The sequence below is a fragment of the Phalacrocorax aristotelis genome, chromosome 1 (assembly GCF_949628215.1).
Source record: "Phalacrocorax aristotelis chromosome 1, bGulAri2.1, whole genome shotgun sequence".
NCBI classification, from domain to species: domain Eukaryota; kingdom Metazoa; phylum Chordata; class Aves; order Suliformes; family Phalacrocoracidae; genus Phalacrocorax; species Phalacrocorax aristotelis.
In genome coordinates, this window is record NC_134276.1 from 132,347,199 (window position 1) to 132,623,001 (window position 275,803).

At 49.0% G+C, this 275,803-nt stretch overlaps 17 protein-coding genes, 1 long non-coding RNA gene and 2 other non-coding genes across 62 annotated transcripts; 8 read left to right on the forward strand and 12 right to left on the reverse strand.

Moving 5' to 3' along the window:
* Positions 1-1,321: 1,321 nt before the first annotated feature.
* On the forward strand, positions 1,322-12,396 carry SCNN1A (sodium channel epithelial 1 subunit alpha). Of its 4 annotated transcripts, XM_075108133.1 has the most exons (14): positions 1,757-1,872; positions 2,185-2,558; positions 2,958-3,213; positions 4,099-4,286; positions 5,094-5,194; positions 5,888-6,051; positions 6,389-6,487; positions 6,658-6,775; positions 7,028-7,106; positions 7,237-7,276; positions 7,424-7,481; positions 7,609-7,664; positions 8,215-8,290; positions 8,518-12,396. In XM_075108133.1, exons 1-13 carry the CDS (start codon positions 1,855-1,857, stop codon positions 8,245-8,247), a joined length of 1,584 nt encoding a protein of 527 aa, XP_074964234.1. In that variant the 5' UTR covers positions 1,757-1,854; the 3' UTR covers positions 8,248-8,290; positions 8,518-12,396. The 4 variants fall into 4 exon arrangements, with proteins under 4 accessions (XP_074964217.1, XP_074964223.1, XP_074964242.1 ...); XM_075108116.1 differs by lacking the exons at positions 1,757-1,872; positions 7,237-7,276 and adding an exon at positions 1,322-1,558; XM_075108122.1 differs by lacking the exons at positions 1,757-1,872; positions 7,237-7,276 and adding an exon at positions 1,547-1,701.
* Positions 12,397-14,606: 2,210 nt separating this feature from the next.
* VAMP1 (vesicle associated membrane protein 1) lies at positions 14,607-19,380 on the reverse strand. Its single transcript, XM_075108462.1, has 4 exons — positions 19,324-19,380; positions 18,516-18,645; positions 17,558-17,716; positions 14,607-17,318 (listed from the first exon to the last, which is right to left on the reverse strand). Coding segments are annotated over exons 1-4 (375 nt in total). The 5' UTR covers positions 19,326-19,380; the 3' UTR covers positions 14,607-17,234.
* Positions 19,381-21,781: 2,401 nt separating this feature from the next.
* Positions 21,782-22,601, reverse strand: MRPL51 (mitochondrial ribosomal protein L51). The gene is made up of 2 exons (XM_075108511.1): positions 22,223-22,601; positions 21,782-22,053 (listed from the first exon to the last, which is right to left on the reverse strand). Exons 1-2 carry the CDS (start codon positions 22,479-22,481, stop codon positions 21,857-21,859), a joined length of 456 nt encoding a protein of 151 aa, XP_074964612.1. The 5' UTR covers positions 22,482-22,601; the 3' UTR covers positions 21,782-21,856.
* Positions 22,602-22,739: 138 nt separating this feature from the next.
* NCAPD2 (non-SMC condensin I complex subunit D2) lies at positions 22,740-46,843 on the forward strand. The gene is made up of 31 exons (XM_075107905.1): positions 22,740-22,940; positions 23,052-23,127; positions 23,285-23,343; positions 23,796-23,977; positions 24,442-24,581; positions 24,920-25,047; positions 25,128-25,251; positions 25,333-25,480; positions 26,033-26,230; positions 26,735-26,869; positions 27,430-27,514; positions 28,114-28,288; positions 28,561-28,682; positions 29,654-29,863; positions 31,771-31,945; positions 33,646-33,730; positions 33,883-34,016; positions 35,381-35,513; positions 37,065-37,149; positions 37,253-37,414; positions 37,558-37,775; positions 38,941-39,064; positions 39,377-39,500; positions 40,282-40,437; positions 40,657-40,834; positions 41,881-41,975; positions 43,551-43,631; positions 45,669-45,855; positions 46,074-46,197; positions 46,368-46,526; positions 46,708-46,843. The coding sequence occupies exons 1-31, from the start codon at positions 22,817-22,819 to the stop codon at positions 46,788-46,790; spliced, it is 4,209 nt and encodes a 1,402-aa protein (XP_074964006.1). The 5' UTR covers positions 22,740-22,816; the 3' UTR covers positions 46,791-46,843.
* On the forward strand, positions 23,404-23,721 carry LOC142052209 (small nucleolar RNA U85). Its single transcript, XR_012658778.1, has one exon. It is a non-coding gene; the product is annotated as a small nucleolar RNA U85 (small nucleolar RNA).
* A 6,434-nt stretch (positions 46,844-53,277) lies between the features above and the next one.
* LOC142063991 (C-type natriuretic peptide 2-like) lies at positions 53,278-55,499 on the forward strand. Its single transcript, XM_075108471.1, has 3 exons — positions 53,278-53,376; positions 54,857-55,147; positions 55,412-55,499. Exons 1-2 carry the CDS (start codon positions 53,278-53,280, stop codon positions 55,127-55,129), a joined length of 372 nt encoding a protein of 123 aa, XP_074964572.1. The 3' UTR covers positions 55,130-55,147; positions 55,412-55,499.
* A 1,010-nt stretch (positions 55,500-56,509) lies between these two features.
* LOC142054205 (uncharacterized) lies at positions 56,510-57,719 on the forward strand. The gene is given in 6 exon segments (XM_075086482.1): positions 56,510-56,545; positions 56,647-57,047; positions 57,049-57,118; positions 57,120-57,276; positions 57,279-57,476; positions 57,583-57,719. Coding segments are annotated over 6 exon segments (999 nt in total).
* Positions 57,097-61,449, forward strand: GAPDH (glyceraldehyde-3-phosphate dehydrogenase). The gene is made up of 12 exons (XM_075108381.1): positions 57,097-57,476; positions 57,923-57,966; positions 58,609-58,708; positions 58,958-59,064; positions 59,150-59,240; positions 59,420-59,535; positions 59,653-59,734; positions 59,868-60,019; positions 60,153-60,231; positions 60,475-60,558; positions 60,704-60,801; positions 61,146-61,449. Exons 2-12 carry the CDS (start codon positions 57,944-57,946, stop codon positions 61,213-61,215), a joined length of 1,002 nt encoding a protein of 333 aa, XP_074964482.1. The 5' UTR covers positions 57,097-57,476; positions 57,923-57,943; the 3' UTR covers positions 61,216-61,449.
* Positions 61,450-72,694: 11,245 nt separating this feature from the next.
* Positions 72,695-83,694, reverse strand: IFFO1 (intermediate filament family orphan 1). Of its 4 annotated transcripts, none has more exons than XM_075108179.1 (9): positions 82,881-83,694; positions 77,752-77,812; positions 77,571-77,666; positions 77,182-77,322; positions 75,809-75,969; positions 75,201-75,321; positions 74,406-74,495; positions 74,081-74,211; positions 72,695-73,464 (listed from the first exon to the last, which is right to left on the reverse strand). In XM_075108179.1, the coding sequence occupies exons 1-9, from the start codon at positions 83,588-83,590 to the stop codon at positions 73,362-73,364; spliced, it is 1,614 nt and encodes a 537-aa protein (XP_074964280.1). In that variant the 5' UTR covers positions 83,591-83,694; the 3' UTR covers positions 72,695-73,361. The 4 variants fall into 4 exon arrangements, with proteins under 4 accessions (XP_074964280.1, XP_074964261.1, XP_074964271.1 ...); XM_075108160.1 differs by having other exon boundaries at positions 75,809-75,993; XM_075108170.1 differs by having other exon boundaries at positions 74,406-74,498; positions 82,881-83,693.
* Positions 83,695-91,778: 8,084 nt separating this feature from the next.
* Positions 91,779-97,540, reverse strand: NOP2 (NOP2 nucleolar protein). 2 transcript variants are annotated; one of them, XM_075107936.1, is made up of 16 exons: positions 97,355-97,540; positions 97,215-97,260; positions 97,033-97,136; positions 96,138-96,406; positions 95,802-95,845; positions 95,465-95,649; positions 94,473-94,672; positions 94,281-94,370; positions 94,114-94,201; positions 93,880-94,020; positions 93,548-93,687; positions 93,181-93,270; positions 92,753-92,875; positions 92,575-92,672; positions 92,347-92,477; positions 91,779-92,238 (listed from the first exon to the last, which is right to left on the reverse strand). In XM_075107936.1, exons 1-16 carry the CDS (start codon positions 97,458-97,460, stop codon positions 91,985-91,987), a joined length of 2,109 nt encoding a protein of 702 aa, XP_074964037.1. In that variant the 5' UTR covers positions 97,461-97,540; the 3' UTR covers positions 91,779-91,984. The 2 variants fall into 2 exon arrangements, with proteins under 2 accessions (XP_074964037.1, XP_074964027.1); XM_075107926.1 differs by having other exon boundaries at positions 96,138-96,409.
* A 468-nt stretch (positions 97,541-98,008) lies between these two features.
* Positions 98,009-119,587, reverse strand: CHD4 (chromodomain helicase DNA binding protein 4). 11 transcript variants are annotated; one of them, XM_075107890.1, is made up of 40 exons: positions 119,484-119,587; positions 118,302-118,463; positions 116,203-116,330; positions 115,829-116,020; positions 115,326-115,444; positions 114,680-114,921; positions 114,466-114,593; positions 114,200-114,335; positions 113,578-113,759; positions 113,216-113,455; positions 112,094-112,297; positions 111,805-112,010; positions 111,438-111,569; positions 111,062-111,158; positions 110,494-110,685; positions 110,206-110,406; positions 109,107-109,244; positions 106,929-107,050; positions 106,653-106,826; positions 106,186-106,327; positions 105,585-105,716; positions 105,355-105,472; positions 105,021-105,145; positions 104,492-104,729; positions 104,150-104,322; positions 103,815-103,995; positions 103,628-103,714; positions 103,369-103,454; positions 103,153-103,286; positions 102,554-102,698; positions 102,198-102,363; positions 101,715-101,824; positions 101,343-101,475; positions 101,018-101,095; positions 100,765-100,902; positions 100,568-100,676; positions 100,111-100,243; positions 98,963-99,158; positions 98,675-98,850; positions 98,009-98,558 (listed from the first exon to the last, which is right to left on the reverse strand). In XM_075107890.1, exons 2-40 carry the CDS (start codon positions 118,396-118,398, stop codon positions 98,541-98,543), a joined length of 5,748 nt encoding a protein of 1,915 aa, XP_074963991.1. In that variant the 5' UTR covers positions 118,399-118,463; positions 119,484-119,587; the 3' UTR covers positions 98,009-98,540. The 11 variants fall into 11 exon arrangements, with proteins under 11 accessions (XP_074963991.1, XP_074963974.1, XP_074963981.1 ...); XM_075107873.1 differs by having other exon boundaries at positions 101,343-101,478; XM_075107880.1 differs by having other exon boundaries at positions 103,369-103,457.
* Positions 102,030-102,170, reverse strand: LOC142052205 (small Cajal body-specific RNA 11). Its single transcript, XR_012658774.1, has one exon.
* Positions 119,588-120,822: 1,235 nt separating the features above from the next.
* On the reverse strand, positions 120,823-126,238 carry LOC142064011 (uncharacterized). Its single transcript, XR_012662955.1, has 3 exons — positions 126,090-126,238; positions 123,591-123,757; positions 120,823-121,954 (listed from the first exon to the last, which is right to left on the reverse strand). It is a non-coding gene; the product is annotated as an uncharacterized LOC142064011 (long non-coding RNA).
* Positions 126,239-142,700: 16,462 nt separating this feature from the next.
* Positions 142,701-151,949, reverse strand: LPAR5 (lysophosphatidic acid receptor 5). 8 transcript variants are annotated; one of them, XM_075108343.1, is made up of 5 exons: positions 151,802-151,948; positions 150,302-150,596; positions 145,075-145,208; positions 144,026-144,315; positions 142,701-143,905 (listed from the first exon to the last, which is right to left on the reverse strand). In XM_075108343.1, the coding sequence occupies exon 5, from the start codon at positions 143,898-143,900 to the stop codon at positions 142,884-142,886; it is 1,017 nt and encodes a 338-aa protein (XP_074964444.1). In that variant the 5' UTR covers positions 143,901-143,905; positions 144,026-144,315; positions 145,075-145,208; positions 150,302-150,596; positions 151,802-151,948; the 3' UTR covers positions 142,701-142,883. The 8 variants fall into 8 exon arrangements, with proteins under 8 accessions (XP_074964444.1, XP_074964410.1, XP_074964436.1 ...); XM_075108309.1 differs by having other exon boundaries at positions 142,701-144,315; positions 151,862-151,949; XM_075108335.1 differs by lacking the exon at positions 145,075-145,208.
* Positions 151,950-152,688: 739 nt separating this feature from the next.
* On the forward strand, positions 152,689-156,978 carry LOC142063937 (protein Wnt-4-like). The gene is made up of 5 exons (XM_075108367.1): positions 152,689-153,391; positions 153,735-153,973; positions 154,863-154,994; positions 155,160-155,302; positions 156,180-156,978. The coding sequence occupies exons 1-5, from the start codon at positions 153,327-153,329 to the stop codon at positions 156,645-156,647; spliced, it is 1,047 nt and encodes a 348-aa protein (XP_074964468.1). The 5' UTR covers positions 152,689-153,326; the 3' UTR covers positions 156,648-156,978.
* Positions 156,979-157,660: 682 nt separating this feature from the next.
* ACRBP (acrosin binding protein) lies at positions 157,661-172,431 on the reverse strand. Its single transcript, XM_075108254.1, has 10 exons — positions 172,407-172,431; positions 171,141-171,353; positions 167,604-167,698; positions 167,376-167,484; positions 166,824-167,235; positions 159,167-159,299; positions 158,767-158,946; positions 158,496-158,663; positions 158,337-158,423; positions 157,661-157,774 (listed from the first exon to the last, which is right to left on the reverse strand). Exons 1-10 carry the CDS (start codon positions 172,429-172,431, stop codon positions 157,661-157,663), a joined length of 1,536 nt encoding a protein of 511 aa, XP_074964355.1.
* A 10,195-nt stretch (positions 172,432-182,626) lies between these two features.
* ING4 (inhibitor of growth family member 4) lies at positions 182,627-198,173 on the reverse strand. Of its 3 annotated transcripts, XM_075108409.1 has the most exons (10): positions 188,130-188,515; positions 187,348-187,456; positions 186,445-186,581; positions 185,758-185,829; positions 185,391-185,557; positions 185,081-185,195; positions 184,650-184,758; positions 184,172-184,319; positions 183,701-183,762; positions 182,627-183,492 (listed from the first exon to the last, which is right to left on the reverse strand). In XM_075108409.1, exons 4-10 carry the CDS (start codon positions 185,783-185,785, stop codon positions 183,453-183,455), a joined length of 669 nt encoding a protein of 222 aa, XP_074964510.1. In that variant the 5' UTR covers positions 185,786-185,829; positions 186,445-186,581; positions 187,348-187,456; positions 188,130-188,515; the 3' UTR covers positions 182,627-183,452. The 3 variants fall into 3 exon arrangements, with proteins under 3 accessions (XP_074964510.1, XP_074964526.1, XP_074964519.1); XM_075108425.1 differs by lacking the exons at positions 186,445-186,581; positions 187,348-187,456; positions 188,130-188,515 and adding exons at position 190,768; positions 192,009-192,062; XM_075108418.1 differs by lacking the exons at positions 186,445-186,581; positions 187,348-187,456; positions 188,130-188,515 and adding an exon at positions 198,034-198,173.
* An 8,522-nt stretch (positions 198,174-206,695) lies between these two features.
* On the reverse strand, positions 206,696-228,986 carry ZNF384 (zinc finger protein 384). Of its 16 annotated transcripts, none has more exons than XM_075108102.1 (12): positions 228,876-228,986; positions 228,032-228,080; positions 226,916-227,063; positions 224,144-224,210; positions 223,751-223,991; positions 223,106-223,418; positions 218,161-218,241; positions 210,818-211,042; positions 209,994-210,176; positions 209,089-209,167; positions 208,048-208,206; positions 206,696-207,885 (listed from the first exon to the last, which is right to left on the reverse strand). In XM_075108102.1, the coding sequence occupies exons 3-12, from the start codon at positions 226,966-226,968 to the stop codon at positions 207,610-207,612; spliced, it is 1,677 nt and encodes a 558-aa protein (XP_074964203.1). In that variant the 5' UTR covers positions 226,969-227,063; positions 228,032-228,080; positions 228,876-228,986; the 3' UTR covers positions 206,696-207,609. The 16 variants fall into 16 exon arrangements, with proteins under 16 accessions (XP_074964203.1, XP_074964107.1, XP_074964060.1 ...); XM_075108006.1 differs by lacking the exon at positions 218,161-218,241 and adding an exon at positions 228,641-228,741 and having other exon boundaries at positions 228,876-228,953; XM_075107959.1 differs by lacking the exon at positions 218,161-218,241 and having other exon boundaries at positions 228,876-228,983.
* Positions 228,987-248,695: 19,709 nt separating this feature from the next.
* On the reverse strand, positions 248,696-261,634 carry PIANP (PILR alpha associated neural protein). Of its 2 annotated transcripts, XM_075108540.1 has the most exons (7): positions 261,451-261,634; positions 260,999-261,145; positions 254,500-254,568; positions 253,794-254,359; positions 253,558-253,639; positions 253,065-253,292; positions 248,696-252,911 (listed from the first exon to the last, which is right to left on the reverse strand). In XM_075108540.1, exons 3-7 carry the CDS (start codon positions 254,514-254,516, stop codon positions 252,890-252,892), a joined length of 915 nt encoding a protein of 304 aa, XP_074964641.1. In that variant the 5' UTR covers positions 254,517-254,568; positions 260,999-261,145; positions 261,451-261,634; the 3' UTR covers positions 248,696-252,889. The 2 variants fall into 2 exon arrangements, with proteins under 2 accessions (XP_074964641.1, XP_074964632.1); XM_075108531.1 differs by lacking the exon at positions 261,451-261,634 and having other exon boundaries at positions 260,999-261,404.
* An 8,012-nt stretch (positions 261,635-269,646) lies between these two features.
* COPS7A (COP9 signalosome subunit 7A) lies at positions 269,647-273,216 on the forward strand. Its single transcript, XM_075108552.1, has 7 exons — positions 269,647-269,980; positions 270,121-270,196; positions 270,727-270,815; positions 270,891-271,093; positions 271,574-271,679; positions 272,087-272,238; positions 272,595-273,216. Exons 1-7 carry the CDS (start codon positions 269,819-269,821, stop codon positions 272,632-272,634), a joined length of 828 nt encoding a protein of 275 aa, XP_074964653.1. The 5' UTR covers positions 269,647-269,818; the 3' UTR covers positions 272,635-273,216.
* The last annotated feature ends 2,587 nt before the right edge of the window (positions 273,217-275,803 follow it).

The following is a 275,803-nucleotide window of genomic DNA, read 5'->3' on the forward strand; positions in this document are numbered from 1 at the left end:
TGACTGGATTATAGCTCCATAGGTTACACCGGTAATTGTAACCGCTGATGCCACATAATTGTTAGTACCTCTGTGTATGCTCACACAGTTTAAGGCATAGGCTACAAGGCTGGTTCAAAAGGCTGATGTGCATCTTCAGGGATTCTCCAGGTCTATCTGAGTGCATAAAACACACAAATGGCACAAATAAGAGTGAGTTCTTTAGCTCACATCCCTCCACTAAATGGCATCTCCTATGGCACTGCCCCAGACAGGATACGGAGCTGCATGGACCATCGGTCAGACCCAGAAAGGGCATTTCTAATGCTCTGCAGAAGCTGCTTTGTAATAGGCGTTTGATACAATATTAGTTGGTTCCCCCCATCCCTCCCACTTCTTGCAACTTACCTTTGATGAAAGTTCAAAATAAATTACATGAGATATAATTAGGTTTAGGACTGCAGAAGAAACAATGCTTTTGCTTTGCATTGTTTTTTGTCACGGGACAGAGCTAGAGAAAAGCTCTAAGTTGTGTCTGTAGGTTCATAGCCAGCAGCTGTCACAAGGATGTTCCTGGCACACCGTCACTTAACTGCCAGCCTCAAAAGCATACTGCTTGCCGTTTTCAAGCATGGTATTTTGCAATATGAAGAGGTAAAAGTGGTTGTGTATTTTGAGTCACTAACCAAACCACTGCTAACGCCAATAAGGATTGCAATTCAGTGACAGATGACTGAACAAGGACTGACGTGAAGGAGGTACTCATAAAGGAAAGAAAGAAGTGAAAACCTCAGACAGAGGTAGTTTAGAAAAATTGTTTAGAAAAATTGTTAGAAAAAATTTAGAAAAAATTGTTTAGAGAAAGGGTTGGGAAGGAGGTTCCACTCTTATAATGGCAGGGGGGTGTGAGGGACTCCTGGTCACGTTTGGGTACGGTGTTCATTTCTGTGGTCTGAGGAAACGCTGCAGGGCTTTGGGTAATGACAGGAGGCTTTAATTTCCCAGACACAGATCAGTGAAACATGTTCCCATGCCAGGTAGCTCTGGATACTAAAGATTTCTTTAGTTAATGAACCAGCAAAGGCGATGCTACCTCATGCGTATCACTGAGTCGCCACCAGCCTTCTCTGCCCCAGCCCCATCCCTCTTGCAAAACTCACGCCAAACTCACCCAAAACTCTCCAGCTACCTCGGCTTTGCCCTCAAAAAGCAAAATTTGGCGATTAAAGGCACATACGAGCCCTCACCACCCGGGCGTGCGCACCCCATGGGCGGGCAGGGCAGGGTCCTGCCGCCCCCGACGGGTGGCGGGGTTGGGGTTCGGATGGGGTGGGGTGGGGTGGGGGGGTCCCGGCCGGCCGGCGCTGCCTCCCGCTGCCCTTGGGCACTTCCCTCTGCATCGCCTCAGCTCGCTGGGACGCCGCGTCCCCGCCGGGAGGGCGGGTGGGAGGAGGAGGGACAGTCCGTTCCGCAGCCGTACCTGGCCGGGGCAGGGCTCCCTTCGGGGAGGACCGCGGTGTGTTGGGGGGGCGGGCTGCTGCTCGCCGGCCGCGCCTTGACCCCCGCCGGCGCCGCCAAGGTCAGCGCCCCGGCGCGTCCCCGGTCCCTCGGCCGGCTTTGCCCGGCCGCGGACACTTGAGAGTTTAAAGAAGCTTTTCTTCTTCGGGAGCGGCGGGCCGGGGGGAAGGGGCAGGAGAAGGAAGGAGGGGCGAGCGGGGAGAGGTTGGCGGGGCTGGAGGAGCCGGGCGGGGTGCTGGCTCGAACTGGAAAGGAACCGGTCCCAGCCCAGACGGGGAGGCTGCGGGAGAGCCAGCAGCGCCCGGGGAGAGCGCACCGGCCCCGGCCCCGGCCCGGCCCGAGCAGCCGCCGCCCGCCATGGGCACGGCGCCTCCCGTCAGTCCCGCGGCCCCGGCGGAGGGGACCGGACCGGGCCGGGCCGGGGGCGCAGCTGTGGGGGGGCAGCGGGAGGGACGCGGGGTAACCCCCCGCCTCGTCACCTGTGGGAGGGAGGCCTGGAGGGGTGGGGGGGCGTGGGCATGGGCGGCTGGGGACCTGCAGCTTGGAATGGGGGTCAGTCAGGGAGGAGGGGGTGAAAGCACCAAGGTTTTGGGAAGGCAGTGATGCGGGGCCAGTTTTTGCACCGCGAGCGCTTCCCAGAGCCACAGTCTTGCAGGGCTACCCCCTAATTCTGAGTTTGTGCTGTAGGGTGGGTCTGTGAAGACAGGGAAGATGCCAGAAGGGGAGAAAATGAGGCAATGTAAGCAAGAAGAGGAGCAGCAGCAGAAAGAGGAGGAGCAGGAGGGTCTCATCGAATTCTACGGTTCCTACCAGGAGCTATTCCAGTTTTTCTGCAGCAACACAACCATCCACGGGGCTATCCGCCTGGTGTGCTCCAAAAAGAATAAGATGAAGACAGCCTTCTGGTCCGTTCTCTTCTTTCTCACCTTCGGCTTAATGTACTGGCAGTTTGGGATCCTCTACAGGGAGTACTTCAGCTACCCTGTCAACCTCAACCTCAACCTTAACTCCGACAGGCTGACTTTCCCAGCCGTGACGCTGTGCACCCTCAATCCATACAGGTAAGAAATAGGCTCACAGAACTGTTCACTGCCTTGACTTTTGTGAGCGTAGGATAAAAGCATGTACTCTTGTTCTCCTTACGGTCCCTGACTGTCCCCTTCAATAGGAGTGCCGGTGGGGAAAGCACGCTTTTCACAGGCCTTTGGTGCTGCAGGGCATTCACAGTAATAGCATTAGTTTGGGCAGCTCTACTTGGTGTCGTATTTTAGCAGGCTGCACTGTAAACTGCCAAAGGGCAAAAGTAGATGCATTTACTTCTCTCCTACAAGGTTGGTAGCCTCCAGCAAGGGGTTGGATTTGCAGCTGGTGGCAAGAATGTCCTGAATCACCCCAGCAAACTTTGCCGCATGTCCGTCCAGCCCTAAACCTGCAGGCTCCTCTCTCTTGCCCCTGTATAGATACAGCGCCATCCGCAGCAAGCTGGATGAGCTGGACCAAATCACGCATCAGACGCTGCTAGAGCTCTATGACTACAACATGTCTCTGGCACGAAGAGACTGGTCCACCCTGTCCACGCAAAAGCGTAGCTCAAGAAGCCTGCTCCATCATGTCCAGCGCCATCCACTGCGAAGGCAGAAGCGGGATAACTTAGTCAACTTGCCGGAGAACAGTCCCTCAGTGGACAAAAATGACTGGAAAATTGGCTTTGTTCTGGTGAGATCCCTAAATATCCTGTGTCCTACCCACTCTGGCCTCTGCCTAGCTACTCCTGTCTTCTTAGAGCCTTGGCTGTGCCCTTCCCAATGTAGAAGTCTGATTAAGCTGTGCTGGCTTTTGCTAATGGCAAATAAAGGTAGAGCTGAATCTTTGCCCAATGCAGTCCTGCTCCCCAAGTCCTGTCCCTGTCCACGTGGACCCCAGGAGACTTGCCCACATCAGTGCCCATCTTTTCTAGGTAGGGCAGGGAAACCTTGTCCTTCCTGAAGACTACATCAGCCTTACAGTTGCCTTTGGAGATCCATTTATTAACATCAACCACAGGGCTGGCCAATAATAGCAAAGAGGAAGGTACTGGATGGCTGTGGGCCACCTGAAATGTGGTCACGGTCACATTTGCTCCTAGGTAGCAGCTTTTTTGCCCTAGGGTATCTGTGTTTGCATTCAAAAAGGCACTGAAAGACTGAAGTTAATCGCTTGCTAGTTAACTGGATTTCCCACAGGATCAGAAACATTTTTCTGGACACACCCTGAAGGAAGGGCTCCCTACACAAGAACTTAAAGCTTCTGGTTTTATACCACATAGAATTTATGTGCTGTAGATCACCCTGCACACCTCACTGTGACTTGCTGCATCCTGGGTTTTACTCAGCTGTGCTCATTCACCTGGTGTTTCCCTTCCACCGAGGAGCTGCCCTAGTTTTGCTTTTCCCCATCCTCCTGATTCCCTTTTGGCCGAGCACGAGCCTGGCGAATCTCTTCCACTCCCTCAGCTTCATCTTCTGCCCATGCTGAGGGAGCACAGCTAATCCACAGCCACAGCCTTGCCTCCTGGACAAGACTTCTCTGACATGGCTGGTTTTCTCCTTCTCTTCTTAACAGTGCAGTGAAAACAACAAGGACTGTTTCCATCAGGCGTACTCTTCAGGGGTGGATGCCGTGCGGGAATGGTACAGCTTTCACTATATCAATATCCTGGCGCAGATGCCTGATGTGAAAGCCCTGGATGAGTCTGACTTTGAGAATTTCATCTATGCTTGCCGCTTCAATGAAGCAACATGTGACAAGGCGTAAGTGGTGGAAACATCCCACCAAGTCTTCCTGGAAACACCCGTATTTTGTGTCTGCATCCGAGCGGAATCAAGAAACCCACATTAGAGAACCACTTTCCCAAGGTGGGATCGTTCCTTGTTCAGTTCCCATTGTCTCAAATGACATTTCTTGAGTTTTTCCTGTGGGTTGAGCTCACCAGGGTCACATTTTCTGTGACATGAAATTCTACACCTCAGAGAATAGTTTCTCCTTTTCCTGGGTTTCACACAAATGAAATATAGTTATTCTGGTACAAACCCCAAGGTGGGTACAGATGTACACCGTAGAAGTCTTTATTCTACTCTCTACAGTGGTAAAGTGGTACATATCAGCCCACACACAAGAGGAGGAGAAGAGAGAGTTGTTACAAAAAGACAGTAAAATAATATCCTACTTCTCTCCTGCCATTATTGGTCAAAAAGTCCTGAAGAGGCAGTGGAATGAAACCCATTAGCAAGGGAGGAAAAGGAGTAGGAAGAGCTAAGAGTTTTGTCCATATTAGGAATATAATACAGCATACTAGTACTGCTAAAACCCATTTGGGCTCTCAGGAGTTAGCAGTATGAAAAACCTGGTATAAAAAACCTGTCCAGCTCCAGGACATTTTTTACAGCACATTTTAATTGCTTTTCCCCATTGGGGTGAGTTTACATAACAAATACTGCCCATCTGCTCTAAGCCCCTCTCCCTGCAGGTGGAAAACAGAGTGGTTCCTTTCAGAAAGCCCTTCCCCTTGGTCTCGCAACCCTTCTCACCCCATGTGAATGTTTCTGTTCCCCTCTCAGGAATTATACCCACTTCCACCATCCCTTGTATGGGAAATGCTATACCTTTAACGACAACAGCAGCAGCCTGTGGACATCCTCGCTGCCTGGGATCAATAATGGTGAGTGAGAGGCAGTCTTTGGTGAGTAAGGAGAACAGCTCAGCTCCGTTTTCACCAGGAGACACAGGCATCCTCCTGTGCTTAACGCTGGTGGTGACAGATCGCAGCCCTGCTCTGTCTTGCCCAAGCTCCGTTTTTACCCCTGTGGAGATGGCTGTCCCACGGACACGGCTGTCCCTCACTGCTGCCCCACTGACCTTTCCTGTCAGTGCCTGATCCTGATGTTCGTTGCTCCCTCTGGACCAGTGCTGGCCCTTCCTGAAGTCCCCTGTTGAGCTGTAGTGCTGTGTTCCTGAGAGCCTCGTCTTTACCTCCTCCTTCCCTGTTTTCCTGTTTCCAGGAACTGACCTGTTTGTGTTCCCAAATCCCCTGAAACCTGTCTAGGCCAAATCATTAGGTTTTCCTTCCATCTGGCTGGCTCCAAGCGTCTCCATGAAACCTCTCTCAATTCCTAGTTCTGCTTTTTCTAAGGCACGGTGAAGAAATACGGTTTTCTCTGGCCTCTCCTGGAGCCTCCAGCTTAGTCTCTGGCGTCCCTCCAGCCATCCTCCATTGCTGCCCAGCTTTGGTGCAGCCCTGGTTGATGTTTCTCTTCCTTTATCTCTTATGGACTTACTTCTAACTGTTCTGCTCTCTCTCCTCTCCCACACGATGACCAGCCATGACCTCCCTGGCTCTCTGACGTTCCCTCAGGTCTCTCTCTGGTAGTGCGCACCGAACAGAACGATTTCATCCCTCTGTTGTCCACGGTGACAGGAGCCAGGGTCATGGTCCATGATCAGAATGAGCCAGCCTTTATGGATGATGGAGGTTTCAATGTGCGTCCAGGTATTGAGACCTCCATCAGCATGAGAAAGGTGAGGAAGCAGTAGGAGTAAGAGCTGTGGGTGTGAGGTTATGGGGGAGGTTTAACTTGGTGGATAGATACAGATGGGTTGTCATGAACCCAGTGTGTGTTTAAGGGAGGGGATTAATCACATGGGTTGAACGGACAGGAAGAAGAGCAGCTTACTGGACTAGAAGCATTTGGCTGAAATTTATCAGTGAGCAATGAAATGGAGGAAAGCAGGGGGAGCTGGCATCCCGAGGAAGACATGAAGAGCAGATGCTGATGGACAAGCAGTGTGTGGCATGGAAGTGTAGGAAGAGAACAGCAAAGTGCCAGCTGTTCTGTGTAATTGTTTGATATTCTAGGAGATGACTGTGCGTCTTGGGGGCAGTTACAGTGATTGCACAGAGGACGGCAGTGATGTGCCAGTGCAAAATCTGTACTCATCCCGCTACACCGAACAGGTAACTCATCATCACTGGTCCTGTGCCAGCTTGTTTCCCTGTTTTCCTGAAATGCTTCAGTCCCCTAACAGCCATGCTTGTCCATGGGGTCTGTTAATAGTATGGTGTGATAGAGGCTGCAGTGGGGTTGGTTCCCTTGTTCAGTTTTTTCCACCTCATACACCCCCTAGGTCTGCATTCGCTCCTGCTTTCAGCTCAACATGGTAGAGCGCTGTGGCTGTGCATATTACTTCTACCCCTTACCTGCTGGAGCAGAGTACTGTGACTACACAAAGCATGTAGCCTGGGGTAAGTGGATAGGAGGAATAACAACGCTCATGCTCACCTGAACCTATTTGGTCCACCTCATGTCCCAGTACATCTCCTCATTGTCTTCAGTGAGCTTCCTGGTGTGGGACATCCAAAAGACACTCCTGTCTTTGGATGGTTAGTCGCTCTCAGCTTGTTGAAGGAAACCTCTGGATTCCCGTCGCTGTCACACATCACCTTTTGTATACAGATACTGTGAGCTTACCTGGATTTACTTTCTCTGCTGCTCAGGCTACTGCTATTACAAACTCCTGGCTGAATTCAAAGCTGATGTGTTGGGCTGTTTCCACAAATGTCGGAAACCTTGCAAGTAAGTTTGTTTGTTGGTCATGTAGACTGGGAACTCTCTATTCCTAGAGTGTTGGAAAGCATGCACTGACCAGGGAAAAAGCTTGAGTCAATAGCTGAGCTGCAACCTAAAATGGTATTTCTCCCATTAGGAAGCTGAAATGGCTGAGGAGCATCGATGTCAGCTTGGGGGTGAGCTCCTGAGGACTCTGTGGGAGCTTGGTGGGAAGTGGGCAGAACTTCAGCATTGTGGGGAGTTTCCAGTTGTACCAGGGATTGAGAGGCCTGGCCTTGTGGCTCCTAGACCTTCTAAAGCTAACATAGCCTCTTGTCTTTCAGAATGACAGAATACCAGCTGTCAGCTGGATATTCCCGCTGGCCTTCTGCTGTCTCAGAGGTAAGGAGAGGGTTTCCTGGCTCCCCAGCACTGTTCTGACCTCCCATTTATTGCTTCCTCAACTGGTACTAAACCTACAGGAGGTGACTGTGATCATATAACACAATTTATTGCACTTCCATTTCAGGACTGGGTTTTTTACATGCTTTCACAACAGAACAAATACAATATCACATCCAAGAGGTGAGAGCCCCTAAACAGAGGTTACATCCAAACCAGAAACCATCCCAGTGGAGCATGTGTGTCGGGGGGGTCAGAGTTAAGATTAAATCACTGATGGGAAGATATTATGCATGGAATCTGTGGACAAGGCCAGTGGATTTGAGTCAGAGTAGAGATAAACTGAGACTTCAACAAGGACTGGGAACCCAAGAGTCTGAAATGGGTCAGCTGCTAGTATGAAAATAGTAAGCCCCACACAGCGGCTCTGTGGCCTGGAGGCACAGTAAGGGCTAGTGGAAGAGTGGTAAGCAGTGTCATGAGAAGCTTGTACTTAGCCAAGGTAGGATGCCACAAACATTGGGTTTCACAGTGTAGTCTCAGAATTGCACTGTAAGTACCAAAGACTGTATTTTGTGCAGAATGAGGGAATTGCAGAGATAGGGAAAAGCCTTTGGGTGGTGTATGTGTGAGGAGGATAGGGGGCAGAGGGGGATAGAGAAGACAATTAACCATGGCGAAGAAATGCAGGGGTTGTGGATTTGGGTTACTGAGCCCCATCTTTCATTTACAGGAATGGAGTGGCCAAAGTGAATATCTTTTTTGAGGAGTGGAACTACAAGACTAATGGGGAGTCTCCAGCCTTCACGGTACACACTTTACTGCCGTGTCCTCTCTAGCCACCCATTCCCCCATGATGTCCCTCCATATTGACAGGCATTTATTCCAGCAACACGGCTGGCTATTGAGTCTCTTTTCCTGTGGCAGGGTGGGAGGAACCCCCCAGCGCCACAGGGACACTGCTAGTGGGAGCATGCAGGGAGGCAAAAGGTTTGAATGAGGGCTGTCCTCACTGCCCTTTCTCTGTCTCTTGCAGGTAGTGACTCTGCTGTCCCAGCTTGGGAACCAGTGGAGTCTCTGGTTTGGATCCTCTGTCCTGTCAGTGATGGAGCTTGCAGAGCTGATTCTGGATTTCATCGCCATCACCTTTATCTTGGCCTTACGCTGGTTCCGGTCCCGGCAGCAGCTCTCTCCACCGGGACCCCCTCCAAACAGTCACGATAACACCGTGTTCCAAGACGAGGCACCAGGTCTCAGTGCTCCACACCGCTTCACTGTTGAGGCTGTAGTGACCATGCTGCCATCCTACAACAGCCTGGAACCACGTGGGCCAAGCAGGGATGGTGAGGTGGGACATGAGTGAGGCAGTGGCTTACTCCACGGTTCATATGGGTGGCAACTGGAGCAGAGGCTGCACACTTTCTCTGTAGGACATGCGTTTCCTTCTTTCTGGGGTGCTCTACTTGGACCATAGCAGAAGACAGCACTGTGGTTGGCCTGGGTTCATTGCTTTCACTGTTGTAGGAGAATCCTTCAGTCTCATAAAATATTATTGTTCTGGGAATCACCAGGGATGAGAGTTGATCTAGTGTATGTATGGGGAAAATGTCCACTTGGTTTCCTTACACTCCTTGCATGTGCACACCTACACGTACATGCATGCTTTCTTTTCCCTGCAACAAGGATGCTACCACAGTTCTGGTCTGTCATTAATTAAAGAGGTTTGGCAGGCGTTACCGGCCTCCTCTGTGGTATGACAAGGGACAGGAATGGAGCCTCAGCTAGGGTACAAGTGTCTTAACAGACTGAGCTTTGTTAAGCTTTCATCAATGTTGGAAACTGCTTGGTTTTTTCCTAATGTCCAGATCTGATTCCAAGACCAAGGCACCCACCCTCTCCTCCCCCCAAGGAGAGTCTACTTGTATAGCCCTGAGAGATAACAGCCACTGTCATAATCTCAGTCTATATTATGCACGGTACTCTGGAGAGGTGGTTGACACCTGCTGTCACTCTCAGGTCAGGACAAAACATCCATGGCAGAATAAGGTCTCCCTTTTTAAGCTGCCTATGTAGCACCAGCAGATCTTAGCTGAATAGCAGTCTCCTTCCTCGTGATATACCCCACACATGCTTGTTCAGCCATTTGACCATTTGCCAGGGCATTTGGAATAAATTGATCTCTATATAGGAGCTATGGAAACAAAGTGGCTATGCACACCCTCAGAACCATCCCAAACAGTACCTCTGCTGACATGAGATCCTGCAAAAGAGGATCAGAATAGCGCAGGTCATGCAGTGCCTGCTCTGCTCCACTCATCCCTTCTCTGGTTCACCCGCAGAGGCTCTGCTGAGGAGGATTGTGAAGCACAGAAGTGCTGCAGGCTTTAATCTAAGATCCTTTCAGGGAAAGCTTTAGCCTATTGGAATGGACCACATAGACAATCAAGGCCAGGACAAATATGGTCCTCTTCCCAGGAACTAATTTGGGGATCTTTGCATAGGAGCACACATCTTATTTCTTGCAGTAAGCTTGCCCTACTATTTTTCACAAAGACTCAGGTTTTTGCTGCAATGGTGTTTACACAGCACTTTATGTGGTATCAAGAGAGCAAAGGTGATGCCCTTAAACAGAATTATCCACCTGATGGACACAAACAGATACCTGAATTTAAGCATATAGTTTAGGCTAAGAACTGTGGTGTCATGTACCCAATCACACTGCAAACAGCCTCTTTTGAATTTAAAAACTAGTTAATCATAAGAAAAGAAAAACTGCAGATATTTAAAAAATTAAGGCAGAGGCACCGCCCGGGGAAGCTGGAGGATTTTACTGCAGTATATACACTGTTGCCTAATTCTTCCCTTTGAGACGTCGAACACATGCCTGTTGTACTCGTCTTGATTACCTAATTGCACTTTTCATTCCCCAGCAGCGTGATTTTCTTTCTCCTCACAGACATGAACACTATATTCTTTTATTACACAAATATGTATGGTTTTCAAACTTTATCCCAATGCTCAGCTGATGCCCCTTGTTTGAAAAAGGAGCTGATGTCTCTCTGCTGGAAATAGAAGTGAGCGATTCAGGGGGTGTCCTTCAGCAAGGGGAGCAGCCCAGCAGGAGGAAGAGCCCTGAAACCATGGGCACTTAGATATGTGGGAACATGTATTGCCCGTGGGAGGACCCCATGGAAAAAAAAATTTAGGACTTCTACAAACATGAAAAAAAATCCACTTTCTGTGTTTATGGGAGATTTTAAATGAAGTAAAAACCTGACACTGAACACAAAGCTATTTGTTTCACAAAACCCCACCTCCAAGTCAAGAAAGGAGAAAGAGCAGGTGCAACATGTGAGGCAGCCTCTATCATAAACATACAGTGATTCATATGTTGAACATTATCTTTCTGGAATATCTGAAGAGTAAGGAATGATTCTTTGCATTATGCAGTACCTTGTGATAACCATAAAATCGATGTGACCCACTGCATCACACATAGTTAAGTGGGTAATTAAAGGAAGATTAACCAGAGACATAACTACTTGAAACATTGTCTTCAACATCATAAAGAAATACAGCTGCAGAAGGTGATGTATTCCCTAGGGAAAGCTTGCACCACATTATCTCTCTCTCCTGTAAAATTGTTAAAATACCAAAAAATGGGCTTTGACTAACGAACTCAAAGTAACGGCCCCATTTTGGGTAGCTGTAGATCCACATTTAAAAGTTGTACAAACATGAAACTGTTAGACAGGCCAGTAACTAGATTAGCCCTCCCTGTCCCAAGGATCAGTACAAAAATTGACATCTTGGGAGAAATCAGGTCATCCTTCCGGGAACATCCCTACTCTTCTTGTAGGCTGACAAGACTACAAATTATCAGCTCAACAGATATATAGTGAGCTCAGTCTGGCTGAAAACAAGAGGCAAGTCCACTGGTGCTGGTCCAAGTGCAGAAAATTGGCTGTTTCACTGTGAATGTGAAATACTACGGAAAAGGGAAGAAAGTATGCATTTAGAGGGATTCATCAGACAGCAAAAGGCAAATTAAAGGTCTGAGCTCAGGTGAATTCACACAAGAGGAGAAAGTTGAGTGGATGTAAATGCTCAGTAGTCATAAGCATGTTAGAAGCATAGTGCAGTTATTTGGAGGATGTAAAAAACGTCCAAGGAGCTCCTGTAGGTCATAGGACACCGAAGAAGTTGTGTCTTTTGGGGCTGGGAGCATCAGTCATGCAGGAGGTGGCAGAGAAGTAGGAATAAAAGTGCTTGAAGGGGGGAGGGAAGTACAGGAGAAGATCGATCATGCACAGGACAGTTGAGAAAGCAGGGAACACAAGGACGGAGTGCCATGGGCAAGCACACCCTGCTATTTCCTGAAAACTTGTTCCTTAAATTGTGACAGTCACAATTTGACAGATACCAAAACTATTGTTTTCCGTAAGGATTAAGGTAATAGAGGACATGCATGGGAGTACAGCCGAAGTGTCCAGAGAAGATAGAAAACAAGAAATACCACTTCAGAAAATAAGCAGTACATTTAGAAGAACTAAACTCTGCTTGTTGGAATACTTGGAGAAGGTGGACAGATAGGTGAAACGTTTGTCTGCACAGATTGAGATAAAACTTAGAAGGAATTTGAAGAAAGGATTACTAGGCTTTTGGGACAGGTTCAAAAAAACATAAGGGGTGGAGATGTGCTACATCCAGAAATGAAAAGGGCAGCAGTACTGCTGGTAAAAAGACAGAAGGGAACCACAGAGATCAGGAATACACCAGGGGGATGGCTGTGTTCAGTGTTTCAGTTCTTTATACTTACCAATGTACAATATTTAAAGGGGTCTTGTGAGCGCACAAGAGGAAAGTGCCTTCTGCTTCCAAGTACATGCTTAAAGGCAATAAACTAGAAAAGCTCAATATCTGGAGATTATGGCAAATTTATTTTAAAAATAGTACAAGGGCTTTTGGAAAAGAAGCCTGGCAGGAGAGAACGTGAAGAGTAATTTTGGCCTCTGCAAGAATCATTTACTGTGTCTATGCACTGAAGGAAAGGATGTTATGGGGCTGTTCATATTGGAAATCTAGGAAGCAAATAAGGGTGTTCTGAATAACTGGCAAAAAATAGGTCAAAGATTATCAGAAGTATGGAGGCTGAAGTGCAACTTTATTTTGGCCTGTAAACTGGAAGTTTTGTGAAGGGACCCAGTTACTTCTTCTAAGAGGAAGCATTGTAGGTAACCTAGAAGAAACACTGGGTTGAACTCCAGTATCCAACAGACAGAGCAGAGCTGCCTATTTTGTAAAACCTATATCCTTACCTGTTATATCTCTCAGAGTAATTATTTGCTTAGTGATCAGAACAAAGATAAAACCTCTGTAATTCCCCATTATTGCCCCTCTTCACCAAGTTAAGGCTTGCAGCCCCAGTGGATGTGTCAGAGCAGGGACCTCCATCACTTATTTGTTATGCTGCATTCCTACTCTGAAGGAAAATCTTTTGTCTTCCCAGCCATCATCAGGTTACTCTCCAGCCAAGACAAGAAAACAATCCCCACACACATTGATAAGGGCACACAGCCTACTTGGAAACCTCAGGAAAAGCCAGAGCAAGGCCTAGGACATCTAGAAATACAAAGTTTTAAGATATATCCATTTAAGAGCAGTACAGTTGAGGCTTTTCCCCCACCAAATCTGAAGGCGTCAGGATGAAGCAGTTGATAAGGGAGCTGCATGCTTAAAGGTAGAGCTTGAATTTCTAGTTAGGCTTATCAAGAACTACTCTGCCAAAGCCTTGGCCTTACTTTTAGTGCACATTTAGAACCACATTTTGTCCAGGATAACAGACTCTGCAGGAGCAGCAGAGGTGCTGATGCTTTGAAGGATGGCACCTCAGAAGGTGAGTTCCCAGTAGCATATGGTACTTTAAACACCTACTGGAGGATTTATGGTTAGACATGCAACTCTTTTTGCAAACTTGCATGACTCACGAGTTGGGCACAACCCTGGGGCAACTTTCAGCAGCATGTTCAGCCCCAGCTCTGTGCTACCAGAGCAGCTGGCCAGCTTTGGAGCATGAGCACTCAAGTCCCTAGATTTGGCTAGGGACTTAAAGACACTGTGTTTCCAGACTGTTGACTACACAACTGTTCTAAGGAAAAGTGTTTCCTACCGCCTGCATGAATGAGGCTGATAACCAATAGGAAGACAACACACAACTTGGCAGGAATTGTAGCACGACTAGTTCATTCAGGTTGTGCCAGCCTGATCTCTGCTGAAGTTTAGACTGTACATGCTCCTTTAATCCACCAGCCAGTCCAGACACCCTCCTTTCCCCAGGAAGGCTTTAAGCTTTGGAATAATTAGCCCAGCTGCACTGCTCCAAATTCCATTGACCACACATTTCTCTGGTATGATTTTGGTGATGTTTAAGACTGGACAAAGATCAGTTGTAAGGGAACCACAAGCCACAGGGAGTACTTTTACAGCCTGAAGTTTGTGCCCTTATATCTGCCCCTGCTGTTACAAGTACCTCATTTCAAAGTAAGTCTGCACTGAACAAAGCTCCATCATTTCTTTTTAATGAGTTTCAAGTATACAGTGAAGCAAAACAAGGAGGGCACTTACCTTTATTCCAGCCATGCTCCAAGATATGCTGTGAACAGCATCCTACTCTTGGATGTCATTTGGAGCATGAACACATGTCCCAACACCAATGCAGAATTGTTTTCTGGGTTTAAGGACCTGAGGATAGGTTATTGACACCCAAAGACAGCACAGCCCAAGGAACTAGAGCTACCAGCAACACACCCTCCCCATTCAAGGGACTACCTCCCCACGTATTACACAGTGGCTGGATATTTGGTGGGTAAAAATAAAGTTAGATTGGGCAGCCTCTTCCTCTGGAGCTGCTGGTCCAATCGCCTTGTTACAGACTTAGCACAGAATCAGTCCAGCACATAGTCCCAGTGCAACTGGGACTACCATCACTGCAATGGAAGACCACCCACTGCTTTGAAGGCCAGAACTTCAGGTGTGTGCATAGTATGGAAGTGATAAAAAGAGAGTTCCAAAGAGTTTGGTATCCCAATCCCTCCCCATCCACTGACAGACCAGACAGACTCAGTAAGGTGGTGAATTGTGTTTCTTAGAGACCATTTAAAGTACATGAGCTGATTACTATAACATGCCAGAGGAGATTACAGTTGTGTTTATAGAGGAAGGAAATAAACTGCACATGCGTGAGTGGCTGTAATGCTGTGGACAGCAGAGTCCCTTGCTTTTACTCTGAGGGCCTTGGTGATTTTTTTTTCCCCATGCATAGAGACAAAGGAGGAAAAAAGGAACAGAAGAGGCAACACACAACATCTAAGAGAAAGAAATGGAAGAGACAGTCTAGGGGGACCACAGCCCCCAGAAGAACAGGAAGAATGGGTACGAAAGGCTTGTTTAGAAGAGTTCAAGAGAATTGCTGGTCTGGGGGCCTTAAGCTTGTATGCCCACACCCTAAAATGATAGCAGTAAGTAGTACAAGCAGGCCCTGGCTCCTCTTCAGTAGATGCACTTCTGACCGTCCATCACATCTCAGTTCCACAGGGAATTAGGGAAGTGCTTAGGGGACGAGGGCTGCTTCACTCCAGATCTTCATCTCTGCCCTCACCCAAGGTGGAGAGGGATGAAATTGCAGGGAGATGAACTCAGCGCAAATGAAATGCTAGGGCATGGAAGTGAGCATGCAAAACCTAGCCCCTTCCCAGATGCCCTGTGAGGAAGAAAGGGGCTTCCCCAGCACAGCCAGTGAAACAAAAAATATCTGCTCCTCCCATCTTTTGTACTTCACTCCCATCTGGTAACTCCAGTGATGTTCCCCCCCAACTCCTGGCATCATAAGCCAGATCCCAGTATGTTCTAGAACTGAGACAGAGCTTTCTAAATTAAAGGAATGCCCCCTTTCCAGTCTAGATTACAGGCTACAGCTCAGCTTATTAAAAAAAAGACAAGATACACATTCCTCAGAAGACTCTGCAGAAACTGAGGAACAGGGCAGCTCATTTAACCCCAGGTTTGACAACACGTTCAAGCAGTTCAGGGCTCTTGTTATTTTTGAAGGAGGAGAACATGGAGATTGCTTACAGAAATCCCCAGCTTTCCATGCTGCAAGTTTACTTCCAGCAGAGACCATCTTTGGTCTAAACTCAAGAGAACCCCCAGCAAGTAGGAGGATTTCAGTTTGATAGGCAAGATCTATGGAGATCTAAGCTGCCAAATCAGGATATCTGTTGTCACTTTGCAATACCCATGCCGAGAGCAGCATTTCCCTAGCTAACCATTCCAAGTATTTTCTAACTCCTGCTGAAAGTTGGGGTTTTGCGGTAGCAGAAACAGAGCAGGTGTTCATAATCAGAAAGCTGTATTGCTCATTCAGTCCCATCTGGAATACATCCACTTCCACTCCATCTGCTACGCATTGGATTTCCTTTGACATTCAACCCAGTAACACAAAACACTCACTCACACTCTGCCACTACCCCAAAGTCTTCCAGAAAGCTACAAGACAGTAGAAAGCCACAGCATCCTGGCTTGTGTCTGCATAGATGAAAGGAATATTTGACACCCCCACCAGACTCCTTACGGTTGTTCTTTTGTTACTTCTGGGTGGAGATTTTACTCCTACACATGCCTTTTAGATAGTAAAAAAACTCCTTTCACTTAACTGTGTTTAGTCTGTTGCACTTAACTGAGGTAATCATGTAAGCTCTCCTTTATAATAACTGAAATAGCCACATTCGGACAGCAGGTCATCTGCAAATAAGGGCAGGCAAAATAATTTCTTTAAGTGCTTATCTCTCCATGGCTAGAGAAATCTAGATGACTACATCCAGCTCAGTCAGATGGCTCACAGTCAGTGACCAACACAAGCAAGCCTTTATTTCAGAAGCTCAATGAAAAGCTTAAGCCATGCTGCTGCTCTTTTTAGGCAGAATGCTAAAGAATCTCACATGCTGAAGTCCTTCATCCCCAAAGGCACTATATTAAGGCTTCTTATTTTGCTAGAGTCCACACAGGCACTATTTGACAAGTTCATAACCAGAAATAAACCACAAAAATTCCCTGCAGAAGAGGAGCAATAGCTACCCACTCCTCTACTTCCTTTTCCTCTAAACTCAGATGACTCTCCCTAAAGCTGCAGCAGCTGTTGAAGAGTCTAGCCATGTTCAGTAGAGCACTTCAGAGTCTTAGACAGAAGATAAATTAAAACCAATAAAGAAATCAATGAAGAAGCTAGGTGGAAAGGAAGGGAAGGAAAGATTCAGGGGCAAGAAGAGACAGGCAAGGTGACAGGGGACAGTAGGTTGCAGACCAAAGGAGCTACATTCAAGTAAAAAAGTAGACTGGAGACAAAGCAATAGGAAAAAAAAGGAAAGAACAAAAGGGCAAGTTACACCAAAGGTCCCCCGAGACCTACAAATCCCCCACCAGGGAAGGGACTTGCCACCCACCCACTCCAGGGTAAATGCCCTGCATACTTACAGATTTTACCTGACCTGCCAGACAGAATTTCCCATTTGTACAAAGATGGCCACCCCCAGCTCCTTCCATTACTATGTAAAGCACACCATCTTCACAATAAGCAAGGGAATTCCAGCACCTCCACCTCCCTTCCCCAAGAACTGAAGTTAACGCTTATGCAACCAAGACCCTCCAGATCTCAAACCAAAAAGGAAGAGTTTAAAGTACTCTAGAGTTGGTGCTTCTTCACCTTTGATCCTGGGCTTTTCGGTACTTACTTACAATCACCACCACCACAATGGCACAAATCACTCCCATCATGATCATCATCTGGAGAGAGAGATTGTCAAAGAGTAATACTCAGAACAGATTGACAAATTCACATCTTCCCTGACAGCCAGGGAACATAAGCCAGACCCTGAAGGTAGGAGAGCCAAGGCCTCAGAGTCCTTCCACAATTGAATCCTAAGCTTTTGAACTAGTTACTCAACTACCCTCTCAAAGCCCTGCAGGAAAAGACTAGCCCAATTTCCTCCTAATGAAGGAGATCATGGCACTAGAAAACTCACCTTGCAGTTCTTCCACCAGTACTTCCTTTTGAGTTTCGCTGCACTACTTTCAAATTGTGAGGCACCAATCTGAAGTGCATCTGCCCGGTCATCTAGCTCTGACAGTTTCTGGTCTCGTTCCAGCACCTTGTCTACATTTACACGGAATATATCAACCACCTGCAGAAGGAAGAATGCAGCAGATGTATTGGTAAAGAGAGTTGAAAAAGTAAGACCAGTAACTCAGCCAATAACTAACACTAAGCCACTAACAAGTGAAAGGCCTAAATAAAGAAAAAAGGTCAGGATATGAAACAGCTTTCAAGTCATTGCCTGCTTTGACATGGGGGGAAAAAAATCCTAGACCCCCTGTTAAAGTATCAGTTCGAGTACACTTAAACTAGGTCCTCAGCCGGTTTTGAAAGCTCTCAAATCCAGCAAGCCTAAGCCACCCCGCTCATGAGAGCAATTATAAGCTCTCTCCCCGGTAACTGCAAAGATAATTTAGAGCTACATGTTGCTGCCCCGGTGAGGCATAAAGGCATTACTGCATGTCAGCAGCCGCGCTACAAGCACTGACCCTGGAAAGTCAGGCAAGGTTCCCCACACATCGCACACTCAGCCTGCACACGCACTGTTCCCTTGAAGCAGCAGGCAGGGATTAAGACGTGTTCTAGATGCTGCATAGCTTTATTTCCATAACAGATGCACAATACAAGATACCAAAAATCTAACACGCCTGCTCCTTAGAAGTCACATCTGCACTTAAGCAGTTTTTAAACATAAAGCAATTTAATCTCTCCACCAACCTCTTTATGGATCTACCATCCTACCTGAAATATTAATTATTAATGCATTTCTGGTATTGGCATGACAAGAGCATCCACCCCCTCAGCAACAGACGCTGGTCAGGAACGTTGCTGCTGCAAAGCATCACAAAAGCCCAGGGGCAGCCAGCACGGCTGACAGAACTACTAACCTCCTCCACTTGGGCCTGCGTGTGCTGCAGCCGAAGGTTACTGCTCAGATTGGGGGCTGGCCCGGGGGGGCCCCCACCAGGGGCTGCCCCTTCTGGGGCCCCTGGAGCAGGCTGCTGAGCTGGGTCAGACCTAAGGAAACGCTCGCAGAGACCAAGAGAAAACCCAGTCAGCCGCTGAAGAGAGAGGACCCTCCCCAACCGCCCACCCCAAAAATCCACCCAAACCCCGCGACCCCGGCTGGGGCAGAGCCAGCAGCATCCCCGAGAACCCGCGTCCTCCCAGGACCCCCCGGACCGGGAGCAGGCGAGCTCGGGGGAGAGCCCGGAGCAAGGCCGGGCACAGGGGAGCAGCGGAGAGGGCCAGCCCCGGGTCGGGGGGCTTGCGGGCACGGCAGCCTCCCAGGGACGGGGCAGAGGGGCGGCAGCCGCGCGGAGGTGACCGGGAAGCGGCCCGCAGCAGCATGCCACAAGCACCGCGGGGATGGAGTAAGTGGAACAGGGCCGTCCCGACGGGGCGGCGGCGGCGCCCCGGCACGGGGAGAGAAGGAGACGGTAGCTCCCGGGGTTCCGCGCACCACTGGTGGGGCATGGAACGGCTCGGCTCACGCACGCACACCCACCCACGCCCCCCCCACGGCAGGCCCGCCCGAGGCGCGAGGGGGCGGTGCGGGCAGCCCTGCCGGCGGCTGCTGCAATGCGCCACTCGGCCCCGCCGCCGCGGCCGCGACCCGGGCCCCGCGCTGACCCCTTCCCACCCACCCCCACGCCGCGCCCGCCGCAGCCCGCCTGCAGTCGGGCGGACACTCACATCGCCGAACCGAAGCAGAAAATGAACCCCCCCCAAACAGCCAGACGCGCACCAACAGCCGCCCACGGCCACTGCCGGGACCCCCAACTTATAGGCGACGAGACCCCGCCCCTCCTAGAGTCAACATCCAATCAGAAGTGTTTTCAAACCACTTTGTTCTTCCGCAGCCAATCAGTGCTCCCCGGCCGTGCCAGAGCGAGGCGCCCAGTGAAGACAGAGATTTAGCCGAGCTCCGCCCCCCCTCCCCCGCTCCGGTCTACCATGGGGACAAGCCCCGCCCCGCCGTGTCTCGCTCTCCAATGGGAGCAGAGCCCCGCCCCTGCCGCTCGGCGTGCGCGAGGCGGGCGGTGCCCCGTCCCTGCGGGGGGAGCGACGAGCAGGGGGGCGGGGGGCGCTTCCCGCCGTCCACCCTAGGCTCGGGGTCGCCCCGCTCCTCTCCCCACCGGCCCCGAGCAAGGCGCTGCCGCCGCGCTCCGTTTGGGTCACGCAGGGCCCAAGGGCGGTCACCGGCCCGGCCCGGTTGTCCCCTCCGAGGGCGGCCCGCACTGGCGCTGTTGCAGGCGGGGGCAGTGGAGCGTCCCCACAAGCTCCCATCCCCGTAGTGCGGGTTTTGTTGGCTACGGTTACGCCGCCGTCATTGCAATTAAGATATGGCATTGCTGGCACACTTCCACTGCAGAGCAGGGAGCCCGACCGAGCCCCCGGAGCGGCTGTGCTCGAGGGCCCACTGCACCCTGCAGGGAACCAGGCTCCAGCAGCAGCCCCAGGAACAGCTGCATGTTCGGGGATTTTTTCCCCCCTCTAAAGATTTTTGAGAAGCCTGCCGGATCAGAAGGGAGGACTGTTCAATTGGGAACGAAAAAGGAGGCAGAAGCGTACCGGAGTGAGAAGTCCCTCCGCACAGCATGTGGCACGGTGAGTAGGGCAGCAGTGGCTGGTTCACCCCTACACTGAATTTCAGTTTCCTTTCATGAGGTGTTGCAGGCCGTTCATAATAGCTTTTAGTGTCAGACCTGATAGGTGAGTAGATATGCAAGATACATTCTAAATTACAACTTGAGAGCCAAAACACTGTGGCTGCAAGGAAGGTGAAGACTAAATACAGTGTCCTGACTAAAGCCGGATGATTCGCAGATAGGACTACTGAGGGTTAAGGAGCATCCTAGCATTAGATTCAGCAGAACTGAAGGTTTTTAAGCTGTGCCTTCAGACAAGCTGTGAAGGGATAAGTCTTGAAAGAAGGTTCTGTAGCTTGGCAACCTTCCTGCTGCAGTTTGAGGACTGTTCCAATAACCATTGCAGTAACAAGATGGAGCTTGTGGAACTACTGGCCCACAGAGCCCTTGCCAAGTTAGTGCTTAGGGACCAAGAGCTGACAAAAGGTGCAAGATACTTCTCTCTGATGCTTTTCCAGTTTCTGACATACTTTCAGCCAAGTATTTGCTACACCTGTGGTTTACGTATATAATAACCCCCCGCTGCTCTCCTCCAGGTGCTTGCTGAGTCTCCACTTGAATCTGTGCATGTTTCCTGATTCTACAACACCTTTTGGCAAGAGGTGTTTGCCACCCTGCTCCTGAGAACATGGACTTCAGCTGCTTTAACAGAGACTTTGGCTTCACCTTTCTAAGGATTAGACCTAAAGGAAGTTGTTTTCATTCCCTGCCACTTCCAACCAAGTGCTTTTAAAGACAGAGTAGCCTTGCTCTGTAACAGGATACACAAAGTCAGCTGAATTAACAACTAAGGGAGAAGAGATAGGTACATGCCTGCTCACTGTACAGATTTTTCTGAAATATGTAATGGTCTCTGTGATGCTAGACTAGAGGGATGCCAGCTTTGACTCACCATAACTTCTCCCCTAAAGGAACCAGTAACAGTTATGGAAAACTGGAAAGTGGAGCTTTTTTAAAACAGCCAAGTGCTTGAACTACTTTTGCAAAATCTGACTAAATTGCGAACCAAAGGCTGCTTGGTCAATAAGTGTCACTAGGATGGGGTTAAGTCATCATCAATGTGAAACACAGACAAATCCTGTTCTACAGGTTTCAATGCATTTCAGCTAACATTTGGATCATTCACACTTAATATTAATCACAGATAAATGGAGGGCAAGGGGGCAAGCAGTGAGAGGTATTGGCAGGCACTTTTACCACTAACTTTGAAAATTTGGATACAAGGAAAAACCTCAGATGGAGTGTACTGAAATTGTCAAGTAGGATTTGAGAACCTGGGGCTCACAGAGCCCGAAAGGATGCTAGAAGCCTAGCCAAAAAGTAGAGGACTCTCAGGCCAAGTTCAAGGGTGCAGGCGGGAACTGACGTCTTTGAGAAGTACGTCAGAAGTAACTGAGGGAGCAGAACTGTCACAGAGAAGCTCAGGCCTGCAGCAGCAGTGGGACCCTGGGTCTCAGCCAGAAGTCCACAGCAAAGATGGCAGAAAGCACTGGGAACCCAACTGTGTGAAAGCCAGCTTTATTCTGACAGCAATGCCATAAAACCACGCTCCACGCGCCAAACCCACACCGTGGCTCCTAGCGGTGCTTCCCAGTACGATTGAAGCGCCTGTACAAGTACCGGATCCTCTTGTTGAGTTTGTGGTAGTCCTCTACAAACATCCGATCTCCTACCATCCGCTTCTTGCGGATGCACCTCTGCAGCTCGTTCCCCCGCCAGCCTCGCAGCCACTTGGGCCCCATGATGAGGTTCTTCGGGTGGATCTGGAAGCCACCTGGAAACAGGAGGGCAGAGAGGATGAAGCCAGGTCCTGGAGGAGGCTGTTCCCAGGGCGGCCGTCCCCAATCCCACGCCCCTACACCCTCTGGCTGCTGGAGGGGCCGCTCGCCCGCAGGTAGGTCCACTCTCCCACCCTGGGGCGGCGGGGGGGGGGGGGGCCTTACCCAGGATCCCCACGTTGTCGTAGACCCCGAACAAGGCCCGTTTTTCCGTCCACCGATCCACCTGCTTGGGCTTCGGGGGCTCCTTGATGCGGATGGGCCGGGTGAGCCCTGCCAGGGGCGAGGAGAGGGGCACGGGGAGGCCGGGCCGCACGGGCGCCATGCGCCATCCGCCTCCTCCGGTAATGCTCCGCTCGGCCCGGAGCAGGGGCACGGCCCGGTCCAGCAGGGCTCGCCCCGCCGCCCACACCAGCGCTGCCATTGGGGTGACCCTGCGGGCTCTGTCGCCGCCGCCGCCGCCACCACCACCACCGGCGGAGGAGGAGCGGTTCCGTCCTGCCGCCCGCCCCGTGGCCCCGGCCCGCCCCTTCCGGTCGCTGTAGCCGTCGGGAAGCGGAAGGATGAGGGGGGTGACGTCGCGCTAACGGTCGAAGAGAAAAGGGGAGCCGGTGATTGGGGAAGGTGCTAGCACGTGGCTGCGCTGCTGGGCACTGATAGGCCGGGGGAGGGGGCGGGGGCGGGGCGAGCGGGGCCCGCGCGCGCTGTTTTGAGTGCCTGGGCCTGAGGCGGTGGCTGTTGGTGTCCCTGGGCCGGGCCATGGCGGCGATCTGGGAGTTCCACCTGCCCCTCGCTCCCGCCGACCTGCTGCGGGACAGCGGCTCCGGGTCCTACGTCGTTCAGAAAGTGCTGCCGGTCCGCGAGATTCCGCCTGCCCTCGCAGGTAAGGCCCCCCACCCCACCCCCCAGCCTGGTCCGCTCCCACCGCTGGCTCACGGCCGTGATCCCCCTTGTGTGTCCCCACGCCCCCGCCACTCTCCGTATTTCCCCGCAGCCTTCCGGACCGCTTTCCGGGCGCGGGGCGCGCTGGCAGTGCTGCAGCACTTCGACACCCTCTACAGCTTGCTCCAGTGAGTACAGAGGGACGAGCACCTGGCCGGGGATCCCGGGGACGCCGGGAGCGGAGCGGGTGGAGCAGGGATGTGGAGAGGCCGGTGTACCTGGGCGTTCGTGCCTCTTTCTGGTGGTGTTTACTCCGTGTTCTCATGCTCTGTGCTTGCCTTGCAGCCACTTCCAAGCTGTGGGTACCGCTGTCAAGGAGGATGCCCTGGAGCTGATGATGCACGGTGGGTATTGGCTGTTTCCAGCTGAAGCAGGAGTAATGGAGAGGTTGCTCTCCTTCAGCAGCTCAATGATGATGTAAAGGCTAATGTGACTCGACCAGCTGGGTTGCACCCTCAGTCCATTCCAGTAATACGGGCCTGTAATCTTGGTGGACAGTGCAGAGCTGTGCGTGTTCGCTGTAAGGGCAGGCCGACAGAAAATCCCCTTCCCCACATCTTTGGAAGATACATCTTTGGGATGCATCAGCTCTGAGTGAGTGTTTCCATGAGTTGAGAGGGGCCTGCGGGGATAGGATAGTAAGCCCAAGGTTTGGGTTGCAGGAGGTAGCCCATGTTACAGCTGGTGAGATGTGAGCACATGTCTTTGGTAATCTGATGACTGCTCTAAGTCTCCAAAAGAAAGGATGGCTGAGGGGTCCGGTGCAGGGTGCTCACGACTTTCTGTCTTTCTTCAGTGGTGTCCCATCATTCCGGTGAACTTCCTGCCATCTTGGGTGGCTCTGGGCTGAGCCATGCAGACCGCACTGATCACCAAAATGCTCTCAAGATGAACTGCTATTTGCTAACTGGCCTGGTGGATGCCTTTGAAATGGAAAGCTACAAGAGTGGTTTGTCAGAGGTGGATCCTGGTGGGAAGGTGGGTGAGAAGACTAGGAGGAAAACAAGATGATAAAAGTAGAAAACGTGTAAGCTTGCTCAAGTCTGTGGTATCTATCAGGTGTTATAGCTGGATTTATTTAAACATGATGCCAGCAAGAGCAGTGCATAATGTGGAGTACAGTTTCTGTGAAACTGTACGTGGAAAATAGCTAAAGGGACAATATCTTTCTAAACATCAGCCAGGACTCGGATGCCCAGGCCTCTCTGTTTCGTTCTTCAGTGTCTGGCTGGTACTTAGTGTGCTGGTACCTCTGTGGTCAACGGAGACAGCAACGGTCATTTGATGTGGGCATATAAGCCTCTTGTCCATCTCTTAATATATCGTCTCTTAATGCTGTAGAATTTAACAGTAATTTTCTTTTTTGAGGGATGCAGGGTGGTGATGGTGTGTTTTCTGTTGTCAAGCTGCTGTTGTATCACGTTGTGTAATCTCCCTTCTAGAACAAGAAGAACCGTACCAAGGTTTCTGGATCTTTGTGGGAAGAGGAGAGGGAGCCTCTCTTACGGCTGCTCACACAGCTGCTGCAGCTGGATCTCTGTCAGCTTTGGGGAGGTTTGGTGGTGGAAGAAGAGTTTGTCAGGTATGGGATGGAGTGGATGTAGAGGTGGAGTGGGTGACAGTGGTTTTCTGGAAGGGAAGGGTCAATATTAAATCTGCCAGTGAGGTGGTATTACAGCCCTCAGCGGTGTGCGGGTCACTGGGAAACTGAGGAAACCGTCTTGAGGCAAAAGCGATGTGTTTAGGAGCTTCTTCCTTTTCTCACGTAGGCCTCTAAACTTCAGATATTGTTTGCTCAGTTTTTTAAGGACACTGGAGAATCTCTCTGGTTTGAGAGAAGTGTTTGTGTAGTGCAGTGTGCTAGAAGGACGTTGGTGCAAGCTGTGATAGTGAGGTTTACTGTCTCTTCTGTGGATTTAGCTTAGTGACAGGAAGCTGCTACCGTATCCTGGAGAATCCAAGTATTGGTCTTCAGAAGTACCGGGCTACACAGGAGGCTGTGACACATCTGCTTGCTGCAGCTCTGACTCGCTACGATCACACGTTCAGTGAGTTCCTGCTCTTCTGCCTTCTTCCTGAAGCCATTCCCAGTTAGTTACCCTGACCTCTTCTTCTTCATATGGGAAAGGTGCCACTCTGAAGATCACGCAGATGCTGCAGCACTTTGAACACATAGCCCCAGTGTTTGCACAGGCTGTGAGCTTCTGGGCTACAGAGTATGGTCTGAAAAACCTGGTGGGTGAATTGCTAAGGTGAGAAAAATACCCTGAGGCTTGTCCTTCCATCCCTAGCAACTTGAGGCTCCCTACTCCTTGTTTCATCTTTCTGTGCAGGGAAATTGGACAGAAATGTCTGCAGGATCTGGCCCGTGATTCTTCTGGAATCAAGGGTTATGCTACCTTTATAACTGAACTGGCTGAACAGATTCCAGCTCTGGTGCTATCCAACATGAGCGTTCTCCTGCATCACTTGGATGGGGAGGTACGTTTCCGCAATGTTACCTGTCTGGAGAAGTCAAGTGGTGGAGGTGCTGCTATCTGGTTTTTCTGTCTGAAAACAGAACCTCTTTCACAGAGATCAAGTAGCCAAAACCTGCCCTTTGGAGTAGGTTCTGCCCTTACTTAAAAGATGGAAAGGAAACAGAAACCATGACATTTACTGTCTGTCACTCCCAGATACCCAAGAACAGGAGACTGCTTACTGGTCTGAGATCCCAGCTGTTCTCCTTCATTTTTCAGTACTTAATGAGTTTGTCATTGTGTTATCTTTTCTTAAACCACCCTTAAAAGCCTTAAGCGTTTCTCATACCAATTCTTGGCTTCTCTGGTCCTAGCTGGATAGCAGGATTGGCTTACTGTGTCTTGCAGGCACGGCCATGTTCACCCAAGGTTAAGATAAAGCCCATAATACAGAAATTCACTTAAGGCTGAAGCCTGGGACTTGGATGGTACAAACCCTGGGCCATTCTTCCCCTTGGCATATCAAGTCATGTCTTTTTGTCTCTTCCTGGTTCAAGAACTCTTCGTTTTGCAGAGTTACATGATGCGAAATGCCATTCTGGCAGCTATGGCAGAAATGCTGGTGCAGGTGCTGAATGGTGACCAGCTGGAAGAAGCTGCCCGTGGTACTCGGGACCAGTTCCTGAATATGCTGCAGGCCCATGTCTGTGACATCAATAGCTTTGTGCGCAGCCGCGTGCTGCAGCTTTTCACTCGAATTGTTCGGTGCAAGGTAAGTCTGTGCTGAGGAAATGGCATTGCCTCAGTCATCCCTTCCCTTGTTGTGTTTCCTAAGGGATTCTCTGTCACCCTGCTCTGTGTTCGCAGAGACTGAAGTTTAACAGAGAAATGTATTGTCCCATTGTACTGTGGTGTCTGCAATTCATTTTTCCCAAGAGACCAAAGATCCTAAGGGCAAGGTGGCCAGGGAACAGAAATTAAATGCTGCTCTTTATTGCTGGGACACACTAGAGGAGAGAACACAGTATGCAAGCTCTTTTTGGACATTGGTATGGGAAAACATCAACCTCACTAGATATACTAAGACTCAACTCAACAGGGCTCTGGATAACCTAATCTATGTTCTTGCTTTCAAGACCAGATGATGTCCAGAGGTCCCTTAGACCTAGACTTTTCTATAAATCTATGCCTTTTAGTACATTAATATATCTGCAGTAAAATAACTTCTCATGAGTCTAGGCTTTCTTGATAACTTTGTGCTCTCATTGTGTGCTAGGCTCTGCCTTTGACTCAGTTTCAATCTGTGGTATCGCTGGCTGTTGGGCGTCTCAAAGACAAATCTGTGGTAGTAGTTAAAAATGCGATCCAGCTCCTGGCTGCATTTTTGTCCAACAATCCCTTCTCCTGTAAGGTAATTCTGACTTGCTTGGTGGATATGCTAAATGTCTGTTTGCAGGCTGAATATCTGGAGTGTGCTATAGTCAGGGCAGCAGCTTTTGGGTGGTCTTGTGGGAGGGACGATGTAGGCTTTCACTCTGCGAATGGGAGTTTTACAGTTTTCCCAGGTTCAGTTCACGCTTTCTCTGGTTCTTCCCTCACTTGGTGTAAATGGTAGGTATGCTGAAGGCCAGGAGGAATGTGTTTGATTGTGGAGAAACCTGCAGAAGTTTGATTTGAATCCTCTGTGGGGGTTTCTTTCCTTAGGATCAGAATTAGTATTTTAGAACATTCTGTATGGAGCTGCAGCTTTTTGTGTTTAGCTGCACCTTATCCTGAGCCTCATACTGGCAATTTACAGCAGTTCCCGTTCTAGGATGATGGCCAGAGTCTTACTATTCCGGTTTCCAAAAACAGGGTTATCTGAGGGGACTGACAACTTAAAGCAGGGAGTGGAAGAGAAGGGAGAATTCCAGCATTTCAGAAAAAGGAAGATAAGTAACATATTTCTTCTTCTCTTTCTGGCATCTTCAGTTGAGCTGTACTGACTTGGCCGAGCCACTGAAAAAAGAGACACAGAAGCTGCAAGAAATGAGGGACCGTAGCAGATCTGCAGCACGTAATTTCCCTTTTCCCAGGGTTTATTCTTCCTCATCTTAAATTTGCTCCTAGGTTGTGGTGGCTTTTGTCTCACATATTATTTGTGTGAGATGGTGAGGCCAGATAACTGGGATTAAACTCACAACAGTGTTTCATACAGTGGTGTTACATGGACATTCGTATTGTCCTTTTATCTAGATCAACACTCCATTTAGCTAAATGTCCTATTTTCAGGGTAAGAACTCAAAATACCTATGAGCGCCCTCCCACATTTCCATTTTCAACCATTCAAGGACTGCTTGGGCCATAATTTTGGTCAGATATTAATTTAAATTTGATTAGCCTTGGACCTGGTGCTGCCTACAAAACAAATAGCAAATGATGGTTCTTTCTTACCTGTCTCTTCTTTTTTTACCCTCAGTGGTTTCTTTTTATGCAAAAGAGTTCTTGTCTATTCTTAGTGCAGTCTGTGGGATCAGCAATGGAATAGTACCTGCCTGGGGCGGGGGGAGGGAAGTAGAATTCCAGATTTCTCCAGATTGAGTTTCTCTCCCCATTTAGGGTCTCATCTGAGTCTCTCTATTCTTCATTCCCTCTATTTATTTATTTTTTAAATAGCTCCAGATGTCACCCCAGAGGAAGAGTGGGAAGCAATGCTGCCAGAAGTCAGGGCTGCTACACAGCAGCTCTTTCAAACACTGCAGGAAGAGGAAGAGGAGGTGCTGGAAGTTGGGAAAACAGCAGAAAGTACATCAGAGCAAATCACTGGGCTGCTGAGGAAGCTGAATTACAAGTAAGAAGGCTCTGTAGTTTGAGAGAGTATTTTTCCCAAGGGATGTGTTGGTCTCTTTCTGCTCAAGAAAGGTTTGAGCTGCAGGGTAGAGGGATGATTTCCAGTAATGTTACTCTGCAGAAGAGAATGACATGGGCACCCAGCACAAGGTGCTGGCAGGAGCTGCTTTCCCAGGTGTTCAGGGCAAAGTTGGATGGTTTCCCTTGTGGCTTGTTGGATGGTTTCCCTAATGGGTTGCTGATGTTCTTCTCTTGGGCAATGTCGTTGTCCAGGAGTGCAGCCCGCCTTACGCAGAAGGCCCTGAGTCGCTTCCAGGGGAAGGAGCCCTTCAGTGGCCCCACAGAGGAAAATGAGGAGGCAACAATCCTGGGCATTCTGAAGAGGCTTTACACAGGTAACTACTTCAAATCACTCTGTTCCCTAAGTCCAAGCTAATGCCAGAGCTAGACCAAAACCCTCTGGAATGGCCTGTCCCTCCTTCTGATCCGCGGGGCTCAATCTCTGTATACTTGACAGCTCATAGAGCTGCACCATCATTTGCTCATCCAGGGGCCTGGCATTTTCAGTGGATCACATTAGTCCTGTTATTTCATTTCTGGCCGGAACAGTTCCATGTTCCCATGAGAAGAGCATGTCTGATGCTTTAACTCACATAATATCTGCTGAGGGGAGTGAAGCCAGTGTTATCCACTCACACCCTCCTGTCCTGTCTGAATTTTTCAAGAGTTCTGCCTCCTGAACAGGTGGTGGCACATAATGCTTACCCTTGGCGGCCTCGACCAAGTACCTGATTCAAGCAGCCTTGCTTATCCTGGGGCTCAAGCCTCTCAGCATGTTTTTAGACTTCACATGCTTTGTCTTTGGTGCTCATTTCAGAATAAGGTTTCCTAGCCAATCCCCTTGAACTGATTTCTATCAAAATGCTACTATCTAAATAGTTTAATCATCTTAACTTTGTCAATTCTCCACACTTGCAGAAACTTTGCTAGGGAGTAGTAGTGTTTGCCCTCTCACTACTCTGCCCTGATTCCCTTTAGGATCTCATCCATCTTTGGGATGCCAAGTTCAGTTTAACCCCTTCATCATTTTAATGGAGTTTACCCCAACTGGACCATGCCTTTCTCAACCCCTGTATTAAGCTGGCATTTCTCTGGCGCATCACATTGTAGTACTGGAACTTTCTCTACAGCGTGCTGAGATTTTTGTCTTTGTAGCTAAGTCTGATGGCAGAATTTGGATTTTTGTCTCCTGGCTCTTGGAAGGTGTCACTGTGGGGTGGAGAGAGCAGGGTTAAAATACCCTGAACTGTGCCTGTTTCTGTTGTACCTTCAGTACTGCTCACAGACAAGTGTTCGTGCTGTGCAGGTTCATGCCCAGGTGAGAACAGTGAGGATCCTCCATGTGGCAACGGTTGTCTTGAGACTGAAGAAGTGGTACCAGAAGAGCAGCCTCAAACAGAGCTGATCAAACAGGAGATGTTGGTGCAATACTTACAAGATGCTTACAACTTCTCAGTGAAAATCACAGAAGCCCTGAGCCTGATCAGCAAGATGATGTATGAAAACTGTGTCTCAGGTGTGTGAAATGGCCATGGGGCCCTTTCTCCCCCATTCAGAGTTTTCAGATTTTTCCCCTTTGCTGAAGATGAGACGGTGGGGAGTGAAGCTCCAGGGGAAGGGGAAAAGGTTGGAGGAGCTGTTCTTCACTGAGCAGATGTCACAGGCACTTCCAGGATATCAGAAAAGCAAGCACCATCTAAATGGGTGTCGTGAAGAGGTCGCATTAAGGCATGAATGGGCTTTTTAGAAATCCATTTTTAAAATATAAAGGTTGAAAATGTTTTTTTAAAGCCAGGTGACCAAAATGACTTAATTTATGGAGGCTCCCCCACTCCTGTGAGAGGGGATGTATGTTCATCATCTCAGCTGAGGTTCTCCCAAAGTCAGCATGGCCAATGAAGCTGGGTTCTGCTACCTGCTCAGCACCCTGATGCAGCTTCAGGTGTTATGCTGGCCACGAAAGGGAAACTGAGCAGCTTGTCTCATCTGCCTCACCTTTCCTTAAACTTTATTCTGTAGCTGAAAGTGTTCCTGATCAACGGGTTCTACGGCCTGGTCCTTTTCAGTGCTGTAGTGAGAGTTGGTGATGAGTAGGCCTTTGAGGTAATTCAGCTATTCATATTTAATATTAGAGCTACTGTAACCAGTTAGACTTTTTTTTTTTTAAAGTGTTCATCATGAATCAGCAACCCTGAGGGGCAGCTCCCTCCTCTCCCATCCTCCCTGGCACATCCACTTGCCAACCACTCACATAGTTCTGGGGTATAGATGGGTCTAGGCACTAAAGCACCCTAGCTTCATGCAAACACTTCTGAGGCTTCATCTCTGTTGTGAATTCATGTTACCTATAACAAGCATGTGGGCTTCCCCAGCAAGGTTTGGATGTCATTAGCTGTTTGCACACACAAAAACAAACTTCTGAGCTCAGTGTCTTTACGGGTCATTTGAAGCTCAAAGCTGAGAGGATGCCCCTCACCTGATACTTAAACACCTAAGTTTTTGTTTATTTTTTTATGGTTGTGCAGATTTTTACTAACTTTCCAACTCCCAGTTGTCCTGTGCTGTAGTGTAAGGAAGGCAAGTTGGGTGTCTGGACAGCCAAGACATTTTGAGATGCTGTCTCCATTTGGAGACAGTGTGCTGCTGGGTGAGGAATGTCTGTGCTCAGATTCAGGTTTTTTAATTAAAGATTTAAGATTTTAAGATTTAATTCTGTTTTTTTCTGTTGCAAATGTGTATCTTTTGGTGTGACTGGGGGCAGAGGAAGCATACCAGCTTGTCTAGGTACAAACACATGTCTGATGGGGATCTTTATTCAGATTTATAAGTTGAGGCTTATACTGGTGTAAGGTCCCACTTAACCAGAGGTCAGACTCTATGAATTGTTCATTGTACAGTCCCTCTAATCGTTACTGTGGCTCTCTTGTGAGTGTTCTCCAGCTTAATGTTTTTGGTTTTTTTCCTTATATGCAGAAGGCTGAGCAGTATACTTCAGGAGTAGTCAAGCTGGACTCAAATGTGTTATTCCTTACCCCATTTATACATCAAATAGCTTAGTTCTTTGGGTTACAGCATCACACTGGTTCAGCTGCTTTGATATGCTGCGACCATGAGATCTTTTTTCCAAAGTTTCCCAGAAGAGATTATTGTTCTTTCTCAGACATGGTCTTCGTGCTCTTCTCCTAAACATATCATGTTACATTTAGCTGTAATATTGTTAACCTGTGCCTGTTTCCTCCAGTACATCTACATCTTTGTACTAGTGACCCCATTATGACTTGAGCCCTCCACAGACAGTAGCAGTGACCGTAGATGCTTATAGGGCTTGCTGTGAGAGCAGTACACCTACGAATTTGTTTTAATGGCTTCTCTAATGGGAATTAGGAAAGAACTGCACTAACACAACTGTTCTTCTCTTTGCAGTGGTGCAGGAAGCCATTGAGTTCTTTGTGACAGTCTCGCAGTTTGGTGTGCCCCAGGCACTGCTTGGAGTCCACAGAATGCTCCCCCTCATATGGTCAAAAGAGCCTGGTATTAAGGAGGCTGTGCTGAGCGCTTTCAGGCGGCTCTATCTGAGTCCCCGCGGGGATTTGGAGAGGTATGGCTCTTCCTCATCAGAAGGTTTTTGTTTTGGTTTGGTTTTTTTCCTCCCCTGTTTCTTCTTTTGGGAAGATGTTGGGAACGGGGTACGGATAGGAGGAGAAGTCAAAGTTGCCATGCTTCATGCTGAGCTGAAATGTAAGGTTTGTGTCCACTAGTAAAGATGCTTTCATTTTAAGCTCTTACCAACACTTGTGCAGTTCCAGGAGGTTTTTATACATCTGAGTATCCCAGTCTTCCTGTAGGACCTACTGCTGAGCTTCTGCTTTTGGTTTGCCATAGTGTTCAGGTGTAGGAAGTTCAAGCAGCAAAACTCCATGTGAGAGTTTATGGAAGGAGAAATTCAGGATTATTTTAAATGAAACTGTTATCAGGCATTCATGCTTAATGTTCTAATAAATTTCACTCTCGTACAAAGCACCGCACCAAGCTACAAACACCTAGATGCTCTGGGTAGGGTCCCTATGTGAACAAGGCGTGTCAGTTATGAATGTTCATGTCAGCTGGGTTCTTGACTGGCAACGATGAGCTGATTTTTTGGACAGCTGTTTCAACCCCTTTGGGAGTCAACTGTTGTTTTGGAATCATCCTGTGTCTAAGTGTCTTGTGTACTTCACCCTCTGCGGGCAAAGTTGTCGCCTGATGTCTGTTCCCTCAGTTTAGGTTTCTTATGGCTGCAGTCGCTCATCCTGTTGGGATAAGAGGAATGGTATACACCTTGGTCTAAAGTTAGAGCTGTCTTTCTGTTATTAGGGCTCGGGTTTTTTGCCAACAAGTCATGCGTGCTGTGACCTTATCTGAGTGTAGGCATTCTGCTTCTGATATAAACAACACATTCCTCAGTTTCCTGGTTTTCTTACTGTCGGTTGTGTCCTTGATTTTTCAATATACACTGTTTCATTATCCCTCATACTATAAAGGTTAGTTGTTATTATTGTTTGGGTGGTTTCATGTACATTTCTATTTATATTTCATTCAGTCTGGTCTTAAATAATTTTGTAATGAACCTCTATATGTGGCAGATGAGAGGATGTTAATGGGGTCTGTTGCTGATCTTTATTGAGGATTTGGGGGTGAAAGCTGGGTATGCTTGTTTCTTCCACACTAGAGAGGAGCTGTGTCTCCTCTCTGCTGTGGCATTTGCTCTTTTTCCTTAGCACTTGCCCACGTGTAAATTCTATTGGATACACATTGACTAAGATAAGTGTGAACCCTGGTGAGATGCACCATACCTCACCCTCATTTGTACTGTCAGGGCAATAAAAAGCACTTGCTGCTGCTTATTTCTTCTTGATAATGTTCCCTGGAGACAACTTTCCTGCAGTTTGAGCTTTGGACTGTTTTGTTCATAGAGAATTTTTCAGTTTCTTATGCTCTAGGGAATAGTGCTTTGACCTGTGGTTGAGAGCAAACTGGGAAGTGGCTAGTGAGTGTCTCTTGTCAGGCCTTTGAGCACCAGGAGGAGCAGCAGTGCACAAGGCAGTGGACTTCTAAGCCTATGTCATGCTCATTGGCACTTGAGCTGGGTGACTTGAACTCCAGCTTGTGGAGAGGGAACTCTTCCTGTCCCCAGGGACCAGCTCTGTTATCTAACAGATGTCCTCAGCTCTCTGAATAGGATAGTAATTGTGACAGTTGCTTTTAATTTACATTTAATTTTTTTATTATTATTTCATTTTATTTTTCCCCCCTTCAAAGGGCCAGGGCCCAAAGCCTGGTGAATTCTCTCTCTCTCATCATGGTGGATGCATCGCTAGGAACAATACAGTGCTTAGAACAAATAGTGAGTACTTGCCTTACCTGGGTTTGGATTGTATTTGTGATGTTAGATGTCTGTTATATTAAAATGGTAGTCATTGCAGTTAATGTCTTTGCTGGTTTGAAGTCTATCCTCCTCTACCTCTCCCTACTTGTTTTATTGCATTTCTTTTCCAGATCGCAGAGTTTGTGCAGAAAGATGAAATAAAGCCTGCTGTGATCCAGCTGCTTTGGGAGCGATTCACAGAAAAATCTCAGTGCTCATCACTAGAACGACGTGCTGCTGTGATGCTGCTGGGGATGATGGCACGGTGAGCCCAGGGCCCGGTTTAATCCTGTGAGTGGGAAGATGTACAGGGAGTTGATTTCTTTTTGTTGTTTTAAATCAAAGAACTGTGGGTGCTGCCTCAGCTAGCCCTTTGTTCTGCAGCTTCAAAATCAGTAACTAGGTCATGGGGTAACGAAGCCTGGAATTAAACGTAGTTTTGCTGTGTCCCACCAACAAAGTCTCTGAATGAATATGATGACATTATTTTGTGTTCTGAATGTCCATTCCTTCTCAGGGTTTACCATGTCACAGCTCTGCAGCTTTGTCTGTGTTTGGATAAGAACAGTGAGAAGCTGCTGAGTAGAGATGTCTGGAGCCTTTACCATGGAGGGAAATTAATCAGCTTCCCTTTCTGGGGGTAAAAAGAATGTAATTGCACTATCAGGTTTTCATTTCCTCAGTTTCCCAGCCCAGTAAGCCTTTAGCATTTAGCGTACCTACTGATTTCTTCTTGCTCTTCCTACTTTAGTCCTTCATCAATCAAAAATAGGCCTGCATAATGATGATCTTCAAGTTCTTGGCTCTAGATTTGGAGCCATTTCTGGAGCTTACAGCCAGTATTAGATATTCCTTCCAAGGTATTTCTAACATTCTATCCCATGTGCTTGCAGCAGAATTGTCGATGTCATCTCAAAATTAATATCCTTCCCTAAGATCATGGGATTTAAAGAAAACTGTAGGTTTCCAGGGTATCCCATGCGATCCTGTGTCAAGGGGTGGGTATGTGTGTGAAATAAGAACAGCATTGCCTTCTTTACAAATCTGCTAAGGGAGGTGACTTTGCTTTAGATTCTCAAATACATTAAACTTTTTTCTTGCTGCCTTCACCCAGTTAATTGTATATTCCTCAGAACAGGCCTGCATAATTCTACCTTTCAGAGGTAGAAAGGGAGGTGTGGGGGTGTGTCTTGGGGGTGGTGGTGGTGTTGCTTTGGAGTTTTTTCCCCACAGTAGGGGAAAGAAGTGTCACACATCACCAGTCCTGAGCTGCTGGACTCTCTTCTGTTTTGCAACGTTTTGATTTGTCTTAGCCTTTTAAGTGTTGCTCCTTTCTGATAAGAAAGAAGAGTCAAGAGTTTTCTTTCTCTACAAAGACACAGTATGCCCAGTGTTGTTCACTTTGGAGAACCTCCTTGTAGTGGAGTATGGATTATACTGGTTTCTGTGGTATATTGCTTGCTGCTCCTAAACCTGTATCTTGAGTCATTGGGTGGACTTTTTTTCCTCCCCCTCTTACTCAAAGCACTGCCTTCCACAAGGCACAAGGAGTACTTCTATTGGTTATGCTTACTTCTGTAAACTTTAATCAACAAATCATGTAATACCCCCATCCCTTCCATTCCACAGAGGGAAGCCAGAGATCATAGGCAGCAACCTGGATGTCTTGGTGTCAGTAGGGCTGTCTGAGAAGGTATGTGAAGACTATCGTCTGGCTCAAGAAGTATGCAATGTGATCTCCAAACTTGCCAGTAACCCTAAGGTAAGACTCTTAGCTTGTTCTTGAAGTTGTCCAGAAACAGGGTTGTCCAGAAACAGGGAAGGGGGAAATGGTTTATATTGAGAAGAGGGAAAAGTGATTAAGTTTTTACTGATTTTGAAATGAAGTAGGTTGAGACCATTCAGCAGCACTGTCTGGAGAGCTTAGCACACATCAGTGAACATGTAATAAAAGAATTTTCATTAGGCCACAGGCTGAATTCAATTAATAAAGAGTTCAGTGCACAAGAAAATCTGTTTTTTCTTTCAATTCTTTTCCTCAGACTCCCAGTTCTAAGTTGATTTGTGTTTCCTCAACCATGAAGCCCTTTCCTCTACTGATGTTTTCTGGTGTTGTGATTCTTTTGCCCTCCCTATTAATTGATATTTGGGACTTGTCAGCTGTACAGCTGAATATAAAACATGAAAGGTTTTCAAACCTCTCCATGTTGTACTTACAACAACATGATGGTTGATGGCTTCTTTGTCTGCGGAACAATTTATACTTTTTTTTAATGCACTAAAAAAAAGTTTGTTCTTTGACTGAAGCATTTGGGGTGTTTTGGTTCAGGAGTTCCAGAATAAAAGCAACCCTCCTTCACAGCCCCATCATTCTGCATTTCCCCCTTCCACTGGGGATGTTACTGCAGGACCTTCATGAGTTAATGTGTATTGCAACATTTTTGAATGTTCTGAAGATGGTTGTAATTCAATTTTAGGTTGACTTAACTCTGCAGTTAAGTTTATGTATGAGAAGGGACTGAACTGCAGATACTTGAATGACTGTGGTAGCTCTTCTTTCCCTTCCCTGCCCCCAATCAGAAATTCAGTACAGAGAGTAGGATTCTAGTGAATTGAGAAATCTTGTTTCCAGCTACTGACAGCTGATAAATCCTCAAACAGTAGGTTGTTTTGGTCAAGTATATCTTGATCAGGCAGCCACAGATGTGCTGGGATATCTCAGGCATTGTCATACTCAGTTCAGTAGTTCTCTGGGTCATCTTATTCCCAATTTAAAATGTGGTGGGACTGATACAGAGCATCTGCAACAGCCTAAGTGTGAGGTGGTGTTGGATCCAGAGCTGTCCTCTGTTATTTCTACTGGTGATATTTTGCTTTTAAACAAAACCTCATGTTTCTGGAGTACCCCTAGGCAAGGGCATCTAGTTGACTTACTGTTGATAACTCTAAGGATGCTCTACAGGTTTCCCTCGTTGTTCATTGAGGAGAATGAGTAAGTAATATCAGATTTTAAAAGAGTAATTTTGAGATTTCAAATGAGTTATTTTGATTTAGGGTGAAATAGTGTAACTGTCTGGGTTTGGCCTGGGATCAAGGTTTGGCCAAGCTTTAAATCCATCCAGTGCTGCCACCATGCCTTCAAAAGTGACAGCAATGTTCCTGCTGTGTGTTTAGTTCCAGGGCAGTACTGGATGTCCCTGTCATGGGCCTACCATAGGTTTGATTAGCATTGTCCACATAGCAAGGTTAAGTACTGCGCCGGGTGGGGGGGATCTCTTATGTGGTAACAGTAACTAACCTGTTCTCTCTGCAGCCAGCACCGGGGAAGAACAGTGCCCCTTTTCGACTGCCACAGAACCACATGCTCTTTGGGTGCCTGAGTGACACTGTGAGTAAAGGTGAGCTCAAGTCAGCAGTAGGTTTGGAGGATATAGAGTTGGGCTGTGAGACAGCCTGTGTTGTTGCTGGTACATGTGGTACATGGCTCCCTCTTCTCATCAGGCTTTGGCCAGCCAAGTGGTCACTGGATCCCCTTCATGGAGGCAGCGGTAACACTCATCTACGAGCTAGCAGAAGGGGCAGAGGAGATATGTGCTCGCATCCTGCAGGTGTGCAGTCAGCAAGCTCTGGAGAAGCTGCAGGAGGCTGATGGGCAGGAAGGTGGTGAGGAAAAAAGCTGGTGAAGGAAATCTGTACCCGTGAAGGAGTCTGGAGCATGGAGACGGGTTACACAGGGAAACTTGGGAGTAACTGATGGGGGAAGAGTTCTAGATGAACACTGAACTGTCCTAATTTTTCTCCGCTAGATACAGGGGCCTCTCCCAGCAGAGTCTCTGATGGTGCTAGCAGTCTCCCCACATTCCTGCTGATGCACCTGGTGTCCCTTGTGGGACAGGTGGCACTGCAGCAGGTAGCATATTTGGAAGTGTCAGTGACATCAGAGCTACGCAGACGTCGCATGCTTAGAGAGGAGGAGAAGTCCAAGAAGCATTCTGACAGCAGCACGAAGAAGCAGAGACGCCAGGTGAGAACTGAGGGGGACTTTTCCTTTGGGCAGCTCTTCTAGTGTCACAGCTACTGCCACAGCAAACTTCTGGAGAATGTGCTCCTGAGGATGCATGAGGTCCAGGGTAATGCATGCTTTGGGAATAGAAATGGATATGTGTTGGTGGTCAGGACTGACAGGGAGAGCTGAGACCCCTAAATGACCCTGTTTAATAAAACTCTCACGCTGTTCTTGTGTTTTGAACAGGCAGAGGGGAGGGAATGAATGGTGGTGTCATGGCCATGCTTATCTTCCTGCTTCAGGCAAACATTTCCTCTCTACTCATCACTTCCTTTCTTACCAGTGCAATCTTCAGCAATTGCTCCTAGTGGTGAAGAACACCCATTTGTGCCCTGAGTTTTGGAAAAGGGCTTCTGGAACCTTGGTCCATAGGGCTTTTGAGGGTCCTGTCCTCTCTCAGGCAGTAATGATGAAAGTTTAATAGTAGCCTTCTTAATAGGATCTGTGTGATAGAAATACCTGGTTTGATTAGGTCTACCTCAGAACACTTTCCAGACTGTAGTGAGGCTGACTTTCTTGGATAAGAATTGAGAAAAAAGTTGTGCCCCATGGTATCCAGTCTCTATTAGATGCCTACACTGCTATGTCCAGAGAAGTTTGTAGTTCCTCATCCACTTTCCTTATCAGTGTCACTACCATTTCCCACACAGGAGGAGGTTACTATGAGATTTTCCAAGAAGCAGCAGTTGGATGCAGATTTTGTCTCCATGCAACACCCATGTCTCTCTTCTTGTCTTGTGTTGCTTTTGCCTTGCTGTAAGGTTTCTCATATTCTTGCTCACAAGACCAGCAATTCAAAGGCTGCTTTGAACTGCTTGCTTTTAGGACTTGCATGTTCCTTAAGTTGCGCTGGACTCAGGCATTGACAGCAGTGTGTCCTATGTCTGTCTCCATAGTTTCATTACCTTCAGCTTCCTTTTCATTGGTGTTCTGTAGACTGGCAAATCCTGGACTACCCTTCACAGCTTCATTCGGTTGTCAGGGAAAAGTGGGTTATAAAACTCCATCAGTCCGCTGTTCTCAACTCTAGTCATGCTGCTGGTAACATTCATGCACCTCTCACCCAAGAGAAGAGTACTTCATGAAGGAAGGGGTTATTTTTACCTGTCATCTTTCTCTACAGTCTTCTGCACAGAGCACAAAAAATGAGACCACTATAGAGGAGGAGCTGGGCCTTGTGGGAGCCTCAGCTGATGACACCGAGGCTGAGCTCATCCATAGTATTTGTGAGACTGAACTTCTAGATGGTAAGTGTGGCTGCCACCAAGGAGCACTGGCTCCGTCTGCCTCTGTGAAAGAAAAGGTATGGTAGGTAACTGATCCAGAAGGAGGAAGGCTGTTTCCTTCAGAAGGAAACACTGTCATTTTTGTCTGGTGTCAGTTTCTATGTAGGCTGTCTGTTTCTTTGCTCTGCCTCTCTGGAGGTGGTTTTTCAATAGTGAAAGTGAGTCAACCAGTTTCTATAGTCTGCAGGAGTCCTGGGATAAATTAATTAATTGTTCTTAAAGGGCTGCACAAACAGTGCTCTCATACTTGTGGTCTTTATCCTCACTCTCTAGGGAAACACCTGTTCTCTGCCTTTGTTCCACTGGTGCTCAAGATCTGCAACAACCCTGGGGTCTATAGTGATTCAGCACTCTCGGCTGCTGCAGCCCTGACTCTTGGCAAAATGTGCATGATCAGGTAATGCCTAGCTGTGCCGCTGTTCTCTTCCCAGCATTCATAGTACTAAAGCACAAGCAAACATTGCAACTCCTTTCCTGTGGAGAGAGCAAACAGAAAGAGTGTTGTGGTTTAGTCCCAGCCAGCAACCAAGCACCACACAGCTACTCACTCACTCCCCTCCCCAATGGGATGGGGGAGAGAATCGGAAGAGTAAAAGTGAGAAAACTCGGGTGTTGAGACGAAGGCAGTTTAATAGGCAAAGCAAAAGCCACACCTGCAAGCAAAGCAAAACAAGGAATTCAATCACTACCTCCCGTGGGCAGGCAGGTGCTCAGCCATCTCCAGGAAAGCAGGTCTCCATCGCATGTAACACTTATTTGGGAAGACAAATGCCATCACTGTGAACGTCGCCCCCTTCTTCTTCCCCCAGCTTTATATGCTGAGCATGATATCCTATGGTGTGGGATATCTCTTTGGTCAGTTGGGGTCAGCTGTCACTGCTGTGTCCCCTCCCATCTTCTTGTGCACCCAGCAGAGCATGGGAAGCTGAAAAAGTCCTTGACTACTGTAAGCACTACTTAGCAACAGCTAAAGCACCTCCGCATTATCAACACTGTTTTCAGCACAAATCCAAAACATAGCCCATACTAGCTACCATGAAGAAAATTAACTCTATCCCCACCAAAACAAGGACAGTGTTTGTAGATTTTGGGTTGGTTTGGGGTTTTTTTGTCTCACTGCTTTACAAGAGATGGAATTTTGGTATCTATGCCTTCTTTTCTGTACCCTATCTTGACAGCTCCGAGTTCTGTGACTCCCACTTGCGTCTGCTGTTCACTATGATGGAGAAGTCCACTCTGGCTGGTGTGAGATCTAACCTCATTATTGCAGCAGGAGATTTGGCCATCCGTTTCCCCAACCTGTTGGAGCCTTGGACATCACATCTCTATGCCAGGTAATGCTACACTCACTGCTGGGAGAGGACAGGTGATGAGAGTTCTGTGGAAGGGTGATACTGGACCTCCAGAAGGTGAGAATGACCCAGGAAACCAAATTTGAAGGTGTCAGTGCAGGGAGACAACAGACCTGGGCTGTGGAGTAGGCTGTCATAGGTATCAGTAACTTAGAGATATTCACTCAGATGCTTTCTGCAGTAACTATATGCTTCTATCAGGTTGCGGGACCCCTGCCCAAGCGTGAGGCAGACGGCAGGACAGGTGATGACTCACCTCATCCTCAAAGACATGGTAAAAGTGAAGGGCCAAGTGAGTCAAATGGCAGCTCTGCTTGTAGACCCAGAGGAGGCAATCGCAGGAGTGGCTCAGAACTTTTTCAGTGAACTCTCCAACAAGGCAAGTGGATGTTCAGTGACCTTAATTCACAAGAGTGGGGAAGGGCTGGTGGAGGCTGGGTCAATGACACAAAAGTTGAGTCCTGGAGAAGTTGTGTCAGTGATGTAGAGGTCTGTCCCTCTTCACCTAAATGAGGGTAGGTAAAGGACATTTTGCAACAATGAGTTTTGTTTCAGCCCTGCTGTTGCTGAATTTTACCTCATCCATTCCCATTGGAAGGCAGGCTCCAAACCCTTTGCTTTCTTGTGTACAGCTAGCACAGGGTTGGGAACAGTTTTCTGCAGTTTGCCTTTAGGCCTTACAACAGAGCTCCCTAAGCTTAAGGCTCAGGGAGTGCATCATTTCTGAAACCCTTCAAAGCTGTTATTGGCTGTGTGACATTGAGATACTTAAGTTGAAGCAATAACAGCCCAAGTGGTTAAGAAGAGTAACGACGTTACCCCTGTACACTGTTCATTCAACATGAAGGCTGCTGCAGGCCCTTCAGAGTTTGAGATTTACTGCCTGAGAAGCTGTAATGATACTGGGTCTTTACTATCTTAGCTTGCTCTGTTACAAGCAGAGCCAGGCACCTGACTGCACTGACTTTCTATCTCTGCAGTGTCTGTGACAAAACCATGAAAAAGCAGTGGCAGAAGGAACATGGATTGGGCCTTTTTAGGCAAGATGGGAGGCAGTTCCTTAAGCTGAAATGCTGTGTAAGCTTCCTTTATCAGGAAGCTGTTTTGTTCGGTTGTGATAAGGTTGGAAAGCAAAGAAACTGCATCCAAGTTTGCCAAAGAGCAGAGCTGTTGCAAATCATGGTTCGCAGTTGTTGTTAGCTTGTTGGGTGTTTTGTTTGTTTGTTTCTTCCCCCCTTAGCTTCAGCCAAGTAGTCCTGGATAGGTTGGCTGGCTGTGTACAGCTCATTTCAAAAAGTTGATGTTCTCAGTCAGTAGATTCGGGGTGGGGAGAAAGGAGGTAATTTTAGTGGACAGCTTATTTGGCTTGACTCAAGTTGTCCTTCATAATTCTGTATCTTATGTAGAATCTTGTATCCTGCACAGGGTAATGCCATCTATAACCTGCTTCCAGACATAATCAGTCATCTCTCAGATCCTAACGGCGGTGTAGAGGAGGAATCCTTCCACACTATTATGAGGTATTCTGGGGTTAAAGAAATCTCTTTTGACCAGGACTCTGTTCATGCAAAGTGGGTGCCAGATCCAGGGAAGAGAAACTACAGTGACATATACAAAATGCTTTTTTCAGTTGTTCTTGATCTGATTTTTTTCAACCTGCATCTGAAATGGAGTCATGCTGAGGGGAATTGATTCTAAAGCCAAATAACTGGGGGTGAAGAGAGACTCTACAAAGAGTTTCCACCATCTCATTCAAAATTACTTTCCCTCTAGAAAAGGAGAACAGTTGGGTTTATGCATGGATATGTGGATATGCACCATTAGGAGAACTCAACAGATTTTAAAGACACTGCCACCTTTGTCATTTTGGTGGTCTACTGGATTTTTGTGGGCAGTTTTAGTAAAACTGTAGTTAATGTAACAGGTTTGGGGGGGCTTTTTTTATTTCAAGAAAGCCTTGCTTACATTGTGGAGAGGTTCCGGTTTAACTCAGAAATGGCAGTGGCAAATCAAGTTATTTCTGTTTATGTGTAGGGAAGTGTTGGTAGTGCTGGTGAGACCTTGCCTGGAATACCACCACGGTTCTGGTCACTTAGTTAAAGAAAGATGAACTAATGCTAGAAAAAATGCAAAGGCAGGACTATTGAGGATACGTTCTCTGCTCTGTATCTTAGAAAAGAAGTTGTGTGGTGGTTGTAGACATAACAAAGACTCAACAAGGATGTGCTTAGAGCAGTTATATCGAGGCCAGTGGCAACCTGACTGAGCTTAACTTAGCAGAAAAGTTGGTACAACAAAAAAGGAGGTTGGCAGGACCTTCTTAATAAACAGAAGTTACTCAGTGATTTCTATGAGGACATCACGCAAAATGCACAAGCACTTAATTGTGTTAAAGTCCATGTCTCTCTCCCTCAAAAAGCTAAGAAAGATGTGGGCTCAGGGTAGCATTTAAGTTCTGTTAGGCTTTGTTCCCACTTTAGTGCAAAGTAATGCTCACTTTCACACTGATCCAAAATACGGAACACACCTTCAGCAAACTAATAACGAAAAAGTCACAGGAGCAGTTTTGAGTGGGGAAAAAAAGTATTGCGAGTCACCCTGCTCCCCTCAATGTCTGCTTGTCAGGCATACTAGCCTTCCAGCACAGCTTGTGAAGTGAGGAGATTGTCTGGAGGTGTCGTTCTTAAAACTGGATGGAAGGAGCTGATCAAAAGTCGACACTGCAGCCTGTTCAGCATCCCTCCTACCTCAGACCCCACACAGACATTAGCAATTCTCACTCCAGACCTGCAAGGGTCTTTGCTTTAGCTGGATTTCTTAGTTTCATCCTAGGCAGGTGATATTAAGCAAACATGCAGTTTTAATGACATGTTATGTTCCCCAACAGGGACTGTGATTACTATTTGGAATATATATATGTATATGCATATAGCTTCTCCTGAACAAAGTCTGAGGCATGCAGAGCTCTCTTGTCTTCTTTTGAAGGACCACCCAGCTGATCACTGGATAGGATAGCTGCAAGCATCCTATGGTGTAGGCAGAAATGGGGTTTCCTCTCTGGGCTTTCAACCTTGCCATTTTCTTTTCCTTTGCAGACATCTGTTTTCATATATTACAAAAGACAAACAGACAGAGAGCTTGGTGGAGAAGCTTTGTCAGCGATTCCGGACTGCCAGGTGGGTTGTACTCCTAATTTTCGTGACAAGCAAGTCTGCTTCTTGGGAATTGTTTCAAGAAACTAGCTTGTATACAGTGGTTGTAACAGGTTCCCATTGTATCCTTCAAGTGGCAAAGTGACAAATGCTGACCTAAGCTGGATTAGGTCCCCTTTTCTTTTTTCTGTCTTCGTCCAAAAAAGACATGAATAAATATGTATAAATTAAGGCTTTGGATCTTATTACACTGTGATTGGCCCCTCTTCCTCTCCTCCTTTCTTAGAGAAAAGGTTTTGTGATAATTTAGATCTGCGTTACAGCTGAGCAAGGAGACACCCCACGCGTGGGTTATGCACGTCTCTGGCCCTCCTCCACAGGCATCTCAGCTAAGAAATCGATGTGTTCAACTGAGAGGTTGGGATCTCCCCAGCAGTCCTGCCTGGGGTGATCTCGACTATGTTGCTGATATAGTCCTGCCCTTGTTCTGAGTGCACGGGCTGCTGCGTACAAACTCTATGCCTGGGACTCTGTTTTCATATTCAAGGGCTTGTGTTACTACATATATATGCCTTTGCTGTGCTCTGTCTGCAAGATGTGTATGCCTTGCTTATGGTACTGATTACAGAGTACATGGTGCAGGACCCATCCTATGAATCTAGGATATTATTTTGCTTCCTGGGTTTTAGGGTTGTTTGCACCTTTTCCAAGCCACAACTTCACTGACACAGACGTACACTCTGCGCCCCCACAATAAGATAGTAGAAATTTATCTACCTCTGTTGTGTGATTTCAGTGGTATCTTCATTTTACCTTCCACTGGATTTGGTGCACCCTGCCTTCCTCCATTCCTTTGGTTTTCCTTTGTGGCTTTGCCCTTGAGGTTTAAGCTGTGTCTGCTTATCTTGGCCGTTTGTACGCAGTGCCTGGGCATGTGACCTGCTCAGCTGCCTCAGGGAGTTGCATATTCCCCAGAAACACTTAAATTGTTTCCTGAGCTGCCATGGAGTGGCCCCTCTCTGCAAAATTGCCTCCCATGAACACTGGTGAGCTCTTCACGCCACATTTGTAAAGAACCTTCTGCGTGTAAGCCATGTGTAGCCTTTACTAAAATGCCCTAATATTTCTGTACCACAAGATCATCAGTTTCATGCACACTAGCAGTAATGCTAGAGCAAGACTCTCGCTCCAGGCTAAAATAGGAGCTTGTCAGAAAAGATTTTGCAGCCGCCTCCTCAGCATTTCTGGAACTCTAAACATAGCAACATGCCAAGTATAATTCAGACTTTAAATGTGGAAACACCTGGATGCTACAGCTTTGTTCTCCATCTGTCTGCATTTGGACAGTGCATTCTGGAAGGGTATATGCAAGACACACTTCTGGACCTCTGCTTTGTATATATTAATAATAGGGGCTTTGGCTTAGGTTTTTTTCTTCCCATTCCATCACAGTGAGCTACATTAAAGATGTTATTTTATTATTTTTCCTTTTTTTTCCCTCCCCCTTTTTTTCCCAGTAACTTTTGCTGGAATTTGAATGTCAACTTCCTTTGAAACAGCGGTTATTTGTTCACTTTATATATTAGTGAAAATGGCTTTCTTTATGTCACTGGCCAGGAGAGAGAGAACATCACATAAAGCTTCTGCTTGAGACTATCTCAAACATGCAAAAATGAGCAGACAGCTTTCTGTTGTTATACAGCTGAAATAACGCCCTTCAAGAGGAGTCCTCACCTCACTGGGTGTATTTTTTCCTCCTAGCTGGCAATAACTTCTGACACTTTTAAACAAGTGACTCTTTAACAGTGAAGCCTTCATGTTTTTCTGACAGATACTAAGTCAGTGTCTTTGGAATACAGACATGGTTGTGAAGTGGTTAGTATGGTATGGCATGGTACTCTGTAACTGGCGTGTAATAGAACAAGCTCAATCTCGTGTTCTGCAGGGCAGAAGCATCTGCAGGAAATGCTTCATCCCTGTATGCTGTAGTTCTAGGTAGGATGTGCTCATCCTTACACACCCCTTTTTATAACAGCTAAAGGCAATCTTTGTCTTTCCCAGAACTGAGCGCCAATACCGGGATCTGTCCCACTGCCTTACTCTGCTTTCCCTCTCGGAACGCGGCATTCACAAGCTGCAGGACAACTTTGACTGCTTTGCAGACAAGCTCCAAGACCCAGTTGTCTACAGTTGTTTCCAAACTGTGCTGGCTCGATTCCGCAGAGCAGGTGGCAAATCTGAGACAAAAGTAAGGATGGGGGGCAAGTGTCCAGGGCAGGAAAACCATTGCTTTTTGCACACAATGATTGGAAAGCCCTGCAGTTCTCCATATTAAGCAGGCTAGTCCTTGCCCCCAACAATTTATCAGAGAACCAAATGGCAATTCTGATGTGGATGTAACACTTCTCTCCCCACACACTCTTTTTCTTCACTTTTCTTCTTCCCCCCCACCCCCATCTTCATAAGGTTCTGGTTGACGAGCTGGAGCAGAAGCTGTCTGCCACCCATAACCGAGGGCTGGATTCAGCAGAGACATGCCAGGAAGGTAGTGGAACTCCAATGCCACAGCCAGCCAAGCGGAAAACAAAAAGTATGTTCCATTTGTGAGACTTCTGCCTTCCCCCTGATCCTGCAGTCCAGCAGAGACACCTAGGGACTTTTTCTCACCCTTACAGACGGAATGGCTTCAATGCATACTTTTTTTCCTTTTTTAATTTTTTCTTTTTTTCTTTTTTCTTTTTTATTTTTGTTTCTTGGCAGGTTCATACCGCCAGCCCCTGAGCACAGCCAACAGGGATGAAGATTTTGTCACACCCCCGCCTCGCACCCTCCGAAACCATAAGCGTACCCAAAAGCGTCCTCCACCCAAAAAAGCTATTATCACCTTCTCCAGTGATGAGGAGAGCAGCTCTGAGGATGGTAAGGCATTGTACATGTTTGCTCAAATGGTGAAAGTAAGACTATAGATTTGGCCCATCAGGATATTCCTTTGGTAATGGGCAGAAGGGGTGTAGGGCTTCAGAGCACTGCTTAGGTTGCCTGTAGCTCTCTCTGCTCAAGGCAATGGAGTGCTGGTTATTGATACGTTTTACTCTCTTAGAGCTATCGGCAGAATTAATAGACGAAGAAACCCCCACCAAAACAACTCCCATCACCAGATCTTCAGCCCGCCGGCTGCGCTGAGGGAACCATCTGCTACTGTCTTTAACTAAAAATAAAACTCATTTTATGCAGCAGTCGTCTTCTCTTGTCTGAACTACTCCATAATATGACAGTGCTTTAAATAAAGAAGTTATACACCAGGCTAAAGTGACTCTAAGGCTGTCTTTTGGTATCTCCACAAAGAAAGGCAGTGAGGAGCATAGCTGCCACTTGGACTGTTTTTGCTCTGGCTTTGCAGATGAAAGTAAGCTGTTCTGATTTAAAAAAAAGAAAAAGTCTGGAAGAAAGTCTAAGAAGAGCCAAACTAACCACAGAGTTCAAAATGCCTATTCTCTTCCCCTTTTGTACATGGTTGTAAGTCTACCTTCCAGCACAGGATGATCACTGATATGATTTTGTTGGGCTTAGGCCCTTTTATGTTTGATCCTTTTTGAAGCTCTTGCCCTGCAAATCCCAGCAGGGCTTCAAGGGGAAGTTACCTGCATCTTTTTCTTGTACAGATCTTTGCAAAGATGACTTGAGGGATTTGGTGGGGAGGGGGGAGAAAGGCTATTAAACTATAGCTAGAGTGCTTCAACAGAGCTTACACAAAGTGAGTAGGAAAAAAATACAACTTCGAAAAGTTTTGGGGGTTTTTTTTGGGTTTTTTTTTTTTGTTTGTTTGTTTTTTTTCAAAAAAGGAAACAAACAAGCCCAAAAAACTTTAAAATTATCTTTGCCTAACTGATTTTCTCAAGTTACCAAGTATACTGGAGGTACTGGTTGTCTTGCTGCACTTTTTGGAATATTTGCAGTGAATCCAGCGAGGACTGGCACTTAGGTCTTTACTTCCAGGAATGCCACATCACTGTTCACGTCAGTCCTGGCACTCCTTGGACAGCCATGTGAACATGAAGTGCCCTAAGTCTGAATTTGTGTTAATCCCATAAACAACCTTTAACCCCCTGTCTCACAGGGAAACTGGCATTTGTCCCAGAGCTATTAGTACAGAATTATTTCCTCCTACCCGTCAGTTGCCTAGAAAGCAGACTAGTGACTGACTGGCTGGGCAGGAATCAGAAGGGTCCTCCGATCAGCAGGTTCCTGCAGATGTTCCGCATTCTCTGACTCTGAGGATCTACCACGTTCCTACAGTTGTTGTGGTCACCCTTGGTTTGTGAGCAAGTAGAGCCTGCTGCTTGGTTCTCTGGCCTGGCTGCATAAGTAGTGATAAAAGACTACTGTAGCTTATTTTGATCACTATTCTAAAAAAAGAAAGTAGAAATTGCATAGCTTTACAGTGGCTATGTTTTTTAATATGCTTAATATTTAATATTTAAAAGCCTATGTAAATGTTTTTTTTAATGCCAATACCTGAACAGATATAAAAACAGTAGCTGCTTGTAGAAGCAAGTAGACAAGGGAATGATGGGATGATAGGTGTATTTACTGGGGTGGGACATGTGAACCACCCTCAAGTCCCATGGCTCATTTGAAAGATCTGCCCCCTTTGCTGCCATTAGTATAATAGCCAGATACCAATATAACCCCCACCAAATCCAGAGCGCCCCAGTAAGAACAGGACAATCATGTGAAATACAAAGATCAGAAAGCTACAGCAATATTGTCCCTCTTGCCCATCTTCCATGATAAAATATTCCATGAAGGCTACAAGAGACAGGCAGCAGCTATGGCATTAACAGTAAATAAGACACATGGTCACGCATGCTGTACATGATTCCCCCAGCACCACCCACAGGGTAAGTCACTCACAAATAGGAACAAAAGAAAAAGAACAGCATATATGGATTTCTACCCAGGCTCAATGCTTTACAAGTCTCTGCAGTGAATCGGAGGTGGGAGGCTGCTGTATGGACTCCTATATGACAAGTCACAGAAACTGCTGAAGCAGGTGAATTGAGCCAGTTTGCAGAAGTAAAGGCCATCCAGCTGGCCTTAGACATTGCTGAATGAGAAAAGTGGCCAGTGCTCTGTCTCTATACTGACTCATGGATGGCAGCAAATGCCCTGTGGGGCTGGTTACAGAAGTGGAAGCAGAGCAACTGGCAGCGCAGAGGCAAACCCATCTGGGCTTCCACATGATATTGCTGCCCAGGTAGAGAACCTTGTTGTGAAAGTACCTCATGTGGATGCTCACATCCCCAAGAGTTGGGCCACTGAAGAACATCAAAACAACCAGCAGATGGGTCTGGCTGCTAAGACTGGAGTGGCTCAGGTGGATCTGTACTGGCAACATAAGGGTGAACTAGCTTGGTGGGCCTTCAGGCCCTCAAGGGAGAGATGCAACATACAGACGGGCTCTTGATCGAGGGGTGGACTTGACTATGGACACTGTTGTGCAGGTCATCCATGAATGTGAAATGTGTGCTGCAGTCAAGCAAGCCAAGCGAGTAAGGCCTTTGTGGTATGGGGGACAATGACTAAAATATAAATATGGGGAGACCTGGCAGATTGACTATATCACACTCCCTCAGACCCGCCAAGGCAAGCACCATGTGCTGACAACAGTGGAAGCAGCCACCGGCTGGCTGGAAACATATCCTGTGCCCTATGCCAATGCCCGGAACTCTATCCTGGGCCTGGAAAAACAAGTCTTATGGTGACATGGCACCCCAGAGAAAACTGAGTCAGACAATGGGACTGATTTCCAAAACACCCTCACAGACACCTGGGCCAAAGAGCATAGCAAGGAGTGGGTGTGTCACATCCCCTATCATGCACCAGCCTCCAGGAAAATCTAATGATACAATGGACTGTTAAAGACTACACTAAGAGCAATGGCAGGTAGGACATTTAAATACTGGGATATATGTTTAGCAAAAGCTACCTGGTTAGTCAACACTAGGGGGTCTGCCAATCGAGCTGGCCCCGCCCAATCAGCTGTGGAAGGGCTAAAGTCCCTGTAGTGCACGTAAAAAAAATACGCTGGGGAAAACAGTCTGGGTTATTCCTGTCTTGGGCAAAGGCAAACCCACTCATGGAATTGGTTTTGCTCGAGGACCTGGGTGCACATGTTGACAATAGTGCAGTGAGGGAGATATGGAGGGAGGGAAGGAACAAGGTGGCCATAAAATGGTCTAAGCATTGGCTTACCTTCAGGCCATGCTTTTTCCACTACTAGTGGTTAAACTTTTTCCTTCAGGAGAGCCATCCAGCTGCCTTTCTGAGATGGAAGGTGGGTTTGGCAATAACTGGACTGACACAGTGGCTCCTTCACTGCTTTGCAGTCCATCTTTTGCTCTTTCCTGGACATAGCACTGCCTGGTCAAGTGAGAGTGGAAGGGCAGTGAGCTCCTGTTGGTTCCCTTTCTGCAGGCTGTTCAGGTGGAGCATCCCCCTCTCCTCACTGGCCTCTCCTGTCATTGGAGGAATTAGCTATCTTGTGTCATGAATGAAGGAAGTGCTGCAGAAAGATGAAGCAAAAACAAAAGGGGTTTGATCAGCTACACATTGGCTGCTCCCTTAAGCAGCCAGTTACTGCCTTTCTGTTCCTCGCAAGCAGCTATTTCGGTGGCTGCCATGATGACCAGGAATTACTACTAAAGGAGTAATCCCAGTCCTTTGCTTCTGAGGCAGTGGAATTAGTCAGTGCCAAGTTTCCATTCTCTGAAGGACTCCTGACCACAGTAGGCTCCAGACTCCTACACGAGGTACCAGTGGAGTAACATGAATATCATCCTTGCTTCTAGAGCCTGCAGCAACCATCAGCCCTTTCCATGGTCAGGGGCTGTTCCCCCAGGGTACTTTATGCACTTCCTAGTCCTCCCACTCTCCAGTTGCCCTGCTCCTTTCCTTTATAAGCAACTGTTTGTAAAAGACTGATTGTAATTCAGCAGGAGACCACTTTTCTGGTGGTCTTGCAAGCTCTAGAATCAATGTCCCAGCATCAGAGGGGGAAGGGCTTTTACAGAGGAAACTTGTTAGCACCAGACAGTAAAGAAGGACAATAACCTATTTGAGTCTGAGAAAACTGGGGCAATCGTCTGCCAAAGCCTTTCCACTTCACAGTCATTGCCAGGACATGTCAGAGCAACTATTCAGTTCTACTGCAGTCCCAGCAAAGATTTGGGACATAGAACAGCTGCAACCTGATGGCACCTGAATCATTAAGCACCTACAATTTATCCAGGCTTTGCTGCATTTGCAATATCTACAAGAATTTGCACGAAAAATTACAAATTTTCTACAGTCCCTGAAGTTTTTTGCTTGGTATGGCACAGTGATGACTCCTTCCCTCCTGCAAACCTCAGCTTTTGCTAGACTCAAGAAGGGGACCCATCACTTGAGAGCTCAGAGCCTGTCCATCCCTGCAGGGCTCAGTCTGCATGCAATTGGTCTGGAATTCAGAGAAGTTGCAAACACATTTCTGGCATTCTTCTTGCAATGTGGAGGCCACCACATTCAAGGGATGCCAGACCAAACCACTGCTATGCCTCATATCAAAAACAAAGCGTTGTTGCTTTTGTACTTAACTTTTTCTCAGGCAAGAGCTGAGTCATGGAACCAGTGCATTCAACCTAAGATGCATCTGCCTGCAGCTGTCTTGCAGGGAGCACAAATACTCTAGCAGACTGACTCAGCTGCTTCTGGATGGTCGAATGTGACTAGGAAGTACAGAACAGCATCTTCTGAGACATCTTGCATGTGGGATGAACACATGCTCACTTTCCATCCTCCTTCCTCTCTTTCCCACCTCTCTGAAATTTCCACACCGCAAAGCTCCACCCCCTACCGCATCCAGCACACGGAGGGGCCAGCTGTGTGCACACATCCCGCACTCCATTGGTGCACAGAGACCCCGTCTGAATGCCCATGTGAACAGCACATGCCATGACTCTCCAGCAGTCACCTGTGATTTGTGGTTTAAAAGGCTGGTACAAAACTAATCCTCTTCCCCATGAAATGTGTTGGTCGAGGCCATTAGCCAGGGACCCAGGGAGCCCCTCCATTTGCTGACATGCCCCGGTTAGCTGGCCTAGGCAAGGGTGTGACAGGGGACTGCCAGACAGGATCACCAGAGGTTTGCTCTGGAACCAGCACCACCCACAAGTTGCTGGTATTAGGTGGATCTAATATACTTGGATGCCCCCATCCAGACTGTGTAAATTCTCCTGCTTCTAGTGACAGTGCTCCAGACTGAAGCCCCACACTCACTTTTCACAAACTGGATGCAAAATGATTCATAGAACATTCTGGCTCCTTGGGCAGGGACAAAAGGGACACACAAATCTGCATCTGCAAGTGCAAAATGCTGGGAATGAAGGGAGGGGAGGAGGGCAAGAAAGACATGGCAAGTATCTGAATTGTGACTTTTGTTATCTCTGCTAAATACTTTTTTCTCCTAATTTTCTTCTTTCCTTTTAAAAAAAAAAAAAGAAGCAAAAGCAGGCATTAGAACACTGCCTGTCAAGTTTTGACACAATTGCTTTGTGCAACAATACTGAAGAAAGGGAAGTTTAGTGTGTTATTAAACTCACCCAACACACCCACTACTAATCCTGTATGGGGGTACAGTCCCCCCGTTCCTCTCCCCTGACAAACTTTCCTGATTAGTTTCTGCCTTCACACCCAGGCTGACTTCTGCACCCTGGTCTCCAAACAGTGACCTCATTGCCTTGTTCAGCTGGTGAGAAACTACAGTAAAATGGGAGAGGTAAACAAAGCAGGGGGAACTAATGGCCAGAAGATTTAGGAGGTAGGAATCTGCTCCTCACCATCCCGCTTCCATTGTGCGCCTGAGCTTGAGAAAGTGCAAGCTGAGCCTCAGTGAGCTCTTTTCTATGCTGGTTCCTGTGGAAACTCAGCCCAGCCCTCCAGATGGTGTATGTTGAGTGGCTCAGGACAACCAGCCTGCAAGTTATATGCCCACTAGTACTAGACCCACACTCCTGTCACCGCTACAAATCTCATAGAGTGAGTGCTGGAATTCACACACCTTCTGCAGCAAGAGTTCTTAATTCCCAGGCCAACCTGCTCGCCAAGATATAAATATTAAAAATGAGAGCCTGTATCGTCACAGAGCTGAATTTCTGTCAGCTCTGCGCAGCCAGCAGTGCAACCACTGCTAGTTCACGCTCACGCTGGTTAGAGAAATAGCATTAACAGCACTCTGCCTACAAGGAGTATGTTCAGTATCGCTATACAATGCAGCCTTCAAGATCCTCCTTCAGGACATGTTTCAAAGTGTCACCCTTTTCCTGACCCTGACAGATACCTCCAGGTCCTGGCCAGCAGCAGCTCAACTCACATTTGTCTTCCCAGACACTCAGTAAACACCTTTGTGTCCTTTTTCTTTAGGGGAAGGGGTCTTGCTGAGCTCACCCTGAAATATATCACCCTGGACAAAAGGGCTGAAAGGTTAAGGAGCTCTGGGGGGTAGTTCAGCATGAGCTGGGGGCCAGGCGCCTGCCAGAACCAAAGCTATAAAGGCAAAGAGGGGTTAGTGACTGTATCTGACAGATGCTGCAGGTCCTGCCTCGCCTCCCACAAGCCCTGGGATAAGAAGATGATGGTGGGGCTCCAGTCGTGGCCTTTCTCGCTTTTTCTCCTCTTAGTTCTGCTCTCTGCCAGCGTTCAGACTGTGTCCTTACCAGAACAGAGGCTACAGGTAGGAGGGACTGGGAGAGAGCTGAGGGAGGTTTCAGGACTAGCAGGGGCAATTCGGGGAGGTTGTGTTTGAACCTGGAATATGTGGGGGCCCAAATTCCAGCTACAGGAGGCTGCTGTCTATTCTCACTGCTCCTTCCTTTCAGTCCAGCAGCCTCAGCTCTAGGGTGACTGTGTATAACCCAACTCCTAACGAGCACCAGCACTACAAGGGAGCAGACAGACAAAAGCTTTTTAGTGCTCCCTGGTCTGGGGCAGGCTGCTTGTGCGACTCCCCATGTTGCCTGCAGAGGCTTTTAACAGTAAAGAGACTGTCTAACTCTGCCTTGTGTCAACAGCCACCCGAAATTACAGTCCTGTCCCTCACCGTGTTCAGTGTCCAGGTTCTGATGTTTCAGAGGGAAGGCTCATCATGTTCAGGCAGGATTGTCACTCCTAAGCTCAGTGCTACCCCCCCAATAGCCCCTCTTTAAGGCCAAGAGCCCCTGTCTGGATCCCAGCTAAGGACTTCTTCACTTGGGCAAATCTTTTACTGTCAGCAATTACAGCAATAATATTTTGGCTTCCAAATCTACCCAGCTCCCTCTTACCCAAACCCTAACCTGAGCTCCAACACCTTGCCTTCACATCACCCTGGGAAAGCTACAGGGAAGTAGTTAGGACATGAACTAAAGTCACAAGGCTGATCCTGCTATGACTCACCGCTTTCACTCCTCATTGAAGATGCCCATGTCCACTTCAATTAACTCACTACCGAAAAGTGTTGTACAAAGGCATCTTCAGCCTTAGCTCGGCACCCATGTGAGGGACAGATGTGGAATGGCTGTCACAGGCTGCTTCCCTGGGCAGCCATGCCATGCCTCTGCAGCCCCCAATGCACCTCCCAACCCTTGTCTCTCTACAGCAGGAGGCTGCCAGCAGTACCGGGGGGTGTACAGTCAGCATGTGCCTGCTTGCACAGTTAACCTAGAGGATTTCCAGCAGATGGGGACCCCCCTTCCTTACACCTGCTGTGCTCCTGCCACTCCCTCATCTTTAGCAGCAGGTATTTGGGGCAGGTCCATCCTCCCCACCAGCCCTCTGGAAAAAAATAAATGCCACATAGTAGCCTGAGCACACAGAGCTGCTCAGCCTCACCAAAAGGACCAAGGACTAAAGCCTCAGTTACCTTCCAAGTACTGGGGGGGACAACATTTTGACAAGAGCAGGGCAATCTGCACTCAGGCAGAGGGCTCATAGCAGCTGCCTGCTTGTTCTTTTGGACAGCAGAATCATTTCAGCCTGCAGGAGCTGTTGATCTATCCCTTCCCTGTGTCTGGATGCAATGTCACAGGCACCTTGCCTGTGTGCTGGCACCATTTTATGTCCTGCCTGAGCCCCAGGGGAGGTGTGGGCAGTAGGGTACAAGGGGGTACAAGGCTTATCGTGAGAAGCACAGGCAACTCAGCTCTCACCCCACCTTGCTTCTCTGTTTATCCCAGATGCTCCTTTCCCAGTTGCTGCCACTGGAGCCCGAGTCCACACCAGCTGAAGAAGACACAAAGGAAGGGTCCAGCTTTGGCCCTCAGTTGCTCTCCTCCACCCTCCCTTTCCTCCCGTCTGGGGTTAGAGCTGCGCGTCCCTCTCTCTGGCGCAAGACCCTCGCCAGTCGCAAGTGGGCACTGCCTGGAGATTGGGCCTGGAAGGCCATGACCAGGGGCTGCTTTGGGCTGAAACTGGACCGGATTGGGACCCTCAGTGGTTTGGGGTGTTAGCCTTGGAGGGGTGCCAAGGTGAGAGGGCCAGCAGTGAGGGCTCAAACAAGCAGACCAGGGAGAATTAAGGCGACACTTGAGAGCACAGACAGTGGGGAGGACCAGGAGCGAGGGGACGGGGCAGTGGGGCAGGAAGTGGGACCACCACCTGCCTGCAGCCCGGGCAAAGGCTGGGACGCTGGACCACCTGTGCTACCAGGGTTGTGCTGGGGGCCCGGCGAGGGAGTGAGAGCGGGCAGGCTGCACGCCACTGGGTGGCTCACCAGCCCTGCTTCTCCACAGCCAGAGAAGACGCAGGCGCTCACGGCACTGGCTTGGGAAACAGTACGGCATGCCGGCGACCTAATCTGTGAAGCCCCTGCCCTGAAGGAGAGCGGCAGCAGCGGGGAAGCAGCACGGCGGTACTAGGAGGAGCTGCCCGGCTCCACGGCTGCCCCTCTGCCACAGGACCCCTGCTCCGCTGGCAGCCTCCCTCCCTCCTCTCTGTGCTTCAGGACTCGCTTGCTAATTAAACAGAGCTGTACTAATCGCCGCGTCTCAGCTCGGCAGCAGCATCTCCAGGAGAGGCCATAGCTGCCCCCAGGTTGGGGGACCGTGCAGGGGCGAGGGGCTGGCAGCGGAGGCAGGCCATGAGATGGCAGCACAGCCCGCCACCCCCCAGCCCCCACACGTGGGGCCATGTTGGGTGCACGCCGCCATTCCGGGTGGGCCGGGCGGCACGCACAGTTGCAGCACAGTGCTGCCGGGACCGCAGCGGTGGCGGAGCGAGATATCGACCGCCGGCTGGGCGCAGGGGCAGAGGGCCCACGTTGGCTCATCTCAGTCGCACTCTGCCCCCCGGTGCAGGGCGCCTGGTGCTGCCGTGTTTGCCGAGCAAACACAGGGGCCTCCTGTTCATGCAGAAGCTGCCCCGAGAGCCCCCCTTCGCCCCTCAGTGGGCTGCAGCCGGGGTGCCACAAACCCCAGCATAGGCTTGCACCCCTCCAGCCCCACTGCTGTACCACGCGAGCCATCATCCCCTGGCCTTTAAGAAAAGGTCGTAACCTCAGCTGGGGCTAAACTTAGCTGCCAGCCCCTCAGCAGCACCGGGAATAGCAGCAGTAATAAGGAGAGTTGGGTTACGTTTGAGCTGTGTGACCCCTTTCTGCCCCCCACCCCAGTACCTGCATCTCTCCTCATCCTCATCCTCATCGCCCAGCTCAGCTGAGCAGCCAGAGGGGCAGGCCTGCTCCCAACACCCCCTGCCAGCTCAGATCTGCATCCCCACACCTTCCTCGGGGACCCCCTCCTCAAGGGATGGAGGCTTTCCAGCATGCGCTGCGCCTTGCACTTAACATGGGTTTCTCCCACAGCACCTGGGCTGTGCACCAAGCCGGGGGGATGCAGCCTGGCATGGGGGCGGCAAGCCGGGCAGTGGTGACTGCCATGCCGGGAGCACTCCTTCCTCACAGGCGGCCGGCAAAGGCGGGCCGAGGCAGCGGACAGGCAGGATTTCCGCCCTCACGTCCCGCGGGTAGCAGCTGTGCCGCAGTGCCTCATTAAGATGGTGCTCATGCTGCGGCGCGTGGCCTGCTGGGCCAGCAGCCTCATCCACAGCACGCCTGACTGAACCCACCAGGAGCCAAAGACAGGCAGGGGGCCCCCAGCATGGGTGCGAGAGAGCTCCCAGTCAGCACCCGCTGTCCTCCCAGCGCTGGGGGGAATGGGAGACACTTGGGGACCGGCTGGTCCCTCGGGGTGCCCCCAGCATCTCTGCTGCCCCTTTGATCCTGCTGCTCTGCTGGGGGCTGGGAGAAGGGCACAGGCTGCAGCTGGGGGCGGGGGTCTCTCCTTTGTTACCACGTGAAAGCAGCCCACGCCGTTCCCCAGGGCGCTGGCGGCAGCGAGCCCCGGGAAGGCAGCCCCTCTCTGGCCATCACCGGGACCCCTTCCCGCCTCCTCGGGCAGGGGCCCAGCCGCCCTTCCCCGCCCTGGGGCCACCTCCCCGCCGTAGGGCGAGGACCTGGCTTCCTCCGGGGCCGGGGCATCTTTTACTACCACCACCCCCACTCCCCCCAAGGGGTGCCTGGGGGGAAGGTGCAGCGCCACCCCACCCCCGCCCCGTGGGGACCGTTGCGGACCCCCCACCCCTGCCGGCGCGGGGCCCGTAGCGGCGGGGGCGGGGGGGGGTGCCTGGGCAGCCGCACCCGCAGCGCGGGCGCACGTAGCCCGGCCCGGCCCCCGTGCTCCCATTCGGCGCCGGCCCGGCGGGGCGGGCCCCAGTCCTTTGCCTCTGCGGCTATAAAGGGCGGCGGAGCGGCGCTGCGCCACCTTCTCACTGAGCGCCGGGGCGGCTTAGAGGCAGCAGGTAACGGGCGGGGAGGGGGAGGAGAAGATGATGCGCGGGGGAAGAGAGAGGGGGTGGGGGGGACCCCCACATCACCACCCACTCGGGGGCCGGCGTCGCGGGGGAGGACTCGGGGGGGCGGCGGCGGCGGGCGGCAGCTCCTGGGCGGAGTGGGGCCGCGTGGCGGCGGGGCCGGAGGGCACAAAGGCGGTGCGGTGTGGCGTGCGCCGCAAGATGGAGGCGGTGGGAGCAGGGGAAGAATGAGGGGGGGGCGGCAGATAGCGTGAGGAGGGGGCGGGCGGGTTCGGAACGCGTGCATCTCCCCCTAGTGGTGGGTGAGGCGTTAACGGTGCCTGCGGCGGGTAGGCGAGGCGCGGTTGCCGGGAACAGTGACCAGTCCCGTCCCCGGCCCCCCGCCCTTCCCGAATCCAGTCCGCGGGTTCCTGACTGGAGGTTTATCCCCACAGGAACATCCCGAAGAGGCAAAGATGGTGAAAGTCGGAATCAACGGGTGAGTGGCGGGGCCGGGCTGCGGCACCGGGAGGCGCCCGGCGGGGTGGGGTGGGGTCGGGGGATGTGTGTGAGGGAAGGGAGGTGGCAAGGTCGCCTCAAGGGCGCGGGGGGTGGATTGAGGGGGGACGGGGGCACGACGACAATATGCCCCCCGCCAGTCCTGCTCCACCGTTTCCCCTCGCGCCGGGCTGAGGGGCTGGGGCAGGCGGGCTGCTGAGTCACTTCCCCCTGCAGATTCGGGGTGACTCACCCCGGAAGCACCGCCGCTGCCCGCCTGCCCCAGCCCTCCCCCCTCTGCCCCGAGGGTCCCTGCACCCGCCGGCAGGCTGCAGCCCCCTGCCAAAAGGTCGCCCGGTGGATCGTGTGTCGGTGGTGGCACGGGGGATGTGACCTTCTCCCACCGCGCCGAGGAGTAACCGGATCCCCCGGGTCCTCAGTAAATTTAGCGCTTGACCTTTCCGGTGTGGGGGGTCGCTCTTAATCTTTAACTGAGGTGCCTCGGCCTTTGGACGTTGCTGCTGGGCTCCCTCCTGCCCCGCCAAGCAGTGAGTGGTGGATGGTCCCAAGGGAAGGCAGTGAGCCATGCCCAGCCTGGCAGGTTACCTGTTTCTCCTCCTCACCCGTGTCTGTCTCTCTTCAGATTTGGCCGCATCGGCCGCCTGGTCACCCGGGCTGCCGTCCTCTCTGGCAAAGTCCAAGTGGTGGCCATCAATGATCCCTTCATTGATTTGAACTACATGGTGAGTTGCCTTGCAGTGCCCCCTGTGGGCCTTTTTGAGTATTGCTCCTCTGGCTCTGTTCTAGCAGCTTCCCAGGAAAACTGGGTGTGAGGCGGAGGCACGGGGTTGGGAGGTTTGGGAGAGCCAAGTACAGTGCAACAGTTGGACAAGGTCACTGAGGAGGTGGGGAGCTGAGGCTGTGGCATAAGCAGAGCAAGGGTTAGGGAGATGGCAGCCAGGGTTCCTGACCTTCCCGTCTCTCCATGCTAGGTTTACATGTTCAAGTATGATTCTACTCATGGTCACTTCCGGGGCACTGTCAAAGCTGAGAATGGGAAACTTGTGATTAATGGGAATGCTATCACCATCTTCCAGGAGTAAGTATTTCTCTCCCTCTTCCCCCTCTGGAGGATGAAAGCAGGTGTCTCATGAAGCAGCTCTTACAATTTTGTCCCTCTTCAGGCGTGACCCCAGCAACATCAAGTGGGGAGATGCTGGTGCTGATTATGTTGTGGAGTCCACCGGTGTCTTTACCACCATGGAGAAGGCTGGGGTGAGTATGCCACAGTGGCACATTGGAGAACGGATACTGCTGCTTCTGCTTGTGGGGCACGTCACCGCGTGCAGTTGCTCAAGGTGGGGAAGAGATGGGGCTGGGGGGGAAAGAGGTTGTCTGAAGAAGTGAGTTGTTGGAGGGATTCTGGGTTATCTAATCTCCGTATCTTCTTCCAGGCTCACCTGAAGGGTGGCGCTAAGCGTGTTATCATCTCTGCCCCCTCAGCTGATGCTCCCATGTTTGTGATGGGTGTCAACCATGACAAGTATGACAAGTCTCTGAAAATTGTGAGGTAAGGAGAGAGGAAGATGCTCTCTGGCCTGGAGCGCTCACCAGCTGCATGGAGTCTCATGTTACCGCTGTAGGTGTGTTGCCTCTGGTGATGAGCCTTCCTTTCTCTTTTCTTCAGCAATGCCTCTTGCACTACTAACTGCCTGGCGCCCTTGGCCAAGGTCATCCATGACAACTTTGGCATCGTGGAGGGTCTTATGGTAGGTCTGGAGCTTGCTGCTCAGGAGGGTGCCCTATTCCCAGGTCCCCTCATGTGAGAGGAAAATGATCTGTGCTCCTGTGTCCCCTGGGATGCTTTTTCTGGAGAGACTCATCTGTGTTCTCTTCCCCCAGACAACTGTCCATGCCATCACAGCCACACAGAAGACAGTGGATGGGCCCTCTGGGAAGCTGTGGAGGGATGGCAGAGGTGCTGCCCAGAACATTATCCCAGCATCTACTGGGGCTGCTAAGGCTGTGGGAAAAGTCATCCCTGAGCTCAATGGGTGAGTGTTGTCCCTCCTTGGGTGTTGGGAGGTGGCAGCTGGTGCCTGGCCAGCTCTGGTCTGTCCCTAGCAGAATGGAGGGCTGGCAGAGGGGTGCTGGGTGCTGTTCCCTACTGACTCACACCTGTCACAGGAAACTTACTGGAATGGCTTTCCGTGTGCCAACCCCCAATGTCTCTGTTGTGGACCTGACCTGCCGTCTGGAAAAACCGGTAAGTGTTGTAGGCAAGGCCCTAACAACCTCCAGACCTGCCACTGACTTCTCTAAACTCCTTTTACCTGGAATTGCCCTCTGTGTTCATCTCTTCCCTAAGAAGATTTGATCTTGGTGAAAATAGCACCTGCTGTGCATGACTGCTGCCATGGTGCTCCTGTGTGTCTTGTCTCTCCTCCCCTCCCCCCGGCGGACATTTTGTGTGAGTTGCCATCTGACCATCTTAAATGTCTCTTCTCAGGCCAAGTATGATGACATTAAGAGGGTAGTGAAGGCGGCTGCTGATGGGCCCCTGAAGGGCATCCTGGCATACACAGAGGACCAGGTAAGTAACTCCTGGTCTCCTGGCCTGTGGTTATAGGCACTCATCTCCTTTTTCTGACGGGAGCAGCCTTGTGGAATCCTGATCTGGGCACTTCTGATCCAGGCTGTGGGTAACTGTATGTGTTAAAATTCCCTCTCTGTTGCAGGTTGTCTCCTGTGATTTCAATGGTGACAGCCATTCCTCCACCTTTGATGCGGGTGCTGGCATTGCACTGAACGACCATTTTGTCAAGCTGGTTTCCTGGTAGGTGCAGCCTGGGGGGTGGTGGGGTAGACAAGGTACAGACCTTTGTCCTGTTTATCACCACCAGGTTGGTGATGCAGGGTGATGTATAGAGCCCTACCAAATAGGGTGACTCTGACATGTTAAAAGACTCTGTGGAGTGAGATTGCTTCTTATCTGAAATGACTAGCCTTCTCCTTCCCTTATTTGGTGGGTGTATGGGATGCTTCCTGTTTTCTTTACTGGAAGTGGATGGGAAGCTGCCTGGTTCCATTCTGTGTGGTGGTGCAGAGGAACAGCAACAGTGGAGGAGGGGGATGCAAGAAGCGGGTCAGTCCTGATGGCACTTCTGTTTCTGTCCCCAGGTATGATAACGAGTATGGATACAGCAACCGTGTTGTGGACTTGATGGTCCACATGGCATCCAAGGAGTGAGCCGAGCACGTAGCCCCCCCCTGCTGCCTAGGGAAGCAGGACTCTCCTTTGTTGGAGCCCCTGCCCTTACTCACCACCGCTTAGTTCTGCATCCTGCAGTGAGAGGCCAGTTCTGTTCCCTTGTCTCCCCCACTCCTCCAACTTCTCCCCGAGCCTGGGGGAGATGGAGAGGCTGATAGAAACTGATCTGTTTGTGTACCACCTTACATCAATAAAAGTTATCACCATCTGAAATGCCTTTTTTGTCATTGGGAAATGGGAGAAAGTGGGGGGGTAATGAGCAAACGTGGGTGCCGGCTTTTAAGATGGGGCCCTGCCAGCCTGGCTGCAGCTGCTGGGACAGCTCTTCTAAGTGGTGCTACATGGCTGCTGTGTTGATATCGGCTGTGAGCCCCAGGCAGTAGAGTCATGGAAAGTGCCAGAAGAGCTGTTCCGAAAGGCAGTCCTGGAATACCTGACTTGCAAAGAATGGCAAGTGCCCATCCCTGCTGTGGGGCTGCAGTGAGCAGAGCTGTGGCATGCAGGCTGGTGAGCTGCCTGTGCTGGAGGTAAGACTCATGCCTGTGAGCCAAAATAGGGTGTGGTGCAGGGCTGTGCTGGCAGGACTGCTGCTCCATCCACCTTCTAGCTCTGGATTTGCTTGTCTGGTGGGTGTATGCAGAATAAAGTGCTGAGCAGATTTTTTTTTTTTGGCATTTGGTTTGGCAAAGCAGCACAAGAAACAGGAATTCTTTCTTCTTCTCCCTGCCTTAGAAATGTTAGGATTTTTCTTTCTACCTTGATTCAACTTGCCCTAGAGGAAATGGCTGCCTAGGGACGTGTCAGAAACCAGTGTTACCATGGTGGTAGCTGGTCTTAATTCTGGCTTAATTCTATGCGGAAGGAGGGGCAGTTGCAGTTAAGCTCTTGAGCAGCAAATCTCTGCAAGGTGAGTATCAGCCCTCTGCCAGGGACTGCGTTACCTCCTCTTGGAAGCACAAATGCTGCCAGACAGGCCAAGGCTTCTGTGACCACTGGGGTAGAGAAACGATGCACTGCACAAAAACGTGTGGCGCTCCATTTTTAGCAGCTCAATTTACTGTCTCAGTAATGTGTGATGTGTTGCTGTCTTTCTGGCAGGCAGGGTTGGAGCTGTTGTCTGGACCTCACTGCTTTAGACCCTGATACGGAGCAAGGATTAAGCTCCCAGGATCAAGGTATGTTGGACAGTGTCCTGGAGCTGCTTATCTCCAGTGGTTGGGCTGTGTAAAAATTAAATGTTTACTGGACTCGAGGGCGATGACTCCAAGTCATTTTAGAAAGAGAAAAAGGTTAAATGACCTGCCTCTGGATAGGAGCTGGGACTCTGAGCAGCTTGTTAGCCCTGGGACAGCAGCAACACCTGGCTTACCCCACAGTTGGCCCTATGGGAGCTTTAGGTAACTCTGGAGTTAAATGGGAGCTGCCTGATCCTGGGGCTAAGTGGAGGCAGACCTCCTGTGGAGCTGGATTTCTGCTGGGAAGAGGTGTAGCCTGCAGGCCTGTTAGGCTTACAAATGAGCCTTGGGTTGGTCCCATCGTGTCCTCGATTGCTGCATTTGGGTGCTTTGAATGGCTGTCCTGTGTGCTGCTGCCTGCACATTTGTCTGCAGGCCAGCAAGTGCCTTGTGTGATTATCTGGAAATGCAGAGAGGCTGATGAAACACCTTGTTGAGGGGGTGCCTGTTTTCCCATGTAAAACAAAGATATTTTGAACTGGCTTTAAAGTAGGAGTGTTTCAACCAGTTGCTTATTTCCTCTAAAAAGTATTATGTTCCCTGAGCCAGATAAGGCTGCCTGAAAATTCAACTAGAGCAGAGAACTTGTTATTTAAGAGTGAGTCCTATCCGACTTGAAATCAAATTGCTGTGGGAATGAGCAAATTCATACAACCTGGGGGGTGGGGTGGAGGAAGAATATGTGCTCTCAGATCAAAAATTGCTGGGAATGTCTCAGATAAAGGCTCACTGTGTTTTAAAATACTATTTCAACTGGTTTACGTTCTTGCTGAAATTCTTGGAAAAATTATATGGTACCTAGGTGAGGCAAGCCAGGAATCACAGAACTTAAAACACAGTTGCTCTTGTATGAAAAATGGAGAGAGCAACTGTGGCAAACAAGTCGTGCAGCTTTTGGACTGCCTGAAGGGTTTTGTTTCCTCTCTCGCATAAGCTCCCGGAAAAAGCACGGCTTTTCTCCTAAATCCTCATTTTGCATCCAGACACTGTGCCTGCAGATGGCACCACAGCAAGGCCCCTCCGGACAGATGGAAAAACTAGCTCAGTGTCTGACTTGTCCAAGAACTGCAACCCCATCCTAAAAATATATTTTTTTCCCGGTTGAAAAATTGACATATATGACTGTGGATGGCATTGTGATAAAGATGGGAGATCTGCTCTGGCAGCTGCTTCTCTCTCTAGAGAAGGGGTTTCTCCGAAGTAGGGGAGCTCTAGGTTTGCTCTTAAAGCACTTCTAGGGAAAACTGGTAGAACTGCTTGGGCAGGGCAGGCAGGTGTTCTGACATAAAGAGGATCTTGTTCAGCAAAGGAGCTAAAAGTGATTGTGCCACTCTTCTGGGACAAACTGTCTCTAAGAACAGCTGTGATAAGCCAGAATCCATCCTGGTTTACCAGCACCTTGCAAGGGGAAGGTATAGAAAGACACCAATCCTGGCCAAAGGCTTGACTCTGCCTTCCTCGACTGGCCAGGCACCAGTGCTTGCTGTGCTGGGCCATCGTGGAAGGCAGATACACCTGAGATACGGGTTCACTCCTTTGCAGGTCTATGCTGACACAAAACTCTCCAGCTGACCTAAGGGACAACTCTGTTGGGCAGCCAACCATTTCTAGGGGTGGTAAACTGCACCTTTTGTTTTTTGGTTTTTTTTTTTTTGAGAGAGGAAATTCAAGTGATGCTGCAATATGGTAAATAGCAGTTGTTACAGAAAAATTCCCTTTTATGGCAACTTTGAATGTTTAGAGAAATTATTTTATGCTTCATTGGCATTTGCACACACTACCACGCATGCATTTCTCCCCCAGGAAATGGCTAGTTGTCCTCAGACCACTTTGTTGTCAGCATGAGACTTCAGCATTGAGGAAAATGTCATTTAGTGAGAATCACCTTGAGCAGATGTGGAAACTAATTGCTTGAGAAATCATACCAAAATGTAGCAATATGGTGACTCAGTAAGCACAGTAAAAAAAGTGTTGGATATTTAAAACATACTCTGTCCACTTCTGAAGTAAATATGTCTTTGAGCAAAGCAATTGACAGTATCTGTGCAAGGAAGAGGAGATACAGATCTCTGACAGGAAAGACTATGATGCAAGGCCATATATTGGTCAGTCATATAAGACAACCATCTTAAATGATAATGTATCAAACTCATTTGTAACGGGTGCCATTCATAAAACGCAGGTTCATGACTTAAACTCAGGGTATGCTAATACCCCTGTGGGCACTGGCATTAGTCTCAGACAGTGGGAATTTCATCAAAAATGAGATGCTTACCTTTGGGCAATTGTACTGCATACATGCTGCAAAAGCAAATAATTTGTTACTTAATCTTCTGACCTGAATGTAATTTCTTACTACAGGACAGCTAACTTACCACCATATATTATCTTACTGTGGAATGTCATCTTCTTGAGGGAGTTATTCTCAATTAAATGTTCCTAGAAGGAACAGTAGTACTGGGTTGTACTTTACTGCATAAGATTTGAAAAGGCAGCCATCAAAAGCTGAAGATGTAGTCAAATGAAAATAGAAGAAAAACTTATAAAGACTAGCAAATTAAACTTAAGAGCCTAAAAAAAAAAGGCAGCTTTTTAGGAAGCTATGTGACAAGCAGAAAAGGTAGTATGAAAACCCTTTTTAAATGCATCTTGGGGATAAGAAAGCTGCAATAAGGTGGTAAGATGGTGTGGGAGTGATTAGGGAAGCTAAGGCCATGGCAGAAAAGTAAAACTGATGTTTTGCCATCAGAGGAGTGTTGGGCTATTCCCAGAGAAGAGATTTTCCTCAGCAGCGATGAGACAAAGCCACCATTGCAGACCAAAATGTCAGGACTTGAGAACATGCCCATGATATGAAGGACAGCAAACCCTCAGTACCAGGTGCCAGACTCATCTCCAGCATGAAATGGATGAACAGGTAACCGTCCTGCACATAATTCACTACTCACATCAGCCATCCCTGCTGCATGATGAAAAGGAACTGGATTTAGGAAAAACCAGACTGGCAAAACCTTTCAAAGAACCTGGACTGCCCAATGACAGGGAAGGCCACCCTCTCCAGGCTGAAATCTAGTAGCAAGGCTGGTGGTGACTATGGGAGCATGTGCAAGCGGCCAGTGTCTGATGACATCTGCCCCAGGGTCATTTCCATTCAACACCTTCAGAACCATTTTGAGCATGGGGTGCCAAGGTTTGTTGATTATGCAAAATGATACAGGACATTCAACACTGAATCAGACTGTGGAAAGGTGCAGAAGGACATTGTGACCAAGCGGGTGGGTTATTAAAATGGTGGCTGAACTTCAAGGTTGCTAAATGAGAAGTAATAGATGTAGTGGGGGAGGGAAACATCTCTGTCATTGCAGATCTCAAAGCCCTTCTGTAACATTGCCCAGCTCTCCACCAAACAAGTGAGCAACCTTTGTTGGCCTTCCTCTGAGTCCTGGGATAGGAAAGAAAAAAAGAAAACCCCAAAAACCCAAAAGGTGGTTTATAATCTCTGTAATCTACAGCTTTTTAGTTACCGAATTGGGTACTGATTTAGGTGCTGAACTCCAAGCAGACACTGAAATCTCACTGAATGCACATAGCATCCAGCTGCCCCATCGCCTCAGACTCTTAGCATGCCTTTCTCAGCCTGACTAAACTGCCATCTAAATCATCATCATAATGAAGTGACTTTAGGCACCAAGCAAAAATGATCACTTGCCTTTTCTTTTTTCTTTTTTTTTTTTTTTAATTAAAGGAGCAAAATAACTAAACTTTTCACTCGAAACATTTTCTCTAGCCTGGAATCATGGTTAGGAGTCTTTGTTCTGTCTACTCCAACTTGTGACGCAAAGCAGACAAAGCACACCAGTGTCACGTGGAGGTAAAAGATGTTTAAATAAGCCATCAGCTTCAGCATCTCCTGAGAACTCCCATGAGATTGCTTGTAAACCCTACTCCTAAGTCTTTCCAGCCTTCTTGTTGTTGCAGGGATGGTTAGTCATTAGTATTTCTTGCTCTTAGATGTGTCTATGCATAGCTTAAATATTGGCTGTATATATATGGCCTACAGAACCTATGTTTTGATGCTATTTAAAAATATTTTTAATGCCTCTTGGCATTTTTGCCTGAGCTATTTACTCCTTTTTTAGAGTCTATGCCATTTCTACATATCAAAAAATGGGATCAGTTTTTGTCTGTCAGTTCCTTGTCCCTCCACAAACCTGTGCAGATTTTTTTCCATTCTGTCTTGATTGCTACCCTCCTCCCCTCTCCACTGGTTTCTCATTGGTTTTCATAAGTGGCCTGTCAGACTAATCACTGACGTCATTTGTTCACCCATCCACCCAGTCTCTCTTAAATGTCTTCCCCAATGTATTTAAAAATTGACATCAAAACCCACAGATTTCAGCAGCCAACCCTTTTTCATCACAACTGCGAGTAGAGTGCTTTGCAAAACACTGTTTGCAGGAATGCAGAGACAGCACTGTGTGTTGGGTGGTTTTTTTTTTCCCCCTCTCCCTATCATCACTTACTCCAGCTCCCCAAGCAGCCTCAGGCCTTGTGCAGTGGCTTGGTCACCATTACAGCACCCTGTACACATCTCCACATTAGTGTGCTCTAGGTCATTTGTGCCTGGAAATGTAGAAGTGTTTATTCTGAGAAGATCCTGTCAAGGATCTTCCTTAATTGCTAATACCCTGGAAAGTGCTTCATCATTCTCCTCTGACTGCACTCTGCTCTTCCCCAATACAGAACAGCTATGTCTGGTGAGTACTTCTGGGTTTTTTGCCTCATTTTGAATTTTTCTTTTTCCAATTTCAGCCAAGAAAAAAAGGTTTCTATTACTGTTAGGACTGATTTTTTTTCTTTAAATATAACTAGAACAACTTGTTAGTGCCCTTAGAAGTCCAGCTGTTGTTACATTTTCTTGAGGTGATGGGTAGCTGAAGACCTTTATTATGCAGCTGAATTGTTTTGTTGTCCGTCTATTCCTTTTCCCCCACCCACAGTTGCTGTAGTTAAAAGATTTATTTTTATTAATTAAGGCCGGGTTTTATTATTATTTTTATTAGTTATTCTTATTTCTAAATACTCTTGTCACACGGCCACTTATTTAAGGAATAAGTTTACTGAAAGCTGCCTTCTCACACACACTAAATCACAGCTTTTTGGATAACTGAAAAAACTCTCTTCTTTCCAAAAGTCTCCCACTTAATCATATTTTTAAAAATACTTCCCCTAAACAATTTCACTGCAAGAAAAGTCTGCATAACTCCATGCGGTTCTCTGTTATGACACTTTTGTCCTGGGTGATTTCTCAGTTGATCCCTTGTCTTTAGGCACCCATCAATCCCAGCCCAGTCTTCATCTATTGTAAGGACATCTAAAATCATTGCCTTATTTAGGCATGCCGTCATTTGTAAGTTGATGAGAAATTCTCCACGGCACAGGATATTCTTCGGTGTCCCCAGCCACTGTCTCCCATGACAACATAATTTTCCTTTTCACGCAAAGCAGAGGGGTACTTATGAAATAAATCACCATGTTTTGTTTGGGGATTCAAGAGTATATAAAAGACCTTCAATACCTTGATGAAATTTTGTGCCAGAGCATGTTATTTGGCTGTTAGCTCTAGAGTGAATGTGATTTTTAGCACAGCTTGCAACCCCAGTTCACAGTTGCTCTTGCCTATTCTGCTGTTACCCAACGGTTTAAACTGATGAGCTAACAGTTCTACGATGTGGCCATGAACATTAAAAATATCAATTGGCCATGTTTCTTCCTACCCTGAGAATTTGTATTTTCTCTTGCATCTTGCCCAGCTGCAGTCTGCTGCCAAAGCAGAAAATGCTGCCTCTTCCCATCTGTTGAGATATTGGTTCAGCTTCGTCATGATGCCTTTTGGTGGCTGCTTGAGCTCCTTTTCCATAGTGTTGCCTTAGTACCTTCCCAGCTCTTACAGCTGCTCTCCAAGCTACGAAATCTATACACCCCTCTGCCAGAGGACCTACAGCAACCTTGCCTTGCTCCCATTTAGAAAATGCACATCTAAACCACATCTCTCAGTCTCATACATCCACTGGAAGATTTTCAGTGGTGAGTGGGCTTCCTTAAACCGATCTGTAGCCCATCTAGTTCTCCATGCTATCTTACTATCCCTTCCAGCATTAATCACCATGTGTAAGGGCTTGACAGATGTTTTCAGGAGCCTGTCCATGCATCATCCAGCTGCATCTTCAAGGAGACAGCAGTTCACGCTGTTCTGTGTTAATTTTGACCTCTCCTCTCAAAAGGAGGTTTCGTATGTGTAACCCCAGAGTATTTGACATACTTGAGCTGACATGTGCAGGTTCTGGGACACTCACGCCACTGGTAGCTGAGAAAAACAGCCATAAACATATAAAGAGTATGGCCTTCTCGAGAACAAACAAAGCTTTTGTAGCAGAGGTACAAGACTTAGGAAAGCCAATCTTCCAGCGCAAATCTAGAAACAAGAACAACTTTCTATGCAGCTTTGCTCTCTCCTACCTCTTGGCTAAGAAACAAACAGCATAACAAACAGGCTACCAGGGAGTCAAAGTTGCCCCAGCAAAGACTGTCAGCATCACATTTAGGTCCAAATAAGGAACCCTGAAATGGGGAAAAGCTGTGTCACACAAAGCTGAGTCATGTGCAACAGGTGACAAACCACCTTCAGCAGAAGGGTGCTGGGTGGAAACACAGGACCTCAACTGAACAGACAGACAAGTCAGACTCCTTCAATTCTGACATACGATCTAAAATAGATGGGTTCCAGAAATGAGTAAAGGGAAGAAGCAAGTGGCCTTGCTTAACACAGGGAAGATGATCTAGGCTACTTAGTGGTTAGGTTGACTGAACCCTCTCCAGAACCAGTATGAGCATCCCACTTCCATGTTATGAGATGCAAGGAGGGCGATGCCCCCCACCCTCTCTGTGGGAAAATCTGGTACCCTCCACTAAGAAACTCAGTGGACCTGGTCCCAGAGCTACCTTGCCAGACAGGGTCTCTGAGGATGAGAACTCACTAGGGAAGGGGCTGGGGAGGCCACTTTGCATGCCATAGAACCAGAAACACTTTTAGCAGGGAACCAGGACTCACTTCTACAAGATGCCTGGCACCATCTGTTGAAGTCCCTTGCCCAGAGACTGATCTCAGCACAGGGAGCATGGAGCACAGTGGCCATGGCAGAAAATAGCATCTCACCCCAGCTCAAAGGCTGATCACGTCCCTCAGCACCTCTTGGAGGCAGGATGCTCGCAAGTGGATCTGCCTCAAGGGAGAGTTTTTGTGCCACTCCCACTGCTGATATAAAAGTTGTGCCTATCCTCACCTAGACACAACAGTCCAGATGTTGGGGAGGGAAAAGCCAGAGCAATCACTAGCATTTTCCAGACTGCCTGAGTATGCCTCTGCCAACATGGACTTCTATAGGGTGGGAAAGCTGACCCAGCCTGCCCAAATAGTCAATAGGAAGAACTCACTGACAATCCAGAGATACAATCCTAAAAAGATGGTCTTGGACAAAGGTTTGTGAAGGTCACCAGGCCACAGCCAGGGTCCCAAGATAGATGCTGACAGAGGGACTACACGGATGCATCCTGCCATGGAACCCTTTCAGTAAAACACATCATGCTTGGACTGTACTTGGGCACTAAACATTCACATTAATGCATGGACACCAAGTGAGACAGGACTTTGTCCCCTGCATGCCAATGTCTGCTCTGGTACACCAAGGACCATACTAGAATCAGCTGCAACATGCCCACAGGTAAGCATGGTCAGCTGGAAAGAGTAACGGACCTGCTCCACCAAAGCTAATTTCATCAATTCATCATCTTGGTCAATAATAGGAAAAGGCCTGCTCCATCCACGGCCAAGCTGCCCCAGCAACCAAGTTTTTCAGAAAGTTTAGGCCAAAGATTTTTGAATGGGCTGGGGTCTAATGGTAAATGAGATACATTTACTCCCTGTGAGATGAATACAAACCAGCAAGCATTCGGAAAGATCAAGCAGCCAAGACTTGGGTCTTCAGCAGACAATTTCTTCTGATACTGTTTCCTGAGCAGGCGCTGCTGAGAGATGGCCTGAAAAAGGGATGAGGTTAGGGATGCAAGAAGCAACAGGGCTCTGAGCGCTTCCTAGACAACACAGTTCCCAGCAGGGCTCGTGGTAGAGAAAAGCAGGCTAGATACTCCCCAAAGAACAGAGAGGAGCCGACAGAGAAGAGTTAAATAGATGGAAGGTTCACATCTCCTCATATCCAGCATCAAAGACATGGGGTCACCACTGAAGGACAGGTAGCTGTAGGGCAGATGGTCTGGCTAACAGGGGAGGCCTTAGGCTGTGCTTCACATGCTGAGAAACTGCTGAAGCAAAGTATCAGTGTTGCATGTCCTGCCAGTGAGATCTCAGGGGCTGTCACACTGGTGGGGGAATGGAGCCTATTGCTGGCAATACCAGAGGACAGCGTCTTGCACACATGGGTGGGCGAGATCTCAGTTTCACTGCAAATGAAGTTCTAACAAGCAGTGTGGGACTGGAAGTCCCATGTGTCCTGGTACATGGGCATCTGGGACCACCAGCTGTTCCTCTGGGCAATGACTGCTCAAGGCAGAGATATTGGTCCTTCTGTGCATCATGCTTGAAATCTCTTGGGGTACGTGCTCTACAGTCCTGTGGGTTTCTTAAGCAGTACTGAGAGGCCAAGGTACACATGTCATGGACTATGCATGGGGGAAGCCAGACTTAGACAGCTGCTTACAGATAAATTTGCAGCAGGGAAAGAGCAGAGAAGACTGCAAAGGCACGTACAGGAAAGGGGATTTGCATGAACCAGAGGAGCCTTGAGAGCCTCCAGGCAGGATAGAAAGTGATCCCTGATCTACTCCATGAAGCATCATCACTCAAAAGAAAAAGCTAAGATTAAAGTATTTCCTTGGCTTATGTCTTTTAGGAAGAAAAAGGGAAGGAAAGAAACTGAAACAGTCCGGCAAGGCAGTGTAGAGGTGAGGCCCATGGCGAAGGCCCTGGTCTCAGGGCCAGTGCTGAGGCACACACCTCCCATGTGCCTGCATAGCCACAGGCAGCCAAGGCAGCAGGGGGGTAGGGGGGGAGCGGACACACCTCTGCTGCTATCCAGCACCCTGTTGCTCCCGTGAAATGCTCCCCCAGCTTCCCGGTGAGACTGCACTTGCAAGTCTGAGCCCAGCCACAGCAGACCATCAGCTGAGGAACTGCCATTTCCCAGCACCAGCAGCAGTGCTGCTGCAGCAGTTTCCTTGGCTGCTAACTTCTCCTGCCATCTGCAGGGCTCTAACCAGCCAGCTTAGCCCACACTGAAACGCCAACACATGCCTTAACACGTCTTGCAGGCAGAGGCAGAGGACCTTACCCTGCCCAAACGCTGACCCTCTGCACTGCAGCACGCAGATGTACTGGTGCTCACAGCTCAAGCGCACAGCAGCATTAGCTACCCAAGCCAAACCTATGGAGATAAGCTGTTGCATTGCTCAGCCCCCATTTTATCTACCTTACCTAATCTTAGAGGTGATCCAAAAACCCTACTGCCACCTATTTTCTCTTCCCTTCAGGACCTTTTGTGAGAAGTATTTTTCTCTGGAGCTTCACCTGTCTTGGCTGTGCATCCTGGGTCCACTGCTCAGCAGACAGCCCTGCAAAACAGTCTCTCAGCAGGCTGCTCATCCCCTCCTGCCACCCTGCCAGGCCCCATCCTCCTGCCACCAGAGAAGCACGTGCAACAGCCAGCCAGGCAAATGCTACAAGAGATGGTGGGACAGGGGAACCCCACTGCAGCTACGCTGAGGGTGGATGTGGGCTGAGGGCAGGCAAGAAGGTGCTCTGGGATGCCATGGCGTGGCAGAGAAGATCAGGCACTGGGAGAGGAAGGTCCACAACTCACGAGCCATGTTCAGCTTAGTTTCCAATCCCTCAGCCCCAGCATTGATGATGCTCCAGGTTAAGAACAAGGCAGCCCCTGCAGCACCGGTGCTACACACAGCCTGTCAAGTGCCAGTGGCTCCCAGAACCGGGATCTTGCCACTGTCCCATCTGCCAGTCCCATCTGGCATGCCCAAGGGATGGGAGTGTCCCATGGGAGGCCGCCACTGATGTGGGCTTGGGGGTCCAGTGGAGGACACCCCCTACCTCAAGCCACACAGCAACACAGACAGACCCCACACCCAGCGAAGTGTAGAAAAGGAAACTGTCCTGTTTAATGACCCCTCACCCCAGTAACACAGACGTGAGCACACTGCCGACGTGTGGCAAAGCAAAGTGCATGGTGAGCGGGACTTGGCCCCGACCCGGGAAGAGGTGGGGGGTACTCAGGGTGCCCAGCGCAGCACAGGGACCGGCCGGGCACCTGGCCAGCAGCAAGGACAGAGAGAGCCCCAGGCTCAGTCCAGTTGGCACCAGTGTCAGGTCCAGTTTGCAGGGAGGTACAGCTCTCATTCGGCTCCATGTGACGCAGGGATGGCAGGGGGCAGGTCAAGTGCACCAGGACGGAGGCCAGAGGAGATGGGTCTGGGGGGGCTTGGGGGGAGGTCCTGGAGAATGCCACCATGGCAGGTTTGGAGCCTCCCTGCCAAAACTGTGGTTTAACCAAAGCCAGGGAAGGGAATAGAGATGGGGCTGGAGGCTGAGCAGCCTGGGCGAGGGCCCTCAGGTCTACCTAGCTATTCCCATTTGCAAGACATCCAGTCGCGGGGGTGTGCGGGATCTGCCAAGCACCCCAAACAGTACTGAGCCTGGATGACAGACATTTACCAGCGGCACTACGTCCCTGACAGTCTCTCCCAGGTGCGGCTCAGGCACCCCCATGCCAGGAAAGGGGTCCAAGGGAGCAGGCCCTCCCCTCATTATCTGATGGAAGCGTCACTGGGGGGGTCGCGGTCAGATTCCTCGCTCTCCTCGTTTGGGGCTGACTCACTGTTGGAGGCCGGCGTGAAGGCAGGAGACTTTCTGTGGAGAAGAGTAAAGGGCAGCGGTCACAGCACCACACAGGGCGAGGGAAAAGACCTAGTTTGGTGTGGGCAGGGGGCACCAGAGCAAGGAGGAGAGAAGCTGAAGTGCCTCTCTCACTCCCCTGGGGCACGTGTGGGTCTGTGAGAATCCTTGGGTGCTGGGGAGGGTGTGCCAGAGGTCCAAAGCATGAAGCAGGGCTGGGGGAAATGTCAGAGGAGCCTGCCCAGAGCAGGACCCTGCCAAAGCATGTGAGGCTAGAGGTCAGTGAAAGCCCACCACAGAGGTCCCCAGCCTGGAGCCACCCTAGTTTCTCACGCCTATGGGGACCTATACAATGTCCCTGCACAACGGCAGCTCCTCTCTCCATCGGGGTGTCCAGCTTCACCTGTCAAAACTGACTCCTCTGTGAAGCCCACCTTCCACAGAGGTGGCACCATGACCTGTGTGGAGGCTGGTCACCAGGAGTCCAACAGTCTCTGGGAACTGCCCTCTCTCCATGCCACACCAGGGCAGGGCAGGAGTGCTACCCTGTGCTTCAGCTCCCACTCACCACCACCCTGGCTCGAGTCCTTACCCAGAGCAGGGGTATCCTGGTGCTCCCACTGATGCTCACCTGTCCCCAGACTGGGTGATGAGCCGCCGGCAAGTCTCCATCTGCACGTCCAAGCCTCGCTTCATGCTGCACATTTCCATGTACTCATGCAGGTGCCGGTTCATGTCGTTCTTGGCTGTGGCCAGCTCCAGCTGTGCAAGGGAAAAAGTGCAGAGATGAGCCCAGGGCATGGTGCAGTGGAGGGCAGGGGGCATGGCCAGACCCGCAGCTGCCACCCCCCTTTACCAACTACCTGCTCCAGCATGGCGCCTCCCTCCCTCAGGGACTCACTCACCCATTTCACCCCCTTCTATGCCATGTCCTCCCCTCTTCCTCCTCCTCCCACCTCTATTTGGTCGATGGTTTCCTGGTACTCCTTCTCACGGCTCTTGAACAGCGACTCTGTGTCCTTGATCACCTTCTCCAGGCTGTCATCCTGCTGTTGCAGAGAGCAGATGGCACATTTAGAGGCAGGGAGGCATCCAACATGAGAAACCAAAGGCAAGAGAGAGAAATCAGAGAAAGAACTGGCAGCATTGGGAAAAGAGGAAGAAACATTAAGCAGTGCGGTATAAGGCACAAGTCAGTCCCGCCAACATAGGGTAGAGAGACCCAGGATTTGCCACACTGGGCGCTAAGCATGTCAGCCCAGAACAAGCCCAGCAATGCACAGAAGCTTTGGAGAGCACAGTCTGTCCCCAAGCATGACATCTCCCCAGAAGACTGCTGAGGGCCAAAGATGGAGGATGGCAAGGGCTTTGGCCAGACACCAAGGCCTCTGTTTGGGCAGCATTTCTGCACAGCAGGCAGGTAGTCTGGAAATCCTGAGCAACGGAGACCAGCCAGGCCAGAGAAGGTAATTTCTGGGAGGCCTGTGGCTCTCCCCACATGTATGGACCATGCCCCCAGCATATCTTTTGGGGTATAGATCCCCGATCTGCCTAAGAAGGAGACCTTCACAAGGATGCAGTAACATATTCACGTAAAGAAGATGTGATCTAGAGGGGAAGCATCTATACAGGCCTGTAAGGGATGGAGGGGCTGAAGCCTGGTCTTTGAGGGAGCATCTTCCCAGCCTCAGGCAGGACTGAATGTCCCGACCCAGGGCTGGATCCCCAAGGGGACCTGACTCCACCATTACCTCCCCCTGCACCTCTGCAGCTGCAATGGCATATCCAGAGAAGTCCTCCCAGAGAAGCAGCGTTTCTTCTGTCTCCTCCCACGTGAGGCTGTCACAGTCATCCTCAAAGTCATATTCCCTCCTGGATGCAAGGGAACAGCACATCAGTATCCAGGCAGGAAAACCCCAGGAGGCAGGGGGCCACGTTGGTGCAGAAAGCCTTGCCCCCACTCATAGGCAGGGCTACAGCTTTTGGAAGTCTGGCCAAGGTGAGCTTAAATGATGTGCCCAAACCCAACAGTTGATGGGGAAGGGGCTGGCCTTATGATCAGAAGCCCTGGCAAATTCAGGCAGGGACTCCCAAAAGGCAGGAAGGGGTCAAGAAGAGGGGACCTGGATCAACTCCCACCCATGGAATGGGTGGGTTCAGGTCTCCCTGGGGAGTCAGCCCCAGTGCGCTGCAGAGCACAGGGTGTATGTACCCCATGGCAGTACCTCCCATCTTGCCCTCCTCCAGGAAGGGGAGCTGCATCCCACCCCTGCCCTCCCCATCCCGGGCGCTGGTGGGGAGCCTGCTGCCAGAGCCTCGCTCGATGCTGGTGGCAGAGGTGCGGAGCAGCCGCACTCACAGCTGGTTCAGCATCCTCTGCATTTCCTCATTGATACTTATGGCCGTGCTCTCGTCCTCCTCTTCCTCTTCAGGTTTTCGGGAGGCATCGCTCTCTGACAGAGAGGTGTCTTCATCGCTGACCTGCTTGCGCTCCCGCTTCCGCCCCACCGAGGCTGGGACCTTAACGGGAGACAAGTGCAGAGACTACAGAAACGAGGCCGGGTCCAAGGTCAGGAACAGGTAGTTGGGAGGAGATGAAGGGGAGAGGAATGGTGGAGGGACAGAAAGGCAGGGAAAGAGAGAAAGAGAGAGAGAGAGAGAAAGAAAGAAAGAGAGAAAGAAAGAGAGAAAGAAAGAGAGAAAGAAAGAGAGAAAGAAAGAGAGAGAGAGAGAAAGAAAGAGAGAGAGAGAGAGAGAAAGAAAGAAAGAGAAAGAAAGAGAGAAAGAGAGAAAGAAAGAAAGAAAGAAAGAAAGAAAGAAAGAAAGAAAGAAAGAAAGAAAGAAAGAAAGAAAGAGAGAAAGAGAGAAAGAAAGAAAGAAAGAAAGAGAGAAAGAAAGAAAGAAAGAAAGAAAGAAAGAAAGAGAAAAAGAAAGAAAGAGAAAAGGAAGGAAGGAAGAAAAGCAAGAGAGAGAGACGGGCTCATTATGATCAGGTTAAAGATGGTGCAATGGATAAAACATGGTTTTAGCATTTTCTAAAATTAAAACTAAGCAACTAAAGATGGAATCTATGAATCTGATGAGAAAAAAACAACGTGGTTTTACTGCAGAAAAACTCAAATAGCCCACCACCCCAGTCCAGAGACAAGGAAACACAGCGACAGAAACAGGAAAAAAGAGACAGTCTGAAAAAGGTGAAATATGTGAGTATTTACAGTCCGACCTTATAGAAAGTTTAAAATTTGTACACTTTCCCAACTAAATGGAACTAACCAGTTGCTTCTGTAGGGACAAAGAGAGCAAGACAGAAAGGCAGCGACATCCAGAAAGAGAAGAGACAGAGATAGAGAAGAAAGACAGAGAGAAGATGACGGAGAGGGGAAAGGGAAGGAGAGAGATGGAGTTAGAGACAGACACTCAAGCAACTCGTCTCCCTCCTGCAGCTGCTCCCCTACCACTGCGGGGTCCCCGGGCCCAACACAACAGGTCAGCGAGAGGTTGAGGGGGACTCTTGATGCCCAAAGCAACATCTGGAGTTTTCCACCTCCTCTCTGTGCCCTTTTTCCTGGTCCTCCCGAGAGAGACAGAGAGCAAGGGACCACAAGGAGCAAGGGTGAGGGTGACCAAGCGTCTCCCCTAGCAGGGGACTGGTGTCGTCTCTTCTACCTCCTTCAGGAACTCTCCTCCCCAGAGCCAGCAGCTGAGCCTGCAGCAGCAGCAGGCGCTTCTCACCTGAAACATCTTGATCATGTCCTCGCAGTTCCGCTGCTGCGCCACGTCGCACAGCTTGGCAGTGATGTCAATGCGTCGGCAGATGTCCATGTCCACCTTCATGGCCTTCTCCTGGATCTTGGTGTCCAGTTCCGTGATGTTCTGAAACCACGGTGCCGCAGGAGGGTGACAAAAGAGGAAGATTAGACACGGCAGACAGCAGTCAGAGCCCCCCATCCCCCCGTGCTGCAGGACTGCATCTGCATCCCCACTTTGCTCACTGCACCCTGGACCAACCCTGCCAGACCACCACTGTGCTGGACGTGCTCCGCCAAGGAACACTGCTTTTCTACAGCCCCACCACTTGGGTAGGACACTGCTGCCGAGTTGGAGAGAGATTAGGGACTCACATTGCTCATCAGTCCCTTGAAGACAACAAGCTCTGCCTTGAGCTGCTCCACCTTCATGGCCAGCTCCTCCTGGCAGGCTTCGGCCTCCTGGGCTTCCTGCCCCAGGCAGAGGGAGATGTGCAAATCAGTGTCGGTGCAGGGCAGCTGGGGTGCAGGGGAAGGGAGGGACAGTGATGCTCACCTCCTGCAGCTCAGTCACCCGGTCCTGAAGCTGGACACGCACCGTGTACTCCTCTTCCCATCTAGGGAGACAAATGCACTGGTCAGATCCCACTGGCCTCGCCTCGCCGGCTGCCAGAGAGAAAGGAGCAGCAGCTGCTCACCCCAAAGCTATCTGAGAGGAGGTGATGACGGCACCGGGGCAGGAAGGAGAATGTGCCCGGGAATGCATTGCCGCTTGTTTCCAGGCGACAGCAGCTGCCGAACGCCTGTCAGCCCCCCAGCCACGAACGCTGCCCCACCACTCTTTGCACCATCCTCGCTGTGGGCTGGCCAACGGCTGCCTGCTCCGTGATGGGGGGAGCTGGGGACACCAACCACAGGCTCTGGGTGGCAGCTGCAACGCATGTCCTGCTGTGCTGGGGCTGGCCTGACACAGCCCACCGGCCTCTCCATCTGCCCCCAAGCCCCTTGGTCTTGGGTCACGTTAGGTTCAGCTCCAACACTCAGTAACAGGAGGCTTGCAGATATTGCAGAGCTGTCCCCACGTGCATCATATTTGTTTACTGCGCTTTGTGTGTCTGCAGTGTTGCAGTTCAGGCTGTCCAGAAGCATGAAACTCAACTGAATACCAAACCACGTTAGAGCATGAGTGGCCATGATGCGTGTCAACATGAAGGGCTGCTCTTCAGCCTGCACCAATACAGAGGGCTGCCCTGCGCCAGGGCATGCTACCTGGGCAAGGGCACAATTCTCCTTGGCTGTACCGCCGCATAACAGGTTGGATTAAAGAACATTGTTTCATCCTACAAGGAAGCTGGATGGATTGTCCCAGCTTATGCCAGATTGGCCGGTGGGTACTGTATTAGGCTCTGCAGCTTTGCAAAAGGCTGAGCTGCAAGGTGCCCAGCTTTGCTATACAAAGACACATTGCCTAGCAGTTATATTTCACTGCATGAGATCATCATCTTGGGCCACGCTGTGGTGTTGGCCCAGTCCACAGTTTTTTGGGAGGCAACTAGGCTGTACTGCTCTTTGCTAAATGACTATCTCATGGAGCAGATGGGTTGGCACATGCTGCTGTGCGGCACGGGGTAGGGCTGATGCATTCTTATCCAACTCCTGACTCTTCTGGGAGAGCCAGATTTCTCTGAGAAAGCGGAATTTCTCTGGGAAAGCAACCAGAGCTGGGCCTGCCTGATGCTGTGATCTCTGGTTTCTATTTAATGCTTGCAAGCACCAACACAGGCACAGCGACCCTGCACGAGGATGTGAAAAATCTCTCCTCTTGCTTATTCACACCAAGTTTGAAAAATAAACCCTAAGGTCTAGAAGACCAGAAACCATATGAAAAGCCCTCACACATGTTGTCTCAGGGCATCAGGACAATATGACGACATGAGGGAGTCCTAGCTTAAAAATTTCTAAGCTCTTAAGGCCAGCAACACTGCTCCTTACTTAAACAAGGGCAAAGCGTGCAGTTGTCGTGTTGGTGTTGGCTCCACACCACAGCTACAGAAGGGAAGTCAAAGCAGGGTCCCATCCCTTTGGGGAAAGAGGGAAGGAGAAAGTTAAAAGGTGGAATTGCCCTTTTATGGGAACTGTTCAAACAAGGCCTCCCTCCCCGGGGAGAAAAATGCCTTCCACCATACGAAAAAATATTCAGCATCCTTCTCGGTGTGGCACTTCCTCTCTTTTTTGGTCCCCGCCTCCCTCCAGGTCTCTATATAGCCCAGACTTACTGGGGAATTAAAGCATAGCTGCAAATCCCTGGAAGAATTAATTTCACACCAGTGCTATGGAAGATGAGTGCAGATCAGATAAACGTCGATTTAAAGGCAGGAGGCAACAGCGATTTGCCCCACAAGTGAAAAATCTGCACACCCATCTGATATGAACCTCTCTCCTCCTTGCCTCCTGCTTGGCTCCTTCTTCCCCGCTCCCTCCTGCAATGCACCACTCCTAATAATAACCTGCCTGCAGCACTGCACTTGCAGCCCAGCAAGGCCAGCGGCTGCTTCCCGGTTGTTGCCAGCTGGAAGCAAGGCTGCCCCACACAACCCCACAGCCACCAGTGTACGCCAAGGGGAGACACACATCCTTCCTGCAAGGCAGCAACCTGCCCAAAGGCTGAAATACAGAAGGCAGAGAGCAAGGGCAGGAGGGTCCCAGCAGCAGTCAGACCTAGCCATCTCCTTGCCAGCCACAGGCCAGCCCTCTCAAAGCTGTGGACATGACAAAATGCAGTGCTTTCCCTACAGCCCCCCAGCCAGGCACATCCCCTCAAGAAGTTCACTTCGCAAAATAAACATGCACCCCCCCATCTTTAAAAATCCTGTTCACTGCAAAAGGCGCTGGGGTGCCTTACCCTATGCTGCATGGTCAGTGCACGCCGGTGCTGCGGGGCACCCTTTGGTCTGCTTGGGTCTTGAAGCTGCGCGTTTTCCTCTCTTGCCATGTTTGAACTTTCCCTTAATGGTGAATGCCCTGCACCATGGCACACCTCCTTGGAGGGCAATTACAACAGCAAAAGACCTTCTTATAAGCCCCCTTTATACATTGAAGGGACACAGGAAAGATGGAGAGAGACTTTTTATGGGGGCCTATAGTGACAGGACAAGGGGCAACAGTTTTAAACTGAAAGAGGGTAGACTGAGATTGGACATAAGGAAGATATTTTTTTACCATGAGGGTCGTGAAACACTGGAACAGGTTGCCCAGAGAAGCTGCGGATGCCCCATCCCTGGAACTGTTCAAGGTCAGGTTGGATGGGGCTTTGAGCAACCTAATCTAGTGAAAGATGTCCCTGCCCATAGCAGGGTGTTGGACTAGACAATCTTTAAAGGTTCCTTCCAGCCCAAACCATTCTGTCATCCTAACACACTGTGCCAAAACACTACTCACCCCATATCTCCAGCATGTGCTTGCAGCATCCAAGATAAAAGCTACTTGGGAATACAGATGCAATGGACAGCACAAACCTGATGAGACACTCAGATCCCCAGTGCTTGGTGGCTCCGTATGATACTCACAGGCACCCTTTGCTCCTCTTCTAGACCACCTAGCCTCAGTCTGCCCTTCCCAAGTGTAGCTCCTGTAAGCCTCGCTCCTGCTGCTGCTCCATCTCTTCTCATCCCTTCCTATTGCCCCTGCACCCCTCCTAGATCCCAGACTGGAATTTCAGGCCCTGCATATCCAGGAAGAAGCTCCTCCTGCTGCACTGCTCTGAGTGCCGTGAGGTGCACGGTGGCAACGCTGCCCTGAAGAAAGCACAAGCTCAAGCACCAGAGCCATGGGTCAGAGAACCATGAAATCCTCCATTAATGCTATCTCTTTCCTCTGCCCCAAGAGAGGTGGCAAATGGACCATACCGGCTGTGCTGTCCCCACGACAGATCAGAGCCTGCCATGGCAGAGAGGTCTCACCTCCTGGGGGATGTCAGTGTCAGCCCTCAGCATGGGGAAGGGTGTGGAAATAGGATCCTCCTGTCCCATTCCCTTGTTTGGGACCTGGCTGCACCCGTCAGAAGGTTCCCGGTACCAGTAAGGGTCTGGGGGTGGGGTCTGCTTTCCCCCAGCTCCTGGTAACACAGTCTAAAAATAGATCCCAACAACAACATTAGCCCATGACAGCTCATGGTGCCCCCCTGCCAGCCCCCAGCATCCCCGCTCCCTCCAGGATGCCCCACCCAGTCTTCCCCAAAGCCTGCTTGCCAGAGCAGGACAATGCCAGAAAGCTCTCCTTTCTCCCAAAGTTTCAGCAGCACCGACAAACTCAACTCAGTCCCCTCCAGCTGAACAGCTTTGAGGAGGTGAGGCTCGAGCCCTCCAGGCTAAAAAAGGTGGCTCCAGCTCCCCGCTATCTGACCTGCAAACACAATGCAAGGAGAGCTGCCCACCCCTGGAGAAGGAGCCCGAGCCCTGGCTTAATAGCAAAAGGCTTTAGGTACATGCAAGCAATCAGCAGGAAGGAAGAGATACCAACTCTTCCTTTCCATGTGCCTCGCTCAATGCCTTTGGAGCATCCGACAGGCAAGTCTGCTCAGCCAAAGCCTTATAAAGCCAAAAACATAAGGTGTCATCTTAGATCACCAGCCCTGATCTTGGCACCAGAGCCCATGGCTGTAAAGCACAGGTCAGCAGCACGGCTCCCATGGGTAGAGCGCGCTGTTTCGCTCCTTTAGGTACACAATCAGTTCCTTTCTAATTGCTTCCAAGGAATCATAAAGTGACATTTCTTCTGAGAAAAAAAAAAAAAAATCAGCAGCTTGGGTGGTGTCAGTCACCAGTGATGGTCTCGCCTGGCCTGCGCTCTGCCCCGCGCCCTGACCCAGCGACGCCAGCCCGCTGCCTGATCTCATCCTACGTGTGGATCTGGGAGCAGCCTCAGAAACTGGCTTGAAACAAAAGCACCACCAGCGCGATATGAGAGCGGCGGCTGCCCTGCACGGGAAAGAAGAACCAGCCAAAAGATTAGCTCTGCATTCTGCTTCGCCCTTCTCTGAGGCACATGCCAAGCCACAGCTATTTTGGGTCAGGAAGAAAGCCCCAGAGGAGCGGGGTGCTCCTGAACTGCTGCTGAGGCGCCGACTGGGAAAGCACTGCGGAGGGAAAGGGCCTTGTGGAGCCAGTCGCCTTGCCGAGGGGCTTCTTGGCACCTTCCAAGGTATCCAGAGAGCCCTCCTCCTCCCAGCAGCCTTTTCCAACCCAAACCCGCTCACTGCCACACATTCACCTTCCTCACCTACTTTCCGGCTGCTCCTCCTTCCCGAGTATTTCTAGATCCCCTCCCCTTTAAAACGCCAGCTCCTGGAGTCACGTTATTTCTTCCCCGCTTAGAAAGGCATTTCTAGTCACTCATACTGGGTTGGCAAGACAGAAAAAGGCTCAGCGAACATCCCAAGAGGGTTCAAACACCAGGAGGCAAGCGAGGAGACCCAGGCGTAGATGAATGCTTTCAGGGGTCCATATTTTTTGCCTTACAATCCCACCTCATGCTGCCTGGAGCCCACGCTCCCGGGAAGTCAGGCCAGGGCTTCCTGCTTCTCCCACACTGGCGCCCACCAGGTAGGGCCCCGCAGCCTCCGCGGGGGTGGGTTCGGTCCCTCGGGGGATGCAGCTCGGGCCCCTTGCTCCTGCCGCCCCTTCTCACCTGCGCTTGTACTCGTCGCGCTCCCTCTTCACCTTGGCCAGCACGTTGTAGAGGGCCCTGATCTCCGGGGTGATGGTGTCGATCTGCACGCCCACCCCGTCCGGGTGGACCCAGGAGACCCCCGGTCCCTGCACCAGGGTGGTCTCTGGCCCCGGGCCCAGCCGTCGGGCTTGCGAGAAGGACCAGATGGTGCCGGGCATGAAGCGGGAGGCCGCCGGGAAGGGAGGAGGCGGCTGGGCGGGGGCGCCGGGGCGGCAACCGGGGGAACCCAGCGCCCGGGCCGGTCCCAGTCCCAGCCCCAGCCCCAGCCCCAGGGTGCGGATGGGGCCGACGAAGCCGGTCTGCACCGCCTGGTCGCGGCGTGGGGGTCCGCGGCCCCGGCTCCCCCCGCCGCCGCCCCCCTCCTCCAGCGCCTGCTGCAGCTGCTTCTCCAGCTGCCGGTTGCGCCGCTCCAGTTCGTGGACCTTGGCCAGGAAGCACCGGAACCGCAGGTTCAGCGTCTTCAGGACGCTGATGTTGGAGCCCAGGTCGTTGCGGAGGGCCATGGCGGCGGGCGGCGCGGGGAAGGGGCCGGCGGGCGGCGGGGCGGCCAGCTCCCCCCCGAGGGGCTCTGCGGGGCGCGGGGCGGGCGGCGGCGGCAGCTCGGGGCCCGGCAGCCCCTGCTGCTCCTGCGGCAGGAGGAAGAGGTTGGGGCCGAAGAGCGGGTTCATGGCGGCAGCGGCGGGACGGGGCGCGGGGGGGAGCCGAGGCCTCCGGCGTCAATCAGGGACCCGGCGGGGGCGGGATGCGCCGGGGGGCTGCGCCCGGCCGGCCCCGGCAGCGGCGGGAAGGGGGGGGGTGCGGCTTCCGCTGCGGCGGGGATGCGGCGGCGGGGCCGGAGAGCCGCTCCCCCGCCCGGCCCCGCGCCCCGGCGGCCGGCCGGCCTCGGGCGGAGCGAGCAGAGGAGGGGACAAGGCAGAAACCTCCCTTTCCTCTCCCGGCCCGGCCCCTCGCCCCCGGGGGCGTGGGGGTGGCTCGGCCCCCCCCGCTCCGCTCCGGCGGGTTTCGGCGCTCCCCAGGGCACGGGCGGTTAGCGCGGCCAGGTGCAGCGGGACCCCAGCTGCAGCCCCCGGCGGGCACGTCCTCGGCGCCGGCAGCCTCGGGGAGGGGCCCCGCTCCAGCACCTCCAGCTGTGAAGTCCCTCCGGACACCCATTCCTGTCGCCAGCCCAGCACCAACCCTCTGTGCCTCTGCTTTATCTTTTTTTTAATAATTACTATTTGCATAGCCTTAAATGCTTTCCCCAGTGCTGCCCCCCTTAAAAATGGCATCGCTTCCCCTCTGCACCCCTGATCGCTCCCCCGTTATCCTCACTTGAGGCCCCCTCCCAAGGCAGCTGTGCCCCTGCTCCATCAGCAGCCCGCCTACGAAGAGCTGCCACCAGACAATGGCGAGCCAGAGGGCAGAGGGGGTTGTGTGGCCTCTCAAATACCATGCTTGGCTTGCCACTGGCTTTCTCCTTCCTTATTCACAAAGTGGTCTCGGGTCTGGTTTCCTACCCCCTTATTTTAGTTCTCTTTAGGTCTTTTCCTACAGTCTCTCCCCCCCAACCTTGACCTCAACCCCAGGGTAATGCTGCCAAAAGCACTGGCACGGTCCCTTACCCCAGTTATCTGGTGGGAGGAGACTGCGCACAAATCAATCGATACAGAAACGTTTATGGATGTGGGCACCTGTGTTACCTCATGCCTCGTTCCCCCAGGACCTCCACTGCGCAGCTGAGCATGGCACTTGCGCAAACTGGCCTCTGAGATCTCGGCTGAGCCATCAGCAAGGGTTGAGCGAGCAATGGGGTTGAATTAAAGGAGAGGCCCAGCACTGCACTACATTGAACTCTGTGGCAGAAGGCCGGCAGGCTCCAGTTGGGTGATGTGCTGCATACCTTCCCTTGGGATCTGGGGTATGGCTCAGTCCACACTTCCAGATACTTTGCAGAGCCGCTGAGGATGGCCAGCTTCACTAGTCTTGACTGGGAGTGTGCCTATTGCATCTCCCCTGCTGCTGCTCCTCCATCCTTCTGTTACTCTTCTGTCTTCCTGGCCTGGAACGACTCAATCCAATTTGTTCCCCTCTGCTGACTTGCTGCGTCCAGCATCAGTTTTGTCCTGTGACCTGCCTGTCTCCCCTGTCCAGCCCCTGACTCTGGGCTCCCCACAGCAGCCCCCATTTGAATTTATAATACCACCTCTGCCATCAGCAACCTGGCTGCATCCTCCCTGGCACACCCATGACTACTAGAAGTCATAGCTGGAATTCAGTCCCCTCCGTACGGGATTAGTGAGCTTTCCTTCTCCTTCTGTCACTTCCTTTTTAATATTTTCCCTCTTCTGAAGTGGCTGTACCTTTGCTCTGCCTCTGACCAGAGAGGCTGAGCCACAGCAAGCAGTGCTGTTGTCAAGGGTGAGGAAGACAGGAAGGCTTTCCTCAAGTGCATGGTAGATCCCTGTCTTCCAAAAACCCTTACTGCAACAGCAGGAGCAGCTGGCAGGGAGCTGCGTGCCCAGCAGCAATACTACCAAATAAACAGCCAGGGAAAAAGGAAGGACAGACAGACAAGGGGTTCTGATCAAGAAGTTTGTTTAGAAGCAGCAGTGGCAGCTTCTGCTTGGAGACCTCCCAGCATGTGCCCTGGAAACCGTCGCTGACTCAGAGATCTCAGCTGAGCCTGCTGCCACGTCCCTTCACTGGTCTCCCGCTGCTGCAGCCTGCCTGCACGCACAGCAACCCGTGTTTTCTGCCAGCTTCCTCCCCCCTCACATATCCCTGATTTTACCTCCTGCCCCATACCTGCCAGCCTGTTTGCAATCCCCTCCTGTCGCACCCAGGTGAGCAGGGTCAGGCAGCAGGGTGACCCGCTGCTGTATGCAGCCAATGGGGAACGTAGGTAAGAACAACACCACAAGACGTGGAGCAAGCACTTTCCTAAGCTCCACTTGGCCCACTTCTGTCCTGCTGGGGAAACCTGGCAAGCTGAGCTGATTAATGAAATGCCAGTGGAAGAAGGCATTACCACCCATCAGGAAATCTTTTTCACCAGGAGGCCAGCACAGCACTGGATCAGATGATGGGATCTCCATCCTTGGTGGTTCTCAGGGCTCAACTACATGAAGCCACAGCGATGTCACCTAGTGCTGGGACAGTCGTGCTTACAGTGGGGGGCTGGGGTACACACCTCCAGTGCCTCTTCCCACCAACACCCCTGCTGTCTCCTGGAAGGGACAGGGCAGTGCAGAGCCTCTTTTTTTTCCTAGCTTCCCTTGATCAGGATCTTTGGATGAAGGATTCCTCCTGACACAGAAGATGGCTGGGACAAAGGGCCAACCTCTTCTAGTTACTCCTGAGGAAGCCCAGAGCCTGGAGCTAATCCTGCTACCCAAGGGACCACAATGCTCCTTCCTTGACCTCGACCTCACCCTGGCACAACAGCTCCTCCTCCTCATCTTCCCTCCTTGGTTCGCCAAAAACCCTGGCACTTCTCCAGACCCTCCAACAGCTCCTGCCCTAGTTTATTAGCTCAGATTCAGCAGTGGCACTGCTGGACCCCACCTGCTGACATGCAGAGCTGCTAACTGCAGCTCTTAAAATTGTACCTGTAGCCAGTGTAAAAATAGACACTTCTTCATAAACATGCTCATCTTTATCTTACTTCCACAGATTTCAAGGCCGAGAAAGAAGAGTGCATTTTCTGACCCTGTGCAAAACACACGCTGTAGATTTCTGTAGCCCAAGTCAGGTACTCATGTGGGACGGTATCTCTAGTTGCTGACAGCACAGTAAAAAGATATTGAGCCTCTACCATTATCCTTCATAGGCAAATCAAGGTAGGTTCCCCAGGTGGCCAACCACCTATTAAAATCACATGCTTCACCTTGCTTCTCATTTGAATTTGCCTAGCTTTAACATCCATTGCCAGTTTGAGATGCTCCCCCTCTCCCAGATCACAGAACCTCTTACTAGCTAATGCATCCTCCTTGCAAAGGTGCTTCATAGGTGAAACCCGTTCAAATTAGCTCCACAGCTTTCCTCAAGGCTCATTTTTTTAAGGCATAGCTCACATTAGTGTGTGTATACCCCATCTCCCTGCCCTCCTTCCCTCTGAGTACTCCAGTGCTACCTGTCCCCTTGCACCACACCACTGGAACCTTTCAGTGGAAACTCTCCAAGTCTTCCAACTTCCAGGATGCTTCACTAAAACTGTCCTGTAAAATTGCTTCTATCCACAACCAGAGGCAGGTGCTGCAGTGAACACCCAACTTTTGGGCACCCTGCTGCCTAGCAAAGCTGGCAGCCCAGAGTTAGCTGCCTAGATTTGGGTGCGAATGGGGAGAAACTGCCACAGAGCAGCAGCTGCCAACAGAAGCAGTGTGATCACCACACTGCCAACACACAGAAATGTCCCCATCTAAGAGCAAAGGAGGGAATGGATATTCCTTTAAAAAACTCCACGCACCAGTCCAGGAGGGGGTTTTGTAGCCAGGCCTTGCACATGAAGGCAGTTCTAACTACTACGTCCAAGAGCCAGGGACCTAACTGACCTTACTCTTCTCAGCAATTCCCCGTTGACTACATCAGGCAGGTAGGACTTGCAGAGATCCTCTTCAGGGGATCTCCACATCCTCCCTAGCGTTAGATGGACAGCTTGGGGGGGCAAAACCTACTGATGCGAGCTTGGTCATTTGTGGATTCAGCCCCTACAAAAGTGCAGTAGCGCAGCACCCTACCTCTCCCTCCACGCCTGCAGGGGTGAGCTCGCAGCACTCCAGAGCCTGGCAGGCAGGAGCTGCCAGCTGTCTGACTTAATTGTACCTTGATAAGGCTTCTCTGATAGACTCATTCCTCTCTGTTTGGGGAGAAGGGTTTGAAGAATCCCCACCGAATTCAAGATCTTACAACATGCATGATATTTCTCCCACTGCGCTGGCAGTCATTAACACAGAAATTCATCTCTCCCATGCACCAGGTTTGTTTTGCATGCTTCTGGCCTTGTTTAGTCTAAATAACTTTACAGCACATGGCAACTCTATTACAGAGCTGCTTATCCATTTTTTTTCCCTCCGAGTCATTAAATGCCACTCCAGCAACATTTGTGCACAGCACAGTGGAACAGATATCACAACATATTACACTGACTTTTCTCAACCTGTTTTTAATTTATGATGGTGTGTTTACTCCTCAGATCTGCTTTCAACCCTTGCTTTGCCTCAGTTGCTGCTTTGCTGTGTCTCAGGTCTCACAAGCCACGTTATCAGCAGCTTTCAAATATTCAAACACATTAAATGTAGGTACTAAAAGATGATCCAGTAGTCTCGTTTTCCCAAAAACTCAGCTTTCAGGTAACAAAAGATTCACAGACTAAGAAGGCAGCTGCAAACAGAAGTCTAGCGTGACCAGCAGCCTCATACCAGAATGCAGAGGGAAGCCACCAACCTTCGTTCCCAGCTGCTACATCCCCAGTACCGCCTCCGAAGATCAGTGGCAACATTTCAATGTCACGCTCAGCGTTATCTCTCTGAGCAGTGATAACTGCAATGGCTGAAATAAAAAGCAGAAGGGGGGAGAACCACCAAAGAGAGCCAAAAGTTTCCTCTGTCTCTCCCCAGCTGTAACAAAAGGCTTGCATGCAAGCAAAGCGAGTGGAACAATGCTCAGTAAGAGAAAGTTTTATTGACGTGGTTAAAGCAGCATCTATTCCCACCTTTCAGAGTGGACTGACATAATTTGGAGATCCATGAGAAACCGGACAGTTACACTGGGATCCCAACCAAGAACTTTCTATCCCTGCCACTGGGATTATCAAGATAAACTGGTTATCAAGCTGAGACTATATGCTAGCATAGGAACCTCAATAGGTAGCAGCAAAGTGGGACATGTTAGCATTGCTCCCAAAAGGACAGGCTCACAGCTTGCCAGAGGCAAAAGCCCTTCTAGATACAACTCACCCTACAGCTGGAAGATTTCTGTATGCTCCAGTTTTGAGTTGTATGCTAAAATCCTGTATTTCATCACTCCTGGGGAAATCTACTATAATGGAGAAGAAATAAGGCTGAAGGAGCAGAGGCAGGGCTCAGCCTACCTGAAAGCTGCTGTTGCCCCAAGCAACACAAACCTTGTGCAGCAAGGACCCAGCTGAGGGAAATGAGAAGGTAGGCAGAGCTCAGGACTCACCTTGGGAGCACTAACGGGCAGACGCAGCAGTGGGACCCCCTCCCAGAGATGCAAGAGCTGCTAAGATGGGTCAGAGCAATGGTCTATCCAAGCCCAGGAAACAGTTTCCAGCACAGGATGAGGACAGAGGGGTTTGTGACCAGGGCAAGTGAGCCGCAATCCCTCCTCACGACGCTCTCCCAGCCTCTAGCAGTTCACAGCTTGTGGATTTTCTGAGCCAGTTGTGTATACCAGCCCTTACAAAAAACATTTTTGCCCCTTGTGCATACACTTGTGTAAGCTTCTAGCATCCACCGTACCCTGCAGAAAGGAGTTGCACAGTCACCTATACCTTTGGTGCATTTGATGGGTCTGAGGGTTTTTTGTTTATTGGAAAAGAGCAAGCAGTTGTTCCCCGTTCATCTTCTCCATGCCACTAACAATTTTCCACACTGTTATATTACTTCTTTCCCCATGGTCTCTTTTCCAAGCTTAAAAAGGCCTAGACTCCAGCTGTTCCTCTTACAGAAACCATTCCACAACTCGGGATATAGCTGTCCTCCCTGAACATTGAACATTTCCCAGTTTTACAATCCTTACTCAGATGGCGGGCACTAGAAATGCAGTATTAAAGTGCAGGTACAGGGAGGTGATTTTATACAGGGAGGCAATAATTTTCTCCATTTTACTATCTAATAATTCCTTTCCTGATAGCACATAGTATTTATTTAATTTTTCTGAAAGACCTGGGAAACTTCCCTCGGGTCCCGTATGTCAGGCGATCCAGGTTACTTCACCACGCAAGCCTGGAGTGAGACGGTTGCATTCAGAGGCACTTCCCTGCCCTGATTCACTGGGAAGCACAGAGAAAAAGTAATTTTCAACTATAAGGATATTTGGTTAATGGCTATTCAACACAAAAAGACAAAGTCAAACCCCCCCAAAACAGAGTGGCAATAAATCAAACACACAGATACATAAGCCCTAAAAAGCAGAAGATAACATGGGGTGTAACAAAGACCAGGGCTCTTGAGACAGCGACAGACTGAACCCTTACAGGAACCACTCAAATGCAACCTTGAAGAGCTTCAGCCAGAAACTTCGCAACTGATAAGAAAGCAAAATTATTGTGGGCTTCATGGGAAAGAGCAAATTTATTATTAGATGTTTGAGGGGAACTGTGGGACCGTGTAAAGTTTATCATGTGATGTTTTTAAGGAAGATTATGGGAGCAAAACTCATTATGAGATGTTCAGGGCAAGGATTGAAGGAGGGGAAAGGGAAGCATCAAGCTAGATGAGGGAGATGCAAGCATGGGAAATGGAGAGGATAAATAGAAGGGGCGAGTCGCACAGAAACTGGCTGCTGGTCAGCGAGCTTGTCTGGCTGAGCCCTGCGCCCGATTACCACCATCTGTCCTGGCCTTGTATTAAACTAATCCTAGCTGTTTCCTCTGCATGCTTGCATATTTGTGATCTGCTAGCAAACTGCAAGCTGGACTAGCCCTTAAGTAGGATAAGAGGTCTGAGAGCCAGATACCAGGCACGCCACAAGTCTGAGGACCAGCTACCAGCGATCCATGGAAGTGCGTGCACACAATCCACTCGGATGCTCTAGGTTTGATGGGCCAGGGAGTAAGAACAAGATTAGGCCTTTTTTGCCATTCATGTTTTGCGAGTGCTGTTTGTCTTTTCCAGGGCACCCGCCCACCACAGCACTTTTGTTTGGTTTCTGCTAACCGGTCTGTGTCTGGTTGCATCTACAGTGGGGATATGTATCTCTGAGGGAATTTCTGGAGTTCACACTCAGCCTTGCCACTTCCTGAACCTGGTAATGTGAGAAAGCAGCAGCCTCACACATGTAGCAGACCAGGACAGAAAGGATTCCCTAGATCCTACAGTCCACTGCATTTAGCTGTCCTTAACACCAACACTGGAATAGCACGTCAAGGTCTTCCATGAACCCCAAGCTTGGCGAGGGAAACAAATCAAGGCAAAGCCTCACGTGAGCTGAGCTAGCAAAATAATTACAGACACAAGAGTTATGCCTCAGGCCTGATGCACACCCAACTCCACGCACACCGTGGTGGAACAGAAGCTGGAGAGCACACATGGTAGAAAGCTTATTAATGAATTGTCTCTAGAAAAAGATCTATTCCCTGGAGAGCAGAACCAAAGAAGATGATACCGACTCACACTGACAAGGGAAAGGGACCTGGGCTGACATGTCAATAGAAACAGCCCAGATCACTGCTGGTTACGTCTCAAGGAGAAGCAACTGCATCTAAGTGAACAAAAAGGCAAAGAGAATGTGATTGCACAGTTCCAGGACCAGCAGCAATCCCTGCTGCAGTCTGGAAGGCCAAGAACCAAAAGACTGATGGAGACCAGCCCAAGGGTGAAACAGGGACAAATCACAATGAACTGGACCAGCACACAGTGACGACAGGAACTGCTGGCCTAGGACCTCCAGCCCTGCCCTGACAAAGCACTCTGCTGACAGGCACCGCATGATACAACCTTCATCCAGGCAGCTAGGATTTCAGCTCCCACTACTTCCTCACAAACATCCATGTTGCAGAGCTTAAGAACAGACACCAGAAGTGCCAAAGCATCAGATGGGAGCGGAAGGGGCTGCAACTCCTGTTGCAGAGGAGTAAGGGGACACGACAGAATTCTGTATTCTCAGATCAAGGGAAAAGGACGAGACTTGAGCAAGAGTATAAAACTTTTAATGGGTTACTGCATCAGTCCTTGATGCAGAAGGAAAGGAGCAAATGGGGCTACAGCTGTCCCAGGCTCTCAGTGCTGCAAAGATTATCTGCACAGGGCAGGAAAGACAAGGTGGTACACATGCAGCTGCAGCAGCCCCCGGCCTTTGCTCTCCAGGGAGGGGACCAATATCTGGAAAAGCAGTTCCTCTCACTGTCTGTTTGGTTTCACTCTATGCTTCTTTTTGGTAGGGACTTGAGGACGCATTGTTTTGGGAGAAGGCCGGCCAGCCTTCAGTGGTCTCCTCTGTGCCTGCAATGAATGTCTCTTCTTCAAAGCAGGCTGTGGCAGCTTCTGGTTTTTGTCAACTTTTGATCCCTCGAGTTTCTTCTTTTTTGGCTGAGGCTCCATGACGGTATCAGGGACAGCGGATGGAGCTGCTGCTTCTACAGCAGGTTCTTCATCTGAAACGAGAGAAAGGTGCTGTAAGAAGAATTCACATGGCTTCTGCAGGGGAAGCAGCCTGTGAAAGCAGGCCCAGGTAGCTCAGATGAGCTCCAGCACTAGGTTACCTTTTTGTGCCTGGGGGATAGCATTAGAGAATTTCTTGAACTTAGCAATGAAGAACCCGTCCATATTGTGTGTGTGGGGATAGAAACGCCTCGTAGACTTGAGGGAGGGGTGGAAGCGACGGTCCTTGAACCTGGAGGAGGAAGTGGGGTGAGAAGTGATAGAATACCTCTACTCAAACCTGGCCACCAAGGAACAGTCACCTGTGCAGCTTGTGACCTGGCACGCACCTGGTGAAGCCTTCCTTGCCAAAGTCCAGGCCTGTGGCCACCAAACGAACATTGCGTTTCTTCAGGGCATAATCTACAACCCACTCATTCTCCTCCACCTGCCAGAGACTAAGCATTAGAATCCAAAGCTCACCAGTCCCCTGAGCAGAAGAGGACCACAGCAGACCATGGGACTTACCATGATGGAGCAAGTGCAGTAGACAATGTAGCCCCCTGTCTCTGAGGCAGCATTGACTGAATCTATAGCGCTAAGAATCAGTTCCTTCTGCAGGTGAGCACAGCGCAGGATGTCTTTCTCATCCTGAAAGAGAAAGATAGGTTAGGATGTCAGAGGCACAGGGAAGCACCCCAGGCCTCTGTTGTGTATGGAGGAATGACAGGAGAGCAAAGCACATATGATATAGAAGATTCTGAAGTCTTCTGCAGAACTGACCTCAAAAAAACTAGCTCTAGTACAACATGCAGAATAGGAAAGAGAAGGGGGGGGGAAAGAAAATCAGTGTCCTGATTGCAGGCATCTCTCAAGAACAAAGCTGCCCCAAAGTCCTTCCTCTCTGCAACTCATACTTGAGTCCCCATCTTGAAGTGTCCCTACCGGTCACTCACCTTGTTGGTTTTGACAGCAGGATCCTTGGAAATGACGCCTGTTCCACTACAAGGAGCGTCAAGCAAGACACGGTCAAACCCTCCAAGTACCTACAGGCAGATATACATTTGGAATGACGCTCGTAGGTGGGGACTCAGAACAAGACCAAGACTAGAAGGGGAACCAGAAGACTGGGAAGGCAGGGAAGATCCCTCTCTCCTCCCTGTCCACCCTCCTGCCTCCATATCAAATAACAAACACACTCCACAGCAGCTCTGTGCATCCTTCTGTGACAAGTGGCCTTGTGGAACACAGCTTTACTAAAGGAACAGCACAGCAGCTCTAGGTAAGCATGGTAAGAACACCCCAAAGCCAGCAGGAACATACCTTGGGGAACTGGCGTCCATCACAGTTACTCACTACAGCATTGGTGACCCCCAGCCGATGCAAGTTCCCTACCACACTACGTAGCCGCTCTGCATTGCTGTCATTGGCCAAGATCACACCTGTGTTCTTCATAAGCTGAGCTGCCAGAGGGCAAAACACATCAGCAAGGGGCTCAAAACCTCCTGTGCTTTTGCCCATAAAGGCAGCAACCCCACTCCTTTCCCCGAGTTCAGTTCCCCCCTCCGTTCCCCTTTTCTGTATAGACCAGTAGAAGCTCATCGCTTCACAGAGCGTCCCTCCCAAGCCTTCTCCCCAAGGCTCCAGGCTGGTACCTATGTAGGTGGTCTTGCCTCCTGGGGCACAGCACATATCCAGAATACGTTCATTTTCCTGCGGAGCCAGAGCCATGACAGGGAGGAGACTAGAGGCTCCTTGAAGCATATAGTGCCCAGCCAGGTACTCAGGTGTGGCACCTGGGCAGGGAAGACAAAACAGAAGATGACACATGAAAGAAAGGGAGCCAAGAGCAGGTCAGCCCAGCTCTAGGACAGGAAGGGTGATCTCACCAATAGGCACAGAGGAGTCATAAATAACAAGTCCCGTTTTTGACCACTTCCCCAAGGGGTCGAGATTCACGCCACGGTTGATTAGAGCCTGCAAGACAAGGAGATGGGACTGAGACACTGCCCCATGTGACAGGCAGCGCAGGAGACAACCATCGTTTCATCCTGACCTGCGCCAGGTCTCGTCGCCTCGTCTTGAGTGTGTTGGTGCGGATGGTCACAGGGCGGGGAACCTCATTGGCTTCCAGGAAGTTTATCAACTGGATTAAGGAAAGGACAAAGAATAGAGATAAAAATGAAGACCCGAGGAGGCAGGTAAATCCTCATCAGTCAGCAAGGATATGGGCAGGGCAGGATCCTACCTCAGGGAGTGGGAAGATATCCATGAGCTTCGTGAGCAAGAAGTCACTGTAAGAATAGTAGGCAGCCATATCCCGGCGCAACAACGCAAGGTACTCCTTTCGTGTACGTCCTTCTTCCCGCTTCACCACAAAATCCTGCAGTACCTCCATGTTGCCCTTGATGCGCTGGTGAATGACATGCAGGTCAGGCGGCTCAGCAGGTAGAAAGACCATTAAGGAATCATAAATGGCCAAGAAACTCACACACAGGCTCCTTACAAGCACAACTGCCCACGCAAGACTCCTGCATCACAACAGCACCTGCACCAGAAAAGCCTTGTTGGAATTGGCTTTCATCAGAGCTCAGCAAAGCGGGAATTCAAAGGATGGAACCAGACAAAAGAGTTCACAAGGAAGGAACTACAAGGTATTTAAAAGAATTTGGCTAGTTACTTTAGATAAACAGGAAAAAAAAACCTAGGACAAAGAAGATGAAAAAAAAGTCTTCTAATACTGAAAATATTACCTGTAGCAGAAAGGAGACTAGAAGTTCCCCAAGGGCAACTAAGGGGTACAGAGGAGAATGAAAAGAGGCAGGATTAAATTGTACTATGGGGCAGGAAATTAAAATCACGAAAGCCCAAGAGCAAGCACTTTGCTTGCTGGAATTGCTATCATCAGAAGCTCTAAGATTGGTTTAGACAAATACCTGCCAAGAAAATCAGGGTACAGAGCAACAAGCTACATGGTAAGATATCCACTTGCATTTAGGACTAGAAAGGAAACTGGGACAGGCTCCAAGCTCCATACAGGGCATAACAGATTTCCTAACTGTGATATACAGAAGCACAGTGTTGTATACTATCTATTAGGGCAGCTCATCTAAAAATACTTTGTCACACACAAAACTCTTGCTAAGCAATACTTGTGATAAAGTCCAAAGCAAGTTTTTTTTGTTGTATCCAGGCCCCGTGCTGTTGCACGCTTATGGATGTCACAGATAAAAAGGATATCCTCTCTCTCGATCTGCTCATTAGTTGGCAGTTTAAATTGTTCGTCTATATCCAGGTTGAGCTGCAGATCTGGGCTCTCTTCCTCCTTCTGTCCCATTTTCTGCCTGCTTGCCCCCTTTACTGCCTCCTCTGCCACCTCCTCTTCCTCCTCCTCCTCTTCACTGTCATCTTCACTGAGGCCTCCCCTAAGAACAAAGAACAGGACAGAAGATTTACACAAGAACACAGGTACTTCAGAGCTACCGTTTCTTAGCAGAGAGGACAGAAGAATGAGCAACACAGGCTCCTCATCTAACAGGAAAGACTCTGTGGACGGGCAATGTTCTCAAATACTCACCTGTCAGACTTCTGCTTCAGGGCAGCTTTTTCAATAGGCAGCAACTAGACAGAGACAAAAGATTAATGAAACACTATCCCCATGTACCCCCTTACTTCCCATCATCTGTGAAATTTATCTGCTCTGTTTAAAAAAGACAACAGAGAAATGCACTGAATGTTACACTGATCAGTTACTGAACTTGAAATTGTTTTTGCAAAAGGAAGAAGGGGAAAGCTCTCTGCCACCTCAACATCCACCCCCCAGTAAAGTCACCCTTTTTCCCCAGGCCTGATGGGTCCTTTCAGCCAGTAAAATCAAGGAAGTCTTATGTGATTAAGGACAAAAAGCCCCTACCTCTTCTTCCTCTGATGATGATGAGGCACCATAATCATCCACCATCTCCTCGCTGCTCCCATCCTCATCCTCCTCCATCTCCCAGCTGCCCTCTTCCACCTCACCATCGCTGGATAACATCACGTTGTTTCCTTTAGATGGGATTTTCTTGGCTTTGGCCGGAGCCAGCCATTTAGAATTGCCATCGCTGGAGCCAGACTGGCCACGAGGGGTTTGTTTTGCTGCCTTTATGGCATGTTTTTCCTTCTGTGGGGATTCCTGCTCTTCAACTACTGGCAGAAGAAGTGGTTAAAAGTTAGGCGCTATTCTCAAAAGCAGCTGCCTTATGTTTCTTAGTTGTTATATGAGCAAGGCGCTCATCCTAGCCCTGAGCTGCCTGTCCAAGAGAATAGACTGTTTACTCTCCGCAACAGTTTTCTCAATCATAGACGAGGGCGTATTCTCACCTCTCCCCCAACAAAACTTTGAAAAGGTCTAACTAGAATTACCAAAGAAAAATACAGCTATGAAGTTCTTACACTGTTTACTCTGATGTATTACGGTACCTGCCTTCCCAAATCTTTGTCTATCCTTCCTTCTTCCTCCTGCGACAGCCTCCTAGGCTAGGCAGGACCTAATGCAGCGGGCTTAAAAGCCTACGACAACCTCTCTGTGGGTGGAGAGTAAATCAAAAGTAGCTTTAACACGTGGGAGAGATACTTTTTACTGGTTTGTTCTCCAGACAGCACTGCCACCTGGCACAACAGGGACCAGAAATCAGGAAAAAAATTTTTAAAATAATGAAATTCCCGCACCATAAAAGAGGCCAGTGGCAGACAGTGGCGGGGGGTGCTTTGGGGGGGTGCACTTGGGAGCAGGAGGGCTGCCGGTCCCCCACCCCGCCCCCAGCACTCACCTGCCGGCTCCGGCTCTGGCGCTCGCCCTCCTCCTACTCGTCCTCCCGCAAGCGGCCTCCTCCCCGCCGGGGCGCTGCCCGCGCCCAGCCGCCTCTTCGCAGCCCTAGATCGAGAAGGAGAAGCGGCGTCAGACCCGGCCCACCCCGGCCAGGACGCCCCCGCGCCCTGCCGCCCCCCTCACCTCTTCCGCGCGTGACTGGAGAGCTTCTTCTTCCCGGTCTCCGGTTCTGAGGGGAGAGACGCCGCGGTCAGGCAGCCCGCACCACCGGCACCGAGCGCTGCGAGACGACACTGGGCCAGGCCGGCCCGGGCCGGACTTACCTGGCGGGAGGAAGCGGGCCAGCTCCACCTCGGCCCCGCGCTGCTTGCGGGCCTTGCGCCCGGGGCCGCGCTTCTCCTTCCTGGTGGGGTCCAGCTTCCGCCCCATGGCGCCGTGGGACCCTCCGGCACCACCGGGCTCACCGCCACACGTGCGCGCCTCCCCGCCGCCCCGCCCCGGCGCATGCGCCCGGCCTCGGGCCCGCCCCCGCCCCTGCCCATTGGTTGGTGCCGCCGATCCTGCTCGCTGAGTGGCTCGGCGGGTCACGTCAGACGCCCGGCCCGCTGAGCTCCGGCGTCACGAGAGGCACGGGGGGCCTCGGCGCGGCACTTCCAGCCCCGGCAAAACCGGTCGGCCACTCCCGGCCCCAAACGGCTTCCCCGGGGGAGCCCTGCGTCCATCCACGGGCAGCCCAGAGCGGCGGGAACAGGCGCGGTGGGAGCTTAGTCTGCAGCCTAAGGGAGGGTCTGGGGCAGTAACACCCACCAGCGTTCTGCAGAGACGCGGCTTCATGTATATGCAAAGAGGAAGCAAGAATGCAGAGGAGGCATTCTTGCTAAGACAGAAAATTAGGACTAGGAGAGGTAACAGATCGCTTGTGCCAAGGGAAGTCAGTACTTACCCCACCCCTCCTCTGCTAAATAGCACCAACAAGGTAAAATACAAGGAAACTTTATTTTTCAGTTTTACCAAGGTTTTGCTGTTTTTTTGATTTTGTTTTTCTCTTCAAGCTGCTTATTAGTGGACAAGTCCGGTCAGTTTTTTTGTATTAAAAAGGATCTTGATGGAGGTAGCTTTGTCTCTGTCCTGGCTTTTGCTTGGTCTTGCCTGCGCACTCGTCTCAGTAAACAAACTCAAAATAAAATTAAAAATGAAAACTGGAATTCCAGGCGGAGGCAGCGAGCAACGCAGCCAGGTTCTCCGTGTAACAGACATGGCGCTGTGGCCTCCAGTCACTATATACAGAGTCCATCATACATCCCCCTCTCTCCTAAGCACACTCCTTGCTCCAACGGGCTGGCTGCAGACGAAGGAGTTTCTTCTCCTCCCGGAGACCTGCGCAGCAGCTTCCATGGAGGGAAACAGCACCCAGTCAGGAATGTCAGGCAGAGGGGTAGAGTGTGAAGGGGTGGGGTGGGGGGGGTCACTTCAGCTTGGCCGAAAGGTCAACAGCACTGGGCCACGGACTCACTGCTGCTGGGCCACCTGTAGGGTGAGAGAAGACGATCTGAGGCTCAATGTCAGGTCAACAGGGCCTGGGTCACCCCACAGAGCCCCTGCTCCCCCCCAGGTAACTGTTACTGATCAGAGAGGGTACATACTTGTTGGGGAGGTGGCGGTGGAGGGGGCTCACTACTGCGGTTGGCCAGCCGGCTGAGGATGTTGCGCTCGGACATCTGGAGGCGCACTGCCACAGGTGGGATACGGGCAATGGTGGCGGGCAAGCGAGTCACATCTGCCTTCATGTCACTCAAAAGCTCCTCCAGCTGCTTCAGAACTGGAAGAGAAAGGGACATCTGTTCAGAGGGAAAAGGGATGCCCCACAGGGAAAAGACTAGAGGGGACAGCGATGCCAAATGCCTAATCCCACCCTTAACACACTGCATTACCTTTGTGCAGCACAGCGTTAGCTGGTTTATTCCCGGCCATTGACTCCTTAGATAGGTGCTGGTGGCTCTCAGCCAGGCATTCCACCTCTGCGAAACGTGTGTTCAGAGCCATAGACGGATGAGATGGGTCTTCTGACATGTTCAGATAGGCAGCTCGCCGCAACTGCTCCTCAATCACCAGTGCTTGCTCCAGGAGCTGCAAGATGGGAAAAAGTCTTTCGGCAGCTGCCTGAAAAGCAGCCTGTTTGCACCCCTGATCTCTCCTCATCCAGTTCTCTGCCACCTCATGAGGTGAGATTCTGCAGCGGAACCTCCTTTCACCAGATTCTGTTTAGGTTTTACTCAATATGAAGAGCCCAAAACAAGGGCTCCATCAAGCTAGGCCAGGTACACAAGAAAACCAGGCTACATCTAGTTTAATAGAAGACTACCCTAAATCCTCTAGGATTCTCATTCCTCCTCAGATTCTTTTTAAAGACCAAGTTGTTTGCTATTTTACTCTTTATGGAGCTAAGGGAATGGAGCTTTCTCTTTGAACCCAAGCAAGAAGTATCTCATGCTATTACAGGACAAATCTAAAAACTATTAAGTATGTCAGGGACATTTGGAGAAATCAGTCTGAATCGTGTTAGTGCAGAACTGATCAGCCAGACTACACTGATTTAATGTTTTGCCCCAAGACTGAGAACTACATGGCCGTTATTTGGGGTGGTCTTAAATCACTCCTGCAACCAAGCTATGGTCACTCCCAAATAGGCTGGGAGGCAGAGACTGAAGGCAACCCTTTCACCAGTCCACACAGTGTTTTAAGTTCTGCTTAGGCATACTGAATGGGTTGTGGCACACCAAGTAGAAGCTGTGATAAAACAGCCACTTGAACCTTAAGCCTCCTGCATACCAGTTGTTCAATAAACATTTGGAAAGAGAGCACTGAACTGAGCTCCCCAATAGCATTTCTAGAATAAACGGAGCGCATATCATGGAGCTACTGCATGATCCTGAGAGATATTGCTTATTTTTTCCCCCTAAAAATGAACGGCACTGCAGAAACCTTCACTTTCTTAGCAGAAACTCAGAAGCAGCAAGCTCATGTTCTTATAGGTCCAGCTGGCTGAAAGGCACTGATCACACTCAAGAGAAATCCTTACCTTAAATCTCCTTGCCAAGAACTTATTCTTTATTTCCAGGAAGTTACCCCTGTTCATCTCACCCTTGAAGGGTTCATTGAGGATGGCGTAACGTGGATCATTCTGAATATCCTGCCAACGGGCATAGCCATGACTGAGATGGGATGAGCTCAGGCAAACAAAGGCAGTGAGAACAAGGGAATACACAGCCCAGGCAGATACAGTTCTCAAGAGGGGGTGGGGAAAGGGGGTGCAGAGAGGGGAGGAACAGGAGCCAAGGAAAAGGAATGAGAACTATGTCCTGCTAAGTCTTAACTATGCTGGCAGAAAACTACTCCTCCCACCATCACTTTCACTCTTGTGAAAGAGGATAAAGCCCTCTCTCACTTCATGTACTGCAGCCAGACCCAGGATGGTCACCTTCACCATGATAGTTTATGTACAAGGGAAGAGAACTGGTCCATCAGGGTAAGGATACTTGATAATCCCAGCAAGGAGCCAGTAGTCATGACGCCGATGCCAGATCTCATAGGTCTTCTTTGTGACAGTTGCAGCCCGCTCTTCATTCTGCCACAGGGAGTGTAGTTCTGGAAAGGCAACAGACACCACAACAGTCAAAAGTCATTTCACAAACACAAACGGGCACAAGTTGAAGCATACAAAGATTTCTCATACCAGTGAAGCCACCATCTGCTATGTTGAACATGAAGCGCTGCTTTACTGCCTTCTTGTGCCTTTCATCTACTGACTCTTTCAGCATCTCTCCATTCTGCAGCATCACCACATCTCTCTTATCATCATCTTTTTTCTCATCTGTACACACAGAAAATTATTAGAAAGAACATGGCCGACACCACAGCAAGTTGGACCCACAAGGAATCCTTGCAGGAGAGGGGTTAAGGAAAAGAATGGAATTATCATGACTCACCTTTCTCATCCAGAGTGATTATAGGAGGTTCAGGGGGATTCTCAATAGGTGCTCTGTCTTCCACTTTCTCCACATCACCTGAGAAAAGGGGAACATGAGATGTAGGGGAACATGGCAAGCGCAAGGTTTTGTTCTTCAGCCTGTGAAACCTAACACTGTTCCCTAACTCCCTGTTCGAAGTCCTGGAATAGTCCCACTGATCATCTACGTTTACACCTGTTTCTTTAGTATGACGTCCTGAAGCAAGGATGCAGCTTTAGGAAAACAGTATTAGAGGGGAGGCAGGTTATTGGTTCAAGGTATTAAGCAACATCCCTAGAGATACCTTTGCTTTCTACTTCCATTGGCTCATCTGGTCTTTCCTTCACCTCCAGTTCCTCTACTTTTTTTTCATCTGCTTCTGTGGGGTTCACTGGGGATTTTGCTTCCTGCGGCAGTGTCTCCACAGGCTGGGCACACTGCTGAGGACAGAAATCAATGAGAAGCAAGGTAAAGTAATGCATGGAAAAAGAAGACAGTCACAGCAGTCTGGAAAGCAAAAGATGCACAAAACTGTCACACCAATTCTGAGGACCTGAGAATTATCTTTGAATATCATTCCAAGAACTCACTTCTGTCTCAGCAGCTGAGCAACACAGAAGGAGGGGCAGAAGTAGAGACATTTACAATTGCACGAGGCAAACCACCCAACACTCACCTCCATAGGCACCTCTGTTTCAGTTGCAGAGGCACTGAGCTCTTTCTCTGGTTCAGATGACTCTCCTTGCTCCTTCACACTGGCTCCTTCTTCTACTTTTACTCCTTCTTCTGTATGTTCCCCCCCCCAGAGCAGCACAGCAGACAAAAGAAGAGAAGCCATCAGTAAGGTACTCCCCTCACTGTTAACAAGCACACATCTCCTTTGCTCCCAGAGATTAGGCCCATCATCACTCAAGAGGACCCCCCACCCATCCTGCCCACTAAAAACACTGGGCTTCTCTTTGCAGTGATGCCAGCACATCCAAGGAAAGCTAGTGTCCTCTCTTGCCTTTAAGGGCTTGCACATGTCTTTGGCAGCCCTCCTAACATGAGAGGTAAGTTAATCTGCGTCCACCCCCCAGACCCCATCACCACAGCTCTGGTGAGGGGAGCAGCCAGGATTAGGTCAGGACGCAGGACAGTACAAGAGGGAAGCTCTCACCAGGTGGAGGGACAGGGGCAGGTGTATTTGGCTGTGTATCCCCTGGTGTCGAAGGAGTTGGAGTTTTCGGAGAGGGTGAGCTTGGCTGTGAGAGTTTCTTGTTCTCCTCTATCTCTGCCAGTTCTGGCATACTCCAACGGCCATTCACATGCTCAAATTCCTGCACCTGCATGAGAGGGAGAGAAAGACATATCACTGGAGGAGCCATGCAAAGCTTGTCCTCAAACCAGAAGAGACAGACCACTCAGCACACAACAAAAACAGGTGTGAAAGGAGAAGTAACTCGCTAGCTCAGGACCCCAGTGACTACAAGTTGTATGAAGCGCGAAGGCTACGTTGCTCTGCTAGGCACCTACCTTTTTGCGTATAAGTGACATAACCCCAATGCGAGTAAGGACATGCTGTCGAGAAAGACCTTCCCGTGGGACCCCATCTGCAAAGGTCTCAGCACCATCAGCTCCAGGTTCACATAAATGGCGCATGAACAGCGAGACATAGGCCCTGGAGCAGTTGAGACATGCAGTTAGACTAAAATCCGTGTCAGCTGAAGACATGTGGTATCAGACCCCCTCCAATCACCCCAAGAATCCTAACTCACAGTTACACAAGTTCAGGCACTTTTAAAGGACAATTTCCTGACAGAATTACTACATACATAAAGGACACAGTCCTGAGCCAGAAACAGCCATAAACCTAAAAAAGACTCAGGGAGAGTATTCATTACATGCTTGCATGGCCATACTACTCTCTAAAAGCATTTGCTTTTGGTGACTAATGAGTCAGGTCTAAGGAAGGGAACTAGGAACAACCCCCTAGTCCCTCCCAGCTTATACTTCATTGTCCCACAAAGAATCAACTAATATATTAAGGAAAGGCCAGAAAAAGCCCAATTCTTGTCCTTCCCCAGAAGGACTAGATGTTACCAGTCTTCCATCCCTGCCTAATGCAGACTCACTTGAACTCCTTCTCTGACTTGCCACGGAGGTCCCGAACAAGCCACTGAGTGGTGAAGGCATCCTGAGGTGGCATTCCATAGCGCATGATAGCATTAAGGAAGGCTTTCCGCTGGCGGGCATTGAAACCCAAGACCTAGAATGGAGAAGACATACAGATATGGCAAGAGCCATACAGCTGCAGCAAGGATGCAAACACCTACCCTGGTACTACTTACCTCAATGTTCCCTCCCACACGGGCAAGTAAGGGAGGCAGAGGCTTATCCTTATCATTTCTCAGGCCTTTGCGGCTAGGCCGACGAGCTGCTGAAGAGAGAAATGCAGCTAAGGAGGAGAGACAATGCACAGCATATTGTTGTGTGAATATTTCCCTTGAAGGACAGCACCACAAAGTGCATAAGTCACCCAAATCAAGTCCCACCTGTTCCCACACTCAGAGAAAGTGACCCAGGAGCTCTGGCTTCACCAGAACTTACCTTCAGACCTCTCATCAAAGTCCTCGTCTCCTTCTTCAGAAGCAACTGAATAATCTGACTGATTATCTGACTGGTCATCCTGCCAGTCTGAAAGAAAAACAGCACGTGAGCCTGAGACGCTACTCCGTTACTTCCCAGCAATATATACTTACACCCATTTCTCCTTCAAGTTCCTGCAGATTTGTACCTCTATCCTCCTGCGAGCCATCGTTGTAGTTAACTTGCTTGCGAATACGTTTGCCCTTGCCCAGATTCCTGGCCAGATCCTCTTGCTGTTGTTCATAATGGTGACGCAGCAGCTTCTCCCAGTAATCAGGATCCACTGACTCCTCCTGCTTAATAATCTCCCGTTCAACCTCCTCTTCCTCCTGCCACAGACAGGTAAAAAAATTTAAAGCCTTACACTCCAGATCCCAACTTGTCTGAGCAGGTGAATGCCTTAAAAGCATTAGAGCTCAATTTACTTAATTGATACTACATTGTTCAGCAGAAGATACTAGCTGACATCCACCTCATACTCACCCCCATCTCCTCTTCACGAACCACATACTGGGCCACCTTGAAGGAGCTGAGATACTCATTCATGCCCTGAAGTTCTGTATCTTCTGTTTCATCCTGGTTCCGATCCAACAGCCGCTCAATTGCTTTGTCATCGTAGTGGATGACACTGCTGTCCTCACCTTCTTTGTTATCCCCTGAGGGAAGAGCACAGGCACAGTTGCTGTGTGGATCTCAAGAGACTAGGAGAGGGAAAGCCACCCTAGACTTCTCTATAGAGCTATAATCAGCACTGTGCCTACAGCCGCTTGCTAAATAAGGAGCCAGACCTCCCCACCTCCTTCAGTTCTAATCCCAGGCACTCACCCCCCTCAGTAGCCTCATCCTTGAAGAGCTCTTCAGTGCCAAATTTGAGAATGTCATCAAGTTCCTGTTTGGACATGGAGCCTGTCTTGGAGCCCAACCCTGGTCTCACTACCAGATGAGTTAACATCATTTTCTTCTTGGCCACCTGAGTGATACGCTCCTCCACTGAGGCCCTTGTCACAAAGCGGTATATCATCACTTTCTTGTTCTGTCCAATTCTGTGTGCACGACTGAAGGCCTAGAAAAGAGATGTGCTCAGAACAGTCTAGAGCTATGCAAGTAGTACTCTGATACACCCCGCCTACCTCCACAAATTTCCCAGTTGCCTTCATGTCGGCTCTTAATGTTAGTGAAGGCTGGGTCCTGGAAGAACCCTCCACTATTTCACTTCCCATCTCTACCCATCCTCACTGCTCTAATTTTGCATATTTCTAGAGGGGAAGTCTCACATTCCTTCACTCCTCCTGATGATTTCATTTCCCCTCTTCCTCAGGATTACTCCACAGTGAGTGGTCTCCTTCAGACTCACCTGGATATCATTGTGGGGGTTCCAGTCCGAATCATAAATAATCACAGTATCTGCTGTGGCCAAGTTAATACCAAGACCCCCAGCTCGAGTTGAAAGCAGAAAGCAGAACTGCTGAGCACCAGGAGCTTAGACAAAAGGAGAGAACAAAAAGTAATCAAGGGAGAGTACATTACTCAAACGAGGATTTGACCCACATCACCTGAGGGGGAATCACTACCAATTTAGGATTCCAGGAGGACAATGGAACACCCGGGCCACAACAATCCCATGCTGACTGCTAGGCACATACAAGGCACCAGTTTCAATTTTGCAGAGAAAGGAGAAGAATCCATACCATTGAAGCGATCAATAGCCTCCTGACGCATGTTCCCTGTGATTCCTCCATCAATACGCTCATATTTGTACCCTTCATGTTCCAAGAAGTCTTCTAGGAGGTCCAACATTTTAGTCATCTGCATATCAGAAAAACACCACCACAGAAGAGTGAGGGACAAAGGGATGCCAGATCAACAGGCTCCTTTCTCAGCAAAACCATTCCCAGCCTTAAGGTTTCTCCCTGTATACCTGAGAGAATATGAGCACCCTGTGACCTCCTTCCTTAAGGTTCTTTAACATCTTCTGGAGTAGCAACAGCTTTCCAGAGGCTCGAATAAGAGCACTACCATCATACATGCCATTTGGCATTTTTGGAGCTTCCTGAGAAGAGAGCAAAGAAAGGGAGTAAGGGGAGAGGTGAGGGAAGAAAACAGATATCTTGGTCTTAGTACCTAGCTGTGTTCATCAGACGCTGACTCACATCTGTTCATTTACTGTGGCATAACCACAACCTTAGCACTACTTATATAAAACATGAATGCTACCCTGTGCCTCTTCTCTTGTTATTTGACTCCTAGGTGCCCTCCTCTTTCTAACTGGTTTAGTCCCTACTCTTACTGTCTTCACCATCTTACGTGAGTCAAAAGATAGCTCCCGACCTGTTATAAAAAGACACTGTAAAAGGAAAGGCCTTCCAGCAGGTTGGGTCTATGTGCAGAGAGGATAAAAAAACCCACAGAAGCAGGAAGAGAGGAAGGGGAACCCCTCCATGTTTTGCTAGGGAGCTAACTGGCTCCCTGACAACAGCCAGCAGCGAATTTCCTTATATAGAGCAGGTGACTGGACATACCATAGCAGCCACAGGAAATAGGTAGGGGTGGTTACAGCACTTCTTCAGATCCATAACAACATTGAGCAAGGAGACTTGGTTACCACCACCCCGTGCATTCAGTGCCTCAAAGTTTCTCGTCAAAATGTATTTATAATATTTCCTGAAAAGAAAAAAAATACAACTCAGACACCCTCCCATGAGAATGACTAACATACTCTCTTGCTAAACTCTGCACAGCTCCTGGCATTACCTTCCAACTACCTAAGCCTCTGCCAGTGACATTCACTATCTCTTTATCCCTTGTATCAGAGCACAAGATTAGTCCTCCCTCTGCTATAGTAGCAGCAGGAAATCTTCCTCCTATCTACTCTGTAGAAAGCCCTATAGTGAGGGTGAGGATGAGGCTGTTTCAGCATCCTCTTTGAACTACTGTTGCTCTGTTCTACTGTTTCAACAGCAGGTGCTCTTTTCATCCTCACACTCACTTCTGCATGGGGCTCAACTCCACTCTGACAATAAGTTCCGTCTTAGATGGCATATTCTTGAAAACATCAGCTTTGAGACGCCTCAGCATGTGTGGGCCCAGCATGTCATGCAGCTTCTTGATCTGATCTTCCTTGGCAATATCTGCAAACTCTTCTAGGAAGCCCTCCAAGTTACTGCAGAGAAACAGACACTCAGCAAAAGCCACAAAAGAAAAAAAAAGAGGAAGGGGGTAGAAGTGACAAGACAGGCAGGCTGACTTGCACTGCAAGACATACTGGAATCTCTCTGGCGTCAGGAAGTTCAGCAGGTGAAACAGTTCTTCCAGGTTGTTCTGCAGGGGAGTTCCTGTAAGCAGCAGCTTGTGCTGGAGGGAGTAACCATTCAGCACACGGAAGAACTGGGAAGTAGAGAGCAGGGAAGAAGCGGGGAGGGGGGAATGGAAACCAAAACACAAACATGTCAAAGGCTTATTAAGTCATAGGCCTACCAAAAAAAATTTCTCCTAGAAAAAAAGTTGACACCAAGCTAGGGTTCAGTTTAGATCACATCAGCTGTTTGGACAAGAGCTCCAAGTAGTTCACATTCCAGTCAGGGTCATTAGACTGATCTCATTTGGATAATTGTTCTGTATAACTAAAATGTGACTGCAGCAAATCCTACAAGCCATCAGGTGCTGGTAGGTTTCCTTTCATCTACTAAGTTACAAGCTCTTTCAGACAACCAATCATTTCCAGACTGCTATATGATGTACTTTTCCTTGCTAAATTAGTGCCCCACACTCTTACAACTACTCTACCTTGAGAATTCTAGAAATAGCTAAGTCACTCTTCCTATTCATATCAATCCTGGCAATGTTCCAGAGCTCTGAACAAGCAGAGGAGAAAAAGAGCTAAGGGTTTGCCAATGTGTCTTTAAGGTAATTCGTGCTGGTTTTCACAACAATGGAGTAATTTCAGACAGAGATAGTGAGCAGTTAAAGTACTGAACTGAAAAGCATAAGTGTACCATGTTCATCAGCACAAATTGACAGTAAACCAGTAATTTATTTAGGAGCTTGGCAATTTCTTTGCTTATTTTATACTTAGGATGGTACAAGGTCAAGTTCAATGGAAGTAGCTTGTACTGGATGGCAAACAAAAAAAAGCCCTGCAAACAAGAGAAACCCATCACCATTTATGTTTTGGTTATCACACCAGAACGATCCTTCTAGCGGCCTCCATGAGGATTTGTCTTTCTACGTAGTTATCGTAAAAAAACATTCTCGTTTTGGAATCAAATAGGGAAGTTAATGATTCTATCTGCAAAACTTTGGTAGATAGCCACAATCCATCAAGAAGCGTCTGACCAGTCTTGCAGCCAAATACCTGAAGCTGTCCTTATGGGACAGGAAACTGCTCTAGAAAAAAAAGTAGATTTAATGGTCTTGGTGGATAACCAAGCATAACTGTCAGTCACAGTGTAATCTTGAGCCTTTATATCCTCTTTCTATTAATGAATATTAATAGTAAGCATTCAGTACTACTTCCAATAATTTCAATGCTAAGCAGAGAACGCCATCCTGTCTTAGTGCCTACAATAAAAAAAAGGGCTAGAAACTGGACTGCAAGCACAGCTTGATGTCTCAGAAAGATGCCTCAACACCAAGATCCAAAAAGCTAAAGCCATTTAAGCAAAAAAAAAGGAGATAAATCAAGAGGCAATTTTGTCTTACAGTCACCAAGAACCTATAAAACCAGATTTCCAATAACAATTGTTTTCGGCATACCAAGTGCTAGAACCCAGCTGAAGACAGACAAATCACTACCAGAATTAAGGCACAAGGGCTTAGGAAGGGGCTGGATTAAGAAAGCACAGTCAAGTCCACTGAATTCAAACAAGCTCAGTCAAGGTGTAACCTCATAAAAACAGCTGTATAGCTTTCAGCATCTACCCAGGCATTTTTGAACACCTCTGCCTCTGCCCACCTCTCCCATTTCTGTAACATCTAATTAGTTCTGCTAAAAAGCTAGATGAATGCAGAGAGCAAGCCTACTCTGGAAGCAGGGTAACTGCTCATGCAGCTTGTTTTATGCTCAGTACGGTAAACCTTTCCAGAACAGAGGTGGTACAGATATATGATCTGCTTTCAGAGAAGCCAGTCTGTATTTGAAAGCAACAACGACATCCAGGTTTTTCTGTTTTCCAGTGTACACCAATTGCCTGTTCACACGGAAAAAGCTGTTTTAACCAGTGATATGTATAAAAGTGAATTGTTGCCAATCTCCAATCAATCTCCACATGAAGGCTGTTGATTTTTCTTTTTAACAACACATCAAATTTACTATTGAACAAATGACTAAGAGTTGGCAGACAAGCTTATATGCTTAGGAGCAGCTACCTCCTCTTCTGAACACTCTGCCCATTCCCCCCTGCAATATATGCTGCGCCTATAAACCACCTATACTTTTCTGTACCTTCGACTGATTGTTCTTCAGTCTGTGGGCTTCATCCACAATGAGGCAGGCCCAGTCAATAGAGCCTAGAATGGCCATATCAATTGTGATCAGTTCATAGGAGGTGAGAAGCACATGGAACTTCACAGCAGCCTCCTTCTGCAAAGGAAGAGGATGAACATGGTAATGGGACGGGGAATGCCCCGGGACAAAGTAGATGCAGTGTTTCTCCATCAAGGTATTCTGATAAATCCTTGTCAAACAGTACATCAAAAACATTTCACATCCAGTTTCCTGTCACAAGATTCAATACGCTACCCAAACCATTCTAGTCTTTTAATCCCCCATTACTTTAACACATATAAGTCTCCTCAACCCACTCAGTACTTGCTACTTCTGGACAGTTGCCAACTATTGTAACAGAAGTTTAACAAATAAGCAGCAAATATAGGCATGTTAGGGAAATTAGATTTGGAGAAGAGTGGGTCACCAAAAAGCTAAGACTTAAAAAGATAGGTAGTTTATCACAGAACTTTAAATTACTTAATACAGTTCAATTTCAAGGGGAGCAGAGGAGTCCTATCCATCTCTGCCACTGGAAGAGCTTTACCTCCCATCATGCTTTTACTAGTAAGACTACAGTTCTACAAAAACTAGCCACCTAGATAAGGCTCCTCCTTCCTGTCTGGCCACAGAATGCCATTTCTCAGATGTCTCGGTGTGGCCTCACTGTCAGCCAGTTCCTCAGAAAGATTAAAAAGTTCATACTTTTTGTATGTTTTCTTTCGTAAAACAGCAATTCTGACATTGACGTACACATATAGAAATGATGCACAACTTCACGTATTAAGTAGAAGAGATCAAGGGACTTGCATATGGTCAATATTACCGTAGTCAACTTTTTCAAGTACTGAATTAGTTCAGACCAGTAGGAGTGTTTAAACAGTCTAGAGCAGGAGTCTATGAACACCCACTAGTTAACCTGCAGCTATTTTCCCTTGGAAACTACAAGTATAACCAGTTCCCAGGGACATCAGAGTATCTAAATCTCAGCTCCTGAAAGCTGATCTTGTTCATTTCTTCTTTCAGTTCAGGCTTGCATTACAGCAGAGTTCTGTACCTTCATTCTGGATGCTTTTTTGCCTCCACGTATGGCATTATCCTCAAAAGTGAACTCATTCTCACGGATGATGGCCCGGCTGTCTTTGTCCCCGACATAGGTCACTACATACATATCCGGGGCCCACATCTCAAATTCTCGTTCCCAGTTGATGATTGTGGACAGTGGAGCACTCACCAAGAAGGGACCCTTTGAGTGGCCCTATGAATAAAGTCAGTAAGAGCATCAGATGAATGCAACCACTAACACAGGCAGAATCTTCCTGGGTAGTAACATCCCAGCTCTCACCTCTTTGTATAAGGAATATAGGAACACAGCTGTCTGCACAGTCTTTCCCAGACCCATTTCATCAGCCAAGATTGTATCTGTGCCCTGGGCCCAAGAGAAGCGCAGCCAGTTCAGTCCTTCCAGTTGGTAGGGATGCAAGGTGCCCCCTGTTACATCGAGGTACTCCGGTTGCCGGTCATATTTCACTGTTGGCTACAGTGGACAGAAGGAAGACTTGAGATCCTTCAGCTTAACTAGACAGATATCAAGGCTTCTTTCCCAGTCACCCATATATTCCCTAGTGCAGATGAGACTTCACAGATGACCAGACTAGCACCAGACAAGGTTCCCAAATGGCCAAAGGTACACACCAAAAAGCTTTTTTTGTGGCAAAACCCCTTCAAAAGCCAGCGTCTCACGCAATGGAAGAGGTGAGCCTCTGTCTGAAGGCTCCAACCCATTCATTCTTTGGGCCAGGAAGGAACTCTAAACCACATGGCTCTTCACTCTTCAGCTTCCTATTTACCTGCCCCCCTCCCTCAATAAGCAGCTAGATCAGACAGTTCTTAAGAAATAAAGAGTAACTTACATCTACTGTGGGTGTCTCAGGGGGCCTTTCCAGTTTCCGCATCTTTACTTTCTTTAACTTCTTACCAGGCCTGCCCTCCTCACCTCTCATCAGCTCCCTATGCAGAGACAGTCCAAGAATGCGCAAGTTTAATGGCTTTTGTAAAAGATACAGGGAAAACTATTGCAAAGAATAGGAGGGCAATCATCCAACTCAAATAGGCTCAAGGGAACAGGGCTGGAGCCTTCGTGAACTGGCAGAGGCGTGCAAGGTCCATGCCCAAAGGAATAAGGAGTCGGCTTCTTGGCTATCTCCAACCCAGCCAGTGCTAGGGGCTGACATACTTGAGTGTTTTCTCTTGAAGGAAAGGAACACAACCTCTAGATACTTCTCTTACCTGTGATTCCAATAGGCTTGCTTGTACAGGTCATAATCTTGGATATCCACATCTTCACTTTCCCAAGATGCCTGGTCATAGGGTAGGTCTCTCCATTTAATCAAGTAGTGGACATTCCCCTTCTTATCCACACTGCAGAAGAAACCAGGAAGTCTTAAGCACAGTGAAATGACAGTAGTCACCCAATCCCATCAAATGGGAGAGAAGGAAAGGATCCCTTAATGAAGCAACAGGAAGAGAAGAACAAAGTTTGTCATACCAACAACATCCCACTGTTTCCCCCAGTCATACTGCTGTTTAGCTCATCCACTCTCTCTTAGCCCTGCTTAAGGTCTTAGTTAAAAATCCTCTTTGCTGCCTCCCCTACCTATGATTAAGGATCCTGTGGATCATCATCCACTCAGGTTTGATCCCATATCGATAGAAGCGCTCCTCCATCTCAGCATATTTGGGGTCTTTATTTTTTCTCTTTCGGCTTTTCTCCTCTTCCCCTCCGAAGTCCCCTGAGGGTGGCTCATCCATATCATTTTTGCGTTGGTAGTTACGGAACATGACCTGGCAGTGCAACTCCAGCTGGAGCCGGGACAGAAGTAGTTAGTAGGTGTTTTCCCCTCCAACTATCCGCCCTTATGAAATGGTTAGTGTCCTCTGCTCACCTGCAACTCTGACACCCAAGAGCAGTGCCAGTAGGACATGCCCTGCCATTTGACAAAGAACTGCCTTTCAGGCCGACCCTCCAGAGGCTTAGGGGGAGGAGCATTAGGGTCTGCATCAGGTGGGCGTGGTGGTGGTGGGCCAACTGGGGGCTGACCCCATTTCCAGATCAAGATCTTCTGTACCTTTCCCTTCAAAGCTGGGCACTGAAAAATTAAATAGAGCTTTGTTAGATCAATGTGTACATACTCTAACACACAAGCGCTGAGCAGCGGGAACAGCATCACAGTTCTCTTCCTTACTTATAGCTTTACTACAGAGATAGAATTTGCTTTTTGGACTTGCAAGCTTTCATTCTCTCATCTCCAGCACCTCTTTGAGCTTTCTCCAGTTTCCTTTTTTTTCTAGGACTGACAAACCCCAAACTGAATTCAGCATCTCAATTTAGTTGTCTCCCCAAGGCCACATCAGTTCAGGAACTGCTAGGCTTGACAAGCTCAACAGTCTATCTAACCACAACTCCAATTAAAGTTTGTGCAGAGAATGTTTTGCTGTAGAAATATCAGGACACAGGAATATGTCCTGAAGCAGCTTTTTTGCTCATCTTAAAAGCCCTTATCACCTAAAATGAAAGCACTTAACACCACTTATAATACTTAATTTCAAGAACTTCCTGGAAAAGTGTGACATTTCTCCCAAACGTCTACTAAGAAAGGGCTTGGCATTACAGATCTTGCAGAGCAAAAAACCTGTTTGGCTCAGCATCAGGTTTTTTTAAGCATGGGATTTGCTTGCACTCATTCTCCTCCTTCTACATACATGCAGGATCCAAGAAAATTGAGCCTGGCATCCTGGACTCAAAACTGCCCCAACTGCTCTGCACATGGGCAGAGCTCATGAGACTCGATGGCTGTAACTCTGTCTTTCCTGCTGTGTGGAGAAAGCAGCCAACTGGTAAGGCACAATCCAGCCAAACAAAAAGCCAGGCCGTGACATTTTGTGACACAGTGTGAGAGGAGATAGTCTTCGGAGGACTAAGCATTTCCAGGAAAATATGATGATCCAAAGGGATTAGATCAATTGCCTCTTGTAACAGTAGGAGAATGGTACTAGCAGAAACTCACAGTGCAGCGAGGACACAGCCACTCTCCGTTGGGAATCTCTGGCAACGGAGGATTCAGACAGTGGATATGATAGGATGAAGGACAGGCATCACAGCATAGCAGCTCTCCTCCGTCCTTGCAGACTCTACAGAACTCCATATGGTGGTCATCCTCTTCCTCAGCATCCCCCACAACATCCTCCAGGATTTCCTCACCTTCAGAGTTATCTTCCTTTGCTTCCCACTGAATGCCCTCTTTTTCCTATAGGAAAGGGAAGTTGAAAACCAGAAGTGATTATTTTATTACTGCAGAAGAACAGCCCCAAGTCACCTGACACCCCCCTCCTTGATCTCTTGCGCAATTTGAGGGAATCCAGTACTCACACAGTGTGGGCAGCTCCATTTGCCCTCTGGGGCTTTCTCCATGTCTGGGTCCAGGCAAACCATGTGGTAGGCACGAGGGCAGGTATCACACAGTATAATTTCCCCTCCCTGCTGGCACACCTCACAGTAGTCCTGGTGATCAGTCTCATAGCCATCCACAGCCACTGTGGAGTCCTCCTCACCTGCAGAGGGTGGTGAGGAGTTACAGCAGTTAAGCCACAAGTACAGACTTCCAACAGCAAGGGAGAGTACTCTCCCAGTAACCTACATAGTAATATAAACATCCAAACTCCTTGTTCTAGGCAAGTAAACAAACAGGGCAGGGAGAAAGAGCTGGAGCAGGAATAAAACAAGCCCCTTTGTGCCTCCCTCCACCCATGAAATCAAAGGTGTAGGTTGAGGCCAGGAAAACTCAGCACTGTGTGTGTTCCCCTACCAAGATCAGAAAGAACTCCCAAAAACCTTTTCCTTATTAAAAATAATATTAGGTGGTTCTTTCACAAACAATTCTCCTCCCTCCAAGTATGCTGTTAAACATCTAAATTCTGCACGCACATTCCTCTAATCTTTCTACACACACTTAGCTGCATGTCTGTCTCCAACTGACAGCAAGCATCAATACCTTTCTTTTTCTTTTTCCCAGCTTTAAGTTTTTTGCGACTGCGGCTACTGCGGCTTGTAGATCCATCTGAAACAGAGTAGCTGTTGATGCTGGCATCATCGAAGTCTGACTCCACATCCAGATCATCATCTTCACTCTGAGGTAGTTAAGAAAAAAAGCTATGGTACTCAGACACACATGCTGGGGACAGCAATTAGACATGCATATCAGCATTTCTAGCACATCATCACTCCTCCTCAGAAGGGCAAGGAAGGAGCATCACTTACTGACGATCTTTTACGCTTGGAACCAAATCCTCCCAGTTTGATTTTCAAAGGTGCCACCTTCTTTGTTTTAGGTTTCTTGATATCAGGAATACGAGGACTAGCCTTTGGCTTCCGCCGGGCATTGGGTCCTGGGAATAGAGGAGCCTGTGAGTCAGAAGGACTACTGCCTTGACATCACCCACCCTCTGCCATCCTGCCAGGTTCTTCATCTCACCTTTGCCCTCCTTTGTCTTGGCTTTCCTGAGTGGCACATCTACAGGGGGCTGCGGCAGGACAGCATCCACATTTGTCACCATACTCTCCACTACTGCAACAGCTGCAGCCGCAGCAGCTGCCACAGATGCACCTGAACTTCCCTTGAAGGGGTTGTTTGTGCTAAACTCCCGCCATTTGGCTCCTAGTACCATCATCATCTTCGACACTGCTATTTTAGGGTTCTTGGCGGCAATAAGTGGCCTGCGTACAGTTAAGGAAGAAGAGTTACTAAACCACCCTGAAGTGTAGATCATTATTCCTCCCTGCCACCACCCCTATCAGTACCTCTATCTCAAACTACATTCCTTTCTAATCTCTGATCTCAACAGCCAATGAATCTCTCCACTCCCATCCTTCACTCTGTGTGGAGGATGCAAATGCTCAGGGGCCTGGAAAGTGAAATGGAATTTAGCATACTAGGGAAGAAATGGGACTGGGAGTGAGGAAACAAAGATGTGGATCAATTATTTTACTGTTGCTCCAGTTTTTGCTCTAAGTAGGATGCTAGCATCTCTAATGTGGCTTGACATTCCAAAACCAAGGAACCTAGTCCTTGTCTTATCTCTTCTTGGTCAAGTCCTTCCTAGTGCAGGCTTACAGTTCACCTGACAAACTGGCTGAAAGCTTTGTAGTTGGTGAGAGTGCGGTAATCCTCTTCTGTGAAGACATGGTCAATATCCTCCATGCCCCAATCTTCCAGGAGCTGAGCAGATGACTTCGGCTCCTGTGCAAAAAGCATCACAGCAACTCTGAGAAAAAGCTCTAGTTCTGCTCTAGGAAAGATCAGAGCTTCCACACATCTATCAATGACGCAATGGGTCAGGACCAGGGGATTCTTTTCCCCCATCCACTTATTGCTGCCATAGGACACAGCCTCAGTAGAACATCAGTGGAGGTGGGAAGAGTGTTTGGATTCAATATACTTTCTAGGTGTATTTAAGGCACAAGAGGGGAAGGAATGCAAGATGGGAAAACAGTCAAGTCATACAGGTCTAGTGGAGGAAGAGGAGACTGAACAGCCCCAACTCCATGTGTCATCACAATGATCCCCAATATCAGATACATTGGAACGAGGAGCAAGCAATCAGTCAGCAGGCTAGCATCTCACCTTTGAGTCATCATCTTCTTCCTCTTCTTCCTCCTCCTCCTTACGCTTGGTTTTGTTTTTCTTTTCCTTCTTGGGCCCTAATTTCTTCTTTTTCTTCTTCCCAGGAGTGTAGTCACTGCCCTCACTGTCAGAGCGCAGAACCTCTTCCTCTTCCTCCACAAACTCATTCCCCTCACCAGAGCTGTCCCCCAGCTGGGGAGGGAGGGAGAGAGAAGATCAGGCAGCTGTGAGAAAATACCCTGGATAAGCACTAAACACCACACTCTCCCCAAGCTCTAGAGGGTTTGTACAAAGGATTGCTGCCATAGGCCAGCAACAACAGTAAGAACCCTCACCCTATATATCCAGATTTTAGAGCGTGACCTTTTCCTTACCTCCTTCTTCTGACGCTTGCTGAGCTTGGGCACTTTGGGTTCCTTTAGTTTCTTGGGCTTCTTCTTCTTCTTGATTTTGGGTGTGTCAGCCTCTGACAGAAGCTCTTCTTCTGGCTCTTCTTCAGGCTCTGGAGGGGAGGAGGCAACACGTCTCGTTCAAACCCCATCCACAAATTACAGCATAGCCCACTTCTCACAGAGGTCACCCACTTGTCTACTTCTTGCTACACACTTACAAACACAGAAGTGTTTACAGCTGCTGACTCTGTTACTATTCACAACAGATACTAGGTAACTGTAAGTTACAACTGCATGTGGGTTTTTCTCCCCTTCCCCCCCCCCCCAACACCACCTATTTCCACAGTATTCCTTCTCCAAGCAGAGTTGCACTCAGATCTTGGGAACCAGGAGTTTGCCACAACCCAGTGAGAAGAGGAAAGAGCATAGAATAGATGGCCACATTTGAAGAAGAAAAAACATTGAATACACTTGAGAACCTGAGCATCCTACAGCCACATGCAAAGCACAGGCCAGTAAGCCACTACTTGTCCTCCTCCATAGGAAAGTTGTTACTCAGCAACTCTGTTCCAATCCGGATTTGACACAACCTTCGCCCATCCTCCTCCCTCTGCGCCAACAGCTCGCAAGCTCTCTGCCCAGCCAGAGGAACACATGCCAGCTCCCCCACTGCTGCACGTCCCCATCTGTGCGCTCCCCCCTTCCCTGCCTGTCCCCCGCCCGAGGGCCAGGGGCGGCCAGACAGCCCTTCCCTTTGTGGCAGGCTGCGGGAGCAGCCTGGCCACCCGCCCTCCCCCACCGCCCCGCCCACCGCACACAGCCAGAGTCACTCCTTCTCCCTCCAAGGGAAAATGGCCTCCTGACCACAGGAGCTGGGCAGGATGGAGGAAGCCACAGGTCAGAGGAGCTACCGCAGCCAGGGGTGAAACGGCAAAGGTTGAGCTCTCAGAACCTAGGGTCCCACACCTGGCCCCTGCCATATTCCCAACTGATGGATGTCTCTCTGCTCCCACAGTCCCACAACACCAGGTCCTTCAGGGATCCCACCTCTTCTTCTCCAAGTTCTGATTTAGAGCCTAGAGTCCCATTCTTCCCAATGTATCACCTAAAGCTCTCCAGTCTGCATGGATTTTAACAGTTTTTCTGCACCAAAATTTTCCTTAGAAGGCTTACTGACAGTCCCCTTCTGCCTAAGATTTCAGATGTGCCAGAAAACCCTGGAGCTTAAGAAAAAAATGCCAAACAAAAAAACCCAAAAAGCCCACAGCATTATTTTCCTTTTCCAACGGCATCATTTCTCTTATTGTGACACTACAACACTACATCATGAGTTGGTAGGAAAACTCAAACTTGGCTTACAATCAAGAACATCAGAATTTACATTATTCCTTTTCACAAGGAAGCAGACAATCCAGATGTAGGTCCATGGAGCAAGTCATCAACCACAACAGCAGCAGCAGCAACAACAAAAAAAACCAAAACAGAGAAGTACCCACAGCTCTAACTCAAGTCTCATGTTGATGATGAGGATGCAAACACAAGGGAAAAGGTAAGGTACAAAGACTACAAGAAAAGCAAAGGTGAGCAAACAGCACAGAGCAAGAACCACAAGAAACCTCAATAATTGGGTGTGGTGATGAAGGAAAGTGGGTCATGCAATAGCCGAGGGCAGTTTGCTCTGGACGTCAGCCGGTCCGAGTTCCCAGATGAAAGAAAGCCAAGCACCTTGCCCTTTCACATACTACCCCCCTTCCCACTCCCCATTCATGAAATATGAAACTTGCAGGCATTTTGGTACCCCATCAGAATTGGACGCTCTGCCTCCACCCCTTACACCTCCTCAAAGCACGGGCCCCAACAACCTGCAACAGCTTGGAACAAAGTCAGCTCCACCTGACACAAAGCTGCAAGCCTCACACTTTGAAGTAACCCTAGGACTTGGATATCAAAATAAAAAACATATGCATAAGGAAAAAAAAAGCAAAATCCATTCCTCACCAAGCACATGATGTATTTCACATATTCAGCTCGAGACCAGCATTAACCCCATTTCACCTGCATGTCGTGCAGATTCTCCATACCTGGGTGCTGGGGGATAGCATTGTTCAACAGGATCTCCATCTCATCATCATCACTGCCCCCTGAGCACGGTGACGGAGATCCAATGCCCGATGCCATGTCCTCCGAACCAGGGGAGGCTTGGGCTTATACAGGGCGTCGTCTTCTTGCCAGTCAAGCCAGTACTTCATCGGAAAGAAAACAAGAAAGTTATAGCAGACCTGAACTGTTTTCCCAAGCAATAGTGCTACCAAGAGGATCTGTGAGAAAGCTTAGACAGCAACTTTACTGGATTTGGATCCTATGGATAATAGAAATACTGGCAGCAACTATCAGCTTAGAGTTGTGAGGAAGGAGCCTTTGAAGACACTAAATATTAAACTGAGTCAGCAGCTCATCTCTGGCAAGGAAGCCAAAACAGCTGTCCTGTAGAAAAATTCCCCCGTCCTCTGCAGCCAGGTGCCCTCGGCTGTATCTACCTCTGGCTGGGAGAAGACACCGAGGCAGGGACGGCGGCTGGGCTGCCGAAAGAGACCTTGGGCCCGGCGGCACGCTGTCAGCGAGCAGCGGCAGGGAGCGGGTGGCCCGCGCGGGGCCCGGTACGGCGGACAGCGGCGGCGGCACCGGCCGGCAGCCCTCGACTCGCCCGCCCCGGGCTGACACCGCCGCGGCCGGAGAGGAGCTGCCCTCCGCCTCCTCCGCCGCCGGCCCCATACAAAAGACAGGGCAGGCTCGGCGGCGCCGTCAACCCCACTCCGCTGCCCGCCGCACCCGCGCCCCCGCCCGGAGCGGGGCTGCGCGGCGCAGGGCGGGGGCGGCGGGAGGGGGCGGGGGGGGGAAGCAGCGCAGCGCCTCGGCGGGGCACGGTCTCCCGAGCGGGGGCGCGGGGCGGGGACGTCCGGCCCGCATGCGGCGAGGGCCGCCTCTCCCCAGGGACAGGCGCCGGGGCGGGGGCCGAGCGACAGGCGACGGCCAGGGGCTGCGGAGACCGACGCGGCGGCCGCTCCCCGGCGCGACCCCAGGGAAGGGGAGAGAGGGAGGCGTCCTGCGGCCACTTGGGCAGGGGTACGGCGCGGCCCCCTTGTGGGGAAAACTGCGGCCGGGGGCCCGACGGGGCGCCCGGCGGAGAGGGGCGCCCGGTGGCAGGGACGCCCCGGGAGGCGGTAGAAGGCCCTCCCCGCCCTCGTCCCCGCCCGGCTGCTCACCCGGCTCCAGACCCCGGCTCCTCTCTCGCCGCCGCTGCCGCCGCTGCTGCTGCTGAAGGGAAAATGGCTCCGACCCCGGCACCGCCTCTTAAAGGGGAAAAAACCCGGCCAGGCCCCGCCCCGCTCCCGCCTCCATCCCATAATATGCCCCGGGACCCCGGCAACCGTCCCCGCCCCCGTCTCCCCGGCAACCCACCCCCCCCACCCGAGACATCCCATAATACGCGCCCTCCCCTCAGAACTTCCCACTCACTGCCCGGCCCGGCATCCCATAATAACAACAACCCCTCCCGCCGGGAACATCCCATAATAAGCGGGGCCCCCCCCGCTCCGAGAAACATCCCATAATACTCCCCACGCTCGCACCCCTTCGTTCCGGCATCCCATAATACTCGCCCCCTCCCCCCCACCCCCCCCCGCCTAGGACCCCGCGCCAGGGCAGGGCGCCCCTCGCTGCGCGGCCCCTCGCCCGCACGCGCGCGCGCCGCCTGGCCTGCCATCCCATAATAGGCACGTCCCTCCAGCGGGGGGAGGAGAGGGACACACTGTAGTAACCCCCAGAACATCCCATAATAGTCACACCCCCTCCCCCCCGCCCAGGCAGGCATCCCATAATACTCGCCGGGAGCCACCGTCCATCCATCCATCCCATAATACTCGCGTCCGCCAGCCCGCCCCGCAGCCCGCGGGGCTCTGTCGCGCCCCCGCCCCACCCCACCTGCCCGCTGCCCCCGGGGCACCGCTCGCCGCCCTGCCCCTGGCCCGCCGCGGCGCCGTCGAGGTCCCGGGGCACGGGGCCAGCCACGCAGCCTGGAGCACCCTGGCATCGCCCGGCCCCTGCGCGCTGCCCGCTGGCACAGGCCCCGGCACAGGCCCCGGGCGGCCTGCAGTGGGCACCACCCTCCCCCGGCCGCAAGCGCCGGGTCCCCGCCGACGGCCCCCGCTTGCTCCCCTTCCTCATCCCACACGGGGAGGGACAGTCGGCCTCTGTGGCAGGTTTTCGCCTCCATGCAGAGTGGGCTGGAGCCTGCCATGCCCCATCCCCACAGGGCTGCAGGGCCCCACCATGGCCGTTTGTGCCCAGCCTGTGACATCCCACCACACAGGCGATGCTGTTGCCAGCCAGCGTTCAGGCTTGCAACGCAAGGCCTCCTCTCCTGAGTGCTGGTACCTACAGAACTATCTGTACCACAGGGACATGCGGCATCTCCATGTACTCCGCTCCTCCCTCTCACCCCGTACCTAGCACCGCACGCTGCTCCCTGCTGCAGCCCTCCGCTGGGAAACGCGTCGCTTTATATGGATGTGAATAGTCCATAGGTATAAATACACCCCAATTATGCACGTGAAACTGTATAATTAATTTCCTATTAAAAAATTCACATCCCATAATACCGCCTCCTATCCCACATTTAGCATATTCGTAAAGCTATTAATCTCAGCAAAGAGGCATAGTCTGTCCACCTCTCCCAGTAAACTTGCGAGCGTCAATGACTCTGCTTATTCCTCCTCAAGCAAAACGCCTCCACAGTACTGTGCCTGGTGGTGCGTGTGCACGTTTCATCCCGCCACTGTAAAAAATCACCGAACACAACTGGAGGATTTACTGTTACAGCCTGCAACGGGTTGTTACAGATCCCGTAATGCGATCCACACTTTGTCTGCCAAACCACGCCAAAAATATGTCCACGCATACACCAGGCATGCAGGTATCCCATAACACCACCCCACTGCCTTTGCTGCATGCCAGAGCATCTTGGACTGTCGGCAAACTCTCCCCTACCTGCAGACGCAGCCCCCAGTTGCCCACTTCTTGCACCAGCATCTCTCTGCCGAGATACCATCAAGTTCTGCCACCTCTGCCATGTGTCCGTCACTGCCATGTGCTCTGGCGCAGTCCCGCACTGTGGAATACGCATGCACCTACTCCACAGCAGGAGCTGCCCCTCCTGCGCATGTCCTTCCCACCTCGCCAGCAAAGACTAGACCCCATGTCCCGAAGTGCTGCTGTGTTATGCACCTTCTTGCACACACCAAAATCCCACCAACCCTCCAGCCAGCTGCGGTACACACAAGTGCGCTATCCCTGACCATATAGCTTCGCCTGAATGACAATGATGCTATCATTTATCTCAGCTCCATGGAGGAAAAGCGGTAAGGAAGAGCCATGCTACTATTCCACAGATGTTATCCATCCTCCACACGGATCAAGCGTAACAGAATATCTAGCCCTACGGAAACGTACGGTGGATAATGCCACTGCCAAACTCATGCGGACCCCCGCAGGAATTTTCATTCCCTCTTTTGTACACTGACAGCCATAATCCTCTCTAATAGGAGCCAGGCGGACAGCCACGCCAAATTCCTGTGTGGAGTAGCCTGGCCCCAGCCAGTGACCGCCGGGCTCCGCACATCCCTCTTTCTTCCAGCAGTTGGGTGGCATGGTGAGAGGTACAGCGCAGGCGAAGACCCTACAAAGAGAGGTAGTTACTGGGGCTGTCTCTACAGGTGCTCCCCAACGCTCTTGCTGGCAGGGTTGTGATATGGAGAGGGCTGTTTGTCACCGGTTAGTCAAGGTGCACCCCAGAGCTTCAGTCACCAAAGTGCTGAGCTTCCCAACGAGCCACTGCTTCCCTGACATCTTTGTACCACACCTGAACACATTTTTGTCAGGAAAATACCCCCAAGGTTCTCCAACTCACTTCCAATTCATTTCTCCTTGTAACTCAAAGTTTCTCAGTCAGCAGAAGCCTTAATTTTCACTCTAAAAAAAATCCATGCAGGATACAAGTGATTATGGTTAAGGTGTTCTTAGTGTTTGTGAGGGCCAAGTAGATTAAATGGATTTAAAAAAAAATGAGACTTCTGCATGTTTCCTTTTGATGATAACACCATGAGATATAGATTTCCAGCTGTTTGGCTGCTTTAAACCTGGAAGTTGCCCTACCTTACCATGGTTTGATTACTTACCCGGTTTAACTGAATCTTCTGAGTTTATAGCACTTGGCTTGGAAACAATTAGGGCAAGATCTGTGTAATAAAATCTTCCCTACCTGCTGACGGGTGTCAATGCCCCAAACAACCCCACAGCGCACTTCTGTTGGGCAAAACACCTGCAACACTCTCTTGCTTTGGTGCTGCGCCTGTGTTAGGGAAATCCAAATTAACCAGAGGACCCTCCACACACCCCTGCCTGGCTCTGTTTCTGAGGACAGCTGGGTAAAGGGGGCTCTAGACCCCTACAGCAACATGCTGGCACGGCCTCCAAATTATTTCTGTAGTTTTGTGCATGGTCTGAGTCACTCAGGGTTGAGGTCCCAGCCTGGGGACCCAGGAGAGAGCCCTGCCCCACCTTCCTCCATGTTGCGGGCAGCCTCCCCTGCCCAGGCTTTATCAGGCCCACAGCCCTTTCTCGGTTTCACTTTCAACAGAGACATGTTTCTCCAAGGTAACAAGAAGAGCAAAGTGTGACATGTTTCACCCTGGTGGGTACTTGTTCAGTGTTTCCACTTGGGCACGAATGGAGGCCAGAAACCTTCGTCCAGGGTATTTCAGTGCTGCCCAATGTGGGAGGCAAGGGCAGGGGGGAGGGGAGGGACTCCAGAGCATTTGGGAAAGAACAGAGACTTTCCAGGCTAGCGTGAACCATTCATATGCAGGACACATAAAACAGACTATAAGCGTGACTTGCTGGTGCTGCAGACAATGTGATCCTAGAGGTCAGTTTATGGTCTCTCAGGTTATTTTTTGTTAGCTCCTTTAGTGTCCAGTAACAAAGCAGAGGTGCTAACGGTTTTAGATGCTAGACGTTGCGATGGTGCCTTTGTATGGCTTTATTTGGGTTCTGGGATTCAGATGTACTTCTGTTTTACTCTTCTTCATTTTTGCTGTTCCTCTGACTGAGGGTTGCTCTAGCCTGACTGTAATACCCGTTTTGTCAGGTTACATACAACTAGTAACATGAAAAATATCTTTCGGTATCTCTGTAAAGCAGGTATCATCCGATGTGTCCATAAATGCGATGCTGTTCCGCAAAGGCTGCAGGTACATTTCACTTCTTCCTTTAACCCAGTTTTTATAATTTGTAGCTAATGTGAATGGACTTACCCCTTGTGTTTTCTGTCCAGCACCCCTGCAGGCTCTCCTGGTCATAGTGATCCTTGCCATGACTCTGAGCTGAGGTCTTACAGCTTCTGCCAAGTAACCTTGAAGATCTCAGGATTTCTGAGAAGTCTTGCCTTTTGTATTTCTTTGGTAAGGCAGAGAATTTTGCCCTAGAACGTTTTGAGAGGAGAGGGGTATCAAGCTCCCAGAAAAGTAACTTGTACTTTGAAATTAGTAATAAACTGGTCCAAACTTTCACTCAATATTCAGTTATTGTCCAGAGCCTGTGTCTTTTCAACCCCACCCCCCGCCATGTTAAACTATCTTGAGAGAATCCTGTGTCTCCAACATTAGCCAAAGCAATTGTCCTGAATTCTGCAAGTCTTCCCCAACGCTACAAAGCTGTTTCCTCTGCCTGAGATACCCTTCTCCACTTCCAGATTTCTGCAAAGTCTCCACTGCAAGCTAAGGAAATCTAAATGATCCATTTTCATTGTTGCTTTCTTCATTGTGGCCCCCACCCCTATTCTATTTGTTTGTTTGATTTGTTTTTTTCACAGAGAAGCATGAGCTTATTTGTTTAGCACAATGGAAGTATCTTTGCTTTGGTGTCAGACATGGAAGAAAATGACACAAGAAACAGTCTCCTCCTCTTGTGGAGAAGAGACAAGAGCCCTTCCTGTCATGTCCAAGCAGCTACTCCTGGAGCAAACAAATGCCACTGGAACAAGAGGCAGAGAGAGACCTGCACACAGAGAATTTGGGAGAATACAACCAGAATATGATCAAGATGCACTGAATAGATGATGTGTGCTTCTTTTTTGAGAACATCATCCTAGTATCAATGGAGGATCCAGCCTCCCTAACGGCCACCTAGGTGAGGACTGTCCATATGCCAGCATGACTCTGCATCTACTTCCCGTTAGAAGAATGGCAGTTCAGACTTCGCTCTGCCGTGGTCATGAGCCTCATCTCCTGTTTTGCCAGGAGAAGGAGGGGGCAGGGTGAATGGTGCGGCCGTGCAGCCAGAGCCACACCACGTCAGCCAGCCAAGCGCGGTGCATGAGGCAGGGCTAACAGCAGAGAACTGGGGGGGGGGGAGGGAAGGTGGAGAAGATTGGGGATTGCTCAGCCCCCTGTAAATGTGAACTGTTGATCTCTATCTCTGTATGCTTTCCTAGTTTGCTTGCTTTAAAAAACATCACAGACTTACTTGGTACTGACACCTATAGCTAAGGTTACTTGATATTTTCCATCACAAGTCTGTTTTCAGTTACTCAGAACTTTGCCAGACATCAGACATTCAGATTTTAATTTTCCATGTTTGCCTTCACCTTTTTTTTTTCTGATGATGGAGGAACTTAGTAAGATGCAAGAAACAAATGTTATTTTGCAATTGTCAAAACTTGACTTTGTAACATTACCCGTCTTTTAACGTAGAATGTTGTATATAATGAAAAATGAAAGCTGGAAGTGATGCCCAAAAGTTAAGGATACTTACTAGTTACCATTTTTAGGTTTCCATTCCCCTAAAGTGCCTTAGATAGATGCCCTGCTCCCCTCTTCATGAAACAAATTGTTGGATCCATTCAGAGAAGAAGCAAGTGTGGACTCAAAGGGACTGCAGTAACAGCTTCCTGCTTCAAGCTGCCTGGATTGCAATTCTGTGACACCTATTTTTGCGTCCTGTATTAAAGCTGGTGGGTTCTGGCAAAAATCACTTACACTGAAACACATCTCTTGAGCTCAGTTAGCAGAAATACTGAAAAAACAGGCTGGGACAGAATTCTCCTTCATCTCCTACCTCCAGCTGCATCTGGGAGAGGTGTTTCCAGCACTGTAGCCAGCAACAACTGTGCTACAGGAAACAGTGCAAATAAGCCTAGAGGTTGTATACCCCATTCGACTGGGTACGAACCCCACTACTGCTGAGCAGAGCTGATGGAGTCAGGACAGAGGAGGTCATGCAAGGCTCAAATCTGAATGGTGATACCTAAGCCACCTTCAGCTCGAAACCAGCCAGAGGTTTGCAAAGCTGCTGGATCCGTGCGTGTCTGCAGGAGGTTTTCCCTTGTCCCCTAACAGGCAACAACCAGCCTGGTAACTCTGGGGCTGTGCCCTCAGCACAGAAACCAATGATCACAGATCAGGTCCTACTCCGAGATGAACTACTCAGGGACGGGTCTTGCTTTGTGCCATGCATGTGCACATTGCTTGAAGTTGCCAGCTCCTAGCTTTGTGATGCTTGGACTTACACGGTAAGTTTTTTTCCTTAAAAAGATACACTGGGACCAATGCTTAAGTGCCTTTCTTATCGCAAGTCATTGGGATGCTCTGGAGCCCCAGTTTGAAGGGCTGGGTTTTTTTTCCCCTCGCTCAACTGGGAAGGCAACAGAACTTGCTTTGCGAGTAAGCAGAAGCCTACAGACTCCTGAGGGCGGGAGCGCCCAACGGCAGCCTCGCCATCCTGGGGACCCAACCAAGAATCTCTAGAAAACTCACGTGAAGTTGGCATAGACCCCACCGCGTTTTTGTCTCTGCCTGCGGCTGACGAGTCCCTGCTTTTGCATCCTCCCGCCGCGCTGTCCCTCCCCGGGGGGCGGCGGGGCGAAGGCCCCCAGCACCCCTCCGGGGCAGCCCCACCCTGCCGAGCCCGCCACATCCCATAATAGTTCACAACGGCGAGTCTATCCCATAATAGCCACCCACGGGAAATGCTCCATAGCAACCTTCCCCCCCACACTCCACCCCACCCCCACCCCACCGTGGAGCAGACATCCCATAATACCCTGCCAGCTTTATTGGTTATGACTGCTGAGAGCAGGGGAAGGGGAGCCGGGGCGAGGGGCCACACGACGGGCGGGACGGGGACACCGACGGGACGGGGGGTGGAGGGAGTCCCGGCGGGCACCGCCAGGAAGCCCGACTGGGGCTATCACCTCCCCCCCTCCCCGCCCCAGGCTGCACCGACATCCCATAATAACTCCCACCCTCCTCCCCGCCCCCCCCCGTCCGCTGCATCCCATAATAGTTCCCAGGGAGGCAGCCGCTGTAGGTACATAGGCATCCCATAATAGTCGTCCGGTCACACGCGCTGGGAATGGTGCCATCCCATAATACTCCCTCTCCCCTCACGCCGGCTGCGGCGGGCCCTGCCATCCCATAATAGCCTCCTGCTCTCCCTCCCCCCCCGCCTTATGGGGCATCCTCATCCCATAATACTCCCCCAGCGGCAGGAGGGCCTGCCATCCCATAATACTCCCTGCCACCCACCTGCCCCCCTCCGGTCGCGGGAGGCCTCGCCATCCCATAATAGTCGCGGCTCGCCCTCCCCCGCCGCAGAAGGCCTCGCCATCCCATAATACCCGCCGCTTGCCCTCCCCCTCTCCCCCCGGCCCTCGCCATCCCATAATAGCCGCGGCGGAGGCCTGACCCCGTGGGCAGCAACCGGCTCGGCTCGGCCCGGCCCGGCCCGGCCTCCCCCCAATCCCCCCTCCGCCGCCTCCCCTCTGCCCCCGTCACCGGGTCGCCTCGCCCCGGCCTCGCCACCCGGCTCTGGGCTGACTTCACCCTCGGCCGACCCTTCCGGCGGCCCCGGGCCCGCTGCCGCCCCGGCTCTCCGGGGCTGCCCCCCTGGCCCGCGCCCCCTCAGAGCCCCCGTCGGGGCACCCCCACCCCGGGGCCGTCCTCCCTCAGCGTTCTGCACCTACTGCCCCAGCCCCGGTGCTGCCCACCATACCCCGGCCACCCTTCAGTTAGCAGAAATGCACAAAGCTGGAGCAAGCACTGCATCGTGCAGCTCAAAGGCAGGGCACTTCTGTGCCTGCACCCGGTCTGGAGAGAGCCCCTGCTGCTGCGGGGCCTGGGGCCACACTGGCACGGTCTTCGTGACCACCGAGCCCTGACCTAGTTTGCTGGCTGCCATGCCACCACCCGGCAGGCCTCCCACTACTCGCCTGTGGGTTGGCTGGCAGAAAGCTTTGCTATCCACTTGCATCTGTGTTGTTGCGTGTCTGCTGTGGAAGATAACTCCTCATCTTGCCCTCCGCTCTACATGAGCGTTTTACTTCTGAACACATTTTTTACCGTTGTCTTGGGGCTTTGCTTTTGGCCCCATCACTGCTTTTGTGCACCTATTGTCTTTAATGTTTATTATGGGCTCGAGGTAGTGTTTCTGAGCTTCTCAGTGGTTTTACTGGACATATTCACTACCCATCCTTACCATAACAGCTCAGCACCTGCAACATTTACGTCTTGTTAAAGTCAGCAAAAGTGTCCCTATACCTAAGGGAGGAATACAAAGGGTAAACCCCCAAAAGCTGAAATAAGAGCACGTGAAAAGTTTGCATGCAGAAAAGAACCACAAAAAGACATAATTTCCTGCGCCCTGGATGGAGGCTTCAAAATTATAGACTTTGTGGATTAAAAGTATCTAGGCAGGCTGGGAAACAAGTAATACATGGTAGCAACATAGCAAGGTGTTTCCTTGGCAGTAAGCAGGGTGGGATGCAGAGAAGGCAGCTGCGTCCATTCAGTCAGATCCCTGCAGAACGTGGCTGGGGATGAGGTTTTTAGAGCAGCAGGAGCAGCAAGCTTGAACACCACCGCAAGGAAAGGCAGGAAGGATCCTGTTTTCCCAGTGAGAAACCCACCACTGCTGCTTCAGTGGGAAGGCTCTCTACCCGGCCTTGTCCAAGTGAAACTGGAGAAGGGGTCTGCTGGGAGCATGCCTACGGCTGCACGCCCACCGGTGCCAGATACCATCACTGGCGCTGCTGGTGAGGTGTGGTCCCTTTGTCTGGTGGCTTTCTGGCAGCGGATGCAGGAGCCCCCTTTGCAAACTCTGTGTTTTACAGAGAGTCCCCCTGTGGCAGATCTGCTAACAGGAGAAGCGTCTGCAGGGGAGCGCGAGGCGGTGGAGGATGCAGCCTGCAAAGTGCTGTGTGTTTTCTTCTGCCTGTCATACACTTTGTTTGCAGATGATCTTTTGACGTCGGTTAGAAACAAGCAAGCAAGCAAATGCACACAGCACACCATGGTCCTCAAGGAGCTCTGGACTCAGAGCCTGGAAGCACCAAGTCCTTTTGACAATCCTTCCCGCTCCCTGTTTTTCACGTTTCCGTGCACTTGGGCTCCCACCGTGTAGGTCTCTAACCTTAGTCCTCGGGAAGATAGCTGTCTTTTGCTCCTTTTACATAGAAGGTAACCGAAGGGCCAAATGCGGTCATGTCAGGCTGAGCTAACGCAGAGCCTTAGTTTGCAGCGTATGGTCTGTGCTATAGCATCTACACGTGACGTGTTCAGATCAATGTTACATCTGTTCAGTAAAATACTGAGAAAGCCTAACGCAGAGGAGGAACTTAAACTGCTCCAAGCCTGGCTTTAGTTGGATAGACCTGTGGTTTGGGCGTATGCTCACTTTGTGGAAATCCGTTGCCATTTGGGTGCTCCCGTCCCCTGGGTGTCCACTACCAACCTACTGCAACAGCAGTTGCTCCTCTTGGCTCTGGCGACAGAGCAGAAGGTATGCCTGCTCGCTACCTGCCTCAGCACGAAGTCCAGCACTTCACAGCATGACAGCTACAGGAGGAGGTCTGAGCTAAGGAAACTGGTCCTCCTCAGACCCCGCAGCAGGTCCTGCGCCATGCAGCCTTCCCGCACTTGCACCTTTCACAGGGAAAGAGGGGAACTACTACAGCCGGGCTGCTGCCCCAGGGAGCAGGAGCCGTATTTCTGCAGGGGCAATAGCTGCTGCTCAGTGCCTGTGTGCTGCAGGCAGGCACAGGAGGGGCACTAGCATCCCAGGCAGCGAGCCACACCAGCCCGCAGGCTCTCAGTTTGATTGCACTAAGTGAACAGGTGCCTCATCCTTTACTTTAAGAACTCACCAAATTCAATTATACCACTTCAAAATGTTCCATCCTCGGTGAGGCTTGACCATGTCCACATCAGCGGTTTTTAGAGGTGTAACAAGACTGATTTACACTGGTGACACTGCTAACAGACAAACCATATTATGAAAAACTCCAGGTTTCAGGTTTGCCCTTCGCTCTTTCCAAATAAATATTGCCAGCTTTTTGTGTAAAGTGGCCGTTTCCAGCCATCAGGCCTCATTTCTTCATCTGCCTCGCAATTCAGACAAAGCTTCTGAGAAGGCATGATCTATGGCAAAGCAAGTGCCATGTTCCTGCCTTATTCTGAAGTTGCTAGGGACAGTGATGTGACTGATCCCAGAGTGGCAAGTTCAAATTGCAGGTGAACCACGGAGAGAGTTACCAGCAGAGCTGGAATTAGACTGTCTGGGCATTCCTGCTGTAAACCATTCAGTTGCTTGTAACTTTTACGATTGGAGCTGAAATTTTCCATTCTGGCTGTCTGCCTATATCTGATTTTTTTCATATTTTTTTTTCTCTTTAAATATGGCTTCAGCCTAAACTTTTAATCTACTCTGGGGAAAAAAAGGCAGAGAAAAACATTTTGCTTTAGACCATTAAAGTGTACGTTAAAAAGAACAGCCCTTTACTGTGAATGACTCCAGCCCAGCTGCTTCGGAGGAGGAAACTGAAATCTATGAGAGAGAGTTATCCTCATATCAAAGTTATACTACTCACTCTCCCCTGAAAAGTCCATGCAAAATTTTGATAAATGATAAGCCTTTCAAAAAGAAAAAAAAATCCAGTTCACACAGGCTCTGCTGGGACACTTCAGACTTTCACCATGCAGTTCTTCAAAGATCTTCCTTCACTGCTCTGGGTCCAGACAGGGTGAAGGATGAGCAGGTGCATGCAAAGAGGACAGCAAGTCCCTTGGGGAAGGGAAACACAGAGAACGGATAACGTCAGGGAGCCTAAGGGTACTAGGACGGGTGTGCGGGTTAAGACAGGAGGAGTTATTGGAAAATGACGGGGTGGAAAAGGGAGAAAAGAACCTTGACCGGCTGAATAACATGACTAGTTGAAAATCAGAGTACACGGGTTAAAAAAAGTCAAGACTGATGGCCGTAGTGGAAGCAGGGCCTAGAGAGAGGGAAGGCTAGGATGAATGGAACAAGCAAGCTAGTCTTGGGAGCTATGGAGAAAGCAGAACTAAGGAGCCAGTGAAATGAGGAGAAAAGGGGACCTAAAGGTAGTGGGAAGGGTGTAACAACACTGGGCCTGGAGATAGGAAAGAAGAAGCTGTGATAGACTCATTAAGGAGCCAGAGGGCAGGAAGAGCTCTCAGAATACTGAGCAGAGAGATTTGAGGCAAAAGGGTAGGCAAGGAGCTGGCCAAGGAAGCAGCAGTCTCTATCCTGTTCTAGGGGAAAAGCCTCAGGGTCCTGCATCTTACCATTCCTGAGTCATGATTCAGGAATGCTGAGGCTGGCAGCGTTGCTACTGTGAGGTGCTAAAGGACAGAAGGAAAAAGAAGAAAGAATAAGATGGAGGGGATTCTACAACAGCTTCTGAGCTGTCATTCTCCATGTGAAAAAACACGAATGAGTTACTCCTAGAAGGATCTGCCTCCTTCACCAGCTGATAAATGACATCCTGAGACCATTTTATGGGCAAAAGAGCATCCCTCCTGGTCCCCCCATCCTCATCCGCTCACTTCCCAGACTCCTTGGTAATGGCACAGGAACTGAACAAAATGAAGACTCATCTGTTCTAATGTCTTTGATTAACAAATCTTTTTGTTTGTTTGTTTGGGTTTTTTTGGGTGTGGGGGTAAAGTTAGCAGACCAGATGGAGAGCTCTTTATGTAAAAAAAAGGTAAGGTGCTCCCAAGGCCTGTGCTGTACCTCTTCCTAAGTTCTACATGCTCTGCCGACTTCCCCTTACAATTACCATACCTGCCCTCCACGCTGGCTTACTGCCCAGGCTGTAAGGGGTTTCACCAAAACCGCTGATGGGGCAGGTGACTGGGATGCTGGAGCTGGATGGGATCCATCCAAAATCTCTTGAGGGTTGTGATTCTTCTCCTTTACCCACCCCCTTTAAAAACTGTGATGACATGCGGGATAAAATGGGAAAAGCTGAGAGTGCCTGAGTACTACAAGGTATGCTATTCCCAGACACATTTCTCTCTCTACCACAAAACCTGGTATGTTTGCTGACAGATGCAGTCACCCAGACTTGAAGTAGAAACAGGGATGGCATTAAGAAACCCCCCAGAGATGCACATAGGAATGTCAGATGTTAAAGCTGGTCTTCAAGTCTTTGTGGTACCATCTTCTTTAAGACAACTCTTTCTTCCAACAGCCAAATCAACTCCACCAGCCAGCCAAAACAAGGACACTGCACCTTACCAATGAAGTTTCCAATTTACCCTGCAGTAGTTGCACGTAGAGCCAAGTGGAATCTCTCTTTCTGTAATTTGCTCACTTTTATGGATGCTCAAGTTTTTTTTCCTTTCTTCCCTGCACCCTCCTCCCCCTTGAAGCTGTGGGAGCAATGAAATGTAAGAAAGAATTGCTGACAAGAACTGCTGCAAGAGGATGGGACTGGGCTTTTTTCAGTGGTGCCCAATGACAGGATGAGGGGCAATGGGCACAAATTGGAACACAGGGAGTTCCACGTAAATATGAGGAAAAACTTCTTTACCGTGAGAGTGATGGAGCAGTGCAACAGGCTGCCCAGAGAGATTGTGGAGTCTCCGTCCCTGGAGACATTAAAAACCTGCCTGGATGCAGTCCTGTGCACCCTGCTCTAGGTGTGCCTGCTCAAGCAGGGGGGGTTGGACAAGATGATCCCAAGAGGTCCCTTCCAACCCCTACCATTCTGTGATTCTGTGACCAGCTCTCTCTTCAAAATTATAGCCTGGGAGTTACTGCCTAAGCTATTTGGGGAAGTAACCTGAGATGGATTTGATGCAGGTTTGGTGCTGGACAAGAAGTATCAACTGGCACTCATGAGCTACACAAGATCGGGAAGCTGTAAGCTCCAAGAGACTGCAGGTTCAGATACAAGCAAAGCTCCATCTCAGATTCCAAAAGCATCCATCACTGTGGAATGACTCCAAAGAACTGAGACAAAAGGCTGTTCTGGACATTTTTCCTGGCATCCAAGCGCAGAGACACAGTGCTATGAAGAACCTGTGTTCTTGGTAGGGTTACTGTGCTGTCAACATCTCAAAATGTTCCTCTGGCGAGGAGCACAAGTATCTTCTCTAGTAGGTCTCAGAGCTTTTCCTGTTCCTTTCAGGCTTTGTTGCAGTGCAGTGTCTGACGTCTCACAGGCAACCCTGGCAATTCAGAACACAGAGCAGGACAACTACCCTCCACAGCACTCAGCTGCTAAGAGAAATGCTGCATGGGGAAGAGCTGTCTGTCAGACTTTGAGATCCCCACCCACCACCACGCTCAGCCCACAGGCAGGAAAAGCAGTACAAAGCCCAGCTGGATCAAACCATCAGCACCAAGGAGGTTATTTCTCGGGACCACTAACACTATCCCCATGCTGAACCTAAGACAGTAGGAAACAGGGTTTTTTTCCTAATTATTTTTTCTTTTTTAAATTGGTGAAGGCTACTCCCTATAGAGGGCTACAGAAGTCAACCCAAGGACAGAAATAAAAGTGGTGAAAAAGGCAGGCATAATCAGCTTCATCCCATGCTTTGGTGTCCCTGGGAAGTTGCTCTCCCAGCTGACTTATGGTTTTGGTGCAAAGTGCCGTAGGTTTTTGGAAGAGAATAGTTTTTCTTAGTACTTTCAGACTGCACGTCTAGAAAATTATGTGACGAAGGACAGCATGGAGGGAAGAGAGCAGCACAGGGTCAGGTTTGGAGAAAGTAAAATGGAGAATTGTATGTATGACAGGGCCCTCTCAGGCTTCAAAAATAGCTCAAGTGATGAGCCTTACCATTTCCCTCTGAAGCATTGATGTTACCCTGCCTGTGGCAATGATCTACTTATCAGATTGACGATATATTGCTACTGGCAGTTACTCTGAAAGGGCTAAAGTCAATAAATACCATTTCTAAATTAAGTAGCCAGAGAATTTTCCTATTGCTTCTCCTGTATTTAATTCTTTCTTGTCCGGTAAGTCACAGTGTCTCACCCCACTGGCTTTCCTTTCCCTCACCATTAGAACGTACAAAGTACAGAATGACAGAATGACCCATGTCACCATTTTGTCTGTCTTACCCTTTTACTTTCTAAATTTCTCATTTGTATCCCCTCTGAACTAAGATGGCATTTTCCCACTGATTATAGCTGTGGGCTTTTTGGCTACGTAATAAACTTCGTGCAACCAACTGCCAGATCTCACTGGTATTTTTCTGTCACTGTGTTTCTTCCTGACTAATTCTCCGCATCACTTCCCTCCTCTGGAGGCAGGTCCTTTTGGAGCACCAAGTGTGCGTGCTGGTGCTTCAGGTTACGCTCCAGATGTGCAAACAAGGCAACCAGGTCACGAAGACAGCCTCAGATTCCCAGGCCAACAACAAATGCCTCGCTTCCCGTCACAATGCACCCCAGAACCAAGCCAGCTTGTGGCAGTGCCGATCCTTTCCCTGCTTACAAATTGTCGCCAATAATTTTGGCAAGTGCTAACAAGGCATGCTGATGAGCTGCAGGAGTCTCCCACATGTCTCGCAGATTCAGGTCTCTCATAGCGCCCAGGTTCAGCTCTCCCATAGCATCCGCTCTGCCCCTGTGGCCCCCCCCCATCTCTGCAGCCTGCCAGGCACACTGCAGTGCTTTTAGCGGCTGTGCAGCAGTGGCTGCCATCCCTAAGCCATAGCCCAATGCTATTTTTTTTTTAATCTCCTTGTCCCCTCTGAACAGGCCATAACCAGGAACTCAAGCACTGCAATCATGCAAATTGTCCCACCAGGTTTTTTGTAATGCTAATTATATCAAATGCATGCTCATCAATGAGAACGTCTGATTCCCCTTGCTCATTATCTAGATGTCACACACTGATATAGAAGCATCTCAAAAATGCATCTCCTCACAACACAGTGTTTGTGAACCCCTTGCCACCACCTTTGCAGCCCCTGCCTCTGCCCCAGAGCCCCCAGGTGATATTAGGCATCAGCAGATACACCACATTGTCCCCCGAAGCCACTGATCCTTTGCCTCTTCTTCCAAGTGCTCTTGGCTTGAGACTTTGGTGTTTGATTCACAGAACTGCTTAGATCTTGTATTTGTGACTGAAATCAGTAGGAGCAAGAGGGAGAATGCATATGTGCTATATAGCACTTCAAAAAGTGACGTCCGAAGTAATTCAGAACATACATTTTAGCTACTAAGTTTCCTGCCTATAAAACAGTAATAACACCATACTGGCTTATGGGCCTCTTGTGAAAGAAGTTAATTCAAATTTATGAAGCCGTTGGATGTGCTAACGATAAATACTACAGAAAAGCATGAGAAGATCGGTAGCCCTGTTTGCAGAACAGAGTTTGGAATAAGTAGCTGATGGATTTGTGTACTGCACATGGGAAAAGAAAAAAAAAAAGAAGAAAAATAGCAAATAGCTACTTTTTTTCCTCTTTCTGTGAGTGGTGTTCTTCCTACGCAGGGAACAAAGAAGGGACTTCGTGGAGAAAACAATCTGTCATTGCGTAACCAAGGACAACCATGACACCTATGCACAAGGAGCCCACAAGGAGAAAATTAAGTCTGGCATTTCTACACCCTAAGTGCAGGGGTTTGAAACCTTTTTTGGGTGTGTTTTCATTTATCACAGTGCTCCCTAAACGTGCGTGGTCAGCATCTGCCAGGCTCTGATGAGGCAAAACCCTCCTGGAAGACACACTGACCTGTGCGATGGGCGAGATTACTTTCAAATGCTTTTATTGTTGTTGTGTGTCTGTTCATCTCGTACTGGGGGGAGGGAGTTGCTGTCCTGACGACAAAATTAACTTCCCTTCTTCCCGGGGAAGAAGCGCTTGCACCTTTACTTCCTTCTGTTTTACAGCTTCTTCCCTTTACTACCATCTTTATTTCTTTTTGAATTGCTTTTTCCCAAAGGCTGAGTGGGTCTGAGAAAAGGCGAGAACAAGACAGGGAGCCATGCCCCGCTGCACGATAACGCAGGGCAACCAGCCTCGACGGCTGCAGTCCCGGGACCGAGGCTCCCGGCTAGCAGGGGAGCTCACGCACGCCCCGCGGACACGGGGTCCCACCCGCGGGCCCCAGCCCGGCCCTCGACAGCCGCTTCCCCCTGGGGAGAGCCGCTGGGTGCCCTCGGCCCAGGCCCGCTGCTTTGGCCCTCTGGGCCCGGCCCGGTGCAGCGGGTGCGGTACCGTCCCCGCGGCGCCTCGGAGGGGGCCGGCGCTGCATGGCGCGGAGCCCCCCCGGTCCTTCCCCGGGGCGTGGTCCCGCCTCGGCCGTGTGCCCGCAGCCCCCCAGCCGGTTCGGCCCCGAGGAGCCCCGCCGCCGCCGCTGCCGCCGCCGGGGGCCGCTGTTGGCCGCGGAGAGCGCGGGTCGGGGCGGGAGCGGGGCGGGGAGCGGGGCGGGGCGCGGGGGGCGGTGGCGGCGGGCTCCTCCGCCCGGCTGGGAGCCGCTCTGCTGCCAGCAACGGCCCCGGTGCACCGAGGGGGGGGGCCCGTGTCCCCCTTTGTATCTAGCACCGAACACGCCGCGCGTGTGTCTGTGCCTGTGTGCACCGTCGCCGGGGGAAGTAGAGCTGCAATCATAGACACGTCATTTTGGATTCGGAAATTCTCTTCTTGTTTCAGATAAAAAAAGAAACGCCAAAACCCAACCGACCCAAATCACGAAAGCATACGGTAATGTTGGTCAATACGAAATTTTTCGTCGCAAAACATTCATTTTGGTGAAAGCACTCCCTCATTTCAGCTAACCCTGGCTGCGTCTGGTTCGGTGTGTTTTACCCACGCAGGCTCTTAGGAGGGCAAAGAACAAGAGACTGAGAACCCGCAGGTGTCCCTCTGAAGCTGGGACAGGCTGTTCCCGGTGTCACAGCATGCTGAGGGTTTGGTCCTGTCATCTGAGTCCGTTCCTGATGCACTGACAGGTTGCTTTGTAGTTCAGTGACGTCAGTACTGCTTCCTCCTTTTCCCCTCTTTTTTTTTTTTTCTTTCTTCTTTTTTCCCCAATAAAGTCAGGAAAGGTCTCTTATCATCACTTTGTGGTGAAAAGTTTGATCCTTCCCCTCCACCCCTTGCCCTCCTGGAAAAAAGTACTTTCTTGTTTCCTTGTAATTCAGGGTCTGAAGCAGGGAGTGACTGCCTGTGCTTCAGCAGGTAGTATTTGCAGGGCAGGGAGGTTTTACAGCTAGCCTGGAATACTAGATCACCGCGCCCTTGTCACTGTTACTGTCTGAGTGAAATAGGTTAAAGCAGGGATAGCTGTGTCTGGCTTTACCACATGCAGATTTCCAAATATCCTAAAAAAAAAAATTAGCAGAACAGCAGGTGCTTCAGTGATATTACACTATTTCTTCTCATTTTATTTGGGAGCCCTCAGAGACTGCTATCCCACTCTGTAAAGTGCTACGCAAGCCAAACAAAAAATGATCCATGCCCAAATATCTCTTCGAGTGTATGAGCAGAGACAGGCAGGTGACATGGAAATGTGGAAAACGGCATCATTCTGTTAGCATTGCAGAATGCAAGAGTTTGAAAGAAAGGCTTCAAAAGGAACTCATGAAATGCAAAGCTTAAACTGGCCACTCTCAGCCACAGGATCACAGACTCCAGCGGCAGCTGGAAGGCACAGGGTACACAAAGTGTAATCCAGGCAAGAACAACTATAAGTGGGAATGATAATGAAGAAGGTAAAAAATGTTTGAGACCCCAGATCAGCATCTAAAACACAAGGTCAGAGAATCTGCAATCATTTAGGTTGGAAGGACCTCTGGAGGACATCTCTGTTTTAACTCCCAGCGACTGGGGAAGAGCCTGGGGAGGGAGCCGATAACCTCCTGAGCTCAAAGCAGGCACAGCTTAAGATGCTCAGGGCGTTTGTAATACAAAATGCATGTTTCGTTGGAGGGACACATCAAGTGGTGGGAGGCATGCAGCCAATGCATGGTGGAAGGAATATAAGCAGTAATAAAAACAATTTGGAGATGAAGTCTGGCTTGTTCTGGGACATGTGAAACATTTTTTCAAGCTGATTTATGGAACGCAGAGTAGCAGTGGGTGTCTAGAAAGTATAAAATAAAATTAAGATTATGATTAATAGTTATAAAAAATGTTTCTATATCATCCAAATAAGGAACCATTTCCAGAAGTGAGTGGCATGTCTGTTTTGGAAGGAAAAAGACTTGAAATCATGTGCTGGTTTTGGCTGGGATAGAGTTAATTTTCTTCATAGTAGCTAGTAGGAGGCATTGTTTTGGATCTGTGCTGAAAAGAGTGTTGGTAACACAGGGATGTTTTTGTTACTGCTGAGCAGTGCTTACATAGAGTCAAGGCCTTTTCTGATTCTCACACCACCCCACCGGCGAGCAGGCTGGGGGTGCACAAGAAGCTGGGACGGGACACAGCCAGGACAGCTGACCCAAACTGACCAAAAGGATATCCCACACCATATGATATCATGCTCAGTATATAAAGCTGGGGGAAGAAGGAGGAAAGGGGGGACATTCGGAGTGATGGCGTTTGTCTTCCCAAGTAACTGTTGCGCGTGATGGAGACCTACTTTCCTGGAGATGGCTGAACACCTGCCTGCCCATGGGAAGCAGTAAATGAATTCCTGGGTTTGCTTTGCTTGTGCGCGCGGCTTTTGCTTTCCCTATTAAACTGCCTTTATCTCAACCCACAAGTTTTCTCACTTTTACTCTTCTGATTCTCTCCCTCATCCCACCATGGGAGGGGGAAGAGAGCAGGTGGCTGTGCGGTGCTTGGTTGCTGGCTGGGGACAAACCACAACAAATTCTAATATATTTATGCATTTTTGCAGATACCCTGTCTGATCTGTATAGAATAGGCATTCTGTGCTCCTTTGCCATCTCTCTGACCTTTCACTTGTTCAGCCTTACTTGATAAGAAGACATTTGTTTAATGTTCACCTCTGTGAATGACACAAAGTGCAGGGGAGCAATGAACAGCATCTTTTACCCCTGACATACTTAGCGAGAATACTAATGCAAGAATTATCTCAGTAGGACATAGAGGGTCAATTACACAGGTTGAAAAGACTTTGCTGAGCTTATATTCCCATTTAACTTTCCTTTCTTGAATACCATTGCTTCATGGAGTTTGTTCCTGTTGTTTTAAATGCATGCTTTAAAGTGGTTCTGTTTTGTAGCAATTGGTATTGTTGGACACCATCACACCCAAGGACTTTCAGACTTGTTTGTTTGACTTTTTTATATATACTCATTAAATAGAAGCTATAAAGCAAGATAGGGTGAGTGACTCATTTCACTGAGAGACAGCACATGCATGTTCTCTATCACCATATGATGGAATAAAAAAATTCAGGCTAACAAAGGCAAAAACCCAGAAGCAGAAGACCTAGCTAACACTCATTCTGTCTGGCAGACATGAAAAATAACCAAAATCCCTCTCCAGAATCCAAAGCAATTAAATTTGACTAGAATCCTCAAAAATGAGACAAATCCAATGCAAGCTGAAAATGATTTAAAAGCCAAAGGACAAAACCCAATAGTCCCCACTGGCCACACTATTGCCTATATATAACCATTAAGGAAAGCCTTCAGAAACCCAAAGTCAGGAACTTTTCTGCTGCATGTAGCATGACCAGCAGCCCCCTTTATTGTTAAACTGGTTGATGAGATCCATTAAGAGATCAGCTTTTCTGTTATTTATAATTTTGTCAAAATATTTGAGCTAAAATCTCCTCTGCTGGAGGTGGAATATATATAAAATGTTCCAGGTAAAAATAGTTCTGCTATTTTCAGGAATCAAGCTATAAGAAAATATGTTGTTTTCTCATGTTCTTTTTGAGAAGTTCTGTGTTGTGTTTTGGGGAGGATACTGTATCTTAGGCAGAGGAGTCACCTCCTACATAGGAGTGGTGTCTGCCACCTGACATTTCATTCGTACTTGGCAAGCTTGCAGGCCTTTGAAAGATTGCTGTTTGCCCCAACCTGGGGAAGTCAGGTGCCTCTGTGAGGATGCCAACTGTAGAAGCATGCCCTGGGGACACCTGTACAAGGATGGTGAACATACCTCCCAGAGGTCTCCTCTGTTACCAGGCACTGGTGTCCAGGGAGCACCACCCTAGGTTCTTTTGCTGATGCTCCCACACCCTGGGTGCTGTTAGCAAGAGTGCAGCCAGCAAGTGGAAAGAAATGATTACTGCTCTTTATTCAGCACCTGTGCAGAACTGGGTCCACAAGTACAGGAGAGAGATCAACAAACTGTGGACGGTCCCACAGACGATCACTGAGGCAGCTGTAGCAGGTGGTCAGTGAGGAGAGGCTGAGGGAGCCGAGTCTGTTGAGTCTGGGGAAGAAGAGGTCGAGGGAGACCTAACTGCTGTCTTCCACTACCTAAAGGGAGGGTACGGAGAAGGTGGAGCCAGACTCTGCTCACAGTGGCCCTGAGAAAGCACATGAGGCAACAGCCATGACTTGCAACAAGGGAGATTCCTGCTGAGCATTAGGAAGAGCCTCTCCCCAGGGCATGTTTCAGCACTGGTGTGGGTGCCCCAAGAGGCTGAGAATATCCATCTTTGGAGGTGCTCAGAAGACACATGTATGAGGCCCTGAGCAACCTGAACCAGCTCAGGGTCCCAAGTGCATCCTCCCTGCTCCTGGGGCTTTGGCTGTGTGAGCTTGGGGCCAGGTCAGAGAGAGTGTGGCTGAAGGCTGCCCGTTCCCTCTGGTGACTTTGGGGAGAGTTTCCACAAGGCTCTGCTGGAGCCTCAGCCAGGGCTGACCCCCTGCCCCAGGAGCTGCTTTTAAGCTGGTACTCTTGCCCTTGGCTCCTGCCTGAGCAGCCTTGCCCATGCCTGACCATGGACTGTGTTGATCTAGACCCATTAAAAGACTTCCTGCCTTGACCCGAGGCCTGCCTTATCATGATGGACTTGTCTGGCAATTGCTGGACTGTGGCTCACCCTGATTATTGCCTCCAGAACTGATCCTGATGCTGACTTGACTTCTCATTTTGACCTTGGACCTGCCCATGGTGATGATCTGACGATCTGGATTCTCAGCTGAACTTGGCTACCATCATTGTACCTGCGTTGCTCACCTTGCGCAGGTGCTGTGGGATGGGAACCTTGCTGGGGAAGACCTTTCCTATGCCTGCCTTGTTACCATGCCTGGCTCTCAGCTGCCCTTCCTTTGGGGAGCAGCCAGCCCTTGCTGCCCACAACAACCTGCTGTGAGCAGGGAGTTGGGGTAGAAACCTCTGCAGGTCCCTTCCCACCCAAATCTTTCTGTGAGTCTCTGACAGTGCTCTAGCCAAGTTAAAAGGAAAGAAAAAGAATCAACTTCTCTGTGCAGGGAAGAAAACGGCAGTGAAAACATTGTGTTGATGCTTGGGTGCATGACATATTAGATCTGGGGAGGGGAGAAAGGACCAGAGGAACAGGGACAAGGAAAGGGGTCTAGGAAAGAGGAAGGTGGAGGAAGATGCAGAAATGGACAACAGTGCAGTTGTTCACTCCACTACCTCATAAATCCCAGAACAAAAGGGTAACATCAGACCCTAGCAGAAGGTATACCCACAGCTCTGTTTCCGCTCGAGTTGTACTGTGTCACAAATGATTCGCGTTCACATAATAGTCCTGAATTTTCAAAACAGAAATACCAACTGCCCTGCAAGCCCTTCTCCACCTCTCACTGTATCTCTTGGACACCGTTAAATGTCCTTCATCTGTAGTCATATTTCAAGGCTGGTCTGCTGGTGATGCACGGGCTGAGAAAGGGGACAGAGCTGGCCTATGTAGGGTGGCCTGTCACACAAGGATATCTCTCTGGAGAGGCTCATCATCTTCTACAGGTCTTCTTAAAGACCTGCTTCTACAATCACCTGTAGTAAAAGAGAGGGTCTTCAAGGGAGACTGGAAGGATGGATTTAAAACCCTGTGTCTTCAAAACTGTATTGTAACACAAAACCATGATGCATTGCAAATGCATTTATTCCCGCAGCAGTCATGAGGTAGGGACTTGGAATAAGATTCACTGCTAATTTAGAAGTCCAAGAACCAGGGCTTTACTCTGAACAGCATTTCTTGTCACTTTCCCTTACCATTCCTTTAACATTTTCCCCCAAATTACAATATACCATAATGCACCCGCTCTGGGATAGCCTGAGTGCTGCTAGAAGCCACAGAGAGGCTGTTTTGCCGTGCAGGTGGAAAGGCAACCCTTGGTCACTAGCAGGAGTGAGTAACTGGGGTTTCTGGCACTGCCCGTGTACAGCTGGGTCTCTCACTTCTGGGGAGATTTATAGGGCTTTCGCATACAGTGCAGGCTGAAAAAGCATGTACAAACAGTGCAAGCAAATATATTTCACTGCAGACTCATTCTGTGACATCATTTCTTTTTAACAGTGAAAATCTCTCAGTCCTGAAATCAATTACCCTATGGCCGAGTGACAAGAAAGTGCAAAAGCACTAATGCCAATGTGAGCTTCAGAAATGACAACAGTATTGGTATCCTCTTTTTTCTGGGGCCTTTATGAATGCTGGGTGTATTTTTCAGTGTGCTAGTGTTTCCCAAGCCATTTTGCTTTAAGTAAATGTATAGCCATTGTGCTGCGTGTGTGTGTGTACAGCTGCACAAGCACATTTGACATACCTCCTGAAGATTGTTTTGCTAAGGTCTGTGACTTACTACACAATTAGAAACCAATTTTCTGCAAGAGTACTAAACACCCAGCTATTCTCCTTGACCCCAACAAGGGTTGCTAAATGCTTCAACTCTTTTGTAAAATTAAGGCACTTATTTAGGTGTCCCAAGCTGGATTTAAGACTCAAATTGAAGCATCTAGTTAAAAAAACAACCCCAGTGTTTCCCTCAGTCTTTACCACTAAATTCAGTCTGTCAGCAGTGAGCACCACATCTGCGCTCTGATTAACACTAGGACTGCTTCACATTACAGTGCAGCCAGGAGCTTCTCAGGCAGGATGGACTTGCTATAGGAACCTGTGCAGACCAGACCTAGACACACTAGGTTTGTTTCAAGTCCTTGTTCCCCATTATGTTTCCTGTACCAAAAGAGTCAGGTGGGACCACATCACCAAGACACCTCTGTTTATTCAAAACAACCTATCATCCTTCAGGTTTGTATCATCATGTTCACCCACATACAGTCTGCTGTGCTCCCTCAAACAGTTCACTAAGTTACCCTGAGCTGTCTCCCTCAGTCTTGCTGTAATTATTGAATGGGTGACCCTGCAATGGTGTGACCTTTCTGTGGTTATATTTCCGAGTCCTCAATAGGGCTATTCAAAAATACTGCAGTAGGAAGTGGTGGCAAAGATTCATTGGGACGGATAAACTTTTCAGCGGGGAATTGTTTTACTTCTGAGACAGCATGGACTCGGGATGACTTATTCTCCACAACCTGATTCTTAAGCGTCCCTATGTCTGAGTCCCAGGCTTGTCCCCTCCGCATTTTCTTAAGGGTGTTACGGAAACCCTCAGTACTAAAGTAGTAGATCAGGGGGTCCAGCATGCAGTTCATGCTGGCCAACAGCATTGTTGTAATTAACACTTGGCGCACGGAGGCCTTTGTTTGTTCCTCTACCTTCATCACCTGGGCCTTTATCATCCCATAAACTGCCAGGGTAGTGTTGTAAGGCACAAAGCAGATGATAAAGATGACCAGATTGACAAAGAGGAGACGGACAGTCTTCTGCTGTCTCAGGGTCTTCGTTTGGCTGTCCTGGCAGAGCTCCTGAAAGATTCGAATTGAGCAGTATGTCACAGAGCTGAGAGGCAGGAGAAACCCCAAGATTTCAGCCAGGACAACTAGGGGGAAGAGGTTATGCTGCCATATGTCGTTACTAAAGCTTTCAAAGCACAGATAAGTGGTCTGGTTGTGTTCCTCACAGTGGTTTTGCTTGTGGACTATGGCAGTGGGGATAGAGCCCATGAAGATCACAACCCAGACAAACAGGCAAAGGAGCTTGGCCACCTTGGGGCGCCGCAGGTGCCGCCAGCGAAGCGGGTGGACAATGGCAACATAGCGATCCAGGTTGATGCACATGAGGAAGAGGCAGCTACCATACATATTGATCTGAAAGACAGAGCCAGAGACCTGACACAGGGTGTTACCAAAGGGCCAGTGATGGTTGGAATAGTAGTAGAGTCGCAGTGGCAGAGGGAGTGTGAAGGTGAGGTCACTTATGGCCAGGTTGAACATGTAGATCATCACTACAGACTTCAGGCGCAAGTAGCGGATGAATATCCAAAGGGCCATCATGTTCAGCATCAAACCTGTAATGAATATCAGGATGTAGCCAGGCAGGAGGAAGTGGTGGTTGAAGCTGTAATCCTTGCATGTCTGAGACACATTGGAAGCTGACATGCCCAGCGGGGATCGGGGAAGGGTCTCACTGAGATGGCTGAGCCGGCTGGTGGGCTAAGGAGGCACAAATAAAAGCACAGAGAGAAGTCATTCCCCTCTAAGAAGCTATGGGCAGGTCATTCTCCTCATCTGCGGCTGGGAGGCAGGTGGGCGTATCTCTCTCTTGACTGGTGCTGCTTTGGATTGCTGGTCAGTGGTCATCTGGCAGGGATGGTAGTGTAGTCAGCTTCTGCCTCTAGTTCAGCAATTCTTTCCAGTGGTTGTGGGGATGCTGATGCAATGGAGGGTCACTGCCAGTTGTCAAATGTCAGCACAGTTCCTGGTCAAAGTGGAAGTCCAAGATAGGAGAGTTTAAGTGAGGGGGAAATCTCTTGAAAAGTCAAAATCCCACCATGATGGCTTCTGCTGCAAGAACTCACAAAGAAATCAAAAGACTAAGAAAAATGGGCAGTAGAAAAGTGAGCAGTTACATGGCAGAAGAAGCCAGAGCACAGAGAAGGTAATTGTTGTACAGAATCATTTATCGCTCAGCCCCAGAAAATGCACGTTACTTTGATCACTGCTGAAATCACATATATACAAGAAAGGGGCAGCACAAGATCACATGGGGAAAGCAGTCAAGGCAGCTCGAGGAAAAAAAAAGACAGAAAGAAAAAGAAGAAAGCAAACATTTTGAGGGAAAAATGCTGACTGGAAGGAACTTAAAATAAAAACTGCATAGTATTGTTTTATATCGGAGAAACAGGACTTTGTACATACATTGCAGATAAAAAGAATTACACTAGTTAGACTTGACTCCACCCTAGCTCCTTTTCCTAGGTGAAACAACCCACATAAACCTGAGCCCCAGCTAGTTGGAGTTCCTTCTGTGGCTTACATTCATACCATTCCTTTGGTATTCTCTCTTGCATGAGACCAGTGGTGTCTATTTGGATTGGATGTCCTCAGATCATTTTCCTGCTTACAACACCATAAAGCATGAAGCAGCCCATGTCCCACAAACACAGAGCAGCACACCCAGGTAATGGAGCACACAGTAAAGCAGGAAGAGCCATGGGATTCATGTGGACAAACATACCTGTGACTCCGAAGTGGTGTCAGACTGGTAACCAATATAGATACTAATGGTAGCACTGCCCTGCCAAACATTGATCAACTGGATTGAGTCCAGTGGAAGGCCATCAAAAAGATCACGGGGCTGGAACACTTGTCCTGCAAGGAGATGTTAAGGGAACTGTGCTTGTTCAGCTGGAGAAGAGAAGGCTCCAGGGAATATAATAGCAGCCTCCCCATACCTGCAGGGTGGTTACTGGAAGAGGACAGTTAGCTGTTCACAGTGAAGCATGGCAGGGAGACAAAAGGCAATGGGCATAAATTGAAGCAACAGGTATTCAGACTGGATATAGGGAAAAATGTTTTCACTGTAAGGACAGTCAGGCATTGCAATGGATTTCCGCAAGTGGTTGTGGAGTCTCCATCCTTGGAGGTATTCAAGACCAGATTCTATAAAGTGCAGACTAAACTTCTCTGATCTGATAGCTGACCTATTTTGAGTAGGAGGTTGGACTAGAGACTGCCTTAATTATTCTATGATCCTAAAACTGGATGGTTGGTAGATATGATGGAATTCCCCATAGCTGCTTGCAGGGGTTAGATAGGGACTCCTTCACAGAGCCCAGGTAGAGTGTGATTTACCTCAAAAGGAAAGTAGAATTTTCTGTCTAAAGGAAATTTTTAACTAAGTTTGGTATTACTGTAAGAGGAAGCTACTCAGCAACTTGACAGGCTTGACAGGCATGTCAGACCTTCTGGATGGCGTTTGTGGGGTGATGCACAGATCTAGAGGGAGGATCTATTAAAGACAGAAGAAGTGTGTGCTGACCTCATAGGTACAAAAAGATTAATTCTGTCAATATGCTAAACAATGAAAGTGGAAGTCTAATATGGGCGAGTAGACAGCTATCAATTTGCCCTTCCTTTTGTGTTGTTGAGCAATTTTCTTAGAGGAACTTCTGCTGGTTTGTCAAGCTACATCTGAGTGGCTTTCACCCTTCTTTGGCAATGCTGGATGAAAATTTTGTGCGAAGACTTGCATAAGTTTAAAATATAATAACAAAATATATAAAAATAATAATATAATAATCCAGCAAGACAAGGCAAATGTGCAAGCATGTTGTGAAATGATGAGATGCTTCAAAAAATCTCAAGGAGGTATGCCAGCTTTTTCCAGAGCCAAAACCTTGCAATGACTGCAGTCTGAACAGAGTGGTGAGACCTTCGTCTTGACCAAGACAAAGAGAGTGAGACTGAGGCTCTGTGAGAGACCATGACCTGCTCTAACATGTGTCCCCAGACCAGCCAGCTGTCAGGTGAAGGTGACTTGTCTCCACAGACAAGCTTTTTTAATCAAGAGGTATTCAATAAACACCTCTAGGGAATATAATATGTAAGCACAGTTTGTACTGTGTGAGATAAGTGGTCTATCTACAACTAGTAGTCTGTCTCAAATCATGGATGGTGAAGGTATAATGTAAGAACAGTGCAATCATGTAGTTATGCTCCCTCGAGTTCTCTTCCTGCTTCCAGCATATTGCAGGCCAGGGATTTCCTGACCCAGAGGTGACCTATTTGTATTCAGTAGTCCTCAGGGAATTCTTCCATTATTTTTTTCCGGTTGCTTTTTGAGTCCATGTAAAATTTGCCATCAAAAACATCCAGTGCCAGGAGTGGCAAGGAGTTCCACAGCTTAACTGCATCTCAGGTTAAGAACCACTTCCTTGTACTCATTTTTGAATCACCACTTGCTAGATTCAGTTCCTAGTTCTAGTACTGGAAGAGACAGTAGAAAAATCTTCCCTATTCACCTTCTTATCCCTCATGATTTTAGAAACAACTACCACGTTTCCCCTCAGTAACTTTTTTTTTTTAGGCTAAAGGGTCATTATCTTCATAGTTGTTCCTCATAGAGGAGCCATTCTGTTCTTGTTGCCCTTCTCAGAACCTTTCTAATTCTGCTATAGCTTTTGTGACCTCTGTGGTGGGGTGCTCAAAACATACACAATGTTGATGATGTGAATACACTGAGCTGAGTAGGCGCAGATCTCATTTGATAGGGATAATGGTCAGTTCAGATTGGTTTTTCTCTTCACTTAACTAGATGAAATTTCAGCTGTTATTTTAAGGCCAGTCACTCACACTGCAGTTCTTTGCAGCCAACCTTCTTCTTTTCTAACTTGAATAATTTTATGTCTCCAGCAGATCTGTTATTTCATTATTCATCCCTCATGAATAAGTCAAACTATCCAAGCCCCAGCACTGGTGTCTTAGAACTCCGCTGAGAAAACTGACCATCTACTCTTACTCTCTGTCCTGTCTTTTAGGCACTTTTTTCCAAGGTAGAAACCTTGTTTTCTAAATTTCTTTAAGCACCATTGGTGAGAGCCCTTTGGAAAGCCTTTTGGAAATCCACATGGGCCACTCTTCACATGCTTGTTGACTCCTCCAAAGAACGACTGTGAGGCGCAACATGCCTTTATAAAAGCCATGACGTCTCTTCCCCAGTAATTAGATGTGACTGCATGCCAATTGATTTTTTCCTTTATTATAACTTCTACTAATTTGTTCACCACAGACATCAAGCTCCCTGGTCTGAAACTCCCCAAGAGACCTTTTCTCAAATTGTGTCTGCTAGTGAGCCTTTAAAAGCAATGTTAAGCAAATGTTTCTATACCACAGTTAGTCAGGACCTTCACCCTTCAGTTTTTTTCAGATCTCTGGGGTAGAAGCCATGTAGTTTCAGACACTGCTCAGTTCATATTGCTGCTCCATAACCATTCCCACCACCATTTTGATCAGAGACAGTCCTTTGATGAATTTGCCTGTAAAGAGAGTTTCTGCCATGGAAGTCTCACAGGCTTTCCTGCCATGAACACCAGTGCAAGAAATCTGTTTAGTTTTTGCCCACCATCACCTTTTCTTTTTTTTCTGAGTGGTCTTTCCTTACATACTAGCCCTACATTCTTTGAGACACCAAAGAGCAGAATTCTAAACTGGCAGCAAAGCTCACTGAGAGTGAAAAATAGATTGGGTTCTTTTGAGGGGATTTTTTTTTTTGTGGGTGGAAACACAGAAGCAAGAATCCACTAATGGTGGTGTTATTGAAGTTAAGCTGACAGTCTCAGATTTGACATAACAGATAGTGTAATCAAGGTCTCAGAGACCTGAAACGAAATGCATACATGCACAGTCTTTGGAAAGATGAAGCTGTGGGAATGGAGCATTTCTCTGCAGAGCTCTGGAGGTACTGTTTTGACTGTCCCTCACTGAAGAAGAAAGCTATGGGTAAAGCAGGTTGGTAGTGGGAAGACAGAAGAGCTGAAATTGGTTGCATTGTTCTTCCTTGTTGGTTAATGTCTGAGAGCCACAGGCCATATTCTTTGTGGCTGTCTCTAGAAGAACCTCAAGTCCTCACTGCTCTACAGGAAAGCTGCTGAGAGGTCTTCAAGTCATCAGCTGTGCAAAGAGGCAACAGTACCACAGCTCAATCATCCTCCACCTCACAATGACATGCTATCTTGAAACCCTGAAGGAACTTTCTGTTTGGTAACTGACCGTACATGACCCAGGAAGTGGAGGAAGCATATTTTTACCTCTCAGTGAAGATCAATGTGAGCCTCTGAAGACCATCTACCCAGACCATGGCTTTTCTCCAGCAGGGACAGAAAAGAACTCAGACCACACGTACTACCTAGGCAGATATTTCTTCCTGTTTTCAGTTGGAAAATTAATTTGTTGCTAGTATTCTTGCTTTGGGAGGGGGGACAGAGGGAATGACATATGTACATGTGTGCCTGTACACACACACACACACACTATGAGCAACTGCTGCAAGGGAGGAGGAGCTGCACAAACTAAAAGGAAGGGAAAACACCGGTGAGTGAGCAAGAGGTGCTGGTAAAGGTGTAAGGTGGGAGCAATGTTGACTGCTGTCGCTGTGTGAGAAGAGAGGAGAATATGGTACTGGAGGATGGGCAGACAACCACAAAAAACAGTTGAAAAGAATACACTGTCCTCCTCTCCCCCACACCCCTCCTGTGACCACCCCACTTGGATGACAGCCACATACCTCCCCCATGTGCTTGGGAGCTGCCCAGGGCCCTGGCTGGAGTGCAGTGCTGGACTGAGATGAGCCAGAGGTTGGGTCCAGGGTAGGCACCTCTTTCCAGAGGCAGCAAAACAGCTGGCAGTCAAGGCGTCCCCAAAGGACATGCAAAGCCATGGAGATTTTGAGTTTTTTCTTTTTTGGGGTAGGAAACCCTAGCTGTACTTGCATACAGGGACTGGAACAGACAAGTGTGCCCTGATATGAGATATATGTCTGGCATCTCACTGCCTGGTCCTGGGTATCTTCTCTCTTGACACTGTCTCACTGATAGCCACTGACTTCCTAGCACTGCAAAAATTATGAAGGAGCGCAGCATGGTGGGACACAAGGTTATGCATGGGGCTGAGAAATGAGGTGGAAAAAGACAGCTAGAAAAACCTTGCCAAGCATGCTGCACGGTGTTTCCAAGACTGACTTGTCACTTAAACCCGGGAGCACTTTGGGGCTGTTCTGGGGATGCAGACAGAGAGTGTGGCATTGCAGTGCAAAGCAGTGCATCTGGAAATACAAACTGCACAAGCTCGCTTCGTAAATCTGAAACCAAGAGGAAGAAACGAAGAGTGCACCAGACCTCAAAAAATCTACCCAACTTTGCTTTAGAAATTGAAGATGTATTTTTTCATAAATGTGGACACTTTTTACCTGCCGTAGGTGACATTTAAGCCCCACTTTTCACCTTTTTTCTAACCAAAAATTTAGATTATTGTGATGGTTAGAACCATGAAGACATTCAAGACTAAGGAAGGCTTGTTTTTAATGAGATATGCATGACATCAAAGCTGATACCTCCGTATTTAACTCTCAAGATCTGATTGCACTGCTACTGCCTACTTCCTAGAGGTGTCACTCCCTTCATCTCCTGAGGGCCCCATGGAAGAGGACTTCCGTTGTGGGCACCTTGGAAAATAAGCTCTGCCAGCTGCCTGTGCTTTTAGTATCACAGGATCCCAAAGAAAGCCTCCATTTGAATAAATACTGAGATTTGCCTTGTACCTCTAGGTTCACTAGGCAACTGGAGAGACGTAGTGGGTTCCCCAGTGCCCTGTGGTCAGGTTTGGCAGCACATGCACAGCAGCTGGTGGGGACCAGTGCCCAGTGTTCCTAGACCGTCCAGCTCTCTAGATGTTTCTATCTCGCTTACCTCTCTGCTGGTGAAGAGCCAAGGGTGCACGTGGGCTTGCTGGCTAGCGATCACTGTCATTGCAGAGGTCTCAATCCAGGCACCAAAACTGCAAGCAGCTGGAATCAAAACAGAGCCAGGTGGCCTCTTTGGCTACTTGCTTATCCAAAACACAGCTGTCTGCTACCACACCATCGCTGGTTCTATGTTTGTTATGCTGCAGTTCATTTCTCCTCCTTTCTCACTTCCGGATGCACTTCTGGCTGGCCGCAAAGCATGAACTTTGCTATCCAAAGCTGATAAGCTAAAACACATCCTGTGAAAGCAAATGTAACCATGAAAGAAGCAACACCCAGGTGTCATTGCAACTGAGGAGACCTGCCCTGTGTCATAGTGCCAAATACTCGCTCATCTTTGCTCTCATACTAACTTAGCCACTCCCAGGACTGACAGATGAAGATTAAAAACATCACTCGCCCCAAGATATTGCCAAAGAGGAGGTAGAAGTGAAATATGGGAAGTGAGAGCAAAGCTGATTTAATCACTAGCCAGCACCAAGGCTCAGAGTCCTGTCAACCCCATGGGCTTGGGCACTTTGGGGATGAGCTCCTGCCCAGGAACCCAGCTGTGCACCGCTGGCATGTGTCAGTGCCTGTGGCAGGCAAAGGCATGTTTGCCGCAGATGTCAGTCCCTGTCATTCAAGGCTACAGGAGGCGCAGTGCTAAGGAAGTGCAAGGGCTGATTTAGCAGGACATCTGCGACCTAGCACTGCCAGGTGTAGACGGGAAGGGATCTGCCCTTCTGCAGAGCCCATCTGGAACTCTGCTGTTTCAAGTCCTATTTCTGCTTTACCAGTCCCAGCACACCTGGAAGAAGACACTGGTCATGGGGATAGTCCTAATGCTCCCCCAGGAGCTGCTGCACTTAGAAGAAGGTGGGCTCCTTTCTCTACAGCCCCTGCCCGGCTCCTCTGCCTGCTGGCTGTTGCTGCTGGTGTTTGACTTTCTCACTCCCTGCGTCCCTTGTTCTGCATCACTGCCTCCTCATTCAGGGAGTGACATGCCAAGGGATATATGTTCCTGCTGCTCATAAATCCTTGGAGGGTACAATAGCACCCGAACCACTGATCTCACCCTGCTCCATTTTAGTCCCTCTCTTTTTTAACCAGACCCCCTTCTCAATTCCTAGCTGCTGGGATCTTTGTTCTCACAGCTTTTTGCGTCTCTTCTGTTCCTGTCAAGACACTGGTACCAGTAAAGGTGTGCAGATATACTGGGGAGTGAGTTCTTTCTCCCTTTGCAAAAGGAATCTCTGACACTCTTTGTGGGAACTTTCCCTTCCCCTGCAGCCCTCCCCACCCCACCCCCCGTCCCCAGCCCCCCTCCCATGTGCATGCACCTGGCTGAGCCTGGCAGTCCTGGCTTTACTGTGTGTTAGAAGAGGAGGACGTGGTGGCACTTAGCCTAGCCTGCGAGCCCACCCTGCCCCACATCATCCCTCACTCAGCCAGGTTCACTCACCTCACCAGGTCTCAGTGCATCAGCCCACAAACTCCATCTCCCCCCCAGGTGGGCTCACACCTTTGCCCCTTGCTGTCTCCTGGAGGCTCAGCTTGTGGGGAAGAGCAGCACAACCCCTGGCATTTCGTCACTGCTGTCTGAGTCGACAGCAGGTAAGACCAGATTACTGGGGTGTGTATCGGAGGCTACACCCTGATGCTGCAGATCCCAACATGCCTGCCACCCCAGAGTGCTGACTCCAGAAAACAGGAGCAAGGACCCAACAGAATGAGGGACACAGGGAGCTGGGAAGGCAAGGAGAGAGATGGAAAGCATGCTGCAACAGAGGGGCTGCTCAGTTTTGAAAGGATGACTGATAAACCCCAGTGCTCTTCAGACCTCTTTGTGCAGGGAAATGTGGAAGAGCATATCAAAGGGGTTAACCTACATGTGGGGCTATAGTGGAAGAACCATAGCAGTGTCAGAGCAGCTGTGTTTCACTTTCTGAATGATTCAGGCAGGAAAAGCAGAAGTCTCTGGGCTGCATGAGGAGTTTCAACTTCCAGGGTGGTCGGGACAGTTGGCACTTCACAGGCCTGCTGGAGGAATGGCAGGCTTTTCTCCCAGGAAATTTCAGCTCCCTGGTCACAGAACTCACATTTTTCTAGACTCTGAGGGGGTCTGAGGAAAGGGCTACCCACTGAGAAGAGGGGTACCTACTCCATTATGCCTGCTTAGGAGAAGGGCAAGGACCATCTCTCTTGCCATGGGGAAGAAAATGATAGGGGTGAAGGGAGAGCTGCCAGGGAAAGAGTTAAGAGAGCCAGGGAGCAGCTGGGCTGTGTCTATTTGCCGTAGCTATGTGGACTGCAGGGTAGAAAAAAAGAATCTCCAGCGTGGAGGAGGCAGATGACGGAGGGTCCTCAAGGACGGCGGCTGAGGATGAAAGAGGCAGCAAGGCTTCCCCTCTCTGCTCCCACGACCTGTCACTGCAAGGAAACTCTCTAGCTCCCCAAAGGGCTTGGTGACACAGCGATGTTAAGCGGGAAGGTCTAGCCACAGCTGCTTGGTGCTGCCAGGTTTTTATTGCGTGGAAGGCTCTGTCTGCTGCTGACTGGGTCTTGGGCTGCTTCCTGCTGGTGAAGTGACTTGACTGCAGAGGAAGACAGACTCTGCTGATGGGATGGCAGAGGCTGGAGGTCTGACACTGATGTGAGCTCCCTCTGACAGATGCCCACCCCAGAGCCCTAGTTCAAGGCTTTCCCACGATGCTGCCCAAGCTGTAGGTAGGGAACAGCACCAGCGTGGATGCCCTTGCCAGGGCCAACCTGCCAGATTTCTGCGGGTCATCGTGTCTCCAATGCTGGCAGGCATACCAGGGCAGCCCATGGTCATTACCCAGGGCAGGGGCTACCTGTGCTTTGCAGTGCTGGGCTGGAGCTGCTGTGAGAGCGACTGTCAGGCAGAGGCAGTGGGAGGTCACAGAAGGGGTTTCAGGTGGCGGCTGCTACACCGTGGCTGAAGGTGGAGTTTTGCTGGGGACAGGATGGAGATGGTGTGGCTGTACATGGTGCTGGTCCCCGTGCAGCATGTCCTTGCCGTGACCTGGCTGTAAGTATGCTTTGCACTTCTACTGTGTGGATTGGAAAGTAATCTGGGGAGGTGCTGCCTCCCAAGAAAACAGGCAGATCTGTGAGAAAAGGGTGGAAGAAGGAACCTGGGGCAACCCAAAGGCAGCACATTAGGGGAGGTATCTCTGGGATCATGAAGGGAGAGGGATGGTGAAAGCTGAAGAGGTGCAGACCAGGAATGTCCAGCTCAACACAGACAAGAGGCAGCAATTCCCTTCCCTGCCCCATTTCTTCTCTAAAATAAGGCTACAGAGGACTAGTCCCCTGCAGACATGGTCCTGGCTCTAGCCCATCTGCAAATGAATCTCTCCCCTGCCTCACAGGTACCTGGCCAAGCAGCCTTCTCTGCGGGCAGTCCTCCAGGACCCCGGTGGCTGTGAGGGCCTGATGGGGCTGGTAGAAGAGCAGGTCCAAGTTTGCCAGCGGCAGGTGGAAGCCATGGATGCTGTGAAGCGAGGCGCAGAGCTGGCTGTTGAGGAGTGCCAGCACCAGTTCCACTCTCGCCGGTGGAACTGCTCCACCCTGCAGGGGCTGCAGGTCTTCGGCAAAGTCACCATCCAAGGTCAGCAAGGGGGAGGTGGCACAGGCATAGCTGGCATGGGGTTGCTTCAGTATGCCCACGGGGTCCCCTTAACACATCAGCCTTTCCTGAGCTAGTGTGCAAGTGTCACCCTGGGCCCAACCCCAGAGTGCCCAGTGCCTTCCTCCACATGCAACACAGATGTCAACAGAGAGCAAACTGAACCAAAATGCATGTGCTGTTACAAATATTAATATTCTGGCTAAACTTTTTCCTCATTCAGCCAGACTTGGCTTTTCAGTCCCATGTAGACCATTCTGCTGGGTACCAGCTCTGCAGACCGGTAGATCTTCTCCCCGATGCTGACACCAGCCCAGACCTTTGGAGTAGCAGCTCAAATCAATCCTTTCTGTTGAAGCTGCATTCCCTTTTTATTGCAGGGCAGGGAAAAAGGATCTGCCTATGCCCCCCAAACAGCATATAACAAATTTTGCATGCATTTGCATGGGAAGGGCCATAGAGGGAACTATGATCAGGCTCCCTCTGGCTTCTAGAGACAAGTTGGCAGGGTCCTCCCTGACAGACCCCTCTGCATGGGAGGCTCAGTGACTGGTGTCCCCTACCATTGCTACCCTTTCACTTCCTTTGGGGGCTGCTGACTTCTCTCCCTCAGTGGGACACCCAGCCCAGGAATTTAGGGTACCAAGGTGAGGGCGCTGAGCCAGAAGGACCCCACAGAGCCATGCCCTTTACTGGCTCCAGGCCTCAGGAACAGCAGCACTGGTTGAATATCCTGATAGTGATTTCTCCCAAGCAGTCTTCATCTGAATGCATCCTTCCTACATGCAGCCACAGCCTCTTTCCCCACCCTCATGTCCCGTCAGTGCCTCCCCACCCCGACAGACTGGTGCCATTTCTCTCCCCACTGCAGGCACACGGGAGTCTGCTTTCATCCATGCCATCTCTGCTGCCGGTGTTGCCTTTGCCGTGACTCGTGCCTGCAGCCGTGGGGAGCTGGAGAAGTGCGGCTGTGACAGCAAGATCCGAGGAGTCAGCCCCAAAGGTGAAGGAGAAAGCCAGTGGCAGGGAGGTGGTGGCAGAGGAGAAGATCCATGGGGGAGGCCCTCGCCAGGGGAGGAGACACCTGCCTTCTCCACAGCCCTCAGCCCTTTGGAAGCTACTCCCAGGGCTTCTCTTTCTTCATCTTATGGCTGCTTTCCCTCTGCAGGTTTCCAATGGTCAGGCTGCTCTGATAACCTGTCTTACGGGATTGCCTTTTCTCAAGCCTTCGTAGACAAGCCCGAGAGGAGACGTGGCATCTCCTCCAGCCGAGCGCTCATGAACCTTCACAACAATGAGGCTGGGAGGAAGGTAAGGGCAGAATCAAGGGCTGGGAAGCAAGCCCAGCTTCAGGGGCTTCTTCCTGGCTAGGTGGGGCTCAGTCCAGCCTCCTCACCCTGAGGAGCAGTTCAAGGAGCCATGAGTTCCCAGAGGGTGTCTGTGTCCTGGTGCCTTTCCTCAGCCTAGCACTGCACTGCTCACACTGAGCTGGTTTCTTGCCTGCACAGAGAGGGGTCCCAGCTTCCCCTAGCTGCCTCTGTGCAGAGTTCTTTTCCTCAGTAAGCCCAGCTGTGATTTACCCTGGCCTCTTCTGCAAAGGAAATTAATTTCCCCACTCTGCTATGAACAGCTTCCCTGCTCCTCCAGTCCCTCCTGAGCAAAGACACCATCCTCTGTAGGGGCTGCTGTCAGATCTGGTCTCTTGAGCATCCTCTGGCTCTGGGCAGATCTGTTCCCCTCCCCACAGCCCCATGGTCCCTGTCTTTTCCCCTGCCTCAGGGATTTCACTTACAGACCCAAGCCAGCCTGCTTCCAACGGAGTGGATCCCCCTCTGTTTCATATTGGCTTGGCTTAAAAAGGACTTTTTTGCTCCCTTCCCTTCCCTTCCCTTCCCTTCCCTTCCCTTCCCTTCCCTTCCCTTCCCTTCCCTTCCCTTCCCTTCCCTTCCCTTCCCTTCCCTTCCCTTCCCTTCCCTTCCCTTCCCTTCCCTTCCCTTCCCTGCCCTGCCCTGCCCTGCCCTGCCCTGCCCTTCCTTGCCCTGCCCTGCCCCTCCTTGCCCTGCCCTATCCTGCCCTCCAGACCCATGGGAGGTGTGCTGGGGAACAGTGGCTGCTGGGGGGCCACAGGTATGGGAGGTGTAGGGCAGGCTTTCCTGGGTCTGGCTGGCAGCTGCCTCCCACTCCCCAGGCTCTCCTGGCCCACATGAAGGTGGAGTGCAAGTGCCATGGTGTGTCGGGCTCCTGTGAGGTACGCACATGCTGGAAGGTCATGCCCCCCTTTCGCAAGGTGGGCAATGTCCTCAAGGAAAAGTTTGAGGGGGCGACAGAGGTTCACCCCAAGCGGGTCGGTTCCCGCAAGCTCCTAGTGCCCAAGAGCTCTCGCTTCAAGCCCTACACGGCTCATGACCTGGTCTACCTGTTGGCCAGCCCAGACTTCTGCAACTGGGATGCCCGGAGTGGGGTCTTTGGCACCTCTGGCCGTCAGTGCAACCGGACATCCCCAGCCATGGATGGCTGTGAGCTCCTGTGCTGCGGCAGGGGCTTCCAGACAGCCCAGGCAGAGGTGGTGGAGTGGTGCAGCTGCAAGTTTCGCTGGTGCTGCTCCGTCAAGTGCAAGCAGTGCCGGAACCTGGTGGAGGTGCACAGCTGCCGCTGAGGGAGAGCACGCCGGGGTGGCAGGAGGCTGCCAAGGGACTGCAAGGAAGCCAGGGAGAGGACAGCCTCGGGAGAGACATGGGGAAGCAGGGGAAGGTGTGGGGGAGATACACAGCCTGAGAGAGAGCAGAGGAGATGTGGGGTTTTGCTTCCCTGCCAGAGAGCAGCTCCTGGTTCCATGGGTCCCACCAGCTCCTGTGTGATTCCCACCCAGCACCCTCTCACCGGCCTCATTGGGCTTTTTTGTGGTTTGAATTATTTTTCTGGACAGAGGGTTGGAGGACACAGGCCAAATAAACCCTTAAACTTCAGAAATAAACCAGCTGCAATGGAAAGCAGTGTGTCGGCTCCTTACTCACATGCAGCATTTGGGACCTGGAGGGTACCTGACTCTGCTCCCTCCCATGGGCGGGGAGGGGACGAGGCCACACCGGAGTCCTTGTGCTCAGTGGCCACACAGGCTGCAGCAAGGAGTGGAGCAGGGGGGAGCAGGGACCCACCTTGGCTGTGAGAGGGGTCACTGAGGGGTGTAATAGAGAGGTGGCAGCAGAGAGAAGGGAGCAAATTAGGTTTGCAGCGCAAATGGGTTCTTTATACAATACGACTCATCCTTCTGAGAACTACACTGGTATAGGCCTGCAGGGGGAGGGAGGCAAGAGGTGGCTGGGGACTTCAGACAAGGACACTTGGGCCAGTGGCTCTAAATCCAGGTTCCCAGGGCTGATGCCTTCTCTGATGCTCAGCTGCTCGTTTGGCTGGAGAAAATGTTTTCAGGAGGAGTTCCAGCAGACACCACAGTGAAATGCTGTTGAGTGAGGCTCCCCTCCTGGTGTGCCACTGCTGATGGTGCAGACCAGGTGCTCAGAGGGGGAGATCTGGCCATGATGACCTGGCTGGCCAGCAAGGGGTCTGGGAAGAGCTGCCCAAGTCTATCCAGGCTCTCTGCCCTACTACAGCACCAGAGAGCCTGCTCTGGAGCCCTGCACTTCCCAGGCATTCCCCCGCTACCATGCCTCACCCCTTGGTGAGGCTAAGGAACCTCTGGTGCCACAGCTGCACCTCCTCTTCTCCCTCCTTCTCACTCAACACCCGGTATGTCTCGTTTCTGTGGCAACTGCGGTGAGACACCTGCAAGGAAAGCCTGATAGGTATCATAGGCCTGATACCACTGCCCATCATTCCCCCAGGGAAAGAGGACCCCCAGGATGGATGGCATCTGGAGGCTGCGATGATGGGCGGACAAGAGGGAAGAGGGGAGAACCAGCTGGGAAGCAGGAGAGAGAGGATGATAGCCGGACATGTGTTTCCTAAGATGCAGGCTACTCCCCTGTCCTGCTCTGGTGTTTCTGGTTTTTGTTACCACCTAGGAAGCACACAGTAGATGGTGGAGACCCTCCCCTGCAGGTATATACAGGGATGCCTCAACAGGTAGGAGGCTCCCCACAGCTCCTCTCTCTCAACATTAGTGACTGTCTCCACTACCACCTCTTACAGCATCTGTGCAAATCCTGCTGCCTCAGTTACCTGCCAGCCATGCTTGGGTCACTATTTTCACCCCCCAAACACACCCAAGAGTGTCCTACTGGAGGGACAAGGAGTAGGCCACTGAGTCCTGCAGGGACTTGGGGCTGGCTGTGGACGGACCAGCCATGGAGGAGAAGGCTGTGTAAAGGGCAGTGCTGCTTCTTACCTTCTGGTTGTAGAGGCTCTGCAACAGACACTGGTGGCTCTTGAACGCACAGTAGCTGGGGTGCTGAACTCCACCTGAGTCACAGACCTGGGGAGACGGGAATGAAGGCCAGAGAAAGAAGAGGAGAAGGAGGGATGGGAGCACTCACTGGGCACCCACCTTGCTCGGGGCATCTCTGTCTTGGAAGGTGGTGTACTCTGCCTTCAGCCAGAGGGCCACACGAGGATCCTCACAGCCATGGATGGCCATCTGACTGCACCAGTACTCCGCCCTCAGCCCTCTGAAAACCTCCATGCCATAGTACTCCGAGGCCTCCGAGGAGCTGGTCTGCAAAGTGGTGGGATAAAGAGAGCCATGATTCTTCCCCTTCCCCACCACCCAGTTCAGGCCTCTCCTCAGAGGCCAGCTGGAGATTCAACACACTTTGTACCTTGTTGCCTATGGCCTGGTACTGGGCTGAGATCTGAGGGTTGATGTAGGTGGTAAAGCTGCCTATCTTGCACTGAACACGGTTCAGGTTTTTGATGTTCTGACACTGCTCCCTCTTCAGCGAGCAGAAAGCACAGTTAGGGCACAGGTCCATGTGATGCCGCCCGAGGCTGTCACACACCTAGGGTGGATACATTGGAGGGGTTGCAGGGAAAAAGGAAACTGAGGGGCTGCCATATCCCTGGCTTGGAGTTTGCCTCCCTAGTCACACAGGTCAGCTTCTCCAAGGAGGCGGCACCTGAAAGGACAGTGCTGACAAGCTCTGGCTGCTGGAGCATTGTGGTCAGCACTGCAGAGCCCTGCACACAGTGGGGACCAAAGGTGGATATCAGCATCTTTACCAAATCTCCGAACCCAAGGACTCTTTCTTCCATCTCCTTCCAGGCCTGGGTGACCACTGAAGAGACACAGTTTCCCTCCAGCATTGCATAGCACAGGATAATCACTGCCTCGTCCTGCTTCAGGGCTAAAAGGCTGACAGAGAAAGGGATGGAGAAAGTTAAGTCTTGTCTCTTGTCACAAGCTGAAGAGACAGATCTTTAGTTAAAAACTGAAATGGGGGAAAACAACCCCCAATGTGAGAGGGGCTGGATGAGGAGCACAGCTGGAAAAACTCTCCCAGCAGCCCTGCAGCAGCTGCTGCCTAGTTTTGTCCATCTGAGTGCACAGCAGGGAGGTGTTTGTTAGAGGTCTGCTGAGTGTTGAGCATGTGCCATTTGGGTCTGGACTATATAACTTACTAAGCCTCCCTCCTGCTTGAGCCAATGCATTTGACAGAAAGGGGAAAAAACTGGTAACAATGATTGGACTGTTCATCCAAACTAACATGGGAAGCTAAAGGTATAAAATTTAAGGACAGTGGGACAAAGACAATAAGAATATCTTACATCTCTTAGGAACAGAAGAAATTGTACACACAATACAGAACTATTATTAGGCAGGGATGGTATGAATTCTCAGCAATGATGCAGAAGAGGTAAAAATTCTCATGAAATATTTGTCTTCTGAGTCTGGAAACAGAATCGATAAATAAACAAAATGATCTGGCAGAAAGTAAGAAAAGATAAGAGCAGCAATTGCTTATGTTACAATGCACTTAAAATTCATGCATGGGCTAACCTGTATGAAGAATTTTTTCTAAGAATATCTGAAACTTCTTGGAAACCTTCCAATTAGCCTTAAAAAAATAAAAAAAAGAGGTGGAGAACCTGGAGAAAGGTCATGAAGATGAAATTTCCTAAGGCCTGGAAAACTTTCACCTGGAGCAAGAAATGGAAAAATCTATACTTATCTGAGCAAAGGCACTAGTGGGTGGCCACTCAGTCAGTCTGTACATTTACCAAGATGAGGACCAGCTGGAAGGCTGTCTTCATCAACAAACAGAAGAGTAATGATTTTTGGTGATTGGAATTTGGGGTGAGATCCGTTCAAACCAGAAATTAGCTGCATGTTCCTGATACAAAGGGTATTTAGCACAGGAGCAGCTGATGGGGTGGTTTCTCCACAGCTTGGAAACTTCAAAAAGATATCCCAAACTTCTCTTAACAGAAGGGTCTATAGCTCAGCCACATGATATGGTTTTTCCTTCAGGGCTCACTAGGCATGGCTCCATGTCCTGTGCTGAGCAGGAAGGCCAGGGTGAGTGATCAGAGCAATTGCCAGGCCTGAAGGCTAACAGAGAACAATCTTGCCACCGTTAAGCTCTTGCAATTACATGGTGTGTGAACAAATCAAGCTGTAAGGAGTGACTGGTGTTCACAGATCCATAGAAATGTGAGAGGCATACACCGTATGCACAAAACATGCTTGGCATTTGCACTGGGTTTTGGTGTGCACTCATGTAGGAGAATGTGGGTGAGCATTAGGGCTACTAATAGGAAGAAGTTTTGTGCACCTCCTTAATAGATCCCTGGGCCTCACCATACACCATGGATGAAGGAGCTTGCAGTATGTGCTCTGCACTTGCAGCGGGTCAGAAACAAGCAATCCTGTACCCAAACAGTTCACACTAACCAGCAGCAAATGAGCATGTCAGGATCTCTGAAGGTATCTCTCTCACTTAGATACTACAAGAGAACCTGGAAAATTTTAGTCACAGAAAATCTAATGAGTGTTAGATTTTTTTAAAAAGATGTTACAGTCAAACTTGTTTTATCACAGTGCAGCAGATGATGCTCTAGCCTGCATCGAGGCAAGTGAAGGTGTTCCTTCAGCACACTGTCCTGTACTGTGCTGTGGACAAGCTGCAAATTGTATTCTGTGGATACAGACATGAAAAAATTACGGTGGTGCCACCCCACAGCACATAAACGACATCCACTGGAAAGTTGAGTGCGGCTGAAAACTGGAGATCTACATATTGCAAACCTGTGCATCACTTACTGTGATGCACCACAGTGTGACCAACGTGGTCAGAGGCTTGTGCAGAGAAGGCCAGAGGTCAGAGAGGACAAAAGAGTGAAACTGAGGACAGCAGTGACAGATACCAACTCTTTCATCTAAAGCTGGAAAGAAGTAAAATGTAGCAGTAAAAAAGAGAAACAAAGCCCACCTATCCTGCAGAGAGTATTTCCAGAACCTGTAATATCCCCTTTGTCCACTCTTCCATCCCATGGCTCCGCATGATCCTTTATATTTTGGGCAGTTTGTTTGCTCTGTAAACATTCAGACCATTTAGCATACCAAGAAGAACATGAAATTTTAAATTTAGAGCAAAGTCTGTGCTCATCCTACTTGAAAATCTTGTCTAAGGTTGTTCAGTTCAACCCTCTCAGCATTTTTCTGTGACTGGGAGCTGGATGTCACTGGTAGAAGAACCAGTCACAGCTCCCAAGGCACACCTAGCATTTCTTTTCTAGAAAGGATTGCTCTTTGTGCAGGAATTACCCAATACTGACAATTTGTCTCTTAAGCAGTTGTAGCCCAGGTTAACAAGTGTTTGGTCTACTTTGCTGATAAATCTGTGGCAGCCGAAGGGAGTCCCTTCCACCACTCAGATGCTTGACTGCTTAGGATCTTCGCCTTCAAGATTTGGTAAACTGGCTGGGTCATCTTGATGGAACTCACGAATTTCAATTAATGACCCTGATATTATTCCTCAAACTTATTTTAAATAATTTATCCACAAATATGTCATTATTGGCTGTTGTTCCACCACTTGCTTGTTATTCCAGTGGCACATTGTGATTTGATTGCTTCTTCATCACAACAGGATGATCAAGCCATTAAAGGGAGAGGCACATTAACAGTCATTAAAAATGATATGAATAGCTCTGGTGTTTTCACCACTGAGGTAGAAAAAGAAGAAAGCTGTCCAGCTTGCTGTACTTTTTTAAAAATAGCCAATAAATAACAACCTAAGGCTTAGAAAGCAACTGCTAATAAATGGGTTTAACAGTCTTTGCTTTCTCTAACACATGTACGTGCAGCCTGAACAAGATGCAAATAGATGATTACAGGCAAAGGGGCAGTAAAAGGGAACTCGGCACCAGTCTTTTCTAAAAAGAGTGCTTCCATAAGTAGCTCATAAGTTGCGATAAAACATCTGCTGAGTGCTGATGACCTACTTGTTCAGAACAGACGCAAAGTCAGACGTGGGTAGGAGCCCCTGCTGCATGGCAAACTTTAGATTTATAGACCGTTTTTGATATGATTGGCTCATGCAGGTCAGAAAGCCTCGCGGTCCTTATGCACCTTTCTGTTGACCATGTATGCAGATGCACACGAACTGTGTCCATAACTTCTGCTCACCCACCCAGGAAACTGAATAGTGCCGTCAGCCTGAGGCTGCCAGGAAATTCTGTTGCTCTCTTGTCACATCTATTTCCTCCTCTATCTCTGTTCTCCATCTCTGCTGCAAGGTTTTCTGGCCTCATGGTTGCAAAATTATGATTTGGTTTACCACTTCTGGATGAGTGAGACATACCTCCACCATCCCCAAGTGAAAGTTAGTTCCTGAAAGCAGCTGAGAAGCGTCACCAGACCCAGCTCCTCCCTTGCTTACAGACACCTGCAATCCACAATGCCATGGTGCTAGGTGCACCCGGGGGTTGTCCCTCGTTCCTCTCCCAGTGATTCCCAGCACTCTGGCACTGCTCTTTGGCAGCCACTCTCCCACTGCTGCTGCCTTATGGCAGCACTGAGGCTTTGTGTCCCATCACAGAGGCACCACAGACAAATGATACAGACCTGGTACAGCACTGTTGCTGCCCCCCTGCACTCATTGACACACTGCTGAGCTGTTTGTGGATGTGCAGAAATTTCCCCATGCATCAGGGAAACAGATAGGTCTGTCTACAGTGATTTCCTAATGCAAATCCCTCCCCAGCTTATTACCTCTGCATGTTAATGTCCTAACTGCTGCCCTGGAAAAAAAATGAACAGGTACTGGGAGGCAAAGTTTCAAAGAAAATATGAAAAATATAATTAAGAAGAATCTGTGGGCCAAGAGCAGTGAATGCTCAAAGGCAAAAGGAGAAAACTTCAGATAAAAACCTATCTTGCTTTAGCATCTCAAGACACAGAGCAGCACACACAGAGCCTACTTCAGTGGTATTGCTGAAGAGGGCTGGTTAACAACATCCATTTCTCCCACAATGTAATGGCAAAGATTTTCACCATTAACCTTCAGCTGCTGAACCTCCCTGATATTGGCTGGCTGTGTGAGGTGGAGTGAATACCTGAGGGAAGCAGAAAAGAAGGAGCAAATAACATCTTTCCAGCATTTTGTAACTTCTGATTTAGGTGGGTTGCTGCAGGAAACTAAAACCACCAAGGAAAATGCTTCAGCTTCAGAAAGAACAAGAGATCTTGGCCTGCATGCCAAGAAGGCAGGCAGGCTGACTAGGTACCTGGCAGACCAAGCCCAGCAGGTAACCCGACACAGGAACCAGTGGGAGAACAGGAACATAACAGCTGCCCAAGGATCAGGGGTGTGTGTGTCAAAGTGTGGGGAAATTTATGTTTTGTAAATACATGTCTCCTGCTGACCCACACAATATTGCAGCCTCTTACCTCTTCCCACCTGGGACACTGACAGCCCCCTGCTCTGAGATTCTCAAAAGCCTGGGAGCACTTGAACATCTGGCCTGGTGGCAAGAAGATGACCTACCTTGTCACAACTCCCCTTTCACAGCTAGCCATGCACAGTAGCAATTTGGAGACACTCAATTGTGCCCTGGCTTTACTGAACAAACAAAAGATGCCTCTACATCATCCCCAAGTGACAGGTAGTTCCTCAGAACTGAAAGCTGAGAAGTGTCAGGGGAGTGGGTCCCATCCCGCACCACCAGACCCAGGATAGAAAAGAAAAAGTAATTGTTAACAGGTGATGATAATTAAAAGAGAGTGCTTTTCTGGGGACTGTAGTTGTAATGAAGGGTCTTGTCTTAAAATGGAAGCCCCTGGGGATGAAGTACGTAAACACAGCAAGGACTATTTGGAGGAGTAAAGCAGGAGTAGGAGGGTGCAGCCACCAGGAGGGCTCGGCTCAGCCTTGCTGGGGAAGCTGGGCTCATGCAAACCATGAGCATCTGCGTGCAAATACCAACGGGACAGGGTCTGTATCCAGGACAGCCGTGATGCTGGAAGGGGTGTCAGGGTCGTAGCAGACAAACAACGCAGCAGCTTCCCACTGCCCTGGGCAAAAGGGCAAACACAATTCTTGTGTGCAAACAGAAGTGCAGGGAAGGGAAGGGAGGCTGACCTCCTTCTGCATACCCAAACACTGAAACCCATCGCTGAATGGTGCATGCAGAGCTGGAGTGTGTGGGTGTTTTAAAGGGACACTGAAAATTGCTACAGAAAATGAGTTGTGCAGGTTTTATAAGATGACAGCTATGGAGTTCTGTTCAGCTTACTGCAAGACTGAGTCATGGCATATAGGTAACTCCAAGGAGATAAAATACTGGGAAATAAATAGTCAAGGGGGGCAGAAAGCACAATAAGGACTAAAAATTGAAAATAAATGCAATGACATGCTTTTTCCCCCTGTAATGATTCACTGCCAGCAGAAACACAGCAAAAGTATGCTGCCAGTTCTTCTTGTTATTTTGCTACTGTCATCATGTTTCTCTCTAAAGGTCACAGCTACCTTTGTCATGTACCATGAAAGCTGGTAGAACTACCAGAGCAGCTGCCACAAGTGGGGTGAGCGAGAAGGGATGGCTATCCCACTGGACATAAGACCCTGGGGAAGACTTGCAGCCCTGGGTTCAGTGCCCATCACAACCATGTGCACCTTGTGTTAAACCAGATGCTGAATGGTACCCAGCCAGCACTGCTCCTCTTGCTGGAATGGAAATGCCTCAAAGCATGTTGCCCCTTTTTTAGGTAATGCTTTGAAGTCCCTTTCAGAGGAGGCAGGATGTGGCAAGCAGCAAAGGCAACAGGAGCGTCTCTCTTGCCTTTTTGTTCTCACTTGAGTTTAAGCTTTGCTTAGCATGATTGATGGGGCTCGGCTGCCAGATTACAGACACACAGTCAGCATTAGTGTCTTTGAGAAACTCTGCAGCAGAATAGCGAGTGTCATCTGCAATCACACCAGTCCCTCAATAATCCCAATATAACTAAATCAGAGCAAGGCTCAACTTCAGAGGCAGGGAAAATGAACATATCCTCAATGAAACATAATTTTGCCTTAGAGTACATAACACCAGAAAAAATTTGCCAGGCAGTAAAAGCCTCCTACAATATTAGGAAGGAGGATGACATAAGTTACAGCCTTCCAAGAGAACATTTACAGCTTTAACAACACAATACAATTCGCTTTTACATGCAGAAGTGGGATCTCTGGCTCAACGGTAGTAGTATGCAGTGCTTTTAGCAAAAACCACAGATGTGCAATAATGCACAAAACCTATGCGCTTACAGGAACTAGCCAGCAACAGAATGAAACCAAAATGACTTCTCTATGAAAACCACACCTAGACAGCATTTTTTTTTTCTCTTGGCAAGCAAAATAATCTTTGCATCTCAGTCAAAGCAAGTGGTCGTCTGCCACAAAGTACTAAAGGATAAAAAAGTAAATTTGAGTGAAAACATACCATCCTTTTGCAGGTCTTTTCTATTTGGGCTCACTGGCCCCAGCTGCCTGAGCACAGAGGTGAATGGATCCTGGCAGATCAGCTGGGAATAGCTTGAGATGCTCAACAAGCTCCTAAAGCATCCCTATCCCTGAAGAGCTAAGAGGGGTGCATGAAAGGATTGCAGTAAACTGGACTGTTGCAGGGTCCTGGGCTGAACTGGCATGCAGCTGCTTTCAAAGCCAGAATGGGGAACCAGAAAACCACTAGGAAGAGCAATGCACAGATCCAGAGTGCAGAGAGGTGCACATGCTCAAGGAGAAGTAGTGGTCCTGCACAGCCAGGACCAAGGCTGGGTGCTCCCAGCTCTGTGTCCTAGCCTGGGGCTGCTTTTGCCCTACTCGGGTGAGGATGGAGCAGTCCTCGGAGCGCTCCTTGGGTCAGAGTCTTTTAAGAAACGTCTGCTTCATGTTGCATGCAGAGAGGCAATGAGCACAGTGAGGCACATGTTTCCTCCAGTGTTCCAAGGACCTGTGTTCACAAGAAAGCTATTTTTGCGGGTCATCCAGACGCCCAGGAGACATGAGTTGGGAGGAGGGTGAGTGCAGAGGCATTGCACACTGCAGATAGCCACAGTGTAGGGGTACATGTGCATGGGATAAAGCCTAAATGCTTAAGGCCCAGCCTAAATGCACTTTGCTCAGGACACAAGGACAGTAACCTCATCAGGCGCTAGCAGTGCTGGGTCACCCTCTCTCTGCTCACTCTGTGCTGGAGCAGGGGGTGTTCTGTGGGCTCACCAGGTACATTACTGCTCAGTATGGGATGGCTTGCACCAGAAAGTCCGCCTGTGCTCACCAACTGCTCAGGGCAGGTGCATGAGTGCTGTGGGGGTACCAGCCAGCGTGCATGAGGACAGCCCTGCATGGGTAGTGTGTGGTACTCTGCCAGGCAGGGAGATGGGTCTTCCCCTTACCTGCCACGGGGAGCCGTTTCCTGCACCCCCTCCTTGGCACTGCCTGACGTGCTCCCTGGGTCTGACTTGGTGCTGGAGTCTGGAGAAGTGCCCTCAGGGCCTAGGGATGTCTCCAAGGAGAGGGCCAAGTGGATCAACTGCCAGATGCTGTTCTGCAGGCGTTGCTCCCAGGCTTGCTCTGCCCGGGCAGGGGATCCCAGCCTGGGAGGCGAGGGGGCAGGGGCAGGCGGGGCCAGCAGGGTTGGTGGGAGCACAGGCAGTCCCCTGTCCTGCGGGGGTCTCGGCACCCCTTGCATGGCCAGGGGGATCTTCCTTGGCAGCAGTTTCTGACTCGACAGTGCATAGGAGTACTTCAGGAGAGTATCCACATTGGTGTGCAGCAGGGCATCAGCGGGTGACAGAGATGCCTGCCCTGGAGGTGGGGAGAGAGTGGGACGAGGGGCTGAGGGCACCTTTCTGAGGTCAGCCAGAAAGCTGCAGGGGGACAGAAGATTAGCTACATGAGAACAGCAGGCAAGCAGGGGCATCTGGCGCAACTCGCTGCAGTCGTACCTTCTTCCATAGGGGAAATTTCACCCCTTGCCCAGGAGCCTGCAGCATGAGGTTGCTCCACTGGGAGGAGAAGGTTTTTTGGAGGAGACAAACTCAGACATGGGATTCGCTGAGTGGAGGAGAGAGGGAGAAAAATGAGTCCCGCTGTGTTATCTTCCCTTCCTCCTCACCCCTTCCACCTCCCAAGTGATACTCCCCCCTGCCCCTGGTCTGTATCCCGCTCCCCACCTTGATGTAGAATTGGTGTTTGAAACAGCGGTACTGGGCGAACTGGCAGAAGGTCTGAAACCACGGAGCCTCTGGGAAGTCAGAGCAGACTGGACCTGGAGAGGCATGAGGGAGAGATGTGGGATGGGGGCAAGCTGCACGTTTAGGCATCTGCCCCCTTGGCCTGGGTGCAACAAGAGATGGGGACCTCTCAGATGGCTGTTTTCAGAGCGGCTTGTTGTTGGAGGGGAAGTCAAAGCTGTCTGCCCCCAAGTGGACTTCACAGCCTTGTGCTATTACAGCTCCCAATCCCAGGTGCCACATGCACTTTCCCTCCAAACCACTCAGGGTTTCAGTTCATCCTTCTGCCCTTTTTCACATGATCATCTTCCCTTTTACAGAGACCCAAACTTCCTGTTTCCAGGATCTGATGAGGGTTCTGTTACTAGTCCCTGAAGGGTTGTAAAAAAAAAAAAAAGGCAATTAGTGATGTGATAGGTTAAAAAGATGACCAGACCAGGCCTGGGAACACCAGAGGAAACAACCTCTTCAGAACAAAATAGTTTGACAGTGATCCCAGCCATGCAGGCAATGGTAGAAAATCCATAGGACCAAGATGCTCCTGGCAAAGCCTGTGCCTGCACACACGTGCACCATAGTCTTGACCAGCACTGGTGATCCGACTGGCTCAAAAGCCGCAGCTCTTCCTGCAGTGATCGTAGGATAGCTGAGGTCATGCAGGAGAGCCAAAAACTCTGGGAGATTTGGGGGAGGGGGGTAATCTTGTGCTCCCTCTACTCTGTGGGTGTATGGCCCAGCTAGCACAGCCAGCCCTTTGTGCAGACCAGATGGGTCAAGTGCTGGCTGAGGCAGAGGAGGTTGCAGTGGAATTGCACTGCTCTCCTGTTAGTTACTTGTATACCACCTTTTACACTGTACACACTTCTTCCTTTGTGCTGAGCCCACGGATGCACCAGCAAAAGTAGAATTTCAGGTATCCAACAGGATTCCAGCCCAGAAGAATGCCCACCTTGTAGAGAACAAGCCAGATCCCCTCTTTGTCCTTTGGCAATGCTCCGTGAAATCCCTCCAGGATGTGGAGGACATGGACCTCACCAGTGCAATGGAAGCTGCAGTATTTTACTCCACCACACAGCCACTCTTTGCAAAAGGAGCATTGCTGCCATCGGGCAGGGGAGGAAGCCCAACCATTTGCTAACCCCAGTGTTAGCCTGGCTTTCCCAGGCCAGGACTGCATCCCCAGTAGCTCATACAGGGCCAGACTTGGAGTACTACAGCTTGCTGTGTCCCATCATAAACCATTCCTAAGACGATACAGAAACTTTCCATTTTGGAGTGAGGGGAGAAGAAAAATATGTTTGCATTCCAGCATCTGGGAAGTGAAGGAAAACTTGACACAGATAAAGTTTCCTGTGGGCTCTTTTCGCTGGTCTCCTGATTTTCACCATGGTTCAGCTTTCTCACAGCCTGTTGAATGCTGATGGCATGGTCTGATGAGCAGCTTGCCTCCTTTAGCACTGATCCCCATATCCTCTTTTCTCTCAGCCCATGTTCCCTATGGAAATACTTGCCCTTCTTTCAATACTCTGATCTTCCCACCAAGGGGACCCCTTCTCAGCACCAGCTGCTTAGTTTAATTAATATGGTCCTTTGCCTCTTTCCTCTGCTCCTCCTGCCCATGTGCTTGCTGCAAACAGTTACAGCTTCTGCTGGGTGTCAGGAAGCCACTGCCTTGGGCTTTTTGGCCAACTCCACCTGCAGGATCCCCCAGCATGGGCAGGGACGGGGTTGGGGGGGGGGGAAGGCAATTAATTAACAATTTCATTGTCACTAAAAGATGGAACCAGCCAAGCTATTTGCATACACTCATGACAAAACATCCTCCTGACTCTCATCTTCCACAACAAAGAGCAATGAAAGGCTGCGTGAAGGATTCCCTTACTTAAAACACAAGGTAACTGCTTTCCTCAGCACCACACCTGAAGAGGCACAATTAGTGTTCATGAATATTTGCATGTAGACAGCACTGCCATTTGTCTGTGAGGACAGTAAAGACAGAACTTGTGAGGGCACATGCTCTGCCACATCTGCTCAGTCTCTCAGCCTGGCTGCAACATGTGCCAAAATAGCCCCAAAACCGGAAGAAGGGGAACATGGAGGGGAATAAAGTCTGCCAGATGGGTCTGTTGGGCTGAGGGATGGAGGAAAAGAAGGCAAAGAGGGCACCCTGAAAAATTGTCCCATCTTCTGGCATTCCCAGATGCTCCTGCTTTTGGTAGCCAAACCTAACCTCCGAAGGCAGCAGCTGTGGGAGAGTGACTGGATATACCAAAGAGCGGTGCCGGGGTGCTGGGCATCACCAGGAGAGCAACCAGAGACAGCCCCTGGGTGCACCTAGCACTATGGCATCGTGGATTGCAGGTGCCTGTAAGTGAGGAAGGAGCCCAGGACCTGTCCCTGGGTCTGGTGATGCAGGGTGGGACCCTTTCCCCTGACACAGCTGCAGAAAAAAGCAAGAAATAGTTGCCCTCAAGCTGCAGTCCAAATAAGCACAGTTGGCTGATCATTCAGTTCATTGACGTTCATAGCTAAATATAAAGGCATATTTTTTATGAGAAAATTGTTCCTATTTTTTTTCCTCTGAAGAAAAATACAACAGAAGTAGTCCCAAGTTTTTCAGCTGCGCAGATATAATTATGCCACTTAAATTCACTGATGCAGGGGTACAGGGAAAGTATGACTGCAGAGACTTAAAGGATGCTGTTGCTATGGCGCTTTCTGAACTGGGATATTTCTTGGCTCCTGAAATGTTAAACACTTAAAAAAGCAGCTTATCAGCTCAAGATTTCTTAAAGGCCCATGAGAGCCTATGAGCCAAGCTTCTGCGTTAAACCCCAGATCATGCTGGAAGGAGCTGGTCAGGTTGTAAGATGAACTGTTGGGAAGAGACGATGAGCTTCAGTGAACTTCAGAAAACTGTGGCCAGTTTTTGACCCTGCCATCCCACCAACAAAGATGTGGAGAAACTGAAGAGGTGAGTGAATAGCTGAAGAAGTGGCCATGGCTTTTAGCCCATGACCCATGAAGAGAGGCTGGGGCAGCTGTGCTTGTTCAGCTGGGTGAAGAGGAGATGGGCAGGTTAATGGCAGCCCACAAGCACTCGAAGGAAAGCTACAAGATGACAAAGTCAAACTCTTCTCAGTAGTGCCCCACAACACAAGATGGAAAACACTGCAAATTATGGCTTGGGAGGTTAGGACTTGCCAATAGGAAAAGCTTTTTTCTCCAGGATAGCAGTGCAGCACTGGAAGAGGTGCGCAGAGAGGCCAGAAAACCAAACTCCCTTGCACAAAACCACGGTGATGTAGTGCTGGGACTGTCCTTCTCCAAGCTGAATTTTGGGCTAGAGACCCCAAAACGACCCATCCCACTACCATTCCCATAATCCTGTGGCATTTCAGGGCAGAGAAACAGCTGGCACTGCTCCCGTTGGGGTGATGCCTGCCTCTGCCCCTGGAGGTAGGGTGATACCTGTACCTTCAGGGACATGGCCATGATTCTCCTCCTGGTCCAGCTGCAGGATGGTGGGGCTGAGGCAGCCGTGTGCCTGGCGCAGTTGGCAGGAGATGTGTGCCTTCCAGGGTGGCCGCAGGCTGGCAAAGAACAGCTGGTACTCACGGTCTGACAGGGGGCTGCCTGGAGCAGGAGGCACCGGCAGAGCAACAGAGGACATCAGCAAGGCCAGCAGCCCTGGGGGAGAAGGCAGGCTTTGTTTAACCCTCCTTAACAGGGGCAAGAGGTGGATGGAAATGAAAGAGTGGCCAGCAGGGTGGCCTGCTCCTGTCTGCTGGTGCTGAGTGGGGACACTGGGATGAGCTGGCCTGAGGTCTCCCTCTGTCACCCCTGCTTGCAGGGTCCTTGGGGAACCAGAAGCCCTGGGGCAAAAGGGGGAAAAAGAATTAAAAAGAAGGAAGAAAAGGAAAAAAAAAGAGAAAAAGGGAGAGGAAAGGGAGAGGAGGAGAGGAGAGGAGAGGAGAGGAGAGGAGAGGAGAGGAGAGGAGAGGAGAGGAGAGGAGAGGAGAGGAGAGGAGAGGAGAGGAGAGGAGAGGAGAGGAGAGGAGAGGAGAGGAGAGGAGAGGAGAGGAGAGGAGAGGAGAGGAGAGGAGGGGAGAGGAGAGGAGGGGAGAGGAGAGGAGGGGAGAGGAGAGGAGGGGAGAGGAGAGGAGAGGAGGGGAGAGGAGAGGAAAGGAAAGGAAAGGAAAGGAAAGGAAAGGAAAGGAAAGGAAAGGAAAGGAAAGGAAAGGAAAGGAAAGGAAAGGAAAGGAAAGGAAAGGAAAGGAAAGGAAAGGAAAGGAAAGGAAAGGAAAGGAAAGGAAAGGAAAGGAAAGGAAAGGAAAGGAAAGGAAAGGAAAGGAAAGGAAAGGAAAGGAGAGGAAAGGAGAGGAAAGGAAAGGAGAGGAAAGGAAAGGAAAGGAAAGGAAAGGAAAGGAAAGGAAAGGAAAGGAAAGGAAAGGAAAGGAAAGGAAAGGAAAGGAAAGGAAAGGAAAGGAAAGGAAAGGAAAGGAAAGGAAAGGAAAGGAAAGGAAAGGAAAGGAAAGGAAAGGGAAAAAGCCTCCAGCCACATCCTGGGCAAGCAGAGCCAGGGACTGGTGTGGCCAGTGGGCCCAGAGGGGTGGTCTTGTGAGAGATGGGGCAGCAGCAGGGGGTGGCAGCAGCAGGGACTTCATGGCTCCCTCCAGCCCCAGCCCCCAGCTCTGAGGTGGCCCTGGGAGGGTGGGTAGTGGCCAGGCAGGGGACACTCACCCACCAGGCAGGGTAGCCTCAACATGTCTGCCCCGGGCCCCAGCACCCCTCTCCCACTTGGTGGCCCTGGCGACGGTGGAATGAGAAGGGGACAGCATAACAGCTAGGGAGGGGAGGGGGTGTGGAGGGGAGCTGAGGCATAGCCTCATGCCTGTGGGGGTGTGAGGGGAGATGGGCACCCCCTGAGGAAGGAAGAAGCCAGGGCCATGGGGACAAGGCAAGCAGGAGGAGTGGGAGCCAACCTGGGAGCTTCCCACTCTGCTCAGGGACACGGTGGTGGCTGGCAACAATCTACAACAGCATTTGAGGCCTGGCCAGGCTACCCCCAAGCTGATGGAACCCCAAAAGCAGGACCTTTGAGGTACCTTGCACCCCAAAGCATTTTGTGCTCTTCTGCAGGAGAAAGGGGACAAAAATCTGTTCCTGTTCCACCTGCGGGGATTGAGATGCACCCCAACGGCTCCCCAGGGAGTGTCCCAGCACTGGCTTGCTTCAGAACACAGTGGGAAGCTGGCTTGATCTCTCCCAGGCAGCTGCGCCACTTTCTGAGCCCCGAGCTAGTCACGGGAGCACCAGCTGGTCTTCCTTTGCTTCTGGCACAGGTGCCGAGTGCCACTCTCCGCATGTTAAAACCTTCCCAGGCAAAAGGGGGAATGGTGCTGGCGAAAGAGGCTTTGGGACCACCAGCGCAGAGGTGCCCAGAGCCCCACGGGGCTGGTTTTGAGGGAGACACACACCCACATGCCCATGCCTGGGTCTTTACTACAGAGACTGAAGTGTGGGGGACAGACGGAGCAACCCACATGTGCACCCCATGGAGAAGCAGCTGACACAGTGCTTCCCACACCTGGGCACTTTCTGACATGAGAGGGAAAGATACAACCATAACCACCACAGGCAAGCAGCTGTCAGGGTAGTTGGAAGGAAAATGCTTGGCACAGCAGCTCCAAGAACTGCACATATAAGCAAAATGCAGGGTGGCATAGCGGCTTTGTGTATCCACTGCATCGCCCCACAGCCTCAGCTTGGCTGGAAAATGACACCCTTGCAGAACCAAAGAGGAGATGCAGGCAAAACAGACAAAGGTTTTGACAGCATAGCAGGATGCTGCTGAAGAAGTCACTTCTATTGCAAATCCTGGGAGATCTGAGCAGCTTTGCTGTACGCAATTGCTGCAGAGTGCTGCAGATGCGCCAGCTGCGATTGCAAGGCTGACACATTGCCTACCGGTAGCCTGAGTGGCCATACAGGCTATCAAGGTGAAAGCTCATATCACTGCAGCCATGCAGTCCATTAGAAAGGTGTCTGGCAACAGTGCATAGCTCTGTGGTTCCTTGCAGAAGACAAGCCATAGTTTGCTCTAAGATGTCTTGTTGGAAGGTAACATCTCCGAGAAGCTTGAAGCCCGACCATTTAACAACAGCATTGAACTTTAGGATGCTTTTGCAGCTTCTTAGAAACACAGTAAGCAGGAGACATTTTCCAGCTAGCTTTTGCCACTCATACTAAAACAAGCAATGCTGGCTTGCATGTTTTAGCTGGTTGCTAGTTTTCCACTGCTTAGCTTGAGACATATTGCTTCTCAGCTGATTTTAGACAACTCCAGGGCCTTCAGCTCCCCAGCTCTGTTAATACCCTCTGCTCCCCAGTGACAATGGAGCCCAAGCTGAGTTCTGTCATTTTGACTTGAGCAGCTTCCCAGGGGAATTCAGTGTTGACCTCAGTGGCCAATGGAAATACATGACCTAGGAAAGCACACCGACGTTGCATGTCACGCAGTGTTATTAATGTCTGGCAGGTGCTGGCTACACAGCCTGCGTCTACATGTGCCAGGAAGAGATTTATAGCATGTGAAAACAGGAAACAAGAATGAACAGACCAGAGTCCCTGGACATACACTGAGAACTCAAACACAAGGCAGAAGATGAAGGAGCTGTCGAAGAAGTCATCCTTGGTTGATGCTCTAGTACCAATGCTTGTGGGGAGCTACTGCATATTTGGAAAGAAGGCAGTTAGTGATGTGAGGACAGGTTGGCTACTTAGCACTTCTCATGCACTGTGGCATATATTGGATTTGGTTCAGGTTGTCAAAAGTCCATCAGGGAACTCTTACGGTCCACAAGCACGTTCAGAAGATAGTTTGCAGCATACACTTGGCAGGGTTATAAGACTGCAAGTGCAGAAGATGTTGCTGTGCTGTTCAGCTTTGTACCAGCTGGCTATGGAGCACTTGTGTTTCAAGTTTCTGCAAAAAAGAAGTTATCTTTGGGGAGGGATGAGGACAGGAGGAACAGTAGTTTGGACAGGAGGCATCAATGAGGAAAGTGGGGGGACAGTCTACTCCCTACTGCAGGGTCAAGCAACTATAGCGGTCAGTAATGCACCGCACAGGGGTGATGTTAATTCCAATATTTTCTGATTTCTGAGACTAAATTTGGCACCTATAAGGCCATACCACCAATGATGTGTTACAAGCTGTATAATTCATGCACCGAAGCATATTTGCAACCTTGTTTTCAGAGCCACCACAAAGTGGCATTTCCTGCAGATGGTGTTCCTGCGCTAGTCTGAGCTCGACGAGCTGATGTACGCAGCTGTAACCCCCAGGCCTACAGGGTGCCTGATGCCAGCATTAGGTACGTGTAACAGCAGGATAACAACTTGCTGCTGTTACAAGGAAAGGAGCTGCATTGTCTGTGTTTTTATCTGATTGCCGTGTTGATTCTGAGCTTCAGAAGAGCCTGTCTTGTTTGTAGGGACTGCCCTTTGGCAGACAAGCTCCTCTTCCAGGTTAGTCTTGTTGTCTTCAATACCTCAGTTATTTCTCAATATTTTTTGTTCTGTGTGTTCCACCACAAACACCACCAGCAAGCAGCAATGTCTGAAAAACCTCTTGAAAATCCCAGGACCATGGCTCACAGACCCTTCTTCCTCTGCTGCAAGGGTTATATTGCCCCTTCCTTCGTCAGGCTGATAGAACACATCATAAAATCAAGGTAAGCACCCAAAAATATGACCAGCTTGGACGTGAGATGCAAATCCAGTTCCCCAGCTCTGTTTCTCTTCTACCTTGTGCAGATGTATAGTGTATGGTGCACAGCCCTCAACCCAGGACAGCTAAGAGCCATGAGAAGAGATGGCAAATACAGCCAGAAGAGGCTGATCTCACTGTAGCAGCACGGCACAAGCCAGGCCCTGGCTCTAGTGAGCACCAGACCAATGGGAAAAGGGTAACTGCAGAGCCAGCTCATGGTGATGCATAGCATGATTCGTCAACATGCACACTAGCCTAACTTGCCAAGAAAAAAGCACACACAGGCACACAGATGACTAATGTTTTTTAGACTGTGTCAGCTATGTGAGTTAAATTGAGGGGGGGCAAAGGGGGAAAAGATGTCTTACCAGCTCAAGAAACTAATGAAGATGGAGGCTACAAAGATTAGGTATGAATTCAGTGCCTTGTCAAGCAGCATCCATAGAAAGCATGTGTCTTAATTTGAAAGGTAAGCAGAGATCATAGGAAAAAGGTGATATCAGAAAGAAAATTCTAGTAAAAAATACCTAAATCTATTTTCTTATGTTAGCTGGAGTGAAAACATCAGACTACTAGTGCAGCCATAATGATGCTGTTAACTGCAATATGTTTGTATAGCAATATGTTGATAGAAAATAAACACTAGGCTCTTTACTGATGGAGGAGGCTGTGAGCAATTCTGCTTGTGTAGCTGTCAGTGCGGACGAAGGAAGGGACCAGCAGAACCCCTGAGACACACCAGGTTATGTATTGCTTCCAGACCATCAAAGAAAAGGGAAAACTGTGATACCTTCATTTATTAAAATATACACCTAAGAGAACAGCAACACTGTGAATAGGTAGAGAAGGGGGTCCAAAGCCCATCACAATTCTACCCTCCCTCCTCCATGGACAACAACATTCAACAGCAATTGTTCTCCTTGGGGTCGTCTCTCTCTCCTTGCCCACCAGGCTCACTTTCTTGCTAGATCCCAGTTCCCATGGTTTGCTCTGGTCTCAGCAACCAGCAATCATGTGGCAGCTCCCAGGAACTCAGGCTTGCACAGATGCCCTTGCTTCATGCTGGCTGCATCTCTGTTGGTGACACTGCTGGGTCTTACTTGAGGGTACAGCAGCTTCAAGCAAGAGCACATTTGTTCCTTTCACATAAGGCATTGGAGAGGATGGAGAAGCCTCTCTGATAAACCAGCGCTGGCACCTACAATCATACATCTGCTCTCCTGTCCTCATACCCCTGTGCACTGGCCATGTCTGTGTGCACAGCACAGGCCCTACCAGTGCCCATAACGTCACAAGCAAAATCAGCTTCAGAGCCAGAGTGCCACCATCTGCCCACAAATCAAACAGCCTGGTGGGGCAGTCTCAAGGAGAGGTGGAAGATGAGAATACTGTTAGTCTGAAGTGTGGGCCAAGAAAGCTGCTGGCTGAGTCAGCAGTCCTTACCCCAGCACCTACAGGACATGGATTAAGATGCCCTCCAGTGCTGCATCTGGAGGGTATGGAGCTGCATCGCAGGAGTGTGCCTGGGCTGCTAAGATCAGCTGCCATCTGGTACTAATGGAAGAGTGGACAGCCCAACCAAGAAGCCATCAGAGCCACTGCACAGTGGCCAGGCAAAGGTCCTCTTCTAGTTCAGCTCTAGTTCTTCCATGAAGCAAAACCTACTTCAACAGAAGGCCCTGATGCCGAACACCTTCATCCTGGTAGCTACGGCCCTGTGGGAAGGGATGTGGGTACCAGCCCACTCAGAGAAGGGCTGAGGTCTCCACAGACAAAAGCATTAGTGTGTGTGCTGATTAAAACCAAAATGATATGAATTGCTGACTTTAATCATGGGTTAAATAATCTTCATTCTGCAGTTGCACTTGATTTTGTACTGTCACTGGCTGAGAGTAATGTGAATATGCTGATAAATATAGACTTTATATTAAAATTGGCACTCATTTTAACTTGGTGGATATGATAATCTATTCACATTTGTACAAGCACTGTTCAGTTATAATATGCATTAATTCAGATAGTTAATTTACATTTTATTTTGTTATGAAATAGTGAATGAAGTATTTTTTTACTTGTCATTTAGAAAATGGAATATTTAATTGATTGCAAAAACAGCATTTAAAAATGGTTGCTTGAATTAATAATACAACCTAAAATGGAGTGGAAGCACAAAAGCAGGCTTAAATGAACTGCTTTAGTCTTTTTAGGCAGGCTGCTTTAGTGCAAGAACAACGTGATCTAACCACAAAGTTAGCCCTAGTGTGAGCACAGGCTTGGACTACAGGGCTCCAGCGAGGTCTCTTCCCGCCTTAATCTTTCTTTAGTACCTAAATGGGTTCTTCTAACGACTGAATCCTTCAGGCTCTCAGAATGAGGAAATCTCCTGGTCTCACACCTTTTCTTCTGGCTTTTTCTTGATGTGTAAAAAATTAACTCCAGTCTTTTCTCCTCCCAGCCTGGTTTTCAGCTTTGAATGAATTATTCTTTCAATGGCAGCAACCCAAACTACTGAAATTAAATTGTACATCAGCAAAAACAGACCGAAGTGGGCAACTTGCTGAGCGTCTTTACGCAGTAGGCTTTAGGAGTTTAGCGTTTGTCACAGGTTTGCCTGTCCTTAACACTTGGGCAAAAATGTCATTTTTAAAGTAAGACTTAAATTTCTTTTATGTATTCAGAGGACTAAACATAAATTAGCATAAATTAATCAAGAGGTTTTACTATTTTTATAAATGAAATGCATTTTATTTGATAAAAACAGTTACATTTCTTCTGGTACTGTAATTACTAGGCAAGGGAGTTGGAGAAACTTCCTTCAGTTGTCTTTGAAAGAATGCTAGGACATTTTGTTTCCTTCTACTAGTCTTTAAATACTGCAGTCTTCCTTGCTTACTGTTGCTGCTTTGGAGCAACCAGGGATTGCACACCTCCCAGTTGTTGCCACTCAGCTTGTCAACATCTCCACAGTTTGTCCTCCTGGTTCACACAGCAGGGAAAAAAAGTAGAGCCATGGTTGGTTGTACAAAAGGCAGCGGCTCAGAAACTGTCAAACAAGCCAGGTCTGCCTCGTGCAGGGCCCTCAATCTAAGCTTGCTCAGAAGTTTGGGTAATCATGCTATGTTAAACGAGCTACCGATGAGCACTTGCTACATGACTGCTGTGCCTTGCCCTGCTCCAGGAGAAATGAAACACCAGCGCTCCTGTTGCCAGTTTGCACAAGACTGTTCGCTTCACTTAGCCAAGAGAATGGCAAGATACCCTTTGTATCCCTCCTTTCTGGGACTCGGAGGAAGTGCCACCCATTTCTCTGTAGACATCAGAGGGGAGCAATCCTGCTGTCATCTGTAACTACCTCTTCCCAAAATGTATATCTGCCTATCTGCAATGAGAAACATCCTAGGAGGACCTGGTCTTATTTTCAGCCAGTATAAGCAAGTTATCTCTTGGGAATGTTTTTCTTCTCCGCTGCCAACATGAGATCTCTGGACTGATTTGGCCAGCATTTGAATCGAGCCTTAAGATCTTCAGCAACATCACCTTACACCTGGAGCCACACAACTACTGCTTCTTACCCTAGCTTGCTCTGTTGCAGAGTGTCTTGCTACCTACCATATATCTGACCTGATTTAGGACCCATAGCAGCCCTGCTTTGAAGGGGAAGCTGGACCAGATGACCTCCAGGGGTAGCTTCCAATCAGGGTTTCCAATTCTAAGAGATATATATATATTTATATGCAGTAATTGTCTCATAAGAATTCATCCCCAATAATCTGAGCATCACCAAAACACACTCTACAGTAGAGCCTTAGATAGTCTGCTTAAGCACAGAAGTCTTACACAACCTCTTTAACAGACAATAGGAGACACACTACCACACAGCTCTGAACGTATAGTTAGGTAAATAATACCTTAAGAGCACTTAATTAAAGGCTGAGTGTTGCTGAGCTATGGGGCTAGTTTAATCACTTGTTATGCTTGTAACAGACGAAGAAGGTCTCGCTGGTGGAAGGTGACGGTCGTGGTCAGGATGGTTTCTGTGCACATCACGCAGCAGACATGACGGTGGCAGAGCCTGGGGGACAGGAGCTTGCTGAGTGTGTCTGCTCACTGGGAAGGGGAATACTTTGCTGAACAGCCTCATGCACTACGCTTGCCCAGCTACCTAGGAATGATGCCCACAGCTGTGGCAATCACAGCTGGACAAGATGAACTAGTCACTCGTGTGCATGACCAATTATTATTAATAAATGGGCTTAAAGAAGCTGGCAAAAGTCTTCCCTCTTGTCATGCTGTATGGCTCCAGCTTCCTGAAACTCAGGCTTGACTTTACTCACCAAGTAGGTTATTTCCAGTCACTCTACAAGGGCAATTTCTCCAGCTCCATTTTAGAAAGTATTTATGTTGCGCTGACAGCTGTTCCAGGAAATCTGCAAGCTGGACAGTTCTTTAAAGGAGTCCATGATTACTTTAACTTAGTGTATCCCCTTCTTAAGCATTTCAATTCTAGGTGAAGTAAACTTTTCAGATCCCATTACCACTACACCGATAGAGGTAACTACTAATGCTAATCTTTAAAAAAAAAAAATCAAGTAATTTTTGACTGACCGTTTCTGTTACTTCCAGTCAAACTGATTTTATTTTGTTGACCTGGATTTCTTGCTTGTTTTAAAGAGAAGCAATTTACTTATCTGCTGTTTCAGTATTTCACATCTGGAGTGCAACGGCAGCCGCCTTGACCTCATTAAGGACCAGCACAGAGCTGGCTCTTTTCCAGCCTTGTAGGCTTTTCAGAGCAGTCCAGAGACTGACAGCAGACCACAGATGCCTTCAGGTGGCTCTCGCAGGATGACAAACACCTTTTACTGAAGACCACTGATCAAAAAAGTGTTCAGCCCAATAGACGCTATTTAAAATCCTCCTTACTGTTTGCCTAGGAAGTACATCATTCCCATATGACACCAGCACCAACACAGAATAAATATTTACAGAACACTTCCCCCTCCTCTCATTACAAACAAGTCTGCTATCTGCAGTTGGTAATGGACATGTGCCACGTTCAATTACATCAAAAACAAAAGGCATTCTAAAAAAAGCTGCTTATGTTTCTAGCCTTGTCACTTATAGGCTTTGCTCCCACTGGCTCCATTTTTGTACTTTGTAATTTCTAGCTTCTATTGATTTGATTATTTCCCCTCTTTGGTGACTAAGTATTGCAGTTACTGCCCTTATTCCCTCTCTTCCAAGGTTAGTTCTTAATGACCTTTCATTTGCATTTATACTTGTAAGCCATTTAAAAATTCTCTGTTTTCATCCATATTTTTGTATAAATTCCCTCTTCCTGTAAGTCATCTTCAGAGGATTCCCTCAGCTGCCACCAACATCCCCTGAATGCTCCACGCTGCTGGCTGAAGGACCCCTTCATCGGACAGAAGCAGGACGCAGTGGCAGGACACGGGGTAAGCGGAGTTTCCCACCTATCATTCCCCACCATTTTCTGGCACTGAATCAGAACCCAGCCTAGGTGTTTCTCATGTGTTTTGCATTAAAAGTCATCAGGTTGTTCCAATTCTAAGTGTCCGAAGAAGCACAATGGCAACACTGTGCCCAAGCTTTAGCCTGAAAACAGAAGTATTCTGGTCTCCCTCCCCCTCTCGGTATCCTACAGCGACTGCAGAAGACCCTACACTTGGGTTTCCTAAACCAGAGCTACCCTGAACAGTTACTCCAGCACAGTAATCAGAACCTAAGCAACTGGCCACTTTGTTTCCTGGTTTGGTGTGCAACGATCCCCCGCCCACTCACACCGCTTTCACATTACACCACATGCATTTAGTCGCTATTTCTTATCCTTCATCAGCAGTGGCTTCATTTCAGGGCCGCCACTTCAAACATGTCTGTAGACCACAGTTTCTAGAAAGCTTGCTGCTAATGGGGGTGGTTACAATCCAGCGTCCTATCCCATCAAAACCAAACCACTTAGAGGACTGTTTGCACCCTTTATTACCCTTGCCATTTGCCCAAAGCCTGTTTTCAAGTACAGACCACATCCTCCCTTTGTTCTGTTAGTTGAGCACCCAGCTGATATATGGATAAACCCCAGCTGAAGAATTTTGTTCTGCCACAGACTTCTCATCCACTGCATGATGGCACAGCATCTCCTGCTATGAAGACTGTACCACACACACAACCAACATCTTCCAGGATTTACTTCCTCTCTGTTTAAGGAGGGAAGCCCCAGGAAAATGGTTTAGGACAATCTGGGGACTGAGATCCAGACTGTGGCAGTGGTACCACAAACCACATGAGCCACAGTCTGCATAAGAACTTACCTCTATTTTTTTCTGTGCAAAATGGGAACCTAAGCACCCCTTCTCGAAGCAAAAGCGAACACTGACTCAATGCTAACTCACTTGAACAGGAGACTTAACACCAGCTCCTCAGCTGATGGCTTTGAGAGGGTCCCTGTACCGTAACAAGGTGAGTGGCATTGCTCTCCACCTGCGAGTCCTCTGAACGGTTTTAATAATGAGCCCCTAGAAGAGCTTTGGCTTCATGACTACAAGAACAAAGATGCTCCATTGATCCTTGTACAAGTTATCTATGTGAGGAAACCATTTCATGTTTCAGGAGAAAAGATTAAACCCTCCTGAACAGCAGAGAACAAGTAGGAAGAAGAGACTCTAATCAATCTCCAGGCCATGACAATGGAACAGATAAATGGCAGCTTCAGTATGAATCATCTCCTCAAGGCTACCTGCAGACACTACAAAGAGAAATGTTTCTTCAGTAATTGTTTTGGAGCCTAATGTTATCTTAGTAACAGCAGCTGGAGTTTCTGGCAACAAGGTGATCCAAGGTGAAAGTGACCCACTGGGGACAAGTTATCAGGATATCTGCAAAATCTATCCACATTCTTGGATGCCCACCCTCTGTGGGGGCACAACTGAAGGGACAGATATTTTTCACAGCCACCAGAAAGTTTAGTAACCTTTTGCAAGTATATTAGGGATATTTTCAAGCCTGACTTCAGCAGAATGTCAGTCATTAACACTGTTCAGGACTGCTATACAAAAAAGCTGTACCATATTCATTATTTAGAATAAAAGCAGAGCTGAGAGAGAAAGAATAACTAAAGAGACCAATTGCCGCAGTTTACTTTTGAGGCGACAGCAAGACAGACAGAGTATTTGTTTCAATGACCTTTATTTAATTCTGTATTATACAAGTGGGATCTGAATCCCCAAACTTCCCATCATCAACATAATGGGGAAGCCTCACTGCACAAAAGGAGGGGAGAATTTTGGAGCCAGAAGACAGGCTTGATCAAGCCATTTCTCCCCATGTGGTCAGAAATTCTTCCTCCTTCACACAATGTGCTTCCCAGGCCAACAGGTTTACCCCAGGAATAAGAGAGACAAAGCTAGCTCTAAACATTCCTCCCTCCTCCTCGTCTCCCAAACAAAAGAGGCTGCTCAATGCCAGTAGTGGAATGGTTAAAGACAGGGAGTACATTACGTTTTCAGTCTCTCAGCCAGCCCACTAGATTAAGAAGTGGCCTGGTTACTCCCTCTCTCCCGAAAAAGATCCAGGAAAATCAAAGACCTAAAATGCTGAAGACTTACCTCCTTTCCTTCCCCCATCCCATAGCCTTGTTCTCTAAGCAGAGAATAGGCAATGAACTCTGAGGAGGCTGAAGGAAAGCCAAGGAAAATCAGGGGCTACCTGAATCCCTGGGAATCTGGTGGCTACCCTGGTGCCCTCATTCATTCCCTTTGAGGTTGAGACCTGTTTGGAATAGTACACAGAGAGGGCCTCCCTTAGGGATTCGGAAGCAACCAGGGATACAGAACACACAGGAACCGCCGTGAGGGTACACACCATTCCAGGGATGGCCCAAACCACAAACAGGGCAAGACTCCCCTCAGCCAAGGCCCCAAGGGCTGGGGCTGCTGGGGCAAGGCCCTGGCAGGGGGAAGGGAGCACCTGCAGCAGTACTGAGGGCTCATGGGATTTTACTTCTTCTTCCTCTCCTGGGAACAGCGAGGGCAGAACCTGGTAGAAAGAGAAGCAAAAAGCCAGAATTTAGGGCATGACATGAACCTTGAATATACAGTCACAAAGGACCTTTTCCAAGGTCCCAGACAAAGGCTTAATTCAAATTTTCCTTATTAAGAGGTCTTCTAAGTGTGTATATACAGTACTCTCCCTCCTGCCACCCTGGACCTCCCCCTTCCAAAGACCAATTTGCTTGTTCACTCACCATTTTCCTCTTGGTTTTGTTGTTAGACCCACACAGGCAAAATGAAACCATTCAATGGAACACTGTTGGGATGGAGAGCAGTCAGTTAAAGAGCAGTTTGCTTTTGAAATCATTGCTTCTGGGCTACCGAAGCTTCCCAACACTTGTTCACAAACTCCTAAATCTCCAGCAGTGATCAGGGAATGAAGACTCACACCCAACCTACATCCTGCTAGCGAGGAGAACTCCCCTTCTCCCTTTTTAAGTGTGGGGGCAAGAAAACAACCTGTCATTTTAATGAAAACCCTGAAGAAAGGTGCACTTACCAGGCCCTACGCCAAGCCACCCCTCTGCCCCTCCAAACTATCTGAGGTAAGCCCTCTTCTTGTCACTGCTTTGCTGTATCAGGCCCTACCCAAGCAGGACAAGACCTTCCATGCAAGACTCTCCTCACTCCCTTCTCCCCCATTTTCATTAAGTGCAGGCTCTTACATCTGGGTTGTCACAGCCAATCATCTCCCCATAGGAGACCTGGTGGCAGAGGCAGTAAGTAGGCTCATTGGGGTCCACAGGCATATCCAATACATCCGAAGGGTGCACATTTCCAAAGGTGACTGAAGGCATCCCATACTCTGTGCTACTGCAGGGCAGGAATAAAGTAGGTCAGCAAAATAACCAGCTTCGAGTCGCTTTGCATCTCCCAGGACAATGCCCATATTTGCCAGAGACAGCCACTTCTCTTTTCTAAGCACATACATCCCACCCCACTGAAGTGACCCACCCTCCCCTTCATGCCACGTTCCCCTGAAAGAATTAAAAGGTCTCTTCCTCTTGCTTCCCAAGAAGGAACAGGGGACACACTGTCTGGTGTGGGTGGGGATCAGATCCTTCGCAGGGAAGTCTGGCTAGGCCTTCCTTGGTCTGATTTGCAGTGATGCTCCTCATTCCCACAAATCTCTTGAACACTTACGTGCGGACAAGCTTCAATTTCTTTTGGGCAGTTTTTGGTGCCTCCTCATCAGAGTTCTTCCCTTTAGAGCGAGCACGGGCAGCTTTCTTCTCTTTTTGAGCTCGGCCCTCTGGTAAGAAGAGAGAAAGGTGTTGCATCTGCCATCCCATCAAAATAGACACCTGATAGTAAAAACCTCTCCAGCACTAAAATACACTCCTACTTCAGAGTGTATATTGGCTTTGGGCCATGCACCCCATCCTAATTTTATCTAGTGGCCTTGAATATGCTCACACAAGAAGAGCCCAGGTCACCATCTTTTTACCTGTCCTTCAGATTCCAGCGTAACAGTCTTTGATCTGTACCACTCCAGTGCCTGCCTTCATCCCCACCACTTCCATAGTCACTTGGCTGCCTCCTGTATCAATCTGCAGCCCAGTGGTGGTACTCACTCTTCTTGCCCTTGCTGGAAGAACTGTCATAATCACTCGACTCTATCTGCTTCTCCTTCAGGTCTGCTTCAAAGCGAGCGAGGTCTGTGTCCAGCCGCCGGATGTGCTTATCAACCTGCAAAAACGACAGCGACCAGGAGTTACCACAGCACAGACAAAGAGGCCAAAGAGGAGAGAGCACGGGGCTTGCGCTAGAAGCTGAGAAGCAAGAGTGGGTAGGGCCTAAAGAGAGAGAGATCAGGGCCTTCATGGATTGGGGGGCTTTAGTACAGTCTTTCATATGATAAGCACTAGACACTTCCCTTCATACCATCTCGTAGGTCTGCATAGCCAGCTGAACCTTGTCGTCCCCAAACTCCTTGCATTTCCCATAGGCTTCCTGGATTTGCTTGAGAAGCCCCAGTTTTTCCTCTGAAGACAAAGTCCTTGCATTGCTGATATACTCTGTGGCCAACTTATCGATCTCCGACTTGAGGTCTGAAACAAGTTTACCATTAAATACATAAATACACATACATACACACACACTGTAGTGTCCTCCAAGAGAGACTGAAGGATCAGAGCAGCTGCAGACTTCCTCCCCTGCCCTGAGTTCCCCATGATAAAGGCAAAAGAAAGAAAAGCTGGTCAAGCTGCATATTTCTTGTCTCGTCAACAAAACCATCTCTAATCCTCACCTTCCGTCCTCTGATCCAGATCTCGCATCAGCTGGAAGTTTCTCTGCAATTCAAACGGCAGGTTCTCAATACCTGCAGAGAGACAAGGATTGCATGGAGAAGTCAGGTTCCTGTCCACAATGCCAAGGCAGGAAAAAAGCTAATTTGACTGGTAACAACACATACACCAGTCCAGTGATTCCCAACACCCTTTCCTGGTACACATGAGTGTGCCTCCATTTGTTGTCAACTCAAAGGAGACAGACTATGAAAACTTGGTATATCTAATCCAGGAGCATAGTTCTATAATACATACTAGGTAACACAAAACTGCTGCCATGCAGAAAGGCCTACATTAAGAAAGCCGAAAACCAAAATTTGTAATGAAGTCAGTCATTATAATGCAAAGTATCCACCCAAGAACTATGAATGAAAAAAATAGTACAACAGCATCAATTTTCCATATAGGGGACAGAAGACATGGTGCCAAGCCCAAGAGCAAGTCTGAGCCAGAACGGGGAGCAGTGAACAGTAGTCTTAGCCCTCTGTCATGTGTTCCTTGTTCTGTGTTCTGCACTGTAATCTCAGTGTGGTCTGTCCAACACCTGGAACAATGCTATACATTGTGAATAATAAATGTTTGTAGGGCTCTGAATGAGCAGTGTGAGGTTGATAGGCAATTAATTTTCAATGCACTATGCTACTCACCCCCTAGGCATCACCAGATGGTCAACTGACAAAGCTGATAAAAACAATTCTCATTTTCCATGCCTGTCTAATCAAACTGAGATCTAGTGTCACTGCATTAACCTGAAGTCCAGGCTTGATTGTTGTCAACTTTATACCTAATGAAAAAAAAAAAACCTCTTGCAGGTTTAAAAAACAAAAAAAGGTGTGGGGGAAAAGCTCTTCAGAAACACATTGTAAGCATGTCTGCTTCCTGAACCCACTCTCCAACACACAGAGAGTGTAAATGAAGGTGTGTCTACCCGTCATCAAAACTGTCTAATACATCAGTCTCAGCAGCTGTCTCTATTTTCACTGCCACATCTTTCTACAGTAGAGACATTTCCCTGAAAAGCAATCAGCCACCAGGGAAGGTCTGTATACAAGAGGCAGGTTTTAACAAGTACTACATACAGGCCATGAAATTAATTCCTATATGAGGTAAAAACAACTGTGGGCCTCACTGTGCTCAGACATTGCTCCTTTAACTTATTTTTTCTGCACAAACAGAATATAGTAAGTTATATATGGAATCCTTATAAGTAATCAAGCTATTGCCTCAATAGATTTCTGTTGCCATTTCTGGTTTAAATATCTGAGAAATTCTCAGATAGTATGTGCCCTTAAGTACCCAGATATATAATCACACAGCACACAGGCATTGCTACCCTGCATTCAAAGACAGTTAACAGTACCAAATCAATTTCTCAGAAAATTAGTAAGCAGCAAAATTAAGGCTGGCTGCATATTCCTAAACTTGATAATTCCACATTTGTTTGGCATGACAGACTTCACACAAGGTTCAAGCAGCCGACTACCAGATTATATCCCTACAGCTCAGAAAAGCACCTCAGGAGACAACAGGGACACAATGCTGAAAGTTACCATTGCTTAAAAAGAGAACTTATGGCACAGATGAAATCCAGCCTGGGAATCTCGAGACCATGCCTTTTTCCTTCCTGCAATCCTCAGCCTCAACTCCAAGCCTTTCAATCTGTACAGCAAATGAAACATGGGTCATACTGCAGCATGCTACTTTTCATTCCTCTCCAAAGCATCTCCTGCAGAAGACAAGACAGGTATCCTCTAGAGGAAAACCGTATCTGTTCTTGCACTGCACATAATATGTCAAACTTACATTGCGTTTATTAATTCTGGAAGATCACAACTTCTAAATTCTTGACTTTGTAGTTTAAAAAAATGATTAATGCAATTTCTTTTCCTCTTCTAAAAAGAAAAGTCAGTCAAAGCACAAATTTCACTGGGTACAGCCAGTTTTCCCTCAGCAGGGCTAGAAACCTTTTAGAGCGAGCACCTGAGCCAGCATGAAAACCAGTAGGATGCTATTCTCCAGGCAGAACAACCCCACAAAGGTTACAGCCACGCTTCACAGCAATGTTTTTGCAGCAGGAGAAACTCAGAAAGGAGTTTGCTTCTGCTACAGAACCTGAAAGGGACCGTGCCCAACTGTAAAAATCTGCCACCACCTGTCACTAACGCCACCGCATGCCCTCATCTGGAAAGCCTCTGTCCTCCCCTTGGCTCTACGTGCCTGGTCTCGTCTTTTCAGCCCAGACCATCTGTACTTCAGAGACTCTCTCTTCCTGCGGCCTCCTCCCCTTACTGCTAGCCCCTCAGTCAGGACAGTGGCTCCCCTGCCTTGTTACCTGTCTCCACACATGCAGAGCTCTCTGCTCCTGGCAGCTCTTGGAGAGAGGCGCTATCCAGCTCGGGCCTAGCAGATGCTCAGCACAGACACAATTGGTGGGATCATTTACCAGTCAAGCATGCAGGAGCAATGATCTTCCAGAGGCTCATTAGCTGGGCAGGTTTCCACGGGGCCTGATGAGACCAAACCCCTGCCGTTTGAAGTCCTTCCCTGCTAAAAGCTGCAAAATGATTTCCTAAAATGCCAGCAAAATGTTTCACTCTACAAATCTATTATTGGATCAATGTTCTGTATTTGATTTGTCAATAAATTAGGAGAAAACAAAACAATTGACAGTACAGTGACTTTATAATAATCAGAACTGTTATAAGGATGCTTTATCTAGTCAACTAGAAGTGCAAACAAGCTGAGTACAACATTCAAAATTACGATCCAGAGAGAGTTTGGCAAGAACAAAAAGCATAACAAGATAAAGTTGTAGCTGGGCAAGTTTTAACTGAGTGACAAACTATTTGTATGGTATATAGTTTATCTAAATATGGGGAAGTTTTCTACAATCTCTAGCTTAACTCGAAAGTTCTTGCCTACCCTTTGGAAAAAAAACCAAACCACAACAAAAGGTGATGGCCTGCATCACAGAATTTATCATGGCAGTTCAGAACACTTGCTGAAATTGCTTGGCCTGTGCTGTGCTGGCTATCACATCTCATCACATCACCACCCTAACCAGCCCCATTAAAAAGTTTCCATTTCCTCATCCCTACTAACACAACACACTTTCCCACAGTCTTCCTAAAATCATTCATGTTATTTATAAAGGTTTGTTTCCTCCTGAATTTCTCCTTTTTCTTTCTTCTTACTGTAAGAGGCACCTAAACTTCCCATGACTAAATACGATATACTGTAAAGTACTCAAATAATTCTCAGATTCTGAAATGGATCATAGTAAAGAAAAACCACCCTACAGGCATCTTTAATCACTAGAGAAGGCAGCAGTGAAGGGCAGTTTCTCTGTCCCAGACAAGCAACAATCTGACAGAAAAATAAAGAAAAGCGAAGGCCTCTTTCAACACAAATGGCATAGCAGCAAGAAAGGAAGAGGAGGATGACGAAGATGTACAGCGAAGAAAGTGCTCGTGAGGCCAGCAGCTTGGCCCAAAGTGTGGGCTGGCATTAATGGAACTGTGTCCATCTGCACAGAGCCACGCACAGCCCCGCTGTGGCCCCACTCCCTCCTGTCACAGTACGATTCCCCTAAAAATCATTGGCGCAGGTCTCATTGAGTTTTTCCTGCCCCTTCCTTTTCACTTCTTATCACAAGCTGAAAGCCTCTCTACCTACTTGCATCCTTCCTTCCCTCAATTCTTACCCCTTCACTACCCCCATTCTTCTTTCATCTCCTTTAGTTTCCTCTTTCCTTGTCATTCCTTCCCCCATTCATTCTTCCGCAGGCATCCATACCCACACTGTCTTGTCCGTTAAGAACCATGCACTCATTCTCCAAAAGTCAGAATCCATCACCACCCTCCTTCCCCTCCTATTATTTTATTTATTTCTTTTTAAAAAGATGTGTGGGGTGTAAAGTGGAAGCAACTGATATTTAACCTTCAGCTACTTAACTCAGATGTTAATTCTGACATACACACACAGAGAGTAAGCCTTTACAACCTGATAGCTTTCACTATGCTTCATTCTCCCATAGCATGTTTTTTAACTGTGCCAAACAATGGGTTTGTGCTGCGACAATGTCCAAGTTCCTAAAAAGAGATCCATTGCACCCAGCACTATACAAATACATGGTGCCTTTCCCGAGATGTCTGTTCACCCACGATGTTCAGATGCATGATTACATTTATTAAAAAATGGGAAAATACATTTTGAAATATAACCACCGGTTACTTTATTAACAGTACAGATTTCAGCAAACACTTTAAACATCACATTGCCAAAGGCAATTAAAGAAGTCCTGCTTGTGCCAGGGACTGCCACAATGAGAAGGTAAATTCTTTGCCCCCTGAGATGGGAGATTAGCTGGGATCTTGCAAGGGAAGCCCATAGGACTTTTCAGTACTCCACGATTCTAATAATTTTGCAGCATTTGAAGTATACTGCAGGACAACTGGCTTAGAGCAATCTTCAGGAGCTTCCTTGGTTCCTCATTAGGGGGAAGAATGTCTTTTATATGCCTCAGTCCCTCCTTTTAGAGGGTACAAGCCTTTCAAGCTGCAGCTTCTACTCTGTCCCGTGTTCTCAGCTAATTATTTATCCTCCCACTCAGTTCACTGAAACTAGCGCATGATCATAACATAAACCTTTCTCTCTATTAATTTATGGCTCAGCCCTACTGCAGTACATGCATCTTAACCTGTAACATTATCCTCAGAACAGCTCTGTAAGAGATAACACTACCTATGATTTTACAAACAGGGTACTCAGGTGCATGGCAGACTAACTTAGCTACAGGCACCCAAGAATCCTGTGGCCGTGTCATATACCCCAAACTCTGGGCCAGTGAGCTGCACACTAGCCCACACAGGCGCATGTACTTCAGGCACTGTCCAAAGAAACAGGTATCAGTCAGCAACGGCAGCCAATATAACAGTCACAGAAACCTAATACTCCCCCAAAGAGTGGACCCTTTCCTCAGGGAGGGAGGGGTTCTTTTTGTCTTTTTCTTATTACGTTAGTTCAGTGCTACAGCATCCACAGCCAAGATAGCAGGCAATATTGTTAAGTCTCAGAAAAGCGATCTTTATTGCTGTGTTAAAGATGAAACTTGATTTCAGAAGCTTGGAGGACTTGGAAGACTGACATGTCAGATAAGACTTATACCACTCCAGGCATTTCCAGCCTGTCACAGATCTCCAAAGGCAGGGACCACCACCAATGAGATTGCAGGGCTGTTTGCCAAAATGGTCACATCAGATTTGCTGTTGGGTAAGTGAAGAAATGCAGAAAAAATGCAGGATACTTTGGCTTGTAAAGCCATCTTCTATCACCTCTGATAAAAATACCAGTCAACAACAAAATCAATTCTAAATAAACTGGTCATTAACAATAATAAATGTATTAGCTTAGAGTGTGCTGTGCCAGCAGCTCTCACACAGAAACAAATGATGCCTATGAATCACCAAATCCTCTCCCCTGCCTAAGATCTTTTGTAATTTTCCATAGATCATGTGTGCTGCATCGCAGATGCAACTAATCCGATGTCTCATTAAGGTCAAAGGCATCTTTCACTACATTAAAACAGTACTGGATGTAGAAACAATTTATTAAGAGATTTGCATATGTGAGGTATGATGTGAGAAACTTTAGAGGCAAGAATGGGAGGGTATGGCTACATGCTACATTGGGAAGGGGATAGAAGTAATGATGGTAGGTAAAGTGAGAGATAAAAGAACTGCTGGGGAATTTGGAACACAGCCAGGACTGGGAAAGAATCAAAGGCTAACCTACAGCAAGTTCTGACATCACACCCATGTCCTCTAAGAGTAGCAAGCTGACAATACACATCATACTCTCATGTGATGAGGCTATACAGAGAAAAATCCAGACAGATGTAGGTAGCTATTATGAAAGAATAATCCAATTTTACTGAGTTGGATAATGCTATCAAAGAATGAAAGGACATTCCCATGTCAGTTGTAGGAGAAAGAAGATGACTTTCAAGAGGGTATATGCTGCACCTGTTGCTCTGTGCTTATGCTGGCATAAGTTTTCTAGTATTGACAAGCCCCGAGCTGGTGTAACTCTATGTGCCTATTGACATGCAAATAGAAGGAGCAAAGGAAACTTGATGCCTCCCTAATCAGTATAAAAAAAAAAAGGGAAAAACCCAAAAGAAAACAGCTACACAGTACCATGTTAACTTAACAGCTGAGGTCTCCTCATCTAAGTCTGTTGTCCCCATCATCCTCTTCACTGGGGCAGATATGTCCTAGTGTCTGCTCCTGGAACAGGTCCTGACTGGTGGTCTCTGAGACAACGAACCGAATATCAAGCAGCCATCTGAGTAGACAGGCCAGAGACGTCCTCCTACCTTTCAAGCTCACTGAGGTTACTAGCCCTCTGCTGATGACTCTCCCAAGCGTTTAGGTCTAATTTTGACCAAATGTTGGCAGAATCTTGTTCCTCAGAGGTTGGGGGTAAGATGGAAACATTTTTCATTGTTTTGTTATGATTCCTTACAAATATTTTATGCTGACATTTATTCAACAACAGACCAGTTCAACCATATGAAAATCTGAACTTCCTTCCAGTCCGGCACACAATTCCTAACTGGAACAATGCATGCTCCGCATTCAGCAAGGCAAATTAAGAGGCAGCCTCATCAGTCCAGGCAGGAACACATCACTGGTGGGCAGTGATGGTTGGAACCAGCAGAGAATGTGCTGTTTGATTGCTTCAGAAAGGACACCCACAAACATAACCCCTTCCATTGACCTCAGCTATCTGAACTACTGGGCAGACATACACTCAGCAGTGAAGCATAGGTAGGTGAGCAGAGAGGTCATTTCGTAACAGACTCAGGCAGCAGACAGTTGAGGAGAGGTACATGCATTGGGTCTGGTGTCATAAAACTTGTATGTTGTCACTAAGTACACTCACTTTATTCTGATACCCACTAGGTAGGCAAACAAGGAAGCAGTGATGGTAGAAAATACATGTGGCTGCACAGCAGTTCCCTTTACTATAAAGATAATCCCTATACTCATGGCACATTGACATATAAATAGAGACTTGTAGAAAACTATTTGGGACTGTTTTCTGAATATGTGTACTTCAATGATACCTGTTACAAAGAAGCTCTGCGATCCTCTTGAAAATTCCAAACATGAGGAACACTCAGTGTTTGCATCTCATCTTCTGGAAAATCTGTATTCGTCACCCTTCCTTTCTCCCCCTCAAAGCCTCCACTTCAGTATCTCTAACCCATAACGAAAGCAAATACTGAGCCAAGTACAGTAACTCAAGTCTGAGCAAGCACAAACTCCTCTAATGAGTCTTCATGCACATTCAATCTTCTCATCACAAAACATTATGCTTTCTTCCTTCTTATTCTTCCTCCATTCCTTTCTACATCTCTAACCCCTTTACACCCATAGTTTTTCCCCTACTAAAGTTGCACTGCTTTTTTGGCTTGAGGAAAAGCACTTCAGTATCTTGCTTTTCTCCCCACAGAAGCAGGCATAAAATGGTTTAGGACATTTGAAGAAATGGAAATCTTTTCCTGCTTACCTTCAGCCACGAAAGAGAACTGAGGAAAGAACCATGCTCAAAGGAAAACACTTGGGAGGAAGAGAACTGGAACAAGAAACATTGCTCTTCTCCTTGCCTAAATCCTTTAGCTCAGTATAGTCATTGAAGGGGCAGCTTCGGTAGGATGAAGGAAGGAAGGTCATCAGAACAGACAAGACATGGAGTTCCTCTGTCAGGATGTTCAGCACTGAAGGAATACGCGCGTTTTTCTGCTGCAAAAACATCTGCTAGGAGCATAACACTTTTCAGACAGATATGCTTTGCAGTTAACAGCTTAGAGCAAAGACAATGGCATGTCTAATCCTAGGTCTAAACCCAGTTTCAAATTACAGCAAGGACTTGAAAGCTACTGAAATACCAGACCTAAGAAACTGCCAGACACCTTTTACTAAGAGAACTGTTGTTGACTTGGCTATTCCACAAAAATCTCCTTGAAAAGAACTTTAGATGTCCAAAGCAGAGGACTAAAAATTTATGAACTGAAACAACTGTGGTTGTATGCACAGCTTTGTCAGACTGCTCGTGCACTTCAACATATATTTTTTAATTACCTAACTGCATGAGGTTTTTATACAAGGCATTTCTCGTTCCCAGTGACTGAGCAGTGATTCAAAGTTCTATTTTATTCTCTTTGGTCAATACAGAGTTGCACATACACAATCCAAACCTCAATCTGAAAACTGCCTTGGTAATCAGCTTTTCAAGGTGTTCATTTTTGTGACATTAGAATGCTTTTTCACCACGCTGCTGTGGAGTAGCCCACTTCCCTTACCAATAAACTGGAGGTCAAGAGATTTACTGAGGCAAAGAGATTAAGGCCAAGGAGGCCAGTTAATTACAAACACACCTCTTGAAACATCTAAAAATGCTACATAGCCTGACTTTTCAGAATTATCTGTTCAAAGCAGACTTCAACTGAGGCTTTGAGCATTCTGCACATCTGTTCCTCTGACTACAAATTTTCACTCATAATTTGAGGGAACCACAATCTATGCAAGAACCTGTAAAAAGCATGACCCCCAAAATAAACACAAACATCAAACACACTTTGTCAGGGTGGTATTCATCTGCCTCAAACATGAGGTCACCTTTTTTCTTCCTACAACTTTCACTTAATACATTATACACCTTCCATTCTTCAAGGACTTCAGGAGGTCCTACAAACAACTGCCCTCTTTCATCACACACTCCTCATTCATTCCCTGAGCAGATCCAACCAGTAAACCATATGAAAGAGAAACTCTGTGGGAGGAAAAAAAAATTCAGCTGAAAACTGTGTTTGCGTTACCTCTGTAATATTAAAAGAATTCAATTCCAAGAAGTAAATGTAAATATTAGACATTTTTTAAAAAGCTGACCAAAGGTTCTGGACTATTTATTTGTATAACTTTCAGGAATTTTTTGAACATTAGTGAACTACTTTAAAACTGAAGGTTTTTAAAATACTGAAATAATGTAGGAAAAAAATGGGGGGGGGAAGAAGGAGCGAGGGAAAAACTGAATGCTGGCAGGCAGGCATGAAAAGAAATGGAATAGCTGATCTGAGATCATCTCAAAGAATTAGATGAGCAGGAAAATGTAGATTAAGTGTTAAAACAAACTTTCCTGACTGGACCTTTTTTGGTAAGAATATACACTTCATTAGTAGAAATAATTTTTTAAGTGATTAAATTATAACTTGCATCAAATACTCGATGTAGCATCAGAAAGTATCTTGCATAACAAGCTAGAATAAGAAAAAACAAACATAAGATATATTAAAAGTACTTTAAATAGCTACATAAGGCTTTAGAATGTGTTACAGAAAGCTATTGGCAGTGGCTGCACCACCCATGCAAAACACACACAAAGCAGTTCTTGATCCCACAAAAGAAAAGTTATTTGGAAGTGAGATACAGAGTGGAAGAAAGAGAATGGAAGGAACAGACCACTGGGACAGCAGGAGACAGCCTGGCTGCAAACAGATACTTTCCATCAAGTTTTACAGAGGATAATACATTTAGGAATGAGCAATATAACTGATGGATAAAGCACGCTGGACTGTATTTCTAAGAAACAAAAAGACTATGTCATGCCAATATCATGGTAAATAGTTACCTGAATATGGGCTCCCAGCTGAAACACAATGATGAACAGGGACAGGGGCATGCCCAACAGAACAACAATAACCTGACTTCTTTAGTTAGTACCATGAAGGACTGTATGCATTTTCAGAGAGTCAGAAGTTCAAGTAGGATGTCAAAAGATTTGAGCAGGCTCGAAGAATATGATGGCTAATTAGAAAACTGAAAAATATGTTACCACAAGCATTTTTTTTCTAAGTTACCAGAAAGAAGGTTAAGATTTCATCAATTCCAATCTACCCAGGGAAGAAACTTTCCATAAGGGGACACTTCAGTGGCAGATAAAAGGCGTTATAGGTGCAATGACTAAATATTGGAACTGTGAAAATTAATTACAGACCAAAGTCACAAAACCATGACAAGAAAGCCTACCTGCAAACTAACTGAGATGGATGCTCTTTGACTGTAAGCTTTATAATTCATACGATGTATTTTTCTGAAAGAAGTTCTAGATTAAGCACAGCAACTGTCTTATAATTGGGTAACAAAGGGAAGTAATGTTGCATACAGGACACCAGATGAAACTGAAAAAGACCTTAAGAGCTCTAAGAGCATGCAAAAAAAGGCTAAACCATTGCAGCAAAGATTGCTTTGTTCTTCCTAACATCTTTGTAGCCAGGATTTTTTTAAAGTACTTTTAGATTGTACATGTTACTTTTTTTTTTTTTTATCAAGACATCTTAAAAATGAGTATACACCACCAGATAAATATCCACCTTCAACAGGATGAGAATCTCCAGTTCAATTACAGGACCACACATCTCAGCTGAGAGCAGAAATACAAGTTTGTAATTTTCTCTGCATGCTTCTACTAGAGGGGAACAGAGGAGTTTCCAGGGGGTTCATTAATTTTAGCTGACAGCGACAAGATCCAGAAGTATTTGACTTTGGTGGAAGCACTCTCTAGCCACCAAGCTCTTCTACAGCTTCCTTTCTCTCTGACTTGGTATCTTCCAGGCCTCTCCACACCCAGCGCTTCATCCTTCTCATCCCTGCCTAACACCTGCAAACCCGTCTTTCACTCCTTTATCTTCATATTGCAGCTCTTACTCAAAATACATTTGTGCTCTCCCAGTAGGAAAACCCTGCATCCTCCCCAGGAGCTTACTCCTTGTCTACCCGCATCTTTCCCCTCTTGTCTAGCCCCCGTTCTCCAACTCCTGGCCATCTTTGTTGAGGAGCCTCAGCCAACTGCCACCTTCCACATCAGAATAAGAGCAGAAGAACATACATCTTTACGCAGTAATTCTTGCTCCTCTTTAACAATCTACCTCCTCATCCAACTCTTCTTCCTGGCATTTACACCCTCCTTCCTCACAGCTCCTAGATCGTTGCCGGCTCACTTCCAGCTTCTTTTCAGCTTTTGCTGAAATTTATTATGGTTCTTGAACTTTCTTAGTTTGATTCACAAGAGATTTCCTTTCCTAATGACAAAATGAGCACTGCAGACACAGGCATAAGATCTTTTATCTCCACATCAACACCATATTAGCTGAGCTGGAGGAAACCTAGTAGTGAAATTTCTGAAGAACCAAGCTCCAATGTTTCCAAGCATGTGCAGATGTCAAGAGATTTAACTTGGCCAGGTATAGCCAAGTTAAGACACATTGCCAGTACTACCATGCTTTAAATGCACCACCCCATCGCCATGGTCTGCCGTTTCTAGTCTTGACACCAGATCAGAAAGAAAGTGTGAAAACAGCATTAATCAAAGAACAGGTTACTAAATCTTAACCCATTAGCACAGTCCTTCAAAAACTCCTGATTAGTCTACTGCCTAGGAACACAGGGTTAAAACATGCATTCAAGGTCTTACTCCCCAAAGGTCCGAGTTTGACAAAGTTACAGGCACCTTAAGGTAGGATGATATCACAGGAGGGCTCAAATAACGTCACCAACTCCTTTAGTATTTACAGAGCACTTCTTCGACCAGCAAAACAGGACCACACTTTTAAAACGACAGCGAAGGAATCTGTCGAAACTACCTCCCTACAGACACAGAAATTCTCTCCGGTTTTATTTCACCAGCCCTGCAGTTTATCCCAGGAAACCCAATGCCAGCCCAGCTGCCGCTCCCGAATGGCGGCCGGAGCAGCGCTGGGCTCCTTCCCCGCCCCGGCGACGAACAAAAAGCTCGCCGCCGGTGCCAGCACGGCGCCCACGGGCCGCAGCGGGCCGGGCTCTCGCAGGAGCACCCGCCAAGCCCTGCCCCACAGCGGAGGCACGGCCCGCCGGCGCTGCTGCCGCCGTTTCTAAGCGGCCCCGAGACGACTCTACGCGGCGGGCGGCGGAGGGGGCCTGGCCACCCGGCCCCAGGACCGGGCGGCGGCCCTCACGGACGGGCTAGGAGCAGCCCGGAGGCTCGGAGCCGGCCGCGGGGACCGGCCAGCCGCCGGGCAGAGCTCGAACCCCGCGGGTCCCGGCCCCGCCCCGAACCGCGGCCCGTCCGTGCCCGCAGGGCCTCCCGCCAGGGCGGCCCCAGCCGCGGTCCTCAGCCCCGCCCCCGGCGGGTCTTACTATCCAGGTAGTGCTCCAGGTACATCCCCGCCGCCATCTTGGGCCCCACACACACGGGCACTTCCGGCGGCAGCCGGACGCCGGAGCCCCCCGCCCACCCGGAAGCAGCGCTGCCCCGTTGCGGAAGCCACTTCCGCCCGCCTTCCCGGGCGTTTCCGCTCTGCTGTTGCCGCCATTTTGGGCTCTGCGGAGCTGCGCCCGTCCCCAGAGGCGGGGAAGGGCGCCGGGTGGGGCCGCTCCTGCCCGCCCCGGGGCCCCGCCGGGGGTGGCAGAGGGAGGGCGCTCTGCGGGATCCGCCGGGGCCGCGCCTCTGCCGGTTGCAGGGTGGAGGAAGGGGGGGTGGGGAGGGATGGCGCTGCACCGGGGAGAGCAGGCCCGCGGCTGCCTTGGTGGGACTGCCCTGAGCTGCCGGGCGCGTAAATACCTGCTGCCTTGATCTCCGTGCTAAAAGAAACGGGCTTCGTCTTTTGGAGGCTACGGAGGTCTCTCCTGCCTCCAAATAATTTTCAGCGGCCTGGCTGGGCCCTCCCACCGGGTAACCTGGGTGAGGAAGTGCTGTTTGTTACGGCGCTCATATCTTTTCATTCACCATATAATTCATTAGCAACAAGTAGCTGCTGCTGCTACATTATAAACAGAGACCATCTTTGCTGTAAAATGATTGTGGTACAAACATACCTAACAAACCAAAAAAGCAATGAAATGAAGTTAGGACACTTCTCCATCTTGCCAGACCCACTTTCATGACCACATACTGCAAATCACTTATAGGTTAAAGATCCTCTTGCTACAGAGTTCAGGAACTATTCCCCATATGGTCCTTTGCTAGTGATTGCATATGACATGGTATGGTATCGTGCTAGGTCAAGAAGGTGAGGTCACTCCTGATGACAAATGAACCGAGATAAAATTATCTTACTTCTTTTGGTCCTTAGAGTCTATGATATTCAAGATTGTTGCTTTAAGAGGTCAGCATTCATTTAGCATCCTATACTGCTGAGGCACTGCCTTTGGCAAATGTTATGTTTCATCTGCCACCTTCTGCCCGCTCACCTATGTCATTCTGTTTGTTCCCAATAGACTGTATAATGACAGATATTGCTCAGGGCTACTTGCTGCTAGATTCTGACCATGAGGAGAATTGACCAGACTTATTTCTTCTTTTTCCTCCCAAAGATCTTCCAAGGCACCATGCCTTTATTTATATGGATATACCAGGATTAAATCTTCCAGCAGCCTGCAATGCAAGACTGAGAGGCTGTTACAAAAATGAACTGCAGCCGTTTAAACTGTCAACCATATTGCTGTTACACTATTTGGTTAATTCAGAGATTCATTATGTTCTGAAGATGAAGTGTTTTCCAGGCCTACTCCTATAATAATTTATTATATTTTTAATTATTCAAAACACATTTCTTATTCTTTTCAGTTCCCATGTGAAACAGCTGGCTTCAGTTAGCTGAACATTGTTGTTAAGCCTCACTTTTGCTTCTGAAGTACTTCAAAATTCTTTATAAATTGCCTTACACTCTTAATTAAGGAGAAGGATGTGGCTGTTACATTAAAAAAAAAAATCTGCTCCCTATACCCTGTACTGGTACTAAACCAGAATCTCCCAAATGCATCCTGCTTGGAGCTACTAGGCTAAATGGAGCTGATGTTAAGAAACAGGCATTTTTAGACACTGCCAATTTGATTAAGAGACCACCTGGGAATACCATCTTGTTCTCCAAGCCAAGGCTAGGGGAGATGTCAAAATACTAGACCACTGACATGGAAAGACAAGCTCCCTCTGGGCTTGTTGCCACTGCTAATATAAAAGACAGGGAGGAGACATTGGCTTAAAATCTAAACAGTAAGCCTTAGTAAAGTGTACAAATGTAGGTTTAACTTCATCAACTGCCACTGTGAAGTTGGAAAATAAAGGGGAGAGGCAGTTTTGTGTACCTGTGTGGTCTCATGGCACTAGAAACTTTTCCAATCCAGCAAAAACTAGTTCCTGAGCTCTGAATCCAGAAGTTTGCTGTCTCTATTTTTGCGTTCTTTAGAAAGTTGAGGCACAGAGGTTCATGGAGAAGTGCATCTCTCTCAGGGTTTCAGAAGCATCCTCACCCGCAGACAGAGTGTTACCACAGTAGTTATTTGGTGAGAGGTGTGATATTTTTTAAACACTTCTGTAAGTGAAAGTCCTAGCATGGGCACAGATGATTTCACAGCAAGATGCTTCCCCAGCTAGAATGTGCTCTGGAGGTACATGACTATTTATGTCTACCCCCCCACCCAGCCTCATATACTGATACTCGGGCAAGTACTGTGGTAACAAAGCCACGTGTGCTAACCCCAATGGTTATCACATACTATCCTCCACCCCAGAGTCTGCTACTCCAGTTACATCCTATTAAGCTGGTAAATACCTCCTCATTAGATGAAGGACCTGGCTGATGAGTGCATGTACTACCCAGAAGGCCTAGGTGTCTCGCAAAGGGAAGCTAAACAGCCTACTGAATTAGTCTAGCATAGTGGTTCTCAACCTTTATTTGTCTACAGATGCCTTTGTATTTTCCCTTGGAAATGTAAACATCTGCACACCAAATGTAAGCCTCCAGCTTTTCAGTTACCTTACAGACCTCTTAAATGTTGTCCAAGTACCACAAGGTGAAGGCCAGTGCTTGAGAGGGATCTTTATGCATACCCCACAGCATGAGGCCTACAACTTCAGAGTCTTGTCTGGTTCCCTTTTTGCTGTAGAGGTACAGTTTCAGCTCTTCTCACTCTTTTAACATTCTCAGTTCAGAGGTCCCTGCTCTCCATTTCCTTCTCTTCAGGAAAGACTGGATGTACCCACACTTCATTCTGACAAATATCAAAAAATTGATCTGCAGCACTTGCCCCCAAGGTGGTTAATCAGCTTTACAAATGAAAAGAGGATGCCACAGGCCCCAGATTATAGCTGTGTCCGTGTTCCAAAAACATATCCTAAGTTCGTAGCAAAACTAGGCATAGACTCTAGTTCTTTGGTGTCATGATTTCTTTTCTTGCAGGTTTTTTTTTCATTCATTACATAGACACTACATGAAATCGAAATGTTTGTTGGACCAAGTTACTACATCTTTCTAGTACTTTGGTGTTCTACTATACAGAAACAAGAAACCATGCACACAAATTTAATCTGTTGTACCTAAAATGACGATTGAACAGGTACCTATCTTGTAGTTAAGGAAATGTACAGAGCAATTTCATTCTATGTTCTGAAACTGCACTAGTAAACTTGGGCAGCTTTCAGGTACATTACCTGCAAAATATTAGAAGAAAATCCTAAACATTATATATATCCTTTAGTTGATATAAAGATGATAAAATAATAAAAATATAGAAGACAGGCAGAATCTCATAATTATATTCTATATTAGGAAGAAAGTTGGATGATGTAGACATCTGTGTAGTAATGAAATATTACCTATTGCCAATGAGATTTAGGAAGATGTTTGGTTCTACCCATTAAATAAAACATCCTAGAAGTTGCATAGCTAGAAACTCACAATAATTTTAAAAGAATTAGTTGGCAAGCAGATGGAAGCAATGGGTTTTATTTTCCAAACAACTTTGGAGCTCTGAATGTGTTCCAGAAGACCAGCAAATACTTTTACTTAAAAAGTATTTGAAAAGTAAATGGGATCATCCAGGTTGCTGTAAGCCAGTTAACCTAACACTGATTTGGTAAAATCACAGTGTAATTGATAGGGGTTGCACTCAGCTAAGAAAAGAAACATAATGCTATTTGTTTTAATTTATAGAAAAAGATCTCATTAAAAGAACTGCATATCCTTTTATGGCAGTGCAAGTTTGGTGGCTCAAGATAACTGTCTAGGCCTAATATAGCAAGACTTAGAACTAAACGCTACACAGACTGGTCATTCGTAAGGGAAAAAGAAAGGCAATAGGTAAGTACTATACGATGGAGTCAAGCCTTAATGTGAGACACCTAAACCAGCTCAATTTAATTTAGCCATTTGGAAAGATGAATACAGTGTCTTGATCATGGTCTGTAATTCATGACAAAAGAAAAAAGACTTCTTATAGCAGAAGACTTTGTACTGAATGTGTACTGAACAAAGGTGTAACAAGAACCTATGGATTAAAAAAAAAGTAGTGAAATAGAATGGCAGTTTTAATGGCAGTGATAACCATCAAAAAACTCTAATAAGGGACAAGGTTGATTAACCATATGGCTTTAAATTATGAAAGTCTTAAATCTTTGAGAAAGATTTAACTGAATTATAGACCAACAATACTATCATTAGTCACAGTTGAGATTCAGTTACTGTTTGTGGGTGACTTTTCTAAATGATTTCCAGCCTACATGATGTTTCCTTTTAAAGCAATGATAAATTGCAAAATCCAGCTAAGAACAGACAACTGATTTCATTAAAGGACAAGAAGAAAAAGTGCTACCACCTTCCAGCAAAGATACAAGGTGCAACCTAATACAGAGCTCCAGAGTCATTGTCAAGTTCTTCCTGGGTACAGGTGTACAGAAACAAATGGACTGGCATCACAAAGAAAATGCAGGGTCAAAGGATTCAGGGAGCTGAAGAGGAAGGACCATGGGATCTTGTTAAAAGAATCTTCCACTTTTGTGAGTGGGAGTTAAAGAATTATTGTGTGCTTGACTGCACAAAGCTGAAAAGCTGCAGACTGTGGAACCTGAGGCATCATCTCAAGAGGCAAGAATTTTGTATAGATGTTACATTTTGCATCCCACAGGTAGCACCTACACTTTTTAAACAGCCTGAAGCACCTTGAATATGTTAAACAGCCTCGGGAATCCAAAGAGGAAGACCTAATCCAAACTCAAATAAGTGACAAATATAGCAAGAGTAAGGTGTCCTCAGTTATTTCTACACCAGCAATAGGACTCCGGGTAAACAGAGAAATAAGAAATCCTCAATGATGAGAAAAGAAAAAACACCTGGAATAAAGTGTCATTTCTGAAACTTGATGGGCAAGTCCCTTAGTCAAAAATCATTAGTTTCTTTCTTAGTGACAGTAAAAGCTATAGGACTAGTGTCAAACTGCAAAAACACAAGCAATAATACCTTTGAAATAACTGATAGCACAGGAATTGTACAGCCTTAAATACATATGGATCCCCATGCTAGGTAATAGATTCCACGAAGGGGAAGGATAACAGACATTAGAACACAACAGATCCAACCAGGGACCAGGAAAGGCGATTTCAAGCACCTTGAAACATAAAATGAAAAACCACTGCAAGGAATTTTAACTTGTGAGGTATTTCCCAGGAAATTCAACCAGTTGGTAGAAGATCTTTCCAACTTTTAAAACTGTACGTTTCTTAATACAAGACACTGCACCCAAAACAAGTCAACTTTTCAGACTTCAAGGTGATGCATACAAGACAAGATAATAACTTGAGCAGGTCTCTAAGCAACCTGACCTAGTTCAAGATGTCCCTGCTCACTGCAGGGGGATTGGACTAGATGACCTCTAAAGGTTCCTTCCAACCCAAGCCATCCTATGATTCTATGAAACTGGCAATTTTGTCCTATTTATATGGAATATGGACATATAGAGGAGAGTCACAAGCAGTAATAAACCTGTGCTGAATCTGTGCTAATTTCCAGGGTGAGCAAAACTGAGTTGTCCATGAGAAAAAAAGAGATAAGGCAGAAAAATGTGAATGAAACTCTTCTATAAGAAAAATTTATTCTGTGGCTAAAAAAGCCCTAATTCCACAATCAAGAAAGAGGAAAACTTTTGGTAAAGCTCATCCTGGGTTCAGTGAGAAAGTCTGTGAGCAAGAAGAAAAAATTATAAAAACCAAATCCAACCTGAAACATAACACATGGAAAAGGGGAAGGCCAGACAGCAACCAACATAAATTAGACATTATAAAATAGAGAAAACTGGTAAGGAAGGCTTTGTGGCTAGCAAAACTACTGGTAATAGGAAAGGGATTTTGATTCTTTCACGCCTTTCTTAAAACATAAACAAGAAATCTTACTAATAGTACTGATCCGTGCTAGATAAAAATGGTGAAAATTCTAGTGGCACAGAATGGGACATCAGTCGACAAACACTTCCACTTCCATATTCAGAAAGAAACAGGATGTGGCAGTTGTACAAAAATAGCAACTTCTATCCAGTACCTTAGTATCAAAGTAGGAAATTAGACAACGTCTAGTAGGGATGTCTATTTTTAAGTCAGCAAAGAAATAGGAGGCCTAAAAGAGTTCACTAACAAGCTCTCTAGCCCATTGATTCCTATTTTAATTAAACGTGGGATATGAGAGAAATACCTTAAGACATTCATGACAGTATTCCCAAAAGGCAAATGAAACGACTCAATGTCAAACTTATGGAAAAGCTGTTGAGATGAAGAATTAATGAATGAAAAAGAAAACCTAGAATCCAAAGGTTTTATGAAATATAGATTTTGTAGAAAAAAGAGAAAAACCCAAACCTTAATTTCATCCTTAGATGACATCATTACACTTTTGGTTTAACAAAGGGGACTGCATAGGTGCAACATACTTAAATTTTTGTAAGGCATTGACCTAGCACCATAAGTCAAAAAGACTTATCACATACTAAGAGGATTAATGGCTAGCCTGCAAGTCTCAAAAAGAAGCTAATAAAAAGTTGCACGCTGAATGATGCTTTTCAAGTTAGTGTAGGTCAGATGCTATATAGCATTTTCAACCTGGATCCAAAAGTAAAAAACAACAACTGATACAGTCTGTGAGTGACCAAAGTGGGAAGGCGTCAAGTATCCTGGACCATCAGTAAGCCAGGCTCATTCACACAAACTGGACTTCGATACAGCCTCACAGTAAGTATCTAGAAAATAAGACTCAGACCATACCTGCAGAAAGGGGAAACACTATCACAGAAAGCCGAGACTTTGGATGATCTCGGGTCACACCAGACAAGCAGCTAATGTGAGCTCCCTTATAATGCTGCGAGAAAAGGGCAAACACAATCCTCTGCAGACTTAAGGCAAAGGGCAGGGGGACCTTGTCCATGGCACTGGGGCTTGAACACTCAATTCAAAAAAGAACATGTTTACAAGATACTGAAAAATTTGACAAGATGTAGAAAGAAAAGACAAGAATAATTCACGCGCTGGAGGAAATCCTTTACAGAGGAAGATTTTAGGAGTTCCATCTATTCAGCATGTCAAAAGGTGGACTGAGAAGGGATATTACAGTGTTTAAATACCAGTCCACGGGAAAAAGCCCCGCTATGCTCTAAGGCTCTCTGAATCAGTGGGATGGACGTATCCAGAACCAGCAACTGGAATCCAAAGTCAAACAGATTCAAAGGAGAAATCGGGTTTAAATATTTAAACAGTGAGAACATGAAGCCCTTACAGCAGGCTACCAATGGAAGAGATTGTGTCCCAGTGCCTCAAAATCAATTTTGTCAGCACATACTTCAAATACACATTAATTCTTGGGGCTCAATACAGGATAAATGGGTTGAAATGTCACCTGTGAAATTCAGGAGTCAGATCAGACAGCTTCTTCTAGCCTAACCTATGGATCTACAGAACACTCCAACTGTCTGCAGCCAACCCTGGTGACTAAATGCAGAGAAAAAGGGTTCTGCCACAGGCTCCACAGGTGCAGAGCACGGACGGCAGAGCTCCTTGCTTTCCTTGTGTGAACCGCAAGGCTGCCCAAAGGCAGAGATGTGTTACCCTCGCGTCCACCCGCACAGTCGCTCGAGACTCACAGCAGCAAGATGGTCATGCAGTGCTCTGGTGCAGGGGGAAGGAACACACATCACAGGGGCAGGGTGCTTGCAGCAGCACCTTCAAGGAGCCTTTTACACCATTTATTTCTATACAAGGTGGTTAAAAAAAAAAAAAGAAGCCCCTATTGGTTGTTCATACAGAAGTCTGGGATTCTATAGGCTTTGGGTGGGCAATTGATTTTAAATCCCAACAACACATGCTTTTTCCCTTGCCTTCTCATTCTCTTCCGAGTCAGCCTCCATGATCCAAAGAAACTAACAAGTGACACACAAGACTAGTAGTCATGTGGACCAATAAAAAACAAAAGGGAAGGAGAATTGAAGACGAAGAGAAAGGGAAAAACAAACAAAGATTGAAAATAAAAATTCGCCAGGATAATGCGTTTTATAAACACAGAGATAGAAACAGTTACAGCAAGGACAGAGCGGGCCAGGGGTGGGGAATAGATATTTATATATATATATATATATAAATTCAAGGGGCCTTCAGTTTATTCTTGTTGGCTCCCCCTTCTCATTAGATTGGTCTCTCTGTGGGGATCTTCATCCCCTTCTCTCCACTGTCCACCTTTTGGGGATTCTCTCCCATGACCAGGGTCCAGAAGAGGCCACCACTGCCATGTGAGTCCAGCCCGTCTTGGCAAGAGGGAGCCTGGGAGAGTGCTCTGACGGGAGGTGTGCAGGAGAAGCTAGCCTTTCCCTGCCTCCTGCTGGCTCCTTGAAAAGACTGGTCTATTTCTCCTCCTCCTTCCCTTTCGGACACTGGGGGCAGGACAGCCATGTGAGAGTCAGAACTGCTGTCTTTACGCCTTTCAGGATAGGGAGTAGAGAGAAGGGTGACGATTATTTTGGCAGTCTCTTACCCGCCCTCCAGTTGCTTTTTGGTTTGTTGTTGATGCCTGCAGGCTTTTCTGAGGAGGTGGGGGGGAAGCAGGAGGGAGAGGAGGAGGAGTACAAGCTGCTAGGACACCATCCACAATGGGCAGGAAGAGCAATGAGCAGGAACCCACATTCCTACAGGGCCTTGGCCATCGTGCTGCTCCAACAGCTGGGAGAGAGAGGCAGCAGCCAGTTCAGACAGACTCCTCTCTTTTGCTCTCCACCAGAAGAGGAGAAAGAGTGCAATACTCTACAGCCCTCAGGCAGTGTAGGCACCTGTCCAGCCCAGTGAACATTCCTCACCTCTCCCGGGGCACTGGTCTCACCTTCCACTGGGGAGAAGGTTTCTCCCATCCAGTCCTTGGGGCAGGACAAGCGACCCCTCCTCCCTTTCACAAGCAGGAGGGACAGGAATGGATATTTCTCTCTTAGACACTCAAGGAAATCCTCAAAGAACCCCATCCAGCTGTGAACCCTGCCACATTCTTCTGTGGCCTGCTGAAAACATGTGTCCGAGCCCCTGTATGTACAAGGACTGTCTCTCCATCCCATCCACCATGCATGTCTCAACACGTACCCCCCTTCATACGCATCCTACAGTGAGAGAGAAGGCAAAATGGGGGCCTTTCTTTGGGTTTGAAAGGAGGGGGTCTTGCATGAGGAAGTGATCCCAGCACAGGAAAGGGGCTCTTGCACAAGGAAGCATCCTCCTACCAGGCAGGCTGTTGCACAGAAGGAGCACCCCCTTGAGGCAGGCTGTTGTTCAAGGGGCTGCCATGAACAGGGTTACACGGCCAGAAGAGGCTGTTGCAGGAGGAGAGGCCGGAGACTGTTGCACAAGGAGGGCCACTGCACAAGCAGTGCCCCTGGGCGCAGGCTATGCACAAGAGGCTTTCTGCTCCCTGGGTTGAGGTCTCTCTAGGAGCTGGAGAGGTGCTCCACTTGGATGGTGCTGGTGGTGACAGTGAGGCAGATGTCCTTGTGATGCTCTGAAGTCTTGTAAGGAGTCAGGTCAAAGGAACACTGGGGGGGAGGGTTGGGTTGGTTAGTGTCTCCAGAAGGGCCCCCTGCTGCCCCTCCACCCTGCGGCTGGAAGTGCTGCTGCTGCTGCGAGGCCTGGGCTTGTGCCTGAACCACCTGCTGCTGTGGGTCAGGGATGTTGTGTTTCCGCATGTGCTTCATCAGGTACGTCTCCTGCAATGGGAAGAATGGCATGAGGAGGGGAAAACGTTCACAAAAGCCAAAGCCAACGGGGAGGGATGCGACAACTCGGGGACTGCTCCCATTGAATCTGGAGGAGTTACTCCCTGGGAACCGTGTCCACTTCTGCTATCCCCCACGGCAGCAAACACTCACCGAGGTGTAGGCCCGGCTGCAGATGGAGCAGGTGTAGACCTTGGCATGTTTCACCGTGTGCGTAGCCAGGTGTACCTCCAATGAGGCAGCATCCGTGTACGCACGGTGGCAGTTGTGGCACTTGAAAGGTTTGTCTTTGTTGTGCTGCCGTCTGTGGGACTGTGGTGCGGCAGCGGCGTGGAGAAAAGAGAAAGCAAGCACAGGGAAGGAAGCAAGTATTAGTACTGAAGCGGGTCTCACCTCTGACACCCGCTTCCAGACATGCCCCAAGCTCCCTAGGCCCCTGCCTGCTGAGGGAGGTATACCTGGCTCCTAGCATAGGAGACAGAGCTTCTCCCTCCAACCCACCACATCTTCCTCGCAGATGCCCTTTTATCTCAGGCATACTAGGCATTTGAAGAGCAGAGTCTCCTAACTTTCCACAACCCCCATCTTCTCAGTCTCCAACACAACTCTTTCCCAGTCTTTTCCTTTTCTCTCCTCCTCTGCCTCACTACACATTTGGTCCCCACATCTGTCACTGCCCTTCAGGGCAGGATCTGCATTAACTGCTCGAAGGCATTTAGACCCCATTACCATTTGGCACACCCTACAGTTCCCCTCCTCCAGGATACTGCAGCAGGACACACCACCTCTGCTTCCCTCAGTCCCTACTCTTATGCCCTCTATTTAATTGTAAAACAAACAAAAAACCCAATCAGATACCCAGATTTTATTCTGTGTGATATTTAGCAAGTCTTGCCCCAGCTAAATTAGAAAACTCTGCAGAACAGATGGGAGGAATTTTACCAAGGCCTCACCGCTTTCAAATCAAGTTTACAATTTTACAGGATGTGACTGTTTATGTGACTTCTTTGGGTCACTAGTGCTACAAAAGCCAGGAATCTCTTCCCCGCCCAGGGCTTTAATGGCTTTTCTGCATTCTTTCACTCTCCTCCCAGCTGCCCCAATTTCTCCATCTCCTTCACCACAAGCAAGTAGCTTCTCCCACTTGACAGCTGCCATTGCCCACTGGTGAGCAGGACAAGCCAAGCCCCTTACCTGCAGGTTGGAAAGCTGGGTGAAAGCCTTTTCACACCCAGGGTGAGCGCATTTGTAGGGTCGATCCCCGGTGTGGATACTGTTGAGGAGGAAGAGCACAAACAGGAGGCAGTGAGCAGGCAGGCAGGGCAGAATGCCAGGGCCTGATGCTGTGATCAGATCTCACAGCCACTCAGGAGAGCAGGGAAGGGGAGGATGTTGCCTCCAGATGCTGTTCTATCTGGACAAAGAGAGCTCTGCCCAGCTCCTGTATCCAGCTAGAAGTTACAGAAGATAGCCAGTCAAGCAGAAGTCAGAGAGTGACTAGGACTGAGGAGCAAGAGCTTAGGAATGCCTGCCCAGCTCAGCATGTGGGCCACCTGAAAATGGGTTGGGGAGGGGTCTTGGAGGTCCAGGCTCCCTGCTCCAAGCTCAGGAGTCCCATCTGACCAAGAGGAGTCTGTTCTCTCACTTCCACAGCACCAAGAAAGCAGCTTTGTTCCTTCTCAGGATAGACCTTCCAACACTTATTTTTACATTATCAGGTTGAGATCACCTAAAGTGTTCATCTGTCCCTGTCCCCCTGCAATGCCAGGAGAAGCTTCCACACACTCAGTCCAACCCCCATGGTGCCAGGCTGGAATCCCCTACGCCAATGCCTCTCTCTCTATCGCTCTCTCTCTGTGCCCCCCACGGTGCAAGACCAAGGATCCCCAGGGACAGAACGTGCCCACCTCAGCCCTGACGCGGTCAGTGTCTCCTGCGCAGCCTCCACTCCGTCCACTCTGGTGGGTCACCTCCTTCTGAGGGTGCAGCCGGCCGCATTCCCCGCCCGCCCCCCGCATGCTTGGCGCGCGTGCTCCACAGGTGCATGCCGGCAGCGCGGGGGGGCCAGGGCCAGGCCCCCAGCCTCCTCTGGCCCTTACCGTGTGTGCTGCTGCAGGTGGGAGAGCTGGCGGAAGGCCTTCTGGCAGTAGCGGCAGGTGTAGGGCTTGGCCCCCGAGTGGATGCGGAGGTGCTGGGCCAGGTAGGATGTGTTGGCGAAGCTCTTGGAGCAGTGAGGACACTTGTGCGGCTTGACAATCGCCGTGTGGAGCTTGGAGTGGATCCTGCCGAAGAGGAGGAGGAGCAGCAGCAGTTGGACACGACCGCCATCTGGCTAGTGCTGATGGAATGAGGGCACAAAGGGGGTGGGACAGCACCACGCTATCTGCTACACAGAGGAACTCCAAACACGGCATGAGCTCGCTTGGTCTCAAACTGTGCTCCCCTTGGATTCAAGAGACCATGGTCTGTCTGCACCGGGGGAGGATCCAGAGAGAGGAACTATAGAGTTTAGACTGAGGGGCATTGGCAGAGCTGTGTGTGGGAAGCCTACGGCTGAAATAGCAGGGGGGCTGCAAGCCTGGATTGAGACGTTTGGCAGAACTACACTGGGGTGACAGGGAACAGTCCTCCTACACCCACTCTACTCTACTCACAACGAACCCTACCTTCTGTCAAAAAGCATCACTCCAGATGCCCCTTAGAGTGAGCAGCGCTAACCTCTGTGCATACCCAGCCCTGCACAGCAAGTGACAAGTCTCCTGTGTCAGATACCACTACCGCTGGTTTGTCATGTATAAGACCTGACCAGCCTGCGGAAAACACCAAGGTCTCCCCAGGCACTTGCCCACTGAGGGTGCTCACAGCATGCTGGGATGACGGCAACATGCAATGCGGAGGGCCCCCAGCCTCCTCTGGCCCTTACCGTGTGTGCTGCTGCAGGTGGGAGAGCTGGCGGAAGGCCTTCTGGCAGTAGCTGCACGTGTAGGGCTTGGCCCCTGAGTGGATGCGAATGTGCTGGGCCAGGTAGGAGCTGTTGGCGAAGCTCTTGGAGCAGTGAGGACACTTATGTGGCTTTGTCTCCGTGTGGGACTTGGAGTGGATCTGCATCTCCGACTTGGAGTAGAAGGTCAGCGAACACATCCGGCACCTGGGTCCGGGGCGAGGGGAAGAGACAGTGTCACATGGGGGCAAGCCCCAATATGTATCAACTCTAACTGGACAGAGTCTTCCACAGTGAGTGAAGAAGGGATGTTTTCTTGCTATGTGGTTCTGGGGAGGCTTCACCCGGGACACTGTGCTTGGCTGCAAGTACTCCAGTCCCAGGGGGACAAACTTAAGCTAAGAACTGGCAGAAGAGACCAAACAAAACTTTGCAGCCAGACAAGTACAAGTCTTGGAAGAATCAAAGTAGTTAATTTATTAGGCTTACAAGGGAGACAGGGCAGCACTTTGGAAATTTTCCGACAGCAATCTGAAGGGGACAGGAATAATAATTCCCAGACAAAACCCACTTTGTTCATCTATGATTTATTTTGGTCAAAAAAAGCTTGGAAAACCTGGAAATCCCACCTTTAGGTTCATCTTCATAATAAAAGATAATTCCATGTACTGCAAAGTCTGCAAAAGCAGTTATGACCAAACCCACTTAACTCTGTTCCCATTTTCTGAGAAGACACTCAAGTATTTAGAATACAAAATGCTGAGAGTAACAGTGCTGCTTTCCTAGTGGGTCTCACAAAAATACTCTGGATATCAAATGTGGTATTTCACCGGTCTAATGGGTTTTTCATCATTTCTACCTTACTGATGTGATGCAAAATGTTTTATCTAGGGGTTTGGACCCATCTGCTCCTATAATGATCAGAAACGTATTTGGTAACATACAGACTCTTTGAACACGAAGAAGCAGTTGGCATCTATCTGCTATGGATGCTGCTGTTAAAAACTGTTCCTCCATCATGACACAAGGCTGTTAAGAGAAGCTTGCACTGTTATACAATTCAAGATGGTAAAAGCTTTTGTAGTTGATAATTTGACAGAGAGATAGAAGCTGCATCCAAGTTACTGGACTTTTTTTTTCTTCCCTCTAAATGTGTGCCAACCAAGGGGTAGAGTTAAGGTTTCTCTGAATGTAGTTTTTCCATATGCAGACTTTTCGATTAACAAGACAAAACTGAACCTGCACTTGGAACTTCCAGGGTCACATTTGAGAGAAAAAAATGCCACCCAGAAGAAGTCTGGCTAACATGAATTCAGCTTTCACAGCAGGTTGTCAAGTTTTTGTCTGGGAATTTCCTCAAGTTTTACAAGTGTTTACAAAATTGCTCAGTGACAAAATTCTCTGCAGGTATTACAAGCCAGAGAGTTGATCCTGCTCTTCTCCATATCCATCTCCTCCTAGGAGGATACTTCGTTACATCTACTATTATGGCTGTTTATACTGGAGCCAGGAGCTTTATGAAGTGTGCAGTCTGATTAGCATTATGTAATGTAGGCAATATTTATCCAGCACCTACCTTAACTTCCACAGGGCCTTCCAAGCCACAGCTTGATTTTAAGCCATTTAACCAGAAGCCATGACTCCCTAGCAAGCACTATCACACACCTGCCATAACGTTTTTTCCTGTCCATTGTTTTCTTTTACATTCATTATTATCTCTAACAGTTGTTCCCACATTTCCTACCTTCATCTTTCTCTTAATCTGCTTTAATTGCAAACCCTAACAGAACATGCAAGCTAAATACATCCTTACATAACGCCCCCCTCACACCCACCCCCCCCTTCTGGAATCATCAAACAAGCAATTTGTGTGTTTATCCCTAGGTCTATTAGAGATACAAGGCGTAAAAAAGAACATCAGAATCATCTTTTTTAAGAAGTAGCTCTTGGTTTATAAGCCAAAACTATCTCCAAACATGTGTGCAGTTTTTTCCAGACTTTCAGAAATGTTTGAAGCTAGACTTGAATACGGCGTATGCATTTTGCAGCTATCAAGTCACACCTACAGGATGAGGATTGTATCCTTGAAAGCAGCAACCCTAGAAAGAACTTAGAGGTGAATACTGAACTGAAAAATACCTCTGAGTTGCCAAGTCCAGTTCCCTGCTAATGCAAGCAATTATAGCATAATCCCATGCATGACTTTTATCAAGCTCATTCTCAGCAGATGCTTACTTCCATTACTCTCAGCTGAACTCTGTTCCGCAACATCAGCCCTCTGATAAAGAACCATTCAATTGAGAACAAACTCCCAGGGCAACACTGTGCTAATACGGGTAACCAAAACAAAGGGGAATGGCAGGTATCATTTTTGTAAACAGGAGTGGTGCGACTGTTCTTGCAACAGCATGTCTAATTCTGAAGTCCACATAGTCAACAATTACTAAAAAACCTCACAAAAGTTCAGCAAACTTAAAGAATGATGGCATGTGGAAAACCCACCTCACAGTAAAGAATCACTGAGTCCAGCCTATCTAGGTTTGGAGAAAAGCTTAAAAGATAGAATTATATCGGTATTGACCAAGCAATGTCGGGAGAAAAATATCAATTACTAGGGGCTTGTTTTATGAGCAAAGAAAAGTAAGAAACAGTAACTGACAGTAGAAGTTAAAAAATCCAAGATGAAATAGGATTTTTCCAACCATGACAGTAATGCATCTTTGGAACAACGCTTGGAGGCTACAGTATGGTCTCAGTCACTTGGCCCCTACAATCAGTATTTTGAGGATCCAGCTACCTTTCTGAAATACCTTTCTAGAAGTTTTGCTCTAGTTTAAATACAATGCTGGACACTACTCTCTTCTGTGCTGTAAACATGACGATATATTTTAGAGTCTACTCTGTTCTGAAAAATTAATGAACTTTACTATGTCATCAAGTCTAAGTAGTCCCATGCATTATATCTGTGGTGCCATAAAGCCATCTACTTTATTTTCCATAATTTCTGTGCATCCTTTCCTTTACTTACTTGCTTTGTCAGGAATCTGCCTTCAGATCAGAAATTCCCTAGAATAAACTTTAATGAAGAGAAACAGACTGAATGTCTTTTTCCATTTTAAAAATAAAATTATTAAGAAGGCATTTCAAAACCTCTCTGGCACTTGCATAAAAATGGAAGATAAATCTGACTGTTAGCAAAAACAGCCCCCAAAAGCAAACCCCTCTCATCTGAATTTAGCAGCTATAGACATTCCAGTATTGTTCTTCAAACATTTTAAAAGAAAGTCTTGCAAGGACTCATTTTCAATCGTCTAACTAGCATCAGTCCTGAGAGGACAAGAATGTTATGTAGCATTAACAAATTCATGAGCTTTATGAGTTAAAAAAAAGCCCTGGAATATAGCAGAAAGCTGCATTTCAGACAGTTTTGTATTGTGTGGTATCAGGCATTTTCAAGGGAACAAATGATCCATTTAATTAAGGGCTTTGCATTCTGCCTCAGACAACATCAAATATTAAAGGGGAAGATGCAATCAGCCCTCTAGTGGGCAAATATGGATTAAAAAAATGTCAAATTTATATGAATATTGAGAATACTGCATCTGACGCTAGCAGCATTTCAGTATCCTACTTCAGTGAAATTCTCCTGGCTAGTGAGAGGAAAAGTTGGGAATGCTCCTTGCTAAGCATGAACAAAACACTGTATGAAATAATGGACTTTTTTTAATATGCATTTTTGATCTTTTCTCCCCACTGTGCTTCTGAAGTACCACTGCTTCCACTTTGTTCTTTCTGAGAGCAAATAACAGAAATGACTGCAGCATTCCCATTGACAGTGTGACACAACATCCCTACAGCTGCTTGTTATGGCTCTGCAAATTTAGACAGCCTAGAACATATTCTTAATAACACAGAGGTGTATCTCTTCCTATAAAGTTAATTTAGAACCCAGCCATATGCCAGAGATCAAAAGTAACCCCTTTCAAAGTTTATAATCCTTTATTTCCCTGCAGATTCCCAATAAAAAGAAAGTGAGATGTTCAGATAATGTTCATGTTAGACAGAAACACCCTTAAAAATCATGAAATGTCAGTAAAAGGTGGATGTACAATTCTAATTCTGCTCCCACATGAAAGTCATCATGATGAGTCATAAACAAAATGATGCTTATAGCAACTAGACTACAACCCTGTGCCACACAGTGCCATATTTTTTTTTCTGCTTTTCATGGAATGTTCCGCCTCATTCATCAGATGCTGTTATAAGATAAAATACCATCTGAAACACCAGCTCATAGTAAAATTTGCCTAGCATGGATTAACAGCATTTTTCAATCAAGTGCTTAATTAATCAGTATCACAGTTGTGAAAACTATGTAAGCTTTTACATGGCTTTGAGAATTCAAATTCCTAGTATCTACTGAGATTAGTCTTAAAGTTAATTGAGACCTTGCTCCTTCTGTTAGCCTATAAATACAAGTTAGAGCACAAGTTTTAAAAAAAAAAATAAGCAGGAAGGTCTGAAGTTAAACTAGATGATAAGAGTAAGTTTAGGCTGTCAGAGTCAGCAGTTCATTTAGCAAGGAAGGAAACATACTGCCTTTGCAATGCAGAGTTAATGAAGTAACTAATGCAAGCATAGCATAATAATGGATGCACAGTTCATGATAAATGCTAATTTAACCCTTGCATTCCCTGACGTTTTTAAAGCTGAAGTTACACATTTTCTTGCTAATATTTTGTAAGAAGCAGGGGAAAGGAGACAAAACTAACATCCAAGATACACATCTAGAAAACTCGAATAAGACCACAATAAAGCCATCGAGTATGAAGATGCCAAACAAAAACATAGGAATTGTACCTCTGCTTCCTTCCACACTTCTACACCCAGCATCAACTCCTATTCAAAGTTAACATTATGCTTCCATTTACCAGTTTACACTTCTGGCACACATACTATCAAATATATCAGCTACACTTGGAGATCTTAGTCAACTTATTTCCACAGTCCTTCAGTCACTTGGTGGCTTGATAAGGCTCCAGAAAAGTGACACTCTCCTGGCAAGGCAGCAAGTGTTTTTAAGTGCTGTCCCCATATAGCACTTTTCCAATTCTCAGATTTAAGGGCATTCCTGCATTTTGTCATTTTTTCCAAATGATCTTTTAAAAATACCAGACCCAGAATTTTGTGTATTTCAGCATGCTTCACAAGTTGTCTCTCTTCTTTAAACGACTCGCAGCATTTATGCTTTCAACAATTGCATTCATCCTCTTCCCACAGCCTCGCTCTGGGAGCTCACATGATGTCACTTAATTCCTAAAAGTCTTTTTCACAGTCATTGCTTTCCAGGATACTGTTTCCCCATATTCCTTATCTTCAGATCAAACACATTCAGTAGTATCCAACAGGACACTTCTGTCTGATATTGTTTTCCACTGTGTCCAAACACCTAGGTCTCAGTCCCTGACTGCTGGGGAAGTCACACACTATTACCCAAAAGGCTGTGTCTTCCATTGCACTGTATTAAAATACATTTTGCTTGAACAGTTCCAATTTAACAACCACATAAAGCTTCCCTATTTTTTTTTTAGCTATCCACCAGCATTGCTTCTACCTGTAAATTATCAGCCATGACTTTGTGTTGACCTCCAAATTATCGAACAACATCAGGCCTAAGACCTTGTCTACCAATTTTTGAAGTCAGTCACCATTAGCAAAAAGACCAGCAAAACAGTAAAACATATCAAGGGGTTTCCTAGTATAGTGATAACATGCAAAAGCTAAAATGAAAAGAATACAAAAGGCCCAAGAGAAAGCACTAGCAAATTTGAAAACGCCAGAATTAAGGTCATCTATGTCGCCATAATTTGGCTCCGCAATGCAGGTGCGTTCTGATACAGCCTTATTGACTGTTTCCACAGAACTGTATCCTTATTATGTTGCACATCCAGTTACTTAGCACGCAAGTGTTCAGGTTTTTTTTTGTCACCACTCTGTGTACAGCCTCAAACCTCATTGACCCAATACAATTCCAACCTCATGAAGCAGAATCACTCATCTGTTGTACCCACCGCAGAAGTATCAGTGCTCCATAAGCACTCATCTATGCCCACAATGTCCCTTTTTTATTTTCTCTAAGGGAAGGGAGTGAAACACAGTAAGACAGACTCACCCACTAATTCCGAGAGGCCAAACTGATACTTGTGACCATTTTTTTTCCTTTAAAAGAAAATTCATATTATACATATTCAAATCACAGCTTCTACAGATTTCTACGCTACAGCTATGAGATGCAGTGCTTCTACAAAGCAAAACAGAGTCTGACATGTAACAGAGGACTATTCAATGATACTTGAGAATAGATTACGGTTTTGGGAACACTAAACGTTAATCATTTCAGGATAATTGTCTATGGCCATTTCTAGCCTGCGGCAAATGCAAATCCACTGAAGACTAGACCTAACTCATATTTCCACACGCTTCAGGGCAAGATTATCTGCAGGCCTGAACCACATGGCTGTAGGATGCCATAGCAAATCTGTAGCAGAGGCAAGCATAACCTACAATTTTTCAGACTAGTGGTCAAATACCTTCCCCAAATAATCTTCTCAATTCTGCAAACCCATGTAATTTTTTTTTTGTTTTAAAAACACTCCTTTCAGGTTCTCTACGTAAACATGCAGGACTCTGACAGGCCATCATGTACACAATGACTATAATGACATATCAAGGATAGTATCAAAATGCATTGACTCAATAGGGTCAAATTAAGGTGTGATCAGATAGAATGTGCAACAGAATAGTTTTGAAGTTCTCTCTCCCCTGTTGAAATTGTAACTCCCTCCCTCATTCCCTTGCACACACTCATTCCATTGACAGACAAGTAACACGTGCTCAAATTAAAACTCATGACTGCAGAACCTTTACTGTTAATTCCTTCTGCTTGGCACTATGATGAACTGAGACCACACGCACATATACGCACAGCTACAACATCTCAGCAGAAGAGAGAGAAATTACCACAATGCAAGTTTTTACCTTATTATATCCTGAGGCATGCGGCAGGTCTTAATTCTGGCATTTTCTAACCTCCAAGCACAGTATTCATATACAAAGCAAAGCTTATGTGTACAAACTGTGTGTGTATATATGGATGTGCGTGTGTACCTGTACTCCTTACAGTTTTGAGATCATAAGCCAATTTCAACCAGATCTGGAAAAGGGGTAAGGATCTTAAAGTCACCACAAGTCTCAAAAATATACAGCTGGGGAAAGAAGAGATACCCTCTTGGAGCCCCTGCTGAGGGAAAGGCTAGTAAGCTCACCCTTGATTAGACATCAGAGAATCCACACAGGGGAGAGCTGCTGGAAACCAGGCTTCATTAGTTCCGCTGCTCACGGAACTACTTGTTAAAAAAAGCAAACAGAAATTCCAACATGTGGCATCATACTGACACCCACGTTGGTCATCAGCAATCTTAAAAGCTGCTCACAGACCTCTGCCACTGCAGCTATGATAGTAAGTGACAGCAATGGTAGTTTTGTCACTTTTTTCTACCCTTAGAGGGGGGATGAGGTTCTTTGCCAGAGGAGGTCACATTCTTGTGCTGATCTGAGAGACACGGCAAAACTTAGGAATATTGCGTTGAATATTTCTAGGCTTTGGAGGGAATGTGGTCAAACTTTCTACCTGACACTTCAAACCTAATTCCCCCTTTGCCCCTAATTCCCCCTCTAGTCTGTTGCAGTCCCCTCTCTCCTGCACGAAGACCCATGCCCAAGCTCTTTACCCAGATGCCCCAGCCTCCTTATCCTCTACTGCAGTGGCTCTTCCCTATTCCATTCTCCCAGTTACCCAACATCTGCCTCCTCTTCCCCATGCTTCTATTTTCTGTCCACATCCCATGCTCTTGTCCCCATCTGTTCTGCTAATTCTACGTATCTCCTGATTTTCCAGCCCCTGGCAGATCTGCCTCTTTCTTCTTCCCTCAATCTTGGTCCTTCATAGCTCATCTCTGTGCCTCCTCTCCCTTGCAAATAGACACATCCTGTGCTGAATTCCCTAGTTTGTAGGCTCTAGTCTCTTCTCTCTCCTCCTCTTTGATTCCCATCTCTGCTCTACCAAGTTTCCAGACTTTCTGGACAAAATCAGCTCCAGGCCCTGCCCATATCTCATTCTTATCCATACTACATTTGAACCAAGCAGCATTTTCTTACACCTTGCCTTTGTGCCCATCAGAGAGGGTAGGTTACTGTCAACACTGGGCACAAAAGACTCCCTTCTGAAGCAGAAGGAGCAGTTGTGACTGAAGGAAAAGTGTGTTTGGCCCTTCAGCACCAGTCTAGAAGATGCTTATTGCTGCAGAGAGAATACACATGTAGTCCAACCTCATACAGAAACTGAGAGAGGTTAGAGATTATTTAGCTCTCCTGTGGAGACAGTCTGGTCAGTGCCTGGAGTCACGCAAGCCTCAAGAGACATCGAAGAGGATAAAATCTTCACATATTTCAACTACCAAACTATAAGTCATCTTAGAGTATGCTTGACAGACTTTTTCCAAGCTTACAACTTGGCCAAATTTGACCGTATTTTCAGAGACACATGTAGCTTACAAAAGCCTAGCCAACTTCAAATCTATTCAAAACCATGGGAAGTTCAAACAGCAATGCTAAACCCAGTACAGGGAAGGAAAAAGGCTTAAAATGAGACATGTCTGAGAACATACCCACTTGCTGTATTCAAACCACTGGCTCCCCTTGAGTCCCCAATTTCCTCACTAAAGGGGGCCTCCATCCAGCCTCTTTGCACTCTACAGCTCAACTCTGCTTCTTGCTAAGCCTTCTAAGGCTTCTGTGCACTTTTTCACCCTAGACTTAACTCAGAAGCTTCCTATGTCTTTCAGCTGCTTATTGCCTCCCAACCCCCCTGCTGTTCCCACAACCTAGTGAAAGCAGGGAAACTCAGAACTAGTGGTGGGGAACAGAGACCTTGTTAGTTACAGTATGATGTATGATGCAAGGCCCTTCTCAAGCCTACGACTTTTCTGTTGGTGTCCTAGGCTTCAAAGCACAGCTTGCAAAACCATTCCAGGCTATAAACAGGTATGCATCCTAGGCCGTACAAACAATACTGGAACCATGCAACACCTATAAAGAGCTCTCTTCCTCTTGCAACAAAGAAACTATTTAGAGAACTGTTTGTCAGAGACAAAAAAACGATGACCTGGCCCAGATAGGCTCAACCGCTTCATCAGCCTCGTTCACTGATCACATCATACCACGAACTTGTAGAAGTGCACAGGTACGGGCACCAAAACAGTACTAAGAAACAATACTACTGTTTCCAGGACCTCTGCTCGCTCCCTCTTCCTCAGCACCTTTTGAAGTACTGAGAAGAAGCCATGTGCTTCACACTGCCAACATCTTACTAGAAAATCTCTTGATGCCGATCTCATTTTCCACAGAAAAGATAAATTATACAAAGGTCTCAGGGAAGATTAACAAAGAGCTTACAATGAATCCAGACAAGACTGAAGTGTCATTACTCATAATGGAAAACACCTCACAGGACTGAGTTAGATGCTGTCCCCTGCAGGTGCAAGCATTCTTCTAATGGCACAAAGCAACACACTAAGGACTCTGCAGACTGATCCTAAGGCTAGATGTCCAAGATCTGCAAACACCACCATCATTAGCAAAAGCCTCACACCTTTTCTTACAAAGAAAAACCCAGTCACAAAGATTCTTGCATCAATTTCACAGCAGACTACTAATTCACTTCTAGAGATGATACAGCCACAAAACAGCTGCCATCTGCTGGAGCAGGAATCTCTACATTCAAGTAGAGAATGGGATGAGTTACAAATATCGCCTTTGTCCTCCAATTCCTTCCAAGACTGCCTTGCTGTGCTGCCAATTCAAGGCTTTATTCTGTTTTCACCAATACACTAGGAGTCAGGAATTAGAGAAATCAGCCACATTCCCAGGCACTCAGGACAAGAGAGCTCACAGAGCTCAAAAAAACCCTTAAAACAAAAAAATAATTAAATTTGACAAAATCACCCCAGGCTTTAGGATTTAGGTATTGAAAAAAAATGTAATATTGATCAATATAGTACAACTCTTATCAGGCATCTGACTAGATTGTCCTCAGTGTATCATCATAAGAATCAGTGAAATCACACAAATGTAGACATACGAATACCACAAGCAACTCCTCCTCCAGCCTCAGAAGGGAGCAGGACTAGATGAACCTCACCCAGTCTTAATTTAGCTAAGATATGTCTGCATGCTGTAGTAATGGGAACTAGCGTACAGAAGGAACCCAGGAGTCCTCAGTGTTTTAACTTGCAAGTCTATACATATGTATACTATGGAGAAACAATTTTACTGTATTTCACAAAGGTTTTCTCTCCCACAGCTCCAAGAGAAGATTGCATTTTCCTTTATTTTTTCAACAATTATTTTTATTTCCAAACTTGCACATGGAAAGTATCAGCCAAAGAGAAGATCCCAAGGAGGGCAGAAGTACTCCTTGGTGGTCTTCAATAAATCTCAGTTTAGCTATCTTGCACCCTAGCTCTGCTCAGAGGAAGGCGTGCTTGGGATGGAGGCTGGAGGAAGAGGCAGAGATATCACACTCAAATTAAACGTGAAGACAGGAAATCTTCCTGATTACATGTTCCTACATATAAACTAATACGGTTTTTGCCTGCAGAGTCTTTTTCATGAGCTGTTACACAGACTATGCGTGTTCATAAAGTTTCTGCTGAGTCACTCCACCTGGTCTTGGGCATTTTTTTCCAAACTTACAAGTAAACAAGGAGCTATAATTAAAGCCTTGGTTTAGCTTTAATTCTAGTGTTCACTGCCAATTGTGTCCCCTATAAATACATATTTAACAACCTAATTAGCAACCCAGACTGTAAGCAGCTTGAGTAGTGTGGAATTGTGGCTAAGGCCCAAAATAAATGGTGAGATTACAAATAGCAAGCTACCTAACACTCCCACCCCTCCTCACCATACGCTGATTATATTTTCAAAGTGGAAGAACTGGGACATTAGGTAAGAGAACAAAAAGGCTGATCCGAGCTCTGGTTTTGTACCCATTTAACTGTATTGATTTAAAAATGTAAACTTTTTAAAAATGCTATAGTTAAAAATGAAACAGTGCCTGGGGCAGATGCACTGACTCTGTGCCTTCCTATTATTATTACTTAATTCCAGGAACATAACTAAATCTGTAAAAAAACCCAAACAAACAAGAGGGTCTAGGATGGTTGAAGGGAAACTGTTTGAGACAGGATCATAGGCAGATAGTAGTGAGAAGAGCTAGGGACCCTCTCCTATTTTTGTTTTCATCTGGATACTACATTGCATCTTAACTGATCTTAATCATCTCCCAGAAACACTTATCACTACATCACCCATACGTGCTCCTGCCTCCCAACTAAGACAGACCATCACATTTCCTCCCTTGCACTTGCCCGTTCTGTCCAGTTCCCACCTTTTCTAAAACACTCACATTCCTTATACTCTGGTTTAAGTATTCCCTCCTAGTTAATCTCTCCCTTTCCCACCACTCACTTGTAAACTCAAGCCACATCCCTCCAAGCTCAGAAACCCAACCTTAGGGCTCAGAACTCTCCTCCCTCTTAACTGATACCCTTAGGGCTCAGAAACACCCTTATACCAAATTCAGAAATACATTTTTTCCTCTCTTGTTGGGAATGCTGAAATAGGGGGAGATCACAAGGGGCAATGAACACAGGAGCAGGCACTGTCACCACAGTTCACATCCTGCTCTGTGCGCCTCCAGTTTGTAGTCTTTACACTGGACAAACTGGAGTCCTAATTTTGGGCACCAAGGTAGGCTCTCACTAGGGCTCTCACCTACACCAGAAGTGCTCCAGTTGCACCAGACAGTACTGCATTCTGCAATACACCAGCCATACTACCTGGCTGTGGCATCAAGGATACAACTCAGCCTCCATAACATCCCAGTCATTAACTAACGTAGTAGCATTAACACCTGTATATTCAGGAGAAATCAAGGTTGTCCATTAAGGAGATCCTTAGTTTTGGGTCAACCCACCAGCTTGCAAACCATTCCTGATTAGAGAGAAAACGCAACTCTTTCTGCAGCAGAAAGATTCTCTACTCTACAGGGAAAAGGCAGAGATCTCTTCTCCCCCATGTAACCCTCTGAAGGGTTAAAAACACCCCCATCCCCATGCAATGTTATGTTCAAGGTTTAATCCCACTTCCCACCTGTATGTCTTGCCATCCTTGTGCTGGTCCTCATCATCCTCATTTGACAGCACAAAGGGGTCGCTCATCTCTGGCAGCCCCGACTCCTGTAACCGTTTCTTCTTCCGGCCCCGGGGTGGTTTGGGGGCAACTCCCCCGCCACCCCCACCACCTTCGGAGAGGGTGGTTGTCCCTTTCTTGGACAGGTCAGGAACGACCTGGGAGCCAGGGGGTAACGCAGAGACAATCATGGGAGCTGAGATGGGAAAGGTTTGGGCAGAGGAGGCTGTGGTCACCAGGGAACCTGATGGGGAAGTTATCACCAGACCAGGACCTGCAAAGAAGGAAAGATGGAGGAAGTCAGTTATTACTGCTCTAATTACATCCAACCTCCTCATCGCACAGAACTGAGCTTTATACACCTACTTTTGACTACAGCCCAAACAAAGGAGTAGCCTACACATTCCCAGTCTCCACTGCCAGAAGTCAAACTTCCATAAAGAGGGTGGATGTATGGCGTGCCTGGAGATTCACAGTGAAACCATGCCAAGGCATCATCAGTAAGGCTAGAAATAATCTACAGCCCGAAAAGGATTCTCCAGGACCCTCTGCCCTCTCATCCCCAAGTCTCTTTCATACATTGCCAAAGTCTTTGGAGTCCCCTACCTGCTGTCATGAGTCCAGCAGACTGCACTGGTACCACGGTGATGTTCTGAGTCACAGGGGCTTGGCTGTGTGGTGTCAGCTGCTCCGGCTTGGTGTCTGAGTCCATGGAGATACCAGTGGGTAGTGCCACAGAGGTGGGTACTGTCAGCAAGGCAGGGTAGTGGGGGGGAGCCAGGCTGCAGCCCTTCTCTGTGGGCAATAGCTGCTCCTTCATCTTGTTAATAAACATGGTGTTCTCAATCTAAATAGGTGGGGAGAACAGCTTTTAGAATACCCTGGCACAGCTTCTCCCAGCAGTTGGCTGAGCAAGAAATGCAACTGAAACACTTGTCATGCATGAACTTCTAACAGGAAGCAAGACCAGCATAATATGTTGGAAGACAAAGATCTTACCTGTCCCGAGACGGTGGGCACTGCTGGCCAGAAGTACGGGGAGGAGTTGAAATGAGATTCTTCCATCCTAGCTGGGCACAGGGGGGAAGAGGAAGGGGGAAGGAAAGAGAAATGGAGGAGAAGGCAGACAGACACACACACACACACACAAAAAGAACATTAAACCCAAAGAGACTCCAACATGGAACCGACTCAGTCTAATGCTGTGTCAGTTCCTTAATCTTCCCTTTCTTACTTGAGCAACTTGTCCCCACTTTTGGGCTATCTGCCCTTATCCAAAAATTATTTTCAGGGGAAAAGGGTGTCTGCTATTCCCACAGGCTTGGGTCCATCTCAAACGCCTCTTGCCCAATAGTCCTCCATGCCAGGACTGACTGACTGACTGACTACAAACCCAGAACACCTCCAAAATTCCCCAATTATCATCCACCCAAGTGCATGGCATAAATGATGAAGTCTGTGCACCTGCAACCAGACAAATACAGCTGAAAACCATTTTTTACTGTCGCAGACAGTCTGACCCCACAGGTAGTGAAAATTTTGGACCCTGCCTGTCCCTCCGCCCCAGCTCAACAGTAAAGACCCAGATGCAGCAAGGCAAGGGGACATTAGCATTGTGTTACACAGGAAGAAAGACAGGCAGAAAGAGGGAAATAGACTAGCCCAAGATAAGACAGCCACAGCAGACCAAGAAGTCAAACTTAGAGCTCCTAACTTCCTGCTGCCCACTGACCTGATTGCCCCAGTCCCACTCTCAGAAGAAACCCAGAAACATTACTCAATATTCCTGACAGACAAGACCCTCCTCTCTCATCCAATGAGACTAGGCAGCGGGAAAACAACCTGACTACCCTGCTCCTGAGATACCCTATTTCCAAGTGATACCATGTCACGACGCTCTATTGCCCATTTCACTCCAGTCTTTGGGACAAGATTCAGTAGGATTTTGTCCCCAGTCAAGTGCCCACTGCTCCATTTCAAGTCTCCATGCAGAGGACCAGTTCGACACCAAAAGATAGCCCTCCAAAGACAGAGGCATAATCTCTTTAGCAGCACCTGGCTGAAGAAGCTCTTTCCATTCTAATCCTTACATTCCTCTGTGTAATACCATTAGCAGACGAAGTTTGTTACACTTGTGAAAACGCTATTCAAAACTAAAGAAATTAACAAAAGAATATATCCTGAAGCAGAAGAGGCACCCATTCCTGAACAAATATGGCAAAACTGGTAGGTAAAACACATGTGGTAAAAACTATGCTCAGAGAACATCTGGCAGAGCAAGCTGCTTAGAGAAAGCAAGCACTGGTAGGTTTCTTATGCAGCTACCTGCAGATTGTCCTGTCCTATTTCTGTTATGATGTGGCAGTAGTCTAATGAGTAAATATTGTTTCTGAATGGCCTACCTCAAACATCAGATAAGCTGAGGAGCATGCCCTGAGTAGCATGAAACACTTACTTTCCAGAAGTATATTAGGGCAGAATAAATACATGTGGAATTGCTGCGTGTGAGCCAAAATGCAAAGGTAATTTTCCTCTATGTAGAGAAGCAGTATTTAAATGAACCAAATTACCTGATAATTTTGTTTTTATGAATTGCTCACACAACAGCAAAGCCAAGTATTCCAGCCTCACTCACTCACTACAAATCAACCAATAAACACACTTAAGGATGAATTATTTACTTTGCAACGGTGGCATGCAGTCAGACTGCCAGCTGCCTGACTGAATTACTCTGGATTTACATTGCTGTGATTCAATCAGAATCTGATGGGGCAAGACTCTTACCTTCCTTCCTCTGCTTTCTTTTCTGAGCCAAATTAATTATTAAGTGCACTGCCCACAGCAAGGCCCTCTGTATGTAATGCTTAATTACATGACTTTTTTTTCTTCCACAGGATGGACGCACGTGAAGAGATAATGCATTCTTGGCAATTGAGCACCACCTGAATCAAGAGGGGGTTTTTGTTTGGAATGTCATGTTCGGGTTTTTTGGGCTTTTGCTTGTTTGTTTGTTTTTGTTTTTAAAGTAAGCAAGCCCTTATTTGCTCAGCTTCCACATCAAAATAATCAAAGCGAACCTGATTCTGTAAAAACATAAAGTCTCATAGTAATCAGATGCATTTTCCAAATAAACTTTGTAGTTGCCCAAGACTCCCCTGGATTCAACTGCAAACTTCAGGAGTTAAATAGAAAGGTGCCAATTTAAACAAAAATCTCACAACAGCTTTCTTATTTAAAGAGTACAAGGTATGAAAGACAACTCCATTTCCAGATTTTAAAATGCAGCCTAGCACAGGCGAGGGCACTCAGTGGCTGCCAGTCTCCATCTAGTCCCCTACCAGAACTCCACATAGCACTTAACTTTTGTTTGCTCAGTTTACAAAGTGTGCAAGTCAAAATAAGGCTCCTACTGACTTTTAAAAGATGACTACCCTGTTTTCATTAAACCCTCTTAGAATCCACCTCCCCATACAAGAATCTTCATGCTTGAGTGGATATCAGGCCTCAAAACTTTTGGCTTGGAAGGCTGAAGTGCAATGAAGTTATAAGAATGTGGAGAAAAAGGAGAAACGGTATAAGAATTGAAGCTTTCATGCAATCTCACTAGCAAGCCAGTCTTCCAAAGGGAGAAAACAAAGATAAGATTCCTCCACCAAACTACTGCCCTGACATCCCCAGCTGTCCCTCCCCTACCCCGCTTTTAGGCTGAAGGACATTTTGAAAACATGCACCCCTGTTCACAGCCCCCACTTGAACGCTGCTCACACTTACTTTACCAGAACTCTGCACGTAACCCTTCCAATTGCTCTATAACTACCAGACATGGGCTGGAGCTTCAACCCTGTACCACAGCACGTTCCCAATGCAGTGCCTTCATCATCCCAGCTTCCACAAACAGGCCAGAGATGGGACCTTCTTCCTATTCACCAGACTAGTATCAGACAGATGTCAACGTACCCTCCTGATACAAACCAAAAACACCTTCTATGTACAGACCACAAAGGTACATACACCAAATAAACAACTGAGTGCACCAGAGAACTCACAAGGGACAAGGAATCTGGAGTTTAGATCTCAGAGTATGTCACAGAATCACATACTTAACGTGCAGGACTTATACTTCTTTGCTGGTCATCACTTTAATCATAAACACACAGATAAAAGCATGCGCAAGTATACCGTGAGGTAGAGTCTGTGTTTCTGGAAGGCATAATCAAGGTTGGATATGCAGGTATTTAGAGGTTAACTTTTAATATGGGTTTCTTTATTCTCCAGATACCTAGCTTTTATTTTCTATTCGGTGTAGAGTTTTCACCTGACAAAAGGCCCCGGGTACGGCACTCAGGAATGATTTACAACATTGTTTTACATCTGCCCAAGATCTTTGTTCAGTAACAAGGAGTTTTTAGGCTTAATTGCTACAAAATACTAAGGATGCTGAAGGCCAAATGCAAAAATGCCTCCACCAAGCCCATAAGCACCACAAAGTTAAAGCACCACTACATCTTTAGAACAAGCACATCTGGATGCACATCAGGAATACCCCAAACACACTGAACAAAGTCCCGAATCTCAAACCCGCACACCAGAGCTAGAACAACTTTGGTGCCGCTCGCAGGCACATGCATAGCCTCCACCCCGACTTAGCGAGCCTCTGCAGGAACAGGTGCCTGGCAGGGGACGTACCCCGCGCCTTAGCTCCCTCCAGGCAGTCAATCCCCTCTCCCACACCCCGGAACACGAGTGACTTCAAGCGCCCAACGCGGGGACCTGCGGCCCATCGCCACCCCCGTCCCTCTCCTCTCCTCCCCTCCCCCCCATCCCCAGGTGGGGCCGGAGGGAGCCCCCGGGGCGAGGGTCACTCACGCAGCTCCGGGAGCTCCTTACCCCTCTCACTCTCCCTCCTCTTGCATTTCTCCTCCTTCCAGGGCCGTCTCTGCAAACAAACCGCCAGGGTTACAGGGGCGCCCGGGGTCCCGCATGACAGCGGGCGGCGCAACGCGGGGCCCCTGGACCCGCCAGCCACGTCCAGCCCCCGGGGGAGCGGCCATGGGCGGGGGAGGGCGCTCCCCGCGGGGACCGGCCGGGATCGGGAGGGGGGCCCGGACCCACCTCCCCCCGCGGGGCCCCGCGCGCACACGGCGGCGGCGGCGGCAGAAGACGGGGCGCGCCGCCCGGTCGCCCCCCGCGGCGTGGAGCGGGGCGGGGCGGGCGAGGCGGGGCCGGCACGGAGCGCGGCTCCCTCGCGGCGGAGACCCCGAACGCGTTCTGCACCCGACACCGGGACGGAGGGACGGACGGACGGACGGGAGAGAGGGCGGGCGGGCGAACAGACAGACAGCCCTCCTCCGTTTCCGCTTCCGGATCGCTTCGGTGCCGGAAGTCCAGCTCCCCCGGGTCCCCCCGCACCCGCACCCGCCACCCGGCAGATTACCGGGCACCACCCCCCAGCGGCGACCCCGACCCTGGCTCCGGCGGCGGCAGCGGCCTCCTCACCGGAAAGACGAGCGGCCAGTCGCTTCCGGATCAGGGGGCGGAGCGCGCCTCAGCTCTTCCGGGGCGCTGACCGGAGCGGAATAGCGTCATCGGCGGCTTCGCTTGAAAAAGAGGCGGAGCGGTGGTGACCGCCGGCCCGCGGCAGGTTTCCCCTTAGTGGGGTTGTTAACGAGCGGCCGGGCCGGAAGCGGGAGCCGGGTGGCAACGGGGGGGGCAGAGGCGGGCGCGCGCTTACCGGAAGTGCGGGGCGCCGGCGCGCGGGGAACCCGGGCTGGAGGAAGGGCGGAAGTGGCTGTGCCGGTGGGGGCGGGCGCGCGGCGTCCCCGAGCCCGACCGCGAGACCGCTTCCGGCCGAGGCGGCCTTCCCGGCGTGACGTGCGCCGTGTGTGCACAAGCTGTCTTCATGAATATTCATGAGAGTTCATGAATAATTCGGACGGCCGCCTCCTTTACGGTCCCGGCCTCGGCCCGCGCCCACCGGCGTGAGGGCCTGCCCCCAGCAGGGCTTCCCACCCCACTGAAGCCGCCCTGTTGGCTGCTTCCGTGCCGAGCTGGCGGGAGGGCTCCGGCTTCGGCTCGGCTCGGCTTCCCTCCCCTCCCTTCCGCTAGCCGGGCGGCTCGGCTGGCACCGTGTCCGTCGGTCCGTTAGGAGGGAGCCGCTGGGTCAGCCGGGGCAGCTGGGCTGTTCCAGATGAGTTGACCCAAAGGCTCGCCGCCGCCACCACCACCTGGGACGGTCCCTGCCGGCCCCCGAGCGTGTGCTGGCTCCAGCCCTTCCCTGGCCGAAGGCTGAACGCCTTGGTCACGCTAACCCAACAGAAAGGAACCGGAGCAAGCTCGTGTTCTGCCAGTTGACAAACTGGACCGCCTCGGTCCCGTAAGTGCTGTAGGGAACAGGAGGGCAAGGCCAGGCGTGGAGGGGAGCCAGGTAACCCTCCTTCCACATGCAAGCTGGTGGCTTGTATAACTACACCCAAATACTTTTTTTTAAATTTTATTTGTAACTATTCACAACTTGACCCTAGAGGGGTCTGCAACTTGCCTTCATTCTCACTGAGAATTGAATCTCACAGATTCAGCCCACCCAGGTTTTGGCTGGCAGTTCCCCACCATCTCCTGTGTGCTGGTACTGCCAGGTACGTTGCTGCGCAGCGTGGGGTGACTGCGCTTGGAGCAGCAGTCAGTCCCTTGAGCCTTGGGCATGGTGCAGGAGAAGGCACGAGGATGTTCCTGGAGAAGATGACACAGGCACTCCACAAGATCACTAAGCCAGGCTGGCGCATCACCCTCACGCCAAATTGGAGTCACCCCACGAGGTCACCCAGCCAAGCTGGCTGATGCAGCTCTGCTCTTAGACTCTTAAAATTTTGGTGGAAAGAAACTTTTAGATATTGTCTAACTTCATTCCACTGCTTCTAGCGGGGCTAACTTTGGCACTGGGCCCACCTCCCAAGTCAGGTTAGGTTGCCTTCCTCACCTGTGGAGTTGCTCACCGGGCACTTGGCTGAGCTGTTTCAGTGCCCTGACTTGGGAGAATTTCTTTTCTTTTTTTTTTTTTTTTTTTTTAATTGTTGCATGAGTTTTTTTGCCAGCTTGGTGTGCTGGAACAGCTTTTTCAGAGCCAGCATGAGTAAGAGGGTGGGACCAGGGAGAGCACGACTATAGCAGCGAGTGGTTAGATTGGCTCAGGCGATCATAAAACTGCAACATCCGGAGCAGTGGGCAAAGGGAAATCTCCTGGCGGCTAAGAGGCAGGCAGCTGGAGCTGCAGAGCCTGCCTGTCCCCAAAAGGTGCTGAGGTATTGGTCATCCCAGGCAGCACAAAACTTCCTCCTGGGAGGAGCCAGGATTAGCTCTGTGCTCTTCAGCAGAAGTCACATGAAGGCAATTGTTGACTTATTTAAATAAAAGGATTTGGCAGCCTAATCAGTTTGGAAATTAATTTCCTTGTTAATTTGGGGGTTTTGACTTGCTCATGAATATTCACAAATGCTCATCTCTTCCCACCCCCCCCCATAATTTATTTTTGTGATTGTCAGATCACCTCTGAAGGTGACATTTCTCTCCTCATTCTGCAACACAGCAAATGTATTCAGTCTTGTGCCTTGGAAGAGGAACTCTGGCCTGGCACTGATATCTGTCACCTTTTCTTTGCCCCAGAGTCCCCTGTAGCCTCTTGGCTCTTCTCCTTCCTCTCTCCATGCTGCCTAGAAAGGAATAAGACTGAGAGTCTCCTCCAAGAAGAGGGCTGGCCGAGGCTTGGTAACTGGGAGAGCTTCTCAAAATGCCCTATACCAGACAAGGAAAGTTGTAATTGCCAGCTGAGGAGTGTGACAAAGTGGTTAATTTTTTCTTACCGTGCCTAGAGTTTTCTGCTCCCCCTCCCACCCCGCACTGCCAAGCACCCTTCAGTAGCACGTGAGGCAGCGTGACTAACATCTGTCACAGACACTTGATTTCTCTTATCTCCATTCCTTAGGAGAGGCAAAATCAGAGAAATACGGGTGTGTGTCTCTCGAGAGTACAGCTGATCTCTTCACTCTCTTTCCCAGCTCTCTGTTGCCCCTTTTACTCATCCCACCTGCCCTTGTTCCTTCTCTGCACCTAGGAGGAGCATCCTGGCCACCACCACAGGTTTCTCCCCAGTGAGGTGTGCCTGTATCCCACATGTACGTGCTTAGGGCTTCTGGCATTTCATAACATCTAGCAGCTGCGCTCGGCTGAGGACTGCGGCAGTTAAAAGCCCATGTATAATCACTGATGCTGGAGACAGGAGGAGCAGTGCGGGCAGCAAGGGCGAGCTTTGCCAAGAGCTGGACCTTGGGCAAATAGCATGATGCATGTAGTGGAGAACCCCAGGCCTAGTGGCTGCTTCCAGACCAGCTCATTTCTTTAGAGAACTCAGCTTTGGTACAGTCTCCGTCTATACATCTATACAACTTCTTGTCATTCAATGTGTGCTGTCTCAGGGCTTGGAGCTGTGGAGGGGTGGCCATGCTGCACCAGCTGTAGGGTTCGCCCAGAGGCCCTGCCAGCCCGGGCTGGTAGCCGGAAAGGAGGTTTACAATTGTGTGGTAAGAAAATAAGCCAGCAGCAATGTAAAAGCCATTGCAGGAGGTAACTGAGCCCTGGAGGGGGTAGTAGGTGGAGGTTAGTGGAGCCTCCCTCCTGGGAGCACAAGCATGCAAGTAGCACAGCCGGGTGCCCACCTCCCACTGAGGGCACCAGCTCCTGGCAAGCTCAGAAAAGAAAATGTGTGGAGAAAGTCAGCTGAGTCCAAAGTTACCATGGCAGTTGCTCTCTCAGAACCTTTGTAACAAGCTCTTCTACACAGCTTTGACCCAGGGAGGGTGGCAAACACATACCTCCATGCTGGCTGCCTGCTCTATCTCGAATCCTTGTTACCTCCTCCACAGTCAAATCTGACTGTCACGTTCCCACCTCAGCTCTTCCCTTCTTTTCCAGCTCGCCTGATTTCTTTCTCTCTTTCCTTCCTCACCACTCTAACAAAAGGCACCCACCCCTGGACCTTCAATAATGACTACAGACAACCCGCTCGTGTTGCCACTGTATGGTCTGTGTTTGAACCCTTTTGTCTGCTGTTTTAAACTGTGCTGTTCACGGTGGCTGTCCCATTAATATAGGTGGTACTTTGTGTCATGGGATCCTGCTTGGCTGGCTTCTAGGGCTGGTAGACCTGGCCTGACATGTTCAGTGAGTTGGCTCCGGTGGTACCTGAATTAATTGGGGGTACCTGAGCAGTAGGCAGAGATGGACAGATAGGCTTGGAAGGTGTGATGAAGTAGTGACACGCATTTTAAGGATGGAGGCTGTTCATTTTTGCCCAAATTTTCATCTGCTTGTGGGACCATATTAGGGTTATCCTGAAGCTGGTATTTTAATCTTTTGAGTACATTTCTCAGCAAGGCATGTTGTCCTCACTCTTTCAGGGAACTGACATCTCTTTGGCAATCGGCTGATTAAATCCCCTGGCAGCGCACAGCAGAGAGCATTTCAGCATGTCATTCCTGGATTTTTTTTCTGCTGCATGGAAATAAATTGCATCTTCCCCTGCTTGGTAACTTCTCTGGTTAGTATTGTTTAAGGTTTGAGAAATACATGGTAACAGAGAGTTACAGTGTGTGTTATCTTGCACACGCTTGCTTGCCTGAATCATTGCATTTTAGTGGCATCTACTCTCTTATGGGCAAGGAGCAGAAACCACACACCTGGGGTACACTTTGGAATTAGATGCATATGCGACAATGATCCATTGCTTTTTCACTGAAAGAAGTAGGTTGCTTTGGAACTGGGGGAGTGAGGGTTCCTGTTGGGCAGGAACGTGGTAACTGGGATTGATCAACCTTAGCTACAGACTGAATTCATTTGGCTGCTGTATTAAGGGCAGTTAGTTGCCGAACCTTCTGGCCAATGTGCCACAAATACAAATCCCATAATTTGGAAGGAAGAAAAAGTGTCATTGGATGTGTCAAGAAAGCCAGAGGGGCTGTGCCTGAGGACCTTCAGCACAGGGCAAAAATCACAAGTCACGTCAGAAGTGCCTGAGGGGGATCTCTCTTGCATGGTCACAGCCAAAGCACAACCACACATGCACAGGCAAAACCTGTTCCAGTGGGGTGGTAGCTTCTCTGGTGATAACCTCACCAGGCTTAAACAAAAATGGATTTTATTAGATCACCACAAAAAATCTCAAGAGGCATTTTGAACATGATTCAGCAGTGAGCCCTTCAAGCAATGAAGGATCCCTGCAGCTTAGGCTGCATTAGCAAAAGTGTATCCAGCAGATCAAGGGAAATCATTATTCCAATCCACTTGAGAGTTGTGAGGCCCCACCTGGAAGATTATGTCTGGGGCTGGCTTCTCAGTAGAAGACAGATGTTGGCAAACTGCAGCATGGCCAGCAAAAGGGCCTCACAGTGGAGAGCTAGAGTACACAGCTCACAAGGAGAAGGCTGGGGGTGCTGGGTTTGTTCAACAGAGAATGCCAATGGGGAATCTAGTCATTGTCTGCCCCTACCAAAAGGAAAGCTGTAGAAAAGATGGAGCCAGTCTGTGAGAAAGGGGGCACAATGAAAGGACAAGAAACAATAGACACAAGTTGCAACAAGGGATATTCTGAACTTATATAAGGGAAAATTTCTTCCCCTTGAGAGCAGTTCAGCAGTGGAACAGGTGTCTAGAAAGACTGGGGAATCTCCATCCTTGGAGATATTCAGAAGTTGTGTGAGCGAGGCCCTAAGCAACCTGGTCTAGCTTTTGAGTTACCCTGCTGTGAGCAGGGGATTGGACTAGAGGCTTCTGGAGGTCCCTTCCCACTTGATTTTTTCTGTGGATCAGTGATATTGTATTGCTGATCTGCCATGAGCCAACACTCAGTGCCTTCATCATGTTGGAAGCCAGAAGGGTAGTACGCTTGCTTGTCCCTGTAGAAATGCATCTATGTTGACAGCAGCATTAGCATCTGTAAAGCCCTTCCACATGAATATCTCTTTTCCAGCTGGCTTGCCATCCTCTGTAGCCCTACTCGACCCATCATCTTACTTCTGTTCCAAGTACAGGTGAATCTCTAAACAGAAGGACTGTTTTGGGGTGACTCCCTAAGCTGTGACATCCATATTCTGAACAGCAGCAGTCACGAGAATGTAATAAAAAATGATATTGCAAGATCTAGGAGTTTTTTCCTGCACTACCTTCACCTCTTCAGAAGCAGAGAAACTTCAATAACTCCTTTACATTCTTGACTCAGGTGTCTGCATGTTTCTGTACAGTCAGAGAATCTGTAATGAGTTTCAGGGGATCTCTGTTCTCATTCAGAAGTTATACTGTCACTTTGCAAGTTCTCCCTTTTTGAGAAACGCACATGTCCGCTAGCCTAAACTGTAGCATTTAATCCACCACTGTGAATTAAATTTAATCTCCACTGTGAGGAGAGCACAGTGGTGGGTGCTTGACTCCTCACCCACCTTCAGTGCTCACCACAGTGCTGCTAAAGCACCTCTCGGTCTTTACAGCTGCCTCGTATCATTTCTCAATAAGAAGGAAGATGCTGAAAAAAGTGGGAGAAGGGGATAGAAGAAAGTGGAGAACAGTAAATTATTGTACTAAGGCAGAAGCAAAACTCGAGAAGCTGTATCACAGCAAGACTGGAGCTCACCAGCTCACCTTCACATTTGTGTTTTTTCAAAACTGGCTGAGGAAACTGCAGTTTGGGGAGCAAAGATTTGCAGCATATCCATCAAATTTGGGATAAGCATGCCAGGGCTGGAAAAAGGGAGCTATATTTCAGGAAGAGAGAAAACAAAGTACTCTGGGCAGCTGCAAACCCATTAGTCTAGTCTCAGTAGAGCATAAGGTTAAGAACAAATTACAGAACAAAAACAAAATTAAAGCTACAGCAGTAAGTAGAAAATGGAATCAAATACACAATGGGTCTATCAACAAAAGCACTGTGTGCCCCTAACTTGATCCTCCTTCTTTACCTCCTTTCCCTTACCTGGATGAGAAAAAAGAAATTGGTAAATCTAATCTAGTTGGATTTCAGTAGGGCATTTGATACAGTAAAGGCTGGAAGGCAGCTAGATAAACTGAAGTGAAAAGAATTAGTAGGAGAATTTTAGGTGGGTAAAGTGCTGGGGAAAGGCAGATGATGTGTGGAGTCAGAAGGGAACTGCCACCATGGAGGAATGTTACTGGCCTTGGGAATAATTCTGCTTGCAGTAATGGCTCTAGCTCAGCAAAAAAAGCAGCATGAAAAGGAAGTTTGCTGATTAAATGCATTTAGAAGAATTACTCACAGTCTGGAGCGGGGAAGTGTGAGGTCCTGTTCTTCACTCGTGCTAACATAAATGTCTTTTACACACAGAGATCCACTGGTTAGAAATGACAGAAGAAAAGACAGATCTGGGTGCATTCATCATTCACAAGATGATTATGAAGCTCCAATGTGACGTGATCACAAAGACAACAGCCTTAAAGAGATCATTACATTAATCTTATTTAGGATGCTATATACAATTTGTCACCCATATTTGGAAGTGGGCTCAGGGCTGGCAGCAGTGTGGGGGAGTCAGAATAACAGAGTCTGTCTCCGTGCCTTCCCCTGCGCTCCATGTGAGCAGGCGTGGAGAAGGGTTGTCTTCTTTAGCTTAGCGAAAGCTGATATGGGTGAACTTCTCTCTAGAAATCCATTTTATATATGGGGATGTGCCCAGTGAAATGAGCCATTATAGAAGGGAAGGAGCTTGGCCATCATTGAGTCAGGCAGTCCGTTTCTCTTCAGAGTTGGGCTCTTTTAAAGGCTGCACAGATTTACCTCTCTCTGCAATTTGCTGTGCTTCCTTGGTAGGCAGAGCAGGTTAGCACGACAAGCGCAGCATTATAAGAAAAGAGGTGCTGAACACAGGCCTGCAAGCCCTCATTTTCCTGCTCCATCGTCCAGAGAGTTTTTCCTTAAAGGGTAAGAAATCAGTCCAAAGCCTTGTGTTCTCTGTGCAGGCAACTGCTTGGTGTTTCTCCCATATAACTCCCACTCACATAAGCCCTCTGAAGAAGGAAATTTAAAATCCAGTGTCTCAGAAAAGGCGTGGTTCTTTGGAGAAATACACAAAAGCCTGTCCGAACTAAATGCACTACACATGCCTCTGCAGACAGCAGAGCCAAAAGGGTTTCGTTGTGCTGGTTTTCAGCACCAGGGGGATGAGTGATAGGTCCTGAACCTGGTTTACACCTGGACAGGGTTAGTGATGGTCTAACGCCTGACTTGGGGGGACACAGTGAGTACAGCTTGCTCTGGCTTGCTTCTGCCAATGATTTCTGAGGTTTATTTAATTTAATTGGGGGAAATGAAATTGGGACAAGACCTCGGGCAATCCTCTAATTCATCCTCCTGACCCAGCGACAAGATTAAGCAAGCACAACTCATCCTGACAGATATTTGTTGAACCTGTTCTCAGCAGCCTTTAGTGACAGGACTCCCTTGGCCAATCTAGTCCAGCATTTTATTTCTTGATACTTAAAAAGCTTTTTTCTACCACACAGCTTAAGCTTACACTGATGGAAATTAATCTGCCGATTTCCATGGCCCTGTCGGAAAATGCCTTTCCACTCTGACAGTGCAATCTCCCTGAACCAGCTGCATACACTTTTTGGCAATTGTGTGCACCTTTTGGCAGTTCCAACTGTAGGTTTTTTCCCCATAGTTTGTTTATGAAAGCTTCATGCCTTTTGCTTTGTCAAAACCCTTGAAGTCAAGACATATCACATCTACTACATCCCCCCCAGTCCACTAGGCCAGTTACCCTGTCAGAGAGCGAGGGTGGATGGGCTTGACGTGATCTTCCTGATGAATTGACGTTGAATGTTTTTTTTCAGGTTTGAAGTGCACATTGGAGGGGAAGCTAGTTCATACATGCAGCTGCTGCCTGATAGGGATGAGAAGTGAGCTGGAGGAGAAGGGCTTGGGGCTGTGGCAAGCTGAAGGGAACAAACCAGCCAGGATAAAATGTATTGCTGGACAAGTAGTCTGCTGTTGGGGTTCTGGGGATAACAGTTTCTGCTAAGAGCCCCTTGCGTAAGTGCCAAAAGCCAGGAAAGACGGTTTGCTACAAATGTTTTAACAGTCTGTAACATCAGGAATGCATCAAGTCTGTGTACCATGAACCCCTCTGGAATTCATTACGGACTCAGACACACAGAGAGGTTTTCAGAGTAACAGGTTTGGCTGTATCACTCTGGGTGTCTTTTCCAGTTTCAGCAGCTCTTGCCCCTTTATTGTATCCCAGAGCTTTCCCAGCATCTGAAGCAGATCCCTTTGGGCAGGGCTCCCACTTTTCAGGTAAGCATAATGTTCAGGGAAGTCATTTTTCGGATGCATCATCAAGGAAAACTCACCAGCTGCCTTGCTTCCTCTCATGGTACCACGGACAGCCTATCTCCCAGGATTACTTTGTTGTCCTCCTCATCCTTTAGTTCCCAAAGAGCTAAGCTCAGCAGCAGCAGTGTTACCTAGTCACAGCACTTTTTGTAAGCTTTCCAATGTTTCTCAACCTGTATCACATACCTGGACACTTCTTTTTCCTCAGAAGGCAAGGTGTGTAGCCATGTGGCAGGACAGGACAGTTTCTGATGAGAAGCAGAGCAAGTTACAGACAGTTTCCCTGCCATCATGCCCTTCTTCCCCGTACCAGCTTGATCCTTCCTTCATTCCATCTCCATGTAGGATGGGGAGGTCACCCTGCCCTTGTTGCAAGAAGGCACAACTGTGGACAGCCTCAGCTTGCCATCTCCTGAGGTGGTCTCCCAGAAGCCATGAATGTATTTGTGCTACAGAGTACAAAGCCCCAGGACACAGGGCTGAGTGGGGACCTGCAACCACCCATTCTGTCACACCACTGCTGCAGTTTTGGCCCAATCCAGCTCCTACTGCTACTGCCTGAGACAAAGCCCAGGCACAGCTGAGGGGTGGCACAATTCAGGGACCATTCCTGGTAAGTGGTTTCACAGAATCACAGGGTGGTTGAGGTTGGAGGAGACCTCTGGAGGTCATCTGGTCCAACCTCCCCCTGATCAAGCAGGGTCAGCTAGAGGCAGTTACCCAGGGTGATGACCATATGGCTTTTGAGTGTCTCCAAGGAGGGAGACTACACAACCTCTCTGGGCAACCTATGCCAGTCCTCAGTCACCCTCACAGTAAAAAAGGGTTTCCTGGTGTTCAGAGGGAACCTTCTGTGTTTCAGTTTGTGCCCATTGCCTGTCACTGGGCACGACTGAAAAAAGCCTGACTCCGTTCTCTTCGCACCCTCCCTTCAGGCGTTTATATGCATTGATAAGATCCTCCTGAGCCCTCTCTGCTCCAGGTTGAACAGTCCCACCTCCCTAAGCCTTTGCTCATAAGAGAGATGCTCCAGTACCTTAATCATTTTAGCAGCTCTTCATTGGACTCTCTCCAGAATGTCCATGACTCTCTTGTACTGGGGAGCCCAGACCCGGACACAGGACTCCAGATGTAGCCCCACCAGAGCTGAGTAGAGGAGATGGATCACCTCCCTTGACCTGCTGGCAATACTTTGTCTAATCCAACCCGGGATATCATTTTCTTTCTTTATGGCAAAGGCACATTGCTGGCTCCTGTTCAACTTGGTGTCCACCAGGATCCCCGGGTCCTTTTCTGCAAATCTGCTTCCCAGATGGGTCACCCACAGCATATATTGGTGCATGGGGTTGTTCCTCCATAGGTGCACCTCTGCACATTATTGAATTTCATGAGGTTCCTGTCGGCTCATTTCTCCAGCTTGTTGAGGTCCCTCTGGATGGTGGCACAACACTCTGGAGTATATGCTACTCCTACCAGTTTGGTGTTATCAGCAATCTCGTTGAGGGTACACTGTGCCTCATCATCCACATCATTAATGAAGATGTTGAATAGGACTAGACCCAGTACCGGCCTCCAACTAGACTTTGCACCATTGATCACCACTTTCTGGGCCCAGACATTCAGCCAGGTTTCAGCCCACCTCACTGTCTGCTTATCCAGCCCGTACATCAACAGCTTGTCTGTGAGGATCTTATGGGAGACAGTGTCAAAGGCCTTACTGAAGTCAAGGCAAGCAATATCCACAGCTCTCCCCTTGTCTACTAGGCCAGGCATCATGGAAGGTTATCAAGTTGGTCAAGCATGACTTCCCCTTGGTGAATCCATGCTGACTATTCTTGATTTTCTTTTTATTTGTGTGCCTGCAGATGGTTTCCAGGATTAGCTGCTCCATCACCTTCCCAAGGATCAAGGCAAGGCTGACTGGCCTGTAGTTCCCTGAGTCCTTCTTCTTGCCCTTCCTGAAGATAGGAGCAATGTTTGCTTTCCTCCAGTCTTCATGTGCTTCTCCCAGTCACTATGATCAATCTAAGATTATCAAGAGTGGCCTCGCAATGACATCTTCCAGCTCCCTCAGCACTTGTCGGTGCGTCCCGTCAGGTTTTGATGTGGTTCTTTTGTTTTGGAGGCAAGCAGGTCCAGCTGCCTGTATCTATGAGTGTGTTCTGTTTATTTGACAGAGCACTGTCCTTTCCTCATTTTGTACACTCTATCTTTATGTTCCTCACGCACCACAGTGCAGTCTGGTTTCCGAGTAGTTTTCCACTATTCAAGCCGAGCACACAATAGTTGTGAACTTGTTCCTGGGGTCTCCTGATAGACCCAAAAGCTGAGCTCCTGGATTATTTACTCTTTCTTCAGGTGGAAGGACCTCTAACTTTAAATACAGCTTTAGGCAATCCAGAAGTTGCCATGTTTTCCTCCTGGAGGGATGTGGGACCCTGGGGCAAATGTTTTCTGCCCAATCCTTCATTGGAAGCAGCGAGCCCCTGGGTCAGGACAGGTGAGTCCAGAGCTGCAGCATGTAGCACTCTGCAGGTTCAAGTGCCTCCTTCTCACTCAGCTGGCTGATCTTCTCCTCCCAGGCAGGCTGGCATGGTGATCTCCATCCACATCCTCAGGGCAGTTCTCAGTTTCACCTAGATGCTCAAGAGTTCCTAGAAAATCTTTTGCATCATTGCTGGGCCTCATTTTAGCAAGAATGCTTGTGTTTTCCAGGGACTCCCTCAGCATTGTGGTCACCTGGGTCTTGCTTTCCTCCAGCCTCACAGGCAGAGTGAGCATCTGTCACAGAAGCCTTTGGCTCTGTCTGGGGAGCAGCTGCCACCTAAGAAATCACTCCATGCTCATGCCCTCTCTCCTTTTTCTGGAGTGGGGCCCTTCAGGCCTGCCAGCTGACAGACCCAGCTTCCCCCAGATCAGCTCCCATCGTCTGCATGTGCTTGCCATGGCAGGCGTGGCCAGCTGCCCTTCTGGGGTCAGCAAGGGGGCCATTCTAGGCAGAGGGCATGTCCTGGACACAATCCACATGTAAAAAACTATGGGAAGTAGGCGGTAAATTTAGAAATGCTGCTTGACACCCCAAAACTGCTGGAAATCGGGAGCCCAGCACAAAGCCTAGATGGACAGAAGGACACTGAGCAGCCTGTCTAGGGCAAGACCTGACTTGTTGCTGCACTTCATATTGAACCTCCTGTAAGGCACTACTTAGGAAATAGGTACCCAGCGGCAAAGACTGTAAGAAACTTTTTTAAACATTAGGAGTATCTAAAGCACTAATGGTTAAATGCAGTGAGGAAGGTGAGCTGGAAACGGCAGCAGCACAGATAATCAGGGAGAGGTGTAGAAAGGGAATCCCTCTGGCCATTCTTTGTTCTATGCCTAAAGCTTCTGCAATCACCCTGTATTAAAACTGCAAAAATTTTTGTCCCTGGCCCTTTGTGGACTGTGCATCTCTGGGCCCTGCTGGCAATCCTGGCCTAAATGCCCTGCTGTTAATATGGAGAGCCCAGGATGGGGCTGGAGCTCATGGCAACCTCCTAGGATCCTTTACCTTAGACACAGCAGCCTCCGTGGCAAAGCAGCACAATGAACTGCAACCTCACAAAATGGCAAACAGCTTGATACTGCCAGGAATCGTGCAAGTCCTCCCCAACTGTGGTAGAGCCAAATCTGCTGGGCTGGCTAAACTTCCTGCTGGAGACGGCTCTCTCCCACCCCAGTGACTTTGCAGTGCCGTGAGTTGGGGCATGCTCACAGTGAACACTGCTGTTGTTCTTACCAGAAGGCTGATGCCACACAGCTGCATTTTTATGTGTGGAGCTCACCCCTTCCAGAAAGTTTTTCTTTTCTGTGTTGTTGCAGAGTGGAGGCTGCCTGGTGAAAGCTTTACCCCAGAATGTCCTAACCACATATCCTCTCCTTCTGTCCTTGAAAGCGCTGCACTGAAAGGGCCTGGGTATCCCACAGACAGAAACAGTTTGCCTTTCATCACAGAGATAGGATGCATGCCCCGCTGCCTGCCCCCAGAGGACTGGATCTCCCCTCCTTGCTCACCCCTTCTGGTGCTCACAGTCCTGCAACGTGTCCCAGGTAATGCTCCCTCTGATCATCACAGAACACTTTATACTTGATGCAGTGAATGCAGATGGAGAGCTGGCAGTCCCTCTGGCAGCTGCCAACTCAGAAGGAGCAGAAGTAAGGTTGCCTGGGCATGTATTTTAACTCTAAATGCCCTGTTTTTCCACAAGTTTGCGTTTTGATGAGCATAATGTTCTGGGAAGGAATGAGCTATCACTAAGCAACATTAACTCTGTGTTAACAAAAAGTTTTGACATTGAATTCAAGCCTGAGGACAATGCTGGCACAAGAATGAATTATCACAGGCTGGGCCATGGGTACACTGAGGTTGGAAATTAGAAGGAGCTTCCTACCTGCCAGTGCAAGGATCTGGAACAGCCTTTCAACAGCAGCAGTGAGGCCAGTGACTGAACTTGTTTTGGGACTAGAAGTCTCTGAGCAAAAGTATTCAATGTTGCTGCCTGCCATAAGCCAGGAGCTCTCCGCCAGTCCTCTTTTCTTATGCAATTGCAGGACATTTTCATAATGACTTTGCTCTTAATGCAGCACAAGCCAAGCCGGGTCCAGAGGCTCACCTGGAAATGATACTGGCTGTTTCAGGCTGTGGGGACGGTGTCCTGGGGACACTGCAGACAGTGTTGTAGGGATGTAATTACACAGGGAGTGCAGGATGTGCATCCCAGCTGCCTTGAGCACGTAGAGAGCTAGCACGGAAATTGGAGGGGACAGCATGTGACAGGCAGGCCCAGGACCGATTGCCTCTGGTGATGGCTGGGTGTCTTGCAGATCTGAGGGGATTTCTGACAAGCAGAAGAGGCCTCCTCCACACTGCCGATGAGGGGAACCTGTGCCCTTGTGAGCTGGGCACTTTGGGGCTTTGAGGCCAGCTCTTCCTCTGTCTTTGCTCATCTTTATTAACGGAGGCTTAATACCCAGCCTGGGCCAGGGCCCATTGTTCACCCCTTGCCCAGAGAGTGCTGCCAGCTGGATGAGACCAGCTTGGCACAGGACAGCAAAAGGGGATGAGAAAAGGGGAGCAGCTGTCAAGGGGAAAGATGACAGCACTTCTGCCAGGGCAGCCGCAGGCTGGGTGCTAGAGTGAACCAGCGGCATCTGCCTTGGAGCACCTTCTGTCTCACTCCCTCCCAGAGCCAGCCCTGGACACCAGCAGCCCTGGGACACAGCACACAGGTCCCAGCCACCCCTGCCTCCAGGCACCCTTCTGCACTCAACTGCCCAAAGCAGAAGTCCTTGCATGAAAAACTTCGGTGCCAGGTTACAGTGGATTATACAAGCCAGGGATAAAATGTGAATTACAGCAAACTCAATGGTTGACTGTCTCTTTTCCATTTTTTAATAGAAGATTAAGGCATAGCCAGAGTGACGTCTACATCTTCCTCAATGACGAAGGTTAGGGGTTTCAGGTCTAGCTGCTGACTCATAACCAGGCAGAAGAGAAAAGGGAAAATTAGCATGAAGAATGTTGCTGAAATGTCTTTTATGTATTCAGAGATTACTGTAGGTATTGTATTGCTGCCTGTGTTATGGCTGGTGTGTTTAGTAGATTTTTTTAATGGAATCTGATATTTTTAAGAACATGGGGCACCTGTTTGTAGATCATTTTCCTATATCTGCAGATCCACTGCAATAAAGGGCAGATCTTAAGAAACAATCTCCTCCAGAAAGCAGCTTTAATTCCTGATGTTGTAACACCAGTGCTTTTTTCTAAGCCTAGGTGCCTTTGGATATTTTAGTGAGCTATTGAACTGCTGGATGGCACGTCACTGTCCAGAGTCCAGCCTGGCTCTGCAGAGATGTAAAATTGCTCCCTGTGAGTGCATGTCTGCAGACCCTTCTGGGAGACGAGTTTGGTGTTCCAGCTTCCCTGTTAAATACTTGCTCTCTGACTGCATTAACTGCCAAACTCAGCAGAGGCTTGGAACGTGACCTTCATCTAAGCTGCATTACCTCCAGCACACCTTGCCTCTGGATCAAGGCTGAGGCAGGCAGGGGGAGGCTCAGGCTGCTGCTCCTGAGATAACTGGATCAGGGGAGCTGGGTGAGTGCTCAGTCTAAACAATGGCTCCGGAGTCAGAGTTGTGATCATACTCAAATTAATTTCAAATATGCACAGTAACACAAGAAGCAATTTGCATAAGACGTCACATGGAGTTGCATGCAACTTTGCATATTTAAACAAAATACAATAAAGCACAGCTCAGGCGGGTACGTGAAATCATTTGTGCAGCAAACCGTGCAGAGAAACAACGTACAATTATCACAGAAGAAGAAAACAAATGGCAGCAACCACCCAGGATGCAAAGTCAGCTCAGAAGTTGTGAAACATCAGCCTCTTCCTTCATCCACCATCCTGATAGATGCTTGGATTCACATTATCATTGCATGAGCATGCGCTAGCTTGCCACCAGACCCTTCTGGTGCAGAGGATGGTGCTCACTGTATCATGCCACTACTCACTCCTTCACATTTGCATCCTTGGCTTCATCTTTGCAGTGGCATTCTTTCTGGGCTTTCTAGTGCATTCATCTCCAAGTCTGAGGGACTCCTCTCTCACCATACACCACTCCAGGTGGTACTGTTCTTGCCCTTTAGTGATAAAGGCCAGAGGCTGAAATACTGGCTCTGGGAGCCCAAGGCAGACACTGATGGCCTCATTTTTAGTGGTCTCAGTGAGTGCATGTTCAGAGTGCAATCCTGATGGCTTAGTTCTTAGTGCGCTTGTAGATCAGATGATGTGGCGTCCATCTCAGTTCCTGGAAAATGATGACTGAAGAATTAACATTAGCAGAGGAAGCTGGCCAAAAAAGGGAACAACATCCCTTCAGTGGGAATGCATCATCCTTCGGAGGGAACATCAGGAGGGCCGAGACCTTTAAACATATAAAGAGGGACTTTCACCCCCTGATCCACATTTTTAACAATCCTGCGTCTCTGACACGTGGGCTGGGTCTGCACTGCAGCAGTGAGGCTGAGCTCTGAGGGCTCAGCCATGAGCATGTACAGTTGCGTCTGCTGCCCCTTCCTTCCCCAGGAAGCAGGCAAGGGGGATATGGTTGCTGCTTCTGAGACAGCTGGAAGGATCAGGGGAGCTGGGACACAGGGATCAGGCTAAACAAAAGCTTCAGCATAAGCAGCACCCTGATACCTGTGAGCTTCCAGACCCCTGCTTCACCCATCTTGTCTTCATTTATCCAGCTCTTTTAAAGCCCCCTAGCTCTAAATTTCCACCCTAATCCTCTGACCCCACTTCCTCTTCCTGCCCCATCTTTTAATCCTAGCCATAATTTCTGGTTCTGCCCACTTTCCTCACCCTGCCTTTTCCTGTCCTCCCTCATATTCCTGCTCCCTTATAACTCTCTTCTTTAAGGCCTGTGCTCAACAGCTTCAACTGCTTTTATTCTAGTTAGGCAATTTGTTTCTCTCCACAGGACTGCCTGAGCATCAGCAAAGAACTGTCACCAAAACCTTGGAAGAGGCAGTGTTATGCTTAGTCACCACTTCATCCCAGCCCTCCTCTAACTTGCAGGTACCAGGGGAAAATCTGTCTTTTCCTCATTTGCTGCACTTACAATTACTGCACCATGTCATTAGCTTCAAGCTGGCCAATGTGAGTAGCTACAAGAAACCCCCGTTTAGCCGGGACTTTTCTGGTCTTCAGTTTTGCCATGGAGACCCTGATGCTTGGAATAAGGGAAATCTCTGCCACCTCATACAGCTCCTGCTGCATATCCAGCCAACACAGGGCAACACTAAGCAGAGCCCCAGACCTCATTTGCGGTATGTCACATAAGAAAGTAATCAGCAAAGCAGAAAAGGGCATTGGAGAGAAACAATTTCAGGCTTAAGTGACTCATCCTGGTGTCACCAATTGGGTCTGAATCAATGTAACGAGACTGGCACAAGCCTTCACTTGTAGGTGTGTTTAAATATTTCACTCATGTTTTGGTTAATGAACATATTCAACCAAAGTTGCATGCATTCACAGTGCACCAGCCTGGCTAGATTTATTCCCCTGACACTAGCAGAGGACACCCACTGCTGACTGCCTCTTGGTTTAGGAAGGGTTCAAAAAGCTCCTACTTTCTGGGTCACTTTACTCAGATGGTACTGAGGGAATCACAATACCTGTCCAAGCATCCTTCCTTAGGCAAACTAACTGGGAAGCCAACCATCTCTTCAGCCAGGGCAGGCTGTAATGCAGATTTGACCAATGCATACTGTAGACATCACACTATGTTCCCCTGACATTCAGAAAATGAGTCACCCCAGGCTTGTTTGCTTGCTTGTTTGTTGAACCCTCGCGGTATGTCCAACTGCTGATGAAGTCTGGGCTTCAAACTAGACTGGCTGCCCTAGAGCATCTCCTCTCCTGCCACTGGAGCCACAGAGATGCAGGACAGGTCCCTGGAGCAGAGACTGGCATTCATTTCCCTGCCAGATCCCTTGTGGGGATTGATCTGAAGTTGAAGATGGTTTTGCTTGTATTCTGGTCACTCCCAGAGAAAGCTGGGCTTTGGATCAATGTGGAATGCGTCATTGAATGGCCTATTATTCACTGAGTGCAATGTGCACTCAGAGACACAGCAGCCTCAATAAAGGTTCAATTCTGCCTCCAAGGATCAAAGCAGGAATGAACCAAGGGAACTACTCAACTCCTTTACATGACACCGAAATGAGTGGGTGCTTGTTTCAGGGAAATTCTTCATGGCAGTTTCAAGTTGTATGTTGCTCCTAATTAAATGGCCATCTACACAGCCACATCCCTTTAGCAGGGTGCAGAGATACCTTTAACTTAAGCTGTCCATCCCCTCTGCACCGAGGCTTACACTTGAGTTAACACAGCACATCCATGCTGCCGTGCCCAGTCCACACCATCGCCCTGAGGAGCACGTTGATGCCCTCAACTCCACAGGTTCTTTCCCACCACTACCCTCACGCCCACAGCATCGAGCCAGCTCTCTCTCAGAGTGCGCTGTGAAGGCACACAAAGTGGCGACAGCCAACAGGACAGGCTCAGGGAAGAGGGCAGAGTCAGAGCACATGGAGTCCTAACTTACAACCCCAACTCTGAAAAAGCTCCTTGCACAGGGGAGGCAAACGAGCGCTCCAGCTCACTGCCAAATCCCTGCATTGACAGGCGCTTCCAGCTGACAGTTGCTTGATTTCTTTTTTTTCATAATGGGATAATTTATTGCAGGTTATAGAAGGCACTCAGCTGGAGGGAATCCCAGCTTTGGGAGATGTTTTCATAATGTTTTTCTGAAGTACTCTCTTTCCCAGGAAATCACATTGGTCAGCAATACCTCATGGTTGTTTTTGACCACTTGGGGTGATTTTCATGGGTCTTGATGTGGTCATATAATTTTTAGGTGTTCTTCTTTAAATGATTGCATCTATTCCTCCCATCTCTGCTGTCCTCATTCAGCATGCAGCTCCCCATTCTAGCTCCCTGTTGGAGAACAGGATGCTGAAGAAATATTAGGGAAGGAGGCAAGGCCGGAGACCGGGAAGGGAGGAGGATGCTGGGGAAGGAGGCATGGCTGGGACCAGGCTAGCACGGTGGGAAGTCAACATGGACAGGTGGGCAAGAGTGATATAGTGGGGAGTGGTGATGGGAAGGGACTAGACCAGGGATTCAGTGTTTCAGGAAGCCAGAAGTTAAAGGGGCAGCTTGTGGAGCTTCTCCTGTGAGGCAGAGAGCAAGTCCTGGTGAAGAAAGGGAACGTTTGACTGAGGGCCTGCAGCCTCAGCCTCTCCTGAGAGGGCACAGGAAGAAAAGCATCTGATGACAGAGAATTCAGCAGGAAGGGCTGAAGCTCTGGCTGGAAGCAGATGAGGTTTGTGCTAGACCTTTCAATGCACCAATGAGTACATGAGTCTGTAATTTCAGCACAGTGAGAATCTGTCGCCTCCTCAGTCAAGTCCGGCCAGCCTGCCCCACCCCAGTGCCACCATATGCAGTTGCCTGGGGAGGATCAGCCAGGGAGGCAGGTAACCCGCCACCTAAAGCAACAGGGGTGAGGGACTCCCTCCTTCCACACTCGGCACAGGGGCAGAAGAGATGCCATTCAGCCTCTCACCTCTGCATGCCCTGGGACAGCCACTGCAGGCATGTGTCTGCCCTCCACTGGGCCTGTGGCCATCTCCAGCCCACAAAGATCCTGTCCAGGGTGCAGGGTGCTATGTGGAGGGGTCTGGCCCTGTGGCAGGAGGTGGTCCTGGGTCCTTCCAGTTGGAAGAGACCCCAGGACAGAGTCTGAAGTCAGGTCAGGGCTGGAGAGCCTGCTCCTTCCTCCAACAGTAAAGCAGTGGAGCAGGGATACCTCCAGTGCCCGAAGGACTCAGACAGTGAGCAGGCAGAGGGAGTAGTGGGCAAGGACCTTCCCCAGCACCCAGAAATCCTCCTACCATTGCCAGGGAGTGGCCCTTCAGAGTGGCCACTGTGTCTGGTGCTGCTCTCCAGCACCCCTTCTGTGTCTGCCCCAGCACCAGTTGCCGCCAGAGCTGGCAAAGTGGGGGAGTTGCAGGAGACAAGGATGCTTAATTACAGAGCAGCCCTGGAAACCAGCAACAGCAGCAGCACTGTGGCCAGGAGGGGAGGCAGCAGGGCTGTAAATAGAAATTGCGGAGGCAGCCGCGGGGAGCAGAGTGAGGGAGGCTTCTGCGCCTGCATCGCTCCTCTCCCTCCCTTCCCTTCAGTTTCTCTCACCTCTCCTGGCCACCCTGGCTCCCAGCGCAAATTGGCATGTGACAAGCAGCCCCTAAGTGTGGCTGGGAGGCAGCAGCTCCAGAGGCAGCACAACTGCTCTGGATGGAGAAGTGGTTCTGCAAGGCCTCTTCCACCAGGGAAATGCGTGAGGAGGGTCACAGAGCCTCTTTGGTCAGCAAGGAGTCCAAGGCAAGATGGACACAGGGCCATATCGCCCCGTTTACCCCCCCCAGAGGAGGCTGTGGGATGCCAGATGTCTGAGACCCTGTCCCACAGGGTCTGCCCCTGCTGAGGTCCCTCTCATCATTCCCTGACATCTCCATTATGGCCTCTTCCACAGCAGCAAGAGCTCTGCTTTCAAGTATTTTGCAAAGGTTTATTTAAAAATGTTGAAACTAACATCCCACAAGAATTGAATATTTCACCACGAGGAGAAGAGAAATCCTACAAAAATATATATCACAGCGCACAAGGGCAGGGGAGGGGGAAGAGCGAGACTGAGCAGGAAGCAGGAGGGAGGATGGAGGGGAGGACGGAGCCGTGGCAGAACGAGACTGAGTGGCAAAGGGAGAACAAGAGAGGATTTGGGAGAGTGAAACAGCAGGAGGGGAGAGATAACCAGGAGGGAGACCATGGTACAGGACGGGGGTGGGAAGTGGGAAAACAGTGGGAGAATGAAAACAACAGGAAAAAAGGAGTAGAGACCCAGCAGTCAGTGAAGGAAGGGGGCCCCCCTCTATGGTCTTGCCAAGGTAGGGCCAGGACTACAGTGAGACATCAGCGGGGGTGCAATCAGGGAGCTGGAGTTTGGCCCAGGGCTTTTGTGCTGCAGGACTCAGCTCTAAGGCTGTGCCATAGACATGGTTTGTCAGAGTGAAAAAAGAAAACCACAGTTTAATTCAGAACAGTCTGAAGGTGATTTGAGAACTTGTGGGGAATGAACAAACCGCTCCTTTCCAAGCATTTTTCCTTATCAGGAAAGGGAGTGGGGAATGAAGGGACCAGATTTGCAAGGGCACTTAGGTGCCATTGAGGAAGAGGTAGATAGCCCTCTCTGAAGATGTGGAATGCTTGACTGGATGTGAATCCTTGGGAATGGACCGGAGGAGTGGTGTGGAAGCACATGCTGGGGGTGTGCTCCCCTGCCTACCAGTCACAACTGACTAGATGGGAAAGCCCAAGTAGGATTTGTGGGCCATTGTGGTTATGCCACTCTGCTGGGTAAACAAAGGGAGACTCCAGTTCCTGCTCCAAAACTATACAGGGCAGAAGGGAGAGATTCTTCCCCAGACCTTCCCTCCTTCCCACTGCACTCACAGAGAGACCACCCTTGCGTTAACAAAGCCAGGACCCTCCAGGACCTCAGCAGAGACACTGTTCCTTCAGCTCACCCAACCCATCCAGACATTTCCTTTAATTGCACAGAAACGTTGGGCAGGCTCAGCCCAAGGCTATGAACATTTTCAGTCGGTTTCCCCACATACCTTTCTCTGTGTAAAATTTCCACTGGAAAAAAATTAATCCAAATCTTTCTCCTCCAGTCATCTAGAAGACAGGGAAACCTGATGGGCTGTGACTGAGAAGGGTCAGGCCTCTGCCCTGGCTTGGTACTTGGTGCTGTCAGCCTGTCTGTGTGTGCATCTCACAGAATGAGCTTGGGCCAGGGAAGAGACTGCAGGCATGCCCTGGCTTCAGTCTGCATGGGGCAAGATTGTTCATAAGGCTCCAGCCATAGAGAAAACAGATCCAGTGGGATTATTTATTGACTGGGAGAAACTTGTATGTCCACGTGTGTTTTGAATGTTTTTTTTCCAGGGACAAAATGTAGCAATGAAAGTTTGGGCAGGACAATGAAGGTGTTTCCCATATCTAACCTGTTTTGTGAGAGAGAGTGAATGACTGTAATAAAAACATATTTGGCTAGAAAAATTCATCTTGGAAAAGATGTCCAGCATATCCAAGCTCCTGTCATTGTACGAGCTTTCTCTGCTGCATTCCTCAACCTCCCCCTTACCACAGCATCCGTGAAAGGTTTCACTCCCTGGAGATACTTTTAACAGAAATAGAAACAGAGTAAAGGGAGGGGAAAAAACCAAAACACTGAAGTCTGATTTGTTTGCAGAGTTTACAAAAGCCTGGCCAGCAGAGCGCAGGGCTTCCCTGTATCAAGTGTTTGAAAATTTTTTCACTAGGCCTCCTGCAATGCCCTGCCACTTTCTTACAGACCTTCCCTCCATGCAGCATGTGGAAAGGGGAAGTCCAAGGACAGCCCTTGAAGTGGTAGAGTCTAAACTCTGGCCCAGTTTCAACAAGCGCTATTGATCAAAGAGCAATCTAATTAATCTGGTCTGGAAGATTACTTAAGCCAGTTCAAGGCATTATATTGCAAACTGCCAGTAATAAGCAGTGCAGCCTTTTGCAGGCTGCGTGCAGATGGCATTCTCCAGCACTGATGTGCCAGTGAGAGGGAGAACAGCCCTGAGCTGCCTTCAGCTGGTGTGGGCAGTGGTGAGCGGGGTGGTGGGCAGGACCAGCTGTCTGCCCCCTTCTCCGTCCATCCGTAGCTTGAATGTCGACCAAAGCCTTGAACAGAGCCTGAATAAGGAAAAGGTTCAGTAATAGATCGATCTGCAGTAAAGCAATAATATCCCCTGCTATAAGCGGAGACTCAACCTGTGCTTAGATTAGAGACCTCTAGAGTCCTTTTCTACCTACATCTTTCAGCCATTCTGTGTTTTTAACAAGCCAGTAATTTTATTTGACCTGTCGTTTTCTCCAAATCTCTACTGTTCTTTGCGAAGCTTGTTGCAATTTACACTCTCATTTAAATGTCCTTCACAGTGAGTCAGATGGGGCTGAGATCACCTAATAGTTCAGCTGGGTAAATGGGCAGAACGAGGCCTCTTATGAAACTCCCTGTGCTTTGTCCTATAAAGAACAGGCTTTTACTGCAGAGATAAAGGATGAAAGGGCCATTTCCTTTTCTTCAAGATGACTTTTGTCGGAGACCTTGTATGGTGTTTAGAGCCTTCAAATTGTGGGTGAGTTTCGTGTCTCTGGCCACATCAGTCCAGTAGCTGAAGGTGTTTGTACAGTATAGGGGCAACCTTACCTAAATCTGCATCATTTCAGCTCAGTGGCTGTCAATGTGGGATCTGGGAATTACTTTGAAGTATGTTGCTTAAGCAAGCAATTTGCACCGATACCTCTGCCATTGGTTTTGGTCCCCAACCAGCTGGGGCAATACACTTATGAAGGTTGGCACCCCAGATATCCTGTCTCTCATGCTCTTGGTGAACAGTGCCTCATGGGTCACCTTGCATTCCAGGAAAGACCTACCAGCAGTACATGGCAACCCTCCAAATGCTCCCAAAGTCTACTCTAAATTGCTCTTTGTCATCCCAGGCACAGAGAGTCACAGTTGTTGCCTGTGGCATGAGTGTCTGAAAACAGTTCCCTCCCTCAGCCCAGTGAAACTCAGGTTCCTTGTGCCCAGCTACATCTGCATGCCATATTTTAGTTGCTTCGGCAGTATCCCAATGTACGGGACACTTGGTAAATTACATGATGGGCAGAGGGCTTCATCTCAGATTTTCTGAAGAACATCACCATAGACTGATGTTCTTCAGAAAAAACCTTGCTGAAGGAGACCAAGGGGGTGGAGGGGGAAAGCAAGAAGGCTTCCAAGAGATCGAAACATTCGGAAGGCTAAAGAAACCTTTTCCAACTTTAGCTGGCAAGAGAAGTAGTGGGGGGAGGAACTGAGAGAAAAAAATTGGGATGGAGAGATGAAGAAACATACAAGCTGAAGAGAAGAAACAGAGGAGTGTTAGGCAGAAAGCAAATGGAAAGATGTGAATATGTTCCGTCTGGGGGGGGAGGTAATGTTTCCTTCAAGGAAATGGGTTGAGGGGCCCAGGTGCTGTGTGACCCTCTTCTGCCCAAGCTTCACCCACCCTTGGGACCCTCAGGAGGGCCAAGGCCTCAGGACAGAAGAACCTGCCACAACCTGAGTCCCGGCTCAGGGGAGACTGAGCCCCGGAGGGCAATCCTGCAGCCACTGAACTCCAGACGTTCACTTCAAAGCACACAACATGGGAAGGGACACACAGAGGGGTTAGGGCCCACGGGCACAGGGGTACGCCTTTCCACCTTGCCTACTCCCAATGTCAGGCATGCACTGGTGAGAGAGTCGTGGGGATCCAAGTGTGTGTGTGTGTCTGCATGTGTGCTAGGAGAGGGGCTGGGGAGGCCAAGATTTCACACCACCACCAGCTGTCTTCCCTCCCACTATCCTGCTCTCTCATCACCATGTTCTGCGTGGGTGGGGGAGTCCCCAACCTTCCCCCAGCAGGAGGCTAAGGAGGCCAAGGAGGCCCAGCTCATCCATTTGCCCAGGCACATCCTGGTGGAGTTAGTTAATAATGATGGTGGTGGGCCGTGGCACAAGGAGGTCGTTTTTTCCTGGGGTAGCAGAGGCGGCGGGATTCTGTGCTTGCCGGCTGTGACAGGAGGGTGGGGGGAGCCAGCTCTGCTTCTCCCGTGAGTGTCACAGGTTCACCAGTGGGATTCTGGGGGGAAAAGGGAATTGGGAATTAATTACCAACAGGCGCTTACACCACCCCACCACCCCTGCTAAGTGACAGGCACCTTTGCCCTGCCTCAGTCTGCCTGTCCCCCTGTCCCCCACCACCCCCTCCTGCTCCAGCTCACCAGCCACTCACCGGTTGAGCTGGAAGGCTGTGCTCTTCCCATGGCCTCCCAGTTTCTCCACACCCTCCTGGCCTGGCCTGGAATCCTCTGCTTCGGACGTGGGGGCCAGGGAGTCACCGTAGGGCCCCAGGATGCTGACGGTGGTGGGGGAGAGGTCCGTGAGGGGCTGCTGGCTCTCCTGCTGCCTCCCACCACTCTGCTGCCCCGAGTGACGCCGGCGTTTCTGATTACGGTCCCAGCTTTGGAGAGAGACAAGGAGTGAGACAACGAGTGCCTCTTCAGGCAAGCCCCAGCCCGTGATGACAGAGAGGAAGGTTTGTGGGATCCTGCTATGCTCAGCATTAGAGCCCAGCGTGGCCACGTGCCAAACCTCCCAGGGGCTTCCAGCACCAGATCCACACCCTTGGGACAAATGGGTCCCAAGCCCACAGTCCTCCTGCCCTCCTACTCCCACCTGCAGACACCGGCATGGTGACAGACTCTATCGGCCCAAACCCCACTCACCAGAACTTGAATATGATCCCGGTGGCAACCAGGACAATGATGATGGAGATGGTGATGGTGACATACAGCTGGGGGTCCACACCTGCGAGACAGAGGGGGAGATGGGGGTGTGATAGCCACCCCCACCGGTCCCCGCAGAGTGCAAGGGGAGGTTCCTGCTGGGGCCTTCGTGAATTTTGCAGAAGGAGCTGCTCCTGCAGGGATGGGGGTGTGAAAGAAGCAAAGGGCAGGTTTACCTTCCCCCCGGGGCCCAAACAAGAAGGGCCGCAGAGTGGCTGGTGTCTCACGCAGGTTGAGCCCCGCGTTGTGCAGGAGCGAGTGGGAGTTGGGCTGTGCCGTTGCCATCCCGTGCGGCGAGACAAAGGTGTATCCCAGTGGTGGAAAGCCTGGGTTGGCCGAGTTGGTGTCCCCTCCGTCCTCATCCGACACCGTGGGGCCCCACACGATGGCCCAGGGGTACTGGGAGGAGGGCATGCCGTCCTCAAAACCAGAAGGAGTGGCAGGGCGGGTCCCCGCTGCCTGGCGTCTCAGCCGCACGACGTGCCGCAGCTCTCCCCTCCGGTTGGGCAGGGCCCGCTGGCGCAGCAGGGCAAAGCGAGAATCCCTCTCTGGCAATGAGGTCCTGTCCCAGATGCAAATGGGCCGCGGGGCTGAGGGGCTCCGCCGGGCGCAAAGAGGCCGAGTGGCTGTTGGCCCCCGAGAGCGAAGAGACCAGACACCAGGAGAAGGGACAGCTGAGACCAGGAGGAGGAGATGCCAAAGCTGCAGGGAGTGGATGCAGGAGAGGAGTGCAGGCATCCTGCTGCAGGGTAATGGGAGAAAAAGGAGAGAACCTTATCTGAAACGTCCCTCCTGTCAAAAGGCTAAGCCCAGAGCAGCCCACCACCCACACTCCCGTTATCTTCCCGCATTGCTGGCAAACATGGGAAGCTGTGAACCTACCAGGCACCGGGCCCCATCTCAGAAGCAACAGCGTCTTTGCTCAGCGAGGATCCTGTCTCATCTTCTTCACTGGGAACCCAAAGGGAGAGGTGTCAGTGTTCCCTCACACAGCAGTGACTGCTGTCTACCTGGAGGCAGTGCGTGCCACCGTGGGCAAGCTCCCGGCCCCAGCGGGCAGGGCAATGTGGTGCCCATGCACCCACACATGCACCCACTCCTGCTCTCATGCCTGCGTGCTGTCCTGCACAGATGTGCATCATCACCCCGACCCCAACACCGCACAGAAACACATGCATGAGCATACGCACACAAAAGCAAGGAGCAATCTCTGGAGCACACGTGCAGAGGCACATGCGCAGCTTCCCTGGGGACTCTCCTGTCTGAGGGCCGAGAGGAGGATTCGGCATCTTTGTTTGCTTATCACTGGAACAAGTTGGAATCTTAATTCCTGTGTTTATTTATAGTGTAGAGCATGTAATCCATTTATTAAAAAAGAGCCTCTTCATTGTGTGCCAGAGTGACGGAGCGAGAGGGGAAGCACGCGAGTGATAAACCAAGAAGACTGAGAAAGAGAGAGTGAATCAGCGAGAAAAGTCCAGTCTTACTAAAGAATTTAAAAGCAAAAATATGCCTATCAAATATTTAGTATTTACTTTCCTCTTAGCTAACATGGAATTACCTTCCCACACTACTTGTCCTAGTGTCCTCTGCGCTGCCCCGTCCCGTCCCTCCCTTTCTCTCCTGTTCCTCCCTTTTCTTTCCCACCTCCCATGGCTGAGCAGCACTAAGCAGCAGCAGTACCATGGAATAAGGGCTGGTCCCCCCGGCTGGATTTCTGCACTGGTCACACACCACCCTCTGGCATCAGTCTGAGGGTAGCACGGCTGCCCTTCATGCTGTCTGCTCCTTCCCTTGGCTGGGCACAGCACAGTGGTGGCCCTCCCCTGGTGAGCTGTTATGTGCCTGACCTGGGATCCTCTCCACAACAAAGACCGCAAGCACACACACACACAAAAAATCATTCAAGATATTCAGCTTGCTTCTTCATTGTGAAGGGGAAAGCACGAATGCCGCAACCCACAGTCATGCTCTTCTAATGCTGTTGGGATGGAGGAGCAGGGATGCTTGGCTGAGGGAGTCAACGCAGAGGCCAGTCCTGCACCTCCAGCCCCGAGCCAGCTGTGTTACACCTCTCAGCTCCCAAGGGGTTACTGCCATCCCCTCCTGCTCAGCCCATGCCCTGAACTAAAACTGCAGCCCCTCCTGAATGGGAGGCTTCCTCTGGCTGAGGGAAGAGGCCAGTGCTTGCTGTGGTAAAGGGATCACATCCCTGATGTACACCTGAGGAGAGGGGCTAGGAGGAAGGGCATCCACAAGTCCGTAGCTCTCTAGCTCCTGCTGCATTAACTGGAGATATTTTTAGTTTCCTTCTGTTAAATATTTAAACAAAGTTCACAAGAAAAAAAGGAATTGTCAGCTAATGTGCCCTGCCCTTCCCTCTGGGGCAAGATCAGTCTCTGGAGGGATCCTGAGATGAAGATGAGGAGAAAAGAGCAGCTATTCTCAGCATTTCTTCACACTTTGCTCCTGAACCTCTAAGCCTTGGAGTGGACTCAGTTTTAAAATGCAGCTCTGCAGAGAGGCAGCAGAATGGAACAAGTTTCTTCCGAAGCCAGAGCCTGGAGAGATCTTGGCCATCTGGATTATGATCACGATGCTGTGGAAGATCATGTCTGGCAACATAAATCTGTGACAGAATTTATTTTGGACTTTGGAAAGGGAGGGAATTCCAAGCATCAGGGACCTCCTTGTGTGAGTTCCTGGGCTAGAGGGCACACAAACTGCCAGAGTGGTTTCAAGGTGGCCTGGAGTGCCTGGGGCCATGCCTGGGACTCACCATGGGACAGTAGTTCTCTGGGGTGAACAGCTCTGCTTGTGGCACAGCATTATCAGTTACAGCTCTGGTCTTCAGGGGCTGTGGGCTGTTTTCCATCAGGCGGAAGGAGATGTGGATCTGGACAGTGTCATCCCAGGAGTGGAGTTCTCCAGGTGCAGGTAGACCTCAGTGCCAGTGTCACGGGGAAGTGCGGTACGTTAGGGGTGCACATGTGACCAATAGCACTCCTCCTAACATACATGGCTCTGCTGGAAGAAATGTGCCTGCGTGTAGGTCCAGAGTGTGCTGGGTCACCCAGCTCACTGTGCTCTTCTCACTTGTTGGGATGTGTTATAATGGAGACCTGTCTGTACTTCTCGGCTGAGATTGTGAGCAACAACACCCCAGACCATGGATTCCCAGGGTCTAAAGCCTGGGAATAAGAAATCCTACAGAGCCAAATCCTGAATTGCTTTCACACCTGGTAGTCTGAATTTCAGCCTTATGGAGCAGGTAATGGCTGTAACTGGTGCTGAGGGGAAGGAGTGAGCCCCAGCACTGGCCTCCTCGTCTACACGTAATGCTCTGGAAGTGACAGCCCGGACATCGGGTGTAAGGCTCTGACCTGAGACACTGCTCTGCACAGGTCCTGCTGCCAACGGTGAAGAGCAGGTGACTCCCAGTGCCCCTACCTCAAAGGTGGCTCCAGGTGAGTGGAAGAAGGAGGCAATGTCAGTCAGTCTCAGTCAACACATTCTGGTTTGCTGATCATATCATGGCTGGAGACTGAGAGTATCCCCTGCACTAGCACATGCAGGTGTGGTTGTGGAAGAACTGGGAGAAGCACAGAGGTTTCTCCCATAGAAATGCTGTGAGAGCTAAGGAAGGTTTCAGGTGGAAAAGCCAGCCAGTGAGGGCTGTACTCCACTGTGCACGGAGAGCTCGTGTTCAAAACAGAGCATGGGTGTCCCTGTGGCTTACTGAGAAAGCAGCAGATAAAGCATGTCTGGGGCACTCCGCATTTAGCCACTGACAGTGGGGATTGTGTCCTGGGCACAACCCCTGCTGCGCTGGAGGGCAAGTGTAACAATGCCCTTCATTCAGTTCTGTGTGCAGCCCCCGGTGTGGATGCTGAATAAACTAGTAGATCTTCAGAGAGGAGGAGAGGATGCAAGTGATCTTACTACCTGGACGTATAAATCCCAGTATCCATGCACCTTACACCATTCAAGAGGACTTTGTGTGCCAGAGCAGAGACTGGATTTCTGCACTAGTATGACATGGCATGGCTTTTTCTTTCAGATCTGTTTACCAGGTCTAATTGTGATAAAAATGGACAGGGCTACTCCCCGGGTCCAAAGATGAACCTGTGTATTTTCATTCTAGGTACAGAGTCTTCATCGCAGTGTTCCAGTTCCCTGATGCACAGATGACAGAGTGTGAATGACAAAGCTATTTCCCGAGGGCACTTCATTGAGCTCAGTTTGTGAATCTTGGCACTTGAAAGCTGTGAGTTAGAATTACACTGCTCTTTGCTACTGCATATGGACCCCACTACTGGTCTAGACCAGAGATCCCTGGGGCTAATCTATTAGGAGCTGCTCTCATTGCATTTGCAGGGTGGAAGCATGAATCCTGCTGCTGTTCCCCAGTGTCAGGGACGAAGCCTTCTTCCTCCCTCTTGCTAAGTCTCCCGCAGCACGGACTCACCACTGCTGGGATCTGAGAGAGCAGATCTCCGTAGCCATGCCCCAAAGCACGTATCCCAGATCACCAAGGGGTCTGGGAATTTACATCCTAACTAATGGCTAGGAGCAAAGCCTGCTCCACTCCTGCTCTGAGCAGGGAGCACAGACTAAACCCTGAATGTGACACCCTGAGCACCAGAGTACAGAGGCTACCGGGGAACCCCTAGGATTCACTGCTGATAACTCCTTCTCAGTGTCCAGGACTCTTGTATATCATGGTCCCAGGGATAAATCCTATCCAAATATAAAAGCTGTCACAGGATTAAAAGAGCCGAGGTGCCAGCTGTGTGCAGGCAATACCTGCACTGTAGCTCCCTTGCATCAAATGCAATCTATAACCTTCTGTTACAAAATGCTGAAGTTTGACAAATTCAAATGAGGAACAATACTCTTAATAAAGAGGGTCACACACTAGCACAATTCACCTAGGCAGGTGGTGTATTCCCTACCGCCTGGAGCCTTCGCGTGGCCGTATTTCTGAAAGAGATACTACAGTTCAATCAGAAGTTATGGGCTTGATGCAGGAAATTAAATTGGTGAAATTCTCTGGCCTGTGCTTTGCTGTAGGTCAGACTCGATGATCAAAATGGTCCCTCTGGCCTTAAAATCTGAGAATCTCACAGCTTTCTCGATGCCTAGCCAAGATCAGCTCTGACTGAAGAGCAATTGGATGAAGCCAAGCACACACAACCCATGTTAGTGAGAAGCGGGTAGAGTCTCCTTCCATCCGGGGATGGGAAAAGAGTTGCACCCGATTCTGTCTGGCTTGGCTGGCAGATGATGATCTATCTGTATTTTTGTAACATCTCAAGCTTGACTGCTGTGATACTGTGCCTCTAGGAATGAAGCCGTCTGCTCTCAGAGCGCTCCAGCTAGTTCAGAATGCAGCAGTCTGTTTGCTCAGCGACTCAAGCTGCCGGGAATGCATCACCGTGCCCCTCTGCACCCCACATCACCTCGCCTTTGAGCACAAAGTCCAGTTCAAGGTCTCCAAGCCAGCATTCAAAGCCCAGCATGGGACAGGTCCCGGTGACCTAAGCAATCAATCACCTCTCCTTATGCAGCGATGACCTCACATGACAGATATATTCCACTGGAACAATGAAATTGCCAACCAGTCTGGGGAGAGGGGGAAGGGATGGAAGAAGGGGGAAAGGGGCTCATGACCCTGAGGAACAGAACATTCACAGGAGCTGGGCTAAGATTATGAAACTTACTGCCAGCTGAAATAACGCTTGCCGTTAGCAACCCCGCAGCACCGAAAGCTTCATGCAAATCCTTTCTTTGCCCAGCTCCCCCATGGCAACGATCCCACTCAAAATAGTGATAAAAAAATCAAAACAAACCTGAGGAGGACACAGCCCTCCTCACAGAGAAAGAATGCTAGGTTGGCTGTCGTTTTTTAAATCCCAGCCAGCATTAAGGGCTACGGTGACAGCTACCGATACGAGACTGTGATCTGGGACCGTGGAACCTAGCAGCTATCTCTGAGCATCGAGCGGAGCATGTTCAGGCACTGGCAGTGAGACCCACACACACGCTGCCTAGTGCCCCAGGCACCCCACGCCTGTATTTTTCTTCAGTAGCCATGAACGTCCCAGAGTTCATTGTCCAAGAGGCAGAGATGCAGTCATTGCTGGTTTGGTAGGAGGAAAAGTGAACCCTGGTGCTGGTGAAAAGAGGTTATATATACATCCTGCTGTATTTGGCTGGGTGGGGACAGGGAAAGGGAAGAATCCCAGAGCAGCTTCCCCAGGGAGGTGATTCTATTGCACTCAGAGGAGTTTCAGCAGCTGGGAGCATGAATCCGAATGCTGATACCCTGGGGTGGGAGATGCCGAGCCCATCTGGGAAAGGAGTTCCCTCTGTGCACGGGGCCAGGGGCGACAGTTTGTAGAGCGGACTGAATTTGGGGGCTGGCAGTCTGAATGCAGTGCCTCACATCAGGCTGCTCTACCTGGTATCTGAGGCTGAGAGGGTTGGTGGCCTTGCCAAGGAAGATCCGGCAGGACCGGGGAGGGGCTGATGCTGCTTGCCCTGTATCAGTGCAGGTCCTGCAGCGTTTGGTGGCTGCCAGTGGGAATTCCTGTTCCAGGGTACCAGGCTGAGCACTTGTGGGCTGGGTATGGAAATCCTAGGCTGGGGCAGAATCCGGGGCTTGGAAGGGTGATGGTGCATTTGGACATTTCAGTAGCTAGGGAATGGGCGTGTGAAGCCCAGCAAGGGTCCTCTGAGCTTAAGTCTCCCTGCATTTGGGGAACTGTGAGTGTGGCCCCATTCCAAGCAGCACTCTAGGATGCCGGTCCCCTGCCATCTAGTGCCTGCCTGCAATACATGTCATGAGTCTGCCAATCTTCTGCCTCCCAGTTTCCTACTGTTCCCGGGCATCCGAGTGCTTCAGGTGCTGAGTCTCCACATCTGAATTGCTCTATCTTGCATGATGCACCCTTGGCCAGGCAGGAGGAGGGATTGACCCCTCCGTTTCCATTCTCCAGCTGCGCCAATTTGGCTGAAGTCGCCTTCCTCAGCGCAGGCTCCAGTGCTCCAGCACAACAGGTCTGTGATGGAGCCCAGAGCTGGAGGGCAAGAGGCAGCGATGCCTCAGCTGTGCCTCCTCCCTTCCAGCCCCTCGGACATCCCCTGCCCCAGACTGAAAGAGGAGGAGGAGGAGGAGGAGGGGGGCGGGGGGTAAGGAGACAGCCGGCTAGAAGGAGGCAGAGCACCTAGATGGGGAGAGCAAAAAGGGGAGAAAGGACACGGGGAAGGAGACGGGAAGAGATGACTTGGGGACGGACACGCATCCCTCACTGCCCCTCGCCCCTGCAGCCCCATCCCCACCCCGTCCCCGAAGCCCGGGCTGAGAGGACGAACTTACCTTACGGGGAGACGAGTGGGGCGCAGGCGGGGCGGCGGAGCAGGGGACCGGGGAAGCACAGCTGCTGCTGCCGGTGCCTCTCATGGCCAGGACGAAGGAAGGAGAGGAGGAGGAGGAGGAGGAAGGTTTGATGAAGCTGAGCCCTGGCTGAGGGAGAGGGAGCGAGAGATGCCTTGAAATAAACAGCTGCCGAGGACTGGTCCAGCCCCTCTTTCTCTCTGTCTCTGTCTCTCGCTCGCTGCCTCCCGTTAACCCCATGGCTGCTGGCACGGGCGCGTCCGGCGCCGCCGCCCCCGCCGCAGCCCGGGGGGCGAGCCGGCCGGGAGAGGCGGTCGGGGGGGGCACGGCGTCCCCCCGGCCCGGGAGCCCCGTGCCCCTGCGGCCGGGAGCCAAGGCTCCTCCCGCCCCCGGCCCGCCCGCCCGGCGCTCCCGCAGCCCCGCGCCCGCCGGACCTGCCCCCCGCCGCCCGCCTCCTCCCCGCCGCCGCTGCCCGCTCCGCTCGGCTCCGCTCCGCTCCCCCGTCTCGTCGGTTATTTCGGGATCTTCACAGGAAGCGATTAGGTTGCCATGGAGAGAGGTGTCTCCAAGGGACCCGTCGCTCCAGCTCGCTCCTGCGAACGCCACCCCCGACGGGTCCGTCCTTGGGGGCGGAGGCCCCCCGGTATCCCCCTCCCCCCGGGCCGCCCCCCGGGCTCACCCCCGCCGCCGCCGCCCGCCGCCTCTCCACCCCGCAGCAGTCCCCTCGGGGAGATGCCACCCCCCGGCCGCCCCTCGCCGCCGCCGCCGCTCCGGTCCCGCCCCCCGTCCCCGCATCCCCGCATCCATCATTCCGGGGCTTCGGGCCCCCGGGCCCCTCTGCGCGCCCCGGTACCGCGGGAGGCGGGCAGCGGGGTGCCCCCGGCGGGGCGCAGCCCGGCGGGGCGGGCGGCGGGGTCCCGTAGAGCCTCACGGGCAGAGCCGAGCTGCCCACGCGTGGGACGGGTGGGACACAAGGGGGTGCTGTGGGAGCAATGGGGAGGGGGGCGGGGTCCGTCCAAGGTGGGGTTCCCCATCGAGGATTCAGCCCGGTCGTTTGAACGTGTCCCCAAGCGCGTTTCTGCCAGGGATCAATGGGATGTGTTTGGAAATGGTAGGGATGTGACAACGAAATTAAAGACAGAAGCTGATGTGCCTTTGAGGGGCCAAGTGTTTTACAGGGAGAATCTCCCTCCACCCTCAACCATCAAGTACCAAACAGAAAGCACAGTCCAAATCAGAAGGGAGCAGCTGAGCAACCAATGGGCAGGAGAAGAAAGTCAATGGTAGAAAGACAGTTTCCACTCCAGGGTCTGAAATACGAGGAAGCAAGAAAGTAATTTCCTCAGATGCTCAGAAACAATCAAACTTTTCATCTTAAAGCACTGAGGAAAGACTGTGGCTGACCCTGGGAAGAAACAGAAAGAAATAGTAGTGATAGCACTGAGCTGTAAAGCAACCTGCCACCGCATCAGGAATGGACACAGATGACAAATGGACACACAGTACCAAAACTGAGCATGGCAGGATGCCCAGAATGGGTCATGCCAACTTTGGACAGACACCTGAGGGGGCTGAGTCCGTTGTTCTTTGTCAGGCCTCCAACAAGCTCCCATGCTAATGAACCAGGATGATCCGAGCTTTCCTGTGTTGGGACATTTGAGTCTTGCCCATGTTTTTGTGAATGTGTTTGGGATAGTCAACAGGTTTTTCACGTGACTGGGAGCAATGTCAGTGTGTGTTTGGACATATTGGCACAGGGATGCGGTTGTGTTAAGGCTTACGGTCACTGGGAGGTCAGGGCGTGGGAGGACAGCACTGCTGTGGGAGATGTCACAATCTGGGTTTGTGTGGGATGCAGCGCCATTGTGTGTCAACAGACATGCACACACCTGAGCCCCCTGGCTTTTGTCTCCCTCACACATACAGGGGTTTATGTCAGAGATTATCCAAGCTTCTGTCACATTCTCCAGCCTTTTCATCTCTAGCCCTTCTGGGACTTGTACAAATGATCTGTGCAAACCTTGCTCAGCAAACCCTCGCACACCCGCCCCAAGCAACCACCTGTACAAACTTGGTCAGCGACACGGCAGTGCAGCACGAGCTGGCATTCAGCTCTTCTTCCTCTCTGCACTTCTTCCCTCCTGCCTCCTCACCTGGGGGTAGCAGGGGTAGAAAGCTCTGGAAGGGGCTACATCAGCCACATGGGCTCTTTCTGACCTTTTCAAATCCTGACGAATGTGTTTAGTATAATTGGGAAGCACAAAACAGATGAGAAATTTCAACCAGGGAAAGGTCAGTTAAAGGGCGAAAATCCAAATGACGCAAACACTGAAAATCCCCATGAAGAGCAAAACTACAGAAGGAAGCAAAAGGAGCCAGAGATTTGAGAGAAAACAAGGAGGAGTATGTTGTAGGGACCAAAGAAACCCTGGGAGATGTGGGGGGACTCAGGAAAGCCGTTGAGGTAATGGGAACAGTGAGCGCAAGGGCCAACATCACTCTTGCATCACTCTTATATGATATAAAGGGAATGGCATGTTTGGTTTGGACCACAGGTTTACAGAAGCAGAGTGGCAACTGGAGGTACTCTGGATGGGGTGGGCTCAAAGGAAAGCTGATGTAAAATTGCAGGGAAATTTGAGGGGAGAGGTGGAATCAGGTGGGCTGTGGAAAGACTATACAAGAGTGACGGTGAGTATAAAGTATTACTCTGAAGGTGTTAAAGTGAGGGTGAAGTGGTGATGGAAAGAAGATGGAAATGTAAAAATTATCCCTGTTTGGGCAGGATTTGGACCAGGATCAGTGTATATCATGTGAGGACAATGAAGTACCTCCTTGCCTGGCCATACCTGAGAAGGATATGAGGCTGTTATTTCTGTCTGGCAGAGTCACTTTTAAATCATCACGTTCAAATCATTTACACCCAAGAGTCCCGAGGCCAAGTGGCCCAATGCTGCTGTTTTTAGCAATGTTTCCTAAGGACAGAGAGACCCATGTGGTTGCCCTGCTACCTGCAGAACTTTGTCTGTCCATCTGTTAGTTACCATGGATTTGACAAAACAACCAGAGTCTAAGAGGTAAATAAGCTCCAATAGGTTGTAGGAAAACCTGCAGCCTGACAGACAAGAGAGACGCTATTGGTGCCTGTGCTGGAAGGGAGCTCACAGCCATGCTGCTGGGCAAAACCCCGCAGGTCAGAGCAGTCCAGCCAGCAGGCTGCAAGGATTATGCAGAAAACACTGAGAAAGCTGTGTATGTTAAAGAGTGGTGGAGGAGGAGCCCGGTGACATAGAATACAGACTGAGAGTAAAGGACTCGCAAATGTAGCAGACTGTGGAAAGGGTGTCATCAAGATACCCCAGTTGAAGGTTTGGTAGTGGAAAGTATAGAACATATGGGAAACAAATCCATAGAGAACCCAGTTTCCTCAGCCCTGTTGCTCACCAGACAACTGGTTAATAAGCTCTGGAATATCAGAGACATCCCAGAAGACTGGAAGAGAGCTGTGCCTTGCCAATATTTACAAAAGCAAACAGAAGACCTGAAAGTTTCTAGGCAAAGCAACAAAGAGCTGATATGAGATTCTCCAGTTAACACCAATCGGCCTGATTTGGAGGAAACTGATCTTGCTGCATAAACTTGTTTTGTTCTTGTCGGTCTTTGATGTGACTAGAGGTTTGTTTGGAAAAGGTGACGGCTTAGATCTATCCAGGCTTCTGGAGGCATTAATATCCCAAAGCATGCTGATGAGAAAAAATAGCATTATGCAATATTAACAGAGCAGGAGGTTTAGTGAGCTGGTTAACTCGATTTAATGACTTGCAAACGCAAAGAAGGTTGTCCCTGGAAGCCCACCGTTGAGTGGCAGTGTTTAAGTGTATGCCCAGGAACGAGTCCTGGGTCAGGTATGACTCACCATTTTATTCAGTGCTTTTTGAGCAGATATAGTTCATCCTGACACAATTTACTGAGGACACAAATATTGTTAGAGTGTTAAAAATAATGAGGATAGCACCTCCACAGAATGACCTACCACACTCGCTAAGGTGGTCATTCTCATAAACCTTCTTATAGGATAGTCAAGAGCAAATTGTACAGCCATGAACAGGAAAAAATGTCCATATCTCCAGGGAACAACTCTAGATATGGAGGTGATCTGAGAAGGATTTAGGGATCATAACAGGCAGAAAACCCAACACAAGGCCAGGGAGTCAGGCTGCAGCAACGGATCTGAAGTGATCCCTGGCTGTGCAAAGGCAGAAGCAAGGAAGAGAAGTGAGGAGATGATTAAATCTCTCTCTGTGTCTGGGTAAGTCCCATGCTGGAAAACTGTACGCTGCTTCATGCTCCATATTTTAAAAATAACTTTGAATCAAAGGTGATCCGAAGGCTGGAGATCTCAGTAATTTAAAGAGGTCAACCTGTTTAATATATCAAAAAGCAAAATGAGACATGACTTGCTTGCAGTATCTCTTCCTTCCTGGGGAAAAGTCTACCAGGTATTCTGGCAGAGAGTAACAAGAGCCAGTCACTGGAGAGTGATTAATCACAGAAACAAACTACCAAGTGAAGTGCAAGATCCTCTCTCTTCTGGAGTCTTTGAATCACAACCAGAGGCCTGTCTGGAAGACAGTCCTGGTCTGCAAAACCTGAGGGCTGTAAGAGCAGATTGGAGGAAGAGTTACAGTGCAGTTACCCTCTTTTTAAACTCCTCTGTAAGCAGCTGATATAGGGCTGCCTTTAGGTATAACCAGGTAGAGGCCTTATGACCCTGTGTGCATTAGCTTGGTACAAGCTATAGGATTAAAAGCCTTTTGGATCATGTTGGTATCCAAGTGATTCACCCTAGCCTCCTTTGTCCTTACAATGTTTTTGTCTTGGAGTCTGTGTTACCCACAGTCGTGAAAAATCATCTCAGAAGCTGTGACCCTAGCTATGTTCGTTGAAGGACTGGGGAAAAAGTATCATCAGTGTTTTGGCAAGTTATTTGGATTCTGTGGTGGTGAAGAGAGAAACAACCTAGAATGAGACAGTACAGCTCTACAGGCTTTAAGGTGGGACAGCAAGTGCATAGGAAAGAATGTGGATCTACAGCACAGAGAGAGTGCAGGTTTCCTTCTGGAAAGATCAGAGCAAGATCAGAAGAGAGGGATGATGCCAGGGGTGGTAACAACGAGGATTAGATATCCCAAACATTCAGAAACAACAACGCAGAACCTCCAGAACCTCCCTGCATCACAAGATTTATCTTAAAATTATGAAATGTTGTAAAGACTTGCTTTCATCTGCACTCTTCACCTCCTGCTTTTGACTCTTTAGGTTACATGAAAATCACATTTCACAGTTTCCCTGTGACAATAAAGACAGGAGTTTGCTTTGTGAACAAAGTGAAAGCATGTGAGTTAATGACTCCAGGAGTCTGGAATTTAATCTCAATGACTGGCACCCTGATCTAGGGACAGGGCAAAGACTTTGCTAAGTTATGGGGATGTTACCATGCTCTCTCACAAGAGTTTGCCTATTTTAGGAAGATGATAACCTTCACATTTGGAGAGCTCAGGATCTGATTCATTCAAAAGACTTTCTGGTCTTTGCCCTTGTTTTAGCTCTATGCAGGACAAGGAAGGAGCAGACAAAATTGTGCGGGCCCAGCACACAGGACATAGGACCTAGGGGTTGGAGTGGAGAAGGAGGACAGAGAGCATCATGTAGCTAGGATGCTCGGGCTGCCTGGCTTTATCTGGCTAATAATGAAAGGCAGCAAGCGTGTCAGAGAGTGTGTGAGAAACAGATCAATAGAGAGACAAAACTGAGATGGAAGGAGCTGGCGAGGGGGTGGAGAAGAGAGTAATAAAATACTACAAATCAGCAGGGTTACATTTAAACCTGATTTGAATGCACTCTGCACTGGTGCGAGTGAATGCAGCAGATGTAAGACTATGGTGAAACAGACCTAAATACAGAAACGGAAAAGCAGGAAGGAGATAGTCCTCTTGTTAATACTGCCCTGTAACCTGCCTTCACAGCTCTGACCCAACCTCACAAGCCCTGCTTCTCCATTAATCCTGCTATATAGAGAAGCCCAGACCTTGCTAGCTCTGAGAATACAGATTGATAGACTTCCCCTGCTTCCCTGGGCCACCATGATCTTCAGTCTGCCCTGATGATGTGTCTGTTGAGTAAAATATGTTTTGGTCAACATTTTACCCAACCGAGTGCAGGAAACGCTCCTTACTACCTCGTTCACCGAGGGGCTGGGGCAGGGCAACTTCTGACAATGCCCTGAACTGATGGGTTTGGGGCACTTTTCTAGGACAGATGACTGTCCCCATGCCACGCCTATGCACCAACAGAAGCTGACCAGAGAAGCCTCTTTGTTCAGCTCCAGATTTTTGAGGCAAATGAGACTGAGCTAAGGGTGCATCAGAGCACGTAAGTGAAAACGTGCTGTACCAGAACAGGACAGAGGACCTGGGTACCCTCCCCTGTTGGGGCACCTCTTTGCCTCCCTGGCCCAGGCACTCAGAGCCATTTTGTTCCTTCTGCCTGGAATTAGTTTTGAGTGACATCTACTAGTTCTACTGGCATGACCATTAATGTTAGAAGTTTGGTTTTTCACACTGACCATCACTGTCCACCTGCTCCCTTCTTCTGTCAGTAGCCTCAGCATGGAGACCAAGCACTGATGGAGCCTCAGGGACTGAAGGGACCCTGAGGAGGGGTAGGGACAATACATATGGCTGTTCAAATGAGCTTGGAGCAGCCTCTCACTGGGAGACACAATGATCTAACTCCCTGAGGCAGCCATGGGTTGTATTTTCTAGCTCTAAAATTGTGTTTGGAGCAGTGTGGCACCCTAAAGGAGCCTTCTCCACATCTCAGCCACAGCAGCTGCATGAGAAGAACTAGAGTCAAAGCAAGTGATGAGAAAGAGTTGTTGATACTGGCAAGTAAAACCTTAACAAACGTAGACTTTACCCAGATGAAGATTTCAAGATGTTATGCTTATTTCAAGATGTTATGCTTACAGAAGTCTGGCAAAGCACAAGTCAACTGCCTTTAATACGTGCTAAACTGATCAAGCTGAAGACTGATTCTCTTTCTGGCAACCATGTGCTGGAGTGCAAACTTGCCCCTGACAGCACAAAGATTTTAACATGCTAAAAACACGTTGCCTGCACAGACTGTATTGGGCTCCCATCAATTTTCTGCCCTCTTTGCTTTCATGGAAAACCATTGCTGATTTCTAAAGGAGCCAGCTATAAGGAAGTTGGTGATGGGTTGGAAACTCCTGGCCAAACAGCTTAATGCTGCTTATTGAAACGAGCATTTGCTGACTGCACTCCTGCCAGTCCCCCTCACAACTCACCTCCACCTACTGCATGATTTATACAAGACAAGAAGAGCTATGAAGGTTTTTTTTTTCCAAATGACCCTCACTTTTTAGTCCCATCATTGTAAAAAAGCTGTTTCACCTAACACGGGGAAGCGTGCCCTCAGTGATGTCTCGCGATCACATTACACTAACTCATTTGCCCAGAAAGAGATACTTAAAGTACACCATAAACATTTCTATCCTTGTGGAGTGTTTAAACCATCTTTTTATGGCCATACCCTGCCTGCATCAGGGATGCATTTCTTGACAAGAGAAACGGTTAATGATTCAGCAGATAGTAAAGCAATTTTTTCATAAAAATTAATGCAGTAGAAGAGGAGACGCATGCAGGGATTTAACAAGTGCACAGTTTAAATACATAAATATGGTGCTTTGCAACATAAGATTTTTTTACATTTATATATCCCCAAAACACTGCCCAAAATAGCGAGATCTTAATGGTGTGAAAGCAGAGCAAAGATGAGAGCGATGTGTAGACACACACGAGGCATCCTATGCACCTCTTTTAATTCTGGTATGGTATTTACAGAATATATCATTGAAATATGAAAAATACTGTGCCATACAGTAGTGTAACTGTTTTCTCATCAGTTATTTTAGGGTGAATATTGTATGGGTAAAGAGTATTCAGCAAAATGTATGGGAAGACCCATAAATACATGGACGTTCACATGGCGCCCGTGACCGTTGCGGCGGCTGCAGCTTGTTGGTCACGGGTCAGTAGGTCTGGGCGGCTCCGGGGAGTTCTGGACAGAAGATGGGCGGCAAAAAACAGGCGAATGGCAAGTGGCTGTTGGCGGTGTGCGGGGCAGGACATGAAAAAAGTGGTGGGAAACGGAGATGGCAGGCACACATGAGATGACAGGCACCTGTCACTGGCATGGCCGGGGCTGGTGACGAACCGGTGGCCGCTGTCGGCCTGAGGGCCAGGGCTGCACCTCCGGCAGGCCCGGCGGCGGCGGCCTGAGGCCCAGGAGCGGAGAGAGGCCGGGCTGAGGCGGGCGGCGCCCCCGGCACGGCGCTCGGCTCCCGGGTAGGCGGTGAGCCGCCGCTCCGACCGGCAGCGCCCAACCCCGGTCGCCGGGGGGCGCACTGGCAGCAGACCCGGCCCGCCGCTCAGCCCTGTGACCGGCCAATGGGAAAGCGGCAGAGGCGGGCCGTGCCGCTGCCTCCTCCAGTGAGAGTCGGCCGCGGCGGGGGCCGGGTAGCGTCAGCACCCGGAAGCGGCCGCTCTACGGCGGCGGTGCCATAGAGAAGTTGTGGCGGGGCGGGGTGTGGGCTGAGCCGGGTGGTGCCCGGCGGCGGGGCCGGAGCCGGAGCCGGGGCCGGGGCCGGGGCCGGGGCCTGCGTGAGGGCGAGCGCGGTGGGGCCCGAGCCCCGCGCGGGGGGCTGCGGCGGTCAGCGGCATGGCGGCCGAGGGGAAGGTGACAGGGCAGAGCCAGGAGCAGTTCCTGCTGCTGGCCAAGGCGGCCCGCGGCGCCGCCCTCGCCAGCCTCATCCACCAGGTGCTGGAGGCCCCGGGCATCTACGTCTTCGGGGAGCTGCTGGACATGCCCGCCGTGCGGGAGGTGAGACTGGCCCGCACTGGGCCCTGCTGCCCGCACCAGGAGGCAGCGCACCCTTTCCCCCCCACCCACCTCGACCGGAGGCCCGGGCGGCGGGGCCTGACCCTGACCCCGACCGTGACCCCGACCGTGTGTCCCCGCAGCTGGCCGACACCGAGTTCTCCCCTGTCTTCCGCCTTCTCACCATCTTCGCCTATGGCACCTACGCCGACTACCTGGGTGAGCCCTGGGGCAACGTGCGGGGCAGTGGGTGACCCTCTCCCTTCCCGGGGGTGCTGGTCCTTCGGTGCAGAAGCCATGCTGGAGCCCCCAGCCCTTGCAGATGCTCACCCAAACCGGGAGCTGCGCCTCTGTCACTGTGGCCTGACAGGCACCTGGTAGCGGTTTGGGCCCCATTCCTCTGGAGTACCTGAGGATAATTAATGCTACTGTTTGCCATCTGCATCGGAAATTTGCAAGAACATCTTGACAGAGATGTTTTTGAGGGGTGAAGGGAAAGACTTAGGTATCCACTGGGATGCACAGACCTCCATAAATAAGGCATGGGACAGCTAGAGAGGATGACTTGAGGCTGAGGGGAGGAAATACTGCTCAGAAAAGGTCTTTTGAGCTGAGAATTCATGGGGGTGGCTTGGCTAGACAAAGTGTCGCTTGGGGGATTGGTGTATGGTGCAGATGCTTCTGTGCAAGGCTGGGAAATGGAAAATGAGGCATAAATTGTTATACCCTGTTCTTTCCCCTGACAATAGCTGAAGCAGCAAACCTCCCTCCCTTGTCAGAGGCTCAGAAGAATAAACTGAGGCACCTGTCAGTCGTCACTCTGGCCGCCAAGATCAAGGTAGTGGCCCTGTTTTTCCCCAAGGTCACCTCCTACTGGGATTACCTCATGCTAGTTACCCTCATGTTTCCACAGTGCATCCCCTATTCAGTGCTGCTGGAGCAGTTACAGCTGAAGAATGTCCGGCAACTGGAGGACCTCGTGATTGAGGCTGTGTATGCAGATGTGCTGCGAGGGAGCTTGGATCAGCGGAACCAGCGCCTGGAGGTGGATTACAGCATTGGGAGGGACATCCGGAGGGAGGAGCTAAGCACCATCACCCGCACATTGCAGGAGTGGTGAGGAGGAAGCCCCCGATACTAACACCCAAAAAAGGTTGCAGGCGTGGCTGGTGGCTTCCCCAGATCCTCTCAGTGTTGCTGGGGGTAGTGTTGTGAGGTGGCCTGCTTGATCCCCTTTCCCATACTCCAACGGAAAGTAATTTTCCAAAAATAATTTTCCAAATTCCCCTGTTTGTTGCTGGAGGAGTGATGAGACCACAGCAACCTTTGCACAGTTCTGGCTGCTGGCCTGGCAGGAGGCTTTCTGAGTATGTATCTCTAGTTCCTAACCTCGTGTCACTTCCTTATTTGTCCCCCTCTCAGGTAATAACATCACTATGTTATTACATTGGGTTCCTGCTCCTGTGTCTTCCTTGTAGGGTGTAGCTGTCACCTTCTGGTCTTTTTGGCTTCTAGAGTTGAAATCCATCATCTTTCATGTTTCTTTCTACACTGTGTAAATTGCCTGGCCTGTTCAGTTCTATGTCTTCTCTCCAGGTGCCAGGGCTGTGAGGTTGTCTTGTCAGGCATTGAAGAACAGGTTAGCCGGGCCAACCAACATAAAGAGCAACAGCTGGCACTTAAGCAGCAGATAGAGAGTGAGGTGAGTGGGCCCAGGAGGGAGCAGCCAGTGCCCCCCACTTAAAAATAACTAGGACCAGCACCAGCAACCGTGGTTGTAACGGTCTTTGCTCAGGTAAGGTGATATGTTTTCCCTATGCCAGACCCCTGAGGGGCTTGTGCCTGAAGAAGAGTCCTAAATCAGCTTAACACTCCTCTGTGTGTGGAGGTGTGGACAGCTGTTACTCTTTTGTTTGACCTGAGATTGCAGCTCTTAAATCTGGGGCTTGCTTTAAAAAAACAAAAACAACCCCCCAAAAAAAAAAGAAAAACCAAAAAACAAACCAAAACAAAAAACAACTAACAACTAACAAAAAGCCCCAACAAATAAGCCCAAACAAGCTAAAAACCTTGGGAAATTCCTTGGTTCTTGCATTTCTGCTGCTGCAGGTAGCAAATCTGAAGAAGACCATTAAAGTGACAACAGCAGCGGCTGCAGCAGCCACATCCCAAGACCCGGAACAGCACCTAACAGAGCTCAGGGAGCCGGCACCTGGTACCAACCAGCGCCAGGCGAGCAAGAAGACTTCCAAAGCCAAAGGGTGAGGAGTGCGGGCAAGCGAGCAGACCCACTCTGTCTGTCTGTGTGTGAGTGTTTGGGAGGTGAACCGAGGGGAGCCCTGTTTCAGAGCAGTGAGGTTACTGAGTGCAGGGGTCTGCTCCCTGGACATGGGATGGGTCAGATATGTAGTCCCATCTGAGCTCATCTCCCACTAATTTGGGGGAAGATCTCTGCAACTCTTGATCTGAAGCAGAGTTCATAAGTCTTCGCTGTCTTCCCCTCTTGTGAAGAATGTCAGCCGCTCTTCTTTGTGTGCATTTAGAAAAAAGTCAGGGATGAGCTGTAGTGACCACTCTGAATTGTTTTGTTTGTTTGTTTTTTCCCCTCTGTCCACAGGCTCCGGGGCAGTGCGAAGATTTGGTCTAAATCAAATTAGTTGGATCTCCCTTCACAGCCGGGAGGGTGAGAGGAGGAGTTTTGGGGGACGGAGGGGTAGCAAGAGTCCCAAGTGTGATGCTTCTGAGCTCTTCTCCAAGATCTGTCTTGCAAACTAACTCTCCTGCATGCTTGTTCTCTTTCCTCTCTTCCCTACTGACTTTCCAGGCAGTTCCTCCCTCCTTTTCATCATAGCATTTCACACTCAAAGCTTCCAGCTGTATGCGTTGCTGTTTCCCCCTACCCCTCAAGCCCCCATCGCCAGGGCGGTGTGTTTCTCTTTCTCCCTCTCTGTCTTTTGACAGGTCACTTTAAAGAGCCATAAACCTGTGTCGGTCACCTTTGCACCCACAGGGCACCATAGCAGCTTGGAAAGAGTGTGCTGGTGCTCAGCAATCATTTTGGCTCTATGAGACCCCTGGGATACTTTGCTCCAGGATGCAGCTGCCATCTTTGATTGTTTAATCTTTGTTTTGCTAGGTGGGAGGGTAGTTTTTGAAGGGATTCTTTTAAAAATATATAAATATATTATAAATATATATTAAACAATAAAAATATAGATCTATGGACATATCTATACAAACTTGTGGTCCCGCGGTGGTGTCTCTTTGTCTCATATACTGATTCTGGGTGTTCCAAAGTAAGTTGTGATACGGAGAGCCTCTATCCCATTTCTGGATGGAATATATCCTCAAAACACTCACTTCCTTTTCCAAAGGGCAGTGCCACGGTAGCTCTAATAGAGCTGGGGCAAGGGTCCATAAAGTGGGAATGAATCATCAATCTTATTTGAAGAGGTTCTTGTGTGATTAATTTGCATCTGGAATGTCCCAAAGAGGTGCTTTTCAGGTAGTCTCGGTTGAAGGTGCAGAGATTGAGGAAAAAGTGTCAGTACTACATGCCCAGTGCTCCTGGACAAAATGGAAAGTGATGTGGGGTCTTGTCCATCAGAGAGTCCATATGGGGACTGGAGCATCTCCCATATGAGGAAAGGCTGAGAGACTTGGGTTTGTTTAGCCTGGAGGAGACTGGGGGGATTTCATCAATACCTATAAATATCTAAAGGGTGGGTGTCAGCATGATGGGACCAGACTCTTTTCATTAGTGCCCAATGACAGGACAAGGGGCAATGGGCTCAAGTTGGAACACAGGAAGTTCCACCTCAGTCCAAGAAAAAAATTCTTTCCTGTGAGAGTGACAGAGCAGTGGAACAGGCTGCCCAGGGAGGTTGTAGAGTCTTCTTCCCTGGAGACATTTAAAACCTGCCTGGATGCAGTCCTGGGCACCCTGCTCTAGGAGTGGGGTTGGACAAGATGATCTCTAGAGGTCCTTTCCAACCCCTACCATTCTGTGATTCTGTAAGTTGAAGGTAAGAGTCAGTGCCCACCTGGGTGAGTTTTCATGGTATAGATGCTGCTTAAGGCATTCCTGGGTAACACCGGAGCCTGGCTGAAAAAGACTTTTTAAATGAAATTGATTCCTGGGAGATGCCCAGGAAAAAACCACCAGATTCTTCAGAGGGTGCACCCCTGAGACTGGCTTGAAGCCAAGTCAGATGGATGTGAGTGTCGCTCTGCTGTTCCACAACAGTGTATGCTGATGTAAATGTCAGTTGACACTGCAACTCCCACCCTGCTTGGTTCTGCCTCTTCCCTTATGCCAACGCTAAAATTTGATTCCCTGAACCTGGGTGTCTGTGCATGGGCAGACCACTGGAAAATTAATCCAATAAGGGAAAGCCCTGATCTTTGTCTGCATGGAGACTTTTTCAGTTCACTGGCCTGGGTGAGTTTTCTTCTGGGTTAACTCCCTGTGCAGGCAAGTAAGAGCTGGAGCTGAGGCAGCGTAGGTGGGAGCAAGCCTTGTTAAAGGGGTGGGGAAGGGGATATGTGTGTGAGGCCACGCTTGTTTTAGTGGTAGCAAGGTGTGATGTCATCTCAAACACCACAAAATGCTGGTTTGGGCGATATTGCTGTTTTACTAATTCCAGGCTGCTGTAATACAGCACTAACTTTCAGTGGGAATCCCCTGTCACCTGAACCCATAAACTCATAAAACTTCCAAGCAGCTTTTTTTCTGTGTATGTAAGGTCACAGGGCAGGGCATGCCAGCCACCTGTGCCAGGGGCAGGGATGTGCTGAGCTGCCCCTGGCTGAGGTCTCCAGGACCCAGAGCAGCCCCACACCTTTCCCCCATTCTGTGCCCTGAGGCCCCAAGCTCCTTAGTTGTGGTCATCTGTCAAGGAAGTGCCAAGTAGGAGAGGTTTGGCGTGAAGTTGCCCAGATGCGAGGTGGAAATCTGGCTGCAGGAGCACATAAGGGGGCAGCTAAGCCAGGGTTGTCTTGACCCACCCAGAGAGGTCTGGCTAATTTGTGGCGATGGGGAGACTGCTTGACAAGTCCTGTTTTCCATAAGTTGCAGGGAGGGGTTGTGACAACACTTTCAGCTTTTGTCTAAATTACCTCAAGCCTTCCTCCCTCTGCATCACATCACCTTTGTCTGTCTCTCTCTCGAAGAGTGTCACTGTGGCTGCTACATTTGCAATTGTCTGCAAGAAGCAATAATGTCTGTGTGTATCAGATTCTCCCACTCCCTGGGAAGGGCTGGTCTGGGTCAGCAGTGCTGATAGGCGAGGTGGTACCTGGCAAGCCCTGAGCACCTGCTGGATGTCTGGCACCTCATGCCCTTTGAAAGAGGAGCCACTCACAAAGCCGTTGGGGTGTGATGAGAAGGAGAGAAGAGAATGGGCTTGGAATGGAGCCGAGCAGCCTGACAAAGCACATGTCCTAACAGCCAGCTGAGGTCCAGCAGGAGCTGGGCTGGAGCAGTGGCACCTCCAGGGAGAGCTGAAGTTGCCAAATAATGGAGGAGGATATTTGTGCCCCACAAAAGTCCTGCTGCTGCTTAGGAAAAGCAGCTGTAACAGCTCTTTGTCACAAGTGTCTCAGACACCATGTGTCTGAGGGCGTTGTCCAAGTGCTTCTTGAATATTGTCAGGCTTGGTGCTGTGACTGCCTCCCTGGGGAGCCTGTTCCTGTGCTCCACCACCCTCTGTGTGAAGAACCTTTTCCTAATATCCAACCTAAACTTCCCCTGGCACATCTTCCTGCCATTCCCTGAGGTCCTATCATTGGTCACCAGAGAGAGATCACCTTTGCTCTTGGGCTTTT

What these genes read in the sequence shown, in the direction of transcription:
- NOP2 (XM_075107926.1), bottom strand. Translation starts at nt 97,460, where the DNA reads ATGGGGCGGAAGCTGGACCCCACCAGGAAGGAGAAGCGCGGCCCCGGG. An exon ending in GGCGACGAGACCTGGCGCAG is followed by an intron (nt 94,202 to 94,280) that starts GTCAGGATGAAA and finishes CTTGTCTTGCAG; the next exon opens with GCTCTAATCAACCGTGGCGT. An exon ending in ACTGCACTTGCTCCATCATG is followed by an intron (nt 92,673 to 92,752) that starts GTAAGTCCCATG and finishes AGTCTCTGGCAG; the next exon opens with GTGGAGGAGAATGAGTGGGT.
- LOC142063937 (XM_075108367.1), top strand. Translation starts at nt 153,327, where the DNA reads ATGGAGATGGTGTGGCTGTACATGGTGCTGGTCCCCGTGCAGCATGTC. An exon ending in CCGAGGAGTCAGCCCCAAAG is followed by an intron (nt 154,995 to 155,159) that starts GTGAAGGAGAAA and finishes TTCCCTCTGCAG; the next exon opens with GTTTCCAATGGTCAGGCTGC. An exon ending in ACAATGAGGCTGGGAGGAAG is followed by an intron (nt 155,303 to 156,179) that starts GTAAGGGCAGAA and finishes CCCACTCCCCAG; the next exon opens with GCTCTCCTGGCCCACATGAA.
- CHD4 (XM_075107807.1), bottom strand. Translation starts at nt 118,398, where the DNA reads ATGGCATCGGGCATTGGATCTCCGTCACCGTGCTCAGGGGGCAGTGAT. An exon ending in TGTCACTTATACGCAAAAAG is followed by an intron (nt 102,364 to 102,553) that starts GTAGGTGCCTAG and finishes CCTCTCATGCAG; the next exon opens with GTGCAGGAATTTGAGCATGT. An exon ending in TGCCCCTGTCCCTCCACCTG is followed by an intron (nt 101,825 to 102,197) that starts GTGAGAGCTTCC and finishes GGGAACATACAG; the next exon opens with AAGAAGGAGTAAAAGTAGAA.
- LPAR5 (XM_075108309.1), bottom strand. Translation starts at nt 143,996, where the DNA reads ATGTCAGCTTCCAATGTGTCTCAGACATGCAAGGATTACAGCTTCAAC.
- IFFO1 (XM_075108152.1), bottom strand. Translation starts at nt 83,590, where the DNA reads ATGAACCCGCTCTTCGGCCCCAACCTCTTCCTCCTGCCGCAGGAGCAG. An exon ending in CGCGACGAGTACAAGCGCAG is followed by an intron (nt 77,813 to 82,880) that starts GTGAGAAGGGGC and finishes TTGTCTCCCTAG; the next exon opens with ATGGGAAGAGGAGTACACGG. An exon ending in TCAAGGGACTGATGAGCAAT is followed by an intron (nt 77,323 to 77,570) that starts GTGAGTCCCTAA and finishes CCGTGGTTTCAG; the next exon opens with AACATCACGGAACTGGACAC.
- NCAPD2 (XM_075107905.1), top strand. Translation starts at nt 22,817, where the DNA reads ATGGCGGCGATCTGGGAGTTCCACCTGCCCCTCGCTCCCGCCGACCTG. An exon ending in TCCTTCCACACTATTATGAG is followed by an intron (nt 41,976 to 43,550) that starts GTATTCTGGGGT and finishes TTTCCTTTGCAG; the next exon opens with ACATCTGTTTTCATATATTA. An exon ending in CAGCGATTCCGGACTGCCAG is followed by an intron (nt 43,632 to 45,668) that starts GTGGGTTGTACT and finishes TGTCTTTCCCAG; the next exon opens with AACTGAGCGCCAATACCGGG.
- GAPDH (XM_075108381.1), top strand. Translation starts at nt 57,944, where the DNA reads ATGGTGAAAGTCGGAATCAACGG. An exon ending in GTGAAAGTCGGAATCAACGG is followed by an intron (nt 57,967 to 58,608) that starts GTGAGTGGCGGG and finishes GTCTCTCTTCAG; the next exon opens with ATTTGGCCGCATCGGCCGCC. An exon ending in GCATCGTGGAGGGTCTTATG is followed by an intron (nt 59,735 to 59,867) that starts GTAGGTCTGGAG and finishes CTCTTCCCCCAG; the next exon opens with ACAACTGTCCATGCCATCAC.
- ZNF384 (XM_075108102.1), bottom strand. Translation starts at nt 226,968, where the DNA reads ATGTCTGGTAGTTATAGAGCAATTGGAAGGGTTACGTGCAGAGTTCTG. An exon ending in TGCTGGACTCATGACAGCAG is followed by an intron (nt 223,419 to 223,750) that starts GTAGGGGACTCC and finishes CCTTCTTTGCAG; the next exon opens with GTCCTGGTCTGGTGATAACT. An exon ending in CACCTGCAGCAGCACACACG is followed by an intron (nt 210,177 to 210,817) that starts GTAAGGGCCAGA and finishes CCTCTTCGGCAG; the next exon opens with GATCCACTCCAAGCTCCACA.
- MRPL51 (XM_075108511.1), bottom strand. Translation starts at nt 22,481, where the DNA reads ATGGCAGCGCTGGTGTGGGCGGCGGGGCGAGCCCTGCTGGACCGGGCC. An exon ending in CGACAACGTGGGGATCCTGG is followed by an intron (nt 22,054 to 22,222) that starts GTAAGGCCCCCC and finishes TCCTGTTTCCAG; the next exon opens with GTGGCTTCCAGATCCACCCG.
- COPS7A (XM_075108552.1), top strand. Translation starts at nt 269,819, where the DNA reads ATGGCGGCCGAGGGGAAGGTGACAGGGCAGAGCCAGGAGCAGTTCCTG. An exon ending in CACCTACGCCGACTACCTGG is followed by an intron (nt 270,197 to 270,726) that starts GTGAGCCCTGGG and finishes CCCTGACAATAG; the next exon opens with CTGAAGCAGCAAACCTCCCT. An exon ending in AAGACTTCCAAAGCCAAAGG is followed by an intron (nt 272,239 to 272,594) that starts GTGAGGAGTGCG and finishes CTCTGTCCACAG; the next exon opens with GCTCCGGGGCAGTGCGAAGA.
- ACRBP (XM_075108254.1), bottom strand. Translation starts at nt 172,431, where the DNA reads ATGTTGAGGCTACCCTGCCTGGTGG. An exon ending in GAGGCTACCCTGCCTGGTGG is followed by an intron (nt 171,354 to 172,406) that starts GTGAGTGTCCCC and finishes CTTCTCCCCCAG; the next exon opens with GGCTGCTGGCCTTGCTGATG. An exon ending in AGAGCCTCTACAACCAGAAG is followed by an intron (nt 157,775 to 158,336) that starts GTAAGAAGCAGC and finishes CTTTCCTTGCAG; the next exon opens with GTGTCTCACCGCAGTTGCCA.
- ING4 (XM_075108425.1), bottom strand. Translation starts at nt 192,047, where the DNA reads ATGATGGGGACAACAGACTTAGATGAGGAGACCTCAGCT. An exon ending in CTATGCAGACCTACGAGATG is followed by an intron (nt 185,196 to 185,390) that starts GTATGAAGGGAA and finishes TCGTTTTTGCAG; the next exon opens with GTTGATAAGCACATCCGGCG. An exon ending in AAATTGAAGCTTGTCCGCAC is followed by an intron (nt 184,320 to 184,649) that starts GTAAGTGTTCAA and finishes CCTGCCCTGCAG; the next exon opens with TAGCACAGAGTATGGGATGC.
- SCNN1A (XM_075108141.1), top strand. An exon ending in TGCACCCTCAATCCATACAG is followed by an intron (nt 2,559 to 2,957) that starts GTAAGAAATAGG and finishes GCCCCTGTATAG; the next exon opens with ATACAGCGCCATCCGCAGCA. An exon ending in GGAAAATTGGCTTTGTTCTG is followed by an intron (nt 3,214 to 4,098) that starts GTGAGATCCCTA and finishes TCTTCTTAACAG; the next exon opens with TGCAGTGAAAACAACAAGGA.
- PIANP (XM_075108540.1), bottom strand. An exon ending in GTTTGGGCCCCGGGGGGAAG is followed by an intron (nt 253,640 to 253,793) that starts GTAAACCTGCCC and finishes TCTGTCTCGCAG; the next exon opens with GTGTGGACCCCCAGCTGTAT. An exon ending in GGGATCATATTCAAGTTCTG is followed by an intron (nt 253,293 to 253,557) that starts GTGAGTGGGGTT and finishes CTCTCTCCAAAG; the next exon opens with CTGGGACCGTAATCAGAAAC.
- VAMP1 (XM_075108462.1), bottom strand. An exon ending in CGCAGGCCCAAGTGGAGGAG is followed by an intron (nt 17,717 to 18,515) that starts GTTAGTAGTTCT and finishes TTCCTTCTGCAG; the next exon opens with GTGGTTGATATATTCCGTGT. An exon ending in ACTGGTGGAAGAACTGCAAG is followed by an intron (nt 17,319 to 17,557) that starts GTGAGTTTTCTA and finishes CTCTCTCTCCAG; the next exon opens with ATGATGATCATGATGGGAGT.
- LOC142063991 (XM_075108471.1), top strand. Translation starts at nt 53,278, where the DNA reads ATGGTGGGGCTCCAGTCGTGGCCTTTCTCGCTTTTTCTCCTCTTAGTT. An exon ending in TACCAGAACAGAGGCTACAG is followed by an intron (nt 53,377 to 54,856) that starts GTAGGAGGGACT and finishes TGTTTATCCCAG; the next exon opens with ATGCTCCTTTCCCAGTTGCT.